The sequence below is a fragment of the Hermetia illucens genome, chromosome 2, assembly GCF_905115235.1.
Source record: "Hermetia illucens chromosome 2, iHerIll2.2.curated.20191125, whole genome shotgun sequence".
NCBI lineage: Eukaryota > Metazoa > Arthropoda > Insecta > Diptera > Stratiomyidae > Hermetia > Hermetia illucens.
This window is the reverse complement of record NC_051850.1, coordinates 44,799,844-45,088,201: the sequence shown is the minus strand read 5'-3', so window position 1 is coordinate 45,088,201 and position 288,358 is coordinate 44,799,844. Positions and strand designations below refer to the sequence as shown.

The 288,358-nt window shown below is 42.0% G+C and overlaps 1 protein-coding gene across 5 annotated transcripts; it reads left to right on the top strand.

The window, feature by feature from the left end:
* Positions 1-47,818: 47,818 nt before the first annotated feature.
* LOC119647624 (adenylate cyclase type 2) lies at positions 47,819-287,980 on the top strand. Of its 5 annotated transcripts, XM_038048673.1 has the most exons (23): positions 47,824-47,998; positions 103,726-103,987; positions 104,046-104,177; positions 194,198-194,331; positions 194,407-194,604; positions 204,590-204,709; positions 205,377-205,571; positions 205,989-206,204; positions 206,763-206,890; positions 207,044-207,202; positions 217,681-217,813; positions 217,941-218,274; positions 228,820-228,924; positions 241,263-241,393; positions 241,562-241,791; positions 241,897-242,098; positions 242,493-242,770; positions 248,132-248,294; positions 248,478-248,690; positions 255,666-255,770; positions 255,993-256,010; positions 275,725-275,967; positions 287,248-287,980. In XM_038048673.1, the coding sequence occupies exons 3-23, from the start codon at positions 104,117-104,119 to the stop codon at positions 287,377-287,379; spliced, it is 3,498 nt and encodes a 1,165-aa protein (XP_037904601.1). In that variant the 5' UTR covers positions 47,824-47,998; positions 103,726-103,987; positions 104,046-104,116; the 3' UTR covers positions 287,380-287,980. The 5 variants fall into 5 exon arrangements, with proteins under 5 accessions (XP_037904599.1, XP_037904601.1, XP_037904598.1 ...); XM_038048671.1 differs by having other exon boundaries at positions 47,819-47,952; positions 103,726-104,177; XM_038048670.1 differs by having other exon boundaries at positions 103,726-104,177.
* Positions 287,981-288,358: the final 378 nt, after the last annotated feature.

Sequence of the window (288,358 nt, the reverse complement as noted above, 5' to 3'; positions counted from 1 at the left end):
CAGCAGAAGTGTTATTCTTTTTCGATTTGGTCCAGTAGATGGAACAAATTATCGAGTTAAGATATCCTCGCAGACTTAAGATATAGAAATGTTTAAATTCATGGACAGACTCGAACAGAATTTATCTTTTTGCCAAGAATCGTTTCTTCCTTTTGTAGGCGATGATTTGCTTCGGAGTTTTTTTATTTCCACTGTTAATGATTTCAATCAAATCAATGAATAGTTGCCAAGCACGTCTTGACGGTTCAATATATAAAATTGATTTAGTTGAAATGAGTGGCATTTCATTACCTTTAACCAGTGACAATCTACCGAGAGAGTGCATTTAATAATATGCAGCCTTTCTTAATTTTTCATGTTTTAGCACCCAAAAGTCGATTTTTCTTTAATAATCAGTCCTTAATATTGCAAACTGAATATTGATATATCAAAATGAATGGTGACTTCTATGCTTGTACAGAAGCTCGCTCAGGCTAGATATTATTGGATGCAAGCGTAAAGTGTTGTTTCTGGCTGAGGCGAATGCAAATGTATTTAGTAATGAGCAACATTTTATGTAATTTTTACTTTTGCTGTCGCCAACTTTGAATTTTAAGTTGAAGGTCGGAGTCAGGAAAACAAGAAATAGCGGGATTTGGCCCTGAGGTTGAACAGGTGATAAGTTAAACTTAGGGAAGAAGATCGTTTTTTTTGTGGAGTATCAGAGTGTTTCCTGTCATTAGGGATGTTTTTTTTGTTTGCTTGTGGCAGGATTTCAATTTGTCCACGAGCGCAGCAACTCCAATATAATTTTCAATGTTCTTTGTACATTTTTTAACATTAAATTGCTTTACATAATGGTAGAGTTATTTGAAACTGATTAATCTTAATGTACGTCAGGATTTTCCTGAAATGCACTGAATGTAGAAAGGAGACTTTTAGAGTTTGGCAAATTGTTCAGATGTAATGAGAAGCCCGGTGGAAATTTTCAATTTGTGGGGAAGATTTGTCAGAATTACGAAGTTTTGAAAAGGAAAGTCAATTTCTATTTAAAAATCGAGTGTGGAGTGGTGGAGAGCAGAAGCAATTGAAATTTTTCTGCAATTTGGCGGAGGCCCGCAAATAGGAAGAAGTTATTTTGTGAGTGTTCATGCGGAGATATTCTTCATACACGCAAACCGGGCTTAACGAAGGCTTGGTGCTTTTAAGTAACGGTTAGGCTTACTTTCCATATTCTACTCCAATATAGCAGTATAGAAAGAACACTAACGCAAAACAGTCTCAGCTTGGTCTTGGTCGTGGGATGACTGCATTTCTAGAGTTTAGGCACGGCGGCGAAAATGGATCTAGCGCTGTTCATGGTGATATTTAGTTCGGTGCCACCATCTGCAGAAACGACGCTCCCTAGATATACAAATTTATTGCCGATAGGGACATTGGGATAGCCCATCAGACTGAGAACCTAGGTTTCGTTAGTGTTTAGCTTCAGTCCCACTCTACTTGTCTTTCTTTTCAAATCTGGAGCTATTAGGCCAACGGCTATGGCTCGATAAGGGTTGGGGAAAGATGTCATAGTCCACTGAATTCCTCCACATCCTCCGGACAAGGCAACGTGAAGAACGTTACCGATCATCATCGTCAACGGCGCAACAACCGGTATCCGGTCTAGGCCTGCCTTAATAAGGAACTCCAGACATCCCGGTTTTGCGCCGAGGTCCACCAATTCGATATCCCTAAAAGCTGTCTGGCGTCCTGAACTAGGCCATCGTTCCATCTTAGGCAGGGTCTGCCTCATCTTCTTTTCTACCATAGATATTGATAGACATTATATTGCCCCTTTCCGGGCTGGATAATCCTCAACCATACATTTTAACGCGGCCAAGAGTTCGCAATTCCGATAGAAGAATAATATACGTGGCAATATATAACTTGGATGGACTCCGCTCTGGACCACAAAATCCTCTGAGATTTCACTCTGATGCATTATGTGACATGTGACATCGCTCTAATAATAGCTATTAGTTTCTTCAGATTACCCCTTCTGCGAGAAGCATGCTAGATGCACTTGATGAAGAGCAGGTGAAACGAATATCTAAACTCTGCGGACTGTTCCAAAATGATCCGTAAGGTGTTGATGTGGTCCATTCAAGAGGATGTGGAGTGGAAACCGTCTACTCTATGCCGATCTAATTTCCGGCGTGTTCTTTAATGCGCTCCAGGGTTATTGTAGCTATTATATTTGCAACGGCAGGGAGCAAGTTGATGTCCCTCTAATTGTCACAGACAAAACAGGTGCCCTTCTTTCGAATTTTAATGATCAGCTGTCGGGTTCCTGAGACTTTCGTATGGATGAAATTGGCAGATCGACAGCAACTGCAGGTGCGCTTAAGTTGGACGAAATTATTTCTCTTTTTTGGGGGACAGTCCGTATCCGCATATTATCGTGACTAGCCATTTTATTTACAACAGGTGGATTAAGAACCGTGGTGAAGTGTTTCTTCCCTGTCTTTACATGTTCGTCATCGTGGATAAGGAGTCGACCGTCAACTTCCTTCAAAGGACCATCAATAGATTCGCGACCACATACAAGCTATTTCGTCGTTCAATTCTTTCCGTTAATCGATCTGCATGTTACCGTGACTAGAAATATCGTTCACAAGAGGAGAAACCTCATCGAGTCTGATACGGTTAAGAACGTGATAAATGTTCCGCCCACCTCTTCAGTTGCATGTCATCGTGGATTTGAAACTGGCCGTTGACGTCCTTCATAGGACCATCGTCAAGGCACAGTCAGCTGGATCTTTTGACGTCTCTTGTGGTTGTGGCAGACTACTGCATAGCACTCGAGAAAAGACCATTTTTGATGACAGCCCAATGCTCATCGGTTTTCTCAGGCTCACTCAATCGGTCGAAGTTGAACTTGGAGGTCGCAGCTCTTCTACCCTATAGGAAGTGGCGGACGCAACATGGAGGCGAACGTAAACGACTATCATACCTTTCGGGGTCGATATCAGCGCTGCTCCTGCTTTGCACATCCAAGAGAGAACTCCTAAATCTGACCAAAAAGTGATCGATCAGATTGGTCCTACGGTGTTGGTCAGTAGAAACTCAACCAACCCAGAGCCCGTCATAAAGACAGTAGGGTTTCTACTGACCAACACCGTACGACCAATCTGATCAGGTCAGTTGGGTTTCTACTGACCAACACCGTTCGACCAATTGGGTCGACCACTTTTTGGTCAGCAGTACATTTAGGAGTCGAGCAATGCGTCGTTGCGTGCTGCAGAAATCCACGAACCTTTCAGAGTCCACCTTGGCATTCAGATTACTCATCACGATCACAATGTCACCTTTAGGAAACCTACCCTGAACTGCGTATAATTACTTGTAGAGAGCATCCTTTTCCACTATATGGAGAGTCTCTGTTGACGCACAGCACTGTACAACTGTAATGCTCCTTAACCTGGGCCAGAATCTTGCAGTCCGAAGTATGTCTGAAACCAGGATCCATGTCGAGAGAGCGCACCTCGTCATAGTCATCACAAACAACCCGGATTGGCGGCTGTAACCACTTGGCTTTCTAGAGTGCAAAAGCACATTCTCGCAAGAGGGAGAGGAGTTCTTTCACGAGCCCCACCATATTATGTCCGTCAGGCCCAGAATGTCAAGCTTATACCGTTGGAATTTCCGCTCAAGTTGGAGAAAGCGAGCATTGTGAAGACCTTCGCTGCCGATGTTGAGGAGCTTGCGCACCAGAAACTAATCATAGTTCGTTTTCGATTGGCAAAGGTCTTCGGGGTTAGGTCAGTCCTTATTCGAGGCGTTGTTGAAGATACGGTAGCAATAAAGTTTTAAAATTTACAGATTTGCAAGCCCACATTTCTATTTTTTATTTGGTCGCCTCTTATTACAAGCAGGGAAGACTGAGTGAATTCTTATTCTTCTGAACTTACATGCAATTTGATGTCTCACACTTAGCTACTGAGTGAATAATGAGTTCCCCTTGTAAACCCTGGTTCTATATCGTCAGCCTTTCTGCTTATCAAGCGGAATGTTGTGTGTCTGGAGGTGCGCGTTGGCCGTTCCACTTATAATGAATGTCATGAATTTTTGTTCAATATACCGTTGTAACCTTATGTGTCCGGATAGCTGAGTGGTTAGAGCGCAAGGCTGTCGTACAGAAGGCCGCGGTTCAAATCTCACTGGTGGCAGTGGAATTTGTATCGTGATTTGACGTCGGACACCAGTCGACTCAGCTGTGAATGAGTACCTGAGTCAAATCAGGGTAATAATCTCGGACGAGCGCAATGCTGACCACATTGCCTCCTAGTGTACCGTTACGGTCTTGAATGAAGCGCTCTAACACACTTCAAGGCCCTGATCCAACATGGATTGTTGCGCCAACGATTATTATTAAAAAACTGGATTCAGTTCTGATGGTAACTTTTCCAATGCTCTGTCCCGCCACTTGTTCAAATAATTGTGACTCTTTTTCCGTAGCATCAGGAGAGTGGACACCACTCAAGGGTCCAGCATCATGTATTCTCGTTCCCTGATAACTAATAATCTCGGGCGAGCGCAATGCTGACCACATTGCCTCCTACAAGGTACTGTAGGATTTCAGTCGCAAGGTTCATTTTGAATCGAAGTGACTGAACACTTCAGAAAAGCCACTAGGAAGGAACTGTACAGGGGATGGCTGCAACGATGGGACGATTCAGATGTGGAGAATTGAATTACCACCCGTGACAGTTCCTTACGAAACACTGTGTTTATAGGAACTATTTGCAATGCTTCGGAGTAGTCGAATCTCCCGATTGTTCTGAATGATCCGCTACAACTGATGCTCCAGAGCATATTATTTTCTATTATTGGAGGCTCGTAGAGGAGAAAAAGAAGCTAAGCGATGCCTTCGTAGTAGATATCAGAAAATCTCGTGCTGGAATCACAGGAGAGTGTGGATGTATGATACATCAACTGAGCGATTTAGGTATTAGGTTTTGTGTATTTTTCGGGTAAGAATATCTGGGTATACAATAGTTCCTTTTCTATGTAGCTCGTAGCGCATATGCAGTGTACGCTATTATTCACTTGAATCTGGGATTGCCATATATCTTTCAAGGTGCTGTAAACTCATGCGTAACACGAAAATTTAACTTACTATAACTTCGTTAACAATAGTAGGATTTTAACCAAACTTTCCTGTAAAATGTCGCATATCACAAATTGGATTATTAGAAAATTTTCAAAATAAACTTAATTAGGAATATGTCCAAATGGTCAAATTGAGTTTTCAGCCGTTGATTAAACGAAGAAGAAGACACCCGTTGCTAAAACTCTAACTACCCTAATCAACCCTTGAATGACCAAAAATATAGTAATCATAAGAAGTGAATTGATCAGAACAGACTTCCCTTCAAAAGATTTTTATGATTAAATGATAGTGTCGATTAAGAAGAGAAGGTACATCTCATTTGCTCGGCTCTGTTCAGCGCTACCCGAAGACATGAACCTCCACAATGAGGACTTGACTAATATGACTCGCCTCAGCTTTTAGTTCTCTAAAAAACCCCGAACTGACTTAGTGGAAAGGGGATCATGCCAAACATCTTTAAAATCTAGTAGAAACTACTATCTACCCAACATACTAACCTCAAACTAACAAAGAAAAATTAAAAAGCATGGATGGACGGCATTGAAAACAACACTTCAGTTATTATCAAATTAAATATCAAAATGAACTCCTAAAGTAGAACCCAATAAAACTGAAAGCTTACATAGAACTCCATTCGAGTAATAATCAAACTTTTTTGCGTCATTCGTTGGAAATTATGCGAAACTGGAAAACTGAATATCCTCTATTCCCTTTCGAATAGGAAATGAAATTTCACAGGAAACGGATTGTCCTCGGGTCATCTAAACTTTGTTAAAACAGCATCAACACAAAACGTGACAAATCTATTTACCTATCCATGAAAATATGCTTTCCTTTTTGCAGGAATTTTACTGCATAACTAATGGAAATAAAGTTCAACCATTTAATTGGATTGAAACCGGTCAAAGTTGACTAATTAGACTCGGTCAACTTGTGGCTCAGTTAGAGTTTCATCTGATGTTTGTTTAATTCCACTAAAGCCACAACCTTTGGAACGCCTGCCTGCAATCATCTTGGGAGAAGGTGGCGAACCGGTGAAGGATACATTGATTTATGCTGTCTTTGTTCTTTCAACATTGGTGGGTATTCGGGATCTATTAAGATGGAAAACTATTCAGACCCAACTCTGCGGCTTTCAACTGTTATTCGCCTTCTAAACTTTAAGATTGAGAAATTCGAGATAAATTCCAAGTTGGATGAACTATGTTATCCCTATGGGAGTCTCGACTTGTATCTTTCGGATGAGCACTAAAGTTTTTGGGTTATCAGCTTGTAATGGGGGTTGGAATTTGATTTCTGATAACAATTAAAACATTCAATCCGAAGGAGCTCAACTAAAGATTAAATTTGAATCTAGTGAGCTCCAGGTGTAAAGATTAAATTTGTACCGGCAAGAAAGGAGGACTCATATTTATATTTGATTGCCACCAGAGTGGCAAGACCAAGACCGTCTTTAACCAGGAAGATTTGGGTTTCAAAATCGTTTTGTGTATTCTTTATGTAAGGATATTTCGGTGCAGGATGGTTTCATTTGTGGATTGGATAGCGGATCTGAATTTAGTATGTCAGAGTATTCTCTTTACTGTGACACATTCGGTGAATTTATATGGAAAAGACAACCTTGATCCACTATTGCTTTGTTAATAATGGTAGGATTCCCTCTAAATTTTCTGGTGTGATGCTCTATATTAGGGCCTAATTGGCCTATTATAAATATATGTAATATTTTTATTTTTAATGTTATGTTTCCAGCTGGACCTTAAACTTAATATACTATTATTAATTTAACGTGAACAGATGCAATATCTGTGAGGGGTTTACGGGTTTGGGGTTCGTTTTTTAGGCATAAGTCCCTTTCCGATTTTTTTTCTCAGTTTTTCCAGTAAGGTAATTTAAATATGGAATTTAGAACTTTCTTATTCCTTCGATTTATAACCAACATCCGTATGCCTATTTTAGGTAAAAGAAATGACATTACTTTGCATATGTGGGGAGCACCCTTAAACCTAGGGCGAGCATGTATAGAAGTTCACATTTTCAACATTTCTATCAAACTTTACGTCAATAAAAGGAACGGTTTCCGAGAAAAACTCATATTACTGCTAATCAAGAAATAGTCGATATTGAAGAGGTTTACCTTTATGTGTAAAGTAAAGCAAGGCAACAAGTTGGCTCTTGCGGAGCGACAGCGCGATAGCCAATTCAATTGAACATCAGCTTCTCGCACTTTCCGGGTTCAAATTCTGGTTTCAATCAAGCACATTTGTATAATATTTGTCCCGCTGTATATCACTTGGACAAAACTCACAACATAACCCGCAGTACGTATCCTATTCATAGCCACTTTTGCTTTCTGATCGATATATCTACAGACATCTAGCCCGTATGCCGACAAAGTGTCTCAGATTAGAATGCCTCGATGATACGCGCCGACCAAATTGATAAAGTCTTCAAGCTTCCGAATAACAGTGGTGGTCTATGTGCTACCTGTATATCAGCACAGAGATAATATTGACGCAAAACAGCATGAACTTGCTACTAGTTTTGGGATGGGTCTCTTTTTGGATTTGGAAAAAAGGCCAAAAGCAAATCCTTCGCTCGTCAGACTTCATGCCTTGATTTGATTGGTGCTTATCTTCAATCTGGCTCCAATTGCTTCTTCTTCCTAATTCAAAGTCGATTGGCCAAGGTGCATGACTCAGTAAGAGAGCAAGCAGATGCTATCAGTGTTGTCGAAGTGTTTAAGGAAATTTTGAACCCCTCCACATGCTTCAACGGTCGCTGCAATACAATCAGTATACCCTAGCTGCCTCCTTGGATATAGAGGGAGCTTTTAGCAACGTGAGTATCAACGCCATCAAGGAAGCCTTGGCCGGTATTGGATTGGAGGAGTATCTCACGCATTGGATTATATCCATGCTAAGTACCAAGATAATCCAGTCGAATCTGCGAGGCAACGACTTGACCAGAGCTGTGAACTGAGGCACGCCCAGGGTGGCGTCATCTCACCGGTGCTGTGGTTAATAGTAGTGGACAAAATTTTACGTACATTGGACTGCAGCGGGGTAAAGGTGGTGGGCGTATGTCGACGACTTGGTGATATTATTATCAGGGATGCTTCTGTCCATTATGAGCGACATCATGGAAGGAGCGTTGCGAAAGTTGTGCTTGTGGGCCGCAGGATGTGGACTCAGAATAAACCCAACCAAAACGCAACTGACATTATTCATCACCAAAACAAGGATACCTGAATTCCCTCTACCACGGCTGAATGAACAAAGATTCCTCAAATGTAAAGTATCTGGGTGTAATCCTGGATCCAAAGCTAAATCGGAGACTGAAGATAGAACCGAGGGTTAGGAAGGCTTGTATAGCCTTCTATGCCTGCAAGAGAACCTTAGCAAAGAAATGGGATCTCCGGCGAGGATGGTTCTCTGGATGCACACCGCTGTAGTCCTTCTGATCCTAACGTACGGCTCTATTGTATGGTGGCAGGCTTTGATGAAAAGATACAATAGGATGAAGCTTAATAGGATTCAAAGAACCGCGTGTGCAAGTGCTACTGGGGCTCTGCAGTCCTATCCGACAGATGCTCTCAATGTACTCCTGCATTTCCAGCCCCTAGACCTCCACATGAAATATGTTACAGCGTACAGTGCTGTCAGACTACGTGAGTCCGGATGCTAGGCAGCGAAGTCCTACGGCCACAGCATCATCCTAGATGAAATACCTTAGGAAATCTGGACATCCCTCCCGGACTATACCCCACGCAAGCTGAAATTCACGAGAAACTTTGCTGTGAACTTTCCAACCAGGGCAAAGTGGAAGACTGGTGGCGTGTTGCAAGGTTATGACACAGTATTCTTTACGGACGGATCGCAGATGGCCTGTGGGCGCGGGGGTTTTCTCGAATACACACAGTGTATCCAAGTCGTATGGTCTCCCAGGTTTCGCCAGAGTATTCCAGGTGGAAGTACTAGCGATATTGGAAGTCTGTCGATGGCTGGAGCGAGATTCGAGCCCCAAGCGTAACATAGCCATTCTGACCGACAGACAAGCGGCCATCAAGGCCTTGTACTCAGCGACGACATCTTCCAGGCTGGTGGGACAGTACAGAGACGCGCTGAACCGTCTGCGTCACTATCCTCTGGGTTCGCGGGCATAAGAACATACAGGGGAATGAGCGGGCTGATTGATTGGCCAAGCAAGGCTCTGCTCTTGGCAGTCTTTCGGCGAATACAGCTCCGCTGGCGGCTGTCGGGGGCTGAGTCTACTCGCACTACCTAGTAACCGCGAGCCTAAGATGGCGAAGGCTTGCAAGCTGTGCCAAGTCAAGGAGAATTTGGCCCGCTTATAACATAGCCCAATCACGAGAGCTCCTGTGCCAGACGCATGCAAATGCATTCAAGATTACGGCGGTTTGCACGGGGCACTGGCCCATAGGGGACCTTGTCGCTAGGCTCGGCATATCCCACAATTCGCATTGCCGAAGCTGCACTTTCTCTGCGATTGCGCAGCTCTGGTTAGATTCAGGCTGCGGGCACCAGGTAACCTATTCTTTGAGGACCTTAGAGAGATTTCGAGCTGCAGGGGGGGCAGCGACTTTCTTTCGTGAATGCTACGAGCTGGCTCTGAAGATCAAAACGGCGCACCAAAGCTCTAATTGGGCTCCTCGGAGCGGCCACTGATACCTACCTACCTACCTAGTCTTAAGCGGGGGTATTGGGGTATATAAGGGGAATTTAGTCTGTTCCCTGTTGACAAATTTAATCTATTCCAGGACAAATTTTACTAATATCTCTGCGACAATAGGAAGCCTACCCATCAACTGTGGCACGCAAGATGAGCACTCCTTTTCGGAACGCGATTATCCCCTTGCCTCATTCACGGGGGACGATCTCAGATTTCTAGCATCTACGAATGTGTGGCTAGTAGCAGCAGGTGTACAGAAGTTGAAGGGGCTGCATAGACAAATTCCGTAGGCATATCGTTAAGACTGGCATTAAAGTTAAACGGATTTTAATAAGGTTTTGCTTTAGAACATCTCCAAATATCCTATTCAATAGGGTCTATTCCTTACGTGTATATGATACAGTTGCTGAGATTGTTCAACAAGCATCGGAAATCGGAATTCGTTCCCTTAGTTGTGGGTTGAGTGAATTGTCGGTTTGGTTTTCCAAGGTATCAGAATCTGATAGTTTTTATCTAATAATAGCACTTGTTAAGACTGAAGGACTTTCGCGGTGGGGTTTGGGTAACTTCATCATTTTCTCGAGACATGCGACTTCAGTACTAATTTTAGATGTTGCATTTTTCAAATCACCAGAATGAGCATAGCCGCTTATCGTATTCCCAGGTACTTTTAGAAGAGGAAGTCTGCTTCGATCACACACTTGGCCAAACCAAATAGTAACTATACGGAACAAATTTCTAAGGCGCTCATTAGTACCAACATCAACTTTATGTTATGTTTATGTTATTTAGACTGATGATATGATACCCAGTCATGATTATCGCCTTAAATTTTAGTAGCTTTTGATCTATGCGATACATGGATTAGTCAAGTATACGGGACGCAGTCAAAAGTCTTGGAGTAATAAATATTTCTTCAAATTCTAGTTGGCAGTTCTACAACAGCAAAGTAGACAATGAGCTATCCTTTGCAACTCCCCCACCCAATTTGATCACTGTTTTGTTCCGTCCTCCTTTCCTTTTAGTAACTCTAGGTTGTAAGCTGAAATGGGCTCTATTGACAGTCAACAACCGTTCCCGAATTTCGTCATCATAGCTCTTATAGCTTGTCTGATAGCTTGTGATTCTGGGCTCTAGATAGGAGGATTCTTAATTGTTCGGAACTGACCAGCGCTATTTCATGTTGTAGCTGCTTTCTTCCTACGTACCAATAATAATATTCTTCAGGGGATTGTGAATATTTGTCGATACTTAATTTCCAAGATACCTGATTATCAAAAGAGATTGTAGGTGATACTTTATTCGAACCCGGAACACAGTGTCATTGGATAGTGATCTGAGCCTAAATTGGGCCCCTTTAATGTCCCTCCGCCTGAAGAGACTCAAGTTTGTTTGTTCATATCTTTCTGTGCAAACCAGATATTTCTGACCGTTCGTTCGTGTGACGTTGCCAGTTGGATAATCCGCGGTCGGTTGTCATTGGTAATTTGTGGCTTTCGTATAAGGCTCCAAATGGCCGAATTTATTGCATTCCTCATGCAAGTTATGGGAACCGGTATATCGATTGAATAGGAGCTGCATTCTTACTTGGGTGTTAAAATCTGTAAGTATGATTTTGATGTTATACTTGGGTCAGGTTTGGAGGGTTTATTCCACTACCTCGTAGAAGGTATCCTATTCCGATTCTGCATTCTCTTTTGTAAGGGTTGACGGGGTTTCTATTTCGAAATTTGCTTTCCAGAAATCCAGTGCATAGCGGTTCGTTTATGTTTTCAAAACTGGTAAAAATATTTTCATTCTTTCATAATTCGCGGACTCCGAGCATAAGACTTATCAGATAACCACAATAATATGTGCAGTGGTGGCTCTTCTCCGGGAAGCTGGCACATGTTGTGTAACAGCCTTATATTGGTGCAGCGCTCAATCGGTGCACTGAACACACGCTCCACAAGTAGTAATCAGTCTAGCAAAAGCTGGGTACTTTCTATGAAAAGGAACATGTTTATAGAATGGTGTGTTTCCGCGTGGTTTGAACCAGATTGTGTCACAGTTGCAGGACATCTAAAGACGCAATGGGGGATTTACACTCAATACCGGCAGTTGACTATATTATGGTAACCCAACTACACTTACGAGGTCCATATTTTTTACACTTACGAGGTGCATATTTTTCTTCACGTATTTCCGTCCAATATTGCCATTGCGGGGGACAGCGATGTCAAATATATACGCGGAGGAATCCGTTTTGTCAACTAACAATACGTCAAGCTTATTGTCTGTTAAAACATGCCGGCCCCAATACATTAGCAGAAGTACTCTCTCCTTCGCGTATCGATAAATCGAGAATGTTCCTGCGGTAAGCTCACGCTTATATGCAAAATTCACCTTCCACACAGCATTATGCTTGTGCGTAGTGCGTCCGTGGCATTACAATGCAGTCAGAGATTAAATGGACGAGCGTTTCAAACGCCAAACCATACTACATTGGTCATTCCCTACCTCGTCATTATGAGCTTCCTGTAATCAGCTACCCGCACCGCCCTGGATTGCCCAGATAATTCCTTTGTGTATTGCATCCCACTTCCACATATTGATCCACCCGACTTTACCCCACTGGTATACCTTAACGTCAACTATGCACCTGCTTTCGATGTCGGTCAAGGTAGATTCATCCGCTCTACGCCAAAATTATGGTGATGGGATCTCTTCGCTAGCTTCACAAGTCGCAGGATTTTAGACAATCCCACCCAATCAAGCTTTTGATCGTCTACGTCATAGCTTGGGCATGGATATCAATGTTATATCCGGCATTGTGACGACCTTTGCGGATGGTTTAAATTCGACATGTGTCTAAGTGGGCTAAACATGCCGACTAGGCGCGACAGACATATAGGAAGGGCATCGGTAGCTCACGTTCTTCAGCAGTGGCTTGGCTTGGCTTGGGGCCTCTCCAGATTCACCAGTAGCATTAACGTAACCAGCCTCCCTTTCTTCCACTCTTCCTGGTAAGGATGAAGGAGAAGGTTCTATCAGGCAGGATTCAGCATGTAGCCAACCCTCCTTAGTGGCTGAAGTTCGCTTCTACCGAGCCTTTCTCTTCCACTTATAGGAATATTTGGGCTGTAATACCGCGGACGGGCCGGCCGTAGTCGGATTTCCAGTTTTTCCCAAGCTGAGGTTTCCTATACTTTCCTCTCTGAGTGGCTTTGCCGTAGGCACTAAATGCAAGCTTTCCATGGAAAGCATGTCTTCTACAGATTTCTTTGTAGGATAACATGAATTTGGTGAGCCCTCCTAAATCCGCGGCTCAGCCGCAACTTGATTGCTCATGACCGCTGTGACTTCTCACCACTTGGAGAGTTAAAATCCTTTGTTTCCTTGTTCATGTTTTTGGACACTCATAGGGTTGTAGTAAACTACTACAGGCTCTGGTGTCGGAGGGGAAGATATAACTGCATACTTTACAATGCGGTGGTCGACAATCATACTTTCGTTTCTTCTTCATAAGATTCGTCTACAACTCTAACACATGAAGACTCTATACAGGCACATGATGTTCCGCTCCAAATAATATAGTCAGAAAGAAGCTTAAAAGTAATGACAGGTCGAGACGTATTCCGTCCTTTCTCTAACGAAGAAGATTGAGTTTGAGCGGTGAAGTTACTCTATAGCAGGGGTTTTTTGAACTAAGTAATTCTCTTCCTCTACTCCTTGATGACAGCTGAGATTGTGTCGCTGCAGTAATAAAACGATAATTCCCTTAAATTGGGAAGCATTCGGCAAATCTTTAGCGCAACAAGGAGTGGCGAGATATTGTACTTGCTTCAATTTAGTAGTAACAGTGTATGATAAAGAAGTTCGTCTCCTCAGTCTATTTCTGAGCTACCGCAAGCGGAGCGTTGCTCTTCATGATTAAGGCGCCGAGATGACGAATCGCCTACGATTCGCCAAGCCACCAAGTCAGACCACTTGCGTCTTTTCTTCATTTGATGGGTGTGCATTTTATATTGCCAGATGTGAGTAACTTCCTTAGTGGGTAATCTGCTAGGCCACAAAGTTTTTACACTTTCCGTACCTGTCCCCTGAGACGCGATAATTCTTTGTAATTCTCTCAGATAAATCAACAATTTCAGGGACTTGGTATTTTGGCTTTTTGAAGAGTAGTTCGGCTTTAACAATATTTTTGCTGAATTTCATACTTACGTAAGCCAATATTCTCCACAATCGCTTTTCCTGAAAACTCATTGGAAATAGAAAATGTTTAGGTGAAAAATCCTCAATATCATAACAAAGAGACAGCCTTCGAAATGCGTTGGAAATTTCCACTTATTGGTATTTTCTTTCTTCCCAATTTATGAACATAAAGCTTGCAAAAAATGAACTCTATTCATCGTCTCTATCCCACTTTTTCAAGCGCTGTCCCCGCCTCATACGCACATATAAATATCTATATTGCTTTCAGAAGTAAGGACTGAATTTACCTTTCAAAAAGAGGAAACAGTCAATAACCTGAATGGGCCAACTTATCACTTTAATATACATCAGATACTTGTGAATGATTCGCAAAGTTTATCAAACAAAGAGTACCTACGAAAAGGTACATATTATGTTGTCTCCATATTAGATACATTAATCCTGTCCCAGGCATACAACTTTATGAAGTATACTTGGATGACTTTGATGACAAACTCCAACTACCCCAACGATATTTGTATGAAAAAGATAAGGAATAAGGAATAAATAAAAATGGAAGATTGATGTGTGTATATTCCTTTGAATTCATGCCATTCAGTGCCGAATGCCTCAAAAAGGTAGGAAATCTGTATCTAAAGCGGCATTATGCCCAGCATGTGTCGTTATCTATGACGAACAGAATTCCTTGGAAGCTAATAAAAGATATGTGTTCAGTGATGGAACTTTTCGTATGTACGAGATACAAGGACTTATGAGTAAGGCAGATTGCTATCTATTTGATCCAGTGACCATAAACCATTCGTTAATAATGACTGACGGATATTACTTTTTCTATGGAAATTATCTATTATGTGGGCAAATTGAGGATATTTGTTTTTTCCTTGTTCCTATGATCTCATTTAGCCGTAAGCCAATTGAGTGGTCTATTCAAAGCTCAGAAGCTATTTTCATGCATTTCTCTCCCTCCCGTAAATCTGCTTGAGAGGATAAAAATTGACATTTTATTTTCCAATATTTCCAATCCCAATGATCCCGCAATTGACAAATATTGCTTTTATTCCTTTTGAATTTCTCCCATAAATTCATAATCGTTCAACATTTCTACAATATATGATAATTCAGCCAATAAATCAATATGGCACCATCTAAGGAGATCTCCGGATATCTCGATACCATAAAGAGCAATTCGTTACTTTCCCTTCGGGGAAAATAAGAAAATCCGCACAGACATTCTGCTAACATTTGCTTTCCTGATGACTTTTGAATGAAGACGAATCAACGATATCAGACGTTAGTCTTGCTCCATGAATGAAAGTTTAACTTGCATATTCTAGTGGCTTGGAAAACGGGGGAAAGGAAAATTCTGAATTTCAAGCGAATACTCGTCTAGAGTAAGAATTGCTTTCTCTGAAGTGAGGAATACCATATTCAACGGTAAAGAGACCATTTCGAAAAGTGATGTAGATTACAAGGATCTGGATGCGGATTTACGTTCGCAAAAAGGATATAAAGCAACTAGAGGTAAACTGAATGTTTGACAAGACAAGTTTTGAATTTCGAATTCTACTTCATCTGTTGAGCAGTCACGCAAATAAAGGAGTACGTATATGGGACTGTATAGTATTGTGCAATGAGTAGTAGTGCAGTTGTAGTTTAATCAACATATAATCGTACTTGGACTTGCCTTTTATAAACGATAGGCAAATGAACAGTTTTACGTCCTTTAGAACGAAATGAATATACAGTTTGGTATATTATGGAAAAATAGTCGCTTGGCGAAACATGGCTTCAAAGATGTAAAGAGAAAATAGGTTGTCCTTTGTGAATCTATATCAACTATCTACAATGAAAATCTATATAATCCCTGAAAAAATCATAAAACTACTTATACGATAATGGCAGTTCGAAGAAAACTGTGGGTTCAATCCCTGTTAGAAAATTCCTTTTGAAATTTAAAACCAAAAAAATAAGAAAGTTATCTAAAAGTGTCCTGAGTTTTAGACTTTTGCGTATTAACAAAACTTTATAAAATTTGGTTTCTTGTCCCACTGTCACTGTCACGACTTTGGTAGACATATGCAGATTATGAAACCCCACGCATACCGTTATTGGTATTATTTTGTGTTGAGTTCCGAGGAGTGCCCGCACAACACAAGAGAGGGTCCAAAATGTTCTTCTTGCCGCATCAGGAATTAGGTGAGAAGTCTCGGCTAGTACTTTATAAAGCAGATCAGACCATATTTGACATCAGTTGAAAAGTAGGGGAGAAGGACGTTAAAAGACTACAAACAAAAAGTGATAAAAAACTAATTTGTGCAAAATATAGGTCGCATTTGAAGAATAATGCGTAAAATTTTCATGAAGAAATATTAAAAAATAAGTCAATCATCATCATAAATGGCGCAACAACCGATATACGGTCTTGGCCCTGCCTGAGTGAGGAACCCCAGACACCCCGGTTTTGCGACGGGGTTCGCCAATTCGATACCCCTAAAAGTTGTCTGGCGTCGTCAGGATCTGCCTCGTCTTCTTTTTCTACCATAGATATTGCCCTTATAGACTTTCCGGGCTGAACCATCCTCATCCATACGAATGAAGTGACCGCTCATAGATTTGGTCATTATGTATTCTACGGAATCGTCCATCCTCCAAAATTCTTGGGAAGATTCTTCTCTCAAACGCGGCCAAGAGTTCGCAATTTTTCTTGCTAAGAGCCCTGGTTTTCGAGGAATGCATAAGGACTGGAACGAGCGAAACAGTTTTTGTAAACTGAAATAGGCGTGCGCGGATTTCATTGTCATAGCTGTCATCGGTTGTGATTTTCGGCCCTAGATAGGATAAATTTTCGGCGGTCTCAAAGTTGTAGTCTCCTATCTTTATTCTTCCCATTTGACTAGTGCGATTCGATGTTGTTCGTTCTTTTCTTTTGGCGCTGACGCTGTCACCATGTACTTCATTTTACCCTCATTAATATTCAGCCCCCCCCCCCCCCCCGCATTTACATCTGTGCCGCGAATCACTTTCTCCAGGGCCAGGTTAAAGAGGACACATGGTAAGGTATCCCCTTGTCTTAGATCGTTGTTGATGTTGCATGATTCTGCTGCACATTGGTCATGATTAGCCTAGTCAGTTTTATCAATTTCGTTGGGATACCGAATTCTCTCATGACCGTGTACAGTCTTACCCTGGCGATGTTATCATAGGCGGCTTTAAAGTTGATGAAAAGATGGTGCAACTGATGTCGATATTCCAACAATTTTTCCATCGCTTGCCGCAGAGAGAAAATCTGATCTGTTGCTGATTTGCCTGGAGTGAAGCCTCTTTGGTATGGGCCAATGATGTTCTGGTTGGTGGCAATGTAATAACTCTATAATTGCTGCACTGTGTGATATCTCCCTTTTTATGTATGAGGCAGATAATAGTTCGTTGCAAGTCGTTAGGCATTGATTCGCTGTCCCATACCTTAAGCATCAGTTGATGAACTGCTTGGTGTAGTTGGTCGCCTATATATTTAACCAATTCGGCTGTAATTCCATCGGCTCCTGATTTTTCTTGGCGGAGGTAGCATTTGTCCGTCGTCTTCAGTTGGCGGGACCTCCAACTCGCCGATGTTCTGGTTGTTACGCAGTTCATCAAAATACTCAACACATCGCTCCAATATGCCCATTCTCGGGAATCAGATTTACTTCTTTGTCTCGGCAGGATGAGGATCGAGGTGTGTAGGGGTTCACCTTGATGACTTCTTGGTAAAACTTGGCACCTGGTGCGGTTGCTCCCTGTATTTTTCTAGTTCACAGACCTGTTGGTTCTCCCAGGCTTCCTTTTTCCGTCTGCGAAGTCGCTTCTCCGCTCGCCGGAGTTCGTGATAAGTCTCTGCGTGTGCCCCCGTTCTTTGAGAATGCAATATTACTCGGTATGCAGCACTCTCCTGTTCCGTTGCTAGCTTTCAATCATCGTCGAACCTGTCGTTCCGACTTTTCTTGCGGCTGGGGCCAAGTATGTTAATAGCCATATCAATGACAACGTTCTTCAGGTGGTTGTGAAGATCATTTGTTGATCTCCAGGACATCTGTTAGCTGCGATTATGGCGGCATTCATTTCCCTCTTATAGGTGTTACAGAGGGCTGTGTTGTCCTGTGAGGAGTTGCCAGATCTCCCATCAGGCGCGACCCCAGGTGGCGGATAGGGGCATACCTATTGATGTGTAAATATGTGTTCATGCACTTTTCTTTTCTGACTGTGTATGGGCTAGTGTTTGCTCATCTCTGGTGCGTGGACCAAAATGGCTATGGGAAGGATACCCAGAACATAAAACCACCATGGAAGACGAGAGAAGGAGTAAACTTACGGTGCAGGGGCTCGGAACCCCAGTACCGGCGGCTTTTGGGAGTGAGCAAGCGGGCTCCCGGCCGTCGATATCCCTCGACCGCAGTGCCTCGGTGGTGGACAACTTGGCCACCGTTGCATCTAATGCTACAAGTGTTTCAGATTTGGAAAAGGATGTGTTCAAGCGAAGTACCACTCTACCAAGGACACCAGTAACAAAACCGAGGAAGGGTGAATTGAAAGCAGATCGTTGGACAACAAAAACAGCAACAACATCGACCGCACATATTCAAAAGGAGCAGCAACAGGAGGTACTCCAGGACCAGGAAAAGGACCCATTCAGAAGAAGTTCGTCAACTTTGAGATCTCCGCCAATGCCAAACATCAAAAAAGATAAAACGGAGGGAAGGTCAATGAATGCCAAATGTGAAGGAGTATTTAAATGTAGTAATCTGGTTAGGAATCATCATGGAGAGCAGAGCCCTGAAGCAGAGGAATTACCCTTCACACAGCTTGGTGCAAAAATAGTGGAGCTGTCTGAGTTCATCAAGGACAAGCACAACGTCCACCAAGCCATAAAAAATATGGTGAGAGCAATTAGAGTGCTCTACAACAAATCGCAGCAGGAGGAACAAAATTCCAAGGGCAAATCGAAATCTGTTGCCCCAACAGTGTCACAAGCGACCCAAGTGACACCTAATCGTGTTGCAATCGGCCTGCCACCAAACAAGAGAGTGCGGGAAGGAGATGTGGATCCTCTGGGAAGTCAACAGGCGCCTAAGAGGAAAAAAGCCATGCAAACAGTTCCGAAAAACGGAACTAAAGGCACCGAAGAGAGAAAGCAGGTCCCCCAAGTGCGAACTCCGGCAATCGACTCGACGAAATCCAAGGGGAATGAAAAAGGTGGCTGGACCAAAGTAGTTAGGAAAAAGGCGAAGAAAAAGGCAAAAGTGCGGATTCGCCCAGAAGCGATTGTAATCTCCAGCAATGGAAGTTTGTCTTACGCGGAGATACTGAAAAAGGTCAAAGCTGACCCCGACCTAAAAGATCTAGGCGGAAATGTCAGCAAGATTCGAAGGACCCAAAAGGGTGACCTCATGTTTGAACTGCAAAAAACCAGCTTGGGGAAAACTGATGGCTTCCGAGCCCAGGTTAAGAGCTCACTTGGGGAGAATGTCACAGTACGGACCCAAAAACATGAGGTCTATATACAGTGCAAGGATCTCGATGAAGTGACATCCAAAGGAGAAATTTGCACTGCCTTGATGGAACAATTCAAGTTGGAGGAACTTGCCGAAGAGTCCATTGTGAGTTTGCGGAAAGCCTATGGCAATACTCAGACGGCCACATTGCGATTGCCAGTGGACGCCGCGCAGAAGTTATTGGCGGCCGGGAAGGCTCGAATCGGATGGGTTGTTTGCCGTCTGAGAGAGCAGATTTCTCTAAAGAGGTGCTTCAAGTGCCTCGCCTTTGGTCATTTTGCGAAGGCATGCACCAGCGGCATTGATCGGTCCGATCGATGCAGAAGGTGTGGGGAGAAAGGCCATATTGCCAAAGCGTGCAATAGGGACCCCAAATGCTTATTATGCGAAGGAAGTGAGGGACGGGATTACCGGCATATTGCCGGAAGTGCTAAATGCCCGGAATTTAGGAAGGCGCTGACTTCAATGAAAAAATGAGGTTTATTCAAATAAACCTCAATCATTGTAGGGTCGCTCAAGATTTACTCGAGCAGACCATCTACGAATCCAAGGTGGAAATTGCCATCATTAGCGAAACCTATAAAAACCGTCACGGTGGCGTGTGGGTTATAGATTCGTCTGGTGGAGCGGCGATATGGGCATGCGGTCGACAAGCCATCCAATGTACTGGGAATCAGACATACAGTGGCTTTGTGTGGGCGAAAATAAACGGGGTATATGTGTACAGCTGTTACGCCCCACCAAGCCTCACACTACCCGAATTCGAGGAAATGCTTGACAGCCTTGTTCTCGACGCAGTCGTAGTCCAAGGGTGATAGCTGGTGACTTTAATGCTTGGGCCCGTGAGTGGGGTAGCAGAGAGACAAATGCAAGGGGCCGTAGTCTATTAGACACTTTCGCACAGTTGGATGTCGTTCTGGCCAACGAAGGATGTGTAAACACCTTTCAGAAAGGGGGGTCTACCTCAATCGTAGACCTAACTTTTGTCAGCCCTGCACTGGCACGTGGTATGTCTTGGTGTGTCAGCAACCACTACACCTACAGCGATCACCAGGCAATTTTCTTTGGGCTATGGGTGGAGTCATCGGGCATAAGATCATCATGCCCGAAACCGAGAAAGATGTCAGGCTGGTCCGCTAAAGCTCTGGATGAGCAGACCTTCACGGAGGTGTGGTTAGACCAACCTAATAAAGCAGGCGCCTCTACGGAACGAGCTGTCCATGTGGCCGAATGCATCGCCAAAGCGTGTGACGCGTCCATGCCGAGGAGGTGCTCATTCCCCAGTAGAAGACCAAACTACTGGTGGAATGCTGAACTGGCCAGCCTTCGATCAGCCTGTCACCGAGCCAGAAGAGCGGCTCAAAGAGCGGTAGGCAGAATTGACCAAGGGCAAAAAGAGCACGCCTATAAGGAAGCCCGCAAAACCTTCAAGCTCGCCATCCAACGGAGCAAGAGGGAATGCTTTAAGGAGTTCTGTTTAGAAGCGGACGTAAACCCGTGGGGGAGCGCCTATAGAATCGTGATGGGGCGATTCAAAGGCCGATCATCTCCGCAGATCACGTGTCCTACAATCTTGTTAGAAATCATCCAGGGGTTATTCCCTCAGCAAGAGGAGGGCGTAGACAGCTTCCAGCGACCTCTGAATGACACGACAATACCGCCAGTCACCAGTGACGAGCTGCTGGAGATCTGCACTAGAATAGGAGATAATAAAGCTCCGGGTCTGGATGGCGTGCCGAATAAGGCCCTTAAGCTTGCCGTGAAATCCAGACCGGACATGTTCGCTGAGTTGTTCGAAGCGTGCATGTCCGAGGGGATATTTCCTACATCATGGAAACGACAGAAGTTGGTGCTACTGCCTAAGGCTGGCAAACCACCAGGTGAGCCAACCTCTTACAGACCTATTTGTCTTTTGGACACTGTGGGCAAAATGCTAGAGCGAGTAATCTATAATAGATTACTCCCGGTTGTTCAGAGCCACGGAGGTCTCTCAGATCGGCAGTATGGGTTCCGTAAAGCCAGATCAACCATTGATGCCATCAAAATGGTTACTGGCTTGGCCGAAAATGCAATCCACGGAAGGGGCAGTACTAGCAAATACTGCATAGTGGTGACCCTGGATGTGAGAAATGCATTCAATTCGGCCAATTGGAACCTAATACGGGAATCTCTGGCGAAGATTGGTGTTCCCGCTTATCTTCCAGCTATTATCAACAGCTATTTACAAGAACGGAGGCTTTGGTATGACACCGATGACGGACCCCAAGAGTACGTTGTCTCCGCGGGTGTCCCACAGGGCTCCGTACTGGGCCCACTGCTGTGGAACATCATGTACAACGATGTTCTTAATCTTCCCCTTCCGGAGGAAGCCACGGTGGTGGGCTACGCCGATGATATAGCGCTGGTTGTTGTCGCAAAGCATCTCGAAGATGCTGAGTTATACTCATGCGAAGCGATCAATGCTGTTAAGGGTTGGCTTGAGAGTTCTGGTCTGACACTTGCGGAAGAAAAAACGGAAGCGGTCCTTATCACCAAGCGCCAAAAAAGAAATTTTGCCCGTATTCAAATTGGGAATCATATCATCACTTCTAAGCCTGCGATCAAATACTTGGGAGTGATGATAGATGGGAAGCTTAGCTATAAAGCACATGTGCAGTATGTCTATGACAAAGCATCCACTGCGAGTGTGGCCCTGGCAAGAATGATGCCGAACGTGGGAGGGCCACGGCATGCTTCCAGGTTGCTTATAGCGAGGGTAGTGAGTTCGATCCTGCTCTATGCAGCTCCAGTTTGGGGAAAGGCATTGCAGGTTACATTTAACGGTAACAAACTGAGTTCAGTCTACAGAAGAACAGCCTTAAGAGTGTGCTCGGCATTCAGGACTGTCTCAGATGATGCAGCATTCGTCATTTCTGGAATGATGCCCATTGACATCTTGGCAGACGAGATGACGAATATATATAATGCGAAGTCTATCTCTCTTTTATCGCAGACGAAGAACGCCGAAAGGGAGAGATTGTTAAATAGATGGCAAGAGCGTTGGGAACGCTCGGGAAAGGGCCGGTGGACACACAGGCTCATCCCTGCCATCAAGGAGTGGTTGGAGAGACAGCACGGTGAGATTAATTATAATCTTACTCAGTTTCTCACGGGGCATGGAGGATATCGCCAGTACCTGTTCAGGTTTAAACTGGATACCTCACCCCATTGTCCAAACTGCGATGGAGTCCCAGAGGACCCAGAGCATGTATTCTTCCACTGTCCAAGGTTTGTGGAGGAAAGGAAGAGCCTAGAGGAGACTCTAGGAGAGGTGCTTGTGCCAGAGAATGTGGTGCGAAGAATGCTAACATGTCAGGAAGACTGGAATGCGATCAACTCCATGGTCGTATCTATCCAGAGCAAACTGCGAAAGGCAGAGGAGATCAGAAAAGCGCGGTTACGTACGCCGCGTAGAGACGAAAGGAGACGAAGCTAAAATGAGCTGACTCCGCCCTGTGATGTAATACTGTACGGTGGTTCCACGGGGCTCGGAGGGAGTCGGGGGTGGTTTTAGTGGGTAAGAATCCCACACGCTGGCGTGTCCAGGCCAGTGTCTTTTGAAGATTTCCACCTCCTCGAAAAAAAAAAAAAAGAGGGCTGTGTTGTGATTGGCTTCAGTATTCACTTGATTGCCAGGTGGGATTGTAGGTGGTGTTGTAATTCAAGTTGAAGCACCATGCCAACGAGATAGTGATCCGAGTCTATATTGGCCACCCGATATGTTTTAACATTCATCAAGGCTGAGTGGTGGGGCGTTCGGTCAACACGTGGTCAATTTGGTTGAAATTGATCCCGTCTGGAGAGGCCCACATATGTTTGTGGACCGCTTTTCACACATAGCAGGTACTTGCAAGAACCATTTCGTGCGAAACTGCTAACTGAATAATCCGCAGTCCGTTATCATTGATATCGCTATGTAAGCTATGGGAGCCCGCGTATCGCCTGAATACGGGCTCCATCCATACTTGACTGTTAAAATCTTCAAGTATGATTTTGATATCATACTTGAGACAGGCTTCGAAGGTCCGCTCAACTGCCGCGTACATTTTTCTGCGGCTCTGCAGTCGGCTCTGTAGGGGTGTGAGTGTTAATGAGCCTTATATTTCTCAATTTGCCTCGGAAGCGCAGAGTGCATAGCCTTTCGCTAATATTTTCGGGTTTCATTTTTTGGCTAACTAGGAAATCTACTCCGAGCACATGGTTTACTGGATGGCCGCTAAAATATATGATTTAGTGGGTCTTCTCCACGGAACCGGTCCCTGTCCAGCGATATAACACTGCTATATTAGCCTTATATTGTGACAGGGTATCGGCTAGCTGCTGAGTAGCATTCGGTCTGTACAAGAAGCGCACGTTCCACGAGAAAATGCGCAAATCGTTATTCCGTCGCCCGCGAGTTGGTCGTTTTAAAATCCATTCTGTCCGAGGCTCCTTCCATGGCTTCATAACATGAGTTTTCCGTGTAAGCTTGTTAGCCCTACCCAACTCCTAACTTGGAGGACCAGTTGGTACAATTTGTCCCGTTTTTAGGCGCGGGAGACTCGCCTTTATCCTTCACCGTCTGCAGTTTTTCATTAAGAAAGAACTAACAGCGATCAGCACGTGGAGGTGGAGACAGGATTTGATAGTAGAGCTTTTGGTGTTGGTTCAGCAGTCATTTCCCAGGTTTTATGTTCCATCCTAAGTACCAATCTACGTTTCGCCCTGACACCTATACTACCCTTTGGCCGCCCAAAGTTGTCGCTTCCGTACAAATTCACGATGTAAGTATCACACGAAAGTGGATATTTTCACGTAATATATGTGTTTATTACGCGCCAGGTGCCAATGAGATAGATGTCAATAGATAGATGTCAATTCAAATATTTTCATAAAAGAAATACCCAAAACCTTTCCAACCTGAAGCGTCCATCTTCCGGTTTCCCGAATTGTTTTTCTTATATAGTGGATGGATAATACGTCCTTGCTAATCATCAAATGTTGATTTGATATCGTAAATCATAAATATTAGCTAATGGCGTGCTGGTGTTTTGTGCAGCTGATCGTTCCTTTCCCCTTTCCCCCTTCCTTCTCTCTCATAACCATTTTCATTTCCTCTCCTTCTCCCCTCTCCTACCCACATTTACATTTGCGATCTACAAGAAACTTGTTGGTCCGGCGCCAAAAGCGGAAGAGGATGGCGGACGCACTATATAGTCGATTTTCCGGACACCTCTTGAACTTGTGAATACATGGTTCATCAAAACACTATGTCATCTTCCTACATTTTATAGTGGGGATAGTAAAATGCAAATCGACTTTATTCTCATAAGACCTCACCGTCACTGACTGCAAAGCCGTTCCCTATAAGATCATCACACCTCAACGTCGTCCGTTGATTGCTATCTTGCAAATGAAATCACCGATGAAACAGCGTAAGAACGCCCCGGTCGACGCGTATTAAATATTGTTGGTTTAGTGAGAAGAAAGAAGAAATCATCTCACTTACGTGATTACCAACCACTAGGAATGTGGAAGAATTGTGGAACCAAGTAAAAGAAACGATCCATAAGGCGAGCTATGCAACTCTCGGGGTCACCAAACCAGATAAGTAGTTCATCAATTGAGATAGTTGGCTTTGGAATGACGATGTTTGAAATAAAGATAAAGAAAGAAACTCTGACTCGGACACTGTTAGAGTGCTTTGAAGTCCTATTCCCGAAGCCAACACGGTAAAACGGTTCCATGGTGGAACCGAGAACTGCAAAGACTCAGGAAATCAACCAGACGACTTTTTAATCGTGCTGGCAAAAGCAATAAGGAAGATGACTGGTTAGACTTCCGGAACTCACAGCGTGAATAGCTGATATCATTTGAACACTTCAAAGCAAAAGCACATGGAATGGACGGCATCTAACCAGCGATGCTAAAGAAGGGTATAGAACACTTAGAGCAACTTCGAAGGAATATTTTTCGAGGATGTCTTGCTCTGGGGTATGTGTCTTCTTCTTGGCAGAAAGTGTAGGTAGTCTTCACACCAAAGCCTGGGAATGATGACTATTCAAATTCAAATCATTTTCCCTGAAATGGCTGGAGAGACTGGTTGAGCGTCACATTCGCGAGAAAGCGGTGAGACCGCACCCACTAAATGAAAACCAACATGTTTGCCAACGTGGAAAGTCCTGTGAATCTGCTCTTCACTCTTTGGTTACAAAGATAGAGAACGCAACTTTAAAAAACCAGTACGCCATGTGGTGTTCGGGGACATTGAAGGGGCGTTTGATAATGTGCCCTTCCAAAACTTCTGTGATGCCGCCAAAGAGCATGGTGATGACGAAGCATTCACAAAGTCGATCTACGCTATGCTAACGCAGAGATTGCTGTGTGCTGAAGTGGGTGTTAAACGCTATGTAACAACGGGAGCGACAAAACTCTGCCCTCAAGAAGGGGTGCTATCGCCACTTCTGTGAAGTATGTTGATCGACTCACTACTATGCGGACTGCAAAATCTGCCAATACACGCTCAAGCTTATGCGGATGTTGTGGCTGTGCTAGCTGTTGATCGAGATTTCGGAACTGTCCGGGGAAAAACCCACAACGCGCCGTTGACTTGATGGACAGTTGGTGAGTTAATAATCGACTTTCAGTAAATCCAAATAAAACCACAATGGTATTATTTACAAAAAATAGGAAACTAAATTGCCTTTGCCTTCCAAATTTGGGGGGGGGGGGGGGGGGCGAAGCCTTCAACTATCGGAAGAAGCGAAATATCTGGGAGATACAAAAAAATTCTTTGGAACAAACATGTAGAGGTAAAGATGAAACGAACTCTCACGGCTTATGGTCTCTCTAGGCGAACTTTTGCCTCGACATGGAGACTTAGGTCTGAGGTAGTAATGTGGAAATATGTTGCTGTCATCAGACCGATGTTCGCTTATATATCCATAGTGTGGTAGGTTAAGGTGAAACAAATGAGTTTTTGCTGTAAACTAGCCACACTGCAAAGAACTGTGTTTCTGGATATCACCACTGCCATGAGCACGACAACCGGCGCAGCTTGGATTTGTTTATTCAGAGAACTGGAATAACAGCAGCTGATAGACTAATTCGATTAGATCTATGGGGAAACAATGGACGTGCGAGACGCAGAGCATTGGAAGAATCATTGGGAGGGCTGAATCTGGGTTTTGCAATGCCTTTCGATTCTTGGATCCCCCTACATCTGTTTGGTAAAAGATATGAAGTAATCTTTAAACGAAGAGAAAACTGGGATGAATCAGGAGAATTCGTGTCAGGATGTACTGACAGAACAAGGTTCTGGAACAGGTGTCTACCTCTCGAATAAAAACGAGAAGTGGGTTTTCCCTTGGGACAATATACAACGATCTTTCAGGCTGCAGTGAATGCGATCCTAATGGCGGCAACCTGGATAATTGATGAACGGTTGAAGGGTAGGCGCGTCAGGATCTGTAGCGGTAATCAAGCTGCATTGAGTGCGTTGAGCGGTACTTTGTTCACTTCAAAAATCATCATTATCGTTATTGTGAAATGAAATCTCGGATGGTTTAGCAAAACAGGGTTCAGTTTCCCCCATGCTGGGACCGGAACCAGCAATTGGGACGTCAGTAGCATTAGCTAATGCTGCTATCAAAAACTAGGAAGAAGCTTCCCATAATGACAGCTGGCTGAGCCTTAGTGCTGTTAAACACACCGAACTTTTCCTGTCAGAACCAAACAAACATACTACAAAGTTTATTCTGTAGAAAAGCAGGAAGACTTGCAGAAGTATTGTGGGCATTCTGACCAGTCATAATTCACTAGCTAGGCATATGTTCAAAAGAACGGAATCCACAGAAATATGTGAGTGCCCCGCCTATGGACGCATCAGACATCAGATTTTTTATGTTCATGTGCTACAACTGCAGGGAATAGCATCACATCCACTAACGGAAATCTTGCGATACATAAATGATTCCGGGATATTCGGTTAGACGAGGGAATCAAGCACAATTGGCCACTATGGTTTGAGTGCTCACACACACATCGGTGCCGGTGAACGTCACAAATTCCTCGAATCGTACATTTTACTGAAGGAAAGGTTACTTCGAAATTTTCATCATTCGTTTCTAACAACTTAAAATAGGTAGTGGTCGCTTCGAGGAGCCTTTCGATGTCACAAACTCCTAATATCGTGACTGCTCTTAGAAGTACAATGGGAGCATAATCAAATCGGCTCAGCTGTCACAGCTAGTCCGTAGCGTAGAATCTCTTTGGTAGCCAAGAAATTACTTACCGAATTTTCACAGCCTGGTCTAGCTAAAGCGGGACAACCACCAGGGAAGTTCCTGAGGGTTTCTCCCTCCTCTCCGCAACTTCGACAATGAGAATTGTAGAGTATACCGAGTCAGGTGGTGTGGTCCCCTATAGGTCAGTGTCTAATGTTCTTTAAAACCAAAGGAATACTAATGGACATAGAATCCGATAATGCAAAAGTGAAAAATGCTTCACAGTTTTCATCGCTGGACTTCGAAGTAAATGTGCATCTCCCTTTTAAGATAGTTATTAACCGGAATGCAGTAAGAAACATAAATGGAGATTAGTTTACAGTTTTAGCGGAATATGCTATCATTTGATGTTTTCTCTAAGTCTAAGAAGCTTTATCTTCTTCATCGTAAATACTTCTCTTGGCAGTATTTGCTTCCAGATTACAAATGTGGGTCTTCATGTTTGCCTTCCTATATTTGCATTGTTTTATTTATTACTATAATTAAATACTGTAGTCAAACAGAAATCTCTCCCATATTCTGTAATGATATCCCGACCAGCAAGACATATTTTCATAATTTGCTAAATCATTTGCTTCGACTTTATTATGTAGACGAACTGAGATGAAAGATTTTCCAGATTTCTTCACATCATTATCAACATTGTCGTTGCGTTGCCGTCGCCTTTGCCTTTCCTAAGAAAACTGTCTACTTGGATCATAAAAGTGCTTACTGAGTTGACATGATTTCAATTTAGCATATAAAGTATCTTACATTTATTATTTCTAATAACGTCTGCTGGGAGAAAAGTTCATATTAAACCCTCACATGAATGGCATCGCAGCATGCTTTTATCCATCCACATTGAGCTGAGTGGAATAATTCAGAATAGCAACCAGGCAGCTAGCGTAGCTGGTCCAGGGTGATGGGGAACCATCTAGGGTCGTCGAAGTTTTGTTCGACAACAATGCAGTACTCCAATGACGGCGTAAACATTTCAAGTCACCTTAAATTATTCGCGAATGAAAGCGTTTATTGAAATTGTATTGTTACATTTGGGAGACGTTTTGAGGTAGGTGTTACTGAGCAGCAGCTGAGAAACCTTACTTAATCTTAACCCCAATTAAAAGTACATACGTAATCCACTCTTAATTATTAACTTGCCCAGTATAACAAAAGAATCCTTACGAATAGCCGAAATTTGTCGTTGAGCCTTCTAAACCTGAAAATAAGCGAAATCTCCACTCAGTAGAACTATCTATCTCAAGACTATCTTCTAGCTACTTGGCAACACCAAGCAAATGTTTCCTATACTCGTATATATTTTCTTTCTTTTGCAAAATCGTCGGGCGGTTTATCTGAATGATTGGGGGCAACAATGGCAGCGTCTTTGTTTATAATGAATTGTGAAAAGCAAACAAATGCATGACACCATTTACTCAAAGTGGAGAATTTTCCATTCCAACTAAACTACAATGCAACGAATCTGGGCAACATGTAGATGCAATAATTTAAAAAACATTAACCTAATCATCTCCTATTTGAGTTTATTCAGAAATGTGGTGCACTCAGAATATAAATTGAATTTTTTATCGGAAATTCGAGCACTTACAATGTACAAAATTGACTCTTTTGATGACGTCCATTTATATTTAATCCAATAGTTACGGCAGAGTGGTATAGATCTATAATACATACACGAAATGAACTAGAGCTTTAGTGAATATACGAAGCAAAATATTAATTGATAAAAACATGAGATAATTTCGTCCTTTTTCCTGAAATATGAAATGATCTGGATTGCCAGGGTCTTTTCTGAGCTTGATCATCGACCGGCGCAAAGAGACGTAGAGATACAATCTAGTCTACCTCTTTTCTGAGCCTCGAGGATTTTATCCACAACCTGACGGAAAGTTCATATATTTCGTCGTCATGTAGGCTACGGAATCGTCCCTCCTCAAAAAATTCTTCGGTGGATTCTTCTCTCGAACGTGGCCAAGAGTTCGCAATTTGTCTTGCTAAAAACCCAAGTCTCCGAGGAATAGATGAGGACTGGCAAGATCATTGTCTTGTACAGTAAGAGCTTTGACCCTATGGTGAGACGTTTCAAGCGGAACAGTCTTTGTGAGCTAAAATAGGCTCTGTTGGCTGACAACAACCGTGCGTGGATTTCATAATCGTAGCTGTTATTGACCTAATAGATTTTACCTAATACTAGCAGCACTAAGTGCCAAGCATTTAGGCTCGGACGAACCTACCTACTTAAAAACTAAAGGGGCGCTAGTAGTGGTGGCCGGTGCAAGGTTTATGGGAGAATCCGTCGAGAACTCCCCGCAACATCGAGCACGTATGTGGAGTGGTGTACTTCTGCATGATTTGAACCAGACTGTGCGAAAGTCCCAGGAAATGAAGGGAAGCCGGATTTAGGAGCACTGTAGTAGCTGACAATATTATGGGAACTACTATACAACCACCGGCTCGAAACGCCAAATTTCTTTGGTATCCCGAGCCAATGGCTCTCCACGTATTCCGTTCAATGTTGCTATTATGGGGGATAGCAACATCAATTATATACGCGGAGCGACCCGTCTTGTCAACTAACAGCATACAGCTTGATGTCATCTAAGTAGTAGTAAGTGCGTTAGTTCGCACTTAGCAAGTAGTTATTGCAAAAACATGCCCTCTAGCATCATTCAGTAGCCATGAAAGGGGGTTCAGTGCCATACATTACCCTCAGATGTACGCACTGATAAGGTGGTATGCCACCCTTTCGTGACTGTCGCCAAAAACTTTATTAGTTTCGGATCGATGCGGTACAGATGTAAGACATCGATTAACCAGGTATGCGGGACGCTATCGAAAGCCATGGCATAATCGATATAGCAACTAAAGAGGTTTCTTTGGCCTCTAGTTAATTGTCCTACAACTACTGAGTCGAAAATGAGTTGCTCTTTGCAACCCCTTGACCCAACCCGGCAGCCCTTCTGTTCCTCGGACAAAATATTGTTGGTCTCGAGGTACGCATTGATCCTTCCACTAATAATGGACGTGATGAATTTGTAGAGGGTTGGTAAGCAAGTGATCGGTCTTGTGTCTGCGGGGTCCTGCACCGTGTCCTTCTTAGGGATAAAGTAGTGTGTCCAGAATTTCAACTACGGGTGTCTCGTTGGGTATGGCATAGTTCCGGTAAACCCTTTGCACTTTATTTCTCACCAGTTTGCTGGCATTGCCACTGCTGATCTGAATCCTAGTCTAGCATAGTCTGTCTTAGTGAGTCCCGCCAATGCTCCAGACAATTTTTCCATGGTGAATCGCTTTGGTCACTCAAACCAATAACACGAAAGCGAATCTTCTGACCGTGCAACCTGATAGCCACAACTGCACCACAATACACAAGTGATTGTAGTTGCAGCAGCGACATATCAGCCCACAGCCGAGATGTAATCTCATCATTGATTTGAGATAGAATTCCCGGAGTTGCTGGAGATGCATAGAGCCTGGGAATACCTGATCTATGCAAGGGATTCATATCCGAGATGTCTATACACGCTCTTTGGAATTCATGCCGAACCTCAGCGGAAATCTCAGCTGAACGGTGGAGAAGAGTGCTTCGGCGAGTACTGAAACTGTTGTCTGCAGTGCGGCGTGGTGTTGTTGATGGCGCCGCCTCTGCCCCCATTAACTCTCGGTCACCAATTTCCCCGATGCCCTCAAGTCGATCACGCTCCCTGATGGTGGCCGTGATTGTGCGAGTCATAAAATACTGGTCTGCAACTCGCTGCACAGTCATGTGAGTGAATTGCGGGAAACCCTCGACTAATCTCTGGTGCAAACAAGGGGCGGTAAGATGTTGTACCCGCCCCCGCCGTTATTTCGTAGTAGGAGCGGATGATGAAGAGGTTCATTTCTTCAGTCCACTTCATCCGCTGCCTACGCGAACCTGCTGAAGTGGTCGCCACAGATTGTGGCGAAACAGCTGTGCTCCTGGTGGTCGTGGCACCTCGACGTCGAACTGCCCCACCACTAGTGGTTTCGACGCCGTATTGTCCATTACGGGAACCCGACCTAGTCACCAAGTCAGACGACTCCTGCCGGTTATCCGTACCGGACCTTAAATTTCTTCTTCTTCTCATATATGGATTTGCATTTTATACCCAACTGCCAGGTGTGGGAATAGCTTCCTCAGTGAGTAATCTGGAAGACTACAAAGTTGCTGCACTTTACTCACCTACCCCATGAGTCGCTGCAGTGGCGTATAGCCATTCATACTGAAGCTGTCCATCCCTCCTCCGTTCACAATCGAGCTTAGGCGCGGCTACGGTGGTATTATTATTATTTTGTTAAGGGAAAGTCGCACCGCGTCCTTGAAGAACTATTGTGCCCCTTTTACTGATTATAGTGTACCTGTTGATCATAGTATCTCAAGCAGGCCAGTAACCGTTAGGAACTTTAGTATGTTCCCCACTTCCAGAAGTTTCAGCTTTGCATCTGGTATTAAGTGTTCTCCCAGATGTATCGACCTACTTTGCACAAGTGCTGGACACTGTCCCAGGACGTGCATAGAGGTTTCGTCCTCCTCCTCACAGAACCTGCAGGCAGTGTCCGTAGATATCCCTAGCTTCCCTAGGTGGTAGTTCAGCCGACAATGACCAGTGAGAATTCCCACTATGATTCGGAGGTTCTTTTTGGTGAGGTTTAAGCAATCCTTTGTGCGCATGGGTTCGTATCCCCCAATAAGCACCCTGGACTGCTCCATCCCTGGTAGGCCCGCCCAATATAGTTCCCTCAACCGTTTTTCTTCGTTTCTTAGATTCATAGCCATGAAACCGTTTCCGATTCCACAGAAGGGTTCTGGCCCGTATAAAGGCATCCCTGCTGGGGCTACGGTGGTAATTATTATTATTATTATTAAGCCGAATTTAATTACAACCAAATGGTCGCCACACTACTCACAGATTTGTTGCTTGTGTTCTCCTCCTATGGGAAGTGAAAATTTTGAGCATCCGCTCGAAGAGGACTTTCCACACCAACACAGATTACTTGCTGTGAAGCCAGGTTAAAACGAATAAATAGACCGCTTGTACTGGCGAAAAGTTTCGAGAGTTAACCTGTGAACATCCACTTATATTCATTTGGAAACGTGCATCCATGTTTATGCGTAGGTCGGGTAGGTGGGAGAAGGCACCAACACCCAGATGGAAAAAACCAATATGGAGCAAAAAAAAAAATTCAAACTTACATGCAGGACCTCGGAACTCCAGTGCTGTTGTGTTCGAAAGTGGGCAAGCAGGCTCTCGTCGTCGATACTCTTCGACTGCGGAGTCTCGGCGGTAGATTACTTGGTGCCGTTGCTCCTAATAGTAAAAGTTGTCTGAAGAAAGACGCGTTTGCATGGAGTGCATAACACAACACCTCTTGCCCACAAAGAAAGGAACTTCACCGACTCAGCGTTCGTCATGGTGATTGTACCTAGTCGGAGGATGCCGCAAAAACTAGTGCCGAATCCACTTAAGTGACGTTCAACGATCCGGCGATTTCCCCTGATGACAATGTCGGTAGACGATGAAAAGCATGCATAACTTATAAACACGAAAATAAACAGATGGAAAACCCAGCAGAGGAATAATGTCAAAATGTGGATAAATCATCTTTCGCCGTGGCTGAAGGGAAAATAATAGAAATGTCTGAACTCATAAAGAACAAACACAATATGCCCCAAGCGATTAAAAGCATGGATAGTGCCATTGGGGTTCGATATAACAGTTTCGAGGACGGAAAAATATCTCGAAGAAAGCAAACATCACTCAGCCAACACAAGTGACACCGCCTTCTCACCGGAAAAGGGAGGGCTCACCGAAATAACAAGAATTCTGGAAACATCGACGCTGCTTTAAATAAACCCAAAAAAATAAACCCCCAAGAAGGAACCACGGAAGGATGGGTCAAGGCTAATGTAAGAAAAAAATCGATCCATATTAGTATATAACGACCCACAGATCCCTAAATAAGTTAGAAACTGAAAACTCAGGGCTTCAGGTATCAAAGGTTTTGTTGATTTTTCTTGTATGACTATTTGGGTGCACGATGGTTCCATTTATACATAACTTATTCATATTCAATTCGATGTGTTACTGACTTTTTATCTCTTAGGTAGTAGTAATTTAACGGGAAAGAAGCAATCTTGACCCACTATAATTTTGTTAATAACGGTAGGACTTTCATCACACTTTCCACTATGATGTCCCATACATAGAGTTATATTACTGTGAAATTCTACGAACTATGAACTTAAGGGGGTTCGCAGTAAATTTTCAAAATTTAATATTATACCATTATCAATTTTATTTGAGCAGATATCGCAACGGAGAGTATTTTGAGGTCTAGTTACTTAAGGGCGGACTAGCATAATTTTTTAAAATTTCTGGATTTGGTAGTTTCTGAAAACAGCTCCTCTAAATAATTGAACGGTTTCGAACCCCGGCACTGCCTTCTCTCTAACCAGTGTCAACACTAAAATTTGTTTTGAAAATGACTAATCGAGATCTTTCATTTGATACCCCAGGTGGCTAAATTCCATAAAAGGAAATGTTGCACTCCCCTTTTAGATATATTGGGACCCCCCTCAGCGATTAAGTTTAACGGGAAACAATGTAATTCACCGCATATGTGACGGTTCGCAGTTCTCACCTTTCTAACGAGTTTCATATCAACAAGTGTCACCATTTCCGAGAAACGTACTTGTGATAGACCGACAGACCAACAGTTACGTCTCTATGGTTTTACATGAGGATCGGTCAAATTGACTTAACCCCACGGTCTTCTTGAGATACGGATTGATAAAGCCCCGCTGAGACAAGCGCAGCTGTACCAGTCTCTACTGAGTGCACGATTCGGTTTCAGTGGACGCAGGAGCTACTCAAGTCTCTACCGTACTTTAAAGTACGGTACCCGTGTTGACCCGCAACACCAGGTTTGAGGCCCAACGATCTCTTGTTGACGTGAACGTAACCACAACCCCATGAAGCTCCCACAAGGGAGCCAATCGCTACAACCGAGCTGAAAGTACTAGAACCAGGGTTTTTCCTGATTAATGTAAATTCAGAGGATCATCCCGGTTTCCATGGTACCAGTATTCGTCTGGTAAGGTTCCGCGAACAAAGTCACTTCAGATAAGACTCTGTTCTGGCCGACAGGGTTGTTGCTCCGTCTTCCTCGCCGTCACATTAGACCACCAGATAGACATAGTGTGAAGCGATTTGAATAAGGTTTTGATTTCAATAAAACCTGAAAAAGGTGGTATGACATATGCCGGCAAGGAAAAATCCGAACCGGAACTGAAAAAGCATCACCAGCGGAATCAGACGTTTCCGAAAAGGATGCAAGACGGTTGAACATTTCCTCGGCAAAGTGAGAAAGTCCTCAGGGGAAAAGGCTGAGGTCATCATCATCAACGGTGTAACAACTAGTATCCGATCTAGACCTGCCGTTGAAAGAAACCCCAGACATCCCGGTTTTGTGGCGTCTCGCCTGCGTTATCGCTTCACCTGAGTCAGAATCTGTCACGTCCTCTCCTTCTAGCATAGATATTGCCCTTATAGACTACCAGACAGGATCATCCTCATACAGACGGATTAAGTGACTTGACCACCGCAACCTACTGATCGGACTAGACTTCGAAAAACAGTTCAAATCACACGGTTTGCAGGGTATTGAAGAAGGTGTATAGAGGCGGTCGAACGACAACTATCACTGGCTGAATCAAGTTAGTAAAGTGAAAATAGGCTGAGTCTTTTGTTGACTCAGAGAGCAGGTGCCCCTTAAGTGCTGTTTCATATGTCTTGAATTTTGCCACATAGCGCGGCAATATGCACCTGTGACTATTAGGTGCCGAAAATGTGGAGGAGACGGTCATATTTTATATTCAAAAAGTCCAAGACTGGCCGTAAATGTCAGCACGTCGCAGATAGCAATAGTATTTAGAATAGCTTTGGATGCGATGAAGAAATAAGATTGAAATAAATCAATCTCAACCATTGCAAGACAGCGCAGAACCTAGATGGAAGCCATTCTGGTGTGTGAAAATCAAATCGTGCAAAAAGCATACTGTTTACGGAAGTCGGGTTCGTCACGGTAAAAATAGATATATTTACATATTCAGTTGCTATGCGATGATGGTACAATACCAGGAAAGGCTAAGTATATTAGTTTCGGGTGTAAATTCGAATTCAAACCCACAAAGCGAGGGCTGTGAATTGGGGCAACCGAGCAAGGGTTGTACATCTGGACCGTACCTGTAATAACTGAGCCTTAACTTGAGATGATTTCCTGGAAAATTCGTGATAATGAAGGTCCTTGTTTTACATCGAAGTTCTTGAGCTCGCTGCTAAGACTAGAGGCGACTGATTTATCAACATAAGGTAAAAGGATTTTTTCCCGCTCGGAAAGCTATGTCCTCCAATAAATGCTTTGCCATGATAACAAACGTCAAAAATGTGTTCAATTCAGCTAGCTGAGAATTGATAAAAAGCTAGCTGGGGATTGATAAAAGTCTCTAGTTACTTTACCAACGTACTTGAAAGTTACCTCTCGGATAAGACACTTTGGTGTAATACGGATAAGGGACTTAAGCAGCACCCCATCACGACATGAGTACCACAGGGCTTAGTATTGGGTCCTCTCCTGTGGAATCTGATGGACAATGGAGCCCTTGTCTTTTGCCGTGCCAAATGAAGTCCCGATAATATGTCTCGCAGATAATCGGGGAAATAAAATCGTCGCTGGAGATGGTTTAGCTTGACTTAGCAGAACAAGAGCCGAATGTGGTCTTGACTGCCAACCGTAGGAAAATACTAAATGCGATTATTATTCGTATTGGTAGCCAAATCATCACTTAAAATCCGATCATCAAATACGTAGGAGTGACTATTAACGCAAAGATCAATTTATGAGAAAACATCAAATACCAGTGTATTGTTGGCACGGATCATGGGTAACATTAAAGGCCCAAGATACAGCCGCAGATTACTTTGGCCAGAGTGGTTCGGTCTACAAAGGCAAAAGCAAGCACTAGCATGTAAGAGCTATCGGAGGAGTTTAAATATGACTTACCGGTTAGTGGCATAAAGGATGTGCACGTCCTTCATGATAATCTCCAGGCGTGGTAGCGTGTGCTATGTCGGGAATAATCCCGATGGACATTCTGGCAAGTGAGACACACTGCCTATATTAGAAAAAGAGAATGAATTTACCTGAAACAGAATATTTCTGGTATTCGGGTGTCGCTGCATAAGTGACAACGACGGTGGGATGACTCCCAAAGAAGTCGCTGAACCCACACTCTGATTCCTCGTATTGAGGAACGGATTCAGCGACGACACGGCGAACTTAACTACCACCTCACCCAATTTGTATCAGGGCATTTTGATAACAGGGAATATCTGCAGCGATCCAGGTTTCATGATTATCCATTTTGCCCTGAATATGGTTGCACATCTGAGCACCCAGAGTGTGCTATGTTCTCTTGTTCATGATTTTACTCAAAGCGGAGAAGCTTGGAAGACTCTGAATCATCGTAAACTCTCAGAAGGAGACAAACTGGTGCGTGGTGAATTCGGCAACCAAAAGTATACAGGAGGAACTTTTAGAACGGTGCGCACAAAGAGGGCGTGAAGAACGGAAGGTTTGATCGCTTAAACCACACACATTAAAAAGAAGGAGAAAGTGAAGGTAGTTCTAGTGGGTGACAATCTTACACACTGCTGCAACGGCGGTGTTTTTCTAATATTTCCATCTATATTTATAAAATGGACAGATAGACACAATCTCCTTTAATGAGGTTTTGTTTCACAACACCTTCAAAAAGCGGAGGAGGTCCTCGAGCGACTGAAGGCTTCATCTATATGGTGAAAGAGCAAAGGAGAAAAATTTGCAAAAGCGTAAAGTTTCAGCGGTACTGGAGGTAACGGCCCATCGGCACCAATTGTCTTGCTTTGGTAGCCCGAGAGCTGAGAAACCCCAGCACGATACAAATGGCGGGGCATTCGATAATATTCAAGGATGTTTAATTCGCGAAAACTGTTAAGTGAAATGGTGATGAGGGAGCTAGTACCGGGATTCTTGTAGGTCGTCGGTATCATTTCAGGCAAATTATTAGGTTAGAATTTGAAACTTTTGAGTTAATAGCAGTCTTTTGTATGCTGTTTCCATTGCCTAGAGGTGGGAATTTGTACATTCCTTCAGTCCATGTGGAAGCGATTCATCATCATCAACGGCGCTACAATCGGTATCCGGTCTAGGCCTGCCTTAATAAGGAACTCCAGATATCCCGGTTTTGCGCCGAGGTCCACCAATTCGATATCCCTAAAAGCTGTCCGGCGTCCTGACCTACGCCATCGCTCCATCTTAGGCAGAGTCTGCCTCGTCCTCTTTTTCCACCATAGATTTTGCCCTTATAGACTTTCCGGGCGGGATCATCCTTACCTATACGGATTAGGTGACCGGCCCATCGTAACCTATTGAGCGGCCAAGAGTTCGCAATTTTTCTTGCTAAGAACCCAAGTTTCCGAGGAATATATGAGGACTGGCAAGATCACAGTCTTGTACAGTAAGAGCTTTGACCCTATGGTGAGACGTTTCGAGCGGAACAGTCTTTGTAAGCTGAAATAGGCTCTGTTGGCTGGCAACAACCGTGCGCGGATTTCATCATCGTAGCTGTTATCGGTTGTAATTTTCGACCCTAGATAGGAGGAATTGTCAACGGTCTCAAAGTTGTATTCTCCTATCCTTATTCTTCTTCGTGTTTGACCAGTGCGGTTTGATGTTGTTGGTTGATTCGTCTTCGGTGCTGACGTTGCCACCATATATTTTGTCTTTCCTTCATTGATGTGCAGCCCAAGATCTCCCCCTGATAGCCGCCTGCTCGATCTGGATGAAGGCAGTTTGTACATCGCGGGTGGAGAAGCGATTCAGCTAAGTTCAAAGAGCAATCCAATTTGCTGCTCGGAACAATATGGAAGAATGCGAAACTGCACCCATTGAAATACTGGAAAAATGAAAGGGGTTCTGCTTACGGCGGTGAACAGAAACTATCGAAGATTTGAACTTAACCAATGCGGGATACATACATCTCGAAATCGCTAAGTTCAAATCGGAACAACTTTTCAACCGCGGTCTTTCGCTTTGTTGGACGTTTGAAACCGGAGAGACACCGGCAAGGTCCCCTAGTGAAATCATCATTTGGTGGTCGTTTGCTATCGCTTGTGTTTTGCGTTTGCGTCAACTCGCAGGGGTTGAGGATCTTGACCTCGTAAGCCCAACGCGCTCCAATTTCCCAGCTGTCAGTTGGCGGTTTATCTTACTGGCTGAGAACTCGCCTTAGAATATTAATGAGCATTGGGCCGCTATCAAAAGTGCCTTTTTCCTTTGGCATAAGTGAGATTGTAGGCCAAATCCCTAAATGCGCTACAAGTTTTGGCTGACTGAGGAAAGTTGAAAGCAGAATGATCAACGTAAGGAAATGAAGCCTTAAATTAGTGCTACGAGCAGTACCGCTGCAAATATGGCGAAGTGAATTGCACTGTGCGCCATGTTATCGGGGTACTTGGACCTGACACAACCGCGAAACAAGAGCTGCATCGCCCACGAGCCAGGTACTGATAGGCATATTGATTAGAATGCTGTGTAGTGGATAAGCCAGAATATGGCCGACGAATGGGTCGCCATAGAAACACGCAGGAGGAGTGAAGACTTACCGGTTGGCGTGTTGTTAATGTCCTATGCCCCATTCAGAGGCTAATAACCATTTACGTTCCCTCCTGGTTGACCCCAGTCATCGCTAATAGTAATTCTGTTTGACGTCAACAGAATCAGAATAAGCTAAATGCAATGATTAAAAGTCCGAAACCAAGGTAAGTCAATGATGAAGTAGGAAATGATATTTTCTATCGACGTCACGCTTTTCTCGAACAAATGAGCACTTTTTTGAAGAATGGACACACATTTACAAGGAAACATTGGAGCGGAGCGGAAAAGTGGATGCCTCTTGGACACTATAGCACAAATGGAGTATACAAGTATAATAACGTAAGCAGAGAAAAAGGATTACAAAAAACATGTTGGGATATACTTACAATCCTCTAGATCCTGTCATTTAAGTGGAAATCGTTTCTGTGGCGAGGAAAGTTGCATAGTTTCACGAATAAACAAATCAAAGAAAAATATGTCAAACGCAAAGACTGCAGATTCTCATACCACCATGAAAGGGGAGGAAGGAACCCGACATTAAATCAAAAGCCATAATACATTGAAAGGTAACGCAAAGCATAAAATTATACTTCGGGAATAAGGAAAACAAATTGTGAAGGGAAAACATCAAATGACCTAGGGAACTTCAGTATTTTCCTATGTCATTTGATGATGAAAGAAATATAAAACTTGAGAGCCGTCCAAGAGGAATATCGCATTTCTAAATTAATCTTAGGAAAGAGCTGGATGAATCTAGAACACTATAGCCAGTATTCAATAATAATTATGTAAGCAAAGTAAAAGGCTACCAGAAAAGATGTTCCGATATACTAATAATTATTCAGGAGAACGTAAAAGATCCTGGAATTGAAGTAGAATTCGCTATGACAAAAGGAAGAACTGACTGCCAAAATTTGATAAACGAACAGAAAAGAAAGCGTGGGTCACATTCCAGTTCGAAGAATCTGCCAAAAGTTGCCCGATGACGGTGATAGAGCCGCCGGAAACCTGAAGGTATGGCGTGGAATCCTGTAGTGCCTGGATGGAAGATGGCGATAGTGCCATCAGTGCCACAGTGCTTCTCTGTCAGTGCTAAAGTCACGATAAAAAAATATATTGAATGATGGAAAGAATATAAATCACGCGAAATCGGTTTGATAGCTTTCGGGAAAACGCATGCGTCTGACGCGTCTTCTCGGTTACCTGGTTGGCCGTTTGTCGTCCTACTGCTTTTGTCGTTGAGGTCATGTGCCATTGGTGGAAATGGCTCTTTGCTCATCATCTGGCTTCTCCTGAAGTATTTAAGCTGGCTTCAAATGATCGATGGAGAGGTTTGGCTGCCTCCTGAGAATGTCTTCTCTGAGCGGCAGATGATCGTGAAAAAAACCATCGTACGGCATTTGCAGCGTTCCTGTGGTGACCTACTGACTTGAGAAGACATGCTTTCCAGAAGCAAGGTCCTTCAAGATGGGATCAACGTTGTTAATATTTTGTGGCGTGAGCAGTACACCAGAAAGCCAAAGAGGCTGGCCGTTAACAAGGTCAGCGGCAGTGGCTTTTAAATGCTCGCGCAACGCTGCATGAATGTCGAGAGGAACCATCTGTAATGCGTGCGTCAATTAAACATTCTTGTGACACCGGATAGCACGTTTAACCCATCGATTGAGACACTCCATAAGTCCTTTTGCCTTAGTGTGGTATGGCGTTGTTCGGAGATGAGTCATACCTGCTAGCTAGCTAAGTGATTTGAACAGGTGCGATTCGAACAGTTTTTTCTGATCAGTTGTCATTCGAAGAGGCGTGGCGAAATAACATATCTAGTCGTTATAGAATACACGACTGACGGTGTCAGCTGCTTGGTCTAAGATCAGGAACGCTCGAACTAGCGAGAGAATCTGTATAAACACACAAGACTTATCTTTTACCCTTTGCGCATGTGATGGTAGAAGACACTGTAGTGAGTGGGTGCAGAGCTTTTATATGAATTCAGATGAGCCTGACCGCGTGCATTATCCTTGAGGTATGGTCGATAAGGTTATCGACATATTGAAAAATATTGGTTGCATCTTAGGTGGGACGGGCTTAAGGATATCCATTGTAAATAACGAGTAGAGGGTTGTGGAAAGGACGTAGCCCTGCGGGAGTCCAGTGGAACAACTGCAGACAACTGTTCCTGAATCTGTCATTACGTTTGCCGTCCATTTAAGAATTGGTTGTATTGTTGTACAGAGTCAAAAGCTTTCCTTATATCCAGGAAACACGCTATAGTTGGTATCTTGCAATTAAGTTTGAGGGAGATATCGGTTTTAGGAATTGCCCTTCTTAACCTATTCGGCTTGCGAATTGGAGGTATATCCCATACCTCGTTTCTATCACAGTGGAATGATTGGACCAATGAGTCCGCTCGAAGATTTTGGCCAGATTCAGAGGATAGAGATAGGTGTAGACCCATCTGCAAAGAGAGGATTTTCGTTTCTCTTACGTACGGGTGTGATCTATGAATCGGAAGTGTGTATACACACTTCCAATTCTTATAGCAAGGGGCGTTCAGAAAACGAGAAATAATGAGAGGACAGGAATTGGCTAGCATTTATTCAGAGTGTAGATTTTGATTTTATCAAGCAGAATGTAGATTATGATTGTTGGGATTTTGTTGGCCTCTTGTTTTTGCTTTACTTAGTAGAATTTGCGACCATTAGCTTCACGAAGTCGATTGGTAAAATCGGCCCAGGTAGCTTGGATATAAGAAGCGGATGTTGGAATATTTTAGTTGCGCGATTGATGGACTTATTTCGGCTGCAGAACTTTTATTTTTCAGGAAAGGAAATGCTTTGGGGCAGGATATCACGATTTTCTTCTATGTATAATATTAGGACTTAGCTCTGTATTAAACAGTTGGTTGTAGAGATGTGTAGTGTATAGGATGAAGATTCTTCCGCGAATTGAAGAAGTGAGATCGTGGATCCCGCCTTTCAGAAAGGAATACTGAGGAGCGTTTATGTTTCTTCTTTCTTCTTCGACGTAAAGTTTTTTGTAGGAGATATTCAAGAGATACGTTTATGCACAGACTGTTGGACTCTTGTAGCAGTACGCAGACTGAAAACCTCAATGTCGGCTTAGAAGTTGGGTACAGAAGTAATCAATCTCACCGTGCGTTCGGTTCAACCACGGGTCTAAATTGTCGATGAGCCGCGCAGTCTGCCCCTTGGCTTATTTTGCTAAAGGAGTTGCCACTCGGCAAGGGTGCGCTGACGTTCCTCACGTGCAACCAGCTCTCTTAAGTTCTCACCCTTACGGTGGTAGATAGCTTTGCGTTCCTTTGCAAGGAGGGCACCATTACTGCCGGTTGGGAGACAGTGTGAAAACGCGACTCGCAAATCTCCCCGTCTCTGCACTTGAGCAAGGCGCTTACGATGCACCTCTTTGTCAAGGGCATCAACCCATATCTCCGCGCCATAAAGCAGAACCGACCGCGTTGCTCGCATGAGGATACGTCTCCTAGTAGACATGGAGCCCCCAATATTCGCCATTGGCCGACTCAAAGCCGAGACTCCAGCTGCAGTCCTCTCCACTGCTGCTTTGATTTGTTCGAAGAAGCTTATCTTCGAGTCAAGCATTAAACCGAGGCATTTAACCACTGCTTTTAACTCTATAGTCAACTCGTCGGTCGACATGGGACGCAGGGTCGGGTTTCTCATTCTGGGCAAGATGAATACTTCAGTTTTATTCCAGCGCAAGGCTGAAACCGTGAACAGTCATCCATCCGCTTAATCTTCGCATCAATGTGTCAAGTCCACTTTACGCATGTTCAACAGTGCGTCCGATAACAAGTGCCGCAACGTCGTCTGCATAACCGAGCAGGCGCAACTCTTCGAGAATATCGAGTTTCAGCAAACAGTCGTAAGAAGCGCTCCAGAGGTCCGGCCCTGGGATGGATCCGTATGCTACTCTCAACGTAATTTCCATCCACCTTTGGCCGTCTAGCGCCTCATAGAGCAGGGAGCGCTCTTTCAGGTAAATAAAATGAGTTTTCTAACGTGCCTGGGATGGATCCGTATGCTACTTTCAACGTAATTTCCATCCTCCTTTGGCCGACTAGCGCCTCATAGAGCAGGGAGCGCTCTTTCAGATAAATGAAATGAGTTTTCTAACGTGCCTACATATCTGTCCATCTTATGGAATTGAAGGTATTTCTGACATCAAGCGTTATGAGGAGCACTATCCATCGCGATCGCCGAATGTGTGTCTCGGCTCGATTAACCGCCTCTACGGTCTCCATAATAGCATTCACTGTGGATCTCCCTGGTCTGAACCCGAACTGCCTTGGGGAGTCCCCGGTAATGCGGATCGCTTCAGCGAGTCTACTCCTGATGAGCTTCTCGAATACTTTCCCGGCCATGTCAAGCATACGCAGAGGTCGTTATGCAGACGGGAGCTCCGGGTTTCCTTTTACCCTTGCTGATCAGCGCGAGTCTGGCCATTTTCCAGCGACAAGGAAAAGTGCTCTTCCTCAAGCAAGCGTTGAACGCCTTAAGCAGCAATTCTGGTCGTTAGCGGAACACAACTTTGTAAACTTCAGCTGGGATGTCATCAGGGCCTGGCGCCTTCTTCTTTTTCATAGTGAGAACTTCTTCGAGCTTTCTCATTGTGAAAAAGGGGCAATTCTCGACGCTTTCCGCGCTGCTGACATGAAAGCGTACAGGATGCCTGGGGAACAATGCCCGTCCATCTGATCGGTACTCTCATGGCCTCCACAGAGCCCCGATTTTCCGGATGACAAATTTATAGCCAAGTCCCTATGAGTCCTCATTCACCTTGTTGACAAGCTCCTGCCAGTCGCGAGCTTTGCTTTTATTTATAACGTTGCGGAGTCTCCTTTTTGCTGATCTATACTGTACCTTCATGGCGCATGCCTCCTCGTTTGTGTGCAAGCGTTGTTCCAAACGGCGGAACTTATGACGCTCCCTCCGTAGATCGGCAATTTCCATTGTCACGCGGCTGGGGCCCCTTAGGAGATGAAAGCCTCACATGCCGTCGTCAACAGGTTCATCACTGAATTTACGACGATGTCAGCTGCGACGCTACTACCAGAGCGCCCTCCAGCGCGGCTCTACCTGTTCCAAGCGCTTCGACGAACTTCCCGATGTTCAGCCTCGCGACATTCCACACACAAGGGGAGCGTCGCGTTGGGGCTCGGCGGCAAGTAGCGTCAACCACTTCGAACGCGATGTACTGGCAATCACTTCTTCAAGTCTTCTAGGATTCGCCACCCGTAGACCGATGATGCCAGAGATTCTGACGCAAAAGTGATGGCAGGAATGCTTCCTTCACAGGACTTCTGCAAATGTCCAGCCTTCTGTCGGCTTAATGAGCAGAGCCGACTGTCTAGCAGTTCTTCTTTTCCTAGTCTTTTCTGTTCCTTGCTCTTGGTTTGCAGTCTCTTTGTCTTTGGACAGACGTGTCTCTGACGTCGTAGTCAGTTATTTCCTTTTTTCCGTCTTGGCTTCCATTTTTTGGGCCCTGCAAACTACTTAGATAAAGTCTCCTTCTTTCCGTTTTTTCCCCACTTCGCATTGCAGTGGGCTATCTACGGTCCGTTTGTCGCAAGCAACGTTCTCAGCGGGGAATGCGGCTGTTTCTGCACTCCAATCGTCTTCCGCTGTTCTCCACGTTCGCCTATAGAAGGAGATACGGTCCTATAGTTCCTACAGTTCCAGCCCGTTTTTGACGCCTTTGCCGACCGCATACGTTTCACCACTGCTGCGCATTTTCTCTTCGGGTCTAGCGAGGATGGTCGACTTCATTTGCACTCGGTTTATGTCCGAATCCATCTACTCAGGACTAGCAAAGGTATTTGATTTTCCATCTCCGCACGGTCAGTCGCGCCACTTGATAAGGGTCCCTCTTTATTTGGGCGTTCCGGTGTTACATTGGGCATGTCAGCCCTCGTTGCTTGTTTCGCTGATCGCTGCGGTAAACGACGCATTTTTGTGCTGCTCCCAAACGCAATCACCTCTTCCTTCTTCCCTGTTGTTTTGTCGATTTTTTTTTATTAATTTATCTGTATTCTCCATGGAAAACTTACCAGCGAATCGTGTGCAAGGGAGCGGGCCGCAATAGTCAGGAACGAGTGCACTCTTGGAGACACAGCCCTACCCCAGTGCCCTGAGGCTTGACCTACGCTTAGCTCATCCCAGAATTCATTTGCTCGGGGCAACGCGGTCTACTAATATCAGTTCAATGCGCACTACTCGACCAGTGTCCCGAAGAGGCTGGGTCCTGATACACGTCACAACTACCAGCTTGGTAGAACTACGCTCATATCACCCCATCGTATGTACCGACATGTACCGGTCATTCCCGGTTCGCTCTTCACCGAGAAGCTTTCTCCAGGCTAATACCTAGGACGCAGGTAAACTGCCAGCTAGGGAGTCTAAACTGCTTACTCGGGCACCTCGGGAAGAGGATACGGTCGCGCTCATTAAGTCAGCGTGTCAAGTTCTCCTTGAGTAGCTCCAAAGTACTGACGAATTGTACTACTTGAATGCTTGATTTGGGAGAGCTAGGATTTAATAAGCCATCATCTGGCATTCTTGAAGTCAAGTGCTGTTGGTGTGCTGGGCGGATGCCTTCAATAGTGAGTTGTACATCATGGATAACATCATCATGGTTTCTAGCAATGAGATTGTGTTTCGATTCGGATTTATATTGATGCTCCTGCTAATCAGGAAGTGAGAAGAGAATGGCGGTAGTTTATAATATTACACTAATTTAATCGCTGGGAATGCCATAAGAGCACACTTAAATGGCAGCCAGAAGTGGCGCCTTAAGGTTTGATTTGCACAAAAGAATTTTGCGACAGATCGGCCATTTTAACCGAAGAGTGATTTAAAACAATAGACGAAAACGAACGAAAATATTTAGGGGCATTTGTGTGGTGATAAATTTTTCAGAAACTTGTACTGCAGCATCTTCGGCAATGGGATTAGGGTATTTACTTTGAATAGTGTCTGCTTGTTATGAAGCGGCTAAAGTTAGGAGTCTATGACGGTAGAGCAGTTGAATTTTATAACATAGAATTATTTGCGTCAGGTAAAAAAAACCGACTACGGAGTTGAGGCTCAAATCGATGGTCTTAACAGCCATTCTTGAATGCTGGAAGCCCGAACATCGTATTGAACATTATTATAAATTACCGACATTACTTAGCAAACTGGCGAAAATTTACGAAGTGCCTCGACGAAAGATATGAATGGCTAAATGAAGGAGGGTCTTGAAATCACACGTCATTTGTTGTTTTGGATCCACGATTTGGGCGCCCGCTATAAGGCCAAGTCAGCGCTCTTTCGGTATTCGGAAAGATTATCGCTTCCTTCGCAGTTTGCGCACTTGAGAATTCCGTCCGTCGTCCAGACCAGGAATTATTTGTGACGCCGTTTTGTCCGAGAAAGTGTATAGGTAACAAACTTTTCCTAGATCGTCATGAAAAGGTCCTTGGCCGTGGAGTAATTATCCTTGCCTTTGAAGAGGATCTGGTGGTTGGAGTTTCTTGATTATCCGACCAAGACTTCCTTTGTGACGAAGCTGGAGATGTATCGGTTTTTTAGTAACTTGAAGTTCAGTATGCTTGTTATATAATACTGAATTCCATGCAGACATAGTGCTCTTCAGAACGAAATTACTGTGTGAATGGAAAGCGCTTATGGAATGGTTGCTTTCAGTATAAGAAAATAGTAAAATTTTTCATACCTGAACACCCACCTTGTCGGCATATAATCATGTATAGTCTTCAGCAACGGGCTGGGTTTAGAGATACTATCATTATCTCATTTTCTTGTACCTACACTCAGCAGAGCTAATCTTTTTACATAATTTGAGTAGAACCGTCTCGATATTATCCTAATTTTCTTGACCTTGCATTAACTCTAATCAGTTTCTTCCCCTTATTCAGCACATTTATCTGTACTGGCAACAATACCTAAATATTTTACTACACCCAATATAAACATACGGAAAAGCACGTGCTAATTTTCAGATACAGCGCGCGCGTACAATCAACAGTTAGTTGTTCTGAGCTTTTATCAAAGTACCGACAGTCCGATTACGCCCGACTCAAATATGTTTCCAACATTCTCAGGGGGTGTGGGTAGCTTTCTTGGCGGCATCAGCGCTAGCTTTCCTTCAGTAACTTCATGTATAGAAAAAGATAGAATAAACTGAAATTTCGAAAATATCTAGCCGACATCAGCACGCGAATATCTCAGTTGGCATCGCGACGCCTTCTTGTTTAGATAAATCGCGCTCCAATGAGGTGGATCCGCCACTCAGTGCACCGAAAATGTGAATTCTAGTGCAGCTTTCTGAGTGTATTTTCCCTGTAGTAAGTGCATATCTGAATGCACTTTTAACTGTTGCATGCTACCAAGGTCGGTTCGAATGCAAACATATGAGAGGAGTAGATGACAAAAGTACACAAAGATCCAAGTGCAGTGCCATTCACATTTTATCTCTTATCAGAAAAATAATGATTTGCGAAGTTGTTCGCACGCCAAGCCAGATAATGAGTGCATCTAAACGAAATTCAGGCCACATAAGCTTAAGAAAATGTAGAAAAACCTTGAAAAATGCTCAAAGTGAGGTGAAAGATAAAAAGATAAAAATTCAAATGTTAAACCAAATTGTGATACAGAAAATTGTATTTTGAATGTGGTGGCAAATTTCTTTCTGTTCTTGAGATGAAAATGCTCTGAAATGATAATATACGCATCGTAAAAGAAATCTGTGGCAAGAAAGATATTTTTTTATCTTCGGAATCATTTCTACGTTTCATCGAGTTCGCAATCAAAGTAGAAAAAATTTCGAAAAGAATTTTTCATAAGAAGGAAACCGTGTGGGAAGCATTGGCAACGACCGTGCAATAAATTAAATTGACATCTATCCTTTCACGCATTAGCTGGGTCCCGATAGAGGAAGAACAAGTGAATATTCATACTAAATTTTTATATCTTTCTGAATTACTAGGCGAAGTGTTTGTAGGAATTCCCGTAAATGCATGTGGCAAAATTTGAAAGAAAACATATGGACAAAATTAGTTCGAACCAGTAGAGAAAATTTTCCTTAATAAAAAGTCATCTATAAGATTTTTAGTGAAAAGATTAAGGCCTTTTTGAACAAACGCTTCTATTTTCTATGAATTCGAAAAATCCCCCGCAAACCACGGGGTCTGAATGGCCATGCACATCGGATTTCTACAAATTCTATATTTTCCTGAAACGTGATTTATCTTTTCTGAAACGTATCTACGCATTTCTAAGGAAGTTTACGTTATTGAAAGTGATGACTTAATATAAAACTAATTCCTCTACTTGACCGTTGGCGACTTCTCCCATAGCAACTCTGGAATAAAATCAAATTGGCATTGTAGCGTATTTCATTAGAGAAGATTGCATCTCCCAAAGTCGGCGTTTATCCTCGCCTCGCGGTTCGTCTTAAAACGCTTTTTCAGCTACTTGGGCTGATGCTAATGCCACCATTAAATATTGTCAACTTGAACTATTTTTAGAGCATTTAAGTGATTTGAATTTGAAGCGAATTGTATGTGTGGCCTTTTGGCTTCTCCTATGACATATCTATGTTAATGTTGACTTGGATTTTTGACGATGCCGACAACGTACGGTTTTGATTTTCTCCCAAGGAGGCTCTTTAAGTGCTTATTGTGTAGAACTGAGTAAACAAACACGGATTATTAATAATGGCTTGCAATTATAGAATTGCCTCTTTTTGTTAGTTGCAGTCTCTCTTGAATACATATATTGAATTGTCATTGCGAAAAGGAAAACACTTATTTTAATGGCTTCATAATTGAGCACGCACACTTGACTCTCCAATGGGTACAAGATCAATTATCACTACTCGTTTTGCACTTCGTAATGCGCTTGCTAGATACCATTAATTTATTAATTTATAATAAAGACTGCCATTATTTTCGATTTATTATAGCATTCTACGATCAAGAAGACAATATTTAATAAGCCATAAAAATAATACAAACAATTACAATTGATAGTTGATTGCGCATATTATGCTACAAATTGCAACTCCATGAATGCTTATGAAGATCCGATTCAAATAAATGCACGCAATGCATGATTTATCTTTCCCGGGAATTTACTCTCGTGTTTCATGTCAATCTAGATATTGTGATGAATTAGCTCAAATTAAATGGTTCAAAGGCTTCTCGAGTTGATGATTTGCGAACTTCCTTACTTGCGCCCCACATTGGGCGCTATTTGATAGACGAAAATTACTAGTCATAAAACTCTTAAAGTTGATTCTTGTTGAAAAGTATAGGTATGTGGTTACTTCCATTATCCCACCAATATCTAAGTGCATTTCCTCCACCGGTAGATATTTACGTATATCAAGAGTGTTAACTGCGCGTGAAGCTCCCGCACTGAATTAATCTGCTCTACCGCCTGGGGTGGCATGGTAAGGAGCAAACTTTGAAGTGTAGCAGGTCAAAAAAGTGCCCTGCGGCTCAGTGAGTGGAAGCATTCAATTCCTTCGTTCTTGTGATGGTCAATACCACGCGAGACATCCAGCGCCCAGTGCTCAAAAGTGAAATGATCACCTCACATGGCATAGTTTCTTCTTGAATCGAAACTAAACAGAGAGAACTGGGCGATTTAAGTATATTTTATCAATGCTATCAGTTTAATTAAATAGATTAATAAAATTGCGCTATGAAATTGATTCTTGCGTCATCGCAATCTGCATAATACTACGCAATTGCCATTCTTTGTGATCGGCGTATCAACAAACGCCTCAAATCCAAAATTTACCGCAGTCTTATTTGCCTTGTTGCCGCCGAATTGCTCGGATACGAAAGGCAATAACCGCCGCCTCGCTCTATTGGGACAGAGGATGTTTCGCGACAGAGATGGGAATATGTGCCCGTTCGTTATGCTATTGCACCTATCATGGAGAAGTTGCGAGTGAGTCATAATATACCTATGTTTTCCGGGCTGATATTAGCTCGCTAGGTTCGATTAGCCTGACCATCCAAAGCGACGGAAAACGATTGAAAAATCAACTCTTTCCGAACCAACCATAAGACGTGGTGGATATATATTAAACAAGCAAATCATGCTACTAAATGAGACAAAAGGGAAACCGGAGGCTGCACGCCTCAGGTATGAAAGGTTTTGTTTATTTCTTTTATAAAAATATTTGAGTACAGATTTGTCCCATAAGCAATACATGATAATATATGCATCTATTATGGGTATCTAGATAGCTGAGTGGTTAGAGTACAGAAGGTCCCGGTTCAAACCTCACTCGTCATATACCAGTGGACTCAGCTGCGAAAGACTATCTGCGTCAAATCAGGGTAATAATCTCGGGTGAGCGCAACGTTGATCACATTCCCTCCTATAGGGTACTCGAATACTTTAGTGTACTGTGGCGGTCTTGAATTAACATACTTCCAGGCCCTGCTTCCAATTGAATTGTTCCACCAACTATTACTATAATTATTATTATCCACTTTCGGGTGATACTAACATTCAAATTCTTGAATTTCCACGGAAGTGGCGCGATTTCCACGAAACTTGACAGGATCATGGTCTATGCAATAAACTATATTCATGATTCTAGGATGAGCATAAGGTGATTTTGCAGTCAATTTCTAAAAATATATATAGTAATATACTATTATTAGCTTCATGTGAACAGAAGTCGGTGTGGAGGGTATTTTGGAGCCTTGGCATCATATAGCGGCCGCTTATTGACTATTTCCAAATTGGTCGATTGGATAGTTTCTAAGAATGAGTCCGTGAAAGAAATATTGAGTTTCGACACCACGCACTCCCCACTTTTCCAGAAAAAATCAAAACTAAAACTGGTTTTGGAAAGTACTAATCGTTATCTTTCATTTGATACCCCGCATTATATTTGGTGGAAAAAATACACCGCCCTTTTACGTGTATAGAGACCCTCCCTTAAATTCAACATATAATAATGTAATTCACCGTATACGTGAACGTTAACAGTTCCTAAATTTCCACTAACTTTGGTGTCAATCGCTATAACCGTTTCTGAGAAAAATGTGTATCACCGACAGACAGACAGATAGACAGACAGTAAACCAATTTTAAAAAAGTCCTGTATTACATTAAACTTAAAAAAGAAGAATTTCTACGCTTATCTTTAGTTAGCTCTGATTCCAAACCCATTTACAAAAATAAAATTATTAAAGTCAACAATTGAGAGGTTTCCATAGCTAATTACCCTCCCTAAGAGTGAATATTGCATCTTGAGCTCATATTCCTTATTGAGAACCCTCCTAGGGAACTAGTGTGCATTTCTTGCCTGATATGAAATTCAACAGGTGAAGGATTTGGTTAATTTAACCGATGTAAGGTTCAAACCCTGGGCCCTGCGATGTGCTCTTCATCTAAGGTGCAACACTTCGATCTCGATTTTTGTTCTGCCAAATTTTTGCATTCTAATCTTTTTGACTGTATATCCTCCAATTTCAAAACCCGGGCATTCTGCAAGTTCGTTGCCAATCGAGTGGCCTGTCTTCTATCTTGCCTTTATTGCCTCCTGTTGTCCATCCGCTTTATATTGCCTGCCCACTGAAATTTCTGAATTTTGATATCGATGTTGATTTTTGGCACGTTATATATATACCACTGTCACTGATTGCAAAGTCGTTCCCTATGAGACCATCGCACCTCAACATCGGCCGTTGATTGCTGTCCTGCGAATTAAGCCACCGATAAAACGGCGTGAAGAACGCACTGGCCCGCCGCGCATTAAATGGTGGCGATTTGGTGAGAAGAAAGAAGAAACGGTCTCACTCATACGATTGCCAACCATTACGAATGTGGACGAATCATGGAACCAAATGAAAGACACGATCCACAAAGCGGCCTCTGCAACCCTCGGGGTCACCAAGTCGGGTAAGCGGTACATCAACCGAGATACTTGGCTTTGGAATGATGATGTTGAAATGAAGATCCGTGAAAAGAAACGCCTCTACCACAAATTTTTCGACGATAAAACGCCTGCTAATTGGCAAATTTATAAGAATGGCAACCGGGAAGCAAAGAAAGCGGTCGCTGTCACCCGAGCGAACTATTTCAAAAATCTTTACGATAAACTGGACACTCGGGATGGCGAGAGAGATCTGTATCGACTTGCTAAAAGCCGTGATGAACGCACACAGGATATCGAACACTTCTGTTGTGTTAATGACAAGAACGGTGCTTTGCTTACCAACCGTCGAGCCGCAACGGATAGATGGCGAGAATACTTCGAGCAGATTTCAACTGAAGAATTTGCTCATCCTCCACTTCCACAATCATTGCCGACATTTGGAGCAGTTCCACCAGTCAGCGCAACTGAAGTCAAGGAGGCAATAAAACAAATGAAATCGGGGAAAGCAACAGGACCTGACGACATCGCACCTGAGCTCTGGAAAGTGAAGAGCTGGGATCCAACACTGTGGCTCAGTGAATTCTTTAACGGGGTTATTCAGGAAGGAAGAACATCATCTGACTGGCAAGAAAGTACCACTGTTCCAATATGGAAAAAGAAAGGTAGCCCAGCAGAATGTTCAAATTACCGTCCGATCCGGTTACTTTCCCATACCATGAAGATTTTTGAACGCATTCTTGACAACCGTATTCGCGAAATCATTGAAATAACCGTGAATCAAGCCGGATTTGTCAAGAACTGCGGAACTACTGACGCAATACACGCTGCGCGGTTACTCATGGAGAAACACCGTGAAAAGCATCGCCCTCTTTACATTGCCTTTCTGGATCTAGAGAAAGCGTTTGACCGTGTACCACACGAACTCATCTGGTATGCTTTACGAAAACACTTCGTGCCAGAAGAACTCCTGCGCTGGGTTCAATTGCTCTACCACGACCCGAAAAGTAAAGTTCGAAGTATGGCGGGTGTTTCAAAACCGCTTCGTGTCTCTGTTGGTGTTCATCAAGGAAGTACCCTCTCACCACTCCTCTTTGTTCTTGTTATGGACACCGTCACACGGGATATCCAACGTCCAGCGCCCTACTGCTTTATGCAGATGATGTTTTCCTAGCATCTGATAGCAAAAATGATCTCGAGCAACTTGTTCAAAAATGGAATGATCGCCTCGTGCAACACGGTCTCAGATTGAATTTAAACAAAACTGAATTTTTGACGACCGATCCCCATGAAACAAGCACAATCACTGTCAGCGGCAGTGATCTGCCCAGAACTGAGCGATTTAAATACCTCGAGTCAACGCTATCAGCCAATGGAGAACTGCGCTATGAAATTGCTTCACGCATTAACGCAACCTGGATGAAGTGGCGTTCCACAACTGGTGTCCTTTGTGATCGACGTATCAAGGAACGTCTCAAATCTAAAATTTACCGCAATGTCGTCCGTCCAGTCGCTCTCTATGGTTCTGAGTGTTGGCCGACCATAAAAGACAATGAACGGCGTCTTGCGGTAATGGAGACGAAGATGCTACATTGGACTAGTGGCGTCACACGTTTAGATCACATCCGAAATGAGGATATCCGCGATCGTTATGGGGTTGCACCGATCGTGGAAAAGTTGCGAGAGAGGCGTCTTCGATGGTATGGTCACGCAATTCGTGCAAACGAGAATTCATTTGCAAAGATTGGTCTGTACATCGAAGTCGATGGTAAACGTCCAAAAGGCAGACCTAAGCAACGGTGGCTTGATACGCTGGATGGGGATTTGAAAGCCTCGAGATTGCACCCAGATCAGGCATTCGATAGAACCAAATGGCGAAGCCGATCACGACGAGCCGACCCCGCTTGTGAACGGGACAAAGACTGAAGAAAAAGAAGAAGAGAAAGAGAAAGTTCCTATTTGTTGGTTTGCCATCTGCCATCTTTCCACACTGGGCTTGAAATTTGCTTGAAGATCTTCCTCTCGAAGGTATTGAATATCTATTCTGCGTTCGATTTTTTTCCAGACTTCGCTGGAGCAGCTCAGGGTTGACAAGTTCACCTACATGCGTATATTTTTATGGCAGCAACCATGATCTGTCTGCTGACCTTTGTTAACGATTTTCTTATTTTTGGTGTTTATGACGGAGTATGTTTTCATAAAGACAATTTTAGAACCAGGGATCTCGAGATGGATTGTCTTTCGACGCGCCAATAATGTTAAGTTTATATACGTCGTAAGCTACTTTCCATTTCACATGCAAAGGAAGGGGAGGACAATTTAGCCTCGAGTAGCATGGGCCGGGTAGTTCTCCCCGCTATAGTAATATCTAGGCAATCGAACCTTTGAATGCATAAAAGCTGACTGACGGTTTCGTCCAGGACAAAGGCAACTCATCAGACGCTGCCTCACCTCTGCCCTGGGAGTAGTGTGACCGAAAGTAACGACAGGTAGTAATCACTCCATTTATATACCATATAATTACAAACACGATGTGAGTGCGAATTATATTGAAGTGAAGTCCGTCATAAGTTCAGACTTTAACCAAGGTGAAGTGAATCTTTGTTGAGGAAACTGGGAGTTCTGAGTCCACACCCACTTGATGACGGACAGGACCACATAGGAAACAACTTACTTCCTCTCTTGATATCTTGAATCCATGCTAACCGCTCCCTGCTGATAGCAAAGTTCAGCTCAATATGGCCTAATTAAAGGAAGTGAATCCATTCTGGTAGTTCTCATACGACAGCTATCTGCAAGATTTTTAAATATTGCTTCTGAATATGATTCTTCGATGAGAGATTATAGTCAAGATGCACGGCTAAATACTTGGTTGTTTTGTGCCGCCTAGATTTTCATTCCTGACGAGATTAGGTAGATTGAAACTGCCCTGCATAATGTTCCTAGTGAACGTGGCAAGTCCTTTCCTTCTAGCGTCCACTGCCAGTTTATTATCGATGCACCAACGTGGATTATCTATACAGATGACTTCAAGCGGTTGTATACTTTGTGCGCAGACCTATCGCTAATTTTTACTACTAGATTGTACCTTCGAAAATTTTTCTCATACTAGTTATGCTTGCCTAGATAGAGATTGCCTAGATAGATGATCATCTGGATCCCATCGAGTTTATGTAAGGGTTTTGCCAATAAATTTGGTATATGTCGAAATCGCGTTCTGCTATTACCCTCATACCTTTATTTTGGAATATCAGATGGACTCTTATGGATGCAAATCTCATCCTCGTCATAGTATAAATAAACACAGTGCCAAAGAATCTCCTTGGTTAATTTGACCGTACCGTCTAGTCATCTTTTGAAACCACCTTGCAGAGTCGAGGTCTAGCGTTTCCGTTGGCATACAATCTATCAACGTGTTGAGAGCTAATTTCTCCAATAACTTATGTTTATTATGAATTATATATTATAGAAATTTTTCCGATGATTGATTAGTGCAGAGACTGCTTCTGCTTTTCCCTTTGAGCATCATGATTTTAAGCCTGTATTAGAACGAGCAACCCGTTTCTTCTCCAATCTTCTGAGTATCCGGTTAAGGAGCACCGAAGGAGCAATAATTGCTCTATTGCTCACAGTTATGACCTCATGAATTGGTATAATCACGAAGCGGCTTCGATGGCATTCACTGCATATGAAGACTTCGCCATTGTCGGCCGACCCTTCTTTACCGCCATTCAAGCTGATCAATTGGCATTGATAAAGCAGCGCTTTCGTTTCGGTTTGCCCTTAGCCGCAAATGCTCAGGGCGATCCTTTTTTTATTTTAGCGGTCGATCGACTGATTATCAGTCTGATGAGCCTAACTACTTTGGCTGGCGTAATTCGACATCTGGGAGTGCTTCATTCAGATTAATGTTGTTCTTCTAATCATTTTCCTATATTTGCTTCATCGAAAAAAAAGTCTATCGTTGATTGTTGTATTCTCACTGAATATTCCCTGGCATTCATTGACTATATTCTTCCGATTCCGTAGCCTACATAACGACGAAATCTATGAGTTATGCCACGACCGCCTGGTTGTGGATAAAATCCGGCTCTATAGGTTGCGGTGGGTGGGTCGCCTAATCTGCGAGGATGAGGATGTTCTAGCCCGGAAAGTCTATAAAGGCAATATCTATGGTAGAAAGTGAAGACAAGGCAGACCCTGCCTGAGATGGAGCGATGGTGTGGGCTAGGACGTCAGACAGCTTTTAGGGATATGGAATTGGTTAACCTCGGCGCAAAACCGGGGTGTTTGGAGTTCCTTGCTAAGGCAGGCCTAGATTGGATACTGGTTGTTGCGCCGTTGATTATAAGTAAATTTTTATGAAAGATCTGAGCTTCCTTTTGGTCATTTTCAGCAATTGCTCATAACCTAGTCTTTTTGCCATACCTTTGTCATAGATTTGTCAGTTCAAACTTTGCCTGCCTTGATCTGAGGTAACCCGAAGTGGTATCCTCAATCTGGAGGTCCGTACGTAGAGGAATGCGCTGGATACTGTGATGGCTTTGTTCGAATACGCGGCTGCAACCATGCCATCGATCTTGACTGACAGACAAACATATGTTTTTGTTACAAATAGTAAATGAATATTATAGAATTGTTATTATCTTTTATTGGAAGTTTGTTATTAATTATTTGTGTTTTAGAGTAACTTAGAGTAACTTTTTTAACTCTTTTAGAACGGTGTCCTTTGCTCCGGGGTGGGATAAGGGATGTACATTGTTGGAAACGATTTCTACGAATTGATGGGCGACACATGCCCGGGCAGCGTTAATAAGCTTTTAAACTCTCACGCTTCAAGCATATGACGAAATTGTTTTATCCCCGGAAGTTCTCGTTTATGTGTTCTGTTCTTACGTTCCGTCAGATCGAGCTTCGTTGAAAAGAAAAACAATAGTTTCGAACTGCAGTTGATCCATTTTTGGAGGACTACATCGAGGAAGATGGCTAAGGATGCGTTGAGTTCGAAATAAACATACTTCGTAGTCTGGCCTATTGTAATTCAGTTTGCGCAAAGCATCTCCTTGAGTGCTACCTGTGCTCCTACAACTCTGGCTATGAATATGAATATGTTCGTTAGAGTGGGCCGCTTTGCGACTTCCACCAAACTCGGTAGGATCATGCTCTATGCAGTAAGTAGTATTCATAATTCTAAAATGAACATAAGGGGATTTTGCAGTCTATTACTAAAAACTATTAACTTTATTTGAACAGATGTCGATATGGAGGGTATTTCGGAGCCCTGGTACCAATAGTGGCAGCTTCTTCATTATTTTCAGACTTTTCGGTTGGATAGTTTCTGAGAATGAGACGATGAAAGAAATGTTCACTTTCGACCTCCCGCACTCCCCACCTTTACAACAAATGTCAAAATTAAGACTGGTTTCGGAAAGTACTAGCCCTAGACTTTTTATTTGATATCCCACTTTATATTTGGTGGAAAAAATTACACCCCTCTTTTACATGTATACAGACCCCCCTTAAATTCAAAGAAGGATGGTGTAACTCACTGTATCCTTGAGCATTCACAGTTCACAGCTTTCCACTAACTTTGGTGTCAACCTGCGTAACCATTTCCGAGAAAAATGCATGTGGCCGAAAGACAGACAGTTAATCGATTTTAATAAGATTAAGATGTAATATTCACCCTTAGGGAGGCTGATTAGCTATGGACACCTATCAATTGCTGAGTTCAATATCTGAGTGAAATTATCCAGTGTTTCCAACGATTAATTATTTGAAATAATAAAAACTTGTTGTTTCTTTTTCGTTGGTGTGAATATTTATTCTTGCAAATACCGATATTTCGGGAACCACTTGTTCCCTTCACCGAAGTTTCCAGGAGTTCGTAGTGCCGGAAGGATGTGCGACATGAGTCTTGACAGTTCAGCTGGCTGGAGTTTGTAATGACTAACCATCTAATGTTGCCATCGCTGATGAAAAACTTCTCGTTCGCAATCTTTACACCAGGAGCTTGTGAAGTGCGATGTGCCTAAACTCTAGCGTAGGTAGCGAAGTGCTCTCCATGTTACATTATGCTTCATGAAGCTTGTTCCACTATTTTAAATTTAACTTCGGGGTCGTGTGGATGGAATTCTATAATTTCCGGTGGGCAGCTCACCACCGTTATACTCATGTTTGTACCTATGAGCGCGTTACGTATAGTTGGCATTTTTGTGCTACTACTTGTGAACCTAGTAATCCTCCTGTTCAATATGTTTCCAATCAGAGTACCCACTTTGGGAATTACTAGGAGGAAGTTCAGGGTAGACTGATTATTTCTGCCCAGTAACCACTATTGTCAACTCTATCCTCACCTCGGTAGAAAGGCGATCAGAATAGTCCTAAATTTTGTTGTTCCAAGCAAGGGTCTGAAAACTGCCACAGAAATCAATTGTGTGCGTCTACATCTCTCTTTTTGTCTATCTGCTTGCCTCCCAAATTTTTCTTTATCTATACTAGAAACAGATCCTCCTTTATTGGTTCAATTTGGTAACCATTCCTTCGATCTTACTGTCCTAAATGAATTCAGTTCCAAATTCTTTTCTTTCAGGTTTAGAAATTTCAAAAAATCTACAACATACTTTTTCACTCTATTGAAAGTTTCGCTTCAGTGGTTCCAAAGTCACGTAACATAGATGAGATTGTCAATCACAATCTTAAAATAAATCCTACATCTGAACATGAAAACCGGAATATACAAAAATTCCCGAAAAGGATACCAAATTTCCAAACACAATCTTAAAAAATGTGAAAGTTTAACTTTTTTGATCCTATATCTTCTTGGAAAATTACCATGGAGCACCTCAACCTCCTGTCTGAGGAAAGTACATTGTCATCTGAGAAATGAGATGAATTTGGAGATTCTTTTTCAGAAAATTCCATCCTGTACTAAACTTCTCATCTGTAAAGTATGTTTCATCTCTGAAATTTATCGCAAATTCCATTCCTGCAGCTAAGCAAATTTCAGGAATATTATTCAGAGATGTGCAATTATATCTTGAATAGAAATGGTCACTGCATATACAAAGCTGATTGTTAATGTTATCTTCTTCTTGAAAACATGCATGAATTCCTTTTATGGTATCTGTAATGCTCCCAGGCGTGTAATGGCTATTTCTCATATGATAGGCTCCCAGCTACATATGTATCTTGAGCAAAACAAATGTGAGAAGTATCTATCAAATTTGCATATCACCAACTTATTGGGCTTTTGTATTGGCTTCTGCAGTGTCGGGCAATCATCCGTTGGTGATCGTTTTTTAAGGTTTTGTGTGAAACAAAACCTTATTAGAATCGATTCGATGTCTGTCTGTCCGTCTGTCTGTCTGTCTGTCTGTCACACCCGATTTATTCGGAAACGGCTGAACCGATTGTCACGAAAATTGGTAAGAGTATGTGATCTGCCGTTCCCTTTACATGCAGCAACTGGCGCCATTTTGTATTAAGTTTAAGGGGGGCTCCCCATACAGGTGAAAGGAGGCTGCAAATTTTTTTTTCACAGAATGTAGCCATGTGGGGTACCAAATGAAAGATCTCAATTAGTACTTTTCGAAACTGGTTCAATATTTGATATTGGGTGAAACATAGGGAAGTGAGGGCTCAAAATGTGACCCCCAAAAAGTGTAACAGGTCTCGTTCTCAGAACCTATCCAACCGAAAAATCTGAAAAAAATCACAGTAGTGCATCTCTATGAAATCTAGGCCTCAAAATATATCCGGTTCCGATATATGCACAAATAAAGTTAATAATAGTACATTTTCATATTTTAGAAATTTACCCGGCACCCTCCTTATGTTCATCGCAGAAGTACAAAATTTAGCATAGGTGTAATGAAGAACATGGTGCACAATTTGGTCAAGTTTGAAGAAAATCCGACTATTATTAACCAAGTTATAGGGGGTGAAACTTTACAATTTTTGTGAATTTCGTGCACTCTACAACCTGCATGACGTCATCATCACATGTCAATTCGTCAATACCACAACGAAATGAGTTCTTATGGATGGGGGCGGAAAGGATTATTTTGTTTTAGTTTTTAGTCATTTGTATATGAATATCAATTACTCCAACCAGACATGTGTGTATGTAGGTATATAGTATATGCGTGCTAATGAACTTTGCGGGTAGTGCCTAATTCAGATAGATATAAGAAGTAAATCGGAAATATGGGTACGATCAATTGATATACGTGCATATATGTGTACAGTATTCGGAAATAGGCAGTTTGTTTGTTTAGGGTGAGCGTAATATCTATGGCTGTAATATGTACGTATGTCTCGTAGTTTGGAAAAATATTGTATGAAGGATTATGTTGGATTTGTAGCTATATACGGATAGAAAAATGTGCGTTGAAATTTGTTAGATAAGATGAACACAAAACCTTTATACCCGAAGCGCGAGCTTCCGGTATTCCGACTTGTTTTAAATTGTATGTATTATGTCCAGATACAATGCCCAATGCATGTAAGGTTCTCTATCTTAGTCCTTAATTTTGTCCTTAAAGTTTCGTACAAAAGAAGATCTTATTAAAATCGGTTTATTGTTTGTCTGCCTGCCCATTTCCCTGTCCGTCGAAGGCTTTAATACTACCACTGATGCTTCCCAGCTTCCCTCCTCCCCCTTTCAAAAATTTGTTATTACGTTCCGGGACTGTATAAAAATTTAAGTAGTTCTCATATTTAAGTTTGTATTTCTCTACCGCTCCTTTTTCCGACTCCGAATGATTCCTGCCTAAGCCTACTATGGATTCCTGCCATCACCTTTTTGACATTGGTCCATGCCCCTTCGGTTTCAACATACACTTCACAACGTTTTCAGGCGTTGATTGCACACCAGTTGATGCTACAGATGCGGCCTTTTGAGTAGTGTATCTTGGGCCTTTGAATGAAGCATTCTCTGCGTCTTCTGAACTTTACGGATTAATTGTCAAGGAATATTTGATATGAATCTGTCTGTACGTGTGTTGATCCTTCTGCCCTGCCTTCAACGATGACTACACACATTCGAAAGGGATTCTTACCGACGCATACACTTAATCAGGAAGAAATTACCGTGCCTTGACGCCTGTTACTTCGTCAGATGTTGTTCAGTAAGCGCAACAGTATTTGTCATTATTGTGTCGTAAGTTAAGGAAAGTGCTTACCAATGATTTTGGACATTATCAGCTTATGTCCGCCACGCTGGGAGCTCGAGTCAACTCCCTTACAGAGTCGCCTAACATGCAATTTTTTGTGTTGAGTTGCTCATGTAGCTGGCCGTATTCAAGTCTTTAGCCAGATAACACCTATTTCTAACACCTGCCCACTCGGAACCATCCTAAAGTTTCACGTCGTGTCGTGGGGTTAACTCTACCTATCTGCCTCTTAACCCATCGATTATATTCCCAATGCTTTTTAAGGTTTTGTGTAAACACAAAACCTTATTAAAATCGGTTTACCGTCTGTCTGTCTGACTGTCTGTCTGTCTGTCTGTCTGTCCGTCTGTCTGTCTGTCTGTCTGTCTGTCTGTCTGTCTGTCTGTCCGTCACACGCATTTTTCTCGGAGACGGTTATAGCGATTGACACCAAATTTGGTAGAAAGGTGGGAACTGTGAACGCTCACGCATACAGTGAGTTACATCCTTTTACATTGAATTTAAGGGGGGGTCCCCATACATGCAAAAGAGGGGTGTAAAATTTTTTTTCATCAAATATAGTCATGTGGGGTATCAAATTAAAGGTCTCGATTAGTACTTTTCGAAGCCGGTCTTAGTTTTGACATTTCTTGGAAACGTGGGGAGTTCGGGGGGTTGAAAGTGATCATTTCTTTAAGGGGGCCATTCTCAGAAACTACCGAATCGAAAAATCTGAAAAAAATCAGGAGGCTGCCACTGTATGGTGCCTTGGCTCCGAAATACCTTTCATACCGATATCTGTTCAAAGAAAGTTAATAATAGTATATTACTATAATTTTTTGTAATTGGCTGGAAACCCCCCTTAAATTCATTCTAGCGGCACGAAATTCTGCAGTGATATAGGCTATAATGTAGACCATGATCATACCAAGTTTGATGGAAATCGCGCTATTACTAACAAATTTACAATACATCGAAGTTGTTGCTTCTTTGAAAATTGAAGACTATGAATGTCAATATCACCTCAAAAGTGGATACTCTCACATAATATATGGGTATATTACGTGCTACGTACTAAGAAATACACAAAACCTTTCGTACCTGAAGCGTCCAGCTTCCGGTTTCCCGACTTGTTTTTTTCTTCCCTCAGCCTAAATGAATTCCAATTTTCCTGTCATTCAATTATTACCCCAACTAGACTTTCCGGTACTGCCGTTCTTGTCAATGTCTTCTCCTCATTTTTCCTTGCTTGTATGAATTTTGGACAATGGATGCTCCTTCGAGATACCATCAAAGCTGGAACAGTTAGTTGAAGTTTGTGTGAATTTTCAGTTTATCTCTAGCGCCCTCCTTGTGTCTAGATTTTGATGTTGGGAATCAATGTATAGGTCAATCGACCCCATTTCGACCATTACTGTTGCCTGCTCAGTAGACCACCATTGCGGTATTTTTCGAGTGTCAATCGGAATTAGGGCCGGGCTCATTATAGACATGCAATGTTTCATCATCCGGATAGCCGAGTGGTTAGAGCGCAAGACTGTCGTACGGAAGGTCGCGGTTCAAATCTCACTGGTTTCAGTGGGATATGTATCGCGATTTGACGTTGGATACTAGTCGACTCAGCTGTGAATGGGTACCTGAGTGAAATCAGGGTAATAATTTTGGGCGAGCGCAATGATGACCACATTGCTTCTTACAGGGTAGTGCAATCCTGTAGTGTACCGTTACGGTCTTGAATGAAGTGCTCTAATGCACTTCAAGGCCCTGAACCAATATGGATTGTTGCGCCAACGATTATTATAATGCTTCATCGGCCAAGACGTCAACTGGTATCATTCCAGCATTATTCAATATGGTTCTGGAGGCGCTCTTCTGTTAACCTCACCCGTGGTGTGGGTATTGTATGTGGTGGGTAGTGTACTTTCTCAAACTGGGGCTTTGTAGCAATATGGTGCAGCGCCAGCCTTGCCAAGGTTAAGCCGGCATTGGATGACTTAATGCAAGCAAATTGCAAATGTTGTTTGAGATTGAGCTTAGCCTATATTATCATTCCAAGGTATTTCATTGATGGTTTTGAATTGATGTATTTTCCTCACGACATTTATGATTAGGGGCGGCTGTGTTCTGTCATCCGTGGGTACCAATCATTTCCATCTATTTCTTTAACGAACCTAAACTAACCTTCGAAAAAATTTTGCAACTACAATTAGCTCTATGTCATTGACGTAACCCACTATCGTGGCGTTCGAAGCAACTAGCTCATTAAGGAAGTCATTACTTATGATATTTTATAGCAGTCGCCCTAGCACAAAGCCTCGTGAAGTACCCACGGGCATAACGTAACACTTGATTCCTTCGTCCGTGTCGTGTCGAAGCTTGCTTCCTATTAGGTAGCTAACGGTAAGCGCAGCCATGTAATTGAGTATACCAATCGTGGTCAGAGGTCTCCCTATTAGTTTCCAAATGACCAAGCTGTATTTGAAACATCAAGGGCAATTATTGAATTTTCAGTAACTTGATGACGTTCCTTCACCTCTTGGTCAACCCTATCTACTGCCTTGTAACATACTCCATTAGCAGCTGCGCCTTCTACCGGGCAAAGTATAGTCCCTTTGCATAGATATGTTTTATGATGCATTCCTTGATTTGGAAGGTTAACTCCGAGGGTGTTGCCGGTATAAATAGGGTAATTCAAACATACCTTAATAAATATCTACCAATTAAATGTTTTCGTCCTCCTTCTCGTCCAGATTTTTCACATCGAACACGATGATCTGATCGGTCATGTAAGGTGAAAAGTTTCACTGGAGTTCCTGCGCATTAAATCCATCATTGGTCAGTTTGATGTCCAGTTTTCGCGATGGCTTCCAAAAGAGTCAGTGAACTATTTCATCATGTAATCAACGCATTAAGCTCAAATTTTGATCTCCATTCTTCAATCTGTGCAAGGTGCTGTCAAACTCTGCCAACGTTAGGTTTGGAGAAACATAGACTATATATATATATAAACGATTTGCTTTTGCCGACATGAATCTGTCTGTCCGTTACACAAACTTTCAAACTTTATTCGGAAGCGGTGAAGTCTATTGACACAACATTTTTGGAAATATTACAACTGTCAAACCCTAGATATGCGGCAAATGGTAATATTTATGTTGAGTTTAGGCGATCCATATAAACGTGTTGCATATCATAGCAATGAGTATTTGTCTATGCAAAGTTTAGTTTTCATGTTGTTCGTAAAAATTCTGCGCGTTCAAAAGAATTATTGCGGTCCTTTGATAGTTATACTGTACCTATTAGCTATGGTATACCGATCAGTCATACAACCAATCAACATTTGAAATGTTTTCTATTTCTAGGGGTTTTAACGTTGCATTTGGCATTGGGTATTCTCCTAGGCATGATTTTCTACTTTTCACAAGTCCGAACATACACAACAGACAGACGGAATAAGTCTAGAGACAACGTCCACAGATATCCTCAGCCTTCCCAGGTAGTAAAATAATTTAGCCTTGCAGTATTTTAGCTTAATGAGTGTCAGTGCTTTGTTTGATGTTTCAAAGAAGTTTCTTGTCTAAAACGATCATAAATTTTTTTTTTATTTTTTTGGGAAGCTGAAGGGTTATCCCTCTCATCTTTAGAAACCAAGGAACATTCAGTTTCCGCCTTTCTGTAAATAATGTCATTATTGCTTTAGAGTTTCTGCATTTGATAAAACCAAATGGCGGAACCGATCACGACGAGTCGACACCGCTTGTGGACGGGATAAAATCTGAAGAAAAAGAAGATTGCTTTAGAGTTTCTGAAAGCCCGTGTGTAGGGCACCGATTGTCAATCAAATCAGTGGCGCGTTATGTATTTTTAAACACAATTCCGATGTTTCGATAAGCTGCTAGCACATCCACGTAATATGCATAAGCTTGGGCGTGCTTTGGCAGGTTTTGCAGTTCACAAAGTAATGAGTCGTTCAATATACTTCACATTTGTAGCGATAGCACAGTTTCTTGGAAGCTATCATTGACCGCTTCTGTCGTTAAGTAGCGATTAGCTCCTATTCCAGTGAATAGAAATGTCTGCGTTGGCATAGCATAGATTCACTTAACCAAAGTATTATCGGAACCGTAGTCCAGCTTCACAGGCTAGTGAGAATGTCGGTTTTCATTTGACGGGTGGGACCTAAACGCCGCCTTCTCATGAATGTAATGCTTAACCAGTCTCTCCAGACACTTTAGCGAGAATGATGTTTAGCTGACTTGTTTGAAGTACCTTCAGTTTAAAAATCCATTCTCCAGGTTTTGCTAAAAAAATATTTCGTAGAGGTCGCTTTGAGTGCCCTACATCCTTTGCCATCGCTGTATCCATGCCAGATGCTTTGAAATTCCCAATGGATAGTGTATCAGCTTTCGTCTTTTCACTGATCACCATTTGCCTCGCCATAATCCATTTATTATATTAATTTTCTTTTGCAACACTTTCGTGTTGAAAAGTTTGTAGAAGCCTCTGAAAAGTTTGTAGGAACCAATAATTTTCTCCTTGCCATTTCTGTCACCAATTACCCTCTCCTCAACTCTCGAGTTTCGAAAAACTCCATCCGGTTTTTAAGGAGAGCCCTACTTGGCCCGCTCATTCCTTTTAAGGATCTTGGCCACCCTGAAGTCTCTCTTTCGCCTTCCAGTTTTCCCTTGCACCAAAGCACCGCATTTGCCTTGGGTAAAAGCAGAAATTTCTCCATAACGGTCCAAAGCGTGCACTTCACAGTTTCAAATTCAGATTAAATCGTGAAAGGAATGCTAGTTCGCCTATGGAGCTGCACTTTCCCACCAAGAAGCTGATTGGACTTGGCTCATTCCTTTTTTTCAGATTTCTGTCTTTCTGTCTGTAATAGTCTTTGCTCCGTCCTAGATGCCTTGGTCAGGATGGCCTTTTGTTCCTTCGATGAATTTATTTATTCTTGGTTTTGGCTCATTTTCGCCACGCTATTTACTATTTTGTTGGACGTTTTCGGCGTTATAGCCCGTGTCTCCCATCTGTAATAAAGCATTTGATGAACGTAGGGTCGTTAGCTATGCTGTCTCTTTTGTGCCCTCTTCTCGAGTTTTTGTTTTGCCAAACATTCAGGTTTTTTGATACTAGTCTGGTTGCAACTTTAACCAGAATATGTCAAGTAGATCTATAAGAGATGTTTAGTGCACATATGCTATTTCTCGAGCACAAGAACGAGCGCGGTTTAAATACACTAGTCCCGGTAAAATTTGACCATTGACAATAACTTTTGGTCTCCTTGCTTACGCTTAAAAGACCAGCCCGCCCGACATGTGCTCGAACTCAGCCAATGTGAGGTTGCGAGAAAGATAGCAGCTATAGACTATAAGCATCTGTCTGCAATATATATTTTAAATCTTAAATAAATTAGCAGGATTCAATTCACTATCCATCCATCCAGGCAATATCAAATCAAGGATTGCAATCAGTTCTTTCCGAAGTAAAGTTTAGCTTCGACACTATTTGTATGGAACGAAAATAATGAGCGGCTAAAAAGTGCACTTTTCAAGTAGCCATTCTTAGAAGAGAACCCGAAAAAAATCATGAACATTCCCTTACGCCTCAAGATAAACCCCATACCGATATCTGCCTTAGGTTAATAATAGCGCAGGTTCTCAAAGTTCCGGTGATACACGCATAGGTCAATTTTTGAAGTTCAGTTTAATTCTATCCGCCCAAATTGCACAATAGTAATTATCGGCCTTATTACGTAGTACTTTAGGAGATCTGCAAATCATCAAAGCTAGCTTTCTTACACATATTTCCGATGTACGTCTTCCAGAATACCCTAGTATAAAGTTTGGCCCTCGCATAATCTTATAGCTCTCAAGTGATTAAATTTAGTTTTCCTAATGAGTGGCACTATGGTGGTCTTACCTAGATTCCTGCTTAGCCCCGCCCTCCTGCCCCAGTTGCATTGATACAATATTATTTGGTTAACTCTGTACTTGTATTTCAGTATTAGATGCCCCTTCCAAGAGTTTGTCAACTACTAACATATTGTCCACATTACCAGTAAATGTGCCTTATCCTGTGCATGACTTTGGGTTGTATTCATAGCAAAATGCATTGCACTTGGCATTTCTGCTTGTGTTTTCTATGATTTTGTTCAACTAAAAGTCCAGAGTGTTCCCGAATCTGGGTTTCCCGGTATGATGTATTGTGGAAATTCAAAAATTCACACAGAGCTATCCCTTTGGTGTCTATGGCATGACATAGTTTATCCGTCAACTGAGACAGGACAATTTCAGTGGTAAACATGTTAGTATGGACGTGAAGCATTACCATTAATGTGCTTATCCAAAATGATTTCAGCATGAATGGATGTTAGGCTGATTGGTCTGGAAGGTTTACAGTAAGAAATATTTTTTTTGATTCGCGTGCATGCCCTTGGTGTATATCCCAACGTTACACTACCCCTTGCCATCCTCAAGAGAATGCCTAGAATGATTTTTAGACTCATCCAGAGTAGTAGCGGCAACATACCATTCGCTTCGTTCGCACTGGTATATCCCTCAATGAAGTGACTGTGTTGACTGAACAGTTGACCTCATACGTCGCAATGATATTACTGCTAAGGCCACCCGCCGTTATCTCCTGTTCCAGTTCCTTCTAGATATCAGTGCCTATGTCCAAATAGGCGACGGGATTCCGTGCTATTCTATTTATTTCAGAGTTTCCCTGAATGATAAATATTATTACTCTGCAATCTTTTGGAAAGCCACTCGCCTGTAATTTGCTTTTCATATTGAGCCTTGGGATATTCAGGTCGAAATCGACCAGTCTCTCCTTCTCAATAGGCAACAAATCCACCTCCCTTTGGCATTTCTTCCTCCATACTGTCCACGATACCTTCAAAGCTCCTTTGCCATTCATTTTGTTTCTGAACACTCTCCAATGCCTTATGTGGAGATTCTCATCCTAGAATATCGGTGTTACAGAAAGGTGAATAGAGCTAGGCATAAATGGAACTGTCGTCTACCCATATATTTCTACATAAAAGGTCTGTCGAGCTTTTGTCGTCTAACTTGTTGACTACCACAAACGAGGCAGAAATGGATAATTAATTATTCAAGCCTCGTCTATAAACACTTGCACTTACCCTCTTACGCCATGGTTCCAGGTAGACTACCCTGTAAGGTGCTACCACCTAATTATCGAACTGTCATTCATCATCATCAACGGCGCAACAACCGGTATCCGGTCTAAGCCTGCCTTAATAAGGAACTCAAAGTTACAAAATTTTTTTGCTGCCTTATGGTCCAGAAAGCCGCTTTCCAATATTTATCTTTTGCTCTCTTTAGAAAAGATTTTGCATTTAGTTTGAATACCTTTTTAAGTTCAGATTCCCTCCCCTCTAATTAATTTCAAAATTCAAACAAGTCGGAATACCGGAAGCTCGCGCTTCGGATGTAAAGGTTTTGTGTTCATCTTATGTGAGAAACTTCAACGCACATTTTTCTGTCCATATATAGCTACAAATCCAACATAATCCTTCATATTTTTCCAAACTACGAGACATACGTACATATTACAGGCATAGATATCACGCTCACCCTAAACAACTGCCTATTACCGAATACTGTACACATATATGCACGTATATCAATTGATCGTACCCATATTTCCGATTTACTTCTTATATCTATTTGAATTAGGCACTACCCGCAAAGTTCATTAGCACGCATCTATTATATACCTACATGCACACATGTCTGGCTGACAAATAACTAAAAAACTAAAACAAAATAATTCTCTGCGACCCAATTCATAAGAACTCATTTCGTTGTGGTATTGACGAATTGATAGGTGATGATGACGTCATGCAGATTGTAGAGTGCACGAAATTCACAAAAAATTGTAAAGTTTCACCCCCTATAACTTTGTTAATAATTATTGGATTTTCTTCAAACTTGACCGAACTGTGCATTAAGTTCTTCATTACATGCATGCCAAATTTTGTACCTCTGGGATGAACATAAGGGGGGGTGCCGGGTAAATTTCTAAAATGTGGAAATATACTATTATTAACTTTATTTGTGCAGATATCGGAACCGGATATATTTTGAGGCCTAGATTTCGTAGAGATGCACCACTGTGATTTTTTTCAGATTTTTCGGTTTGATAGGTTCTGAGAACGAGACCTGTTACACTTTTTGTGGGTCATATTTTGAACCCTCACTCCCCTATGTTTCATCTAATGTCAAATATCGAACCAGATTCGAAAAGTACTAATTGAGATCTTTCATTTGATACCCTACATGGCTACATTCTGTGAAAAAAAAATTTGCACCCTCCATTCACATGTATGGGGAGCCCCCCCTTAAACTTAACACAAGATGGCGCCACTTACTGCATGTAAGATTACATACTCTCACCAATTTTCGTGACAATCGGTCCAGTCGTTTCCGAATAAATCGGGTGTGACAGACAGACAGACAGACAGACAGACAGACAGACAGACAGACAGACAGACGGACAGACGGACAGACAGACACCGTCTCGATTCTAATAAGGTTTTGTTTCACACAAAACCTTAAAAAGACCGTGTCTGTCCTGCATTCAACAAAATTAATCCTGCAATTAACTTTTCCATAGTCAAATCACTTCCTCCCTAGTCCTACAAACCAATCAACAGGATCACCGAAGCGTATCTGCTTCCCCAAAACTTCCAATTAATGGGATTGACTAGCCCCCGAGTAGCTGCGAAACTAATGTGCTATGTAAACCAACCAAAACTTTTAATTTAAAACGTAATTAGCAGTTTAAGTGCTGTCACCCAACACCACATTATTTGCTGCCATTACAACTTTATATAGCTCCAGCAGGCTGTGTCCTGATATCGGCTAAGGATGAGCCTCATAAAAAAGGTCTACGTTAAATGACCCGTTCGTAATATCAGCGGCAAGCACTTGAGTGGCAAATGAACAAATTTAAAACTTCATTTAATATGGCGGGGGAAACCCTTTTATACTTTACAAATCCTGCTCGTGTGCGCCTACACAAATGAATACAGATCCGAAATTGAGACCGATGTGTGATTGGAAAAGCTTTCGAAAGTAGTCGAGATTAATTGCTTTCCATTATCCTATTCGATTTTCACCGGTTTTGAAATTTTGCTTGCTTCGGGTTACGGGTTGTTATTGCAGACATCAATTCTGGGGCTGAGGAGGGTGCGGGGACAAAGCCAGTTTGGTCCTTGATTGGCCTGAATTTTAATTTGTGCAGTTGATCCTTGTAGGGTTGTCTGGTTTATCTCTGTCATTTGGGGAGCATTTATGTTGAAGTCAGGAGATTCAGATATACAAAAACTCAGACAACCAATAATGAATAGCAACCTCTATAAAAAATACTATCCGTAGTTTTTTTTGCAAATAAAGTGTCCCTTTTTTTGCAATGGTAACCGTTCTGTTCTCTTGCTTTACACCTTTGATTGTTTTCGGTTAACGTTGGCTTTGACTCAATTTACTGCCGGTGCTTCAATTCATGCATTGGCCGACATATGTCTGAGTGGAGTAGTTGACTATAGATCTACACCCCAAATAGAGGAGCTCATACACCTACATAACATAAGTACGACATCAAACTGAATTCGCCGAATATACATAAAAGGAGTACAAGTAGAAATTCGACCTTCATGGTCAAACTCCATTACTAATATTTATCATAACTATCAATGTCCTTCGCTATTTATAATTTATATTTATTTATATGGGAAATCCCGTCTCGGGCTGAAAACACAAATCATCGCATCCGCATTTGCGCGCACCTTATCCAAAAGTTCGCTGTTATAGCCAGGCCAAATTCTCCTTAAGCTTGGTGGTAAGTGTTCACCACCACCAGTGTGTGTAGATTCGACTGTTGACAGTCGTCGGCGGGACGCAAACTGTGTCCGTCGGCCAGGTCATTCCCCTCTATGTTCCTATCAATGGGAACCTAGAGGAACCAGTCTTTGAGTGTGCTGCTCAGACTATTCAACGCCTCCCCGAACTGCCCCAACAGCTTGGACGATGTCGCCACTGAGTACAATGCCTTAATATCTGTGCTACGACTGACGCTCGGATCATGCCCCAATTGTCGACAGATTTACAGTATCGCCAATACCTACGTCCGGAGTACACTGGTGAATCCTGGGGGACCGTACGTTTCGGCTACTCTGTGCACATGTTCGCCTTTTTTGGAAAGCCCACACCAAAGTTCCTCACAATGCTCGACTTGTGTGTGACGTAGGCCGTCGGGGATGCTCAAAGTCTCCGAGGTACTTCTTCTAAGATGTTAATAAGGTCGTACGCCGCTCTCCAACATCCGAACCTCTGTATGTAACAGCACTGTGTAGTACGGCGTATTTAATGTGGGGTCCAGAGAAGGTACAGGGTAGAAATGAAGAGCTTCAGTAGCACGTGCCCATGCGGTTCTTTGAATTTTGTTAAGCTTGGTTCTATTGTATGCCATCATACAATAGACCTGTACCTTTGCACGGGAAGAATGACGTGTGCATACAGGAAGCCATCCTAGGCCGACGACCCAATTTCCTTGTAATGCTCCTCTTGCAGGCGTGAAAGGTTATATTAGCCTAAATAACCCTTAGATCTATGAAGCCAAAGAGTGACTCACCGCTTACGTTGATTTTCGAGTTGCCTATGCCTTATGTTGTCGTCGTAGCCTGTCACCAGATTAGCCTTTTTTATTGTGATGGTGGCCATCAAATCTTGTAGTTCTTCGGGTAGAGCTGATCGGGCGTGAGCCATAGTCTAGGAGATATGCACGTTCTCCGCTCTCCGCTGGAATTTACAACGTGATTTGGTTTTGTCTACGTGGTTAACAAAAGCGAAACGAAAATGATCTTTTTAACAACTCATGAGCCCTGTTCCTGCATTGATCGAAAAAGCAAATGACCCTTTATGGATCATGCTTGCGAGGCAAATCAATTCCTATTCTGGCTAATTAGTACACGGACTCTCGCCTATTATAGTCCACCCTGCGCCAATTTTTTTCGGGTTCTTTAATGATTTGGAGTTGGAGTTGGAGTTTAGTTTCGTCCAATTCCACTTCCTCTTCGGCACTCAGACTCTAATCCTCCATTGTGTATGATTCCCTCATCCATCGGAATATCTCTGATTCATTTACATATTGCTGGATTTTGGAGGAGTTTGGTGTGATTAGCAGCACTAAGGCTCTGTTACCTGTCATTCCGGCGAGCTTGCGCCCAGTTTTGGATAGCAGCATTAGCCAATGTTACTGACACCTCAGTTGCTGGAAAATTGAATCCTCTTTAGCTAAAACATCCGAGATGTCATTTCCCTTTACACCACAGCACGCAGTATTCAGAGTAGCTCCACCATTTTGAACCTAGGAATAGAGTTCCATTGACTCCTACATTCCTAAACGATTTTGGAAGTGATCAGAGGAATGGTCAACGCCATCAATTGAGTTTGATTATCGCTACAGATTGCAATGCGCCTGCCTTCTCCTATGGTAATACGCAGATACACAATTCTTAGAGCGCTTAGTCCTCTCGAATTCAGAAAAAAAGTCGGGGTGGGGGTCTGCATTTTAAGCATTGCTCCTTTACAATCTGAAGAATATTGGTCGGGCAATTCAGTTCCTAAAATAGTATGCTTTCTGTACTCTCTTGAAGTGTTCTTTGTTATATTGCACGATTATAACACCATTATCTCTATGACTATGAAAGTACGTAAGTAAGATGGTAATTTCCTTTCTTTATCATCATCACCAACAGCACAATAATTGCGGAATTACGTCGAGGCAAAAAATGTGGTGCTTCTTCCAGCTTTTTGACGTCCTGGACTATTGCCCTTCCTTGTTTTCTTTTTTCGTACCTTGGGAGATACATTACCAAAGTATCAGGTTGTCAGTTATTGCTGTGTTCGGTATTTAATTACAGATGCACGCACCACAAATTATTACAAACAAGACATTAAGGCTATGCCTTCCACCGTTTTCGTCATAATGGCTTCGCTTGATTCAAGAAGTTTTGATCAATAAAACCGGCCCCAGATCACCAACCAATCTTGGAACTTCTACTTCGCCGCCATCCAGTCATTGAGTCAATCGTGTTTGGTTGACGAAAAGAATCCGCTATCCATCGTACCTTACAATTCGATAGAGAACGAATCGTAGGGTGGGTCAAATATGAAAATACGTCACTTCGGTTGGCACCCATTTATCGCGGATTTTAGATTTTTCTAGGTCTTATATATAATTGGCAACCATAATGTATCTAACGCCTAGTTCAAAGGTAAGCTTCCGAACAGTTAGATGTTGACTGATTCCGATTAAGGCCTTCCATTGTCAACACCCCAGGACAAGGATGGAGAAGTTGTAGTTATCTCGTAGGTTCTAGTCACCACAACGAAACATTTTGAACCATTATTGCAAATACGTTAATCTTTCGTTCTCCAAACGTAATGTTAATATCCCCGCCCATTTCCACTGCTTTCCTTACTAGTTTGAATTGAAATAATTTGCTCCTATTATGTACAACCTTCCTAAAGGAGTAGACCATTTTGTTTTAGAGTGAAACGTATAAAATCAAGTATGGTGTAAAGTGAAAGCAATGAAATGCCAATGCATTTGAAAATCAGCTTTTTCGATAACAATACCAATCCTACTTTCGTAACCCCCCAATAGCTCCACAGTCACTGCGGGGACTTTAAAAAACAGTCCTTGTATGGTGGCATTGCCTATTCCAGATATTGAAAATCTCACTTTCCTGCTGTTAGAAAGGTCTTCATTCGACCACGATGGCCTTTTGTTTCTGTTGCGTTTTAATGAGCATTGGATTTTAAATTGACCTCTCTAAAGTCTGAACCTTCAACTTAAATGCGTATACCTCAGGAATACTAGAAAGTTTAGCCCTAAAAACCGAACTTTCTCCATTAAGCCCCTGGTACCTCTAAATGGTTTGGCAACCTCTAGCACAAGGCTCAGATTAAAGAGTGTTAACCTATGGTCAGATAAATAACTCTGATTGGACACTTCCAGTTCCAGTTCTTCAAACTGAAGGTCCCATTGTCATTAAATATCAGAAAGCTCTCTGTAGCATTCACAAAGCTAGTATTAAAAAGAGACTTCCTTTCTTTGATTTGCGGTGGACTTCCTCAGCAGTGGTAAATAAAGCTGAATATTGTTGCTCTTCCAGCGATCCTCGCCGGTTGTCAGCCATGTATCCCGAGGAAATATACAACTTCTCTATTTCGCTGAAACGGCTTAGTTTATTGCTTTCAAAATCATTATCTCATAGCGAAAATCGGAATGAGATAGAGAGCCTTCAGATATTTTCTATAGATGAGTAGGAGATAGTGCAGACTATTCTTTTGGGGTTTTTTCTTCTTTAATATCATGCAATCGTTGGTAGGTACCGCAGGGTTGTGAAACCCTGCACGAGCTTCTCCTTGTCAATACGGAACTTCGGCTGCCAAATCTAAATAACTGAACAGACACCGCTAAGCTTAAAAATATGAAAATTCCATCAAAACTGGTCTCGATATATTACAACGTGATACTTACGGATCAGTTAGGAGTGGTCAAAGCATGAAATTAATCTTTTCATGTCCGATGCAAGTTGATGGTCGATGACCATCACAGACTTGAAGCTGCTTTACATCTAAAGCAAAGGTTTGCTACTAGTTGAATTACTTTTTACTAGCGCTATCTGTATGTCACGCCCGGCTATCTCATCGACGGATTTCGGCGAACGTAAGCTATTGAACGACTGTTGTTACCTTGGTTTCTATTGAGCTGCTTTGTTTCCATAACTTTCTAGACCTTCCTTTTTAATGTTTTGTATAAAATAAAACCGATTCTAAGGTTTACTGTTTGTCTGTCTGTCTGCCACATGCATTTTTCTCGGACACCTATTGACACCAAATTTGCTGGGAAGGTAAGAACTCAGCACGCTCACGCATACAGGGAGTTAGGTCATCCTGTGTGGGATTTAAGGGGGGAGGTCTCCATACATACATGCAAAAGGAGGTATAAAATTGTATGTCACCATGTGGGTTATCAAAAGAAGGGTCTTGATTAGTACTTTTCAAAACTGGTCTCAGTTTCGACATTTAATTCACAAAAGTTGATGGCGGGAGCTGGAAAGTGGTCATTTATTTCACGGGCCTATTCCCATAACCTACCTAGCCCAAGCAAATCAGGAAGCTGCCACTTTATGGTACCTACTCTAAGAAATACCCTTTATACCGATATCTATTCGAATAAAGTTAACAGCAGTATCTTACTATAATTTTTAGGAATTGACTGCAGAGCCCCCTTAAGTTCATCCTGGAATCATACAATTTTTGCAGCAATATAGTGGGCTGCAGTGGACTGTGGCTTTTACTCACTTTCGAGCGGCATGTTTCGCACTCAATGTCAAATGTTTGGTAATTGAATTCGTCCTTTTAGTCCCGGATATCAATTATACCGGCCTCTCTATTCTTGACATCTTATGCAGAGTATGGCTGGCCTTTTGGTAGTGGCTTTTGAGGAGGACTTTAATGAACTTGTGTTGTTCCAGTCCCGAGGAGTCGCGCCTTTCCTATCTTGGTTTCACGAAGAGCCCACGACTTCTACAGTATTTTTTGAGTTGGAAAACCACCATCCTTATCCTGCCTCACTATTGGAAGTTCTTGGCATCGACTTTGACAGTGGGGCATTTTGACTGGTATTTACTGGGCCATGATTGAAGACTGTTGTCTCCTTGATGAAGGCAAGCAGCTCGCCTTCTGATGCTATGCCTAGCATCACTCCATCTCCATTTGTCTTTCTTTTATTTTTTTAAGTTTTATGTGGAATAAAACTTTACTAAAATCGATTCAATCAATTTCTCTGCTTTTTATGAACAAAGTTCGAAACCTTAAAAAAAACTTTACTGCGCCACGTTGTAGTAAAGCGTGGGACTCTCGCCCACTAGAACTACTTCCATTTTTCCGTCCATATCCCTAGGAAATCTTCCTGACATATTACTTCGCGGGAAAGTTTACTGGGCACCATTTACTTCCGACCTCACCATTTCCCTCACGAGATTATGGGGTCCGATAACTACGTTGAGGGCGTTGTTTAAGCTTCCTCTTCCATTTGCGAATCTTCAACAATTGAGCATAGTACGCTTCTGGTCCTCTGGTGTACCAGCGGATTCGGGATATTTTCGAGAGTCATCCAATCCGAAGTGATGCAAGTGCTTCGTGTATCAATTGTGTCTCAGCCTTTTTCGGAATTATCCCACAGGAAGGAATCCTAGAAACATCTCAGAAATCCGCTGTCACATCGGCAGGATTCGGCCTCTTTGTCTTTTGGAGACACTGCACCTTATTCGCTAGAAAATCCATGGGAATCGTCCCCACGATGACATACACTGCCTCGCTCGATACTATCCTGTATGCGTTGCAAACCTTCACCAGTGTGTTTACTGTATTGTTCACTGCTCCCACCCAAGCAGGAGCCGCGTATAGAAGGATGCAGTTCACGACCCCTACGGTAGGCAGCCGGCGACTATATTTTTGCCTTCCAATATTAAATATCATCATTGCTATGCATGAACTGGTCTTTGCTGCTTTTTCTCACATTAACGTTGCCTCCTTTGGCAGCCAAAGGCTGTTCTACAGCAGGGGCCGCAATACCCACCCTTAGGAAACACATTTTATCAGAAAATGTGCGAAAATTGGGTGCATTTTTTAAAAATATAGGCATGCGGGGTATCGAATGAAGGGTCCCAATTAGTATACTCTGAAACTGCTATTTTTTTTTACGTTGGGTGAAGTATAGTGGAATGAAGGTTCAAAGCCCCAAAAAGTGAAAAAGAGCTCGTCTTCAGCACACATCCAACCGATAAAAATCTAAAAAGAAAACGGAATGATGCATTTGGACGAAATCTAGGCCTCAAAGTACATCTATTTCGATATCTCCTGAAATGAAGCTAGCAACGGTATATTACCATATTTTATTAATCTACCTGAATATTGTGGATTCTCAGCTAAGTACGAATTGAAAAACGTGAATGAAATTTCCATGCATAAGATGAATATAAAACCTTTACACCCGAGGCGTCTAGCTTCAGGTATTCTGCCTTGTTTTCAATTAACTTTGCTTTAATGTGATTTTTAAAATGAACTAGAAGATATCGGTACTTTAGATCTGATTGTTTTTGGAGCTATCTTTCCATTATCTACCATTACATTTCGGTAGGAATTACTTAGCACCCATCAAGGCACAAAAAAGGCCAATCCAATCTATTGTTCTAAAAACGATAGGTGACAAGACTTTTATCTGTAGAATGAATCCACTACCCACTCAGCATATACTTCTTGGTCTGTATTGGACTCGCTATCAACCCATAATTAACCTGCCAACTTTACCCTAGATGTAATTTGAACCGAACGGAGGTGAACTTACAGAATGGAATTAATTTTTGCTTCACGTCCTTTCGATCCCCGATCCTCCACTTTACAGTTGAATTGCTGTGACGGCTGTGATTGCTGAAATTCCTAATTAAATGCTTCGAGTCATATCATGGAATTCGTTTCATTTAGCTTACAAAATTGTCTAAATAATAAATTTCCCTCTGTCAAAATTGTGTACTCAACACTTGCCTTGCAGTCCTTCCACATATCCACATCCTTCGGCCTTCAGTAAACCTGCTTCCTTTTTATTGTCAGCAGCAACACTTTTACGACTACGGAGATGTTACAAAAAATGCTACTTTGCTCTTATATCTCTGCATATTGCCGAAGGAGAATGGTGGGTTGTTCTTCATACCACCGTGATTTCCCTCCATTTCCTCGCTTTCCATCTCCCTTGGAAAATTACATTTTTTATTATTTGTCTGGGTCATCAAAATGGTCAAGTTTACTACATCGCGTTGGTGTTGCTCCTGCAATGGTATCCATTCCCAGAGTCCATGCATATGTGAGTGGGACGTGTAGACTAAGTTAACATTTCGACCCGAAAAGCAATCCACAAGGATACATGAGAAGTATGTCCTTGCCTCCTGTTGCTTCTTTGAAAGTTATCATGAAACGGGGCTGAATATTGTTGAATGGTAAACATAATAAAATTATAACTTTTGAAGAATGTGGAAAAGAATGTTTTCAAGCAATTTTGAAAATATGAGGGGTTGGAAATTTTGTTGAAGTTTACAGTCGTGCAGAGGATGGAGTTGGGTTTTGCCAAGTTTACAATGTTTGATATTTGATATGGGAGGATCAATAAGGGATGGTTAATGGACAGTCTGAATATGCTTTTCTTACGAGGAATAATCCCAATATTATCGGGGGCTGCTTTGTTGATAGTCAATCGGTTCGATAAAATGAACTCATGCGATATAGGAATATTAACTGATGCGTAAATTTCAGGTTTATCACTTACGCAATATTATTGAATTGAATTTAATGGTGGGAGGTCCCCATAACTGCAAAAGGGGGTGCTAATTTTTTTTCACCAAATATAGTGATGTGGGTATAACATGAAAGCTTTCGGTTAGTATTTTCCGAAGCGGGTTTTGACACAAAACTTTTTATACCTGAAGCGTCCAGTTTCCCTTAGTCTGTTATATTCCTCTTTTGAAGCTCTGTTCTCTCTTCTTTTTCTTTGCTTGAAATATTATTCATATTCAATTGTGCCCATTTGTGCTCATCTTAATCTCTTACTTAGCGGAAATGAATTTAAGGATCAATTTAAGGAACCACAAAATCGAACTAAATGGTATTCTCCTTAATTCCTTCAGGTTCTGCCGAATAGATAGAGATATCATTAACAAAACCATATTGAACAACTAGTTGAAAAATCTGGTCGCTTGTTACCTCACTCATGCTTCCCCACTTTCTTCATGGGGTCCTTAAAACTGGCTTTTTGATTTTACGGTTAGCGACATATGGCTCTCAATCTTAAACCGTTGTTTATCTTAATTGTTGTTGGTTTAAATCACGCAAAATAAGATCACTAACAATGTTTCAAAAAGGTACAAATCCAGCTAAGTCTAGCTAGTGCCTGGGATGGAGTGGAGGACGTAGAGGGTTTTAATAGACTGCGCTGCGTTTCCTCAAATTGTAGCCTGCTCTCATACCCCCCCCCCCTTCCTTGATCACATGGCTTTGCATTTTTAAGCGGAGTCAAGAAGGCTCATAAATGAATAAAACTGAGAGCAAGCTGATTGATCATAGTGTGTAAAATGGGACTCTTATGAATTGAACTTTGCCACGAAGCCTTACAGAGAGTTATCTACTATGAGAACTGGAATGGCTTCTGAGAACTTACGTTCCAAGAGAATTTCCGGGGGATATGTTCTCGGCGCCGTTATTTCCGGTTAGCTTGTCCTTTGTGGGAGTTTTATGGTTGTTGTGCCCATAGTGGGGATAGTGCTCTTTGTGGCTCAAGTTCCGCTAATATTAAGGCTGTGCCTACACTCAGTATAAACCAGTACCGTCATCTCCAAATCGATCCGTATCTAATGAGGGCTGTGGGATTATGTCTACATGGCAGGTACTCACGTTAAACCCCCCAGAATCTTCATAGCATTGGCGTTAGATCCGTACTCCCTATTTTGTCTAAAATTTCAACACCTGCATAAGCTTAATATTGTTCTGTTTTAAAGCTTTCCCTGTGTTGCTATGGGTCTTTATTAACATCCATCACGCCGTATCATCAGAGTGCTTTACAGAATCTCGAACGAAAAATAACTTCAGCGTCTGGATCAGGTGCTGCTAGACGTGTTAATTAGAAGGCGAAAGTGGTGGTGGATTGATCATACGAGGCACGTTCAAAAAGTAAATCTAGTCAAGTTGTGTTGGTTTCCATCGAAAAAAAATAAATAAAAGAAAATGTTTGAAAAAAGGAAAGAAATGGTTACATTTGTACATATATACGTAGGTAATTTTCAAGCATAGTAGCCAACCATTTCGGGGGTAGTGCTGGTCGGCACCTCCTCGAAAAAGCTTCCGATAGGCTCCTCCACTTACTTCTCCCTCACTTCTTCGTTTAATGGGAATCTTTTTCCACCCATATTCACCCTCAGGGAAGTGAACAAAAGATAATCTGAAGGCACCAGATTAAAGGAATCCGAAGGGTTGCTCAAAGTATCTCACTCGAACGAGTGCTAGAATTGCTTCGTGGTATGGGCGACCCGGAATTGTTACAACAGACAAACTTTCTTTGTAAGCCTTTTATTCTGAAGCGCTCTCTTCAATTTTTTTAGGTTATCATAGTAGCTTGTCATGCTGATGGTCCTCTCTCCGTGAACCAGATATTCAATCAAAATTGTACCTTTATGATTCCCAAATACGGATACCATGTTTTTTGGCTGAAACTATGGTTTTTACTTTTTTGGCAAAGGGTGAAAAAGTATGACGCCATTATTGAGATTGTCTTTTGACTTCCATAAAAAACTTTAACTTCTTTAAAAATCTCAAGTGGAATGTTTTGCTTCACAACGACGTAGCGGATGAAAGTACATATTGGGTTGGCGAAAAAGAAATGTCGTATTTGTGATCGAAATTTGACGCTTTATTTAACATACTTAGAATTATCCGATTTAAGTCAGATATGCGCCGTTTCGTTCGCAAACTTTTTACCATTTAGAAGGCAGAAGAAGGGGAATGAAATTATCCCCTCCTTATAAAACCCCCCCTCCTTACTTCCAAAAAACTCAGACAGCCAGTTTTTGCAAACCTCTTTTGAGGCCAACTCGGTTGGATGATCCAATTGTCGCTCATCAATGGGGGAGCAGTCTTCTTTATCGGACGGAAGACACCATGATTCATTCACGTGCGAATATCGACGAGCATTGGGCTGGCAGCAAAAGAGCTCTTATTTTGAGTGTTACGAAGGTCGCCGGCTACAACCCGCATCCCCCCCCCCCCCCACCATACCGAATCTTGGAAGCGATGGAGATGGACTAAGAGATTGAAGGCTTTATTAACCGTTGCTAGTGATGGCGGGCTTGATCCTCGAACTCCAACACCGAACGAAATCCCGGGAAATAGTGTGCGTCGTGACAAAAGGAAATTTTTTCTTGCGGAGGTCAGGGGAACAGAGGTTTTCATATAACGCGATGATTTCAGAAGTGTGTACCGTATCATGAAACAACTTGCATATGCTCGCAAATCTTTCGATGATTTATGAAGGATACGAATAATCGGCTCAAAGCATATGACATATGATAGCACATTGGACAACAATGGTGCATCTTGTCAAGGATATTATTTCTTCTTGTTATTGGTAGCATTCTTCATGATGCTTTCTCCAGTGGACGTATACGAGTTTAATGGACAATTACATCTTTCTTCAAACAGTCGAGGTGGATTTGGAAAGAGAGCCAGGTAAAGTTTGTGGGAGGTAAACACCAACGAAACTGAGGTTCTCAGTCTAATTAGTCGTCGCATTCGCCCTGTCTGTATTGATGAGCAGAACATTGAAGGCGTCCATTGATTTGTGTATCTAGGAAACGTGGTTTCTGCCCTCGAGCCCCCGAACTGGGTGTTGCCCAACCCATCAACATCGCTAGATCTTCTTTCACTGTCTAAAAACGCGGTTGTCTCAGCACAACAATCAAGTTGAGAATATTCTGTGTTAGTTTTCTTTCTGTGTTGGAAGTAGCTTATGGAAAGCGCCCCCTACTGTCACTCGAAGCCTTCGTGAACACCTGTCTGAAACGTTTCATTGCAGTACGCTCACCGGAAATTGTTACAAACAAAGAACTTGATCAGCACACTGGCTGCCACAAGAGAGGGGAATATCGTGTCACTTCACTTAGGTCCAAAATGTTCAGTTTATATTCCTGTTATTCTCCTTGGATTTGGAAAAGTGAGGATTCTGGCGGTCCTCGATAATGTTGATAATGAGCGTCTCAAAAATCATTCAATAGCCGTTTTCCATAGTCAAAGGTCGTAGCCATAAAGTTAGTCTAAGGCGTTGTTGATATTTCGCTAATAAGGTCAGTTTAGATTTTGCAGATTGCTAACCCATAAATTTCTATCCCTATTAGTAGTTTTTACGCCGCACTCGTGGTGAGATGAAAGCACGCAGTCTACCAGAAATGGTGAGAACTGGCCAATAGGAAAGGTGTTGTGTTTCGTCAAGGCAGCCCCATGCCACACATATTTTAAACGACATGTCATAAGCGCCGAAAGCTTAGATGGGAGGTTGCTGAGTATAGCCCAGAACCCGGACGAAACGAGCATAACATTTTCAAACATTTGTAAAATTTTCAAGAGTGGCCTTTCAAGATTATCTCGTCAAAGCCAAGAGGGACGAAGACTTCTTCAATCGAAATGAATGCTTTAAAAAGGGGTTGAACAAAACGGCACATATTTGATCTAAATCGGATAATAACTAACCACTATGCTAACTTCAGGAGAATTTCAGAAGTTTTAATTGTTAGATTTAGTTTTTTTCTTCAGCCTCTGAGCCTTTGTCCCATTCAGAAGCGGAGTCGGCTCATCTTGATCAGTTCCGCCATTTTGCTCGGTCATAAACCTGATCTGGATGGAGTCGTGAGACTCTCAGAGCTATCTAGCACAAATGAATGTTGTTTCATTTTGCGTTCTAGCGGTTTCCCATCGACTTCGATGTTCACACCAATCTTGGCAATTTTTATACGGTCAGTGCAACCCCATATCGATCGCGGTTGTCAACATTTTGGATGTGAACATGGCATGTTACGTGGCTGGTCCAGTGCAAGATTTTTGTCTCAATTAATGCTGACGCCGTTTATAATCTTTTAAAGTCGGCCAGAACCATAGGGGGCGATTTCGATTTCGATTTCAAAGAACACCAGTTGTGGAAAGCCACTTCGCCCAAATTGCACTCACACCTGAAGAAATTTCTTAATGCAGTTCACCATTGGCCGATAGCATCGATCCAATATATTTAAATAGCAAAGTTCTGAGCAGGATACAGCCACTGACAGTGATAGTTCGTGTTTTATTAGGTCGGCCGCCAAAAATTATGTTTTAGTCAAACTATGTCTGAGATCTTTTTATATGAGGCGGACACTTTTGGACAAGTTATTCGAAATCAGCTTGGTTATGAGACGCCAGAAAAACATAATTTGCATAGAGCAGTGTATAGGACGCTGGACGTTGGATAGTGTCAATGATAAAAATAAAGAGGAGCGTCCTTGATAAACACCCACAGCCGGCTTCCCTAGATCTAGAAATGCAATACAGAGAGGGCGATGCTTCTCACGGTCTTCCTCCATGAAAACGTAGCAGTATTGCGTCTGTAGTTCGGTAGCTCCTGACAAACCCGGTTTGATTCACGAACGATGTAGGGAATACGGTTGTCAAGAATACATTCAAAAACCTGCATGGTGTGGGACAGATATCAGCTCCAACAAATTGTTGTTTTGTTCTTAAACTCAATTTTCCAAATATTTTTCGGGTATCTCATCATCCTCCGTACCAAACTGCCATCTAATCATCTGTTGAAAGCCCCGCATGACCTTCTCCCGCCGAAGCATATTTTCCCTATCAAAGTTATTTGAACTTCCGAAAAGATTACTTCTAAGTAAACTACTCTGGCAAACAATAAGGAAAATCACTGTACACTCCAGTGCTATTGCGTACCAAACAAAATAACCGTAGAGCTATGCGTTCGCCAATTAATTCCAATGACTTTCCCAAAATCTATACGAAGGTAGTCATTTCCATGATTGCTTTTTCATATAATTTTCTGAATTGGTTGCGTATTGGACGCAGAAAACTAATTTCTACCTTATGTTCTCCCTCTGTGTGTTGCTGACTATCAATGTAGTTTATGAGGGTGAATTACGGGTAAGTGTACGTAGCTCCGTTTAATCTGAAGGAAAAACATATTGTGGAGGAAATTTGCTCTCTCAGCGAAAAGAAAATGTTAGGCATATGCTTTCCAGGAATTCTTAATTGGAGCTCGGAAAAAGTTAATATTGCTCTTATAGCTACAGGAAATAAAGAGGCCGCATTTTCCGCTCCTTAAGATTTTATGTGAGAAAAGAGATTATTCTTTTCCGTCACTTGATGTTCCTTTGCATGCTTCTGCTCAATGAGTATTATTATGTACTTTAGAGTACTTTCCATGCCAGAGGGAGATACTATGCCATATTCAAGACAAAAGTAACGACTGACGATTATGGCCCTGATGACGACAAATTATGTTCTAATTAACTAAAATTTGTCCACATTTTAGTAACTTATTTCCACGTTTCCCCTTGGATGAATCATTCGCCATAATATTCAGTTGTCGTAATGGAAACAAAAGCACTAAAAAGTCAAATCAGTAAATAGACCGGTGTAAAAAATTTAATGGGGAGCAACTTTGCCACGAACGCTGGAAAATCCAGCAAAATGCCAAGCATATGATATAAAGTTCTTTACACAGAGGAAGCTCATATCTACGGCAACATTTTGCCACCAAAAATGGGCGGAAAATTTATTATTATCGCCAACTATAAAAGAAAATTATCGACTAAGTAATCAACTAATGTGATTGTACACGTGATCCCTGAGAACGCTCGTGAGACATATACATGGAGAAGAGTCATAAAACGTGAGTTCAGGGTTAATAAATGTAGGCTAGGCTTCTAGTCAGTTTTTTTGATTAGCATGTGTATGGTATATTAAGCGATACTATATGGTCATGCATCTGGAACTCGCGGCGTACTTTTGGAATCATATCCACGATTTAGTAGTTATTAATTGCGAGACACGAAGCGGAGTATATTTAAACCGTGGGATGATAATTGGCCTAACTGGAACAAAGATGAACTTCAGAGTGAACCTTACAGCTTGCTAATGAAATGAGTAATCACAAACCTTACAATTACAAATTATTCGTTGAACAGGTTGCAGGTCATGACCATGAATCGTCCGCAATGGGAATGTTACTTTCAAGCCTGTTTCTTTATGTGGTGGTTGTCATGAACTTGTATGTAGGGCATAGTGCATCAACCACGTTTGTGCTTCCCCTGCCGTGATCGGGCTATGTTATAACCGGGCCAAATTCTCCTTGACTTGGCACAGTTTGTAAGCCTCCGCCATCTTAGGCCCGCGGCTGCTAGGTAGTTCGAGTAGACTCAGCCCCCGACAGCCGCCAGCGTAACACCGACTGTATTCGCCGAAGAACTTCCAGATCAGAGCCTCGCCTGGCTAATCCGTCAGCCACCTTATTCCCCTCTATGTTCCTATGCCCGGGAACCCAGAGGAGGGTGACCTTGAGCGTGCCTCCCAGACGGTTCAGCGCGTCTCTGCACTGCCCCAACAGCCTGGAAGATGTCGTCTTTGAGTACAAGGCCTTGATAGCCGCTTGGCTGTCGGTCAGAATGGCTATGTTACGCTTGGGACTCGCATCTCGCTCCAGGAATCGACAGATTTCCAATATCGCCAGTATTTCCGCCTGGAATACAATGGCGAAACCTGGTAGATCATACGACTTGGACACACTGTGCCTATTCGAGAAACCCCCGCGCCGACTCCACAGCCCATCTTTGATCCGTCCGTAAAGAATACTGAGTCATAACCTTCCAACACCCCGCCGGTCTTCCACTTTGCCCTGATTTGGAAGTCCACAGCAAAATTTCTCGTGAAGTTCAGCTTGCGTGTGGCATAGTCCGAGGTACTTCGTCTAGGATGATGCTGTAGCGTAGGACTTCGCTGCCCAGCATCCGGATTCACGTAGTCTGACAGCACTGCACGCTACAACGTATTTAACATAGAGGACCAGGCGGAGGAGATGCAGGAATATATTGAGAGCCGGGCAGGACTGCAGAGCCCCAGTAACACCTGCCCACATGGTTCTTTGAATCCTATTACGCTTCATCCTCTTGTATTTTTTCCTCAAAGCATGCCACCATACAATAGAGCCGTATATTAGGATCGGATGTACTACAGCGGTGTACATCCAGAGAATCATCCTCGGCCGGAGACCCCATTTCTTTGCAAAGGTTCTCTTGCAGGCATAGAAGGCTATACAGGCCTTCTTAACCCTCATTTCTATGTAAAATCTCCAATTTAGCTTTGGATCCAGGATTAGACCCAGATATTTAATATTAGAGGAAAGAACCAATCTTTGTTCATTTAGCCGTTACTAACGCTGTCAAAAGCTCCTTCTATATCCAAGAAGGCAGCTGGGGTATACTGTTTGTACTGCAGCGACCGCTCAACCGTGCCAATTACCTCGTGGAGGGCGGTTTCTGTGGATTTTCCTTTGAGGTAGGCATGCTGGGACTTAGAGAATGGCGTTCTCTCCATAATAGTCCTTAAGTGAATGTCCACGACGCGCTCTAGGGTCTTCAGCACGAAAGAGGTCAGGCTGAGTGGTCGAAAGTCCTTTGCGGACTCATGACCACGCCTGCCCGCTTTCGGTATGAAAACCACTCGCGCGCTCCTCCAGGACTATGTTACGTATCCTAAACAGATGCAGCTCCGGTAAATCTCAAGAAGCCACGGCACAACCCTTTTCTGCTGCTTCTGTAGCATGACTAGCATTATGTCATCTGAGCCTGGAGAATTATATGCGGAGAAGCTGTTTATAGCCCAGCCGATCCTATCCTCGGCAATTACGGATTTGATAGTCTCGTACAGTTGGGGTGGCCGCAAACCCTCCAAGCAAGGTTCTGGCTCACCGTCCTCCTCGCTGACGGGAAAGTGCGTTTGAACCAGTAGCTCCAAGGTTTTGCTGGAAGATTCTGTCCAGGAGCCTTCCGACTTTTTAGATAAGATGGGCTCTTATGTTCCTTGAACAGAATCTTACTGAGGCTCGCCGATTCACTGGTGCTTTCGATGTTCTGACAATAGTCCAATCAAGACCGCCTCTTGGTGGTCATGATGGCTGACTTATACATCTTCAGGCAGTCCTTGTATTTTTGTCTGTAGCAGATGTTGAAGATTTCTCTTATCAGCTTGCTAAGGCTGGAGCGATCTTCATGCCACCACGGTGGCAGGATCTTTTTGCTGTACTTAGTAGAGCACGAGACTTTAAAGGCTGTATTGAATGCCTTTTCCAGGACCCCGACCTTTGACTCCAGTTCGTCTGTCGTGCCAATCTTACCACTTACTTAATTACTTGACCAAACTTTGTCCAGTCGATCCTCCTGGGGTCTCTGAAGGGTTTGGAGACCTCTGCGGAAGGATCTAGACTGAAAAGTATCCAACTGTGATCAGAGAAGGATCTCTGGTCAGACACTCTCCAGCCCTCCACCCTAAGAATCCCATTGTCGGTTATCAAGGATCCCCTCCCAACCGTCACAGTTCTCCGAGCAGGGAAATGGAAGGTTGGTGTACTGCCCCTATTACACACCGATAGGTTTGAAGTAATAATAAAATCAAAGACTAACTCACCTCTCACGTTGATTTCCGAGCTGCCCCAAAGCGTATGCCTTGCATTGGCGTCGCAGCCTATCAACAGGTTGGCTTTCTTTGTTGCTAAGGTGTTCGTGACATGTTGAGTTTCCAGTTGTTGCCCTTTCCCGATGTGACCTATGCACTGCCACTTCTGTTTTCTGATCAATACATTCACGACAATTTCTTCATTTATTAAAGTTCTTCATTTATTATTGTCGCAGGTCAATACACCCCGACGACATTATACAGACCCCTCTTTCATTCGAAAAATATGTGATCCCACAATCGTATTGTAATCGCGGAGTTTGGTTTACTATACCGAGTTCAAGTTCAGCTTATTTCGGAAATGTTTGTGTTTGGTTTTGTGCCAGAGCCATGGGTCTACCACTCACATGCTATTAACTTTGCTGTCGATGAAAATGAAACATAATCTCACCGGGTGTAAATTAAAGACAAATCGGAATATCGGAAAGTGAGCGCTCCAGATATAAAGATTTTGTGCTCAACTTGGGTGGAAAATTTCCTATGCACGTCTTTTCATTCGTACATTCATCATATGTATTCACTCTATATGATGATGAAATGCAAAACTTTGACCTTCTATAACTTTGTTAATAATAGATATATTTCTCTCAAACTTTTCGAAATTGTGTACTATATAATTACTTTTGTATTTTTAGGATGAACTTAAGGGGGTTTCTGGGCAAATTTTATATAATATGGTAATATGCTATTATTGGTTTTATTTGAGCAGATATCGGAATGGGATGTATTTTTATGCCTAGATTTCATATGGATGTACCATTGTAACCGGATTTTTCTGCTGGGTAGGTTCTGTGAACGAGACCCGTTACACTTTCCCGGCTGATGAAGCTCACCATTATATCAGCTGATCGCGCTATTCACTACTTCACTGCATATGCATAAACAGGTTCGCCTGATACCGAAAAAGATGCCTGGAAATGTCTCGATGCAAAGACTTGTAACGCGCCTGCTGTTGACTATGTCATCATTATAGTTGACCTTAGTGTAGCGGAAAAGGCAGAGTGTAAAGTCGTTCCCCATGAGGCCATTGCAGCTTAAAATCAGCGGTCGATTGCTGTCTTGCGAATCAAACCCCCATGAGTGACGCACTTGCCCGTCACGATTTTGTGAGGAGAAGAAAGAAATGTTTTAACTTACGCAATTACCAACCATAAGGAATCTGAAAGAACCATGAAAGTTGAAAACACAATCCATAAAAGGGCCTATGCAATCCTCGCGATCACCAAGCTAGGTAAGTGACAAATAAACCGAGATATTTGGCTTTGAAATCATGATATTGAAATGACGGTCTGTGAAAAGAAACACCTCTACCACAAGTTTCTCGACGATAAAACGGCAATTGGCAAATTTACAAGCACACCAACCGGGAAAGCGATCACTGTTACTCGAGCGGTCCGATTCAATAATCTTTACGATAAACTGGACACTCGGGATGGCGAGAGAGTTCTGCTCAATTTGTCAAAAGCCAACAGCGGGAAGCGGAAGAGTTGGGACTCAACGCTGTAGCTTAGTAAATTCTTCAATCAGGTTATTGAGGAAAGTAGAATATGCGAATACAAAGGTGGTCCAGCAGAATGTTCAAATTACCGTCCGATCCTGTTCCTGTTCCATTCCATGAAGATTTTGAACCCATTCTGACAAGCATAACCGCGACATCATTCAAGTAACCGTGAATGAAGTCGGGTTTGTCACCCTCTATGGTTCTGAGTGTTGTCCGACTAAAAAAGACAATCAACGGCGTCTTGTGGTAATAGAGACGAAGATGTAGAATTCGACTAGTGGCGTGACACGCTTTGATCACATCTGAAATGAGGATATCGTTGATCGACATGGAGTTGCGCTAGTTGTTGAAAAATTGTGAGAGAGGCGTCTTCGATGGTATGGTTATGTAATTCGTGCTGGCGCAAACTGAGTTGCTAAGATTGGTCTGAACATCAAAGTTGGTGGTAAGCTACGAAGCAGTCTGACCGAAACAACGGTGGCCTGATACGCTGGATAGTTATTTGAAGGCTTCCAGATCAAGCCTTTGATAGAACAAAATGGCACAACCGATCATGAATTGGCGATCCCGCTTATCAAGTCTAAAAGAAGACAGACATCCGCTATTTGGTAGTGGCGGTTATTGCTGCCAATGCTTCACTATGCTTACTCGTCCCATTTTGAAATCAATGCTCATTGTCCACATCTTGAAGTTGATTTGTATGTTATTCGATCCAACATACAGCCGCCCTGTACTCCGCCTCCATAATCAAGAGATGCAACAAAAATATTGACATTAGCTTCGTTTCGACCACCTCCTTCCTATTAATACCCATCCGTCTCATATATTAGGCGAGGTTTTATCAACTGTATTCCTAATTTATCTGCGGCATCTTTACAGTAGTAAAATGGTGACTCCCTTTTAAGTTGGAGAGTGGGAATTCACTTGCTTTTCGGATTAATGCTTATGGTAACTAAAATTTGCCCTTATTATTTGGGAGTCGGTTTTGGACCGGAATGTGCTATGCACAATGGGAGAGGATACTGAGGAAAAGGAGGCTTTCTATAGGTAATAGATGTAGTCCAAAAGAGGTTTCCTAGATGTAGTGTCATGTTTGCGATGGGTGATCTGAATACTATTGTGGGTTTTGGCAACACCTTGTTTGCATCGCTGAAGTTTTTGGTAAATGTGCACCACTTCCAAAGCATCGTAATTGGATCGAGCAATAGAGTTCGCAATAAATTCAGTTCAGCTTCAATTGCTTGACTAGATCCGAGCAGCAGTTGTTTTCTGGGTCAAGTAAAAAGAGAGGGACTGATATCGCCCCGCTAAAGGGATCATCATTTAATGGTCGCTTGCTTTGTCTTCCATATTCCGCTCGCCTCCTCTCGGGAGCTGAAGAGCATCGATTGTGCAAATTCAACACCTGACGCTTATCCAGATGTCCTTCTAGAATGTAAGAACTGCCTTTCTGATTACATGGCAGGTGCCCTGAATAATCTCTCTGAGAATATTGAAAAGCATTGGAGTTTCATTTAAATTGCTCTTTTTTTGGACGCTGCTTAGATCTTCGAATTCCGATACCGAACGAAATTTTGGTAAGCTCACCATATTTGATGCCCACTTGCAAGTTCTTTCGTGATGTTTTAAATGGTCCTGGAGTCACTGCTACTGGCGCAGCTTCTGCTTTTTTGACAAGCACCAAAATAAATTTCCATTTGTCTGTGTTGGTCTATACTGACGATATCGACATCATTGGAAGAACGACCCGAGACATACAAACTGCCTTCATCCAGATCGAGCAGGCGGTAATTGAGCTGCATATCAATGACCATAGGGTCAATGCTCTTACTGTACAAGACAATGATCTTGCCAGTCCTCACGTATTCCTCGGAGACTTGGGTTCTTAGGAAAAAAGATTGGGAACTCTTGGCCACGTTCGAGAGAAGAATCCTCCGAAGAATTGTTGGCTCCCTACATGGGAATGGACGATTTCGAAACCTACATAACGACCAAATCTATGAGCGATACCATGACCGTCAGGTTGTGGATAAAACTCGGCTCCATCGGTCGCGGTGGGCGGGTCACTTAATCTGTATGGATGAGGATGGTCCAGCTCGGAAAGTCTATAAGGGCAATATCTATGGTAGAAAAAGAAGACGAGGCAGACCCTACCTGAGATGGAGCGATGGCGTAGGCCAGGACGCCAGACAGCTTTTAGGGATATCGTTGATGATGCGGATATCCGAAAGGGATGTATTTTCAGGCCTAGATTTCATATAGATGCATCACTGTGACTTTTTTCAGGTTGCAATATGCGCCTGTGGAAATCAAGTTACCGAGCTAACAGCTTCGCGAACAAGGGGTTAAGATCGATAATGATGATCGATGTATTGGCGAATATGCTATGTAGATGGACTGAAAAATATGACTCTCTGCCACGTATCTTAGGTTGTTGCGCGAATATTCGCTGCATTGTTTCCTCAAACAAGGATACTGTCTTCCTTCCTACAATACAGTAGTTTTGCAGATAGTGCCACTAGTAACTGCTGGTTAGGTGTTGGACGCAATAATAAGGGTCCGAATTAATGTAGCCCCCGGTCTAGATCAAATTCTTAATAAGGCGATTAAGACAGTGCTAAGTATACGAGCGTGGTCTGAAAAGTTTGCAACCCCACCGTGAAGATGGCAACGCTCGTTAATTAAAGCTAGGGAATGTGGTTGCACATCTTTTGACAGATACTCACAAAAATTACAGCAATTTGGGCGCGTGGTTTTATTTGACAATAGTTTCAGCGAGTAGATTTGTGATAGTAGCTGTGATTAAATATTTGTTTTTGATAGACAATACGCCTACGCAAATCAAAGATGAGTTAGACGCTCTATACGGGATCTCTGCACGATAATTTATCACCGTGGAATTTTGAGCACCTGAATGCAAAGGTGGCCGTACAAGCTTGGAAGACGAACATTCAGAACGTCCAAAAACTGCAACCACTGACAATAATATCGCTAAAGTTCACCAAATGGTGCTAAATTACCGTCGAATTAAAGTGCGGGAGATAGCAGAGGCTATGAATATTTCAAAAGAACGTGTTTGTCACATATTGAAGGAAAATTTAGGGATGAAAAAGTGTCCGCGCGTTGGGTGCCACGTTTGCTCACGTTAGATCAGAAACGTGTTCAAATGAACATTTCCAATGCTATAATGGCGAAATTTAGGCGGAAGAAATCAGAGTTTTGGCGAAGATTAATTACTGTAGATGAAGCTTGGAGACACCATTATACACCCGCAACAAAAATACAGTCAAAACAGTGGACTATGAAGGGGGAATCGGCTCCGAAAAAAACAAAAACTGTTTGTTCGGCTGGGAAAGTGATGGCGACTATTTTTGGGGATAATCATGGAGTTATCTTAATCGATTATTTTCACACGGGATAAACCATGACAGAAGCATACCACGTATCATTGTTCGGCTACATTTGAAGAAAAAAAAATTCAGTTTCACCAAGAGAATGCGCCGTCTCACATCGCAGTGGTTGCCATGCTGAAAACCCACGAATTACGGTTTAAACTGTTTGACACCCTCCTTAATCACCAGATCTAGCCCAAGGTGACTTCCTTTTGTTGCCTAATCTAAAGATTGCGCTCGAAGGTCAACGATTTTTGTCAAATGAGGAGGCCATCATCTTTGTAAACAATTATTTTCAGAGAAAGACGCCGCATACTATTTGGACGGGTTACAGAGATGGGGGCACCTCTGGAGAATTGTGTAGACTTGCGAGGAGAATATGTTGAAAAATAAAAATAAATATAGAGAGAAAATGTCTTATATCATTGTTAGGTCGAAAATTTTTCAGACCATCCTCGTGCATTTGCCCATCCGTTGACAGCTTGCCTTAAAGGAAAGGTCCTTCCTGCAGAGAAAATTTAACAAAAGCTGGTGCTAATCTGGAAACCTTTGGAATAGCTATCAAATTTCCCTGTGGGGGATAATAGTCAACTCCAGCCGTTGCATGCTAAACCGGCATCTTGTCTTCCGAAATGCTTCCCTTAAATCTACTCGAACGTGGCCATATAGTCAACCAAGTGTTTGCTACGAAATGTTGGTCTAGAGCTTGCCTAGCATCATACAGAAATGGTACTTATAACAAAACAGCGCAGATACACAAAAGTTGCCGAACATATTATCTGTTTCCAGTCATCACAAAAAGGACTAAGGACCAACTGTCGACCCAAAACTGAGTTTTAATCTGCATTTGAAGGCCACTAACCACAATGCCACCAAATATAAATTACCCGATGCATACTTAGCCGCTGCTTACATCAGGAGTGACCTCAGTTCTTTTGGATAGCGCACCCTAGAATTTCGCAACCAACTTGAAATCGACTAAGTGCTCTGCGAATATACAGTGTTTACTGAACAACATCCTACGCTACCTCGTATGTGTTACCGAAGGGATGATCCAGGTAGATATTCCAGTCTATGAAATGCGCCGATTATATAGGTATACAGCAAGAGTCGTCTGACAAACAGCATCCAAACAGGGGAAGAAGGGTCGATGAACATAAAGGCTTATCCTCCGCTTAACAGTGGACAAGAAGCTGTGTTTTATGATCGGATCAGCAAGGGCATGAGTGGCAGTAGTATCAGCGGCGAAACAAATAGACCTGCTAAAATTGAGTGGAAGACTCGACCCAGATTATTGCAAATAGTTTCGCCCAAATTTGAGTTTTTAAGTCTCATGTCTTGGAAAAACACTAGAAGGAGCTTGAAATGGGACCAACTCTGTGAATCAGTGACTGCCCAATAAAGTTTGGGAACAAAATTGTAAGATGTTTCTCTCATATCACAAAAAAGACCATAAACAAGCTACCTGCTAATAAAGCCCGAATAACGCAATGAAGATGGATTGGCTATCACGGAATTAAACCTGTAAATCTCGTAGGGAGCAACGCTATTTTGTGACACAAAATGCGCTAAAGGATACACCTTGCTATTTGCATTGACGATCGGACGTTTTTAAGTCACTCTTCAGCATGTGGTGTCATCGTTTCCTTTACAACCGACAATACCAGCTAATTGGGACCAGTTTTAGTCGGCGGGTTACTATCTCCTTGGATGAATTGACTGTACCATTGAAGATGCTTCTCCCACAATTTGTGTGATATACATACCTAACTATTGGGCTCAGCTACAGCAGAGCAATAATTTTTAATGCTTTCAAACCTTCCGTCTAAACAAACTTTGCATCTTAATTTCCTCCCAAGTTCGTTTTAAATTCTCGACAAAACCTTTCATTCTTACAAAACTCTTACCATGCCTCTAGTTGCCGTCAAAAATGTCTACTTTTCGGCATTACGTAAAACGCAGTTTGTTGTTCCACCTCTGAAAATAAAATCGTAATGAAAGGGAGTAATAATTGTAATTAGATATTGGCATTTTTCCATTCTTGGATAAAATTCTAATGAAATTAGGCGCAATCTAAATAAATATTAATGAATATTGTTCATACCCACTCGTTTGACTATTTTCCTCCGCAATTGAATATGTAACACTGTCATTGGGGAATTGGATTATAGATATTATAATAATTAGTTTGAGGGAGAGAAATATGGGCTTAATGTTAGAAGCAATTAGGGGACTCAATCCATTATTCTATAATATTTTCAACGGATATCAAGGGACTAGTGGATTAGTCACCAAAAATTCCTTTAGTTTGAGCTGGCTAGTCCTAAAGCGATTCAAATGGGATTAGAATAATATTTGAGAATTTGGTAAATGCAGGGCATTTATACATACAAAACACTTAAAGGCTCGGAATTCGTTCAACTCAAAAAATAAGCAACAATTTGGCGATGTTGGCTGGGCATCTTCCTCTCGATCTAGTGCTCTGGGTTCAAATCCTTGCTTTGGATATGGCTGTTTGACTTTGTTCTGTTTTAAATGAAAAGTACGAAACTAAGATACAGTACAATCAGAATATAAATTGTATTCCAAATGAATATCATGGTTAAGCATGTCAACTGTTACATGCAACGGGGGTTAATCCATTTAAGTACTTAGCACGTACGCCAGTTTTTAATTCTATTCCATATCCGCCGCCAACATTTAGTAACTGTAAAAAAGCAATTCCGTGCCGTTCAGAATCAGCCTCCGAATTGTTGCTATCCAGAAAGAAGGTATTGACAAAATAGTATGCCACCTTGGCATACCTGCCGTCAGAAATTTTCTGATAGTCTAATCTTTGTCACAGAGATGTAGAACTCCGAATAGCCAGTTATGCAACTACTCTGGGTACCTGCTCACTGTGGTGTAGAGGAAAATTAAATCTCGGATGCCTTAGAAAAAGAAAATACCCTATGTCGGGACCGGGACCAGTAATTGAAGTATCAGTAGCATTAACATAAACTGGGAACAAGCTTCCCATTGTGGCAAGTGGCAGAGCCTAAATACTGCTAGACAGACCAAACTTTTCCCGTCGAAACCTAATATGCATACAGCAAAGTCTAACATAACATAATTCACTAGCAGGAGGTATGTTGTGTTTGCAATAGGAATTGTATAAGAGGATTCATGTCCCTCCCTGCAATGAAAAACCCAAATTCACGGAGCATTTCCCATGTGAATGCCCCGCCTATAGACGCATTAGATATCAGATCTTTGGTTCTGATGTACTCCAGTTACAACAAAAATCCTGTGATACATAAACAAATCAGGGATATTCCATTAGAAGGGTCTCTAGACAGCAATCTTTATAAGAAATCCACGATTAGCAAGAAATACCATGCTGTCTCTTACATCAAGCAGAGCCAGTCACTAAATCAGATAGCCTCTACTGGTTATCAGCACGAGGCCTTAAGTTTCTCCTTCTCACCATTTAATGGTCGCCAGGTTTCCTGATAGCTTCCGCAATAAAAAGTCTGCTTAATCACAAAACTGTTACACTATTCTCACTTATCCTCTGTGGTAGCCTTTTGCCGGTCATATTGAAGCTGCATCTCTCATATATAGTAATATTCGATTCTCTTCTTTGTTGGGGACAAAATTGATTATTTCTTTTCAACTTGTACCGTGAGAGCTTGCCTGTCTCTCATACTTAACTTCGCCTCCAAGCGGCTAACCTGTTGACACCAATTTGGTGGAAACCTTGAAACCGTGAACCTCCAAACATATATTGAGTGACATTGTATTTTGCTTCTATAGAATATAGCACTATGTAATACCAATGAAAGGTACAGACGAATATTCCGAAGCGGTTTTGTTGGTAGTTATAGGAAGTAAGGGGAGCACAGGGAGATTAGAAAAGGTACGTTTATATTAAGGACATACTTTCAGAAATTATTCAACGAAGGGATCTTCGAAAATAGTAATCATATCCTGATATGAAAATTATTCCTCAAATACCCCGGCCCTGTACTAATAAGGTATCCATACTAATCAATTTACTTGGATTTATCCCTTCTAATGAAATTAATCATTGTAAGGAAGATAATATTGGAAAGTTTGGTAGAAATCGTATTAAAATTAACAAAATGATAGTGGGTAAAAACCGTTCTTTTCACATAAATTGACCGCGCCTTAATACATTTCTGAATGACAATAAGACATGCCAATCGAACTCATACGCCTAAACTTGCAGTTTCTTTCCACTGTTTTGCGCCATTTAGTTTAAGGGCGACTTACACAGCAGCCGTCCTTAAAAAATGGATTCCACTACATGGTATAACCAGCCACAGATTTGTCGCCATTTCTCAATTTGTGCCCTATTCGCTGATACTTCCTTTGTCTGAACAACAGATCTGCTGATAGCGGGGGTAAGAGTGGGAAATGGCTTTGCCCACACTTCCATAGACGGTACCAATATGGTACCATTGGGCGAACATTGGTTTGGACTAAACTTAGCTTCACGTTGGTGTAAAAGTAATTGTAATATAGCAGTGAAAACGACTTGACTCCGCTAACACATCAAACGACATCAAATTCAATGCCACCGCCGCCAGAAATATAGGAATGGATAGATACTCTCGATATTCTGCCCACTAATGCAAACTAGAGGATTGCGATTACTCTCAGTCTTGGGTTCCCAAGATTCCCATACGAATCGGAGCTTCAAATCTGCAGTAACTGCAGGGACACTGTTGAATGACTCTGGGGGAAGACTGTCAAGCCCAGCTTTTGAGTGCATTGGTGGTCAAAATTCTTCTTCTGCTTTAGGAGGAACAGTCCGTATCCACATGCTACGATGACTGGCCATTTCATCCACAAGAGGAGGAACCTCACCGGATGTAATACGGTTAAGAACCGTGGTGAAGTATTCTTTTCAACTCTTCAGGTGCTCGTCACCATTGATGTCCTTCATAGGACCATCGCAAGATTTGCGGACACATCCGAGAGGTATACACTTCTGAAATGATTGCGTTCTGCAGTATCTTCTGCTTTCGTGACAAACACAATAGCAAATTCTCTCGGGATTTCGCTTGGTATCGCGTCACGCTCGCCCTCACTCGCAGCGGTCAGTGGAGCCTTCAACCCCTTCCGTTCATCGATCCGCTTCTACGACTCCGCAGCCAGCCAAATCTTATGACGCCCCTTTGGCGCGACCCGAGAAGAGAGCGTTTTTGATGACCACCCAATGCTCATCCATATTTTCAGTATTCAGTATATCTACCGATCAACTGGATCATACAAGTGATAAATGCTGAAGTTCAGGGGCCGTAGATCTCCAACTCTGCGATAACACGTAAGCGACGGTGATCCCTTTCGAGGCGAATGTCAGCGCCTCTCTTGTTACGCACATCCTGGAGACAACTCCTAAATCTACTGTTGACCGCAGTTGTCAATCAGTTCAAATTCAACTGACTGGCAGACTCTGTACTCGAACAATGTGCATAAATGGTGAGGCGGTGCAAGTTGCAGAAATCGAAAAACCTCCCACAAATATCGCTGCCGTCGCCAAGACCGTGTTTCTCCATCACATGTCAGAGTCCAGCTTTATATTCAATATCCAGTTTCACGTAGAAAGCATTCTTCTCCACTTTATCGAAAGTTTCCTTTGGTGAATACCATTGCACAATTGTGATGCTCTTCAATCTGGATTGTAATCTTCCAGCTAGAATTCTGTCAATCTGTCTCCCAGGTCACTACCGCGCCTGCTACCAATTAGCTTTTCAGAGTACAAAAGCACTCTGCCGGAAAGGGGAGAAGAGTATTTTCCAGAGTCTCACTTAATTCGCTTAGGCCCAGAAGGTCCAGTTGGTCGAGCATTCTATTTTCCTTTGCTACTGTTGCAGAGAAACATATTTCAGAATGCAATCATAGTCCGTTTTCGATAGTCGAAGGTCGTGTGTCTGAGGTTAGTCCCTATTCGATGCATTGTTGTCGTTTCGGTAGCAATAAAGTTTCAAAATTTGCTAGCCCATAAATTGCTATGTCTTTTAGTCGCCTCTTACGAAGAGCAGGGAAGATCTTAGGTGTGCTCTTAAGCATCATCTCACAGAGTATTGAGGTGTGGTTGGCGAGCTATACCCCGTCAAGGGGTAAACGGCAACCATATATACAAAAATGTGGTGGTAGACGCAAAACCACTAGACAAATTTTGTAATTTACTTAAGATTTATATCTTGGGTGTGCTCTAGGGGTAAATATGACGATATTTGATAATTTCCAAATTGGATTCGAAATTACTGGTACCTACACAAGGGCGGAGCTGCGGAACCATTTGTCATATTTCTTCGGGCTAGCCCCAGAACTCTCCCGCCTTGAAGAACCTTCAGATCAGGGAATTCCTTTCACCAACGAGGGGGAAAGGAGTAAGGAAACTGTTGATTCAAGCAACCCTCTGCCATCCGGCCCCTCCACGGTCTAGCTCTATCTTGTTTGCAACGAGAAGGACCCGTAATGGGTAACAACGCTCCACCTGCCAGCACTACTCAATAGGTCCTAGGCAATGAGGAGAGTTTCCTTGTGTTTAAATGAACTTGTTGACGAATTATGACAAATGGCCGTCAATTACAATCCCATTGCTAAACAAACAATCAAGAGACGACAGCTGCTTCTTTGGTTTGTCCGAAAAAGCTCATCCCTGAGTCGACCGTTCGTCCAAGGTACTTAGCCGTTGGTTATGGCTCAATTATCAACTTACAAATCGATATGGAACAGAGGGTCGGGATCCCCTTTTTAGTCAGGATGACTATTTCGGTTTTTTCAAAGCAAGGTTACCCTTCCGCATCAATATGCCGAGTTTACTTTACATCTGTTCTATAGTGGTTTTGTATAGTCGACCGAACGCAACAGTTTTGGCACGACGAGTCTAAACAGACTATCGTTGGATGTGTTCCAGAGGTCCAGCCCTAGGATGAATTCCTGCGCTACCCCTGATGTAACCTCTATCCTCCTCTGACCCTCGAGCGTCTCATAGAACAAGGACGGTTTCCAAAGATAATCCCTCAACATCCGTAAGAGATAGCTCGTCATCCACAACTGGCATGATAGTATCCACTAGAACCGCACTGCCGTCGGGATAATTCTCCGGCAGCACGTATCGCTTCAGCAAGTCTATTTCTGAGGTGCTTTTCGAGCACTTTCCGGACAGTGCCAAGCATACAAAGTGTTCGGTATGCAAACAACAGCTTATGGTCGCCTTTCCCTTTGCTGATCAGCGCAAGCATCGCCCCTTTTCAACGAGGTGGGAAAATGTCTTCCTTTAAGTAAGCGTTGAATGCGACGAGCGGGAGGCCTGGCTGCAGCACCGGTTTGTATATCTCTACGGGGATACCATCGCGTCCTGGCGCCTTCTTGTTTTTCATAGGACTGCGTCTTCCAACTCTTTTATAGTAAAAAGTGAGCAGTCCTTGACGCTCCCCACGTTGCCGTCAACATTCCTTATGAGCTGAGCATAGAACAGCTTTTCCGCTGAACCCCGATTTTTCAAGTTTCTAGTTTGTCACCGAGTCTCCACGGGTCCCCATTCACTTATTCGACTAGTTACTGCCATCATCGCGCTTTGCTCATGTTTATTGCACTGCGGAGGCTTCTTTTGGCTGATCTGCACCCTGTTATTGGGCTGTCAAGCGACGAAGTTTGTGACACTCCTTCTGGAGCTCAGCAATTTACGCCGTCCAGCAATAGATAGAAGGCTTGCCACGTCTCGATGGCCTTCTGGACACCGTGCACACCGAAAGGTTACGTCAACCACTTCGAAAGCGGTGTATTTATGGTCGCTAGCCAAGAAATCTTTCGATATCTTTAGATTGACTCTGAAAAACGTTACCTCTAAGCACCAAATTCAGGCACACATGTCCCTTCTCTTCTGATGTCTTTCGATCAATACTGAAAAGCCGTCCCTTGGTCTTGGGCCACCTACCCTAAAGTGGGTGCTGTGCCGAACCCAGGTGATAACGGTACCTGATATGTCGGGGAGCTATGAAGTTAACTGCTTGTTTCGAAACTGTTTACAGATGAGGTCTAGATCAGCTTTGATCTCCACAGGAAACTACGCTAGCAACTCATGGACGTTTGTACTCCGGTGCATATTGATCTGTAGGACGCGACTCATGTTAACCGCGTCCTAGCTCTTTCTAGTTCTGCTCTGATGACTGGACTCCGCCCCGAGCCCGGCGTATGCACCATGATCCCTGCATAGAACGAAACATTTCTTTTTGTTGCACGTATTCGTTTTGTGACCGACCTGGTCGTATCTGCGACATGTTGGCCTCCTGTCAAGCCCACGGCAGGCTAAAAATAAAAGCTTGACTACTTCACAGAACTACCTTTATTTGTTCTCGTCAGTCCTAATTCGACGAAGACTCCATCAATGTTCGTTTTCCGAATGGAAGACACTTCTGCTCCTTTCCCTTATCTTCGGGCTTGATTCTATCACGGACTTCGTTGAAGACTTCCATAAAGGTCGTGCGTTCCGTCGGCTTAGCAAGCAGAACAACGGGCTATCTGTGATCTGTTGGGCGCTGGCGGTGTCCTCAACTTGGTAGTACGTGTGGAAGAAAATACGATCCAGTAGCTTGATAAACCTTTCATCTTCAGCTTTCGCTAAAGTAGTCATCGACGGGTATTCTAGCCGTTTTGTGACGTCCTTCGCAGGGCACCTTTGTTTCTCCATTTCCACTGTCTCCTCATGCGTGTTATTTTTTTTCTCCACTGAAGTTTTGACCAACGCATCGCGTACAAGGGAGCGGGTCGCAATAGTCAGGGACGGGTGTACCTTCGGGGACAAAGCACCTACCCTAGTTCTCTGCGGCCTGATCTACGCTTAGCTGCTCCTGGAACTCATGGACGGATCAGCGCTTGCTCGGGACAACGCGGTCTACTACACACTAACCAGACGAGTGTCTCGAAGTACTTGGGTCCCGGTACACGCCACCTTGGCAAAGTTAGGCTTACATCAGCCCATCAATGTCGTCAATTAGTTGTCGACGACTCTGGAGACTCCCAGTGTGTCCCGACGTGTATCGATTATTAGTAGTTCGTTCTTCATCAAGAAACTTTGTCGAGGCTACTGTAACTAGTATGGAAATGCTAGAGCTAGGAATATCCAAGGACACTGAATCTATAAGAAGTGTGACGAAACCACCATATATGTCAGGGACAGTGTCACACTTGTTCAAAAGAGGTTGACGCGCCTGGGAGAGTACTTAATAAAGACGCACAATGTTTTTTTTAGGGCGCTGTAATACCGCCCTCGATGGTATTATTTATTTTCACCCTTTAGTTTTTGAACTCATCTCCAATCACTAACCAACACCTTTCATCTGATATCGCGCATGGCTATATATTGGGGATCGCCCTCTCTGGTACAGTCATGAATTTTACCAATCACCACCCATATTGGATTCATTATTTCTACACGTGGATCAAATTTTGTGGCAGCCTTCGAAGCCAATATCAACTTTCTCAAATTTGCAAGTGTTAGTTTGTATCAGAACGAAATTTCGCTCATAATAGCTTTTAAATTGTATTCATTTTCAACATACGTTCCCCATAACGTATTGTTTCGTTCCTTATCTCAAATGCATAAATAATGAATGGTAGACTCACTAGAATTCACATACTATAAATGCGTAGATACTTTCATAAGTTATTCTCACGAGACAGCATGAGGAAAGTCAAAGGATATTAATTTCCGTTTTGATGGCACTGTCATGGCCGTTTATGTTACGCCAGTTCAACATTACTGGGAACTTTTAGTTATGTAGGCAGGGGTAGATAGTTTTAGCATAATTGTGTTCCGGAATAGTATGGGAATCCCTGGGCACCTTGAGTTCTCCGCCCATTTTTTGTAGGCTACGTGCCTAGCCTAGTGAACCCCAAAATAACAATAATCCCGAAAGTATGAAGTAGTCACTAAATCAACAAATGTTATGGCAAATAACTGTTAAAGTCATGAACCTCCTTATTGATTTCTATATTTAGAAATGATATTGCATTTCACTGATGACTTTTCCAAATTTTCCCTAATTGAATGGCATTCATGAATATATTTTGGGGTCGTCGGCAAAGACCTCACACCGCCCACATTGCAGCGCCAGCTTTTAAATATGACAAACATCAAAGCCATTAATACCGACGAGGAATATTAAATTCCATTTGACTAATAAAGATTGCTCGGCAGAATATTTCAGAAGCTCCTCCGGCTGGAGAATGTGGAATATTTAATGATTTCTCACTCAATGAATGGAGTTTGCCCGATGGGAAGAACAGATACCTTAAATACTCGTTTAATTATCGTGTATGTACACGGTCCGTCGTCTCCGTATCCAATTTCCACGTAGCTGTCGAACATAACTTACAATAATATCAAAACAAATACGTTGTCACAGATATGCTTTGTAATTCATTATGGGCCGGAAAAGGGGACGAGGCCCGCAAATAATTTCCATTTTCCATTCGCCCGATACCTGTTGGTCCCGGAACAATTCACTGAATGGAAATTATCTTTTAATAGCACATTGCAAGTCAGCAAATGAACAATGATACGCCGGATTCGTACGTACTGCACTTGGATCCCAATTAGATGTATCTACTGCCATATTACATAATAATTTATTAATTATTTTCAATGTCGTATCATTACATCTTGTACGGCAACCGTATCGCATCTACTCGTGTATTCACACTTCGCCGTACTATATCTACTTTAATTTATTGCAGCTAAACGAGGAGTTCTGAACGGGGGAAGACCAACTGCTTCCGAGTGGATTCGAATACGTACAGACCGGGGTACCAGAAGAGTTCTACGTTCTGGCTCACTTCAGCCAGCCGAATGTGTTTATATTCTGTGAAATGTATCTAAAATTCAGCGAGTAATTTCACGTAAGTTATGATTGTTCAAGTGTAGTTTGATAAGAAAAAATTGCGAAAAAAAGATACAAAAGTGTGCGAGGAAGGGGGCAAAAATGATTAACGTGGTGAAGTGAGTATAATTATAGCTTGTGTTAAGAGGCTTCAAGAAATTACAAGCAATTGTGCAGTGATTGGTTCGAAGTATGGCTCGCTTGAGTACTTGTGAGAATTAATGGTGATCATCGATTAAACGGAAACCATGGGGAAAGTGAATCCAGAGGAGGAGAAGCTCCGCCAAGATGACGAGCAAGGTGTATCAGGTGAGTTCAATAGTAAATAAGCGGTAGTGACAGAATAGCTTCATATTGTCATATTTTTATTGACTTCACGTCCAGCGTTTCCGTAATAACGATCCACGTAATGCCGGATCATTTTGTCAACAAGTTCAACGGAAATTACACCATCGTATTATTGTTGGTACAGTGCCGGCCCACTAATGCTTACAATGCAAGGCCAAACGACTAGATTTCTAGATTTATTCAAACCAAATCATTTGGAACACACTGGACGGAGTTGAACACTGAAAATTAGTGTTTATTCGCTACTTCGACCGCGATAAAATGAATGGTTCCCAAACGAAATACAAAAATAGTTTTTCAATTTGCCAACTAATTTCTTAGAAGCGTGACTTTGACATTTAATTCTTTTGGGGTGGAGAACGTTTTACAATATTTCTGATCCCCGATTTTGTAAAATATAGCAATTTTTGACTATAATACATATATAACGTAATCATTAAGATCAGTAACTTGAAAATCTACACTACCCAGAAGAATATTGGTGAAAGCAGGTTATCCAAACAAAATCTGTTTTTTGACAGATTAGTCCATATCAATTCTTTTATGAGTAGGTAGTAGTGCATAGATACAAACGGGATCATCTTTTAAGGCAGACTCACGTATAAAACAATTTTTTTGAAACCGTTTGGCATATTATCACGAGCTTGCAGAAAATTAAAAGGAACAGAGTTTGGAAGGAATCAGACACTAAGCAATCTCTACACATAGTGAAACAGCAATAGGGCCGCGAAGCTCTGTATAGATGTGGCTAGGAGTGACCTGTAAGTGGCGCTTGCGGATGATACATCCGGCGACGTGAAATTTCTGCCGGAGGTATGGACCAGCGCAGACTGTTGGTACTGGTTATCAAGCATTCCTTGGACAGTAAGAGGAAATAGTGAAGATGCCCTCTTCTTCAATTTCTATTGGAATTCTGGGGGGCCAGTGCCTCCGGCATTTTCTCAGTTTGTCTGTCTCTAATATCAGCTACGGTTGAGTGGACGTGAAGCTTAGAATTATTCCATGAGATGAGATTCTCAGTAGATCTACTGCTCGCATCTGGTTGCCAAACGAAAGGCCCACATGGACAAGGGCAAGTTGAGTGAATGACGATCGAGAAGGAGGAACCCCCATCCAACCGTCAGCCTTACCTACCCAGCTTATATAAAAAGTACATGGAAGCTTAGAAAAAGGCATTACAGAGTGCGGTTCAGCAAGAATCAACGTATTCTGCTCCTCGAAACTGGATGACGAGTTGGACTTCCGGAAAGAAGACATCGGTATCGCTCTAATTCAAGAGCCCAGAATCAAAAGAGGCCGCTTCATCAAATATCTCCAAAACAAAGATTACAATTTATTTCTCTCAGACAAGGATCAGGAGAGGCCTAGAACATGCGCCCAGGAAGAGCAACCGGCGCCCTGAATCCAAGTAGGCCACATCATCAACGAGCTTCAAAACAAATACTTTAATTTATTTCTCAGAGATAATGATCAAAACAGGCCTATAGTATTTGTCCAGGGAGAGTTACCGCGTTCACACTGAAGCAGGTGGGAGCGGAAGACGAGTAAATCTCATCGGCTTATAGGCTATATACAGATCTGCACCTGAAGAACTACAACATTCGGCTGCTACATTACACCGATGGAAGCCAACTTGTTGATGGGCTGCGATGGCAATGCAAGGCAAACGTTTTTGGGGCATTTGAGAAATTAACGGACGGGCCAATTCTTACTTCGGAGATCTCCAGAGTGGAATCTTCTGATGAGACTCTGGAACTGCTACTCATTTGCCAGCGAGGAAGACTGTGTTTGAAACTCGACGTCAAGGATGTTCAGCTCCAATAGTCTGTGTGTGTATGTTTGAGGTCGGGGAGAGACAAAGTGTCAGACCTTAGTGGTCCATTGTACTCGATTCCTCCGTCTAACGGAATATCTCGGATTAGTTCATGTATCGCAGGATTTCCGTTAGTGAATGAAAGGCAACCCGCTGCAGTTGTAGCACATCAGCACTAAAAATCTGATGTCGGATGCGTCCATAGGCTAGATTCCGCTTCTTCATAACAGGAGGGATACGTATCATCTTAGAGAATTGCTATTCTGAACATATGTCCAGCTAGTGAATTATAACCAGTCAGAATACCCACAATATTCTGTAAGGTTTCCTGCTTCTGGACAGGATAAATTTTGCAGTATGTTTGTTTGGCTCTGACAGGACACGTTTGATGCGTTTAGCTGCATTAAGGCTCAGCCACCTGCCGTTGTGGGAAGCTTGTTCCCAGTTTTTGATAGCAGCATTAACCATTGCCACTGACATCCCAATTGCTGATTTCGGTTCGGGCATGGCGGAAATTGAACCCTCTTCTGCTAAAACATCCGACATGCCATTTCCTTCTTCACAACAATGACCGGGTACCCGAGTAATTCCACCGTATTGAATCTAGAAACAGAGTTGAATCGATTTCTATAGTCTAGGTCAATTTTTGAAATGATCAAAGGACTGCTCAACGCCCTCAATGCAGCTTGACTATCGCTACAGATTGTCATTCAACCGCTCCTCAATCATCAAGGTTATCGTCTTTAGGTTCGCATACACTTCAACCTGAAAGACCGTTGTCTATTGTCCCAAGGGAAAAGCCCACTTATCGTTTTTTCGAGAGGTAGACTCCGGCCCCAGAACCCTGTTCTCTTCCTGAGCCATCGATGTAGGAGACGTTAGTATACCCTGACACGTATTCTTCTGTTTCATTCCAGTTTTCTCTTCGTTTCAATATAACATTACATTTTCTATCAAACAAATGTATGGGGATGCGAAAATCAGAAGGCATTGCGAAAACTGAATTTAGTTCTTCCATTGATTTTTCCACGTCCATTGTTTCCCCATAAATCTTATCGAATTAGTCTATGAATTGCTCTCATTGCAGTGCTCTGAAATGAGGGCTCCGAGAGCTCCAAATGGGTTAATGCATTCGGAGCTGCGTCGGCTGTCGTACTCATGACACCGATGATACACGGATACACAGTTCTTTGCAGTGCGGCTAGCTTGCAGCAAAAGCTCTTTGCAGTGTCGCCAGCTTGCACCAAAATTTTTTTCTTTTTACCTTAACCCACCACACTACGGATGCATAACCAAACATCGACCTAATAACGACATATATCCACACTATACTACCTGAGGCCTAGGTCTCCATGTCTGTTTGTTCCAAAGAAGCTTGTCTTGATAACTCCAAATATTTCACTTTTTCGGAGAGTTGAAGGCTTGTACCACTCATCTCTCTAAGTCAAAGACCTATCAGTTTCCTCCTTTCTGTAAATAATACCGCATAAGCTTGAACGTGTATTGGCAGATTCTGCAGTTTACATAATAGTGGGTCGATCAGCACACTAAACAGAAGTGGTGATAGCACACCTCCTTGAGGGCAACCTTTCGTAGCTTTTGTTGTTAGGTATCGATCAACATTCACTTCAACACAGAGCAATCTCTGCATTAACATAACGTTGATCCACCAGCAGTGAAGAAGTATGTATGAAGACCACCTTAACCTCGAAAACGATTTCTTAGAAGTTACTCTAAGTGTTCCATATCCTCCTTAAGCATCGCTGGGTAGATGCCATCTGCACCAGATGCTTTGAAGTGTTCAAATGCCAGCATAGCGCCTCTCGCTTTTTCATTGGTAACAACCGCTCTCGCAGTGTCCCGATTCTCCTTGCAACACCTTCATGTTGGTAGGTTTGCAGAAACTGCAAATTCTCTTCTTCCCACTCCTGAGTCCTGTTCTCCCGGGTGGTGTACTTCCAAGAGAGTCTGTATAGACTGAACTCTGGAGTTCATGAAAGTACCACCCAGTTTTCTAAGACTGTCCAACTTGGTCGACCCATCTTTATTAAGGACTCTGCACAGCCTGGAAGTCTCCCGCTTACCTTGTAGTTCCCTACAGTATGCTCTGAAATAGCCCCGTTTCGAAAATTTTACGAGCCTCTCATACACACGCTGTGAATTCCGGAAGTTTAGCCAGTCTCCATCTTCATTGATTTTGCAAGCACGATTTAGAAGTCGTCTGGTTAATTTCCTGAGACTTTGCAATTCTCGGTTCCACCATGAAACCGTTTAACCACGTTGGTCTCGGGAAATAGGACAAGTCCTTCGAAGCACTCTAAAAGTGTGCGATTCAGAGTTTCCAACTGATCTTCTATCGCCAAAGGAGTCATTAGTCGCCCAGGGAACTCCACTTTGTCGCCAAGAAGTTCATTGAACTTTGTCCAGTTCGTTTTTCTAGGATTCCGTCTTTGTATTAGAGACTGTTCGCCTGCAATAGTCATATTAAATTCTAAGTAACGATAATCTGAGAGTAAGACTTCGTCTAGCACTCGCCAGTCTTTAATCAACTGTAATAATTTTGAAGTGCAGATTGTTAGGTCAATACTTCCATTCTTCTTGACCCTACGAACGTAGGGACGCACCCTACGTTCGCGATCATCAGACCAGCTGGAGTGCATTTGCTACTGACCCAACTATGCTGAGCATTCGAATCACAACCTATTAATAGTTCAGGACCACTTGATTGTGCATTCACTACTAGATCCCTTCTTTCCTCGAAGAAGCTCCTAGTCCCCGAACGAACGAACCCATGGCTCTTGAACCAGAATTATGTAAGGACAGTACTGCAACTTTAGCGGCCTTGCTGCTAGTAGATAGGAAATGGTGTTGGCGTGCTGCATGCTAATTTGACTAACCTTCATGTTGGTAGCCATAAGTGCAGTCTAATATAAAAACCGGTGTTAATTGAAAAGTCTGCTGCGTTCAGTGTGGATGTCACCGGGGTTGCCAGCTTGTCCTCACGTTCTGCCGAAAGTTCCGATTTCTCTGGATATCGCCGCACTTGCTCTAGCAACGCCCATGTCCTCATTCCCAAGAAACGTCGCCTTCTTTTGCAGTGCCTTCCATTGTCGTCAGCTGGGAACCCTCCCAGTGTCCGGGCTGCTTGGATATCTTCCCACATACCGGCGTTAGACCAGTTTCTTTCGTTTTTCCTAGTTCAGGCGGAGGAGAAGGTTTCGACAGGCAAGCAGGCAAGTTCCTTCTCCTTCGGGGCTAAAGCTTCCGTTTGCCAAGCATTTCTCTCCCGTTTTTTTGAAGAGCTAACCAACAGTGTCACCCACAGGCTGGCCGTAGTCAGTTTTCCATTTCCTCTTATTAAGTTAGCTGCTGTACTATCCTTTCTGGCTGGTCGCACCATAGACAGCGAGTGCAGGTTTTCCATCGAAATGAAGAGCCTGACTTCCACAGATTTTTCCATGGGGACCATGAATCTGGTGAGGTGTCCAAAATCCGTGCCTCGGCCACGAGCTGGTTTCTTAAAGTCGCGGGTGGATTCAGATTTTGTGACTCCTTACCAATCGGAAAGTTACAATTCTTTGTTTCCATCTTCATGTGATTGTGGACACTCTTACTGTAGTAGTAAATTACCACAGGTTCCCCCACCATGACAAGGTAGTGTCCGAGGGAGAGAATGGTCTGTGAATATTGAATCGGTAACCAGTTCTGCTATCTGACGCCCTGATTTACGCCATCGCTGCATCTGGGGCAGGGTTTTCCACGTCAGCGGAGTTTCTGTCAATCAATATCATCTTGCATTTCGACCTAATATACACAAAATGTAGCTTTCTTCCAATATATAAACTCAGGGTATGATCCCGAATTCTACATTAAATTCGAAAGCAAAACAAAAAACCAAGGACTAAAAAGGCATATAACAAGGGTTTCGGGAGGACGGATGATGGTACTTTGTATGTACATCCTAATGTACGGCTTTATTGCTTGGTGGCAGGCGCTAACCGGAAAATACAAAAGGACTTAACTAATTAATTATATAGTCAGGATTCTGATCAGCAAACAACTCTGACTATGGTAATATCCTTGATGAAGTTTCTCCGACAACTGTCGGCATTTCCAAAGGACTGCGTCACACCTATGTTGCGTCTCTGGGCAGTGTGGAAGATCGGCATTGTGTTTCGGGGTTGTGACAAGATTATATGCGAGATCATAGCGAACGTATTCTTCGACACGCATCCTATAGCTTATTCGTATGGTCTTCCAGAGAATGGCAGTACATTCCAAGCGGAGGTCCCGCAGATACGCTACTACTTCGCTACTGTTGGTAACTAGGAGAACATCCGACCCCCAAGCAAGCCATAGAAAATCTGAGTCTCCTACAGTAAAACCTTCCCACCCTAGTTAGAGCCAGGCAGCACACAATAGGTAAACAACCCTTTGCCAATGCCAAAGAGATCTTCGGTTATAGGGTGGAACAACTGCTATCTTTTCTGAACGCTACAAGCTTGCTCTGATTCTGGGCCATTTGGATTTTACTCCCCTTGTCTTTCCCACGCCAGTGCAATGATGCGGTTCAGCGCGCATTTGCCGATGAAATTTGTAGAAGAAAACGACCGAATATGGCGATTCTAGGCCGATAAAAATGAATTCGCTGAGGATGCGGCTAATCTGACTGTGGGATAAAAGTACTTAATTGCTTGGATCACCGCTAGTATGTTAATTGCTGATCGTACGTATTGCAGCGAGTTTCCTAAACGACGTCATGAAGCATTTTTGTGTCCATCATGCGATCAAGATTGAGGGGAAGTGGAGCGTTGTCGCGAGGATGTACTTTTTAAATTATGTTAGCAACGATGGTTTTGCGATCCTTGAATGAACGCTGGGAATTTTTTTTGCTGAATGTTCGAAGAATGCGAAGTGGAGCCTGGGTGTTAATGTTATATTTATAATGCCAGGAAATTGGCGTAATTAGTACATTTTTCTTCTTGGTTGAGATATGTTCAGGATGTACCACTTCACGGACTCAAGTCTGCTGACATATCGGGCTTACTATCACCATTAACGGCGCAACAACCGGTATCCGGTCTAGACCTGCCTTAGTAAAAAACTCCAGACATTCCGGTTTTGCGCCGAGGTCTACCAATTCGATATCAAAGAACCTGTCATCTAAAAGTATTTTATTGTACGCAAAGATTAAATGGTGAAATTGGTAGCACTGTGTCCAACCAAAACAGCGTAAATCTTCTTTAACTGGCTATTTACCAGGCCCAGTTTTTCCGGCTTTTAAGCACAATATAGATGAATCTCGCCATACCATGGGATGGTCGACAAATTCCAAGTTTCAACACAATTTTTGGGAATCTATGCACCGTACTTTTCGAGGTAGAGTTTAAGGCTCGTTTGTTGTGCTTGTGGAAGAGATGCTGAGGACTGCTGACAGCTGGAACCGTGTTGCCCATTACGTTCGGGCCCTTCTCGTTGCTAAGAAGATAGAGCTCGACCGGTGGAGCATCCGGATGGCAGGGGGCTCCTTGAACTAACAGTTCCCTTCCTCCTCTCCCCTCCCGTTGGTGAAAGGAATTCCCTGATTTGAAGGCTCCGCAAGGCGGGAGAGTTCGGGGGCTGGCCCGAAGTAATGTGACAAACGGTTCCAGGCTAGCTCTCTGACGATGGGGAGGTGTTTAGTTGGTAGTCCGACGACGTACCGAATCGGGAGTCCAACACTGTGTGCGTAAATGCATTCACCTACCCTACCCCAAAAAAAAAAAATATACCTCAGTACCTCGTGGGCAAGAGTTATGGCCTGCAAGTCAGTGAACACTTGAATCACAGCGACTACCAGATTTTGCTGGGATCATGTTGTCTGCAAATGGATAGGTCTTACCAAACGGCAACGGGACCCGGATTCGCAGAAACCGGAGGAAAAATATCTTATTTTCCGAGTTGTCTTAAGAAGGGCTTACGTTAAAAATATTTACAATTTTTTCCGTGCCTGAGGCTACCCAGGCATAACTTGGAGAGTTTTGTGCATATATTGGTGATAACATGGATAAGACGCGATTCAGAGCAATGTCCTCAATGTCACATTTGAATCGTGTAGGGTAGAATGACTGTTTCTGTGATTCTGCTTGTGAAGCCCCAAAATCTATCTGACATGCCTTCTTCACATCACCCTATATGGCTTTTAGACACTATGAGAAAGGATGGGGGGGGGAGGGGGGGGGGGGTGATGTATATATAACAGGGTGCAGATAAGACAATACAGGTTTCGACGGTAGGAACAATAATAATCGTAGTGGACCAAGCTAGGGAGCCATTGGTAAGTGTTGTGCAATGGTGACCATTCGTCAGAAACGCCTTTAAGTCGGCCTGGTGAACGGATTAAGGGCGATTTGGCTTAGATGATTATCCCTGGTTACTTAGTTTAGCTAATCAGGAGTTATTTCTCGAAGAGAGATGATGGGCTGAATTATTTGGTGTTCCCAAAGGTTCCGTATTAGAGTGCGGAGCATCATGTATAATATATTGCTTGTCCTTCATATGCCAGCGGAAGCATTATTGATTAAATTTGTGGAAAACGGTCTATGTAGCTGTAAAGCACCTCGAGGACTTGGAACTTCATGGAAATGAAACTATCCACGCCATAAAATTAAGGGTATATTGGATTCAACGAACGAAAAACCAAACGTGTTTCTATTAATAAATGCAGGAATTTAAAATTGTCAAACTTTATGTTGTCTGGAAACGGATCGACGGTGGTCGATGCTAAGATGAACTCCATGCAGCACTAACCCTGTCAGGGTTCATCACGTTAGTCATGTAAATTTGGCTTAGTGCCCTCTCATTGTGTTCATCTGGAGGTAACAATAAGTACTTCAGATGAATGAAAGCGATCTCCTTGGTTTTGTAGGTTAGTAGACTCTCTTCCATGGCTATTGAATGATCTTAAAGGGACCGAAACTGGAACGATGGGTGGTGCCATACAAATCAATGTTAGTAAGATTAATTGACAGCTTTAATTGTGAAAACATCGTATATATCAACTATGTAGAATTGATACAAATAATTAATTGTATCCGAAGTTTATTTAGAGATAACGAGAGGGAGGGAGAAAGGAAGTGATTCTCCCTGTGTCTGGCGTTTTTCCAGGGGCCGGGGATATAGTCTTTAACAAACTTAGATAGATTTTTCGTGATATATAAGTGCCTCTATTTACCCTGGACTCGAATTTTCTCTCTAAATTCTCCTGGTGTAAAAACTTCCAGAAGGCACACAAAGGAATCGTATTGATCGAAAGTTGTGGGAATCAAGGGCATATTGCCAAGCAGCGCGAGCGCAGTTCTGGAACCTACTTTAATGAGAATTATCAGGTAACGTGGGCAAATTTATACCAATTAAGAAACAAGCCTCTAGGAAGTGTGTAATGAAGTGAAGAGAATCTTAAAGAACAGTCTCCTGTGACACGAATATGGTGGATCCAGAGAGTTATTTTCAGTACATTTAAAGACTATGTGGCTACTTATTCTATAATGACTAACGGTTATTCTCTCAGCAAATAAAGGATCGCGACTGTCATAAAGCAAGAGATGATAATGGTACCCGCTGATATCAAGAATAGCTGCTGCCGAATACAGGGAAACAAAACGTATGTACCGTATGTACTGAAGAAACCAGCTAAGTCAGCGGGATGACTGCTACCTTTAAATGTGCGGACGTTTGCATATGGTAGTATCTCTTTACTCGCCGACCCAAGTCAGCGCGAAAATATCCTCCCCATACACTCTGTCAGTACAGATTCCGTCATGGCGTCCATTGCCACCTCAAAAAATAAAAAATCGGTTGGGCTTGACAAAATCCCCTACATTGTTCTAAAGGAATACGCTCCTAGTATTGATCATGTCCTCCATCATTGACCATTGTCTAATCAATGTCCCCTTCCCAACAGATTGGAAGAGTGCTCGAATAGTTCCTATCCCGGAAAAGAACCAGAACCCTCTAAATCCCGATAGCTACAGGCCTATTTCTATCCTATCATCCTCCGTCAAGATCTTCGAGCGGTCCACAAAAGCCATCATCGACGAGCACTGTGACTCCAATCATTCACTCCCGGATTTTCAATTCGCCAATCGACCCAAACACTCGATTGAGCATGCAATCCTCGTGCTCAAATCGGACGTCTTTCTGGGCCTCAACCGGAAGGCGCGGACCATAACCTATCTCCTCGACATAAAGAAGACTTCGGCTCTGTATGGTGTGGACTCGTTTATAAACTTTCCGAGGTCTTCCATTTTCATCCGCACTTCTGCAAGCTAATTCTTAGCTTTCTCGACGGGCGGAAAACCCAAGTTCAACTCTCTCTTCTCTCTATTCCGGCTGGCATCCCTCAGGGATCAGTCCTCTCTGCTAAACTCTTCTCCATGTCCACCGTAAACTTACTCAAACCAGCCTCACACCCAAACCCAATTCGAATCCGCCAATACGCGGATGACCTCATCCTTTACATCTCCATCAGAAACATCATGGTCGCTTAAGCCCGCCTGAATTCCTATTCCATCGAGCTTTATCGGTACTTCACACGTTTGAAACTCTGCCTAAACCCGCAGAAATGTGAGACTATCGTATTTTACGGCAACGCAAAGATGATGCCGAAAATAAGGAGTGACATATGAACCATATCCCTCAAAATTCGCAACGCCCCAGTCCCAACCGTGAATTAAGTCACCTTCCTTGCGGTGACTATGAATTCCCGCCTACCCCACCTCCCACATATCACGACAGCACTAAGCCATACAACTGGCGCCTTCAAATCCCTTTACCCAATCCTGAAACACAATGTCCTAACTCTTCCCAAAGTCAAGCTGTTCTGATACAAACAGCTCATCTGTCCGATGAGTTTCCCTACCTGAATCGAACGACTCCGACTCATATAGTGCAAATTGCTACTGTTCCAACGCCTACATCTCCTATCCTCTACTACTTCCGCCAGACGCCCCACAACAACGCCGTCCTAGCCAGTCATGACCTGAACTTCCTGAATAAACGTCTATCCCGAACCTAATCCACTTATCTCCTAGGTCATGCAGATCCAGATTGTCGAAAAGAATCTTCTACGAACTCATCTGTTCCCTCAAACGCTGTTATCTCTTCAGCCCCGAAAGATCCTTTTCAACCCCGATGGTACAAGTGATCTTCTACACCGTCAACTACTCCTCATCCCAATTTTCAAACCCAGCCCATCCCCAACGCCAATCCTAGCTTCATTTCCCAAACGCCTCCCGCATGCACCCCATCCCAACCCACCTCCTAGTTCCTCCCCCAGCCCGGCCGTTTTTATCTAAAAATCAGTGAGTGGAGATTTTTTTCGACTTTCCCTCCAGAATGTTCAACAATTTTTCTTAGTATGCTTTTCTAGTGACAAGTTAGTCCTTAGATTAAGTTACACTGTTAAGGTAGTCCATAGTTAGTTTCGTCCGGATAGATGAATGGTTTGAGCACAATTGTTTTATGATAGTATCTCACAGACGCAAAGTTGGTGAGATAAAATGTTGATGCTTTTTGAAAGACCTGTGTATATAGAAAATAGTCGACGGTATACCAAAAAAATACAAATCTTTTATGGAATATTATTTTAAATTTACAAGATATACACCTTTATAATGCGGCTGATCGTAGTAGAAATCTATGGGTTTAAAATACAAGAAAATCTTTTTGCTCGAATAACATTATTTTAATATCGGAAACATAAGTTTTTAAATTCTAATCATAAACCTTATCATTAGTTGATAAGGAAACTGACGTACTTCAGAAAACATAAATTGATAAGGTGAATTATCAGCTATTGCCACCTAAACCTGTGAATCTTTTGATTGGCTAATCTCAATATACACCTGTTGTAAATTTGCTATACTTTTTTTCCATTGTCGATTGGAAAATAACTCCTCATTATTCAACAACCAAAAATATACCTTAATAAAAATAGATTCTTTTTTTTCTTAAGATAAAAGAAATTTCAATCTCAGATTCGTACATTCCATCAATTTCAAGATCAATGCCGATCAATTTTCCTTTATGAATAACATTCCAGTGAAGCTTATCAAAATAAACACTCAGACGAGGGTGAGGTTAAGCCATCCAAGTGTTAATGGGACGGGGATGGGCGCCGAGATTAGCATGTTGTCTAAATATTTAGATAGTGTACTTTCGTCGATACAGATTTTTGAAAATCAAATTCAAGAGATTGGAGCGAAATCAATTTCAGGGAAAATTTGAAGTTAATCCATGATAGTAGTAGTACTACGAGTATGTAATAATTATTTTCAGTTAATTTGCTCAGAGAATGATGTATCGCACAAACTTTATGCTGATAGAATTTTACGATAGGAGCTGACAAATCACTTTAAAAAACTTCAATAAGCCTCAACCGGGGCGTTTACCTTTTAATTGAGTCGATAATGATGTATGTTTACTCTAATTTTCCACGAATTTTGGAGTGTTTCCCCTGCACTAAACACGTACTGAAACCAAGAGATTTTCTGTGAAATTATGATTTTCCCAGACCTGGCGTATGTACACATGGTATTCTTAACCATGTTCTTGATGATCTTAGATGTCTGTCTGTTCGTTATAATAATTCCTGCTATCAGCCTATATCTGAAGTTCACTTAGAAATTCATAGAAATGCTGTTTTATTTATTCCTTTCTATTGTATTTACATATCGTATGTTGATATGTATCTTTTATAATGAAAAGCAAATCCGGTTCTTAATAAAAAGCAAGAAACCGCAATCGTTTGTGCTGTCAATAATATGTCTCCTTCCATGTTTATTTCGTTATCTTCAATGAGGCATCACTTGAGAATGTCTAATAAAACTTCATATAAAGTGATTGACATAATGGCAAAACGATAAATGTTCTTCTGGTTTATATACGTTTGTTTGTCAAGGTAATACTCATATGCATACTTGTTTAAATATGCCGAGGTTATTAATGGATGACTTAAGTGGGGTTAGCAGGGCTAGGTGTAGACTATGATGGCTTAGCTTATATGGATAATTTTCATTCGATTAATGATAATGCCCGGAGTCATTCGCAAGGCTTGTCATGGAAGAAGGAATCTATAATTTCAATCTGAATAGCTAATTGACTGAGGAAAATGCAGAATTTTTAAAGTGTTACAGGCGCTTTCTGGAAAAGCGGCAACCTCTCTTGGCTGTTGGTGATGAGAATGAAGTGTAAGGTTCGCAACGGACAACTTCAGAAATTGGAAAGCACGTATCTGAAATCGATCCCTTAAAACGCTAAGTATATGTAAAGAACTTAGGGGAAATAAGAGGATCAGACGGTCATCCTAAGTGGCCGAGAACGACCTAGAGGGTAGAGCTATTCCAGAAATCTAAAAAGTTGGCGAAATTAACCGTGAAGGTCCGTCCGCAAAGACTGAAGCTCCATCAAAGTGCTCGGTCGACACATTCTTGCACGCCTCTGCGCTAGCCAGGCTCGGGAATGTGATGGGATCCTTTGAGCGCTTTGATCCGTCACGTGTCATTAATATAAAATTAACGTGTCTATACCGATGCGTGAGTCCGTAAGCGATTTCAAAATAAACAACAAACGAAGGAATTCGCGATGGCCTAATGAAACAAACCAGAAGGCGAGCTAAAACTGGAAAATTAAAAAAATCGACTCGATCATGGTTTCTTCTGCCTCAGATCGTGATTGAGGCGCGGCCCTGAGGTTCCCTACCGTCCTTGACATCCTCAGGCCAGTATTTCAGAGGATAGGGACATCTTTCATTTGGTACCCTGCATGACTTTGGAAAAAACTTTCGAATCCCCCCTTTGCATGTAGCCTCCCTTTAAACTCCACCTAAATTTATGCCACTCGCTGTATGTGTGAGATTTCATAGTTCCCATCTGTCCACCAAATTTCGTTCGGATCGATTTAGCCGTTTTGGAGAAAAGTGCGTGTGACAGACAGACAGAAATACAGTGAATCAATTTTAATAAGGTTTCGTTTTACACAAAGGCTTTACATAAGGTTTTGTTTTAGATAAAACCTTAAAGATGAAAAAAAGAAAAGAAATGAGATCCAATTAAAAAAATCGCACTAATGTTGATTCACTCCGAGTTCGGCGTGGTGTGTATTTATGGTGATGCTGATTCTGTTTGTGGATTAGAATAATTAAATATGAATTTCATAATTATATAATCTACTACTTCATTTTCCTCAAAAAAACTTTTTGAGAGTTCCTGGTTGTTTGAGCAATGAACCACGCTTCTTGCACTACCAAATTCTTAACCAAAAATTTTGGATGTGCACTGGGATTTTCTCAGGATCGGGCTGCGAAAAATCACTTTTGGTTTACATTGTGATATCACCGGAAAATTGTAATACCAGAATGTCCACGTATCCCCGGAATATCAACGGTATTTACATGAATCCGAAATGAATTTTCGAGCAAGGACAATATCTAAAGTTGAAACACCGCAGAGACGACGGGGATCCTTCCTTCCTTCTGCGGCAATTGATACACACGAGTTTACAGCATTTGTATTAATCATAATTAAAGCCTTTGAACAATTGTTCGCAATGGCAGAAGTCAAATCGCGCACGATACCAGCATTGGTGTTGAACCAATCACCTCGCGTCCTTCCAGGTTTATGTGGCACGCCCGCTGGGATAACAACTTCATCGGCGCCTCAATCAACAACTTGCTCTACTCCAACGTATCCCTTTACACTCCTGGCTCTGTCGATGTTGGAAAGATCCGCTTCCAGTGTCCGAACAGGAGCTGCTCCTTACCACCAGATGCTTCCGTGGAAAATATTCCAGCGTCACCTCCCGTCTTCACGGTTGTCCCCGGTGCCAATCCAAAAGCTTTTCCCATCTCACCGCCTAGTCCAGCTGTTCAACCAAGAACCGGTCCCCATGCCGCTATGTTTGCCTTGACATCTGTAGAGTTCATCTTGCAGCAACATGCGCGTGCGCCTGCGAATGCCAATGCAGTAAATCATTCCTCTCTGTCAATATTAATTCGCCCGAAAGCATTCAATAATATGCAATTTGCAGCGAACAGTAGGGTAATTGCACATTATGAAATGCATTATTTGAGCAAATTAATTCAGAAAGAGGCGAATGAGATTGCGCGCAGTGCTGATCACATTGTCTCCTACAGTGTACGTTACGGTCTTGAATGAAGTGCTGTAACCGACTTTAAGGCCTTGATCCAATATTGATTGTTGTGGCAACGATTATATTATACTCAGGTTAGCGAAGGCAGCCGCAGCTCCAAGCACTCAACCCTCTTATTAAGCCCATTGTACTGCTCCCTAAAATTGTCTTCTCGGCTACCTCGCGTCTGCCACGTTCGAAAGCTGAGAAAAACTTTTCCAGAGCTGAAGATTGCGCAGATTTTGAGGTATCTTCGTCTAAGGTTTGGGGAGACTGGCCAACTACATGTGAAATGCAGAACTGCCTTGTCCTTTTCTTCATATCGTCTACGGCCAAAACCACTAGACTAAGTTTTCCTTCTGCTAGTTTAAGAAGCAGTGTTAGGTTTCTTTCATTAAGATTTCCATGTGATGACAGAAAGTCAAATTTTCTCATTCAACTGCGATGTTATAGTGCCTTGGCACCCACATCAGATATGTTTCGTTCAGCAGCAACTGATGCGGCCTTACAAAAACAGAGGTGTGTTTGTATGAGGTGGGGGAAAGGCAAAGCCTCTGAGTACTCAGAACTTATTGGTCCACTCTACTTGATTCCCCCTTTTGATGGAATATCCCGAATTCGTTTATGTATCACAGGATTTTCAATAGTGTATATGATGCTACCTGGTGAAGCTCGAGCATATTAGCACCAAAAATCTGATTTCCGATTTGTTCTTAGACAGGGCATGCATATAGAAAATGTTCTCTAGATCGCTCTTTCCCATTACAGGCTGAGCACGCATCATGCACATCGAGAATCCCTATTCTGAAAATATGTCCACTTAACGCCACAATGCTTCGGCAAGTTTTTCTGCTTTTCGACAGGATAAACTTTGCAGTATGTTTGTTTGTGTCTTATAGAATAAGTTTTGTGTGTATAGTAAGTTCGTTCCCAGTTTTCCTCTGCACTACAGTGATCAGGTACCCAGAGTAGTCCCACCGTATTGAATCTAGGAATACAATTCAATCGGTTTCTTCAACCGCTGGCCAATCATCCAGTTTGCTGGCCTTAGGATCGCATACACTTCAGCCTGCAAGATCAGTGCTTATTGTCCGAAGGAAAAGCCTACTTATCTTTTTTATACAAACAGTAGGCTCCTGCTCTAGAATCCTGTTCTGTTTTTGAACCATCAACCTAGAAGACCTCGACCTCGACCACTATTTGCCACAGCTATGCCATGTGCAGTCCAGAGAGTAGTGAGTCGATCAAAATGCCCCATAGAAACCGTGATAGTACTCCTCCTCCGGTGGACCCTTTCGCTATTTCTGTTATCAGGTACCGATCAACACTCATTTCAGCACATACAAATCTCTGCTTTAGCATAACATAGATCCACCTTCTTAGTTCAGTTAGTTAACTTTCATCGACGCTAGACGGCATCACAAAGTCTTTGGAAAGATGCACAGTTAACGGTCCCTTTAATGTTTATGAACACCCTTATCGCGTATTCACCTTTTAAAGTGTCACTTTAGTGTCGCTGGATAAATGCCATCCATGCCAGGTGCTTTGGAGTGTTCAAAGGGCAATATAGCAGATGCCCCTTTTTCTTTATAACCACCGTTCTCACAGTGTCCCAATTGCCCGTCCGTCACTTCCGTGTGGAAAGTTTTGCAAAAACCGCCATTTCTCTGTCTGCAACTTCTGTCACCTGTTCTAACGGATGGTACACTTTAAAGAAAGTCTTTACAAACTCAAGTCTGAAGTTCGTAAAAGTTCCATCCGATCTTCTAAAAGAGTGCAACTTGGCCAATTCACCCCTCTAAGGACTTTGTATAGAAACCCTACAAGTCGTAACAGTATGCTCTAAAGCAGTCTCGCTTCGAGATTTTTACGACCCTCTTATATTCATGCTATGAATTCCCAAAGTTTAACCAGTATTCATTCTCATTGCTTTTGAACGCACGAATCAGAAGTCGTCTGGTTGTTTTTCTAAGCTTTTCTAGCTTTCGATTTCACCAGGAAACCTTTCTACCTCTTTTACCTCGTCAAATAGGACAAGTGCCTTCCAAGTACTCTAAAAGTGTGCAACTCAGAATTTCCAATTGATCTTCTCTCGCCGAAGGGGTTCTCACTCATATAGGGAGATGCATTCTTGACAACAAGAAGTTCATTTCCCTTTCCAGATTGTTAGGTCAATTCCTTCACTTCTTCTTGGCTCCACGAACCCTACGTTCGCGGTCATCAGACCAACTGAAGTGATAAAATTAAGTAGCTTTTCTCCTCAAGAATTGCATTTACTGCATAGTGCCCCAAAAATATGCTGAACCTTCGCATTGCAACTCATTGAGAGTGTAAGGCCACCTGATTCTATATACTCTGCCAGATCCCGTGTTTCTAGCGTTGGTGGGGGAACCATGAAGTAAAACAGCTGAGCCGACCACAATGTTTCCCTTCTTGCCTTTAACCTGGTATTGTAAGATGATCCAAACTGGGTCCTGGGAACAGGATTGTCTCAGCAAGGTTGTATCTAACGATTTTGACATCAAGATGCAGATTCAAGGTCTCGAGGATCTTTCATTGAAGATGATCCTAGTGACTTTATTGATTCAATATTTGTGGTATTGGATGTTGTTAAATCGAGCCCGTGACTCTTGCACCAGAAATATATAAATGCAGTCCTGTAGCTTCGTCAACAATGTTTCCGTTTTCATGCGTGCGTTTTCTTTGAATATTCCCACACTTTCTTTCTTTTGCAGTACATTTCATCGCTAGCTAGGAGCTTTACCAGATTTATGGTGTCCGGGCTGAATGGTTTCGTTTCCACATATCGGTATTAGACCAGTTACATTCAAATCTCCATCTCTATTTGCTTCGCTTTTCCTGATAGAAGTGGAAGAGAAGGTTCTAACAGGGAACAGTTAGCATATAGTCCCCTCTCCTTTACGGTTGAATTCCGATCCTTCGTCCATGGCTGACTCATTGGTGAAGAATATTAAGTTCATAAATTCAAATCACTCGTTGCTATTTGTTCATCATTTTTCTCTTTTTGCCACTACTACGGAGAGCCTTTTGTCAAGCAGCAGGAGTTACGGCAAGTGATAATCGCCCAGGTTCTGGTCGCCTGACCACAAGTTTGGACGCCTTCTCACGTCCCGATGTTTGTAAGTCTATATGTGTCGTTAACCACTTTGTGTTTCACATCTGATTAAATGGAAAGATAAACGATAGTTCTGAGTCCACAGTCGGCGTAGTTCTCATTGCTCTAGTAATACTTAGTCTACCCTTTGGAACTGTTGTAAGAGGTTCGTGCTATGAGCAATATAACATATAGCCTGAAAGTCCCGTTTCCTTACGTATCGTGATCCTACCGCACTAGGGGAATCTACAGGATCTCTAGTAGTATTCCTGGATATCATGCTTTGAAATTATCTTGGAGACTAGATGCACCCCTAAATACTAGACTATCTGTACTAGATGGAATTCTACGCCTGACAAGGCTTATCTTCCAAGTTGTATTCAAGCAGTGTATCCAGAAACTTGCCACTAATTATTACAATTAGTTTGTCTTTAAATGTTTGCGCAAACACCTTTGTGCTCTCCAGTTGTTATGACAAGGTGTCAGGAAGAGAGAACCCCTGCCTGAACGCTAGGAAAACTGGACTAGTTATGTTCACTAGGAACGCCAGGTGAGGCAGCTATACGCTACCCACCTTAGCAGGGGCGGAAATCCAGCTGACACAAACATTCAAGTATTTAGGAGTAGATTTCGACACCAAGTTAAGGTGGAAGCACCATATCCAGAGAGTAGTAGGCTGACGTTTGTAGAGAACGGACGTGTCTACAAATTGATATTCTTAATAAAAATAATTTAAAATTGAAATTAAATTAACTTTTATCTAGAATATAAAAAGATATTTGTATTACTTAATTAATAATATATAATTTAAAACTTAATTGAAACTAATTTACTTTTGATTTGTTATCTAAGTTACTTTTCCTTAAAAAGTTTTGAGAAAAAATTCGTTTTTTTTGGCTTGGCGGGAATGAGTGGCGAGCCGCCGACGGGTGGCGGACCAGACCGGCCCCCCACCATAAGGCTTAGGGGCACTCGGAGTCTCCAAAGGTAGCCAGAAAAAAGGTTAAGCTTTCTTCGACTACTTTTGCAGTCATGGAGGAACCGGGCTGCCTTGAGGGCGAACAAGTTTTCGACAGCGAATCTGTCCGTATGGAGGACATAGAGAGCAGTAAAGCAGACGATACGAGAGTCAGGTGGCGATGGAAAAGTCCCAGAAGAGGATGTTAACCAGGCAAGTTACAGTAGTGAAGATGGAAAATTGGGTGAGTTTTTGGTCTATGTTTCCAAAAAATTAAAGAAAAAAAACAAAACTCAAGAAAAAATGTTAAATAATGTAAAAAATAATGCAAGTACGAGTGAAAATTTAAAAAATGGTCCGACTGGGGATACAATTAGCACCCGAAATAAAGAAAAAGGGGAAAGGGTGCCCTCCATTAATGTTTATAAATTAGGTGGTAGAGATTTAGCCACTCTACTTAATAGGAGCGCGGGGCTCTCAAATTTTGTTATTAAAAAGACGGGGGCCGAGAGAGCCCAAGTCAAATGTAATAAAATTGCAGATTACAAAAAAGCACGGGAGGTCCTCGAGCGAGTGAAGGCTCCTCACTTCACCAACACAAGGAAGAGAAGGTGCAAACCTTCCTTCTGAAAGGCTTGGATGCGGAGGAAGAGCCCGATGGGGTGCTAAAAATGCTCAGGGAGACGGGAGCTGAGGTCAATTTCCTCTCAGTGTCACGGTTTAGTACGAGGAGATCCGTTTTGGAAAAACGAATCCTGCCGCACTTCCTCGTGCAGATAAGCCCGGAGAACCGGGGAAGCGATCTGATCGGCATCAGGTCGCTTAATTATCAGGCTATTCGTTTTGAGCGCCTGCTAAGGGGCGAAATAGTCCAGTGTCGAAGATGCCAGCGCTATAGTCACTCGGCAGTGAACTGTCAAATGACCTTACGATGTGTAAAGTGCTGAAGCAGATGGCAAGGAAAAAACTTTCTGTGTTAACTGCGGAAGCGGAGGGCATCCAGCTTTGTACCGTGGATGTCCTGCATACCGCAATGTTAAGGTCACAAGGCACCGAGATCGGCCCAAAGAACGAAGGTGTCAGCGGCGTTGGACGGTACCATCCCTTCGGCACCAATCGTCTCGGGGATCCCATTCGCAGAAGTAGTTCGACAAGGGGGAGCTAAGAAGCCCCAACAAGATGCAAGTGGCTGGATGAACACTATCCTCAATAAAATACTAACCATGTGTGAAAATATGCAGCATACGCTACACGTACACAATACAAAAATAAATAGCATAACAGAATACTTACACAAGCAGCATGCCTCTAACATTCAAGGATTTTGAATTCGTGTGGAACGATAGACGAAATTGTGATGGGGGAGGTGGTACCGGAATACTTGTGGGTCGCCATTATCATTTCAGGCATATTAATAGGCCTGAATTTGAAACCTTTGATTGTATCGAAGTCTGTATTCTTTTTTCACAATCCCAGAGGGGTATTCCTCAAATCTTGGATAGAGCAATACCAGATAAAGTGTAAATGCGAATTATATGGGTCAGAAAGTCCAACCTGGCCCAGAGCAAATTCCTATCTGGATTTGTGCATTGCTGACGCGCGCTTGAACTTTAATTTTAGGAATCCTCAACGGAAACTACAGACTCTTCCTTACGATAGCGACCATAACACTATTCTTATTGAAGTTCTGTTTGATGGACGAAGAGTTCGCCTTCTGCCGATGGACAGTGGCGTCCACAGGCTGAACTTTAAACAAACAAATTGGAAGAAATTCCAAGAGAGTTTTATTCGGGGATATCGAGAGGAATGCCCACCTCTTGATAGGGAAAACGATAGTACAATTGCACCAGCTGACAGGAACTTGAGCACCGAGGAAATACTTTAGTATCTTCTCAACCTGGAGAACTTGACGCTGGAAACAATTGAACAAGTCGTCCCTAAGATTAAACCTCGCAATAATATGGAAGGATATGAAACTGCAGCCATAAGACGGTTGAAAAAAGTGAAAAGCCTTCTGCTCTCTCGCGTCAACAAAATCTATCGGAGATATGGGGACTAAATCACTTCTAATGATCGCGCGGGATCTTATCCGTCAACATTACGTACTCGTAAATGAAGTGAACTTCCAAAGGCGGGAGAAGATAAAGGGTATTTCACCAAGCGATCCAGATTCCATGTTTACTAAGATAAATACGTTATTCCGGAAGAAGTCACGAATAACTGTACCGAGAATTAAAGTAGGTGGCAGCGAGATACAACACTTTATTGACTCAGGTATAGACACGAATAGTGTAACTGCTGACGCGCAAGGCAATTACATCGTGATGGATGAAAAAAGCCCGAGTATTCCCGATTTTAAAGAGAGGGAAGGATTCATCCAGCCCGCAAAGCTACCGCCCAATCAGTTTGCTGCCTAACATCAGCAAGGTGTTTGAGGTTTTGGTATTGAAAGCCTTGAACGGGCATATCAAGAAGAAGGAATTATTGCCGAACGCCCAATTCGGATTTCAATCTGGACATTCGACAATACATGCAATAACGAAGGTAACGTCTGATATTTGCTGGCGGATTAACAATGGTGAGTGCGTAGGCGCTTGCCTTTTAGACATGGAGAAAGCCTTTGATACCGTCTGGTTGGATGGACTGATTTTCAGGCTCCTGAAGAATGAGTTTCCCAGTCACCTCGTAGCGATGATGTGTAGTATGCTGTATGGCAAGTGCTTTGTCATTACGGACGGAAATCTCACTACTAGCAGAGAATTTCATGTTCTGAATGGATTACAGCAAGGGACAGTGACTGCGCCTACACTTTTTGCGGTATTTTCCGGCGAATTACTCAACTCTTTCGATTTTAATAAATCTCCTAAAAGGTCGGTGGTTGCCTTTGCTGACGATTTGATAGCCTACACGGCACACAAGAAGGTAACTGAGGTGCAAGTTGAACTTCAGAAGATGTTCAATGATATTAAGTTCTTCACGAACAGTTGGCGGATGAAAATCAATGCGCAAAAGTGTGAAACGATTCTGTTACGAAATTCCTTGGCGTATACCAGTAGGAACTTGAAAAGGAATTGGAGAGATTTCCACATTGTCGCGAACGAGGATAGTTCTGAGCGCATTCCTCATAAGAAGCGCATTAGATACCTGGGTGTGCGTCTTGACTAGCGTCTCCAATTTAACGAGCACGTTAAAGTCGCGCTAGTTTCGTTGTGGCCTTACGACTCGCGAAAAAAAAAAGAAGTTGTCCAAATTTCACTTGTGATAATCCACAATTAAGAAAACAAACACTTTGTACTTTACACAATTTATTAATAAAACGATTTCAAAACTCCACGGACAGCATTACAGCTAATGGTATCGAGAACGGACTGCGAGAAACCACATATCAGTCGCTAATTTATTCAAAATAAAGTGCTGACCTGTCGTCTGCATTTTTGCCATATTGTGGAATTTTTATAAAGGGTCAAATTGCAAGCTGCTTACTCAGCTGCATGTGCAAGGTGTTGCATTGCATTTGCTAGTATTTCATTATACCTAGACTGATATGTGACTTCTCCCCCCTTTGGATTAGAATTCTCCTGAATTCTATTATCTAAAACTATTTTACACTGTTTTTCTTTCCTCAGGTAGGTAAAAATTGCGTATGCTAAAATTATCAGGATCACTATAAAACTTATATTAAACATATATGAAATTTTTTTATGAAAATATAGTTCTTTAATTTGTTGGATATTATTTGTATGTTTTACAATGAGTTCATCCAGGGTGATTTTATCGTTAAAGTTTGTAAAATTTTCGTTTGATGGATAGTAAAATCTTTCATTAAATATTTGTTTGGTATTTGAAAAGTAGTGATCCCGAATCTTAATTGAGCAATTACTAAAATGAATTAATGCATTCTGCTTAATTACTAAGCTTCTTTCATCACAATTTTGATGTAAGTTCAAATTATATCCATTTTTAATCAAAAGGGTTTCTTCATCAATTTCTACAATCTCTGTATTATTATTTCGTATTAATTCACAACTTTGACTAAATATGCAATGTTTGCTTACATCTAATTCGTTTAATGTTTTCAAACTTTCGTATCTATATACAATGGTTTTATATGTAAAGATTGTTTCAGATGGGAAGTCAATTTCTTTTTGGTTTTCATTCGGCAAAGCGACAATTCTTTTGAGTTGTACCGTTACAAAATTGGTAGGAATCTTTAATGCAAAAATTAAAAGGTTATTCACAGATTTCGTTACTCCCAACTTTATATATTGTAACTTGTGTACATCGATATTAAATTTTTTAATTTCCTCATCTGTCAGAATATTCGGGTGTAGGATGCCGTATCTAGCCGAAATAACGTTATCTTGAATGTGTTCTATTCTACTCTTCAATATTTGAACTTTAAAAAGTTGATCATAGTATATGTTGTTTGTGATTGTAAAGTTCGACAAACTATTAAATCGAGATAAAATTATTTTTCGATCCGATTCTATTGTATTTTTTAGCTGGTGAATGGTTTCATTGAATACATTGTTTATTGTTATTTGTTGGTTTATTGCGTTAATTGTATTATGGTTGTTTATGTCAGTAGTCTGGAAGTGTTCTTCAATATCCCGTCTGTCTTGTTCGTCCATAGTCCCGAACAACCACTTTTGTACACTGCCTACTATATTAGCTAACCTCTTTTTCTTCTATTTACTTGGGGAACTAACGCATTAATTTTATTTCTTAGATGGTCAAGTTCTATAAACAGTGGTTTTTGGTGTTCTACGTCCAAATGTTTTATATTTTGAGAAAAGCTATTTATAAGATCTAAAATTTCTGTTGTATTTACGACATGTATAATTAAAGATGTTTCATTAGCTATATCGACTTTATTTAATTGGATTTCGGCAAAACCTCGTTGCTCCGATAACTCGAATATGTTCAGTGCCCCTCTTACTGGGGTGAAAAGGATGAGTATTAGGAACAATATCCTCATGAAAACCTGTAGAATTAAAAAAATAATTTGCCTTGAATGATTTCAATTATCATTTTCTTTCTGAAATAGGGCATGTCCTCCTGTGTAAACGTGAATTTACGATCTTGACTGGCATATTCTGCAATCATGCAGCTGAAAACTCCACAGTCGCTACTATTACTTTGACGTGGTGCATCAGCAACATTCTCTATTGTATATTCCGACATATCCAGTATTTTACTACGTTTATCTAATGATTCTTGTTCTAAATATTCTTTCAAGGCTTTCAGAACTACTTGGTTAGTGTTACCTAGTGAATCATAGTATTTTATGGTTTTGTGCCTCAAATCGATGATTGTGATGCACCAATGGTTATTGTTAACGTGCACAGGGACTAATATAATATCGTGAGAGAATATATCTACTTTGCGTGTCCATCTACGGACCGCTTGGTATCCTGCTTCCAATAAACGTAAGATGAAAAATGTGTTCATGGAGTATATTTTTGGCAGATTTAAGTTGTCTTCCTGTTTACTTCGATCTTCTAAAAGTTTCAGATAGAAATTAATTATATTGTCGTTGAGCCATTCTCCTTCCATCAACGTTCTTATGTCTTCCCGTGTTATGTCTATTTTAAATTTTGATGCCAAAACCTCGTCTTGAGCGTCACCATTTATTGCTTTTTCAATTATTTTTTCTTCTTCGGTGGTTAAAATCCATTCTTTTTCTGGAGCGTCTTCATTGCAAAATTTCGGTTTCTTTTTTATGTTAACTGGGTGTACATTGTCCAGTTTTGATTTTCTGAATTTCGGCAGATGTTTTTGCCGCGTAGCCTTGTAGTTTTTTATAAATCCCGTACTTCTATTTTCGGCATAGTCTTCTCGGTTTTTGTTACATTTTTCTAACCATTTGTTCTTTGATTCCTTTAAATTTGTGAATACCGTTTCAAAATCAATTTTATGTCGCTGTACTGCCGTAGGTGTACATTTAATTGACGAATGAAACCGCTCATTATAGTTCCTTACCGCTTGTTGGATAATTCGCCGCGGGGACAATCCATTCTTCTGGTTATAGATAATCCTGAATTTTTCTACTAAAGTCTCGTGGAACCTTTCTATATCTGCAAGTCCTGTATGACTATTCGGTTTAGTTAGATGCATTTCGACATCCTCCTTCTGTAGGAAATCTTTTATCAAGATTCCATTACACTCGTTTCCAGCGACTAACTTTTTAGGGTTTCCAAATTTTGTAAAATGTTCCTCTAATTTTTCTATAATCGTCATATGATTTTTATCTGACAGGTAGTAAACTGTTCCAAATTTTGAGAATTTGTCTATTACTGTTAAAAAGTTATGTTTCATGATGGTATATATGTCTATGTGTATAATTTCGTTTAGATCTTTTGGGGTTTCACTATATAGAAATTTGGGTTTTATTGGTCGGCGATCGTATTTTATTTCTTGACACACTTCACACTGGTTGATTACGATATTTATTAGCTCTAATAATTTAGGATAATAGATTTTATTTTTTATCGCATTGAACGTCTCCTGGATGCCAGAGTGCAGACTCTCTTTAACGTGATATAGGGAAATTTGCCTGACGGCCTCTACTTCGCTTCGCATATCCTCTGCTCTAAATGCGCATCTAACAAATTTTATTTGATTATCGTTTGAGTACATTTCCCTAAGTTTTTCTTGGACTAAATTGTATTTTCGATCCGATATTTCAGAGAAAATTCCAGTGGTACCCTTTTTAATGTAGCGTTTGAAGATGTCAGATAGATTATCGAAGTCATATTCTGCAATATATATTATCCGTTTGTTATGAATTGCCTCCATTTCTCTAGTTTTATCATTAGTAAGGATTATTTGAGTCTTGTACTTGTTGACTATCTCCTCTTTGATAGGGATGTGGTCAAGTAACTCTTCGTCTGCAGAGTGGACTGTTGCCATAGTGACGTCATCTTCGTCTTCCATGTTAAACAGCTCTGGTAACTCCGAATATGAGTTTGTACGGCTTAATAATTTGCTTGATGTTTCCTCATCTGCATCTGTTTGTTTAAGCCTGCTCAGAAAATCAGCGACATGATTTTCTTTTCCCTTTAAATATTGTATGCTAAATTGGTATTCCCCTAGTCTCAGGAGCCACCGTTGGTGCTGTGGGGATAATTCTTTTCCTTTATACTTTGCGTGTAAGAATTTTATTGGTTGGTGATCCGTAAATAATATAAATTTGTTACCGTAAAGGTAAGGCCTGAAGTAGTTCACTGCCCACATAATGGCCAAGAACTCCTTGTCTGTGGCCGAATAGTTTCTTTCATGCTTATTTAACGTTCTTGACGCGAAACACACCGGATGTCCTTCCTGTGATAGTACGGCACCAATCGCATAATTAGAAGCGTCTGTTGTTAAATGGAATTGCTTATCAAAATTCGGAAACTGGAGAATAGGTGGAGAACAAATCAGGCTTTTAAGTTTTTCAAAAGCCTCTACATAGTTTGGATCTTTGGTATTGATTTTAGCCTCTTTTTTAAGGTATTTTATCATTGGTTGTGCTACTTTGGCGTAGTCCCGAATGAACTTTCGATAAAATCCTGTAAGACCCAAAAAGCTCTTAATTTGTTTCGTCGTTTTTGGTAGTTGTACGTTTCTAATGACCTCAATCTTCGCAGGATTAGGTTTAAAACCATCCTTTGTAACTATGTGCCCTAAAAAGGTTGTTTCGTGCTGCATGAAAGCACATTTGTCGACTTGGACTTTCAATTTGTGCTCCTTTAGAACCTTAAATATGTCTGTTAAATTTTTAATGTGTTCCTGTAACGTTGTGCTAAATATAAGCACATCGTCTAGGTACACAACACAGGTTTTATTTATAAAATTTCGTAAAATGTCGTTCATAAGCCTCTGAAAGGTGGCGGGCGGCCGAACGGCATCCTAACGAACTCATATAGTCCGTGAGGAGTAACGAATGCCGTTTTATGCCGATCTTCTGGTTTTATTAAAATTTGATGATAGCCTTTCGCTAGGTCTATCGTGGAGAAATATTGCGCCCTCCCTAGTTTGTCCAAAATTGAGTCGATATTAGGCAACGGGAACTTGTCGTCCACCGTTACCTCATTTAACCTTCTATAATCGATTACTATACGATATTTAGGTTTTCCTGAGTTGTCCGTTTTCTTAGGGACGACAATCAGAGGGCTTGAGTATTTTGAACGGCTCTTTGTTATAATGCCCTGTGACTCCATTTCCGTTAATTGGCGTCGCACTTCTTCCTCGTGCTTGGGCGGATAGCGATACAGTTTAGCATTTATCTGCTGGTCTGTCGTTGTTTTTATGTCATGCATTATAGTTGGTGTGCTGGTAAGTTTGTCACCTTCTTTAAAGAATATCTCCCCAAATTGTTTGATTAATTTTAAGATTTCTCGCTTTTCTTCTTGGTTTAAATGGTTTAATTTCAGTCTACTAAGGTAATCAGGACTTGTAGCTTCAAGGAAACATATCTCTTTCACCGGATAAGGTTTATTTACCATTTGGATTACTTGACCATTAAGGGTAACAGTTTTATTTTCTAAGTTTATTATCGTTTCCAACTGGTTAAGTATATCCATCCCTATAATAAAATCATATTTCCTTTCTCCTAAATCCCTAACCTTCCAGCGAACTTTAAATCCTGGTGGGGCATTGATTTCGATTGGTGAAGGTGTATGCACCTCGAAATTAATTACATCTATGTTAGTAATTGTGCGGAATTGTATTGGTTTGATTTTTATTTTCTGAAATTGCTTTAGTTTTTCGTTTATTAAACTAAAGGATGACCCTGTATCTACCAAAGCTATAAATTTTGATTGGTCTATTGTAATCTTGATTAAGGGTAACTCATCCGAGGCTAATTGATAAAAAATTGGCCTCCTTCGTTCGAGTTACTATCAAGTTCGGAAGGTTGCCGTGAGTTACTAGAGGGCTTTCGCAATGAGGTGTTTTGGATATTATCCACCTCCATGGGCTCTACTTGCTGATGCTTTCGAGTATTCGAATATTGACGTGAATTACCCTGTCTATAATTGGCTTTAAATTTTCTGGAAGGGTTGTGATTACGGGTTTCGTTCGTATTTTGTGAGTTGGAATTACTAACATTGTATTCCTCCCTGTTGTTGTATTGTCTGTTATCAGTGTTTTGGTCGTTTTGTCGGATGTCTTGGCTAGGATTTCCTTGATACTTTGGATTATCCTGAGAATTATTTTGACTCCAATTTTTTCGAAATTTATTTTTGTACTTTTTATTATTGAAATGGTTATTATAGCTAGACACGTCAGTTTTCCGGAATTCTGGTCTGATACAACTATCTTCGAAACGTCTCTCTCTCATGATTTTTACAATTTCATTTACACTTTTTAGACTATAAATTTTCTCTAACAATACACCCTGTGTCATTTCTTTGACAACATTTACCAATAGGGATTCAGCGCTATTTAGGTCTACATTCATATCATTCTCATAATACAATATAATTTCCTCAGCCTTATATTTTAAATTTAGTATATCGATAGCAAGATCGCTTACCGTATCTCCTCGCAGGTTGGTAATTTGTCGGTAAATTTCCGCCGGTTCCAGTTCCGGTCTGTACCGTAGTTTCAGGCTGCTTTTGATGTCATCCCAGTTGTCAGGTTCAGGTAAACCCATAACAGCATTTTTCGCCTCCCCTTGGATTTTTTCCTGGTATATTGCCCTTGTTGCTGCTTTCCTTGCATTTGGGTCGGTTATGTCGTTCAGGTAGTACTCCACGTTTTTGATAAATGCATTAACGGAAACTGGGCCACTGCCCGTAAAACAACTCATGAATTGGATCTCCTTCATGATCCTGTGTCTATTTTCCGCCGACTGTTGTTGTTATGTTAACCGTTCTAATGCCTCTGCCAACTGATGGATTTGTTGTTCTCGTTCCTGAATTTGGTGTTGCAAATGTTGAACTTGTTCTGCCATTTCTTCCTGATTTTCAATGTTCCTTGTCACGTCAAATTTATGGCACCGTCTCTTTTTGCTGCTAAGCATTCGCTAAGCACTTTCACTCTTTATATTATTGTTGTTATTAAAACTGAGCAAGCTTATATGGCAGTCTCACCATATAATTTAAAACAGTTTGGGTGACTTCCTGTACTTGCAATATAGTGATTTTAGCTGCGTGTAATTAGGTAATACGTTAATTGTTTAATTAATTGTAATCAACTGGTTCTTCGCGAACACTTACTATGATTACAATGTGTGTTTTTAGGTTTTGCAATCAAAAGGTTCTTTGCGAACACTATTTTTGATTTACAAAATTTACTAATTGATTTATTAAGGTTTGTAATCAATTGGTTCTTTTCGAACACTATATTTGATTTACAAACTTGTGTTTTATTGTTCTTATTATCGGCTTATTCTTCGCGAATAATCACTTCCCGATTTACAAAATCCTACCGACTGCGCCAGTTTCGTTGTGGCCTTACGACTCGCGAAAAAAAAAAAGAAGTTGTCCAAATTTCACTTGTGATAATCCACAATTAAGAAAACAAACACTTTGTACTTTACACAATTTATTAATAAAACGATTTCAAAACTCCACGGACAGCATTACAGCTAATGGTATCGAGAACGGACTGCGAGAAACCACATATCAGTCGCTAATTTATTCAAAATAAAGTGCTGACCTGTCGTCTGCATTTTTGCCATATTGTGGAATTTTTATAAAGGGTCAAATTGCAAGCTGCTTACTCAGCTGCATGTGCAAGGTGTTGCATTGCATTTGCTAGTATTTCATTATACCTAGACTGATATGTGACTCGCTAGAAAGCGCTCGCAAGGCCTTCATGTCTCTTCGAAGACTCTTTCATGCTCCACATCTTAGCCGGGAGGTTAAGATTATTTGCTATCTTACTTTGGTTAGACCGGTGCTCACCTACAGGTGTGCTATCTGGTTTAATTTGAGTGCTAGCCAAATGGAGAAAATAAGGATCTTTGAAAGGAAATGTCTGCGTGCTTGCACGGGGCTTAATAGGACTGCTTCGTCAAACTATGAGCACTATATAACTAATGAAGTGATGTATGCAGCTGCTGCTGTGCCAAGAATCGACACAGTTATCGTCAGATTGATTTGGAATCATATAGTACGATCTGCTTCGCATGGTGAGAACCCTTGGGTTTCGCAGCCGTTCTACCCAAATGATGGGTATTTCGAGAAAACTCTCACGACAGGCTTCATTCCTCCCGAAGCGTTCGTGTATCTTGACAGGAATGGTCTAATTCTTGATTCTGCCAGTGATCCGGTTATGTATCATATACATAGACGGGCCACGGACAAAAGGATAGAATACCCCCCGAATTTGACAGTGGAGGCTCCGGGATTCGACTGGAGATACTCCAGAGCGAGAGCAATTGATATTAAGCGGGATGAAAAAGAGAAATCCTGGTACTGGTGGCTGCGGGATGCCGGTTAGCGGTGGCCGTGCTCAGTTCTGCCATTTGTTTCTTGGCGGGGCTTTGGAAATATGTACATATTGAACGGGTGCTGATTTTGCCTCCAGTTGTATAATAACTTATACATACATACGTAATTATTCTTTGTTGCTTTGTAAATATTACAACTGTTATTATTACCCTTTCTATTGTATTGTTATTGTAAAAAAATAAAAAAAAAATATACGTAATATAAAATATATAATTATGATAGTTTTAAGCACAATAATTTAAGTTAAAAGTATCTTTTGAAGCGATAAAACATTTATTACTATTATTACTTTTATATTTCTTTATTTGCCACTAAGGCCAAGTGAATTCTGTCGGGTTTTTGACCATTTCCCGACAACTTATTGTAAAATTAGATTTTTATTTCTTACTGTTTCTCATCTCTGCCAGTAAATTGTTATTCGAAAACTTTGAGAGCCCACAGTGGCCATTACATTTAAGTTATTTTTGTTATTTTAAAAGATTGTTTTTTATTGTTCATTTTTCCAATCTATATACTATTGTTACCTATTTCTTAAAAATAAAAATGATTTTAAAAACAAAAACAAAGCACCATATCCAGGAACAATATCAGAAATCCTGTAGATTGCTCTGATGTTGTAAGAATGCGATAGGTAAGACCTGGGGACTTTCACCAAAACGGATACACTGGATGTATACATCGATAATAAAACCCATTTTGATGTATGCATGTATCGTCGGGTGGCCAAGACTGAACTTTGCTAACAGCAGGAAGTTGCTAACGCAGATTCAGAGGCTTGGTTGCCTAAGTATTACTGGAGCAATGAGTACTACGTCAACTGCGGCACTTTTAGCTATTCTAAATCTACCCCCCATTCACTTGGAGGTGAAACGGAAAGCAACCACTGACGCATATAGACTCGATACCTTTGGAGCGTGGAAAGGCGGCCAATCACACGGTCATGTGTCTAATTCCTTGACAAACGTCCGGTAGCTCTAATGCCGACCGATCATATGGTTTCCGGTTATAGAATTGGCCCGATCCGTCGGAAAAATGACAACTATATTCCGGGCGGAGATATATGCCATTTCATTGGCAGCAGAAGAATGTCTGCGGCACCATTCGAATGTGTTTCGACTGTCGGGCGGCATTATCAGCACTAAACAGTAAAGACATATCAAACTAGTTGATGTGGAGTTGCGTCAGGTTCCTAATGTGGGTGCCGGGGCACTCTAACATCACTCGACGAGGATCTGGATCCACAATGGTGGGGCCAGAACCAGCTCTTGCAATCCGACCATCTATTGTCAAGTCTACTCTGAAGGGTGAAATTGCAAGGATTCATGCAGTCAAATGGAGAAATTTGGACTCTTGCCGGCAGGCGAAAATCCTTGTGAAAGAGCCTAGGACCGATAGAGCGGCATTTTTGTTGTCCCTTAAGCAGTGGGACACGAAAACTCTAGTAGGTCTTTTAACGGGACACTGCTCCTTAAACTACCATATGGAAAAGATTGGGGTAGTGGTTTCGGATATTGCAGCCAATGTGAAGAAGAGGAGGAGGTGGCCCGGCAGTTTTTATGCAGCTGCCCGGCCTCAGATTTCAGACGAAGACACTTTGGCAAGGTTTTTTTCCATGAAGAATCTGCAGACTCTCTGCCTCTGGAGAATGTTCTTAGATTCGCTAAAGCCTGCGAACGTCGTAGGCGGGAAGCCATTGAATAGGCGATTTACGGGGAGAGTACAATGGGCCTAACAATGGCTTGAGTGCCGTAAATTGTTCTTTTCCGGGGAAATGGAAGAAAAGAACGGAAGGCAGAGTGATAACTTTTTTCAAACTAAAAAAAAATTTTAAAATGCAGTTGGGAAAACTCCAAGCAATTTTGAATTTGTTAACTTTTCCAATCAAAGAAATTACTACCTGCTTCTGCTACTGCAAATTATCGGCATATGAAAACATGTCGCATAGTTCAAATCTCAATTCACTTAGAAAGCATCCTATACCACCGCATCCATAATTCATACCCAGCGCGTACTATTTCCGATTATTCGCCTGAGTTTAGTTAAGCCACCCACTTTCGTAACGTTCACTTAGCTGATATTAAATTTAATTAGGAGCTCGTTAAAGTGCTGAAAACCAATTCCGGCACCTGTTGCGCGCTACTAACTTCACTAAAGCTCTCCGTAAAGTATCTGAAATTTGAGTGAAAATCTTAATATGTACATAAAACGCCAACAACCGTCTCATATAGCTCAGCCAGATGCTGATTTATGTAGAAAGTTTCGGGTCACCCATTCTCGTCGAGACGGCTGGAGCTTATTATGAAGATTAGATAATTCCACGAGGCCGGATCATATCATCTTAACGAAATTTCCTGTTGCCTATTATTCGTTAGGTTTAGTTCGCGGCCGACATTACTTAAAGCCAAGTACGAGTACAAGGAAAATCTTGGGGCAGATAAATTACGATAGAAATAGACCCTTTGATGTTTTTCGGCCCGTGAAATATGCACTGTGGAAATTGAGAAATATGATGGCCGCTGGCACTTCTCAGGTGCGAATTAGCTAAATTACAACTCTCAGATGAACTTCTTCATTGGTTGCTTGGCCTCAATTCTGGAATATTTTCGCATTGGTCATGAATTTAATTCGATTTAACGTCCAATTTTAGGCGCTAAGTTGATAATTTGATTAGGTCTTTGTGAGTCGCCATGGAGATATGATTCTGAGATATTTTTATCTGGGTTTTTTTGGGTATCTCTTAGAAATAGGAGCCAGTTGCTATAAAATTAGTCTTTAAATTCAGTTGCCCCCTCACGTAAATGCCAATGCCCGTCTTGATTCGTAAGTAGTTCATAATTTCTAGTCTACATAGAACTTTAATAATAACTTCGGTGGAAAATAGTGTGAAAATCGTGCTTAATTAATTCTCAAATTATATTCGTATACAGAATTGATTGCTCCTTTTAAATCAGAATCATCACATCAGCCTATTTGGCATATATACATTTCCATAAGTACATATTCAAAAAAGCATTTTTACGTACTATGAGGACATGTTTGAAATGAAATGGAAGCTTAAGGGCTCATCAGAGATTTATAGAACTTATTAATGGCAATAAATATCTGATGGATTAAGGAGTGGATTTATTTTGGCAATCAACCATAGAAAATTGTAATGAGCCGAAAGTGTAAACATGTGGGAGTCATGAATCAGGAGCATAAAAAATGAATGGAAAATCATTGAAACGGCTAAACCGAGCAGAAAAGTGACATTAATCAACAGGCAGGAAAGATACATTGACAACGATTGAAATATGAAAAATTTACAAATTTGGCGACACGATAGACAGTTTAGAAGCTTTTTAATAGCTCATTGAAAATGATATAAAGACGCTATAAATGTCCTTTTCAAAAGAAGCATTTACCTTCAGCCTTGCTTTTAGCAAGTTAATGGCATTTTGTAGACTCAGCAATTAGGCCTTAATCGTGGCAAAATTCAAAGAACTCAATCAATAGTAAGCCCTCTTTATAAGCACCATTGGAAAAAGACCTTTCAGCCTAGTCTATATATACATACACATGTATTAATATGGACATTGATGGCGTAATCACTGGGACCCCTTTCTTTTGAATTTTTGCCATTCTCCATCTCTCCATTCTGTTATCCAATCAGCCCAGATTATTTAGAAAACCTGATTTTTCACGCGGGATTGAATTTAAATTTTATATTTTCAAAGGATATTCCAAGCAATCTGATGTTCTCTTTTGAACTAATTGGGACTTTTAGGATTTGAATCTGAAGTCGTTTCCTTACTGAGACAATGTATGGTGTGCAGGAGCTGCTTCGTTTTCCGAAAAAAAGATCCTTTTCATTTTGAAGCTGTCGATTATCTGGTCCTAATTGGAAAGGGGGGGGGGGGGGTACATTTACCAAGTACTCAAGTCCAGCTTGAGACGTCTATCACCAATTAGGGTAGGTAGTTACAAAGAGAAGGACCCCAAATATGACAAACAAAGGGTGACTAGTGCTTAGTAATACGTTTTAAAATAAAGATAGAAAACACAACTTAAATAATTTCATTAATAGAAAGTTAAGGAATAATTAGCGAGACTGTCTTAGTTGAAAAATTTCACAACTTTTAATAATCAGTTTAGCTTGTTTGAAATTTGCATGTCAACTCTCTTTTTTCTTAACTCCAATTATGATTTTTTTACATTTCATTTCAAAGCCTACTCCGCTACGGAGAACACCGATGGTGGCATCCGTCAATCGAATTAACAACATTCGAAATAAATTTTGAATGCTGCTAACCTAGGGGTTTCAGCGACCGAACCCGGAACCGCGTTCGCCATCATTCTGCGAAGTGAACGCGACGTTGATTTGGGACGCAAACGGGGTTGAGCCTGGATAAGGAGACAGCATATTTTTGTGTCCTCCAATCTCGAGCTGGAAGAAATTCTCTCCCCGCTCGAGAATACGGTGCCTCTTTCGTATGGAGGCTGCAGCGGCTTTTGGACAGCATCCGTCCTGACCAGGACATTCGTGCACGTGTCCAGCTCCTTGGGAGCCCAGGCAGGTTCGGATGTGTGTCGGGTGGAAGGGGTGATTTTCATGCGGTGAAGGTTGTCTTTCATCAGGCGCAACAATCCCGAACCTGTGAGACTCGATCTCTTGTCGAAGACAGGATCACTTGGTATCTCCCCGTATACCAGCTAGGCGGGGCTGGCAGCAAATTTCTCTGGGCGGGTTGTTCGAAGGTCAAGTAGGACGAGAGGAAAGACCTGAGTCCAGGACTGATCGTTGTGTACCATAATAGCGGCTTTCAGCGTCCGGTGCCAACGCTCTAGCTCCCAGTGGATTGCGGGTGGTATGCGGTAGTCCGCTGGCGTTTGAATCCGAGGATTTTGCCTAACTCCGAGAAAAGGGTGGACCCAAATTGCATTCCCTGGTGAGTGGTGGTCACTGCAAAGGTTCGCGCGTGCACCTCATGCACCTTGTCAACCGCAGCTGCCAGCGCCTCAAAAGAACAGGAGACGCACGCGAGGACCGCCTAGATGCTTTCCGGAAGTCGTCGCAGCCAGAGCGACTTCATCAGGTTGTCGACGATCTTGCTCCCACCCAATTGCCTCATTCCGCGAAACAATTGGCTGGGAATTCGATCGCCCAACGTCAAACCTGCCAGTAAGTAGTAATCCAGCTTCGCTGACTCACTTACCGACAGGCGCTTGATCAGCTGAGTTTCCAATAAGCTGTAGGAGACCGACTTTACGATGTACGCTACCAGGAGGATGGACTCCTCACCCAAGCCCACAATGGCATAGTTGAATTTTGGCGCGTCCGCTGTGATTCCGGACACTTCGAATTGCGCGTCCTGATGGACGAACCACAGCTCCGGGTTCCTTCGCCGAAAGGGAGGGACGCGCACAGCGGGGGCGGTCACCTGAGGGCCCGATGGGCTTGCTGGGTCTTTGTTGCCCAGCGACACGACAAAAGCTAAGTTTAACCATGCGAGCTGAGTCGAGGACGCGGCTGTAACGAATTTCAGCAGACCCTAATTTGACGACGGTAGACCGAACCCCCAAATGCCCGTACGAAAGAGAGAAGAATAAACCACCGATGTACTCCAGAGCGGAAGCTTGACGCGCAGACCAAAATAAAAACTCGTCACGAGAGCGGAACCCCAACGACGAATCGTAAAAAGAATATCGTCGCGTCTCTTTCGGCGGTTTAATATGTATTGTATGAAAAATGAAGTAAAAAATAAGCGGGCGATAGATCCTTCACGTCAGCTTCCGCTTCTTAGAGGCTGGCAGCTCAACGGTCCGATGAATTTCAGCACTTCCAGTCGGCACTGATACGGGACGTCCTCGGCAGAATTCAACTACAGGGCGGTTACGTTCTCGAAATTACCGCTGCGCTTGGTTCCTTCTAGGGCACCTACCTTAAATAGACATAAACGAATGAGTTATAGGGAAATCAAAATCGAATTACTGAGTAGGATACTCTATGTTCGATTTTTATATTTCATCAACTATATATGCTTCGCGATGACTGATGGCGTCAGTCCTTCGAGTGAAGGCAGTACTGGCACAACACTAAGTTGTGATATTAATGCAACTGAAGTACAGTCTCATTAAGAGAAAAGAAACAAAATGGGAAATAAACTTCAATAAAAACTAAGAGATTGTCTGAATATTCACCTTTCATGGATGAGTAAAGGGTAAGGCTCCGAGGTTGCCACAAAATCCTAAGAACGGTATTCCTGTGGGGAGGACAAGGGGGCAAAATGTTGTCGACTCAGACCTTAAGAGCTAGTCCGTTTATGAAAAATAGCGGCTCCCCACTTTACAACCAAAGATCTCATTAGGGTTTCCAAAGAATTATTTCGTGAAGGAAGTGCCTGAGGGTTTTCCGTTCCTCTCCGCAGTCTTGACAATCCAAAATATAGGGAAGGCCGAGGCTGATGACAGGGCCCCTATAGACCATTGCTCCTTGTAAACCGCCATAATCCTGTGCACATTTACGCCCACCAGACCCAAACCCTCCTACTTAACCTAGGGGAGGTGATCCACCTTCTTCATCTAGAATTGGGCCGTCTTCATAAACCCAGAGGAGGATGACTTTGATCTGCCCATCCCTCCACTGTCCTAACAGCTTGAAGGATAATGATCGCCTGGCTGTCGGTCCAAAGGATTGTTATGATTGACACCGTCGACAGGTCTCCAACATCACTTGAACCCTTTGTTTAAAATACACTGCCGAATACTCGAGGATTGTGCGACTCTGCCAAACTATGCCTACACGAGAGTTCCTGTGGTATATCGTCCATGATGTTACCGCTTCACTGTGCAACCTTCGGACTCATGGAGTATTTAATCGCATTTAATATGGAAGTCCAGGGGCAGGGAGTAAAGGAGTACATTGAGGGCATTTGCCGGCCAAGGCTGCAGAGTGTCATAGCACCTACACATGCATTTCTTTGAATCCTATTAAGCTCGGTTTTATTGTAACTATTGCTTGGGATAGGACGGTCTGTATACATCCAAAGAATCATCCTCGCTGGAAAATATCATCAAGCAAGCGTCGAAGTCTATACATCAATATTTCAACTTTGGATTCAGGATCACACCCAAAAACTATGCTTTGATAGTAAATGTCGTCAACTCCGTTTTGGTCGAAATCACCCCAAATTCGCATATTAAAACGCACGGAAACATCTCTGACACCAGTATCACCAAGTCGTTGCAATAGGACACCACTTGCATCCCTATCCTATTTAATAACCGTACATGGGGATCCTAAGATTTTTAATGTACAGCGATTGAACAAGCTTGTCCTTATTCAAGCGAATCTTCAACAATTAGATGAATCCCGTAGTATGGACAATTTTGGACTTCACGGATCAGGCGTCGTTGATGTTAGCCACGCTCGAACGCACTTGAGAGGAATTAAAGCAGGGGATACATTCTCACTGTTTCCCCTTCCTGACGAGGAGATGCTCGAAGATCAGCTCTGATAATCTGGCCTCAACTCTCGTCTATACCTCCAACGTTAGTTTGTAGTTACCGGAGTTATAGTTCGCTAGCGCCATAGAAAACCTCACCGCAACATTACAAATTTTTACTGTGCGTGTTCCGTAGGACCGGTCGTAGTTGCTTCGCTGTCTATAGAACTTTTCTCCTCTTGCTTTTCTGTTCGCCAGTATCCTGAAATCGGTTTCATTTAAAAACAGCAAGTAAAAACATGGTTGTTATATTCCTTGACAATGATATTTAGTGTGGTCCTTTTCAGACTGCACGATGACAATACTGGCCTCGTTATTTGTAAAAATTTTGTTCGGAATAGTGTTATGATGTTAGCTTTTGAGGAAGACTTCAGCGGGCAGAAGTCTATGACGTCAACCGTTTTGGGGGCCGAGTACTGTAGCTGGTACTAACTACGTCCAGTTTGACGAGAGTGGCTTCCAGGTTGGAAACCGTCAGTAGGAACAACACTTTGTAGATGTTCAAATTGATCATAGCTTAAGTGCTACACGCGTTTTAAGAGTCTTTGTAGGAGAGTGGAAATTGTTGATCCTGGCATTGATGAACTTATTAAAAGCGCTTGAAATGGCGTTCAGGCAGCTTGGAAGGGGTGCGATCGGCAAAATTCCCGCAGAAGATGAAAGAAGTATTAAAACTAAATGTTCAAATAAATTAAAAACGAAATATACATGAAGTTGGGAGATGCGAGGGGAGTTCACGCTTATGCATGATGGTGGTAACCTTACGATAAAGATGCTGCGCTAGGTTGCCGTACATTATGATTCACACCCACGGATGCCATCCTTACTCTTTTGTTTATATCCCAGCAGCAATAGCTTCCAGTATTGATTCAAAAAGGACGCTTTGGTTTACGCTAGCACTTTCATGTCACGCGCTTATTCCGTGACTTAACTTGGCTTCGCAGAGGTATGAGATTGTAGAGTTTGACATCTAGTTGCGTCGCTCGACTTCTTTCTCTTTCCATGAAGTTCGGGAAATGGGACATAGTGTGGTTCTCAGGGGCAACGTTACATGTGGGATAGTTTGGCGCTTTGTCCAATCCTAGCTGATGCAAATATTTCCTTTACCACCACGATCTCCAATCTACCGATTTCCTAATAAATTTACTTTACATTTATGTGTCAAAAGGCCCATTTCGGAGCTATCCTACCGTTGCTGTCCTTTACTGTCCAACTCCTTTCTAGTGACCTCTTGAAAGTTCACAGCCACTTCGGGTAGATTTTCCTTATCATTCTCCCCTTCTCTTGTAGAGATAACGCCTCTTAATTGACTGGAGATCTTTAAGGATCTTTCCTCCGATAGTACACACTGTTCCACCACATACAATTGCAATGTCCTGTGGACTCTCATCGCAATTGTTCGGTATATTAAACTTACTTTACCACTGCTTCGACTCAGATAAAATCCACTATAAACGGGATGGATTTTACGATCCCTGCGATTAGCCTGAGATTATACTTCGGTCTCCTGATATCAGACAAAATCCTTGTTGGAGATGCCTTTACTATGTTTTGTCACTGATATTCCGAGTGCTAAGCCATCCATCTCGCAGCAGAGACGCCTCTTCAATATGCAGATTTCACCACCTAATTTAGCTAAAGATCCAATAATCTCACTCTACTTTGTCATATTAAAAACACTCCTGGCGTCACCATGGCAAAGGGATTATTTACAGCCATGGTTTTCCTAATTAAAAATATAAATATAGGACCGCTACTATCACCGGAGCCCATACTGCCGTTTTCGTTTACTTGCAGTTACCTGGATGAATGGAAGTAGCTTGCTATACATATATATTTCAACCTCTCCAATAAGAACAATACTTTTTACATCGGGCACGACCGGCCTCCTGCCACAGATCTTTCCTAGTTTCTCCCCGAAAACACCAGCGATCGATCAAACGCTTTCTTGGATCGTTAGCTGGCGTCTAGCTTTGAGGAGGTTTTGCGTTTTTGTATGACTACTTCTGATATCCCGACATTCTTTCTTCAGCCGCTAGTGCTCTGGCTTTTTGTTTTCAGCACTCTTCGAGGTCGCAGATTAGGCGACGTCAACGTTAAGATTTATTCCGTCAGTAGTTTACTTTCCGGGTTTTGTGTACAGTTTGTTTCCCAATTATAGCCCCGCATGCCTCTAGTACTTGCTAACTTAGCTAACCTACCTTTATCAACGCGGTTCCTTGCGGGGTGTGAATTCCTTCTAAAGCCGCTGGAAATGTCTAATAAAAAGTTTTTCATAATGCTTTGGATTCTCGCTTCCTCCGTTTTAAATGTCTGTAAAAATAGCCCTGTGGTCTCTGGGGGTGAAATGCTTATTCGCTCGTCAAACCGTCTTTGTCGTCAACAAAGTATTAAAGTATATAAGTTTGGTTCGGATGGAGGTGATAACGTACCAAGCCATCGCTATTTCGGTCGTTTATAAATGACTTCGGTGTTCAGGCCAATTTTAGCCAAGGAGTTCTAGCCAGCGTAAATTACATGAGTATACCATCCAAGATGCCTCTTTCAAAATGTTTCTACCATTAGTGGAAATATTGACCACAGATGCATCATTTCGAAAATTTCCTTCACCGTAAGGCAAAATTCATTGGCTAGCACTTAGAACCATAGACAACAGGGCGCTTTTCTTGCCTCTTCAACTTTTGTAGCCCTGACATAACCGAAGCTTCCTTGTTAGCATTGGTTTGAACTTTCTATGGAAATAAAAAGTTTGGTTAGCTAATATCAGTTGGATATAAAGGAAACCTGCAGAGATTTCAATACTGACAACATGTTGATTGCGTGGACTACCAAATTGGTCTACTCTTACTGCGTTTGCATTCTTTTTTTTTTGATAGGGTAAGTGAATGCATTTACGCCCAACGTGTGAGACGACCACAACGATACACCGTCGAACTACCAACTAAAAACCAGGAACCGTTTAGATTAGCTACCTCGGTCTCCCGCGTTAAAGAACCAACGGGAGGTGAGAGGAGGTAGGGAGTTGTTAGTTAAACACTTGTGGAGTTCACTCATCTTCACAACAACAAGAATCCGAACATAATGCGCAAAACGACTCCATCTATCAGCGCTCCTCAACATCTCCTACAAGGTTGTCTAGAGAGAGCTCCCCTGTGTTTGCATAGTGTTTGTAAATTCTAACGAAACCCATCTCATCTTCCACAAGAGAAAAAAGTCTGATCGCCGTCATCCGCTACTCCATTGCGGAATACACAATCAGGAGATTGTGTCTTATCAATTATGTTTAGGTGAAGCTGAAAACCTCCATGCCCACTTAGGGGTTAGGCAAGGGAATAGTCAATCTTACCATGCTTCCCATTGAGCACGGATGGAAATCCCGATATCTTTTTGCAAAGAAAGTTGCCACTAGGATAGTGTGCATCTTTCATTTTTAAATGTAAGTAATAGCACAATATGAATATTTAGGGTATACATATAGAATAAATATTATTGGGTGCAGGCATAATGTATTTTATATTGCCTGTACCATAGTTGTAGACATATTCTTATCTTAAGATAATAACAGGACCTTGTTCGAAGAACGCATCTTGTTTTGTAACATGTGTGAACGGGCCTGATAATAAAAATGGTACAAGCATAATGTTATTTATATTGCTTGTACCCTATTTCGTAAGAAATGTGTCTTCATTAATGAAGACACTTTGACCTGCGCATTGTAAAATGCAATATGGACATGTGCGCGACACATGATAAAGATAAGATAATGTTTACAAGATAGGTTACTTTGTAAGAAATAGTGTAAGTAGTCTTTAGTCTAAATTTGGAATTTAATATAGAATGGTCATACGATCCTTCCCAAACGGACTCAAAGTGAATTTTATTTTAATTGGCGCCCAACGTGGGGCCCGACGTGGTTTGAACCACAATCTTTAATCCTTGTATAAGGAGTCGGTATTAATTTCGTAAAAAAGTGTGTGAAAATTTAGTTATATAAATGTTCACGATCGTGCGAATTTAAAACGAAACAATAATCGAGTGAAGCGGCTGGCAGCGGAGTTTTCAGACGTACCTACATATTGCAACAAGTGACTGTGACTGGGTGAACGAGATATCTAATCAAAGCGTATCGAATCAACTGGTGGCGTGTGTCTAACTTGCAAACAGATATGAATATCTGTACGAGTATTATGTATGTACAATTAATTTAAAAACATCCTAATATATTAAATTGAGAAATTTAAGCTTAAAAAGGGCCGATTACAGGGTTAACCGAATCGACAGTTTAAATTTTTTAAATCTCTTAGAAAAAAAGTAATAGAAATGTCTTTATCTGCCGAAGCTATTTCGAATATGATTGAAAGGGTTAACCTTTCATTAGCTGGTCAGCTTAGGAAGGAATTTCAAGACGCAATTGCGGAATTGAAATCTCAGCCAGGTCCGTCAACTCAAGGGAGTGACATTCACAGTGTTGTTTCTCAGTTAAGGCAGGAATTTCATTCTACCATACAGGAACTGCGAGCGTCAGCACCACCTGTTGAAAAACAGAGTGATATTAATGTGGTTGTTTCGCAATTAAGGGAAGAATTTCAGTCTTCTTTGCAGCAACTGAAGACACCAGGTCCTTCTGTACAGAGGTATGAGGAAATTGCCATCACAAGTAGGGTTGTTGGTGGTAATATGAGGCTTGACTTACCAAAATCAATGCACGAGTTTAGCGGTGTTATGGATAAGTATCCATCATGGCGACAGTCAGCCAAAGCTGCAATAAAGCCGTATCAACCATATGTTGGTTCTGACATATATTATCAAGCTGTTGCTATTATCCGCAACAAAATAACTGGTTCTGCTGATATGGTTTTATCGTCGTTCAGTACACCACTGAATTTTGACGCTATATTGGCTAGATTGGACCATACGTATTCCGATAAGAGACCACTGTATTTACTCGAGCAGGAATTGTCTACTCTTAGACAAGGTCGTTTTTCTATTCCACAATTTTATGATATGGTAGAAAAACAATTGACTTTAATAACCAATAAAGCTATTATGCAATATGGTGATGAAAGCGTAGTTTTGAAATCCTTGAATGAAAAGTATAGAGACGACGCATTGCGTATTTTCATTTCTGGTATTAAAAGACCTATCGGTGATACTCTCTTTGCGAGTCAACCAAAGGATTTACCATCTGCCTTGGCTCTCGCACAGGAACTAGAGTCTAACAGACAACGCTATAATTTCGCCGCTGCTTTTGCTAATTCGAACTCTGATAGGGAACATACGAGTAATTTGGGTAAAAGTCCACATTATAAAGTGGTTAACAAAACTACCCGAGATGAAGCTCAATCTCCACCTGAACAAATGGATGTAGATCCATCAACGTCTCGATTTAGACAAAATTCGGGAAAAAATAATAATTTTCGTTCGAAATCATCAAACAATAATTTTTCAAAAAGACATCAATTGAACACATTCCGGGTAGAGAAATTAAAGGATAGTTCTGTTGTAGACATTTTACAATCAAAAGCATGTCTTCCATACGTTCAACACACTTTGTTAAACGGTGAGAAAATTAAACTTCTTTTGGACACAGGTGCCGAAAGAAACTATGTGAAAAATCTTCCATTTCTAGTTGGTGTATCTAAATTAAAAAACGATGAATTTGATGTACATTCCATTCATGGGGAAACACGTATCACCGCGAAATGTCAGATAAGCATTATGGGACGTACTTCTGATTTTTATGTATTGTCTGAAATAAATGATATGGATGGAATTATAGGTTACAGATTTCTAAAGGAAATCAATGCAATGATTGATGTCACTGGTAGTAAACTTTATTATATAGGTGGAATTCAAGAGGTTTTTCCTTCTAATAGCACACAAATAAATCTCCTACAGGATTTAGATTACAATTCTATTCCAGAGGAAGGTGTAGACGGGTTTAAGAAAATCGTTACGGAAAATCAAAAAGCATTTGCTGATCCAAATGAAGCATTGCCTTATAATACTAACATTGTGGCTACGATTAAAACTACCACTGACGAAGCAATATATTCAAGGAGTTACCCATACCAGATGACGGCAACTAAATTTGTAAATTCTGAGGTTGAAACTATGCTACGTGATGGTATAATCAGAAAGAGTTCTTCTCCTTATAATAACCCAATTTGGGTAGTTAATAAAAAGGGTGTAGATGAAATGGGAAATCCTAAACTACGTCTGGTAATTGACTTTCGAAAACTAAATGCGAAAACTGTTTCGGATAAATATCCTATTCCAGATACTTCAGTTATATTGTCGAATTTAGGAAAATCCAAGTATTATTCTACTTTAGATTTAAAGTCAGGTTTTCATCAAATCTTGTTGTCAGAAAAAGATCGTAAGAAAACGGCGTTTTCCGTTAATAATGGCAAATACGAATATTGTCGAATGCCATTTGGTCTGAAAAATGCTCCGAGTATCTTTCAGAGAGCGATCGATGATGTATTAAGGGACGACATAGGAGTCCGTTGCCACGTCTACATTGATGACGTTATAATTTTTTCTTCCGATATTCAGAGTCATTTAAAAGATATTGAAATAGTAATAAAAAAGCTTCGAGATGCGAATATGCGCATTTCATTGGGAAAATGTAATTTTTTCAAAACGCAACTCGAGTTCTTGGGTTTCGTTGTATCTGAAAATGGTTTAAAAACTGCAGATAGCAAAGTAAGTGCTATTCTTAATTTCAAAGAGCCAACTACTATTAAGGGCCTTAGATCCTTCTTAGGATTATCGGGTTACTGTCGACGGTTTATACGTGATTATGCAAAAATTGCAAAACCTTTGACTCAATTATTGCGAGGAGAAAATAGTAATGTTAGTGCAAAAAAGTCAGAGAAAAAGAAAATTACATTGTTGAAGGATGCTCAAGATGCCTTCAACAAGTTAAAGCAGATTTTAGTATCAGAGGACGTTACTTTACGTTTTCCGGATTTCAGCAGACCATTCGAGCTCACAACTGATGCCTCATCGGTAGCAATTGGTGCTGTGTTATCTCAGGACAAACTTCCGATTACTTTCGTATCACGAACGCTTAGTGCGACTGAGCAAAACTATGCGACCAATGAGAGAGAAATGCTTGCCATAGTATGGGCATTGCAGTCTCTTAGAAATTATCTCTATGGAGTAAACAATCTTCACATTTATACCGATCATCAACCACTAACATTCGCGATATCTGATCGAAATCCTAACACCAAGCTAAAGCGTTGGAAAAGCTTTATCGAAGAATTCACACCGACTTTTCATTATAAGCCTGGGTCTCAAAATGTTGTCGCAGACGCGCTATCTCGCCAGTATATTCAGAATCTTACTGGAAATGGTGAATCTAGCGGAAATTGCTATAACAGTGAGGTATCCCTATCTCAGGTCATTAGGACAGTGTCAACGCCTATAAACTGCTTTAAAAATCAGATTATTCTTTCGGTGGGCAAGGATCTAAAAGTAACAACAATTAGATTGTTTAATGGGTACCTACGTCACGAAATTGGTTTTTCGAACACCGAAAGTCTATATTCAAAGTTAAAGGAGATAGTTGACGCGAAGGTAGTTAATGGAGTCCACTGTTCTTTGGAAATTCTTGGAAAAATACAGAATGATATTATCAATCTGTTTCCCTCGGTTCGTTTTAAGCATACCGAAAAGATTGTGATGGATTTAATAAATGAAAATGATCAGCTGGAAACTATTGCAATGGAACACAATAGAGCGCATCGTTCAGCGAAGGAGAACTATGACCAAATTCTGGATACATACTTTTTTCCTGGACTTCGTAAGGAAATAAAAAAAATCGTTAGTAATTGTAAAATTTGCGTAGAGTCTAAATACCAAAGACATCCGAAAAGGCAAATTATGAAGTGTACGCCATTACCCAAATATCCTGGTGAAATCCTGCATATGGATATTTACAGTACTCAGAATAACTACTTCCTTACGTGCATAGACAAATTTTCAAAATATGCTCTAGTGGAACAAATTGATTCACGTTCAATTGTAGATATTAAAATTCCTCTTACGAAAATAATTGGTTTCTTCAAAAATCCGAAAACATTAGTTACGGATAATGAGCCATCACTCTGTTCAAATGTTATACAATCCCTTATTAGGGACCACTTTGGTATGTCTCACCATAAAGTTCCAGCTATGCACAGTACAAGCAATGGACAAGTCGAGAGATTCCATTCAACTCTAGCAGAAATATCGAGAGCGATAAAAAAGGATATGCAACTAACAGATCTTAGTGAAATTATCCAATTAGCGTTAATAAAGTATAACAATTCTATACACTCTGTAACAAAAGCAAGACCTATTGACTTACTTTGGAACATCTCTGATTCAAATAAACTTAATACGGAAAAACTTTTGTTAAATGCCCAAAAAGCTCAAAATAATTATCACAACAAAAAAAGGGTCAATAGAAAATTTAAAAAGGGGCAAGAAATATTTGTCAAAAGGAATAAACGTTGTGGGAATAAGCTTTCGAATAAGTATGATAGGAAAAATGTGCAGAAAGATTTAGGTACTGCGGTACTAGTAGATGGTAAAGAGGTGCACAAAGATAATATTCGTTAATGTTTCTCTATCCAGATTAACATTGGTCACCACCGTCGCCGGTAAAATCTTTGACTATAGTTCATCTAATAATATATCATTACGAAAAGGGGACGTGGGACTGTACGAAGATTATATATACCTTATCCATAATATAAATTTAACTGAATTTGAAAGTATAATAGGAGATATTAGTGATTTAAGAAAAATGTTTTCAATATCGGAACAGAAGGAATCACTGGACGCAGATGCGAATGAAATGTCTAGATTATTGTCGTCTCTAAAGCTTCGTGAACGCAGGCATAGACGATCAATCGACTTCCTTGGTTCTGCTATCAAATTTATTGCTGGTACACCTGATCACGATGACTTTGTTTTGTTAGGAGAACGAGAGTCTAGGCTAGTAGGCACACAAAATCAGCAGGTAGAAATTAATTCTGAGCTAACTGAGAAAATTAATAAATTGACAGAGCGCATAAATTTAATAAAAAAAGAGTATTATGATATCAGCGAACCAAGATTTCCTGAGTTATTTCAAATTATTACCATTAGAAATCAAAGAGTAATACCCTTATTAACGAACGCTGTCTACTCGGTTACCCTTGCTCAATTAAACATTGTTAATCCTGTCATTTTAACAGACCAAGGGGTCCTCTCAATCGTAAAACAGGAAGAAATGCCCATTACTATAAGTGAATTGACTTCATCTTCTACTGTTCAAATATATATTAGTAATAATGTGTTTAAATATTTAAAATATTTAGTTAAAGTACCAAATATAATTACTATTTGTTCTCTCATAGTTGTGTACCCTGTAATTCATAACAATACCATATTAGATTTAAGCAATAGGTATGTTGCCGAGTGCAAACAAAACACACTGCCACTGGTTAATTGTAAGGAAGGTAAGGGCAAAGCAGTCTGCAAGCACGATCGTTTTGATAAATGCCTTGCAATGATCTTCAATGGAAACGTCGCAACGTGTAAAACGGTCACTTCATATCGCATCTCACCAATCGAAAGGGTTGATGATGATACATTAATCATTAATGATGCAACAGCCAATATAGTAGAGAAAAATCACTCGGTGACTGTTACGGGTACATTCCTCGTACAGTTTGAAGAGGATATTCTCGTCAACGACACACTGTACAAAGTTACAGGTAAGGTGTCAACAGTGATTCCGGCTGGTATTATAGTAATGCGTTGAAAATGCCGTGGTAAGCCGACGATCAGACGACCTAACCGACCTATGAATTTCGACGTCGAAAATGAAATCGAACGTATCGTACGCTACATCGCCGATCACAAACAGATTCGGGACGAATCAGCTTAAGGGGAGGGGTAGTAATAGCACAATATGAATATTTAGGGTATACATATAGAATAAATATTATTGGGTGCAGGCATAATGTATTTTATATTGCCTGTACCATAGTTGTAGACATATTCTTATCTTAAGATAATAACAGGACCTTGTTCGAAGAACGCATCTTGTTTTGTAACATGTGTGAACGGGCCTGATAATAAAAATGGTACAAGCATAATGTTATTTATATTGCTTGTACCCTATTTCGTAAGAAATGTGTCTTCATTAATGAAGACACTTTGACCTGCGCATTGTAAAATGCAATATGGACATGTGCGCGACACATGATAAAGATAAGATAATGTTTACAAGATAGGTTACTTTGTAAGAAATAGTGTAAGTAGTCTTTAGTCTAAATTTGGAATTTAATATAGAATGGTCATACGATCCTTCCCAAACGGACTCAAAGTGAATTTTATTTTAATTTGTAGCCATCTCTCTTAAATCTTTGCCCTTGCCTGTAGATCTTTTTACATTCCTCAGTAAAGAGGCCAGCGGGGACACCTGCACCTGCAATCCCCCGAGTATTTTCACTTGGGCAAGGTGCTTAAGATACACGGAGTCTCCTTTGAGCTTGTCTATACTCTGTGATGCATGTCTTCTCCCGGTCGTGGAACGTTGCAATAAAAGGCTGAACGTATGATACTCCGTTTACCGACGGCGCCAGTAATTCCAACGCAAAATTATTTCATTTGCAGCCTGGGGGCAGGAACATTGGCGTGGATTCGTTGTTGAAAACGACGAACCCGGTTCCGCCCACCATTAGTAGGATCCATTTCTCTTTGGAGTCTGGGTGAGGAGTGCCTTTTTCAAGGGTCCTAGCAACTCACCTCTTACAAAGATTCGCTCCTTCGTACCCAAAACGGTGTCCTCTTGAGCATCTAGTCTGCGTCGAAAGTCCTGCGTCATCTCATTCGGCGTAAGGTAAACGATAAAAAACGTTATCCCTAAATACCGAAACCAGACAGAGCCATTACTTCGGTATTGGGCACGAACCTGAAAACGATAAGTCGAGATGCCATGAAGTCGGGTCTTTGTTCCGATACTATTCGCTGCACTCACTAGTAATTCGTGAGCCGTTGCATTCCGGTACATGTTAAGTTGTAGTATGCGGATCATCCTAGCCCTTTCTAGTTCCGCTCTAAGACTGTACACTGAGCTTGTAATGTGAGCAACGCTCCCATCAGACGCACCATGATCTCTGCAGAGAACGCAATTACTTTTTCGTTGCAAGTCTTCACTTGGTGACCTACCTGACCGCATATCCTGTCATATCTCTGGCAGTTGTAGACGTGCGTCTATTGTCCAAGCATCTGTAACATTTGGTGTTACATTGTTAAGCAGTATCCTTGCGTATTACTGGAAGACTTCCACTACAGCGAGTTGTTATTCTCGAGAATTCACAGAAGTGAGACCTATCCGGAAATTGGTTACCTCCGAACATTCACGCTTGATGACCTCCTTCATTTCGATTTTTTCTGCGAGGTAGTCGTGCTCTTAGATTTCTATAGAGCACATAGGCTCATACTAGAAACGAGATCCTTCTCCCCCAGTAGTCCCTTGATCGCCTTGCAGAACCTAAGGACTCCGTTATCATTTGTTTTCCTAATGGAAGACATTTCTGCTCCATTGTTTTCGGGTTTGATCTTGTAGTTTCTACAGAAGTCTTCCCTTCCGTCGGTTTAATGAGCAGAGTTACCACCTCTTCGACTATGGACAGATGGTTTTCTGACGACGTAGCGTGTTGTTTCTTTTTGATCTTCCTTGTTTTTTTTACCCTGAGGTTCGCTCTGTACCGAGTGCTTTTCTAAAAGCCACTACCTAGATTTAGGTATATGGTCAGCTAGGTTATAGAACTACTTATTCGGGCACTTCAGGGACTTCACTCTCCATTAAAGATCGCAGATGACCGCCGGGTTTTTTCTACGTCGCAGCCCTTGGCACCTTACACTATCCAGTTTATTACAGAGCGCCGCAAGCTCCCGCCCCTTACCAGTAAGAGTGCATCTAATCACGCATTTATGTGGCTCAGACGAATTCACTTAGGTTTTGGCGTAGTTCTTGCATCAAGAATCTTTGTTGATGAGGTCCGTTTTGCCGTAGCGGCTAAGTTGGATATCCTCGTATTTTTGCGAGATTTGTTAGACACTCGATGCTTTTCTTAATCGGCCTGTCGCATAGTGAAGTAGCTCTATCTATACCTTATTTATTTCTTTCCCTTATTTCAACATTTTATTCTTATTTTGTTGAGGATAATACATACCAAATTCATTGCCTCGAATCTTCCTTCATCTGGGCCTGGAATCAGCATGTTACATAAATAACATTTCGGAGCCTGCCAAGTTTGTGATCATCTCTCGAAAATTGGCATAGCTTGCGTTGGTAAAGAATACGGATAAACTGGGTGGTGAAAAATTCAGACCCTTTGGGCTATGTGTAATGGAAACTTCATTTTGCCTTTCTCTTCTTTATGTTCCACTTGATCCAATAATCTAATGAAATTGCTTCTGGGTTTCAATTGGTTTATTGAATACCATCGTCGGTAAATACAAAACAGGAAGAAATTATTTTTTTTTGCTAGCCTCGAATATATAATACGTTGTGAAAATTTTGGTGAATTAGACCTTTATTGCGCTATTGGGAGTTCATAATTTAATTTTTCATTCAATTCTGCCACTACCTCACGCGTCGCCACCATATTTTCATATGAATTATTCTCAGTGAAAATTTGATTGATTGGATGACATCCAATAACAAGCCGACATGTTGATGTTATTAAATAAATATCAGTTCCTGGCACCCATGGTATTTGCTTATTCCCGACAGATATGTACATAACTCGCAACCGAGAGAGCGGACCAAACCCAACGAGTGGGGTTTCCTGGCAAAAGGAAGTCATTTATGTTTATCCTCATACACCGATTGAAACAGGAAGTCAAATATCAACATGCGTACCTACATACGCAGCATAGAAAGTATCTACATATATTAACCTGTATGGGGTGGGTATATCTATATCTTCCGCAATATATTCAACAAAAATATGTTTACATCCCTTTTCGAATGCCGTACGTTGAGCTTCATCACCATATTGTGTCCTTTCTCTGTTATTCCCCTATTCCTTCCAGGAATTTTCTTTATTTTCCTCAAGTATCCACGAATATGTACATCTAACTTATTGCTCAAGTACATCTAACTAGAATTTCTTCTCAACTTTAAGGACATGAAAAATTATTATTTTTTTTTCAACATACCATTTGAAAGTGAATCTGCAAACACTTGAATAACTGAGACCACATGGCGGAGCTGGCAGGAAATGAAGAATCGTTTGATATCTGCGAACATGTATCTGTTATTAGGAACAAGGTTTTTTTACACCTACTGAAGTTATACTCGACATAAGTACATCTTTGATTCCCCTATGTTAAGCGAGGGGATGTATCTACCACAATATATATTGTATAATTTCTTGCAATCGGGATCTAAAAATGGGACAGATACTGTGACGCTGTCTATTGTGGTTGAAGTCATTATTAAAAGGAAATTAGACACGTGAAGAGGATTTTGAGGAATTGCGCGGAAATATCAGGACAGATACTTCGTTGGAATACAGCGTAGCTAACACTTGAAGATTGCTTTAACTAGGAATTTGCATGAAAATTTAATGAGTAGCAATTCAGACTTAAAGAGCCGAGAAAAAAGCAGGAAGGAAAAAGCTATCAGGTTTACAACTAATTAAAGGGCGAACTTTTCGGGTAAGCTTCCAGCGAAAGTCAGGAAGTATCTTTATTAGGAATAAATATAAAAGTTTCCCTCTTTTTTGTTCCTTTTCAATTTAATGCCTTTCTAGGGCTACATATATTCTTCAATGTCTCTGGTAACATGCTTTTGTTGTTTCTTCCCGACAAGGATCTTCTTATTTGAACTAAGTTTTCCCTACGAACCATATTTCCAAATTGTAAATGTAAACGAAATGACGAGTTTATAATGAAGCAATTCGTAGGGGTATCTATTCAATTTGGTTGAGATGATTTCTGTCGAATGAAATTCGCGATCACGATTCTTCTACTCGAAAAGTGTGGGAGGATTATATCTAACTTAGAATGAACGTTGGATTGGAACAACATCAAGTAATAATGATAAAGGAAGCAACATTTAGCATTTAAAATGATTAATTTTTTTATTTTAAAAAACCTGACAATTGGTGCCTTTTCTCTAAACCCTCAAAACCATTTCCATTTGAACAAATTCAAATTTGCATTCAGCAATAATTCTCTAATAGTGCAAGCAAACAGTGACCGGGCGAAATGTCCGTTGACTCTTTTGTTTCCACATAAACTTGACCAAGTTACGTATTATAGAAAGTACGCACAACAGTTGAGCTTGGCTGGGACGAATGTGCACGTCCTAGTAATGTAAAAATTTTACGGATCTCTATTAGTTTCGGCCAAAAGTGATCCGCGAAGTGGATTAACAGTGTAAATTGCTTTCTCGATAATTGAATTTATTCTTCTTTCTCTTGTGCTGTTTATGAAAATGTCGGGATGCGAGCGACTGTAATCAGGCTTTTGCCCTGAGGAAACTACACAGTCGTAACGAGAGAAATGAAGAACGAAAAACAGTGGCAACACTCTCAACTTGTAATATAGAATCCCCTCTTACCCCCACTTAAGTTTCAGGCAGCCACAGATGGTTGATCATGAACAGCGCAACGATGAATTTCGGCCAGTACGAGACACGCGCGGCTATCGTTGCCTTATATGAGTGTGGAAAGACGGCCAAAGAGATTCATAGAACACTGAAACCGCTTTTCATAAGTGAACGATTCATGTACCGAACGTTACAACGACAGAGGGACATCCGAGGTCTGTATGACAGTCGAATGTTGTGCAAGAGCTTATCGGAATCCGCTGCACAAACAGAAGCATTTTACGAGTGAAATGAATATCACTACGTGTACCATAAGTCGTATTTTATGCGGTGATTTCCAGTTAGGAGCCTGCAGCCAATTTAGTTACTCCTAAATTAAAAAATGAGGCTAAGAATCGAGCACCACGCGCTCAAAGGGGACATAGCCTTCCTTGTGTGATGGTGGGGTGGGAAGTTACCCACATTCGTTTTTGTGCAGGCCAACTCAGCGGTGTATGAACATATGTTAGAAACCCTAGCTGAGCCTCCGAATAAAAGCATAATTCTGCGCCAGCCCACAAGGCCAGGAAAATTCAAAATTGATTATCGGCGAACGTGCCAGATTTTTATAGTGTCGCCTTCCGGAAACCCAGACTTAAATCCATTGGATTATTCTCTGTGGAATAAGCTTGAAAAAATCGCCTGTCGTCGTCGGCACTCCAATTTGGCAGCTTTGAAGGCTAGTATAGTGAAAGCTGCGCGTGAAATGCCGCTGGAAACAGTTCGTACAGCGATCGATGGATGGCCCAAGCGTCTGAAGCTTTGTGTGAAGAACCGTGGCGATCATTTCGAATAACTATCATGTACGCTTACTTGTTAGACTATTTTGTACCTTCTGGCATAATTTCAGCTTTGAATCTACACATTTTACATTTACAGCTGTAATAAATTTTCAAAGTATTGACGGTACTTATGGCTATACTGTGTAGTTCTTAACATACGATCTCGGGTCATATTCTGTACGACGATTAAGGTTGAATACAGATAGAAGTAGATGTAGATAGATAGGAACTTGTGGAGTACAACAATTTTTGCTACGAACGATTTGTTCATCAATCGTGGAGCGCTAGGTGAGGGATCTTTTACTTTTTTCTATTTTATTTTTTCATTTGATTTGGTCATTATCATCAACCGCGCAACAACCAGTTCCTTATCTAAGCCTGCCCTAGTAAGGAACTCTAGATATCCCGGTTTTGCGCTGAGGTCCATCAATTCTAGAGCCGTCTGGGATCCTCGTCGACGTCAATGTTACATCTGAGTCAGTGTCTTCTTTTTCTACCATAGATATTGCCCTTATAGACTGCGGGCTGGATCATCCTCATACATACGGATTAAGTGACCCGGTATACCGCAACCAGTTGAACCGAATTTTATCTACAACCAGGTGGTCGTGGTATCGCTTATAGATTTCGTCATTATGTCCATCCTTCTGTAGGGGTCCAAACATTTTTCAAAGGACGCGGCCAAGAGTTCGAAATTTTTCTTACTAAGAACCGAAACCTCCGAGCAATACATAAGCACCGGCAAGGTCATTGGCTTGTAAGGTAAGGGTTTTGACCCTATGGTGAGACAAAACAGTTTTTGTAAGCTGAACTAGCCTCTGTTGGCTGCCAATAACCATGCCCGGATCTCATCGCCATAGTTGATACCGGTTGTCATTTGTGACTTTAGATAGAAGAAATTATCAACCGTCTCAAAGTTGTAGTCTCCTAATTTTATTATCCTCGTCTGCCCAGTGGTATTTGGTGCTGCTGCTTCTTTCGTTTTTGGTACTGACTTTGCCACCATGCATTTCGTCTTGCGTCCACTGATGGACATTCCAAGATTTCGTGTCGCTTACTCGATCTAGATGAAGGAAGACTATACATCGCGGGTAGTTCTTCCCATAATGTCAATACCGTCAGGTTAGGTCAATAATTGAGTGGACTTTAAGATGATTGTGGCTCTCACGTTAACGTCAGTATCACGGATTGCTTGAGAATGATCCTGCTGACCTCGCACATTGGTTAGGATCAGCCTAGTCAATCGTATTATTTCGTAGTGATACCGAATTCATTCATGACCGTGTACATGGCTATGCTATCATAGGAGGCCTTAAAGTTAATAATAATGATGCAACTGATGTCCATATTCCAAAAATTTTTCCATCACTTCCCGCAGAGACAAAATCTGATCTACTGTCGCTTTGTCTGGAGTGACGCGTCTTTTTTAAGGAGCAATGATTTTCATGGCATAAATAGTGAGAATATCTTGTAGATAGTACTCGACAACGTGATAATTCTATAATTACTGCATAGCTATATCTGCCTTTTTATGCATGGTACAGATGATGCCTCGTTGATAGTCATCAAGCATTGATTGACCTTGAGCATAGGTTGATGCACCGCTTGGTATAATTGGTCGTCTCTACATTTTACCCGTTCAGCTGTAATTCCATCGATTCCTGGCGACTTATGATATTTAAGCCAATGGGTTGGACTGTCTATTTCACGCTTGGTGGTGGCACTATTTGTCCGTCGTTTTCAGTTGGTGGGACCGCCAACTCACCGATATTCTCGCTGCTGAGCAGTTGATCAAAATACTCAGCCCACCACTCCAATATGCCCATACGGTCAGAAATCAGATTTCCCTCTTTGCCTCGACAGGATTTGTATCGTGGTGTATAAGGTATCATCCTGTTGACTTGCTGGTAAAACTTCCGCGCCTGGTGCGGTTGTTCTTTGTACTTTTCGAGTTCACCGACTTGTCTTTGCGAGTGGAACATTACTCGGTATGCGGGATTCTTCCGTTCTGTTGCTAGCTTTCCGTATCTGTTCTTCAGGTGTTTGTGAAAATCATTTGTTGATTCTTCTCCAGGACCTCTGCTGAGTGCAGCTATTGCGGGACTCATTTTCCCCCTAGAGGTGCTACGGAGGGCTTTGTTACGGATGGCTTCAAATTCAATCGCATTTGATTATCGGAGAGGATTCTAGGCTGTATCTCGAGTATAAAATCCTTGCAGAATTCCTAGAAATTTCTATAAACCTGTTTGGGTATAAGCTGTAATGAGGATGTTCGGCATGCGGCTCGTGATGTCCATTGCGGATGACTTGAGTTCGATATTTCCCTAATCCAAATTTCATCCGAATATTACGGTTTGACATGTCGACTATTCGCCTTTGACTTCTAAGGTGGTCATTAGTATATCTTCTAAGGACATCACGTATGCAAGCTCACGTAGGTCATGTTTTATTATAAAATCATACCCTATAGCATCATTCAGTAGTCGTGGAAGGGGATTCAATGCCATCCAAAGCCAAAGAGAACTCAAATAATCTCCATGAAGGATGCTTCTCCGCGTGCGGATTGGATCTGAGATATTGGCAACCTTAGATGAAGGCATTGGCTGGTATCCACCCTTTCATGGTTGTCGGATTAATGCAATACAGAGGGCACCGATTAGCTAGGTGCGCCGGTTGCTACCAAAAGCCTTGGAATAAAAAATATAGCAACTAGAGAGAGTTCGTTTTCCTCTGGTTGCCTGTTCTACAACTAGCGAATCGATAATGAGTTGCTCTTTGCAATCCCTTGTTCCCACTTGGTAGCCCTTTACCTCCTCGGACAGAATGTTATAGGTCTTGATATCGGTCCACATAATATTGGATATTATGAACTTGTAGAGGGTTAGTAAGCAAGTAATCAGTCTTGGGTGTTCGGGGTCCTATACCGTGTCCTTCTTAGGCAAGGTAGGTAATTCTTGTAGTGCGGACAAGTGGAAACTTCTCCGGTCGAATGACCTGATTTATGCAATGTACCAACCGCCCATGTATGTTGGCGAATCTTTTATACCAGAAATTCTGTAGCCATTCCAGTTCTTCAAGTTGTTTCTGGCTCGTTGAACTCGGTATAGTGGCATTGCGGATGCCATCAGCGGTAAACCACTCAGCATGCTGAGTGGGTAACCCTCAAAGGCCACCCTAATACTCTTTCACTTTAGTTAATGAAAATTGCACTATTTAGTCACTCTTTTCCCATTCGTTGAGTGATCTGAAAAAGTCCGCTGGCATTCTAACCAAATCTTTTGGTGACTTTCGTAATAATGTCGCAACTGGCTGTATACGACAGAAAGTTTTTGCTTTAGTGTGCCTAGAATTTCAACTACGGTAGTCTCACTGAGGATGACATAGTTTCGATAAACCCTGTGCACTTTATTTTTCATCCGTCTGTTGGTATTGCCTGAGTTGATTTAAGTCAGTCTAGTAGTACTATGCTTTAATGATTCACAACAATATTCCAAAGGAATTTGGATGCTGGATCTTGAATCTTCTGACAATTCAACCTGACCAGAAAATTCAGGGGACCCAGGAGCTACATTTCAGCACACGGTCGATAAATCATTTCATTGGTGGTTTGAGATGAAATTCGCCGATTTGCTGCAGATGCATAGAACCTGGGAATACCTACTCTATTCAAAGAATTTATTTCTGAAAATTCTATTATATACGCGTTCTTTGGAATTCATTCCGAACCTCAGGGAAGACTTTAACCGGACGGTGCAGAGTAATGCTCCGGCGAGTACTATAACTGTTGCCCAAAGTGCAGCTTGATTTTGTTGATATCGCTGCCTCTGTTCCCATCAAATGTTCTTCTTCTTTTTCTTCAGCCTTGGTCCTGTTGACAAGCGGGGTCGGCTCGTCGTGATCGGCTTCGCCATTTGGCTCTATCGAATGCCTGATCTGGGTGCAATCTCGAGGCTTTCAAATCCCCATCTAGCGTATCAAGCCACCCTTGTTTAGGTCTGCCTTTTGGTCGTTTACCATCGACTTCTATGTTCAGACCAATCTTGGCAAGTGAATTCTCGTTTGCACGAATTGCGTGACCATACCATCGAGGACGCCGCTCTCGCAACTTTTCCACGATCTGTGCAACCCCATAACGATCGCGGATATCCTCATTTCGGATGTGATCTAAACGTGTGACGCCACTAGTCCAACGTAGCATCTTCGTCTCCATTACCGCAAGACGTCGTTCATTGTCTTTTATGGTCGGCCAACACTCAGAACCATAGAGAGCGACAGGAGAGACGACATTGTTCCCATCAAATGTTGTTTTTCTCAAATCGAACATGTGCCTTTTGACGGCTGGGATTGTTTCGCTGCGAGAGCTACGGCAAGCACAGTTACATGCGCATATTGTTACCAACGCTTGACGAATCTCTGGTGAAACAGGGGTCACTAAGATCTACCTGTTCCCGCCGTTGCTATCTCGTAGTAAGAGTGAATGATAAAATAGTTTCGTATCTTCGCTACGTGAAACTGGTGAAGTAGTTGCCATCGATTGCGCGAAACAGTTGCAGCAGACGTACCGCTCCTCGATTAGCGGTTCCGTGCTATCCATTACGGGAGCTGGCTTTTGCCAGTTATCGATACCGAACCTTAAATAATATATCCTCTTCCTCAGTTTTATCTCCTTTATCTTCTGTTAACTTTCCTCTTCACTCCATGGTGTGGTGATGTACCACAAAGATCTTTGTCTTTCCTACCCTCTGGGACGCTGTGGTTGGCTACAACCGTTCAGCGATTAGCGGTCAGTACTCCTATAAATTTGCCAGCTAGCTAGCGTTTTATTGACGGCAAACTTATATATGTATATGGTTGCTATAAAACCCCTATGTGAGGCATAGCGTGTCAACCATACCCAAGTATTATCATTGCCGGTCTCAAGCCATTTTCTGAGATATTTTCACTCCTTTTTCATTATTCTACAGCACGTAGTTGTTGGGCTATCCACCTGCCGGCTATCCTGGGGTAGTGTATTCTGTTTTATATCATAACCCATAATAAGTTTGTCGCCCTTTGTCAATGTGTCACCTATTCACTGCCATTTCCACTTTCTGATCAATAGGCATGTGATCCGTATGTCGGGGAAGTTTTTCATTATTTATTGTTTTAAGCAAGAATACCCCGAACACATCAATTGCTAAAAGCTTGGAACTTTTAAGTAGCAACGGTGATCACTTTCTATAGTTAAGAGAACACTGGCTTGTAAAAACTGTAACTTGATGTCATTGTTATCATAGTTATGTTTTCAAATTTGGAACAAAGCAGCGAAAGTGGATTTGACTCTGTTAATGCGTTGAGGTGGTCAAAGGGTAGTATAGGTCCCGGGCCGAAACGTGGATTGGTACCCACGATGGAGCATAAAACCTGGCAAATGCCTGCTGAACCAACACCAACAGCTCTACTACCAAACCCTATCTCCACCTCCACGTGGTGACCGCTGGGAGCTCTTTCTTGACGAAAAGCTGCAGACGGAGAAGGATGAAGGCGAGTCTCCCGCCCCTAAAAACGGGACAAATTGTACCAACTGGTCCTCCAGGTTGGGGGTTGGGTAGGGCTGACAACCCTACACGGAAAACAACCTGTTGCGAAGCCACAACAGGAGCCTCGGATAGGACGGATTTTAAAACGACGGACCCGGCAACGACAAAGGAACAACGATTTGCGCATGGAACGTGCGCTCCCTGTACAGAGATGAAGCTGATAAGCAGCTAGCCGATACCCTGTCCCAATATAGGGCTGATGTAACAGCGTTGCAAGAGATGCGATGGACGGGGACCGGTTTCCTGGAGAAGAGCCACTACACCATATATTATAGCGGTCATCCAGTAAACCATGTGCTCGGAGTAGGTTTCTTAGTCAGCCAAAAAATGAAACCTGCTGTTATCGGCTTTGAAAGCATAAGCGAACGGCTATGCACTCTGCGCTTGCGAGGCAAGTTTAGAAATATAAGCCTCATAAACGTTCACGCCCCTACAGAGGAGACTGCAGAGTCGGAGAAGGATACCTTCTACGAGGCAGTAGAAAGAGCCCTCGAAGCCTGTCCCAGATATGATATCAAAATCATACTTGGGGATTTTAAAAGCCAATTAGGGAAGGAGCCCGTATTCAGGCGATACGTTGGCTCCCATAACTTACACGAAAAAACAAATGATAACGGACTGCGGACTATTCAATTAGCAGGGTCACACGAAATGGTTGTTGGAAGTACCTGGCTTGCGCGGAAAGCGGTCCACAAACATACGTGGGCCTCTCCAGACGGGACCACTTTCAACCAAATTGACCATGTGTTGATCGAACGTCGCCACCTCTCAGCCTTGATGAATGTCAGAACATATAGGGGGGCCAATATAGACTCGGATCACTATCTCGTTGGCATGGTGCTCCGAGCTCGAATAACAATACCACCTAGAATCCCCTCTGACAATCAGGTGAGAGTGAACACTGAAACCATCCACAACACAACCCTCCGCGACACCTATAAGAGGGAAATGGATGCCGCAATAACCGCAGTCAATAGAGGACCTGGAGATGAAGCATCAACTAATGATCTTCAGAACCACCTGAAGAACGTTATCATGGATACGGCCACAAATATACTTGGCCCCAGCCGCAAAAGGAGTCGGAACGGCTGGTTTGACAATGAATGTAAGCTAGCAACGAAACGGAAGAACGCCGCATACCGAGTAATGCTGCATTCTCAAAGAACGCGGGCACGCGCAGAGACTTATCACGAACTCCGTCCAGTGGAGAAGCGACTTCACAGACGGAAAAAGGAAGCCTGGGAGAACCAACAAGTGTGTGAACTAGAAAAGTACAGGGAGCAACCGCACCAGGCGCGGAAGTTTTACCAACAAGTCAGCAGGATGAAGCCTTATACACCTCGATGCTCATCCTGCCGAGACAAAGAGGGAAATCTGATTTCCGACAGAATGGGCATATTAGAGCGATGAGTTGAGTACTTTGATGAGCTACTGAACAACCAGAACATCGGCGAGTTGGAGGTCCCGCCAACCGAAGACGACGGACAAATATTGCCACCACCAAGTTTAGGAGAAACAGTCCGTGCAATTCATCGGCTAAAAAATCATAAGTCGCCAGGAGCCGATGGAATTAGAGCCCAATTGGTTAAATATGGAGGCGACCAGTTACACCAAGTGGTTCATCAACTTGTGCTCAAGGTATGGGACAGCGAATCAATGCCTGACGATTGGCAACGAGGCATTATCTCATACATAAAAAGGGAGATATCACACAGTGCAGCAATTATAGAGGTATCACGTTGCTGAGTACCATCTATAAGATATTCTCCGCTATCTTGCTAGGCCGGATAGCCCCATACGCCCAGAACATCATTGGCCCATACCAAAGAGGCTTCACTCCAGGCAAATCAGCAACAGATCAGATTTTCTCTCTTCGGCAGGCGATGGAAAAACTGTTGGAATATGGACAACAGTTGCACCATCTGTTCATCGACTTTAAAGCCGCCTATGATAGCAAAGCATAGGTAAAACTGTACACGGCCATGAGAGAATTCGGTATCCCGATAAAGTTGATAAGACTGACTAGGCTGACCCTGACCAATGTGCGAGGCCAGATAAAAGCAGCAGGATCACTCTCAAGACCATTCGACATCAACAACGGTCTACGACAAGGGGATGCGCTATCATGCGTCCTCTTTAACCTGGCCCTCGAGAAAGTGATCCGTGATGCTGAGGTGAAGGCAAGAGGTACGATCCTCTTCAAGTCCACCCAACTACTGGCCTATGCTGACGATATTGACATCATGGGAAGAACCACCCGAGATGTACAAACTGCCTTCATCCAGATCGAGCAGGCGGCGAGAGATATTGGGCTGCACATCAATGAAGGCAAGACAAAATATATGGTGGCAACGTCAGCACCGAAGACGAATCAACCAACAACATCAAACCGCACTGGTCAAACACGAACGAGAATAAGGATAGGGGAATACAACTTTGAGACCGTTGACAATTTCTCCTATCTAGGGTCGAAAATCACAACCGATAACAACTACGATGATGAAATCCGCGCATGGTTGTTGTCAGCCAACAGAGCCTATTTCAGCTTACAAAGACTGTTCCGCTCGAAACGTCTCACCATAGGGTCAAAGCTCTTACTGTACAAGACTATGATCTTGCCAGTCCTCATGTATTCCTCGGAAACTTGGGTTTTTAGCAAGAAAAATTGCGAACTCTTGGCCGCGTTCGAGAGAAAAATCCTCCCGAAGAATTTTTGGTCCCCTACATGAGGATGGACGATTCCGTAGCCTACACAATGACGAAATCTATGAGCGATACCATGACCGTCCGGTTGTGGATAAAATCCGGCTCAATAGGTCACGGTGGGCGGGTCACTTAATCCGTATGGATGAAGATGATCCCACCCGGAAAGTCTATAAGGGCAATATCTATGGTAGGAAAAGAAGACGAGGCAGACCCTGCCTAAGATGGAGCGACGACGTGGGCCAGGACGCCAGACAGCTTTTAGGAATATTGAATTGGTGGACCTCGGCGCAAAACCGGAATGTCTGGAGTTCCTTATTAAGGCAGGCCTAGACCGGATACCGGTTGTTGCGCCGTTGATGATGATGATGATGATGAATGCGTTGAGTGACATCAAGTTCGTTGTCACCGTTGACAGAAATACCGATACCTAGATATATAAATTGATCATTGCCTTCAATGTTTTCCCCATCAATGCAAATTGGAAAAGCTCGATAAGCTGTGTATTTTCAGTTTGGAAATGCTTCCCTTCTTCTGCAAGTTATGGGCCTTTTGGCCATGGTATATGACTTGGTAGGAGCATAAGCAGATGTCATCGACTTAATCAGACTCCTTCATACCTTTAGACAATCTACCATGAAAACGTCGCCACAAAAATATTGATGAGAAGATGTAACTCTAGCAAATTCCGCTGTGCACTTAATGTTCCTCTGAGATTTTCCCTCGATACAGCACGTAACGTTTCGGGTCGTACATCGTTGTGATAATAGGCGTGAAGGGTGTTATTTGTGGTCAAGGTAGAAGGATCCCGAGTGGAAACGAACCTACCCTCTACTGATTAAGTTTCAGGGTGTTCTTTGATGAGCTTTTTCGTCAACATATGTCGGTCTGATAACGGCTGTGAAGGGTGTGTGTGTGTGTGTGTGTATAGTGGGGGAGAAGCTACAGCTTCTGAGCACTCAGGCCGTGTTGGCCCATTGTACTCGCCTCCCCCGTCTAACGGAATATTCCGGATTCGTTAACGTATCGCAGGATTTCCGTTAGTGGATGTGATGCTACCCGTCGCAATTGGAGGACATCGGCACCAAAGATCTGATGCCTGATGCGTCCATAGGCGGGGCATTCACATAGGAAATGCTTCGTGGATTCCGCTTCATCATTACAGGAGGGACGCGTATCATCTTCGGTAATTCCTATTCTGAACATATGCCCAGCTAGTGAATTATGGCCTGTCAGAATGCCCACAATACACCTGCAAGTCCTCCTGCTTTTCGACAGGATAAACTTTGCGGTACGTATGTTGGGTTCTGGCAGGAAAAGTTTGGTGTGTCGAGCAGCATTTAAGCTCTGCCACCTGTCGTTATGGGAAATGAGAAATTCCCAGTTTTTGAAAACAGATTTAGCCAATGCTACTGATACCCCAATTGCTGGCTCCGGTCTCGGCATAGGGGAGATTGAACCCTCTTTCGCTAAAGCGTCCGAGATTTCATTTCCCTCTATGCCACAGTGACCAGGTACCCAGAGTAGTTCCACCGTATTGAATCTAGACATAGAGTTCAAACGGTTTCTGCATTCCTGAACGATTTTCGAGGTGATCAAAGGACTGCTCAATGCCCTCAGTGCAGCTTGACTGTCACTGCAGATTGCGATGCGCCTGCCCTTCAACCGCTCGTCAATCACCCAGTTTGCCACCCTTAGGATCGCATAAACTTCGGCTTGAAAAACCGTTGCATATTGTCCCAAAGGAAAAGCCCACTTCTCGTTTTTATTCGAGAGGTAGACTCCGGCTCCAGAACCCTCTTCTGTTTTTGAGCTATCGGTGTAGAAGACTTCCGTATATCCCGCCACGCATTCCTCTGGGTCTTCCCAGTCCTCTCTACGCTTCAGGGTAACTACATATCTTCTACCAAACAGATGTATGGGGACACGAGAATCGGAAGGCATTGTAAGAATTGGATTTAGTCCTCCCAGTAACTCTTCCAATGCTGTGTGCCCCCCACATCCGTTGTTTTCCCATAGATCTAATCGAATTAGCCTATGAGCTGCTCTCATTGCAGTGCTTTGAATAAATATATCCAGGGGCTGCAAATTGAGTAGTGCATTGAGAGTTGCGCCGGATGTCGTGCTCATGGCACCAGTGATACCCAGACAAACAGTTCTTTGCAGTGCGTCTAGTTTACGGTGAAAACCTTTTTGTCTCAACTTAACCCACCACACTACGGATGCATATACGAACATCGGCCTAATGATGGCAACGTATATCCACATTACCACATGAGGCCTGAGTCCCCATGTCGAGGCAAAGATCCGTCTACACAGCCCATAAGCTGTGAGAGTTCGTTTCATCTTTACCTCTACATGTTTGTTCCTAAGAAGTTTTTTATCTAGAGTGACCCCCAGATATTTCACTTCTTCAGAGAGTTGAAGGGTAGTACCCCTCATCTCAGGGAGACAAAGTCCATCCAGTTTTCTCCTTTTTGTGAATAAAACCATTGTGGTTTTATTTGGATTAACTGACAAACCATGTCTAAGGCACCAGCTGTCTATCAAATCAACGTGTGATTTGAAGGGTACTAATATGGTCCGTACAGGAGGATACATATTGTAGACCAGTTTGTTTTCGGTTGCTCAAGTTTCGAGGTACTTCTTGATAAACTCCAAGATGATTTTAGCTAGTATCTTCACAATTGCAGCAAGCACCCAAGTACCCCTCCAGTTGATACACTGAGGACAGGTTCACTCATTGGCAAATATCATGCCCTTTTCGGGTTTACAAATGACTTGAAATAAAAGTTCTGCATAGACTTCAAGAGTTACAGGGAAAAGATCCCCAGTAGACTCTTTACTCTCCATGGGCACGTTAGTGGCAATGATAATTTCACCTCCAATTGGAAAAGTAGTTTGAAATGTGGCAACTGCAGAAAGAAAAATATTGGGGATAGGATCTCTTCAATTTCAACCAAACATTCAGTATATCTGCAGTTCTTCCTATGGACAGACAGTTCGTCACGAATGAACAAAAACAAAGAACCGATTTATGGAGAGGTCAGACGCAGAAAATCGTCTAGTTTTCAGCCATTATGGCCCGAATTTCGAAAGATTTCTGCAAGGTAATCACTTAAGACGAGTACAAGAATGACAAACCTTTTGTGGTGAGCTAAAAGCGAAAGTACTGGGTATTTGACATTACAGGATAAAGGGGGTTGTGGCAACAACCACTTGTTGCATTAAAGAAAATGGCGGGACCCACTAAATGGTTAGGGCTATTATTTCAGAAGTGGTGCATACGGGCTGGCTTGGAACAATATTTCAGAGATTAACACATACCTACTTTCTTAGTCCCCACATTGGGCGCCATTTCCTATGAATCTAAATATACGTTCTTTCTAGCCTTAAATTTGTGACTGGCTTGGCTTTGCTAGTCCTGGCAAATTTACGGCATGTGAGAGATCTAACTTCGCGCGCTTCGATTGACTTACTTCTCCAATATTAATTCAGTTGACCAATCATTCGAAGTTTAGATACTCATATCCTAGAAAGATACTTTCGAAAGAAATCAGATTTCTTATTGACATAAAGTAATGAGATCATAATATAATATTTGGGTATAAATAGTAAATGTTCGCCATGAAATTTTTCTTAAAATCTTTTCCAAATCGTTATTTGTGTTCTATTATTGGAAAACTTTTCAAAAAGCTACAATATTTGCAACTTTCATTGAGATTCTATGGAAATCTGTCGATTGGAATAAACGCTTTCTCAGGATTTCCTTAAATGGAAATTGTATTCCATTGGATGCCGTTCTTTCTGTTTGCTTTTCCGAATAACTGATACTTGATGGAAACTTTTGTTTCAATTGTCTATTTTACTCCCACGTACTTTTCTAGGCGATGTACCCTGCTCTGCTCAGAAGCGTGCTATGTAATGATTTCAAAATTGAATCCGACTGAGCTCGGTATCAATAATGCAAATGTATGATATCTTTGTAAATCGCTGTGTTATCTAGGAAAGATATTACCGGCAATCAGTGGAAGGGCTTCACCCCGAGCGAAAAGGGAGAACACCGACGGTGGAAGTGAAAGAAAAAAGAAGTATTGTTTGCAAGGGATGAAAAGTTTTCTTGAAAAGGGGCTACAATATCAGTTTTTAAAAGGACTGGCTTTTGCGTTAATTTATTGTAGCTTTACGATGCTGTTTACGTTGTTTGCAATTCTGTCTGCAAACACTTTCCTAATTGGCGTGTTGTCGTCCTTAACACCTCCACTCTAAATTAATTCCAACAATCAACAGAATAAATCCTTGCGAATTAATAAGACGACGTCAATTAGGCTTTAACTATTGAGATTAATCGCATTTCCAGACAACTTTCTGATTTCGAATCGAAGCCTCGTCGTATCTATTATATCCCCCGTGGATAAGTTTGTACGAAATCGATGGAGAATGTCGCCCCAATACTATCTATTTTTAGTTTTGAATCTCCCAAATACGCGCCAAAGATGCCATAGAAAAGTCACTCGTTTATGTGAAAGATGTATCCAACACGGTGATGTTGATGACTGGGTTAAGAGCCGCCTTTGTGACGTGATGCTGTTCTTTCGTGTGCGTGTCGTGCGTATTGTGTAATAAAAAGGGTTTGTCTAAATTTATTTTTGGGATTAATTGATTGAAACATATTTAAGCGTGTACGTGACTTTGCTGAATGAGTATTCGATACACGGAAGGGGCTGCTCAATAGACTGAGAAGAGAGGAGTGATTAACCTAGATTTCCTCGGTTTAACCTTGTTGGTTTTTAGAAAATAGGGTATTGAATTTTCGGAGATTGGGTAGATAAAAGGAAGGATTTATAGCTCCTTAGGAGCATATTGATTTCGCTCAAAGGATATCATCATACGCTTTCGTATACATACAGGTTTGCTTGTCCTTGCCCATATGACAATCAAAATTTTGCGTCTATCCTAGGAAGTGCGTTACATACTTTTACATCCAACTTTTAAATTTAGTATAACTTGCAGAGCTTTGTTATCGACAAATAAATTTTACTATATCCGAGTAATCTTAGATTATGTTCAATAAAATTATGTCAGAATGAATTGCTGATGCCCATAGATAATAGGGTCAGGGGTATGTTTTGTCTAGTAGACTCCAAAAGGGATATTTAATCATGTATGCTTTAAAGGCTACATATTCATACATTTGTGTATAAATTTCCTATTTACAACATTGTACACACTTAATCTAGGATATATAATAACAAGTCGGAAGCTGGACGCTTCACGTACAAAAGGTTTTGTGTATTTCTTAGTACGTAGCACGTAATATATGCATATATTACATGAGAATATCCACTTTCGGATGATATTGACACTCATAGTCTTCAATTTGCAAAGAAGCGACAACTTTGACCTATTATAACTTTGTTATTAATAGTGCGATTTCCATCAAATTTGGTAAGATCATGCTTTATGTTATACTCTATATTTCGTGGTAGCATGAAGTTAAGGGGGGTTTCGCTGGTGGTGTCGCCATATATCACAACATCAATAGCTTCAGTGATTGTAATCGACTTATCATTGACATTTCGAAAATTAATTTGGGAATAAAAGACGCGAAGGCTGGTAATGTTTGTCTAATAAACATAAAAATCAATGACATCTTCAAATTTATACTGGGGTGTGTATACATCCATCCAGGGACAGCGTTAGCGGAAATTAAACTATTTATGTTACAATCTCTATTAAAATATTCCAAAAATTTCGTTGAAATTGTACGCGATTACGAGCCACAAGATCGCTCATTGCCCGACTTCATGCTCAGTGAGTTCAATTTGTCTTACATTGAAACTTCTCCAACAACGTTAGATAATACCTGTATTGATTTAATGTTTACTAGAAATCTAGATGTATCCTGTATGCCATTTGTGTCGTACTTTTCGTATCACAGACCTATATTTAATAAAGTTATAACACAGTAATTATTTGTTTAGTTGATTTATTTCGTGAACCCATTAAATGAGACAGTTGCCATCATAAACAATACATATATAATATTATAACATGGGTACATACAGTCGTACAAGGATCTTTTGGCTCGTGAATGACGTGTGGGTGACAGAGACAGCGCCTTACAGATAAGACAAACTGGTAAGGCAGGGTTTCTGTCACCCACGCGTCAAAAGATCCTTGTACGACTGTAAATAATATTTTTTTTATATAGAAACTTTACCCTTTCCGAGACGTTATTCAAATACAACAAACGGCAGTGTCCAACACAGCCGCACCCCCTTTTTTCAGATTTTTCGGTTGGGTAGTTTCTGAGAATGGCTCCCTTAAAGGAAAGATCACTTTGAACCTCCCGAACTCCCCACCTTTCCAACAATTGTCAAAACTAAGACCGGCTTCGAAAAGTACTAACCGAGACCTTTAACTTGATACCCCACATGACTATATTTGATAAACAAAATTTACACCCCGTCTTTTGCACGTATGGGAAACCCCCCCCCCCCTCCCTTAAATTCGTTTTGTATTCACACAAAACCTTAAAAAGGGACATGAATGAATGAACACCAACTATTTGAAAGGAAAGTGATAATTTAACATTTTTAGGAGACTTTACCGAAATCGACTTTGCAACTTAGCTAACACAATTTAAGGAAGTGGTAGGTGTAATGTTCTCCCCTATCCTTTGTACGCTATGCTTGAGAAAGAGTTCAATATTCATAATTCCTGGCATTTGTTAAATATATTCAACTGTCTTGCTCTCTAGACTGAAAACACTGATTGAGTTTGGAAATATTAGAAGAGGATCCACAAAATGCTTTCGTAGCGAGTGAAACTTTTCAAAAGCTAAAGATGCGTGATAAGAAATCAAGCTCATTCGTTATTTGGCCTGTACGTAAGAAACCTACATTAACAGCATTAACAAGTGCAAATATATGTTTATGTATCCTGAAAATTTGCACCTCAGCCGAAGTGTATCAACTACGCTTACGTAACATCACTGCCTCTGTACGATCATATCCCTCTCAACTTGAGGGATGGTGTTTTGGGAGGTGTGTAGTGTACCCTGATCTCAAGGAAAGGGTTCACTACCGTCCTTGGAAATGATGCGTTGTGACCTGGAAAGTACATCTAGTGGTTTTCATCCTTTTCTTTTCGAACACACGGTTGTGTGTGTGTGTATTTGAGGTAAGGGAGAGGCAAAGCCTCTGAGTACTCAAACGTTAGTGGTCCATTGTACTCGATTCACCCGTCTAACAGAATATCCCGGGTTCGTTTATGTATCGCAGGATTTCCGTTAGTGGATATGATGCTATCTGCTGCAGTTGGAGTACATAAGCACCAATCTGATGTCTGATGCGTCCGTAAGCGGATCACTCACATAGAGAATGTTCCGTGGATTCTGCTACCTCATTACATGAGGGACACGTATCATCTTGGATAATTCCTATTCTGAACATATGCCCAGTTAGTGAATTATGGCCAGTCATAATGCCCACAATTTTTCTGCAAGCCTTCCTGCCTTTGGACAGGATAAAATTTGCAGTATGTGTGTTTGGTTCGGATAGGAAGAGTTTGGTCTGTCTAGTAGCGTTAAAGCTTCGCCACCTGTCAATATGGGAAGCTTTTTCCCAGTTTTTGATAGCAGCATCAGCCAATGCTACCGACACCCCAATTGCTGGTTCCTGTCCCGGCATGAGGAAAGTTGAAGCCTCTCTTACTAAGGCATCCGAGATTTCATTTCCCTCTACACCACAATGACCAGGTACCCAGAGTAAATCCATCGTATTGAATCTAGAAACAGAATTCAATCGGTTTCTACATTCCTGAACTATTTTTGAAGTGATCTCAAAGTACTACTCAACGCCCTCAATGCAGCTTGTCTATCGCTACAGATTGCGATGCGCCTGCCCTTAAACCAATCATCAGGTTGTAGCCCTTAGGATCGCATACACTTCAGCCTGAAAGACCGCTGTGCATTGTCCCAAAGGAAAAGTCCACTTCTCGTTTTTATTCGAGAGGTAGACTCCTGCTCCAGAACCATTTTCTGTCATTGAGGCATCGGTGTAGACGACGTCAATATATCCTGACACGCATTCTTCTAGTTCGTCCCAGTTTTCGCTCCGTTTGAAGATAACATCATATCTTCTACCAAACAGATGTATGGTGATCGGAGAATCGGAAGGCATTGCGAAAACTAGATTCACTTCTCCCAATGACTCTTCCAATGCTTTGTGCCCCCCGCGTCCATTGTTTTCCCATAGATTTAATCGAATTAGTCTATGAGCTGCTCTCATTGCAGTGCTCTGAATAAATAAATCCAAGGGCTGCAAATTGAATAATGCATTCAGAGTTACGCCGCATGTGGTGGTTATGGCACTGGTGGTACCCAGACACACAGTCCTTTGCAGTGTGGCTAGTTTACAGCGAAAACTCTTCTGTTTCGCCTTAACCCACCACACTACGGATGCATAAGCGAACATCGACCTCATATGATAGTGATAGCAACCTATATCCACATTACTACCTGAGGTCTAAGTCCTCATGTCGAAGCAAAGGCAAAGGTCCGCTTACACAGCCCATAAGCTGTGCGAGCTCGTTTCATCATTACCTCTACTTGTTTGTTCCAAAGAAGCTTCTTGTCTAGGATAACTCCCAGATATTCACTGCTTCGGAGAGTTGAATAGTTGGACCCCTCATCTCTGGAAGGCAAAGACCATTCAGAGTCCTCTTTTTTGTAAATAATCCCATTGTGATTTAATTTGGATTTACTAAAAGTCCTTGACTGAGGTACCAGCTGTCAATCAAATCAATGACGCGCTGTGTATCTCCGCAGCCAGCACAGTCACGTCATCCGCATAAGCTCGAACGTGTATTGGCGGCAATTCGCATAGTAGTGAGTTGATCAGCATACTCCACAGAAGTGGCGATAGCACACCTCCCTAAAGGCAGCCTTTCGTCGCTTCCGTTGTTAAGTAGCGATCAACGCCCACTTCAGCACAAAATAATCTCTGCGTTAGCATAGCGTATATCCACTTTATTAGAGTTTCGTCAACACCATGCTCTCTGACGGCATGACACAGTTTTTGGAAGTGCGCACAATCAAAATCCCCTTCGATGTCCAAGAACACCCCCATCGCGTACTCACCCTTCAGAGCTGCATCCTCTATCTTTGAAACCAAAGAATGAAGAGCAGATTCAAAGGACTCACCACGTTGATAAACACACACACGGTTGCTTTTCTGCATATCTGAAATAGGAAACTTTGGGAAAAGGAGCTTCATTAAATTTTCCTCCTTCTCCCATTTATTCAATTAAAAAGCAAAGTATTTCAGTACATTACTCCCTAAAATCTATGGTTCACTTTGATTTTTTTACATTTAATTTCGTTTCGGCGGTCAAAGGGGGGTATAGGTCCCAGGAGCGAAACGTGGATTGGTACCCAGGATGGAGCATGAAACCTGGGAAACGCCTGCTGAACCAACACTAACAGCTCAGTTATCAAACCACATCTCGACTTCGACGTAGTGTTCACTGGGAGTTCTTGCTTAATGAAAAATTGCAGGCGGAGTAACAAGAAGGGGATCCTCCGATCATCAGCTAGCTGGTACCCTGTTCCAATAGAAGGCTGATGTAAAAGCGTTGCAAGAAATGCACTCTGCCGTTGCGAGGAAAGATTTCGAAATATAAGTTTCATAAACGTCCACGCTTCTACGGAGGAGAAGAATACCTTGAGTCAGAGACGGGGCTCGCATTCAAGCGATACGTCAGCTTCCATACTTTACATACAAATACAAAAGATATCGGAGTACGAATTATTCAGTTATCAGTATCGCACAAAATGGTTGTTGGAAGTACTTGGTTTGCGCGGAAAGCGGTCCAAAAACATACATGGGCCTCTCCTTTGAACCAAATCGACTACGCGTTGATAGAACGCCACCACCTTTCAGTTTTGATGAATGTCGTGTGTGAATACTGAAGCCATTTACAATAACGTCATCTGTAACACCTATAATGGATGCTGCAATAAACGCAGCTAACGGAGGTCCTGGAGACGAACCATGAACAAATAATCTTCACAACCATCTGAAGAACATTATTATTGATACGGCCACAGACATACTTGGCCCCAGCTGCTAAAAAGGTCGGAACGACTAGTTCAACGATGAATGTAAGCTTTCAACGGAACGGAAGAATACTGCATAGTGATGATGATTTAGTTCGTGCATTTCATCGGTTTAAAAACCGTAAGGTGCCAGGTGCCATGGAATTACAGCCGAATTGGTTAAATATGGAGGCTACTTTTACACCAGGTGGTACATCAACTGATACTTAAAGAGTGGGTCAGCGAATCAATGTTTGACGACAGGCAACGAGGCATTATCTGTCTCATATGCAAGGTATAGAGGTATCACTTTGCTGAGTACTATCTGTAAGATATTCTCCGCTACCTTGCCAGGCCGAGTAGTCCCATACGCCCAGAACACCACTGGCTTATACTAAAGATGCACCACATCTGGTAAATCAGCAACGGATCAGATTTTCCTGCGGCAATCGATTTGAAAACTGGTGGAATATCTCATCAGCTGAGTAGTCCATTTTACGTTGCCGTCATTTGATCGGTCCCATCTGAGCCTGTATTCCGTGCTCCTGAACTCATTGATGTTTTCCGAGAAAGCGAAAGAGTCCTTCTCTCAACTCCTTATCAAGATGTCTAGATAGATTCGATAACGGAGCTGTCGGTACCAAATCACGGTGTAGCTCTGTGATCTTTACTATCATTTAAACGCCACGAAATTATGCTATTGGGACTTTCGCTTTTATTAACACAGTAGGTGACAGGAAAACCAGTAGGTTGACGTTGCCGCGGTTTTCATCAGAAGGGCAATCAAGGTGGTTGTCGAGGTATACTATCGCTGAATCCAGGGCCTGAAACGATTGACAACTTGTAGGATTAATAGCTGACACTTTCATCGGTGTAAATTTACAGATCTGCTGTCAGCTTGGCAATGGTCAGCAGTATCACCCACTGGTTTCAATTCTGCATTCACTTATCGTTTACACGCAATACATACAAGCATACATACAAGCTTTTATTCTCAGTTCTGGCGCACATATAGCAGAAACTGATTCTGCAAAATGCCAAAAATTAAATATCTAGGTGGAGATAATAAGCATATTTATGTTTGAATTTGTGCTTTTCCTACTGTTCTAGCTTTATCACCTGCACATCATTAAATATGATTAAGGTAATTGAACAATAATTTTATTGTTCGACCTTGTAAGCTGTTGAAAACATTCATAATTGGACGTAGAAACCAGGGGTGTTTTTTTCTTCTTTTCAGCCATATTGGCTCTTTGGATGAACAATAAATTGACCAACTGATTTCTCCAGGTATATTTGAATGTGGGGATTTTTATCGTATTGTTAATATCTGTTTATCTTGAATTACATCACTTAATTCGATAATTTTCTGATTCTCAATAACAATTAGATGTTTCCGTAATGAATTATAGTGTCATTCTGCCAATCATTGCCCCAGTAACGGGACATCTTTTCACTTTACTAAGTATCATAAGCACAACTTTCATATGGCAGCAGACCATTATAATAAATATCCCCACGAAATATCCTTCTAGTCTTATCAGTTGAATATAAATGACAGCTCTGGTATTATTTTGTTGTCCTGGTTGTCATGTTTCATACCCGAACTTTCCGCACACATGTCCTGGAAACAGGATGTTAGTGTGTTCTTTCTTGTGTTCTTGCCAACACTCGTGTCATATATTCGCAGATTTTATCAAATCACAATTTCGTAGAGTGGTTGACCGGAAAACCGATTCTTGTCTGGTGGTACCCACGACACGTAGCAACTAATGATAAATGATGTTGAACTTGAATAGGTTATGAAGATTGTGAAAATTCTAGAAGAGATAGGAGGGGGCACTGTACATAGAAAACTACATTGATTTTGCATTTATAAAATGGGCGCATGTTAAGGACCATCGCAGTGTAAGTTAGGATAGCCCGGGTGTAAGACATGTGAATATTCTATGATGACATTTAGGGGTTCAAACTGCCAAGGGTGCGCACCTTTCAGAACTGACTAGTAAAGTGGGAGGCGGTAGGTATGCCAGTTTTCTGGAACTGGCTATAGCCAACTTGCGGTGATCATCCTAAAATTTTCAAGTCTACATTTCATCTTTAGTAAGTGGAATATTGAAGGGCCTATCATAGGCTCATGGGGTTAACTCAGCTGAGTGTCTTTTAGGTACCATGCCATCCATCTAACCACAGGCCATTTTCACAGCTATTATTTTCCATCTTACTTTCATGCATTTTCACCTCGTCCATAGTTCATTCTTTCACTGGTTCATTCAAAGCATCCACATTATGTTTGCCTAATTCCAGCAGTAGTTTGACTGTCAGGCATACTCGTCTTCCCAATATAGGTACCTCATGTATCTGATGGGAGTCGCAAGGAAAGAAGAAGTTTTCCTTTATTGGCTAGAATAATTTTTTAAAAATCATAAATACGTTACCTCGAGTGCGAACTTTCCCCAGTTAAGTAAAACTTTTTTAACCAATAAAGGAAAACTCTTCTCAATCTGTTGCTTTTATTTCGCATCTGGCTAATTTCTAACCTCCGAACTTCAACTACAGCTTCAAAAGCTCCACTGTTCCCCCTAGATATTTCATGAAAATAATAAAAGGTCGGCGCAGAGGCTTGGCACTCCTGCACACAGTGATCGAACCGTAAGTGGCAGTGGATACGCGGCACATTAAAGACTGGCGACAATTGCATTGCTGACTATGCCTGGCAGTGAAATGCACTCCTCCAAGATTGCCGATAGGTCATCCCAAGGGCATTAAGCGCAAAACAGTAGAGGAGAAGTGTAGGTGTCTCGGGAAATCGTGGGGGGTGCTGAAGCACATTTCAGGTGACCGCGGACTGTGGCGCGTAGATGTGGTGATGCGCTATACCCTACCAAGAGTTTAATGGCAACCATTTATTTCATTCAAAAAGCAATAGTAGTCATCTTGATTTCGACTGTCCATTAAGAATATACACTTATGTTAAGCATTCTGACGCGAATTTGTTAACTCAGCAGTCTTACTAAGTGCCTTACTGAATAATCTGACGTTTGCTTCCAAGCCAGGTATTCGATTGGTTGTATTTTGTGCTTATTAGCCTTGACGTCCCTCATGGAAAAGCGGTACGAAGCTATTCTCTGAGATATATTGTTGTCATTCACCCGTAACTAGACACAGCGCATGAGCCACATCATCACGCAGCTATATCTGTTTCCCAAGTGTGTTTCACCTTGGGCAGGACTTTCTGATAAGTCCATATTGCGCTAGGACTGAATCATGTAGCGCAACTCACTCGTCAGTTATAAATAGTTGATACCATTGGTTGTTGTAGCCAGCAATGGAATTTTCGCGCTTTTTAATGTATCCGCTATTCACTGCCATTTTCGCCGTCTCATCAATCGGTCGGTAAGGGGACTGTATGCAAGTGAAGAGCTTTATTGCATATTGTTCGGGGACATAGAAATGAGCATAAAGCAACACAGAGGGAACATTAGCGCAAAACAACCTTAACTTTGTAGTTGCGTTTCAAGATTTTAAACCATATAAAGAAGGAGAATTTGCACGACCTCCTAGATATACAAACTGTTCGATGCCTGTGACATTCATCATCATCATCATCAACGGCGCAACAACCGGTATCCGGTCTAGGCCTGCCTTAATAAGGAACTCCAGACATCCCGGTTTTGCGCCGAGGTCCACCAATTCGATATCCCTAAAAGCTGTCTGGCGTCCTGGCCCACGCCATCGCTCCATCTTAGGCAGGGTCTGCCTCGTCTTCTTTTCCTACCATAGATATTGCCCTTATAGACTTTCCGGGTGGGATCATCCTCATCCATACGGATTAAGTGACCCGCCCACCGTAACCTATTGAGCCGGATTTTATCCACAACCGGACGGTCATGGTATCGCTCATAGATTTCGTCATTGTGTAGGCTACGGAATCGTCCATCCTCATGTAGGGGGCCAAAAATTCTTCGGAGGATTCTTCTCTCGAACGCGGCCAAGAGTTCGCAATTTTTCTTGCTAAGAACCCAAGTTTCCGAGGAATACATGAGGACTGGCAAGATCATAGTCTTGACAGTAAGAGCTTTGACCCTATGGTGAGACGTTTCGAGCGGAACAGTCTTTGTAAGCTGAAGTAGGCTCTGTTGGCTGACAACAACCGTGCGCGGATTTCATCATCGTAGTTGTTATCGGTTGTGATTTTCGACCCTAGATAGGAGAAATTGTCAACGGTCTCAAAGTTGTATTCCCCTATCCTTATTCTTGTTCGTGCTTGTATTTGACCAGTGCGGTTTGATGTTGTTGGTTGATTCGTCTTCGGTGCTGACGTTGCCACCATGTATTTTATCTTGCCTTCATTGATGTGCAGCCCAAGATCTCGCGCCGCCTGCTCGATCTGGATGAAGGCAGTTTGGACGTCTCGGGTGGTTCTTCCCATGATGTCGATATCGTCAGCATAGGCCAGTAGTTGGGTGGACTTGAAGAGGATCGTACCTCTTGCATTCACCTCAGCATCACGGATCACCTTCTCGAGGGCCAGGTTAAAGAGGACGCATGATAGCGCATCCCCTTGTCGTAGACCGTTGTTGATGTCGAATGGTCTTGAGAGTGATCCTGCTGCTTTTATCTGGCCTCGCACATTGGTCAGGGTCAGCCTAGTCAGTCTTATTAATTTCGTAGGGATACCGAATTCTCTCATGGCCGTGTACAGTTTTACCCTGGCTATGCTATCATAGGCGGCTTTAAAGTCGATGAACAGATGGTGCAACTGTTGTCCATATTCCAACAGTTTTTCCATCGCCTGCCGCAGAGAGAAAATCTGATCTGTTGCTGATTTGCCTGGAGTGAAGCCTCTTTGGTATGGGCCAATGATGTTCTGGCCGTATGGGGCTATCCGGCCTAGCAAGATAGTGGAGAATATCTTATAGATGGTACTCAGCAACGTGATACCTCTATAATTGCTGCACTGTGTGATATCTCCCTTTTTATGTATGAGACAGATTATGCCTCGCTGCCAATCTTCAGGCATTGATTCGCTGTCCCATACCTTGAGCACAAGTTGATGAACCACTTGGTGTAACTGGTCGCCTCCATATTTAACCAATTCGGCTGTAATTCCATCGGCTCCTGGCGACTTATGATTTTTTAGCCGATGAATTGCACGGACTGTTTCTCCTAAACTTGGTGGTGGCAGTATTTGTCCGTCGTCTTCAGTTGGCGGGACCTCCAACTCGCCGATGTTCTGGTTGTTCAGTAGCTCATCAAAGTACTCAACCCATCGCTCTAATATCCCCATTCTGTCGGAAATCAGATTTCCCTCTTTGTCTCGGCAGGATGAGCATCGAGGTGTATAAGGCTTCATCCTGCTGACTTGTTGGTAAAACTTCCGCGCCTGGTGCGGTTGCTCCCTGTACTTTTCTAGTTCACAGACTTGTTGGTTCTCCCAGGCTTCCTTTTTCCGTCTGTGAAGTCGCTTCTCCGCTCGACGGAGTTCGTGATAAGTCTCTGCGCGTGCCCGCGTTCTCTGAGAATGCAACATTACTCGGTATGCGGCATTCTTCCGTTCCGTTGCTAGCTTACATTCATTGTCAAACCAGCCGTTCCGACTCCTTTTGCGGCTGGGGCCAAGTATATTTGTGGCCGTATCCATGATAACGTTCTTCAGGTGGTTGTGAAGATCATTAGTTGATGCTTCATCTCCAGGTCCTCTATTGACTGCGGTTATTGCGGCATCCATTTCCCTCTTATAGGTGTCGGTGGATGGCTTCAGTGTTCACTCTCACCTGATTGTCAGAGGGGATTCTAGGTGGTATTGTTATTCGAGCTCGGAGCACCATGCCAACGAGATAGTGATCCGAGTCTATATTGGCCCCCCTATATGTTCTGACATTCATCAAGGCTGAGAGGTGGCGGCGTTCGATCAACACGTGGTCAATTTGGTTGAAAGTGGTCCCGTCTGGAGAGGCCCACGTATGTTTGTGGGCCGCTTTCCGCGCAAACCAGGTACTTCCAACAACCATTTCGTGTGACCCTGCTAATTGAATAGTCCGCAGTCCGTTATCATTTGTTTTTTCGTGTAAGCTATGGGAGCCAACGTATCGCCTGAATACGGGCTCCTTCCCTACTTGGCTGTTAAAATCCCCAAGTATGATTTTGATATCATATCTGGGACAGGCTTCGAGGGCTCTTTCTACTGCCTCGTAGAAGGTATCCTTCTCCGACTCTGCAGTCTCCTCTGTAGGGGCGTGAACGTTTATGAGGCTTATATTTCTAAACTTGCCTCGCAAGCGCAGAGTGCATAGCCGTTCGCTTATACTTTCAAAGCCGATAACAGCAGGTTTCATTTTTTGGCTGACTAAGAAACCTACTCCGAGCACATGGTTTACTGGATGGTCGCTATAATATATGGTGTAGTGGCTCTTCTCCAGGAAACCGGTCCCTGTCCATCGCATCTCTTGCAACGCTGTTACATCAGCCCTATATTGGGACAGGGTATCGGCTAGCTGCTTATCAGCTTCATCTCTGTACAGGGAGCGCACGTTCCATGAGAAAATGCGCAAATCGTTATTCCTTTGTCGTTGCCGGGTCCGTCGTTTTAACATCCGTCCTATCCGAGGCTCCTGTTGTGGCTTCGTAACAGGTTGTTTTCCGTGTAGGGTTGTCAGCCCTACCCAACCCCCAACCTGGAGGACCAGTTGGTACAATTTGTCGCGTTTTTAGGCGCGGGAGACTCGCCTTCATCCTTCTCCGTCTGCAGCTTTTCGTCAAGAAAGAGCTCCCAGCGGTCACCACGTGGAGGTGGAGATAGGGTTTGGTAGTAGAGCTGTTGGTGTTGGTTCAGCAGGCATTTCCCAGGTTTTATGCTCCATCGTGGGTACCAATCCACGTTTCGCCCCGGGACCTATACTACCCTTTGACCCTTTGACCGCCTGTGACATTGTGTCTACTAATCCAAAGGGAAACAGTACGATAAGCAGTTACTTTTGACTTTCCGGGGCTTATCTTCAATCTGCCTTAACATGTTTCCTTCGAACCTTTAGCCACTCAGCCATGGTTATGGTGAGAAATCAAACGGATGCCATCTATGTAATCGAGGTGGCTGAGAAAGATGACATGGTTCTTTAAATCCTTCTGCCTTCTTCAGCTAATACAGCATGCAAGGCATTATCGACAACGAGAAAGCTTCAAATTACCTCGAAGCAGATGATATTTCGTCCATATATCGTTTTGATAATAACTACTACTCCCTTCGTAATGCTCCTCCCTGTAGAGGACTTCAGATGACGCTATCGTCGAAGTCAATGAAGAGCTGGTGAAGTGCATATCTAACATCCTCACGTTGCGCCCCAAAGTGTCAATGTACATAGTTAATCCCAAACGGAAACCAGGTTGCTCTCTGTCGATCAAGCTTTGGAAATGTTCGCAAATAGTCCTCTTGTTGTCCCACTTAAAATGATGGCCTTTTTTGGAATCTTCTACTGCCAGACAAAAAACACAGGCTTCATGTATTTTCAGATAAGTAGAGGTAGTAGCTCTGCGGAAACTCAGGGCTCTATGACGAATAACTATGCAGAGATCCCGATAAGACAACCGCCTTTGTTCTACATTAGACATATTGATAGTAGAGTTTATTTTACTTTCATTTCGGAACGTACAGAATTCGGATCTCGTATATGTTACGGTGGCATATCATATCATCCCCAAAAAGTGGAATTTCAGTACATGTTATACGATTGAGAATCGAAGAGAAATGTCGCCCTCAAGGTCGTCATCGTCATAGATGTGATGGTTAAGGTCCTTTAAAGGAGCATTGAAAAAATGATGACTACCTACGCGCATTAGATAGTATCCGCGTCTAAAACTGGAATAATCCAGCCGATCTGGGAGATAGCCATATTGGATAAGAGTGGGGTGGAAGTGCAGTACTGTCATAAAACGCTAGTTCGGTTGCTGGACAGCGAAACCTTACGAAACCATAGTAGCGTTCTAGACGAAATTTCTCGGGAAATCTGAGAAACTTTGGTGAGGTCTTTCCAATCAGGTCAGAGTGGAAGACTGGCGCCGTGTTGAATGGCTATGGCACAGTATTGTTCGTTGGCAGATGGCAAATGGTCTGTGAAGTTAGCGCGGGAGCTTTCTCTGATACACAGTGATTCCAAGTTGGATAGTGTCCCGTGATTCGCCTGTCGATGGCTGAGGTATAATTTGAGGCGCAAGCATAAAATAGCCATTCGGAGCGGCAAACAACCGGCCATTAAGGCCTTGTACGTAGTGACGACATCGCGGATGTAGAAATCCGCCGAAGAGTCTAGGCGGCACGCTTACCTCCTCTGGATTCCCGGTCGTAGGAACATAGATGGGAATGAGCGAGCGGACGGATTGGCCAGGCTTTGCTGTTGGCAGTCCTTCGGCGGGTACAGTCTGTGTCCCACTGGCGATTGTTAAGGGCGGAATCTATTCGCATTATTTAGCAGCAGCCGACATCAAATAGCGAAGACGCACCGCGTGTGCCGAGTCAATAAGGATTTGGCTCGCTTATAACGCAACCCGATCGCTAAAGCTTTTCTGCCAGACCCGTGGAAAGCCATACAAGATTATAATGGTTTCCACAGGGCACTGGCCTATAGGTGACCAAGCCGTCAGATTCGGCATATCTCACAATTCGCACTGCCGAAGCTGCGAAGAAGAGGGAGAAACCCTTAGGCCCAGCTCTCGCTAGAACTTAGCTATGGACACTAGGAAAAGCATTCTTTGATGACCTGAGAGAGATCTCTAGGGTGGAGCAGCCGCTTTACTTCGTGAATGCTACTTGCTAGCGCTGAAAATCTGAGCCGCATGGACCCTGTTATCTTGCTCTTATTACAGCAACCTTAGGAGTTTGTGACATTAAAACAGCCCACCATAGCCCTAATTGGACTCCTGGGAGCGGTCATTGATACCTACCTACTTACTCGAAACCGAATTCACGTGTACTACTGCTACGCTTACCAGAGTAGAAAGGAATCTCAACACCTTACATCCTTTAGATCGAACATCTCCAGCCTACTTCTTCCTAATTGAAGCACTTTTTAAAGTTTTGTTGATAACGAAACCTTATTAAAGTTTGCTTCCTGTCTGTCTATCTCTCGGTCTGTCTGACCAGCTGTTGGATGCAGAATTTTTATCACCGAATATAGCCAATGAAAGAAAGGTTTTGGTTAGCACTTTTCGATGCATGATTTAGTTTTCACATTAGTTGCAAATGGGAGGAGTGTGGGAATCCGAAAAACCTCAATTATTTCAAGGACTCGTTCTCAGAAACTACCCTGGTTTAGATCTGAACTTGCGACGGATTTCACTTGAATATAATTCGCACTCATGTCGTGTTTGCGATTACCACCTGCTGCTACTTTCGGTTACGCTACTCTCAGGGCAGAGGTAAGGCAGCATCTGATAGATTGCCTCTACCCTGGACAAAATTGTTAGTTAACTTTTTTAATAATAGTATATTGGTATATTTTGAAAATTTGCTGCGAACTTCGCATGAGTTCATTCTAGATCCGTAAAATTATTCCGAAAAATAGGCTTTAATATGAAGCCACATTCTGGAAGTTCGGAGGAAATCCTAATATTATTAATAAAGTTATAGTAGGTAGAATTTTGCCTTTTTCGCATCCTGCGCCCTAAGAGTTAAAACGTCAGTACCACTTCGGACTCAACATCGGGTATATTCTACGTATATACATTACTGGTTCATAAATTGTGCCGTAGTGTATACAAATATTCTTACATAAAAAATCAACAAAACTTTTCATACCTGAAGCGTCGTGCTTCCGCTTTTTGACTTGTTTATAAAGTGGACATACTCAGCGACGTGTATGTCAAGTGACTATCACTGGTCACTGCATAAAGATGAGATTTTATTTAGAAACCTAAGGAATGGCTCACCAGTTGGACGGATATAGCATCAAGCAAAATGTAGGGACTCGTGAAATGGATTGCAATCCAGGCTAGATGATGCCGCGTTTTGGACTAGGTTGCACTCTTTATGAAAACGAAAATTACTCCACTGCGACCATCATCTATCCAATTTTCCGCGATTTCTCCAAGTGCGTTGCAGTCGTCTTAAAATTTTACTTCACAATAATTGACCCCGCACTGCCCCACTAATAATTCGTTAATTTGCTTCCATATAGCCAAGAGTTTGATCCCTCTAGTCTGACACCATATGTTTGTCATCTCTTATGCATTTGACAGGACAAAATTCCCTCGCTGAAAACATGTGAAAGTCGACGACACTCTCTCTGGAAACTTTGAACGCCAGGACTATTCAACCTCACTTCGTTTACTCTGCCATCCCAGATTTCTTGCAACACATATACATACACCATTCACATATACAGATATACATATACCATTCACGCTTTAATGAAGCATAACGCGCAACTACGTCTACCTGATACTTCCGACGCTTACGATGCTTACGACGCTCTCTTGAGGACTTCCCGAGATGGTTGCAGTCAACCTTTACCGTTTTGTGCTATGCACTCCTGGGGCAACCCACTCACTGGTTATCTTGGGAGAGTGGATGGCATGGCGTAACCAGCAATAAAGTTGTGACCCTTCCTTAATGTGTCATCTATCCATTGCCACTTTCGGCTTATGATTAGCACGTCTTGTGTGCAACAGCTTCTACGTTCGAAATTGTATCAGGCCAGTATATCCCGATGACAAATCGCAAACAAATGTTCAGGAAGGCTTGCCGCTTTTCAGTGACAATGGTGCACCCATAGGTTGGACTCTACTCTACATGCCTCTCTTTTCAAATCAAGGTCTATAGCCCTTTGAGAGAGCGAACAGATGTCATCAGCATAGGCGAGGTGTTTGAAGACAGATGTCATAGTCCATTGAATCCCTTCGTGTTTTCCGTGGCAGCATGGAAAACATCACCGATAACAAGGAGAAATAATATTGGTACATCTTCTGATGTTTCAAATCAGTTTGGAGGTTTAGCAACCGTTTTGCAGTCGTTCACACCGTACCGTTGTTCCCTGCATAATTATTGAAAGAACTGAACTTCGCATCTTGGGTCCATGTCATCCAATCGTCCAAATGCCGATCAGCTTCGCTTTAGGCAGACGATTATTAAAGTAAAACACAATTATTGGGTAGCAGGATACAGAACAGTTCCCCAAAATGTCGCTACATAGACTAGCGTGGAACTGCTCTGGTCATGAGCAAACTACGGGGACATTGAGAACCTTCTATACTTGAGTCACGCGTTTTGAGTTTAAAAACAGGTAGAAATCTCCAGAAGGATATGCATTTTAAGGTTGCATTAAGATATCGTGAATATTTATGATATAAGTTGATACCTTTCTGTAAGAAAGAATCATCACATAGCGTTCTGTTGATGACAACATCCAGCATCATATACCGCTATTGTATCATATATGCCATTATTTTAGCGCCCTTGAGGAAACCATTGCTCAAAGAAGGCCGGGGAAGTGGTACAATGAACCATTTTAGTGAAAAAGGTACAAGGGTTTCTTGAATTTAGGATAAGTAGACGGACAGGTCTGTGAAAATTGTTACTCTACTCCTAAAATCCGAATCTAGTGAGGCGAGGCATGAGTATAGGCGGTTTCCGTAATCCTTTGAACGGTTATTTCTAACTTTCAGTTCTTTTTAATTTATTGCGCTTTTTCCATTTTATCAAGATCGTAGACTTCGCTATTCTTTTACTCCCTTGGAATTTTTGTTGCTTTCAACTGAAAGAAGTGGAGGAAGCGGGACGTAGGTTGAAGAAGAAGGTGAGACCATTATGGCTTAAACGTCGCGCCAGGTTCACTACCCTTCCTTCTACCCCCCCCCCCCCCCTTAAATTCGTTTTTAATTGAAAAATACTGTCAATCATTGGACAGTTAACCCCATAAATCCTGAAGTTATTCCTGTTTCTCGGTGGCACATTTTGTCAGACTAGAAATAAATAAATCCACAGGTCTAGTTCTTGAATCAATAGACTCTGAAAAATAGTGTCGAACTCAAATACAATTTGCATCGTCTGAAATTCCCCTGAATATTTGCAATAACTCTGCAATTACCTTTTCTTTCATCGCTTTTCCGTTGGTAATCTGGGGTTGATTTGAGAACTTTCTGCTCCAATAGAAAAAGACTGCTCCAATCCCATCGTAATTTTGTGCGGATTCAGATAATGGTTTGTAAATCTAAATCTTTCAAAGAAAATCCTTCCAATTTTTTTCGTTTGTGCCGCAATTTGCCCGGTCAATCCACATATTGAACGAATTCCCAGATCTTAATTCCATCCTCATCCAGGAGGTGACGTCAATTGAACATATGGCCCCGGCTGCCCTTCCATTTCTTAGGGATTTTAATAGCCTCCAATAAAAGATGACGCTAGACGAAGGAATGGGAAAGCCGTTAATCTGCTTCCATTGCTATTCTGTCTTGAAAGATAAGCGATGTCGGACGGAACGAATTCAGATACTGCCCCATCCAATTAGAGGGAATATCGTTGAAAAGATTTACGAACTGCAAATCGCACATACTCGAATATACGAAATTGAGTAGCAAACATAAAACTTTACGATATCATCCCGGTAGTCATCCTGCGTAAGGGAATACCTACTGAGATGTTTGCCTTAAAGACCTTCGTGTACTTCAGGGATGTCTTGTGGCAGCGATTATTGCTTGAGTAAGGATTTCCCCAATGACTGGCAGGATGCTGACGGCATCATATTGCTCTGAAACAATTAAATGTTATTGCACGATTATCAAAGTAGAATTGTTTTAGTGCTCACTTTGCACTTCATTGGATTTTTGACTGGAAGGCATTTGTTGTAATAATGGTGTCATTATTACAGAAAAGATTAGCACATCCTAAGTCTAGAGAGTCCTTAGAAAGGAGTATTACAATGGGTTAAATGGCGGTGAATTAAGATTGATTGGCGGCGATTTACCTTCGACCCTTTTGTAGTAGTAATTGAATACCATTGACAGGCGTCTCTATGTGATGATGCTTTCACTTCTGTTGTGAATGGCCTTAACCTTTTAAATCCTATCTTTAATGGACATGAATAGGGGATGTTAACAAATTATTTTGGTTTGCCTCATGTGAAGTGAGCCCATCAATCACACTGTTTGAAAGCGTTACCTTCCCACTCCATTAATATGTGCGATTTGTCTAATGTAAGAATTTGTCTGGAATAGATCCTGATCTTTAACCCCTGCCATTCGTCAATTATTTCTTGATAAGAGGAAGAACAGTCATAAAACGGAAACTTTGTTTGATGTTTGATTGATTCAGAAACCAGTAAATTACCATTCATACTTTTATCTGCTATAAAGGGAGGGTAAATTAACATTTTGCTCGTGGTTGCCAAACTAGGGTCATTATCCGCTAATGTGAGTCTACTCACGAAATGATGTTCCTTAAAAGTACAGATATCGTGAAGCGAACATTTGCTATGAAATCCTCCTTCATTGATGTCCTTCAGGCTTCAAATAGAAATATAGAGGCATGGAAAGTTGTGGAAAAGCAGCTTGAATGCTTAAGAAATTTGGATAGCAAGTTTCTGAGAATGGGCCAGTGAAATAAGTGACCGCTTTACATTGCCCGGTTTCCTTCTTTAAAACTAACGAAACTTGGGTGACAGACGGACAGATAATACCTAGTGTTTACATATGAATCCATTGTTTTTATGTGTGTGCCCCATTGTCGACCATAGTTTGCTTCAAGTTGGTCATTTGCAACTGGCACAGATGAACATTTACCATTTCACCAGGCTTTGGTACTCACGATTCGGTCCTTTTGAACTGACTTGGTTCCGCTGTCCATGTTGTTGGTTTTTCACAATCGACTCAAGTTTTTAAGGTTTTGTGTAAAACAAGGTTTTAAAGTTTTGTTTTACACAAAATCGGTTTATTGTCTACCTGCCGATCTGTCTATTCATCTGTCTGTCTGTCTGCCACACGCATTTTTCTCAGAGACGATTATAGCGATTGACACTAAATTGGATGGAAAAGTGGGAACTGTGAACGTTAACGCATACAGTGAGTTACATAATTCTACGCCGAATTTAAGGGAGGGTCTCCATACATGCAAAACGGGGTGTAATTTTTTTTCACCAAATATAGTCATGTGGGGTATGAACTGAATGGTCTCAGTTAGTACCTTCGGAAGCTGGTCTGATTCTTGACATTTGTTGGAAAGGTGGGGAGTGCAGGGGCCAAAGCTGATCATTTCTTTAATGGACCTATATTCAAAAACTACTCAACCGCAAAATCTGAAAAAAAATCAAGAGTCTAGCGGTATATGGTGCCTAGGCTCCGCAGCATCCTTCATATCAAGTTAATAATAGTACAGTATATTACTATATTTTTTATTAACTGGCAGCTAAACCTCCATTAAGTTTTAGCACTACGAAATGTAGGCTATAAATTGATGATCAAGTTTGGGGAAAATCGCATTATTACAAAGTTATAATAGGTCAAAGTTGTTACTTCTTTGCAAATTCAAGACTTTGAATATCAGTATCACCCGAAAGTGGATATTCTCACATAATATATGCATATATCACGTGCTACGTACTAATGGGACAAAGACACACTCACTCACAACACAAAACACAAAACCTTCAATACCTGAAGCATCTAGCTTCTGGTTTTCCGAATTATTTTTTTTTTTTTTTTTTTGAAGATGCCCTACCTGTTGCCGAATTAGAATTTCTGGTGGTTCTTTCTGTTCCTCTTTTTCCTTTCTCTTTCTCTTTTCAATGGAATTTTCTCTAAGCATATAACATCATAGTGGCCCTTCAAATCTCAATTCGTATCCTGATTTGACGTCGAATACCAATCGACTCAGTTGTGAATGAGTGCCTGAGTCAAAACAGGGTAATAATCTCGGGCGAGCGTTTATACAATTTTCTTTTGCAGAATATGTATCAAATAAAAGGGTTTGAGCAGTACTTTTCGAAGCTGTTCTCATCTTTAAGTTCTCGTTTGCAAAACAAAACTATATTAAAATTGATGTCTGTCTGTCTGTCTCTCTACCTGTCTTTTTTTTGGCGTTGGAAGGTGGGAATCTTGAAAACCTACCGCTAGGTCCTTCCATACCAGGTTATGGCAGACTTCTATTCACTAAAACTTCTCCTTCGCTTACTCCGGCTGACTGCCATTTCGGTATTACGTCGTAGGCTAGGATTAGTTACGAACTGCACCGCGTTTCGTTATTTACTATTTACTCCCGAAGCTCCTCCTTCCTAAGCAAGTTGTGGATCGTCTTCATTAATTTTTACACAGACCTCCAAGTTCTTTCAGAGGTTAACATTTCATCCACTATAGTCTCGGGTGACAACCACGCCCCGCTCTGTGTACAGTGAACTTCGGGCACTTAAAAGCAACATGCTTCGCATCCTCCGGAATCATCATCATCTCATCATCGTCACGCTCGAAGTAATAAAGGTATGTACGGTACCTTCTGTGTCGGCTTAGGAATTGAGTTAGGTCGTAACTAACTTCACCGTGCCTTCATTTGATTCATTTTGAAACATCTGGAATAATCCTATGAGTCCAGCGTCCCTTAATTGAATCATCCCATGTTTTCTGCCATTCCAGAATCGGTTCATATCGTGCTAATTGCCGACGATAGATATAGGACTCGCCGATTGCATATTATGGGTCATGGAGGCGTCGACCCTCGTTCACCAAGATTTCGATGTTGGACCACGCCTGCTACCACACATGGTGCTTCGTCTGATGTTGTACGATAAGCGCACGATGTTCGGAATGGACTTATTCGGAATGGGGCTGCAATTTTTCTTCCATTTATTTCTAGCTTTAATCCCGATGCCCAGACTGGAGCCGCATAATGCAAGATGGGCTGACAATTCTGGAGATAAAGAGCCGACGGCTTTACCTAGGTCCGCCTACATTTGGTAACATTCTTGCCAACAATGGCAAAGACCGGGAAGCCTTGGTTGCTAAATTCTCAGCATGGGAATTGGATTTTAGTATTTGGTCAACCATGACTCCTAGGTATTTAAGCATTGATTGTGTTTGCCAATTTTGGTCTTTGTCAACGTTTGCTTCCTTCGCTTCTTGATCAAAAATACTTCGGTTTTATGCTCTGCGTCAGATCAGCGTCTTCTGGCCAAGATTTTATTTCGAAAATTGCCTCGTTTGTGAGTACCTCGATCTCTTCAATATCTTGTGCCACGATAGTCACTCCAATGCACCCTTCCGCAATATGCTCTTCCTGCCCGAAATATCGGCACAACTTAGACCTATCGTAATTGCTTGTACAGTTTTTCGAAATGTGTCGAAAGGCGCTGGCATTTGAGAAACCTATTTGGTGATATCTATTCTCCCAGCCGACAGCTGACCCATCCAACGCGAATTTAACCAATATCAATAGGTTTTTTTGCTGCTATGAATGGCAAGGCTATTTTGGTCGTCTGAGTATCACCATATGCATTACATAGCCTGATCACATTGAACTGAGGTATCGAATCTAGCCTAAATTAAGTCTTCGCACTACTTCGCAGATCTCCGCTTTTGTGGTGATCTCATCTGATCATCTAGGCCCTTGCACTCAATTATCATTGAGTCCTGGCTCACCTTTACCTCCGCTGCTTTGCCCAGTCATGATTCGATCTTCTGTCTAGTTGCCTGTCTGTCTGACGAGGTTTTACGAAAGCGTGGGCCGGAATACTGAGTTGAACTGTGTGAGCATCTGCAATTCGGTGGTGATATCTAAGTATACTCTTGCTGCATTTTTTAGCGAAATAATTAGACAGTTTTCGCTTTTTCGTGATACTCTGGCTGAGACAACAGCAGACGAGGAGATTGCTGATCGTACAGGCCAGCTGTCTGTGGATGCATCGATGACGAGGTGTAGGTGACAGTGGATAGGTCGCACTTTGAGATAAGCACAAGAAAATAGGAAACACATATGTATATATTGCCCTTTTGCCCAAATAGGAAAGACGTTAGGGAGGCATTTGCATTGTTTCGAACGAGCAGTGATATGATAGCAACAATAGGAATGATTGTTCACCTGCTTCATGTGGTTGCCTCCGCAGATGTCACGAGGCCAGTTATAACTTATTATATATTGCGAGGAAGCTTTAAGTTTTAATGTCAAAAAGATAATGTATCGAATATGCACATTGTCACAGTAACCATTTTTAAGGTTTTGTGCAAAAAAACCTCATTGAAATCGGTTTACTGTCTGTTTCTCTATTTGTCAGTTGGTCACATGCACTTTCCTCGGACATGTTTATAGTGATTGGCATCCAATTTGGTGGAAAGGTAAGAACTGTGAACGCTCAAGTATACAGTGAGTTACATCTTTCTACGTCGAATTTAAAGGGAGTCCGCATACATACAAAAGGGAGATGTAATTTTTTTTCACCACATAATGTCATGTCTGGTGAAAGGTCTCGACTATGAAGTTGGTCCTAGTTTTGACATATGTTGCAAGAAAGGTGGGCAGTGCAGGGGTCGAAAGTGATAATTTCTTTCACGGACCTATTCTAAAAAACTACCCAATCAAAAAATCTGAAAATAATCAAGAGGCTGCCACTATATGGTGCTTAGGCACCGAAATAACCTCCATATCGATATCTGTTCAAATAAAGTTAATAACAGTATATTTCTACAATTTTTGGTAATTGACTGCAGAATCCCTTTAACTTCATTCTTGAATCAAGGAATTTTGCAACAATGTATAATATAGAGCATGATCCTACCAAGTTTGGTGTAAGTCGCACTATTATTAACAAAGTTATAATAGGTCAAAGTTGTTGCTTCTTCGCAAAGTCAAGACTCTGAATGTCAGTATCACGCCAGCGAACATGACAAATCACCCGCAGTACCTACTAATGGAACAAATGCACACTCAAATCTCTTTATTAAAGATACACACAAAACCTGTCATATCTGAAGCGTCCAGCTTCCGGTTTCCTGACTTGTTTAAGTTTCTATGAAGTACCGCTTTTGTAAAACGGCCAAAGGGAATTCTGATTGATTTTGCTGGCACTACATTCGGAAAACTCCTCGAAGACGTGATATATGCAAGGGTATCGATTTACTTCATAGCATCCAGCTCTAGCATTATTAACCTTTTTATCGCACTTTCATTCAATAAGAAAAACGATTTACTATAAATCTCTTTCTTCTCTTGTTTCAGCGGAAAACACCCACCTGGATGACCTCTACACCCGATACCGGCAAAGGCTGAGAAAATCCCTTTTCATCTCTGGCCTGTCGATATCGTTGGTGGCATGTGCAGTTTCCATGATTGTAGTTCTGGCTAGTGATCAGGTAAGTGGATTAACCAACATTTTCCCAGAAAATTTTCCAAATGTAATTGTCCTTTCCACAATTCTCCACGCACAGAATGTGTTGCATTTAGTTATGCTAGTTATTGCGGCCATTGTGTGCGGAAGTATTTTAACAGCTTTACAGTTCCCAGCCGTGCTAAGCTCACCATTTGCCGCATTGGCTTTTGCCATTTCAACGACGGCCACATTGGCTTTCCTGTCGGTTATTGTTGGTGGAACGTTGGCACCATTACCTCTGTTTGCGGTGATTTTGGTAAGAAGCTTTGGATAAATTTATTATGGTGAGAGGTCATCTGAAAGTGTGCATTTAACCGTGTACTTGGTGTTTTCAGATATATTCACCTGTTCTGGATAAGTTCGTAATCGTGACGGGAGTTTTTATTACATAGTTCCACTTAGGAAATTTTAGGATACATGTATTTTTCATCTCTTTCCCTTCCTTCCTTAATAATTTGAAAGGAAAAGAAGTTCTCAATCAGATCTAGATTTATAACAATTTATCTCGAGAACTTGAACTAACATTTTCATTGTTTGAAAGAATACAAAACTTTCCTTCAAATTAGAAATAAATTCTCGCCTACTGAGAACTATATGTGGGGCAAATGATTTAACTGAAAACTGTTTTCTCGTAAAGATTCATTAGTTGATAATGCATTTTACCTCACTACCTCGATTTGAACGGTAATAAAATAGGTTTCCGCTCCAATTTAGATGAAACTAATAATGAGTTTCGACTTCATAAAAGTACCTACCTTCCGTTAATATGAAAAATTTCCTTTACAATTTTTATCGGAAATCAGCCTTTCTTGAAATATATTTTTGAGTGAAGTAAGATGCAATTCAGATGATGGAAAGGTGAATGTATCCTTGGTATGTGACACTCTGACAAGAGCAGATTTGGAAAATTTTTAGACTTCCCAACATTTGAATAGTCTAGGTTTTCAGGCCCTATTTTCGGAGTACCCTTCCTATCATTTTAGACGTCTTTCAAGCTGTTAGAAGCATTTGGTCACAATTGGGTGTCGAGCTCCATCAAAAAGACTATCTGGTGTAGTGACATGTTGTAACATTGGATTAGGTCAACTCAACTCGCGACACGTCAACATCCCCTTCCTTCCTTGAATTACAAAAATCCTATATGGATTCGCGTACATAACCCTTCTAAATCGACGATAATTAATCGTGATCGTCGATAGTTGCATGCGAATGTATCTATGTGAATTGTCTTCTATGACGCTACAGTCCGATGTCGATTCTAGGCTTCCCGACGTGTTTGTCTCCATCCTTGTTGGTCCAACGACTGCATCCTCCAATTTCGGAAACAGAGCTGCATGTAAATTGTATTGTCCACTAAGTATTTATCCACTGAGTCCTATCCATCCTTTTTAGTGGTCATTTCAGTGGGTGAGCGCTTGACATCCATACGATCTATATGACCCGTCCAATACAGCATTCAAACCTTAGTATGTTTGGTGGATTCTGGTTTATTAAATCAATAATTACAGCAAAGTGTCCCTTACCCCATCGAGGTCTGGTCTTCCTCTGCGCCGTTGGCATATCCTTGTTTCTTGAAAGCATGATTTCTTCCCTATTTTCCCATTTGTGAGGACTCGCCAACTCGTTATGGCAGCGTCGGATGCTTTCGTTATGCGTTTCATTACATTACCGTTTTTGAAGCCAAACCACCGGGATCAAAGCATCCCGATAGTATCTCGATGAATGTAACACTTTCAAACTTATTCACGGATCAACTGAGTTCCAACTCTGCGGGAACGCAAATCGCCGCATGGCTCATTTTCGATCTGGAGATAAATTGTCTCGTGGTCGCTATGAGTGTAGTGCTCCTTGACAAACCAAATCATTCTGCTCGCCAATGTGGTACTCTCATGTGTCAAAACGGCTATTGAGCGCGACCCTGTCCCACGAAAAGTGAGTACATTTTCGATGTTTGCAAGCAGTCTGGAGCAAAATGCGGTCACTAATGTTCGTAGTTCGCTTTCCCACCCGCTATGATGAACATACTTAGAATTTCCTCGAACTGTGCTATCGTCGCGCTTGACGGAAAATAGCAACTGTATACTCGTATGTAGATGCCAGCTACTTTTGCCCTGACGAATCCAACTTTCAGAAACGCCATCACTTCTTGGATGGATTGATTTTCTTACACCCATATTGCTACCTTGATAGTTACAACTCTACTCCAGGCACTAGTCTTATTGTCTTTCAATTCGCTTCAAATAGATGGTGTTTAAAAGTAGATCTTTTGATTACTCGCAGTGGTCGGGATTTATTTGTATCAACCTCATTGCGCCAGCAGTTTGAACGTTGCTTCAGCCGGTAAGATTATAGTTGCCATGTCCATGCCTCCATTTGCCTTCCTGAGTCCTCTGTCTGGCGTCTGATTCAGCTGACGATCCTTCACCGGCACCGGCGTTGACTGCGCACTATTTCTGCAAGATCTTCCAACCAGGCGTAATCACCATACAGTGAGCTAGCGAATGCACAAGAGCCTCTTTCGAACAGGCGTTCTCGGAGTGATGTACCCTTTCTAAATGCCTCTACTTGTAGTATTATATTGCAACGGTGGCCAAGTTATTCACTATCGGGTTACTGTAGTCCAGGGGTATTGATGGTCGGGAGCCTGCTTGCCGACTTGCAAAAGCCGCCAGTACTGGTGTTCCGACTCCTGCCCTACCATGTGGTTAACTCCATTCCAGTTCTCCTGTCATGCAAGCATTCTTCCAATTAGATTTTCCGGTGCTGCCATTCCTCCCAATATCTCCTCTAGATTTTCCTCTCCTCTGCGAATCTAGGATAATGGAAGGAAACATGCTTCGAATCCTCCGGAATACTCAACTCATCTCTTAATGAGACTTATACTTCTGTGGATCCTTCGATGAGGGAATCTCTTCGATAAGATTATCATGTTTCTGCTGCAAATGATTTTTATAAAGCTGCTTCCGTTCTCGTTAGTGATATCGTGGAGACTACAATATGCAGTAGTGGCACAATGGCCCAGCTCTCTGAGTCCTTCTTGCCTTCCATTAGACCGTATACGTTGATTAGCCAAAAGTTAAAAATCTAGTTTCTGCATAAAGAGCAACAGATCTTTAGTTGATCGGCTTGACGCCTTAGATATTGCGGGAGACATCCTTATGCTGCATTCTCACGTTCTACACCTTTTTCCGTTTTTGAAAATTGTGTGCGTTTAAGAGTCAAAACACTTCATTGTCTAATAATTTCGCCTTCTGAACCTCCAAGATACCTATCTTGTACTTTTTTCACTTGTTTAATAAGTGAGAGAAGCCAGTCTGAATAGGGAGAGCATAGTCAAGGTTCAAAACTCGTAATCCTCTTTCCTTTGTCGTTGTATTTCCGATCCGATCCCAGGCTCAATTTCAGGTTGAACCTGTTGATCAACCCTCAGTCCAGAGAGCTAGTTGGCTCATCTCCGTTTTCTGCTGCAGTGAATTCGCCGCTGATCTTCTTTCATATGCTGTTTTGCATTGCTCAAGGGTTACTAACGTTCGGTGGAGAGTAGGATCTGCTAGTGGGACTGTAGATGTTAAATTAGTACCGAATTTACAAACCTCCCATGAGGAAGACCCTACCCTGCAGTCTCCACGGAATAATGATGTCATCATAGAAAGTTCTTTTTGCAAACTGTGAGCCTATGTTTTACTCGCGTCACATGTGTATAGTGAAATAAATAAAAAAAAAATAAAAGAAAGACTCCAGCTACGAACTTTGTGGTTCTTAAGCGATTAGTTATCATTAGTACTTATGTGAAGAGTAGCTTAGGCTAGGGTATTTTATGAATATGAGCTGAACTGCTAGAAGCAGTCGAGCTACATATACTGGTTGCATTTCTTAGGGTCCACAAATTAAGTTTTTTTCAATAAGGTTGAAATTGGTTGTGCTAAAATAATTTGCATTCATTACGAACTGGACTATTCCTGTGACTTTTGTAATAAGGCAAAGTATTGCAGGGAACCCAAAAATGCCAAGGTCGCTTACTTCAATGACATAATGATCAAAGGAGGTAATGACTGACGGCTGAGTCTTAGCAACAATTAGAGAAAGCTCCATTCTAGTTGACTTCATATGAAGATTCTGTTAAAGGTTAAGGATTGATTGAGGACTTCTTCTATTGTTATATATTTCCATATTAGCTTAGAGTCGAGTTGGTGAACATAATGAGTCTAAACTCCGTTTCGAAGCAACCAGCTATGGACTTTGCATCCTTATTCCTTAAACTTTAGCATGCAGGTTGACTCATCTGTATCGGGTTCGCCACTTTTCTCGGTCATAAGATTGGTTCGAGAAGAGCATAGCGTAGCAGGACATCAACATTTCGGTTGGTCTTTGGATCGTTTACGATTGACTTGGATGTGCAAGACTATAATAGTAATAATCATTGGCGCAACAACCCAATTAGATCGGAGCCTTGAAGTGTGTTAGAGCACTTCATTCGAGACCGTAATTCTAAACTACTGGATTTCAGTACCTTGTAGGAGGCAATGTGGTCAGCATTGCACTTGCCCAAAATTGTTACCATGATTTGACTCAGGTGCTCATTCACAGCTAAGTCGATTGGTATTAGACGTCAAATCATGATACGAATTCCACTGTCACCAGTGAGGTTTGAACCGCGATCTTGCGTACGACAGTCTGGTGCTCTAACCACTCGGCTATCAAGACTGCCTTAAATTAAATTAAGTTATTTTCGAGAGGGTAATTGCCAGTTTGAAATACTCAGGGCCCTTATTAGACCCATTGTATTGTACCTTAAAATCGTCTATTCGACAGGTTCCCGTCTGCGGCTTTCCAGACTTTATTGTGAATCCAATAATGTCTTAAAAAGGTAGAGAGTTTGCAGATCGTTCTTTGAAAAACATTTTCCGAGGTATTTTCATTTCAAGTCGCATGAGCCCGGCTGTGTCCTGGTAAAGTCACTAGCAGGGCTTTCAAATCTCCTTCTCGATGGACAGTAAAGAGTTCGTTCCCTGGGCCTTAGCCCTGGTTTCTTTCATTGACATTTTCGCCTGCTGACAGGAAACCAAATTTCTCCATTCGACTATGGCTGAATCCTTGGAATTTCACCTTCCAGATTGGACTTGGCTCTTAGCAAGCAATATCAGAATATTTTTAAGTTGGCCAACTGGTTTGAAGTGGCATTTCTGTTAACGTTGCGTGCACATTTTTGCCACAACCTTATTGTGATTACAACGAAGGACGTTTCCCACAGGCAAATCTGGAAACCATAAGGCCGGCAGCCATTAGAGCCATCTGACCATTGATTTCAAGTTGTTGGACCGCATAATTTGTTGCGCTTCCGCGCGACAATGGCACCAATCTATATCTTACTTTATCTGCTTTTCGTTTCACCTCCATATAAATAGGGGATGGATTTAGTGTACTTTCAAGTGTCGTAGCTGACGTATTCCTCATGGTCCAAGTCATACTTAGGCAACCCAACTTTGAATCTTTGCTTACCTATAGTTCAACAGCACAGAGCCGTTTGATTTTGTCCCTGGACAAGATAGAAGATGGACACGATATGGAAATCCTTGAATGATTATACTAGTTGGATTTCTACCTCTGATAAGATACAACTAGTGAACCCTTCATAGCTTCCACTATGAGTCCATTCCGTAGCTTATATAACGACCAAATCTATCAGCGATACCTCGACCGTATGATTGTGGATAAAATCCGGTTAAGCTCCGAAAGTCTGTAAGGGAATATTTATGATAGAAAAAGAAGATGTTAGATACTGTGTCCGCAAACCTGCAGATAATTATTGCGGGTAAGATGTACTTTGTATCTTCCAGGAGCCACAACAATGTATCTACTGTCAAAAGCCATACCGGAGAAGAGAGATCTTCTCTGTGGCCAGTCTCTAAAATATCTTACCTCAGACTTCGGCTTGACAAATGTGTGGACCTTTTTCCATCCCGTAGTGGTGCTTCCATGAATTTGCCTGTTCGATAGGAACGTTGCATGTATTCAAGCGGCCACCTAGAACTGTATGTATTCCTTATGAACTGATACTAGGTTTCACAGCTCTTTTAGGTGAAAACAAGTTAGACTGATCAGTCCGAAGATTTATGCGTTTGTATAGGTGGAGTACATATACTCAGGTAATACGCCAGTTAATTGGAATATCTAATCCATTCTTTCTATTTCTAGATCAGAAATGTTGCCTTTCGGGCGCGCAAATTTGTATCTAAGGAACAAGATGAATGCCCACTTTTGCGAACCAAAGTCCAGTCTTTTGATTTAGAGCTATATGAGGTTGTCGATACTGTGTTTTAATTTTGGATGCTGCCTGGTTTGGCGCCTTATATTATAAAATAATAATTCATTATTAATAGTTCTAATGAATATTCCATAATTGGTCCTCGATCTAATGAAAATAAGCAGAATCTCTTATATTTCTCTGTTGTACTTCTTTATACTTTTTATAGACCGTTGTGGTTTCGCCATCATTTAGTTCTTGAGCTTGAAGGTCTTTTGAAACCATTATGCAAGAACGGTGTCTAGCAATTCTATTTGCATACAACAGGTTAGCCTTGATTTCCACCACAATAACATATATGGGGTATATAAATATCTTGCGACTATTGATTGGACGAATGATTGCTGCAGTGGCCACTTTACAATGTTACAAGTTTAATTGGAAAATATGGCACCTCATCTACACTTTATATGAAGGTACCGTGAGCTGCACGTTTTCTCACTGAATTTAGAACTGATATTGTAATTTGACGGTGCCAAACTCATAGTGGAACCCACAGCCCATTTGTTTCCGACCGCCTATAGTTAATAGTATCCCCAGGCTGCCCCCCTGCTACCCTCTTCCGAAACAGTATCCAAATCGAGGTGTTGAAGCCAAGTTGTTTTAGAGTCAAAATCCCATTATACTTTTTAGCTGGAAGCCAAAGAAATCACTTGTTAAATGATGGCAAGTCAGGAGTCTCCTCAAGATTAATCGCGAACCCTTCCCTGTATGGTTGCAGGAGGAACAATACTATCTTTGCCAATGGCTGACATTTTTGTTAGTAAATGTTATTCGTAACATTTTACTGTATACCCCAACCGATTATAAGCAAACCTTAGTGCATTACGATGATATAGTCCTTACAGCTGGGAGCGATTTGGTGGGAGCCCTTGTATTGCCCAATGCGGATTTACGTGAAAGCGGTTTGCGGTGAGGCATTCTTTTCTAATGACAGTTTTCCCTGGTATCCGAAGTTCACCGTTTCACCTTAGCCCCCGTAATCAATCAAATTTCGACACGTAGTCAAATCTTGACTTAGGTTCTGACTACCGCTTATCATCAGGTTTCTCTTCGGGTTCTCCAGAAAATCTTCCTCATGGAGTTTCCTAAGCACGCAAGCTTGGCAAGTGGTGGGGAGAAACCCTGGCATTCATATTGATTGCTGAGGAGTTTATAGATATTTTTACCCCGTACACTTTTTATGGTCTAGCTTTTGGCACCATATCATCAACTTTTTTGCCAGACACAGACCTGCCACGTATCTCACGGGGGCTCTTGCTAGTTCCTATATTTTAACGAGCGGAAGGGTGCCAATATCTAGCGAACAGATACAAATTTGGGTGACTCGGGATAATTCGCTTACGTCCTGATCCCGTCCATATATCAGGAAACCTTGCTGATTTCTCGTCGCGAAATAGACCCGCTTTGACAGAGCGACTGAACTGAATGTCCTAATATTTTTCCTGTTATATGGAATGATGACTTTCTTAATTTTTTTAAATTTCTTAATTAAGTACAGTTTTCTCTTCATCCGCACATACACACGCTCTACAGCACAGTTATAGAGTGACTCATTCGTCGGTCAGCCTAGGATAGTGGAGTCTATTGGATGATATAACCTGCAATGGAGTTGTCCTTTCTTAGTGTATGACCTACCCATTGCCACTTCTGGTTTCTGATCAACCCGGTAGAATACCCCGAGGACCCAATGCAGACAAGTGTTGATGAAGGCTTAGAGGATCAGTAGCGATCACTTCCCATATAATGCTCTCATATAGTAGCCCAAAGTTAACATTGCTGTGGAACAGCCTTAACTTCATGTTGGTGTTGAAATAGTTGCATTTCTAGCTTTCAGACAAAACAGCAAGACAGATGTATCGCTCTTAATGCATCAAGTGACATCAAATTTGATGGGCGACATGGGCTTCCTAGATATATAAATTGGTCAACGCCTTCAATGTTCTGTCCATTCAAGCCAATAGGAAGAATGCGATGACCTGCCAGACTGAGGCCCTTCTTTCTGTTGCTATTTGTCTGCAGTCCAACTCTGCTTACTTCTTTTTAAGGTTAAACCTTATTACAGTCGGTTTACTGTCTGTCTGTTTGTATATCTGTCTGTCTGCCCGTCACACGCATTTTTCTCGGAGGCGGTTGTAGTGCTTGACACCAAATTATTCTAGAAAGGTGGGAACTGTTAACGCTCACGTATATAGTGAGTTACATCCTACGTTGAATTTTAAGGAGGGGGGGCACATACATTCAAAAGGGGGATGTAAATTTCTTTTTAATCAAATATAGTCATGTCGGGTATCAAATTAAAGGTCCCGGTTATTACTTTTCGAAGCCGGTCTTAGTTTTGACATCTGTTGGAAAGGTGAGGAGTGCGGGGGGTTGAAAGTGATCATTTCTTTAACGGACCCATTCGCAGAAACTACTTAACCGAAAAATCTTGAAAAAGTCAAGAGGGTGCGACTGAATGGTTCCTAGGCTCCAAAATACCCTCCATACCGATGTGTTCTTGAATCATATCAATGTTCCTAGAATCACGAAAGCAATGTAGGCTCCAGCAAGAACATGATCCTACCAAATTTGGTGAAAATCGAACTATTACTAACAAAGTCATAATAGGTCAAAGCTTTCGCTTCTGTGAAAATTCAGGACATTGAATGTTAATATCAATTGAAAGTGGATATTCTCACATAATATATGCATATATTACGTGCTACACACGAATGCAGAAATGCACACTCAAATCTCTTTGTAAAATAAATACGCAAAACCTTTCATACCTGAAGCGTCTAGCTTCCAGTTTCGCGACGTGTTTCAAATGTCAAATGGTTCTACCCAAGGTCCACGACTCAGTGATGCTATCAACGTAATCGATGTGTTCCAAAAAGGATCACATATTTCTGTGAAGCAAGGTGTCAAGGGGATTTTTGTCCTATTTTCTTCCTGAAAAAAGTATGCAATACCTTGTTACGGTTTTTGATATTTAAAATTGAAATCATTCTCAGGTGGACTTGAATATTTTGTAATGGTTGATATTGAATGAAGACGGGTAAATCATTGAATCAAAAGGTTTCCTTACGTTTTATGGGTTTCAGCAACGAGGTCGAAATGCCAGTGATCTAACCTACCAATAATTGCACCGTAACGTTGAGTGCCGACTGAAATTCGTTCTCCTTTACAGTCGGAGTCGGTGGCACACGGTATACAAGCCACATATTCGCTTCTGTAAGAAATATGTTTTAATTCATTGAGGAATGGCCAAATGACCATCCTCGCAGAGACTCAAGGGAAGCTCCTTTGCGAAATCTAGGACCTCAAGCACAGCACAAATAAGAAAGTCTTCAGCACCTGGGCGTATCTCTAGTGACATCTGAGATGGTTCCCTTATGAAGTCCAGGCGCTACGAATTGTTTTTCCCAAAACTTCTTTTGTGTTTGAGGCTTCAATGCTCAAACGGAGCCTCCTTTATGTCTCTCAAATGTTAGGGTCCATATTCCTGGCTGCAGACCGAATGGGGACTATTTCACTTTGCCGTTGTGTGAGTGGTATTAGAGGACTGGATTGCGAAAAGAACTCCTCCTAAATATCCGAGCCTGTTTAGCACAGATGTGTGCATGGACTTTTCGACGGGAAATTTCAGTGGAGTTTCATTTACGCTAAGTTTTACCACTTTCTTTGAATTTTTGGAATAGTTCTACCCGCTAAGTTCATTTCCCCCGACTCAGATAGTCATTTGGCCATCCGGCAATCAATTAACTCATTACAAGGTCAACAAAGCTTAGGAAATCATAACTTCGTTAATAAGAAGGATAGCAGAATTTTGCAGAAAATCGTGAACTTTTTCGGATATTCTACGCAATTTAAGACTTTTATCGCGCACTTTCAGATGAATATCTCATTTACTGATCTAAATTTATTGTATGTAATATAATATTTTACCGCACAGGGAATCCACACAATGCTACCTGTATCATGGCCTGTTTCCGTCGTTATGGCTGCATTCATGACAATCTTACATCTAGTTTATAAGATGGGTTTCAGCAGCGATCCACCGAGTTTTCAGATGGTAAGAAAACTTACAAGTATTTGAAATTGAATGCATGTTTTTGTTAAATGTCTAGTATATTTGCTCAGCAGTCATGTAGGTGTTAAAAAAATGTTGACCCCTCTTAGAAAGGCACAACCTACCCATTCCCTGTGACTCGTATGAAGAAAGTTTTTCGTTTGCGAATCGATTTAGCCCTGTTGGGATTGAAACGACCCCAACTTTCAATATTCTATAAATCATATTACACATTACATGCTATACATGTGCGAAGTCGATTCATCCCACATTCCTCCTCTGAGGATTCCTTCGTGAGTCGAAATCTCCATTTACCAGTCCTCATTCGTGGTGCTTTCTGCAATGCCGCTTGGAAAGAAATCGATTTGAATTCACCAAGGAGAAGCCTCTTCGCAAATGAATCTGCAAAATTCCGCTCCCGGATCATGAGTTTACTGACCTCGACGCTTGTACAATTTTCCACATTTTTTTGACACCCTCATGCGAATACAAATCGAATGCTTTTTACAACAAATTATATTCTATCCTTGTTCAAATATTTATGGTAATCTAACCAGGATTAATACAGAGTGGAATACTTGGAGCCTACATTTAACCAGCTCCGGTTTTCTCAGCTCCCCTCTCCGTCTACTTAATGTCCTACATTTTTCCTTCTTCATCTTTTGTACAGCTTATGGGGGAAGTAATAATGCTAGCAACAGCCTCGCTATCAGGACTTTATTATCGAATTATGTCGGATGCGGCACATAATCGTACTGTGGATGGAACACGGACTGGCATTGAACAGCGTGTTAAATTGGAATGCGAACGTGAACAACAGGAACAGCTGCTACTTAGCGTTATACCAGCCTATATTGCTGCTGAGGTATGTATTCCATATAAATCGCTCAATTCGTTTCGACGAGAAAGCAGGAGACATTATTATGGAGAGTGGCAGGCTTACGTTACATCCTTTATAGAAATATCATGAGACTGCCACGTTTGCCATTTTTAACTCCTCCGCAAAGTAGGGAGACAAATCCTCCTAAGAAGAGGGTGACATGTGATACTTCCAATAGTGGTTTATTTCGAAGTTTCACACTTCATTCTCAGAGGAAAGTTCGGTGGTTATCATCTGCCCGCGGCTGAATTTGATATTGTAATTACTCCTTAATTGAATTCTTGGCACTTCAGCTCCGGGCGACTGCCGCCTTTGTACAAATTGATCCAGCAGCACATTTACATTTTCTCGGTCCCCTTCACGTGCTAATCAACTCTCTCTTGTACCCTTCCATCGATGTAGGTCAAGCGTAGCATAATGCTTAAAATGGCGGATGCATGTCAGCGAGCTGGAGGCCAAACAACAAGATTCCATGAACTTCATGTGCAGCGTCACAACAATGTTTCCATTCTCTACGCCGACATCGTCAATTTCACCCCCTTGTCAGAGCAACTCACAGCCAGTGACCTAGTAAAGACGCTAAACGAGCTCTTTGGTCGCTTCGATCAAATTGCCCAGGTAAGTTCAGAAAAGGGGCGGGGGTGCTTCAAGTTATTGGACTGCTCGCATGGGAAAATGTTATCAGGAGCTCTTGCGATAGGAATGCTCACCAGTTCATAATGTGACTTTGTATGTGGGTAGCATCAGCTTCATCTATGTCGAGGCATGCAACTTTTCGCAAAAAATGACGGAATCCTTACAGAGTATGAATAATTCAGGACATTCCATATTAACGTGGGATGCTTATTTCGAAGAAACTTTAGCAGGAGATCATCTCTTGATTTCAAAGGAAAAATTGCATGGAGTTGACATGGACGTTGATATAATTTCGATCAATAGAGCTTAACCGACTCATGAAGGCTTTTGCTTTACGTGGGGTAAATTTTATGAAGTGGATTTCCAAGAAAACTATCCTGAATTGTATAAGGATGACGAAACGTTTTTCCCCGGGGAGCAGTCTAATCCCTTAACACATCGCCGCAGAAGAAGCACTCAACCCCCTGTGGTACGACGATGTATCACACGTGAATACAAACATGTTAAAACTGCTAACATCCTTTGGAACATCTCTTTCAGGAAAACCAGTGTTTGCGTATTAAAATTTTAGGTGATTGCTACTATTGCGTATCAGGACTGCCTGTCTCGAGGCCTCAGCATGCCGCCAACTGTGTTAACATGGGGCTGCAGATGATTGAAGCAATTAGGTAGCGTTGTTCCCAAATTACCTACATACATTATGCATTATCCTTGGCCAAGGAGCCAAGGAGCAATGGCAAGAAGAACAGGAAGAGAAAGCATAATAATTAAGTTTTACTAATGGCTTGAAATTAGCATTAATTTTATGGAATTTTTCACAGGTTTGTACGTGAAGCAACTGGTTTCAATGTAGACATGCGAATTGGTATTCATACAGGGAATGTACTGTGCGGCGTCCTAGGACTGCGAAAGTGGCAATTTGATGTGTGGAGCGATGACGTGACTCTCGCTAATCATATGGAAAGTGGAGGAGTGGCTGGGTATGTTTGAGTTGGTTTTATTTATGATATGCGTGAAGCTAGACAATATGCTAAGTAGTCTGCCGTGGTCTGACTGGGTAAAGCTTTCTCTGCTGGAACTACCTACAGGAGGAAATTGAAGAATCGAATTTGCGTGCAGTGAAGGTTTGCTCACTTTATTGGCTGACGAATGTATTCAATGCACGCCTGGTACATGTAAGGAATACACACATGAAAATCGTACCGATTACGAGGTTGAGAACATCGGAAAGTAGAGAATGTTGTATCTACTGGATTACAATTTATCACTAACACACGATTGCGTGCAATTATCTGAAACTTTAACGTCACTCTTAGGTTCCTTATGGCGTTTGATCTTTATTACGGTCCTTCTCTTGATGGAAGAGCATATTAGTTGAATAAATTGCCTTTGTTTAAAAATAAACCAACACGTAGCTGAGATTATGCTAAGGTCAAGGCCAAGGAGAAACATTTGACCCTTAAAGTGTGAAACGAGCACTTCCTCCTTTATGTTCTTTAGTACGATATGCAGTTTCTTCCATAGGACGAATTGAGTTTATTTTTTCAGATATAAACAATCTGGCTACTTGTCATGCTTTCCTTTAGTAGACTTTTAACTAATTATATTGCATCTGACTACCGGCTGCTGAGTGTGCCTTTGCACTGGCACATCTGCTTAAAGACATGAATACACTGGCGTACCCTGGAGGACTGTACGATTTAGCTACATGTCTTCAAGTACTCTCCATTTATGTGGAATAAAAAAAATGTTGGCTGTTTCCTGTGCTTTCTCCTCCTTGATCACCACCTACTCGTTTCAGGGGAATCGAGAGGTCTTTAAGGCGGAGCGATTGGACGAACTTGCCTTTATTCAGATTTTTGACAAGCAGATGGAATCTCGTCATTTGAGGCAATCTCGTCCTCCTCAGTGATCTTAATGACAAATGAATTAAGAAAATCACTGGGGCCAAATAATGCAGAGGATTTGTTTCCCTTGTTCACTTATGGAGTCTAAGAAATGATCGATGTCCAGTGCCGATAGCCTAGCCCCAACACTTGTCCATATTTTCTCCACTATTTTGCCGCTAATGGAGTTACCATCTGCCAGCACCATAGGTGACTCCTGTGCAATTCGCTGAAGGGGCTTTCTCGCCCTTGTTCCGTCGGCCAGCCTGCAGAGGTTGCTTTTGCTTTTGCTCTCCTGCTCAACCTAATCACTGAACAGTCTGCATTTGATTGCAGTATATTTCGCCTTCTGATGACCAATCATTAGAAGGTTTTCCTATGTGCCACCTCTAAAAAAAGATCGGTTGCTGGTGGGAAGCATATCTCTATTTGTATAATAATAATAATAATCGTTGGCGCAACAATCCATGTTGGATCAGGGCCTTGAAGTGTGTTAGAGCACTTCATTCAAGACCGTAACGGTACACTAGGAGGCAATGTGGTCAGCATTGCACTCGCCCGAGATTATTACCCTGATTTGACTCAGGTACTCATTCACAGCTGAGTCGACTGGTATCCGACGTCAAATCACGATACAAATTCCACTGTCACCAGTGAGATTTGAACCGCGACCTTCCGTACGACAGCCTTGCGCTCTAACCACTCAGCTATCCGGATTGCAATTTGTATAATAGTAATCTGAAATCAAAAATGTTTATTTATCACCATCAACGGCGTAACAACTGGTATCCGGTCTAGGCCTGCTTTAATAAGGAACTCCAGACATCCCGGTTTTACGGCGAGGTCCACCAATTCGATATCCCTAAAAGCTGTCTGGCGTCCTGACCTACGCCATCGCTCCATCTCAGGCAGGGTCTGCCTAATTTTCTCTTCCTACCATAGATATTGCCCTTATAGACTGTCCGCACTGGATTATCCTCATCCATACGGATGTCGGATTTTATCCACAAACTGACAGTCATGGTATGGCTCATAGATTTCATCATTATGTAGGCTACGTAATCGTCTATCCTCATATAAGGGGGCCAAAAATTCTTCGGAGGAATCTTCTCTCGAACGCGACCAAGAGTTCGGCATTTTTCTGGCTTAGAACCCAAGTCTCCGAGGATTGGCAAGATCATTGTCTTGTACAGTAAGAGATTTGACCCTATGGTGAGACGTTTCGAGCGAAACAATTTTGATAAGCTGAAATAGGCTCTGTCGGCTGCCAACAACCGTGCGTGGATTTCATCATCGCAGCTGTTATTGGATGTGATTTTCGACCCTAGATAGGAGAAATTACCCACGGTTTCAAAGTTGTATTCTCCTATTCTTCCCGTTTGACCAGTGCGGTTTGATGTTGTTGGTTGGTTGGTTTTCGGTGCTGACGTTGCCACTATATATTTTGCCTTACCTTCATTGATGTTCAGCCCAAGATCTACGCCCATTACCGCCTGCTCGCTCTGAATCAAGGCAGTTCGTACCTGAGTCTTGGCTTGCGTAGGACGTTTTCGTGGCGTTTCATCCTGGCGGATGTCAGCTTCCCCATACTAGGCGCAGACTTCCTGTGTCACTATGGATTGCTGGTGGACTTGCAAAACAAGTCTCTTATAGATTCCACGACCAACCTTAATTCGTCGGGACATATGGTATCTCACCCAGGCAATAATCTTTCCGTTCTTTTCTCTGCTCTTCTTTCTCCAAAAGTTCAGCCAGATTACTACCAAGTGTAGTCTCTCCAAACCAGTGAAGCACAATGTGCAGCACCACATTATCACTACTGGTTCCCCGATCTTCTCGCAGGTGCGTCCTCTACCATCTCAGAAACTGGCAATTGCACGGAAAGAGTTTGAACAACTCGTTCAACAGGGTATCTGCAGGCCCTCAAACAGCTGTTGGTCTTCCCCACTGCATATGGTCCCTAAGCCAAACGGCGAATGGCGCCCATGTGGGAATTACAGAAGGCTAAATGCACAGACTGTTCCTGACCGATATCCAATTCCACTCATCCACGACTTTGCACATCACCTCGCGAATTGCCGCATCTTTTCGACCTTGGACTTAACCAAGGCTTATCACCAAATCCCAGTAGCTCCTGAAGACATTCCAAAGACGGCAATATGCACACCCTTTGGACTCTTCGAGTTCACCCGGATGACTTTCGGATTGTGCAATGCGGCGCAAACCTTTCAAAGGTTCATTCACTCAGTCCTGCGAAACCTCGAGTTCTGTTTCGTATATTTGGATGATGTTTTGGTCGCTTCTTCCACTGAGTCTGAGCACTTAGCCCATCTCGAGTGCATTTTTCAACGTCTCTGTGGCGCGGCAGGATTCGCAGCATTTGAAATTTATTTCGAATGTTGTGAATACGAACGAATAGATGGCGCGGATCTATCCACTTTGCGGAGCTCGCCACGGGAATGGAGGACCGGCGAGAAAAGTGTGCCATGAGTTAGGGGCAGAAGAGAAACACATGAAGCGAGACTCACTTCTGCCTCTAACGAGCATACGGTGACACGAAGTAAAGAAAGTTAAACATCTAAAAACTTTAACAAATGTAAAATATAAGTTCTACGGTTATTGAATTTAGACTGTCTGTACTTCACTGCAGGATTCTAATTTTTGAAAGCGTTTTGCATCTGGCACAGAAGTTATCAGTTAAAAAGTACGGAGAAAATAGAACTGATTAAGAAACAGAGAGCAAACAAACTAAAATGAATATCCAGGGAAGATTTCGAAAAGAAAGCTAAATCTCCTTGAGGCCGGTTTAGTCCTAAACGTTGAAAAATGCAAATTTCTCCAAAAACAAGTGAGATTCCTCAGCCATTTCATTTCCCCTGAAGGAATACAGCCCGACCCAGACAAGGTGCAAGCGATAACAAGCTTCCCGCGTCCAAAGACAGTGAGGGAGTTGAGGAGGTTCTTGGGCATGCTGAACTTCTACCGTCGTTTCCTGCCCAAGGCCGCCCATCACCAGTCCATTTTGAACGCGTACTTGTCTGGCCCCAAAACTAAGGACACACGAGAGATCGTGTGGTCTGAAGAGGCTATCTGCGCGTTTGACAAATCCCGTCAACAATTGGCCGACGCTACACTCTTGGCATTCCCTCTGCAAGATGCACCCCTAGCCGTTTTTGTTGATGCCTCTGACATCGCAGTAGGTGCTGCCCTTCACCAAAAGGTGGATCAAGTTTGGCAGCCGTTGAGCTTCTTCTCGAAGCAGTTGAATTCCGCTCAACGGAACTACAGTACCTACGATCGCGAACTGCTCGCCGCGTATTTGAGCATCAAATACTTCCGTTTCTCCCTAGAAGGCAGGCCGTTCACAGTGTTCACGGACCATAAGCCTCTCCCGTATGCTTTGAAACAGAAGCCCGACAAAGCGCCCCCTCGTCAGCTTCGTCATCTGAGCTTTATAAGCCCAGCTCTGGCTAGAGTCAGACTGCAGACACTGGGTAAACCATCCTTTGGGGACCTCAGGGTGGGAGAGCTCCTTTTCTTCGTGGATGCTACGGGCTGACTTTGAAGAATCGAGCCGGCTAGCCTCTGCCTCCCTGCTCCTATAATAGCAGTCATGGTCTTAGGAGTTTGTGGCATCAAAACGCCGCACCACAGCACTAATTGGGCTACTGATATCTACCTATCTACCCATACTATCAGAGTAGTCTCAAACGAATTTTTAGCGCGGAGTTTGCCTAGGCTATATTCTGGCTGTGATATTCTACCCCTGATGGTAGAATACAATACATTTTTCATAGCAAGAGAATTTTGTTTTTTGGAAGTCAATTGTTTTTTTTGCCGAAAAAGGGTAGACATTTCTTATTTCTGTCTTCTTGGTCCAAACTTGAGCAAAGCTCATGCAAGCACAGTCGGAAACAAGACAAAAGGCAATGCCACCAAACGGCGAATGAATTTCCCAAATAACCCGATATTCAGTTAGTTTATTATGCGCTTGATCTAATCAAAGTTATTGTCGAATGCTGCGAATCCTGCCGCGCCACAGTCCTTCCCATGATATCGATGTCGTCAGCATAGGCCAGTAGTTGGGTGGACTTAAAGGGGATCGTACCTCTTACATTTACCTCAGTATCAAGGATTACTTTCTCAAGGGTCAGGTTGAAGAGGACACATGATAAGGCATCCCCTTGTCGTAGACCGTTGTTGATGTTGAATGGTCTCGAGAGTGATCCTGTTGCTTTTATCTGGCCTCGCACATAGGTCAGGCTTAGCTTAGTCAGTCTTATCAATTTCGTTGGGATACCGAGTTCTCTCATGGCCGCCTTACCTTGACTATGCTATCACAGGTGGCTTTAAAGTCAATGGGAAGAGAGTGCAACTGATGTCCATATTCCAACAGTTTTTCCATCGCTTGCCGCAGAGAGAAAATCTGATCTATTGCTGATTTGCCTGGAGTAAAGCCTCTTTGGTATGGCCAATGATGTTCTGGGCGTATGGTGGCAGTATTTGCCCGCCGTCTTCAGTTGGCGGGACCTCCGACTTGCCGATGTTCTGGTTGTTCAGTAGTTCATCAAAGTACTCAACCCACCGCTCCAATATGCCCATTCTGTCGGAAATCTGACTTCCCTTTTTGTCTTGGCAGGATGAACATCGAGCTATATAAGGCTTCATCCTACTGGCTTGTTGGTAGAACTTGCGCGCCTGGTGGGGTTCCTATCTGTACTTTTCGAGTTCACCGACCTGTTGGTTCCCAGGCTTCCTTTTTCTGCTTGTGAAGTCGCTTCTCCGCTCGCCGGAGTTCATGATAAGTCTCCCCGCGTGTCCGTGTCCTTTGAGAATGCAACATTACTCGGTATGCGGCATTCTTTCATTCCATTGCTAGCTTACTACTATTACTACTATCGTGGAACCAGCTGTTCCGACTTTTTTTGCGGCTGGGGTCAAGTATGTTTGTGGCCACATCAATGATATTGTTCTTCAGGTGATTGTGAAGATCATTTGTTGATGCTTCATCTGCAAGATCTCTGTAGACTGCGGTTGTTGCGGCATCTATTTCTCCCTTAACTCTCACTTAATTGTCACAGGGGATTCTAAGTTGTGTTGCTATTCGAGCCCGGAGCACCATACCAACTTGACGGTGATTCGGATCTATATTGCCCCACCGCCCCCGCCTCCCCCTCCATATGTTCTGACATCCATCCAGGATGAGAGATGGCGGCGTTTAATCAACACTTGATCAATTTGGTTGAAAGTGGTCCCGTGTTGAGAGGCTCATATATGTTTGTGAATTGCAAACCAAGTACTTCCAAAAACCATTTCATGTGACACTGCTAACTGAATAATCCGCAGTCCGTTATCATTGGTATACTTATGTAAGCTATGGGGCTCAACGTATTGACTGAATACGGGCTCCGCCTCTACTTGACTGTTAAAATCGCCAAGTATGATTTTGATATCATATCTGGGACAGGCTTCGAGGGTCTGCTCAACTGCCTCGTAGAATTTATCCTTTGACCCTCTGTAGGGGCGTGAACTTAATGAGGCTTATATTTGTAAATATGCCTCGCAAGCCGAATTTAGTTTTTAGGTGCCGTAGGCTCGCCTTCATCCTTCTCCGGCTGCAGTTTTTCATTAAGAAGGAACTCCCAGCGTTCACTACGTGGAAGTGGAGATAGGGTTTGGTAGTAGAGCTGTTGGTGTTGGTTCAGCAAGCGTTTGCATTAACATAAACCCGCCCGATGAACAAAAAAGGTTATGAAACTTTTCAAATAAATGAACCAAGAGCTAGTTGTTTTACATAGAGATAAAGACAAGTACTCTTCGGAAGTTCAAACGGCGATATCTTTCATCGTATAACTGCAACGGCCTGTGATCCAGAGACTTTTGGAAGACAACTACTTACAGGAGGATAAATCCCAAGACGAACACAAGAAATGTGAAGCACTTGAGCTATGGTCCCAAGGAAAGGATAGCCAACTCTACTCCACAAGGTGGGATGCGAAAAGGCAAGTCACCTAAACTTTGAAATTAAGATTGAAAACCCAACTCATCCTTATTCGACAAACCGAAACGAAGTTGGATGCTAGAGGGTATCTTCCACAAGTTTACATAATATAACTGGACAGTACCTCGGGAAATCTAGGCATCCCCCACGGATTATGCCATACGTAAGCTGAACTTCACGAGAAATTTTGCTGTGGACCTTCCAGCCAGGGCAAAGTAGAAGACCGGTGGCGCATTGCAAGACTATATTACAGTATTCTTTACGGACGGATCAAAGGTGGCCTATGGAGTCGGCGAGGGGGTTTTCACACGGTGTATCCAAGTTGTATGGTCTCCCAGGTTTCGCCAATGTATTCCAGGCGGAAGTACTGGCGATATTGGAAGTCTGTCGATGGCTGGAGCGTGATTCGAACCCCAAGCGTAACATAGTCATCAAAGTCTTGTACTCAGCGACGACACCTTCCCGGCTGGTAGGGCGTTGCAGAGAGAGCGCTGAACCGTCTGGGCGACACGCTCAAGGTCACTCTCCTCCGGGTTCCCGGGCATAGGAACATAGAGGGCAATGAGCGGGCTGACGGACAGTCCTTCGGCGAATACACTCGATGTTCCGGTGGCGGCTGTCGAGACCCGAGTCTACTCGCACTGCCTAGCAGTCGCGGGCCTGAGATGGCGAAGGCTTACAAGCTGTGTCAAGTCAAGGAGAATTTGGCCCGCCTATAACATAGTTCGATACACTCGGCTCGTCCAACAAGGTCTGTATACTTTAGGTTCCAGACATGCTGGGTTGGAAGGCAACGAGGCGGACGAATTAGCCGAAAAAGGAGCAGGGACGCCTTCACACGAGCCAGAATCCTTCTGTGGAATCGGAAACGGTTTCATGGCTATGGATCTAAGAAATGAAGAGGAACGGTTAAGGGAACTCTACTGGGTGGGCCTACCAGGGATGGAGCAGTCCAGGGTACTTATTGGGGGATACGAACCCATACGCACAAAGGATTGCTTAAACCTCACCAAAATGAACCTCCGAATCATAGTGGGAATTCTCACTGGTGATTGTCGGCTGAACTATCACCTAGGGAAGCTAGGGATATCCACGGACACTGCCTGCAGGTTTTGTGAGGAGGATGATGAAACCTCTATACACGTCCTGGGACAGTGTCCGGCACTTGTGCAAAGTAGGTCGAGGCATCTGGGGGAACACTTAATACCAGATGCAAAGCTGAAAGATCTGGAAGTAGTGAACATACTAAAGTTCCTATCGGTTATAGGCATGCTTGAGATACTATGATCAATAGGTACACTATAACCAGTAAAAGGGGCACAATAGTTCTTCAAAGACGCGATGCAACTTTCCTTTAACAGAATAATAGTAATAACATAGTCCGATTACGAGGGCTTTTATGTCAGACGCGTGCAAATGTGTACAAGATTACAGCAGTGCGCACGGGGATCATACGCTCAACTCGACATACCTTCCAGTTCGCATTGCCAAAGCTGCGGTTAAGGGGGGGGGGGGGGGGGGGTGGAGCGACAGGCACTTCCTCTGCGATTGCCCAGCTCTAGCTAGAGTCAGGCTACGGACACTGGGTAAATCATTCTTTGGGGACCTCAGAGATTTCTAGCTGCAGGGTGGGAGAGCTGCTTTCCTTCGCGAATGCTACAGGCTGGCTCTGAAGATCCGAGCCGGCTGGACTCTGCCTCCTTCCTCGCATAGCAACAGTCACGGTCTTAGGAGTTTGTGGCATCAGAACGACGCACCAAAGTGCTAAAGGCCACTGATACCTATCTACCTATCCCATAACTGGACAAACGTTGTATTCCGAACTTAACGAATTGAGGACCGCATGCTATGAATGTCTAGTCCCACGTTGGATGCCAATTCTTCAGGTTTTTGGGACACTCTTATTGACCGTGATCAACTCGGATGGTGTTTTGGCCACTCCCCGATTGCCATTATATAACTACCGGGCCAAAACTAAACTCAGCGCTAAAGTAAATGCGAAATGCCTCAAAGGTCGCCCGGCATAGCGGGGGTAAGTTGCGAATTTTACGTTTACGTTGTGCAGAATAGGAGTCTCGGTTATGGTATCAGTTGATATTGATGGACAATCGTCCATCATTCCCTATTGCCCTTATTGGTTGAATTTGAAATTCTTGCCAAAAAATTTAATATATTATATAATGAGCTTGATAGAAATTTACAAAAGGTTCACTTAAGCCCTAAAATTTGAGTAATGTTTTTTAATATCAAAGTCCAACATGAACCTCTCACTCTCACACTTACTCCGACTTCCATTCAGCTGGGTACCACTCACTAAGCAAAATTCCCAAAATACCTTGAATCAAGCTCATTATATTCAAGAGCAGAAGGAAATTCTTCAAAATATTTCATCAATTTTCGTATTACAAAAGCTCTATGAATTTTTTTTTAAAAACAATTTCTCTTTCTCATGCTGTATAGCTTCGCCCACCCACTTCCATTCATTGTTCTAGTGGTATTTAAATTTCTTAAAAATATGTGCATAGCAAAATGCTGGGATTCCCCGGCATAGATTGAAATCCAGCCACCTTCCGAACAATAACTCCAGCAGATACTTCCCTACATAGATATCTGCTTCGAGGGTGGGCCCCGATGATAAATTAATTTGAGCGTTCGCATGAAAATAGACGGAAAATGGAGAGGGGAGCTTGCTTGCTTTACGGATACTTCTTGAAAGTTTTTGAAATATTTTTGCATTAATTTGGGAATCGAGAAAGGGAGGGGGCGAAAACCTTGTAGGACGGTATTTGCAAATGTTGGTATTATTACATGTCCCTGATTCAAAATTTCCATTGACAATTTGCTTAAAACGTTGAGTAAACTTAGGGATGTGCTTCCCTTCTGGTCTGTAATCTATAGCCACTATCCTTTCGTGAATGTATATTCATTAAAGGATCTGAAACGTGTTTCCAACAATTTATTATAATTTCAATCCCTCATTGAAATCTAACTCACAACTTAAAACTTTTTCTCAAAATAGAACTAAGTGAACCATTCCAGGGATCTGAAATCTCACTTCGTCCGAAGGTTTCCACGCGCTCCCTGAGTGACTAGAGTAAGTATCAAAAACATCCTTAAAAGATTATTGAATTTCTGCTTTCGTCGGAATTGTTTACATTGTCCTTCCTACTAAAGTCACTAATGGAGAGATTGACTCTCTTAATTTTTCCCCAAAGTTTTCACTTGATGGCTTTAGTCTAGGCGACTCAATTTATTAGCGAATTTCTTGCCTATCAATCAACACTCATCCTATGTTTAGACAGCTTGAAATAGGTGATTTTAAAAAGGGGGATTTTTTCATGATTGCGCAGACAACTTGACATCGTCTCAGATTTTTGCATCTCAGAATGAGAAGATTAAGTGTTTCGAGTGTCTGAATTGGATTTTTAAGACAAGATTGTATGCTCATACCTTTGTTCTTGTTAAATGAATATAAAAATAAATTGTTAAATAAAAGTATGAATACATAAAAGAATCAGTTCAAAGTCCCAAGGACTAATCACAATTTTAACTCTTATTAAAAAATTTCCAGGCGGGTCCACATAACAAAGCAAACCCTTGAGTACTTGGGCGATAAGTTCGAAGTGGAGCCCGGAAATGGAGGTTCACGGGACCCATATTTAGCCGATCACAAAATCGAAACATATCTCATTATCCCGCCTAAGGTAAGCATGACACAACAATTCAATCAATAAAAGGACATCCTGAAATCCTCCCATTGAATTTCAATGCATTCTTTTAAACTACATAAATCCGCATCGACCCAAAAGCTTTTTCTATCAATTTCCACAGAAGATGGCACGGAATCTTCCGCAAGTTGTTGAAGTCCCCAATACACCACCACCGGAAGCAACGGTCCCGCCGGATTCATTGCCTGTGAATCAGATTAGCATATCGGAACCGCCCTCGGAAAGTGATAAGTCGCCAAGTGAAGGAACTTTAAGCGACAGTAACAGAAGAACACCTGAAGAGAAATCAAGGACGACGCTTCAGTTGACACCCACAATCGCTGAGGAGGGTACCGATGGTGCAGATAATCCCAACAACAAATCGTCGTTATCCTTGCCATATGAAAGTGCTCAACCGGAGGCTCCTGTGAAAGAGCGTCGGAAGCTTTCCGTACAAGGTGAGTGAATGAATGAATAATTATTCAGGATTTTCTTTTACGTTTTTTCCTTCGCTTCCTTTTCCTTTCGCTTTCTTTGTGCGTTTGTGAAGTTGAGGTCGGGAAACGTCAGATACAAAAGGTCAATCCTTTGAATTGATGATGTTTTCATACGTGTGGAAATTCTTGGAAGGCTCGCCTGGCTTGTTATGCAATTCCCATAAATTTCTCTTATGGAGGAGGCGGAATGTACAGTAAATACACTGAACCCACTCAGTATTTCGGTTTAAGATGACTTGTTGAAATATCAGCTAAATGAGATGTTAATTTTGTGTGGGTATTTTGACTTTAGGAATCCCTACCTCCAGAAATCTGGAGGACCATGATAAAAGAGACGTTTCTCATTGTTTCCACTTGCAAATGTTTCCCCCGTTTCTATATTAAGATATTTTTGGGAAGTTGCTTGGGATTCAAAATGAGCCCTACTTCAATTTTCAAGAAATAATAAGATGCCGAAAATTGAAGTGCTAATTACTTTAATGTAAGAGGGATATGATTACTTTAATATATATACCAAAGAACAAACATAAGGCACACGAGACCCTCTGGCCCTCAATTTCCCGAAAATATATTTTCTGAGCCACCTTCGTCTCTGATTGGTTACCCCAAGTGCAGAAAACATTATCATCTAAGATCCATTAACCAACAATTTTTATTGAATCTTATCTATCACATTTCAGAAAAGTTGCTTTTCTAATGATTGCATAAAAGGGGGTCGATTTGTCCCTTGTCGGAGGCCATTGATAGATGATTATGTACCTTAGGTTAGTTATTGGATCAGTGGAGTGGTGAGTTTTGACCATGAACTTCTGCACGAAGTATTTTCCCAATCAGACTCCAACTCAGCCCAATAAGTTTGGGGTTAAAAATACGCTCAAATTATTCCTTGATTAACGTCGAAGGAAACTCAAAAGCGACATGTTTTAGATAGGAACTGACTTAAGGATTACGACTTCTACCTATCAAAAAAGGTTTCTAGAACGTGCACCCTCTCGTCAACAGCCGTTTCGAAGCCCCAACAATACTTGCTTCTTGCAATTTGAGTGAGAATTGCGACAATATAGGCTGGCTATACTGGACTCAAGCGAAGTAGGTCGATAGGAACTTAGGGAGTACTCCTCTCTCCTCCTCTCCTCTCTCTTCCTCTCCTCTCTCTTCCTCTTGGCACGACTGTTTGTGTACTCTAAAAAGCCTAGTTGTAGCAGACGTGAATCTGGTGTGCGACTTTTAGTCATCTCCACTCCCATCTGGTCCCCAAGAATAATGGCGAATGTCGGCATTGTGGTTAGTACAGACGCCTTAGTGATCTGACGATTATGCACGGGAAACCTCCTGAGATATTCCAAAAATTTCCAATTTGCAGAGCTTTCGGACTCTTCGATTCTACACGGATGACTTTTGGCTTGTTGCATGATATTCAGTTCACCTTCTCAACCAAGTCCGAGCATTTGTTACATCTCGGGTGCATTTTTCAACGCTTTCTGGACAATGGCCTATTTCTCAACGTAAAAAATGCAAAAATCCCGTTGCCCAAGACAGTCAAAGACCTTAGAAAGTTCTTGGGCATGGTAAACAACTACGGCCGTTTCTTGCACCCTTGCGGCTCACCACTAGTTCCCTCTTAATGGGGTCTGGGTCTAACATCAGGGAATCCGGGGGAATCGGGAGTTTGTGTGGTAATTGCAAGCTACGCAGGGGTTTGGTACCATCAGGCAATAGTCGGTAGATGCAACACTTTTGGCATTCCCTCAACAGGATGCGCCTCTAGGTGTGTTTTTCGATGGCTCAAATATTGCAGTTGCTATTGCTCTTCACCAAAAGATGAGTCAAACCGCGCAACCAAAGTAGCTGAATCACGTTTAACGGAACTACAGCACATACGACTGTGAGCTATTAGCCGCGTATCAGAAGACAGGCCGCTTACTTTGCTCACGGACCTTAAGCCTCTTACATTTGGTTTACTCAGCTTTGGCTCCTAACTTTTGATAAGGCAGTTTACTTCGGTTAGTCACTGTTTTTCTGTCCCAGAACAGTGGGAACAGATTTTTTGGCGATCTCTGAAGGGTAGAATGATAACGCAGCTCCTCAGAGCCTGCAATTGGACTCCAAATACACGTTAAAGGAGTTCCCTACCTTCAGCTTACTTTCCTCCGTGTGCTGCGAAATTTCCGAACCGACCAATTCGTATATTCCGGTCACTTTCATAAGGAAGTATTTCGCTCAGTGCACAAGTTTCTCCACCCCGGCATCCGGACGACGAACCGGCGGGTTGCTAACAAATATTTCTTGCCGTTCATGAATAAGGATGTTAATTCTTGAGCCAGAGAAGCTATCGTATGCCAGAAGAGTAGTAGGTGAGACCCTATGTCAACGAAGTGCTTCCAGACCACACATCTCGCCATTATAGGTTCTTTGCGAGATTCATACAAGTATTGCCTTGCGATCATCGATCGGTTTTCGTGGTGGCCTGAAACAATATTTGTGAAGGATATTACAGCACAGCCATGTGCTGAGGATTCTTCACTTTCATGTTCCTGTCGTAATAATCACAGACCATGCAATGCAGTTCGAATCTGCTGTTTTCTCGCAAGTCGGAAAACACTTCGATTTCAAACATCATCGGACAACTGCCCTCCATTCCCAGTCCGGTGGAATGTTGGAACGTTGACATCGGATTCTGAAAGCTGCTGGTATGGCCATTGCCAAATTGAAACCACCGCCGCGATCTTGTCAGGCGCTTAGGCAGCTCAAGGTCGGCATTCGCATCCTGGTGAGAGTTGACGCCACCCGTAGGCCACTGCAGCCACGCTTGATCTGGCGGGATCTGGACGTTGGAGGCAGATCAAAGATGGTGTAGGGTTAAGTTCTGTTGATTTAACGTACGTTCCTGTCGTGTAAAATTAACCCGACGGTCTTCTTAAGAAACGGATTGAGTTTATGATCTCTGTCGAAGCCCCGCTTTAACAAAGGGAACAGTACCATTATATACTGAGTTCAACATACTAGTGGATGCAAGACCTACGTAAATCCCTACTGAGCTACGAAGTACGGCATCCGAAATGAAACGCAACTTCACGCGTTGATCGCTTGGACGTCAACCACAACATCCATGAAACTGCCGCTCGAAGGCCAACCGCTAATAACCGGGCTAAAAGTATACGAACCAAGAGTTTTCCGAAGACATGTAAATTCAGTGGGCTATCCTGGTTTCCATGATACCAATATATCACCATCATAGTAAGGTGTCGCGCTGAAAGCCACTTCGGATGGGCCTCCGTGCAAGCTTGGGTCTGACCGCGTTTAGAAACCTTGGAGCATTACGGCAGCAAACCAAAATGAGTACAACGTTTCCCGGTATCATCTCATGGAGGCTATCCTTGGCCACTTGATTTGAGATTCACCTTCCTCGCCGCTATCTCAAAACACTCCTCTAGATAGACCTCACTCACAAAAATCTAATTGGATCAACGCTTTGAAGTGTGTTAGAGCTCTTGACTCAAAACCGCAACGGTACACTGTAGGCGACAATGTGTGTGAATAACCCTCTCGCAAATAATGAGAACATCGGACCGCCACCAAAAGTGCCTTTAACTCTGGTGTGGGTAAGTTTTTCTCAATTTGCTTATGTCCCAAAGGGATGTTGCTAGACCTGGTTGATTACGGGAACGTGAAGGCGAATTTATGAATGCAAGGAGCTGACGGCTTTCTTCATCACTTCATCACTATGAGCAGGGTGAGTGCGTGTATTTTCATCTGTCGAAAAAATAATCCTGGAGCGCATTAAATACCACCTACGTAGCTTGATTAACATAGAATAGGTTTCCGCTCTGGATTCTTCTGTATCAACTGTATTAATATTGTATTATTGTATTAATGTATTAAGATCCCAACTTTATAGTAGACATCCCCAATTCACCTGCCTTACTTCGATTTCAAGAAGGCTTTGAATACTATGAATGTATTACTTAGGAGGGTCATTTCAGAGAAGCTATTATCTCAGAGCGACATATAGCGATGTAAAATGTCATGTACTGCCGCTGGGTAGAATCTCAGAAGAAAGTTCAAGCCGGGCTGCTGCCTTGACTGGAGGACGTAGATGGGTTAAAAAAAAAAATCATCACATCGTCTCTGTTTTGTGCAAAGTGTAGAAGTGCCATCAACTTAACGCCAGTATGAAGAAGCTGCAACTTTGTCATGCTCTAGAAGTATAGGGTCTACAAATAAGTTCTGTCGGTTTTCACAATAGATGGCGCAGTTTGTTTTTTATTCCATTGAACCACATTTCCAAACATTCATGGGAAAGCTACTGTCAATAGCCACAAACGTCAGTATAAATTATTTAATTGAAGTGTAAACAACAATATTTTTTTCATCAACGAAAATGGCCAATTTTGTACCAAATAATGTGTTTTTGCGGGGAGTTCATTATTTGAATATGAAGAAAAAAGCAACCGAAAGTCATCGCATTTTGGTGGAAGTTTATGGTGACCATGCTCTATCTGAGCGAACGTGTCAGAGGTGGTTTGGACGGTTTAAAAGTGGCAATTTTGACTTGGAAGACGAAGAGCGCGCCGGACGGCCAACAATTTTTGAAGATGAAGTATTTGAGGCATTGCTCGACCAAGATCCATCGCAAACGGAAGAAGAACTTGGAAGAACACTTGGAGTCACTCAGCAAGCCATTTCCCACCGTTTAAAAGCAATGGGAATATTCCGAAAGGTCGGAAATTGGATTCCGTATGAACTGAAGCCAAGAGACGTCGAACGCCGTTTTTTCACGTGCAAACAACTGCTCCAACGACAAGAAAGGAAGGGTTTTCTGCATCGAATAGTTACTTGCGATGAAAAGTGAATCCATTACGATAATCCCAAGCGTCGGGCAACGTGGGGATACCCCGGCCATGTCTCATCATCGACGGCCAAAGCGAATATTCATGGTGAGAAGATCATGCTGTGTATATGGTGGGACCAGCTGGGTGTGGTATACTATGAGCTGCTAAAACCGAACGAAACGGTCACGGGCAACCTCTACCGACGTCAAATGATGCGTTTGAGCCGCGAACTCAAGAAAAAACGGCCGCAATACCAGCAAAGGCATGATAAAGTTATTTTGCAACATGGCAATGCTCGTCCACATGTTGCACAGCCCGTTAAAACATATCTAGAGATGTTGAAATGGGAAGTCCTACCCCACCCGCTGTACTCTCCAGACATTGCTCCTTCTGATTACTATTTGTTCCGGTCGCTGCAGCATGGCCTGGCTGACCAGCACTTCTCCAGTTACGAGGAACTCAAAAAATGGCTCGATGAGTGGATAGCGGCCAAGCCGGCCAATCTTTGGCGCGATGGTATCTATGAATTGCCTGAAAGATGGAAGAAAGTTGTGGCTAGCGATGGGCAATACTTTGAACAATGAATGTATAACCAATTTTTCACAATAAAGCTTCAAATTTAACAAAAAAACCGACAGAACTTATTTGTAGGCCCTATACATGGTGCAGATTAGTGGAGGAGGAGTCCAAGCAACTGTGGTAAATTGAGACACTTTGGAGCATGTTGCTAAGAATTGACAACAATAGCGCTGTGATAGACGCGCCATTCCACACATTGGTTTTTAGACAACCATGCATACTTTACTTACGTATTGTGTCAGTGGACTATTCAGTTTCGACCTTGAACTCCTATATTCATTTTTCCAGCGATATAAGGATAGCAATGACAGATGAGCATTACCTTCTTGCCGCGCCTATCAACAACGCGTGCACGCGACAACCTGCTTTGGCTACATTTTTGAGCATAGTTGATTGGAAATGGTTTTCATTCTCGGCAGCAGAGTTCTGCGAGCTGCTCCAAGTTGGTGAAGTTTCGAGCTCCTCTTTGTTCTGTAGAATAGCCGAAACGTTGCTGGTAAGGCTTTAGTTGAGAAACTATGACGGCCAAACCACTTCCGTAATTTCGTTTTTTTCTTTCTACAATGTCCACAGTCGACCTTTGTTCCTCGGTACAATATCGTCCGGGTCAATCGCGATTTTTACTGCAAAAGTTGTAGAGTCAGTTACTGAAAGAAATTACAAAAGTAGAACTGTCAACTATATATGGTGCCAAACCTTGCGCTCTTATCTGTCAACCACATTCGAGCTATTACTACACTTCTACTATTTCTGCCAACTTCGTCGCATGGTCGCTTGTCTTATAAACTGTAACATTCCCTGCGTCCTTAAGTGGATTACCACATTCAGGACAGAGGGGAGAACGATCCAACCCCAGAAGGGGAGGGGGGAAAATTTCAGCGACAAAGGGGCAAGGAATCTCATTGTGCACTTTTTGCGTAGGGATGAGGTAGGTAAGTGATATTAATGTGTCGGTGTGTCGATGTCGCCTAGTTGGTTTTTTTGTGTGTGTTTTTTCATCTTATCCCAACAGGAAGATTGATCTTGGATGCATCTAGCGATTCCTTCCTGACTCTCTAGGAGTTTCCTCTCCTAGGAAGTCAGGAGGATGGGTCTGTTGCCGAGAATATTGCTTGTATTTGCTTCTGTCAAGCTTCATTCGCTGAGTAATTCCCTTAAGATCCACTACCTTTAAACCGAAATGAATTTTTAAGGAAGTTCTGCCTTTGGTTACCGCCGTGATTTTTGAAGTCACCAAACAACTATGCAGTATCTATTGCTATAACAAATTTTGCTACGTGCTTGCTGCAACTCGCAATTATCTGCTGACGTGTGCAAGATATTATGGTCTCCATAAAATTTCTTTCAATGTGCTGTGAGTTGAATCTTCTGTGTACAGTCTTCTTGATCCAAACTAAATCGTTAACGACGCTCAACGAAGAATTGTATCAAGGGGTAGTTAATCTCGCCGTATCGCCGCTGAATCCCCTTCTCAGTACTCAAAATTATTTTGGAAATCATTTCACCGTCATTGTGACTTTTTCGGTAATTCTTGTGAAGCCATTCGGCAGGGGGAGGACGGGGATTTTATTGTATATCACGTCCCATAGGAAATGACCCTGCATTGAGACTGATGAAACTTCCACCATGACGCTGTCCTTCTTGGGTCGCCCGTCTTTATCGTCCTACAATATGTTTTTCATGAGGTAACTTTCGATTAGCTTAGAAAAATAACGGCTGACATTCGCTTTAGTCAATGAGCCCTTTATTTATCCCATCTGAAAGAAATTTTTGAGGTATAACATCAACATGGCATGGATACTTGCTGGAAGACATTGCGCTCTGCGCTAGCTTCAATGGAGCCTCCATCGCGCCCATTTTGTAATGGGCTTGACAATAACCAAATGATTATGATAGACTAGAAAGATAGCATTTCTATAAGGTAGATTGCACAGTATGATAGGTCCTCCGATTGCTTACCGGGTTTCAATAGCAAAACATGGCGGTTAAAATTCTTTTTACCATGGGTGGTACTCGCCTCTGCTGCTACTTCATAATAATCGTATTCGTTTTTCCGCAGGGGTTTAGACCTGTCTTTGTCATTTAGTGGAGCATAACAGCTGTATGTTTGAGCACCAACTGTTTTTAGGTGTACGTTTCAAAGATGTTTGTGTAAAGCAAAGCTTTATTACTTTTATTATTTATAGCCTGTCTGTCTGTGCGTCCGTCTGTCTGTCTGTCCTTTTTTTCATCGTTGCAGTGTGGAAAGGCTCGAAATCTTTGCCTGCCATGCAGTTGTGTGAGATTCCTACTCATTAAAACCACCTCCTTCTTTTTCAACTCGCGGGATTGCTCTAAAACATTGCGCCGCGGGGCTGGGTCAGTTCTTAATTGCTGCTCGATGGGGTTCTCTCCCCTTATTCTTCTCTTCGGCGTTCTTGCTACTAAAGCTGCTCGTGAATATTTCCTGACACTTTTTCGACTTCGAATTTTCAGTTGAAAAGCCCCTATTTGCGACCTCCTCCAATTTCGTTCAATACACGATAAATCTGGGGCTGCCGAACACAATATGCTCCACATTTCCAGTTACATTAACGCATGGTGAATCTTCGCGCTAAAATCGATGTAAGTATGCACGATAACCTTCATTTCTGCTTAGGAATTGTGCCAGCTCGTCATTTATTGCCCCGTGGCTTCATCAAATTCATTTTTGAGTGTCCGTTTGTGACCCGTTTCATCTCTTTTGCCATTCTGCGATAAACCCCCCATCACGCTAGCTGCCGCCAAAATGCGCTAAATTCCCTGGCTGCATAGTTTAAAATGTGTCTATACAAGGAACACAAAAAACTTTTCATACCTGAAGCGTTCAGCTTCCAGTTTCCCGACTTATGTGAAACAAAAATGGATTCAATATCTGTCTGCCTGAATGTCACAGAGAATTTATTCGGTCATGAAATTTGGTGGGGGAGGGGTCTCCCTATACATGGGAAAGAAGGGTGTAACATTTTTTTTCACCGAATATGGCCGTGTAGTGTATCAAATAAAAGGGATCAATTAGTTCTATTTTTGATATTAAGTAAAATATGGGGAGCAAGGGCTCAAAATGTGAGTCCCAAAAAGTGAAACAGGACTCGTTTTCAGAACCTGCCTACCGGAAAATCTGCAAAAAAATAACAATAATGCATCTATATGAAATCTACGCTTCCATCATTCCAGTAGCTGCTCAAATAAAGTTAACGATACCCGGAAACCCTCCTCAGGTTCATCCTAGAAGAACCAAAATTTTAGACAGAGTGATCCTGAAGATTTAATCTACGAAACTTACTCTCATTTTTGAGGAAATACACAACTTTTCAAAAAAAGAGGACGATTTCCTTCGTTAGGACACAGGCAAACTCATCAGACGCTGCCTCATCTCTGCAGCGTGATCAAAAGCGGCTATAGATTTTGTATTGACCGAGAATTGTTGATTCAAACGACGAAAAATTTCATATTATTCTCCCGAATCATAAGGCGAAAGAGGCATAGTTTAAGGGATCTTTGGTATAAATGAATGCACACAGTGACCTCTTTTTCGGATGTATCCTTTTGAATGATGACCGTCAGCTTGCTTTGCGGTTTTGCAATTTCAGTAGGCATATTTCCAACGTCCGACGCCCTATATATTGGTTTATGCACATGACGTTGTCTCGGCGTCTCATAGCAAAAATGATCCCGAGCAACTTATTTAAAAATGGAATGTTCGCCTCATGCAACACGGTCTCAGATTGAAACTGAACAAAACTGAATTTTTGACGACCGATTCCCATGAAACTATTACCACCAATCCAGTGGCCTGTTCAGAACTGAACGATTTGAATATCTAGGATCAATGCTATCCGACAATAGAGAACTGCGTTATGAAATTGCTTCACACATTGGTGCAACCTGAATGGTGTGGTGTTCCATAACTGGTGTTCTTTGTGATCGACGTGTCAATGTCTCTTTCAAATCGAAAATTTTCCGCCGTGTCGGTCATCTAGTTGTCCTATATGGTTCTGAGTACTGGCCGACTATAAAAGGCAATGAACCACGTCTTGCGGTAATGGAGGCGAACATGTTGCATTGGACTAGTGGCGTGGCATGGCTTGATCTCATCCAAAATGAGGATATCTACTATCAATATGGGGTTACACCGATCGTGATAAAATTGCGAAAAAGGCATCTTCGATGGTATGATCATGTAATTTGCGCTAAAGAAAATTTGCTTGCCAAAATTGGTCTAAACATTGAAGCTGATGGTAAGCAACCAAAAGTCCGGCGTAACAACGGCGGTTTAATACCCTGGATGGTGACTTAGATGTGTCGATTATATCCAGATCAGGCCTTTGATAAAATAAAATGGCAAAAGCGATCATGACGAGCCGATTCCGCTTGTGAACGGGACAAAGCTTAAAGGAAAGGAAGAAGTAGGTATACTGCTTATAATAAAACTTTCACTCGAAAATACCATATATGGATGGATTATGGATGGATTATGAACCGGTAGATCAATTTCTTTCTTCCAATCGAGGTAGGGTTTTCACCACGGTTTAATTTTGAACATAAATATGTATTTAGCTTCAACTGGTCGCAAAGTCATTGATCTCCGCGTTGAACAAAAATTAAAACTTATCAGCGGCATTTCTGCAACATTCCCTTGAGTTGGAAAATGGAATGCATCGTTTTGATGCTTCTGACACTTTGACACTCTGGCAGGATAGAACTTCATTTCATCCTTATGTCAACTACGCGAAAATTCAATTTACTTTTTTTTATTATAATACTTTCTGCACTTTCTTCACTTTTCCCTCTTCAGATTATGCTAGACAGAGAATTTAAAGCTCTTCCTTCTGAATAGCTATTTGTATCTTTACGGCATATAATTGTTTGTTGGTCTATATAGCACTCGTACATATAATCCTAGATATTTATTTTCCATCTGAATATCTAATCTAAGAGAAATATTCATCAAGCTAATGTATCCGCACAGGTGCCTGTGGAATATATTCTGCTTCAAACTGGCACGCGCTTATCATCTTTTCCATTTCCTCTGAAAAGGTGACTTAATACGATAATCAACTTTTCGTATTTTCAGGTTTAATGGCATTTGCTGAACGAAGACGATCATCAGGTGCAGCACTTGCCGATATGAGGAAACCATCGATATCGAACGGTGATAGTTTCCGTATACCAGGGACCGGTAAGTAAAGTAATTTTTTCTCCTTCCTATGACTGCAGGCTGTCCTTCAAAGGACATTAAATTGTATGACTACGTATATGAAACGTGCAGCTGAACGTAAATGAATTTACCCAGGTACATATATGCAGAATGTAGGTGTATCTACAGCTATGCTCCATACCAACTATCCCATATTCTTTCACCCTTCTCTGTACGGTGGAGCTTGTACGCCTCGAATGTGAGAAATAAACGTATCTTACCTGCACAAGCTGACGGTAATGCAATCCTTTCATCATTGAATTCTAGCATAGTCGCTGCTTCCGTGTGTTGCTGAGAAAACTGCAACTGAATTCAGTTAAATTGCATTACGGAAGTGAATTGGGATTGGTCAGTCTGATAAGTGCATGGCCATTTTGAAAATAATTGAATATTTCATATCAGTTTTTGACGTAGTAGAAAGTATGATGCTTTCAGGGAGGGTGATAGAAGGCGTTTATTTGATTATCAAGGAAATTAATATTGCAGGTATTCACCGAGTTTTTTGTCAAAGGAATAAACTACATTAGGTTGTAAAGGGTATACGTAGAGAAGCAGTTAATGAATGACAAGGACAGGTACGCGTGAAACTTTATAATCCAATGTGTTTTCAACGTTCAAAATTATAATATTACACGAATCACTGCAGAGTTTACTCTATAATATCTCATCAGCTAAATTATATAGATAATACGCTCTGGTATGTGTTGATCTTGACTATTGACTATGGTTGATCCAAGGAAGAACTAAACTGAACAATTTCGGATAGTGACACGCGGGCTTCACAACATCGTATCGTATTTGCGTCTGTCCTATCCTCAATCTTGAATCGTCACGCTTCCACTGATTAGATGGCGGATCGTCTTCCGAAACAAAAAGTGTCCTTTTCTTCATTGCATATAATCGGTCAATGATCGATTAACTGAAACAAAGAACTTCAGACAGTGGCCACAAGCATCAGGTTCAGCATAGGATGCATTCAGTCATTTCGCAACTGTACATAAATTAATTTTTCTCCTTCGCCTATAACGATCCACTAGGCAAAATACATCTAATTGCACGCTTGCATGGGCATGTACCATAATTGTGATGCTATATTACAAGGAAAGGAGAAATGTCGTACACTCAAATGAATTTTTCCAGCTACTGTGCAGTAGACCATCATCCGATCGACGTTACGCCTCATCGAATTTACTAGCCCCTGAATTTTTTCGGCATCACTGGTTATGGTAAAGCAAAACACCAGCTCATAACATCCAAGTGAACAGCATGAATCGATTATATTTTCTCAATATCGCTCAAGTTAACACCAGTTAATTACACGTTTTCCTCAATTTAAAGAGTCTCTTTAAAAGAACTGGGTTGATATCACCACAGATTTGACATTTTTACTTTCCGAAGGAAACATTAAAACAGAGTTGAAATTCTCGTTGGATTTGACAAATCCAATTTTGGAGGCATTTGGATCTTCTTCGTAGAAAATGTCAAGTCCTTCGCAAAATAAAATAACCAAAATTGTGGAGATGGAGTTTAATATTTTTGGTCGGACATTTAAGAAGCGCCCGCTAGCAAGTTAACCAATTTCTTCGAATTAATTGAACAAATCCTGGGGATTATGAAAGAATTATGAGGAAGAGTGAAAGATAAATTAGGAGGGTGGTTTGCATTCTAAGAAACATCATACATAATATAAGAGAGAGATGAGTTTCGAATGAAATATGCAAGTTGAATGAAACCTTAAGTTTGTTTTTCACTCAATGATTTTATGATTAAAAAGAGAGTGAAAGAATGACTAAAAAGCAAGGACTTTGAATCCCACATTCAAGCAAGTAATGTCAATCAATTTTTTGGGAAAATTCTACCTTACCTTCTATTTTAGTATGTTTCAGAGATTAGACCAAAAAAATAGTATATTTTCCTTTAATATTATAAACGTAATCTGAGATAATTTTTGCCCAAAATAGTCACTAATAATTCACGTTTATGTGACCAATTATCATTAGGTTCATTATCATCACTATCAATGTTGTGATGAGCCTAGATGGTGAAAATTAAACAAAGCTCATGGTGCAAACGCGATAATATGGCAAACCATACCATGGGCGGTTGTATTTGCTGGTTTTGTGACATGCGAATTATCTTTGTTTCTCTATTTTTTATGAAGCGCTATTGAAGAAGCTCATTTAATTGTACGCAACATTCCGCTCTTCTTACCACTTAGCATTTCATTTCATAATCCCATTTCCAATTCCTCCATCCCTTTCCATTTCACTATAGTGAACTTAGTTCATTTTAGGGTTAAAAAACCTTATTAAAATCGGTTTACTGTCTGTCTGTTTGTCTGTCTGTCTGTCTGTCCGTCACACGCATTTTTCTCGGAGACGGTTATAGCGATTGACACCAAATTTGGTAGAAAGGTGGCAACTGTGAACGCTCACGCATATAGTGAGTTACATCCGTTTACGTCAAATTTAAGGGGGGGTCCCCATATATGCAAAAGGGGGGTGTACATTTTTTTTCATCAAATTTAGTCATGTGGGGTATCAAATTAAAGGTCTCTGTTAGAACTTTTCGAAGCCGGTCTTAGTTTTGACATTTGTTGAAAAGGTGCGGAGTGCCGGGGGTTGAAAGTGGTCATTTTTTTAGCGAACCCATTCTCAGAAACTACCCAACCGAAAAATCTGAAAAAAATCAGGGGGCTGCTACTATATGGTGCCTAGGCTCCGAAATACCCTTCATACCTTCGATACCTGTTAAAATAAACTTAATAATAGTACATTACTAGATTTTTTAATAATTAACAGAAAAACCTCCCTTAAGTTCACTCTAGAATCACGAAATTTTGCAGCAATGTAGGCTACAGCATAGAGCATGATCCTACCAAATTTGATTAAAATCACACTATTAGTAACAAAGTTATACTAGGTCAAAACTGGCGCTTCTTTGCAAATTCAAGATTATGAATGTAAATATTACTTGAAAGTGGAAATTTTCACATAATATATGCATATTTTACGTGCTACATGCTAATTAGACAAATGCACACTCAAATCTCTTTATAAAGGAAATACACAAAACCTTTCATACCTGAAGCCCTGAGCTTCCGGTTTCCTGACTTATTTATGATCGTATTGCCTTTCTTTTAAAATTGTCACCCAAAACCATGTAATCTTTAAGCCTTCGGCACCTCTAGATATTATGTAATAAGTAAACGATTGCAGGCATTCGAAACAAAAATGATCATTAGTCCTTCATATGTTAGCATTTTACTGCTATGTACATTTCCATTCTAGTGCCCTATTAGGTGGATTTTATTTAAGTGAGGTGGTATATTTTCAGGGTATGGTTGTCAAACTGTCATTACAATTTATCCATAAAGAATGACAGCTTGTGCCTTTTGTTGCAGTTGGGGCGTATAGTTGACCGATCGGTGTTCGAGGAAAGCGCGGATGTTGGTTTTCGGTAAATGTCGAATTCGATTTTGCCTCTGTTGCTGGAGTAAGTCCAAGATGGGTAGTTGGTGGTTGTATTCGACTTCGATGATGAATATAATACTCTTGTGGACCGTATTCTATTTGTTGAGTATGGTTTCAAGCTGGTTTCGTTTCTCAATTGCAAAAATGTCATCAACATATCATCACCAGAATCTTGGTGAAAAACCGTTTTGTTCTATACGTTCCTCTGTACGCTCCATAAAGATGTCGCTAATAAATGCTGATAGCGGATTACACATGGTGACGCCCCCATAGTTTTGAAGTATTGATTTCTGAACATGAAGTAGCTTTCGCTCATACAAAGGGTAGCTAATTTCATATATTGTCGTACCTTCTTTCTCTATTTCCACGATGACTCGTCGATATTTATTAGTTTCTTTCTCCAAGTATGCCAGTGCTTCCTTTACTGGTATACTAGGGAAGATGCCTTTAATGTCAAATGAAACCATATCTTCCTCATCCGGAAGTGTTTCCGTGTTTCGAACTTTTTCACCATACAACGCAACGCTCCATCGCATACTAACCATGCCTTTATCAGAACAATGAGAAACGCCACATAATTGAAACTGGGGAAAAGAACGGTTTCAACAGGAAGCCCATAGAAGGAAAAATCAGTAAAAAAATGACGAAAATGGAAAGGAATAACCTGACGACATTTTTTTACATAAGCGGGATCATCTAAAAAACGTCGATTTCCTATCATCCATTCTCAAATTAGCTACCAGGTAGAAAACATCCTAAGAAAACGTGACATCGAAGTGATATGTATCAGCAGACCATATCAACTAAAGACACGATTAGGAAGCGTCAAGGACCCCAAGGAAGATAGCGAGAAAAGTGGAAGCTATCAGATAACCTGCAGCGATTGTGAAAAATCATATATAGGGCAAATTAGAAGATTAATAACAACGAGGTTCAACAAACATATAAGAGAAGCAAATCTGGTGAAAGCAAAAAGCAGACCAACACATGCCCTCAAATCATTAGTAGCCAGACACATCATCGAGGAGAAACATACAATAACGGAGGATAACGTAAGGATAATTAAGGAGGTTAATGACTTCCGCAAAATGGATGCGTTAGAGAGTTCATCATCCACATGATACAGGAGGAAAAATGAATTAACAGTGATTTAGGAAACGTCAACAGTTGGCTTTTTGGGTGAATTAGGCAATAAAATTAAATAGCAATTAAGGTCTGCTTTTAGGTATTAAAGGACAAGCTGGACCATAAGCAGTTCAGACTAAAACTCGTTGAGGAAGATCACAACTGGTCCTCGAAATACCGGTATATGAGGAATAAAAAGCTCAGTATTCAGCATTAAAAAATAAAATTTGTCTGTTTTTTCAGTATAAAATAAGCCTGAATAACGACACACACAACCGAAGAAATAGGAATTTTGTTCTTTTACAATTTATGAGTCTTCGATCAATGCCATTACTTCGATGTTAGATAAATTTTTCCAAATTAATTTTTGTTGCTCTTTCCACCTCCTTATTGGTCCTCATCGAGAGTTATTGTCTCTCTGCCTTTGTGAAACGTGCTTGTCTCCCTGCCTTTGTGAAATATGCTTGTCTCTTAAGGTGCTCCGATTCCATTTTAGTCCACTTTGTTTAATCTGAATAATGACATCGTTAAATTTCTTAATTTCCCCTCACCGACTCCCAAATTTCGTTTGCGGATTCAGTATAATAATTCTTCCCATTCGGTCATGAATTCTTGAACAACACTAGGTACTTGTTGTCGGCACTGACAGAGTTGAATTTTATATCGAATCTGGTGTTTCTCCTTTCAGGAAGGACGCAATTTTGACTTGGCTCACTGAAGACAGTTTGGCATTACAATTAACGTTCTTGTGACTACCTCTATTCCCACTTTTCCAAATTCTGTATATGCATTCATTCTCCAGTCGCAAACATTGCCATTGTAACTAATATTCGATATCTGAGTTTCTTCTGTCATGCCACCTTTTCTTCAAGGTCGACTTATTCGGAAATACAACTTTGAACCGGCTAATGTCAATAGTTCGTTCTACGTGACTAACTTACTATTCTTCTGGTTTCTTCTTTTAGCTGTCTGCAGTTTCCTTTCTGCATGGTATTCATTGGCGAAGTAGTTCTACCTTTTTTCTTCTATGGGCGAGAAGCCTATATATTTTATGGTGTTTCTCACGATGTCGTGCTTTTTGACCTCCTCTGTTACAATTGTAACATGTGCCTTTAAAATGTGCATTTGTGTTAAGCCTGATGATGATTCGTCCACATTGGAAAGTGAATTTACCAGGGCGGTTCTTTATTGCAGCCAACTTATGTCCCATCAAACTCACTGTTACTTGTTTTTTGAGCATTTAGCTTCATATTTGCGTAGGAATTTCCTCTTAGTTCCTTTCTACTGTAGCACCAGCAATCTGAAATTTAAATGTTCTACTATATCGCTGTCAAAACCTTTTTTTTTAGGAGTAGGGGTAGGTGAATGTGTTTATGCACAGAGTGTTGGACTCCCGCTACGGACTACCAACTAAACAACTCCCCGTCACAATCGAGATCACGCCTTCCCAATCCTATGCAGGTAGGACTGAAAGCCTCCATGCCCGCTTAGAAGTTGGGTAAGGAAGTAATCAATCTCACTGTGCCTTCGGTTCAGCCATGGGTCTAAATTGTCGATGAGCCATCCAATCATCTGCTCCTTGGCTCATTTTGCCAAGAAAGTTGCCACTCAATAAGGATATGCTGACGTTCTTCATGGGCAACCATTTCTCTTAAGTTTCCTCTTGGCAAGGAGGTCAACGGGGATCACTCCCGCGATCACCATCACCGCCGGTGTTGAGACAGTGCTATAAATAGATGTCACTCGCAAAGCTCCCCGTCTCCGAACTTAAGTAAGGCACTTACGATGCACCACCTTGTCAAGGACATGAGCCCATACCTTCACGCCATAGAGCCGAACCGACTGCGTTGCTCCCATAAGGAGACATCTTGTAGCAGATATATGTAGGTCGCCCGACATTCGCCATTAGCCGACTCAAGGCCGCGACTTTAGCTGCAGCCCTGTCCACTGCGGCTTTGATTTGCTTGAAGAAGCTCATCTTCGAATCGAGAATTAAACCTAGGTATTTAAACGCTGGTTTTGATTGTATATTCAACTCACCAATCGATATGGGACGCAGGGTCGGGATTTTCTTTTTGGTCAAAATCACTTCTTCGGGTTTGTCCAGCGCAAGGCTGAAACCAGAAGCGGACATCCATTTGTTTACCCATCACATCAATATGACAAGTCTGCTTTGCGCCTATTCAACAGTGCGTTCGGCAACAAGTGCCCCAACGTGACAACCGCTTTCTCTCTTATTGTGAAAAGGGAGCAATCCCCGACGCTTTCCGAGGTATTGACCCGTACAGGACTACTGCAGAATAATGTCAGTACAATGCGGTCCATCTGGTCGGTATTTAGTATGCAGGGCTTCCGCAGAGCTCCGATTTTCCGGGTGACGAACATATACTCAAGTCCCACGGGTCCTCATTCACTTCGTTGTATTGCGCATGCATCGTCGTTGGCGTACAAACGTTGTGTCAAATGGCGGAGCTTATGACACTCCCTCCGTAGGTCGGTAATTTCTGCCGTCCACCAGTACAGAGAGCATTGCAAGGCTGAAATGTCTTCAATATACGGCAAATTTTCGTATCTAATTCGTTCTCTTTACATTCCAATTTGCGTCTTTCTGCGCCGTGTTTAGTCTGATAATGTTCATAGGGTATTTTTTAAACTACAGTTTGAAAATAGAAAACTCTCTTGTTCCATCATCGTTGACATTTAGTCACAAATTATTTTTTGTTACAGTAGCAGGGTGCCACCATTGCTCTTTCTTATGCGGTATTGGTTTTAATTTCTGTATTTGTTCTGGTTCATTCTCAACACTCAAATTCGAGGTGTTCTTAGATGTTCCCCTGCTGTTTCGTAGCCTCCTCCCTTTACTTCTTTTGGTTTTCTGCTTCCTTAATTTTCCCAGCTTTTAAGTCCTTCCTTGTACCAATTTGTCTTCTAGATGCTTCCTCTAACGCTTCCATTTTGCTGCTGAACATAGTGTTTGTAACAGATATAATATATTGTTGTCATTTGTCGCGGCTGACATTCCCGATGCTTTTCCACAAACATCAATAGGAAATAAGCACTCTGACTTCCGACTTCAAAGTTTCGAGTAGCCTCTTCTGAAGCTTTACTTGTTAGGAATTTCAATGTTGCTAATTCTCTTTTGAGCTGCTCCCTGCTAAGCCGGATAGTACATCTAGAAAATCATCGGCTCATCTAACTGCACTTCAGTTTCAGCTTACAATGACTGATCCACTCGTACTGTACAAGAAAATGATCTTGCCAGCCCTTACCTGGAGGTAGTACTTGGAGACTTGTTTGTGAATTCTTAGCCTTAGTTCCTAGGTGGGGAAGAAAACCTTCGAAAGAATTTTTGGCCTCCTAAAGGAAAATGGACGATTTCTTAGCGTAACTTAAATTCTAGCGTTTTCGATAACAACCTTTCCGGTCATAACAGGAGCTCTAAAGTTGTGAATTTATCTGCTGCCCGTTAGGGGACTAATAAGCCTAAAATTGAGGTATGCCTCGGTACGTATGGTAAGCGTATAAAGTTAACCATATCCAAATGTTTGCTAACAAGGGGAGTCAAATGGTACCTATCCCATAACTTTTGTCGATGACGTAATAGATACAAAAACCTAGTTCCTGTCAAAGTTCGTCAAAGCCTGCCAGTTCCGTTTCGAGTGAAAATAGGCAGGTCCTGCTCAGCTTCGACCTCCGAACGTAGCGAGAAAGATTTAAGAGTTGAAATCCGCGTTGAATTCAATGTACTGTTGTTATGTATACGAAACTCCCCACATAAGCATATGAACAAAAACGCTTGGTGCCGATCAACCGCTGTATTTCTCGGAGCTGAGCTCTTTAACGCTCGATGTGTTTCTTCCGGTGGTCCTATATGTATCATATAAAGTTCAAATTTCGTCACCCCAGTCAAATAGGGAAGTGAACTTGGTAATATGATCGGAAACCCTTAGTTGTTCGAGAGTTTGGCGTGCTTCCTAAGCGAAGTAAGTCTCAGTCGCCCAAGTAAGCGTTAAGGGAAATAAGTGAACTGGAATTCGCTAAAGGGGTGTTGCTATGGAGTATCTGAATTTCTGCTGTAAATACTGTGCTTTATGCAATATGCAACATTGGTTGCGAGAAAATTCAACATTCGAGTGCGATCTATTGCATGTATAGCGGATGATGACGGAAAGGCACTCTGGACAGAATAAAAACAACGATTCCTAATAAACCCTGAAGGTGGTTCAAGTCTAAGATGGATCGCGGTCATTGCGTGGCCCGGTGAGTTGCAATGTGTATAATTACCAATTATACCTTCTCGGTGAGTTGAGCCTGCTGGGGTAAGTTTGAGAAATGAAGTACAGACGAACTACAATCTTATCTGTTGCGATAAAGTAGATACGAAAGTGAGCATTGTGGTCCTTGATATAAGTGTAGATGCGCGCAGTATTAGCCCGTATATTGATATCTGAAATACCGTGGAGAATTCACATCGTGGCCAAAGTTATGCCTCATCCTTGGGCACGCCAAGAACCTACATAACTGGTTACTCGCCCCGAAGCAGGAACCCCAGAAAATGCTTTCATCATTAGATTGCCATAATGCCAATCTAAAGATACCTTGCTGGAAGGATATATTCGACGTCATAAGCCGCCTATATTTTCCTGGGGACTCAGGACGAGAGTTAGCGTACATATTTTTTCCGGGGATGAAAGTGAGATGCAAAGCAGATCTCGACGTCTTAAAATTGTTGCGAAGCCGTCTGATAATAATTATCGGTATTTGGAAAAGCATCTTGGCGAATATTCTTTCATATTTCATCCAGAAGCGTCGAACAGGCTTGCTCAGGTGGAGGTTCTCGTCATTAAAATGTGCAATAAATAATTGAAAACAAACCTGATAGAACTGTGCTGTCGACGACGAAATAGAACAAATGTCATCGTCTTTTGGTTGCTGATAAAATCCAGTTCGCCAAATCCGTATGAGTCACGATGATACAGCTAGAAGAGTCTATAAGGGCAGTATCCATGGTAGGATAGATTCTGTTTAAATGGAGCGATGGTACAGGTCAGATTGGCAGGCAGCTACTACGAATATCGGATTGGTGGACTTTGTCTCAAAACCGGTAAGTTTGGAGCTCCATATTGAACCAGATATCGGTTATTATGCCTGGTCACTCCAAATTACCCCTAGTTGAAATGAGGTGCAGTAGGAAGTATTTCCTCGAAACAGCCGTCTTGAGGTGTGTGCCGTTGCAATGTTGTGTTGAAACCATGTGTCTCCAAATTTTTACTCATCGCCATGAAAAAAAAAATTGTGTAACCAGTCCGAATTCACCCTATGCAGTTTTCAAAGTTTGGTATCAGCCGAGTAGCGCATGTTTTCCTTGCTGACGGATCCACACAAATGAAAATGGATTTCATCACTAAAAAAAATCGTCTTCAGGAACGACGGCGTCGTTGAGAAAAACCTCATACGCGTTTGAGAATTGGCGTTTTATTCAGTAAGTTTCGGCACAATCGCCATCTTGTAAAGATGGAATCATGAAAAATTTTCCTGGCAAAATGATTGAAGAGTCCCAGGGTAGCCGTATTGAAACATTGAAACTTTCGCTTCGCCACAATGTACTCAGGTGATCTAATGGGCCGAGAGGCTTCTAATTCTTCGTCTTGTAACATATACAATTTTTCATGTAACAATTGATTTCCGGCCCGGGACAAGGGCCAACAGGGCTAAATTAAAGGGTTGAGATCACAGAACATCCGCTCGAAAAGTAGGCCTCAACGGCGAAAGCATGCCCTTCGCTATTCCAATACGTGTCGACTGAACTCTGTCTGCATGAAACTTTATACTCCCGCGTGTAGAGCGAAATCGCAACCGCTCCACAGCGACATCAACCGACTGATCGGCGCGTGTTTTAAAAATGGAAGTTATGCTGCCGAACGCTGTAACTGTATTTTCAACCATATTGAAGAGTAAACTTTGAGCAACTCTGTGCGTGTTGTAGCTTCATATGTGGTCTCAAAACTGTCTTAATGGCATCAGCAAAGGATCAATTTTCAACCTAATCCCCAGAAGAGGTGGGGATACTATCGCAGGCAGAGGGTATATCCATTCTACAAACCTCCTACCTTTTTACCTACCCTACCCTACCTTTTTATATCACCTCAAAGTAATTTTTATATCATTATGGCGTGGAGTTTGAATTTCCAAGCCTATCGGGGAGTTTATTTTTTTTTGAGAATTGTGGGATCCTAAGTCCGCATCAACTTAATACTGGACCGGACCAAATGGGGAGCAACTTACTCACCCTTTTTAGGGCTTAGCACCCAAACTTTCTAAAAATTAGGCGATGACGGCTTTACGGTTTCTTACTAGGGCAGAGGCAAATCGTCAGACGCTGCCTCAGCTCTGCCCTGAGAACAGCGTGACCGCAGCGGCTCGCAAATTTTGAGTGCTCCTTTATATAATTCACAGAACATAGCATGACTACGAAATATATTGAGCGCAAATCCGTCTTATTGACAAGAGCTTGGCCAGAGCTGAAAATATATTTTTTTTGAGAATTGTGAGGTCCTAAATCCGCATCAACTTAATGCTGGACCGATTTGCCTTTGCCCTGGTACGAAACCGTAAAGCCGTCATTGCCTAATTTCTATCGGGGAGGGTTTACCTCTCAAAATTTGTGATGTGTTGTTGTGTATGTATTTTTGTGTCAATAGGTAGGATTCTATTTTGAATCCCATCCCTGGAGGGAGTAAAAAAAGTATGGAAGGGAATTCTGAAGACCCCATTTCTTCGCTATAAAAAATTTCGCCAGTCCTCCCTCTTTAAAAACAGATGGCGGCTCAAATTAGGGTATTTTAACATCCCCATCAAAAAGTTTTTTTTCCAAGGTACGCATGAAGAAGGAGAAAGTTCCTCTTCGGCGCTCTAAAAAGGGACTAATCTCGAATCAATAATTGACTTATTGGTAAAGCTATTATCGGGACGATTTAATGATAGGAAAGCAGCCTCTTTTTCGGGAGCCGTAACTTTTCAGGGGTTTGGGGTCAGGGTCGTCACAATTATTTAACAATATTAATGAGAAGAAATCTTACTCTGCGCTCACCACATCCTTCTCTTTCTCTCTCTCTCTTCTCTCTCTTCTCTCTCCTCTCTCTCTCTCTTCTCTCTCTTCTCTCTCTCTCTCTTCTCTCTCTTCTCTCTTTCTAAGGGGTTGGAGTCCAAACTGAAACTTTACTGTATTGACACAAAAAATAGCCCGACTTGGCCAACATTTAAAGAAGCAACCACTGCAATTGCCTAACAGAAGTAGAAGTGGACTTCCCTCTCTCTCCTACGTATAGTCCCTACTCCTCCCTCTTTCGGGGTCGAATTGAAAATTAAAACTTCACTATTATGACACCGCTGTGAGCTTATCACTTAACCAGCGTTAAGTGTGGTGTTAATGAAACTGAGGCACAGTCTCATTCATGTGTGGATGTCATGATGATCCACTAAGGACTGAATAGGAAACACTAAATGATGAAATAAAGACCACTTTTGAAAGGGGGGCGGTGACCGCAAGGAGTTTTGATTGGGTTTGGCGAGTTGGGTCTCCCGCTTTACAACATCCCCACCCCGGTGAATGGGTTCAAAATTCAGCCTTTACAATGGAACCATGGCTTCTGCCACATAAATTACCTATTTCAAGAACATATGGAACATAATTCGCTAACAATCTTCTTTTATGCTTTACAGCAACACCAGGTGGACCAGTGACTCGTTCCCGTCCATCCTCGAAAATGACGAAATACGTGGAATGCTGGGGCGCTGATAAGCCGTTTGCGAATATCGCTGAATCGAAATTAGCTAAAAACATCGGTCTTGCGGTAAGTTTGAATCAAGTTTGTTTGATTGACTAATCAATTACTTCAGCCCGCAACCATTAACAATAAAAATTACTCTTGTGGGGCAAACACAAATCTAATGAAAATTACTTAGTTTTCCCAGAAATATCGATCATTAATTTCTTTATAAACACTATTTCCCCCGAACAGAGTATTGCAATGATCGAGTCAAATTTATTACCACCGGAAAGACGTTGCTTCGCTAACTTTAGCTGCTTTGGACCCCCGACTGAGTTGAAACCGATCACCATGTGGTATCGTAATAGTCCGCGCGAGGCAATGTATCGGGCACAACCTGATCCGCATTTCAGATACGATCTCATCTGTGCGTTTATTATTTTCGTATCGATTGCTGCTATTCAATTAATTGTTATACATACGTAAGTTACTTTGTTATGATTCAGCTCTGGTATTCCTCCGTATTTTGCTGGAACTGAAGCGCAGACCGTATGGAGATCTAATGTGTTGTTTGTGTTACTTTCCAGCAATGTAGCCGTCTTGGGATCATTAGGTGCTTCCCTCATAGCATTAGGCCTATTTTTGTACTTAAGTCATTCTCAAATGTCTGAGAGCGCGTCGCCTGGGAACAATGGCCCAGGTCAAGTGATAGCAGCCAGCAGAACGTTGCGATTAGCTATCTTTCTAATTTCAAATGCTTTGATATCAGCATGTTCTGTGTTTAGTGTGGTAAGTTGCATATTTTATGAGCTTAGGTATGCATATATGTATATCAAGCGAACTTTTCTAATCTGGATCAAATTTACATTCAAATTATGAACTTTTATCATAGTATCTTGCATAATTTACTAACTTTTGTTCTAAGCCCAACCAAAACTTAAAAAGTTTCCTTCTTAGTTTAAAGATTATTTATTAAATACTATATCTCGAAAGCCAACTACTCCTTCCTTTAGTGTGGATTCTTCTTCAAAGCTTTCTGTTGAATTTTCGCTCAAAGAAGAATCTTTTTATTGACAAACCAAACTTCAGTTCAACCTAAGAAGGAAACAATCTTTTTCGATTTTTCTTCAATGACGGATTTCAGATATTAATTCGGTTTTCTTTTCATTTCTTTCCTTTAAAGATCAATTTCGACGAAGAAGTAGCTGTTAATGTATATCCAACTGAGATGAATTCAACCGAATTCCCACCGATAGAACGAATTGATGTGGCGGAGGTGGCGAATACAGCGCCTGGTTACCTTCTGTGCTGCGCCCTCAGCTTATCTGCTGTGTCAGCTTTCCTCCGTGCAGGATTCATACTCAAATTATTTGTGATGTTTGCAGCTGGGACAGTTGAAATTATAATTCTATGGTCAAGTGACCTATTTAGGGCGTACGCAGAACTTCATAGTGAAGACAGGTAAGAAATGTCTAATCCATTTACGATTTTTATCCTTCCTAATATTTCTCCTTCTCTATTAATCATTATTAATTCTCAACTAAATTCAATATTCAGAAGGATAATTGCTGGCACATTTTTTAAGTGATACTTGTTCTTCTATTCTCACTGTATCAAACAACTACCAATTCATCATTTTTACGCCGGTGGAGTATGTTTTGAATTTTTCCTAGAATAGCCCAAATTAAGACAATTAAAGCCTTTTTCCTTTTTAATGACATATATACAAACATTTCATTGAGTATAAACGAAAAAGTCCTTGAATGAGATGAAGGAAATTAAAATATTACATGCGAGTTTCTTCGGGCAATACATATTGTGAGTCCGGTTTGAAAGCAAAAGCTGGCACAATGCAAGGGAGAAAATTGCGCCGCTCTCAGTAAGCTATTTTCCGGCTAAGATCAGGGCTATGCTTTCCGATATTTGTGGTTCTCCCACAAGCAATTCCTGAGTATCCTTTTCTACACTATTTTCCAGAATAAGATATGATGTGGTATTTTGCAGTGCGGTTGTTGATTTTGACATATTTGAATACAATTGTTGCATTTAACGTCTGCATGACACAGTATTTGCTGGAACTCACTAAATTATTTACAAAATAGATCCTCCTTCAGTAGATGAATTGAATCCATCGTAAAGTGTGCTCTCTAGAATTGGAACCTACTGTCATTGCAGTCGAAGGTATAGGTTGAATTTTAAACCCAATCCCGCAAGGGTTTATGGAGCGGGAGGGGGAGTCCCTCTCTCCAACCCCGATGAAAACTTGTGGCAGTCATCCTCTTGAAAAATTATGACCCTTCAAAATGGGTTTTTTACATAATCATGCCAAAGTTTGAATCAACCCTAACCCATTTAGGAGAGAGGATAGAGAGGGTATACAATAGGAAGGGGAAGACTTCCCCTATCTAATCCGCCCCTAAACCTGCGGCGGCCGAAACTACAACCCCCCCCCCCGGCCTCCCTTCTCTGAAAAGTTATTGCGTTGCAAAATGGGGCCTTCATGTCGAAACGGACGAGTTTAATTCCGAACCCCATCGTTCTCTTTCAAACCCGGTTGGAAAATTGCGATGATCATCCCTCCGTAAAAAGTCATGGCACTTTAAATGGCCCTCACTGGTTAGGGTTAAAGTTTTAAACTTTATAATTATATCAAATTATATCGAACAAGTCGGAAACCGGAAGTTAGATGCTTCTGGTATGAACGGTTTGATTTATTTCTTATGTAAGCTAAAAAAGGTCGTCGATTGTCGGCACGTTGTAGGCAGCAGCAGATGCCCAGTGTTTAGAAGGACTTTGTATGCAGTAAAGAAATGAGCTTAATACAAATCAACCTCACTGCAAGACAGCGTAAGACCTTCTCTCGTAGACCATCTATCCCTTCTCATAGAATCGAAGCTGCCATAATCAGTGAGCCTTTTCGCAACAATAAGAGCGGTGCCTGCACTACAGATGTAACTGACAAGGCGGTAATATTAGCGTGTGAAAATAAAGCCATTCGAGTTTCCGGAAGCAGGATTCGTCAGGGCAAAAATAGCTAGCTAGTTCCTTTTCACGGAACTTCATTTGGATACCGTTATTCCAAAGCCTAGTACTTTGGTTGATAAACCGCTAACCTGACTTGGTGACCCCGAGGGTTGTATAGGCCGCTTTGTGGATCCTCGATTATCTGACATTAATAATGGTGGGTAATCATATAAGCGAGATCATTTCTTCTTTTTTCTCTCTAATTTGCTACCTTTTAATGCGTGGTGGGTCAATGTGTTCCTAGCACTCTTTTTTCGGTAGCTTGATTCGAAAGGCAGCAATCAATGAGTTATGTTGAGGTGCAATGGCCTCATGGAGAATGGCTTTTCAATAAGTGACAGTGTTAAAATGCCTACGTCTTATGCGTCGGCAATTGTTTGATAAACCATCTACCTACAACTACAAGGACGTGATTGGCCACAAAATCGACTATGCGTTCGCAACTCTCATTTCATGCTTCAAACTGCCGTTTAGTTCTTCGCCCACAGCATTAATAACGCCTGCAATAAAAATAGGTGGTCAAAGGGTAGTAGGCCCCAGGGCGAAACGTGGATTGGTAATTACGATGGAGCGTAAAACCTGGGAAACGTCTGCTGAACCAACGCCGACAGCTCTATTACCAAATTCTACCTCCACCTCAGCTTGGTGACCGTTGAATCTTTCTTAACGAAAAGCCGCAGACGAAGGAGGATCAAGGAGATGCATAAAAATGGGACAAGTTGTACCAGCTGATCTTCCAGATTGGTGGTTGGGTAGGTCTGAAAACCCTACATGGAAAACAATTAGTTACGAAGCCACAAAAGGAGCCACGGACTGGGTGGATTTTACAACGACGAACACGACAAAGTAAACGGAAAAACGATTTACGCATTTATCATGGAACGCACGCTCTCGCTACAGATCGAATGCTTTCCAGCAGTTTACATCATGTCCCAATATTAGACTGATGTAACAGCTTTACAAGAGATGCGCTGAACCGGGACCGGTTTCCTGCAGAAGAGCCGCTACACCATATTTTATAGTGGGCATGTAGTAAACCGTGTGCTCGGAGTAGGTTTCTTAGTTAACCAAAAAATGAAACCTACTATTATTGGCTTTGAAAACATAAGCGAACGGCTATGCACTCTGCGTTTGCAAGCCAAGTTTAGAAATATAAGCCTCATTAACGTTCACGCCCCTACAGAGGAGACTGCAGAGTCTTAGAAGGATACCTTCTACGAGGCAGTAGAACGAGCCTTTGAAGCCTGCCCCGAGTGTAATATCAAAATCATACTTGGAGATTTAAACAGCCAAGTAGGGACGGAACCCGTATTCAGGCGATGCGTTTTATTTTAAGGTACGCTGCGGATTATTCAACTACCACGAAATGGTTTTTGGAAGTACCTGGTTTGCATGGAAAGCGGTCCACAAACATGCGGGGGCTATCCAGAGGCGACTACTGTGAATCAAATTGACCGCGTATTGATTGAACGTCGCCATCATACAACGATTGGCGGTTCCATTGTAAATGTGTGGGTTTCCAAAATAGAGAAGGTCTGTGCAAAGAATTTGGCGGATTTAGTCTGCTACCTAAATATATAGCCACTAGTACACCTCGTTTTACGCATCTGGCGACAAACCTCTCACTAATTGAAATCCTGCAATCGATGTGGGAGAACCCCCACAGATTGCAACCTCACCTTCTTCTTGTTCTTCAGCTTTTGTCCCGCTCATAAGCGGGGTTAGCTCGTCCGGCTTGGTTTCGCCATTTGGTTTCATCAAATGCCTGTTCTGGATGCAAGCGCGAGGTTTTTAAATCCCCATCCAGCGTATCAAGCCAGCATTGTTTCGGCCGGCGTTTTGCTCGCTCACTATCGGCTTCGATGTTAAGACCAATCTTAGCAAGTAGATTCTCGTTAGCGCGAATTACATGATAATACCCTCGAAGACGCCTCCCTCGGAGTTTTTCCACGATCGGTACAACCCCATATCGATCACGGATATCCTCATTTCGGATATGATTAAGACGTTGGCCGTGGTGTTTATGCGGCATAATTCTGAAATTGCAGTTCAACTTTGAGACGCTTCCCGTATTAACTGCTAGCTACTACTGATAGGTTACTACCAATTGATAATAGCGTCAAGGTAAAGCCGTGGACAAGAAGAAGGCACGTGAACTGCTGCAGTATTATAAAAGGTTCCTTTCATACTTTAGCAGAATATCTCCTGGCTGTGGTCATAACTAAGGTTGCACTTCCGAATACATCCTTTTCTTCTCCGCCTTGATGTTGGCCTTCTTGTGAGAGCGAGCAGTTTCTTTGAAATATTTCTCCCTGAATTGATCCTCCCTAACTAGGCCTAATCTCCACCAGAAACCCCGGTAGTAGACTTTGGTGCAGAGAACTTCAAAGCATTTACCACCATTGATGGTGTGTGCTGGGCTGTGGGCTTCAGCAGGGTTATTAGAATGTTCTTACCTTGTCTATACATAATGTGCGATTACTTTGGATATTGTCAAAGCTGCTGATGTCGCCACGATCTTGTCTTCATTCTCAAGGAGCTTCGCCTTCTTTCCCAGTGCCTTCCTCTACCTTCGGTGAGGAGTCCTTCCATTGGTTACGAAGTCCGGTCCACATGGATTCGCTTTCGTATGGCCTAGTTGTGTCACCAGATTTTCTTTCTTCCACTTTTGTAGGTAGAGCTGGAGGATATAGTTCTGACAGGCAAAGTTTAGTCTATAATCCCCTCTCCTTTCATAATAACAATAATCGTTGGCGCAACAATCCATATTGGATCAGGGCCTTGAAGTGTGTTAGAGCACTTCATCTAAGACCTTAATGGTACACTACAGTATACTTTAGGAGACAATGTGGTCAGAATTGTGCTCGCCCGAGATTATTACCCTGATTTGTCTCAGGTACTCAGGTATTCACAGCTGAGTCGACTGGTATCCGACATCCAGTCACGATAACAAATCCCTCTGCCGTACGACAGCCCACTTGAGCTATCCGGACAGTTTAATGGCTGGAAATTACTTCTGTCATGTCTTCCTGATCCATTTTCTGGAGAATTCGTCTAGCTACACCGCAGGCACTAAAAGCTTGAATATCATTGAAGTAGAGGGTTTACCTACCAGATTTCTCTGTGGAGGAGGATGGGTCCTCTGAAATCTGCGTTTTGGTGCGATTCTAATTCTGTGATTTCTTACCATTTGTTGAGGAAATTCCCCTAGCTTCCATATTTATGATTTGGGCTTTCTTAGCGGAGTGGTGTCCGCGGGGAGCAGTTATTAGTTTCTTGTAAAAAATGTTTCACAGAGCCGGCTCAATCGAAACGTATTTGACCGAAAGACTATGCGTAAAACCATTCATGGTTTTCAATATTAAGCCCATTGGAATGCACAAGTTTCCTTCTTCGACAGTTCAGAAGTTGCAAATTTGATTATTTCTAGGGAAAAATCGACTTTTAATTCTCCGCGTCGGAACAAAATGTTCGTTTAAGCGATAAACACTAATTGTTTCGTAACCATTCACTTCACACCACCGAATTTAGAGAAACGTTCAATTCCTGGTTTTGTCGAAAATGGATTTTCCGTTTGCCACAATGCCACACCGAAAACCGCACGAGCATTCAAACCGGAAGCCATGAAAAGAAACCGCAACTCCTTGCAATCGAATATGCTCCTATTTTCCTCGCTTCAGTCCAACCACATTTCAATTACATTTTGATAGTCCCTCAATCTGCAAACATCGAGTCTAACCCAAATCCGAACCATAACCTAATATCAATGATTTACTAACTTTTCGTTCCATGTTACAGTTTGCCTCTGGCGCTACGTGGTCTGTTTCTTCTCTGGCTAATAGCCGCCGTCCTGCACACTTTGGACCGACAGGGAGAATTTGTCGCCCGAACTGACTTCCTGTGGAAGGCCAAATTAAAAGTCGAACAAGAAGAAGTGGAAACCATGCGAGGCATCAATAAGGTAGGTCAATCAGCATTAAGCGGAAGAAAATCATTTTCCTTATCCTTAATCCCAACATACACACATGAATGCTAAGCTCCGGCTTCTATTCAGTTTAATTTCCGATTTAATTACGCATCCGTCTTGCCCTTGTTCCCGAAATGTATTATTAGGATTGCGTCACTTGTCCCTTCTTCGTTACAGATTCTACTGGAGAATATCCTTCCGGCTCACGTCGCAGCACATTTCTTGCTTCAGGACAGATCAGCTGATTTGTACCACGAGAGCTACTCGTGTGTGGCAGTAATGTTTGCATCGATACCGAATTATAAGGAATTTTACGACGAAACGGATGTGAATAAACAAGGATTAGAGTGTTTGCGTTTGCTAAATGAAATCATTTGTGATTTTGATAAGGTACGTATAGCGTGAATGGGGATAGAATCTACGTATTTGAATTCGGAATTTAAATTGAAAATCTCTAACTTGTTCAGCACGGAGGAAATATAAGTTCAAGGATCTCTATAATAATAAAGGCCTTTCAAAAAAGGCGTCTAGATGCTATTTTAAAAGAAACCATGTGAAAATTTAGATTCTTTCAGGTTTGACTATTTTTATTAAAAAAAAAAACATAAAAGTTGTCTAGTGGAATTAGATCGTATTATTTAGGGAGCCAGCTTATGTCAACATTACGTGAAATTTATCGACCGGGAAATTTAGATCGCAATAATGCAATGTTTGTTGTGTGTTTTTTGACTCTATCCTGTTGAAAATAAAGATCGTCTATGTCTATTCCTTCAAGTCCAGGCTGTTGATAATGATCTGTTGGTCCATCGCCGCGGTCCGCATCGCATTTGTATGCTGCTACCATCGCCAGTTTACGACTCCCTTGATAGGCGAAATTTTCTAGTAGACATGGGCATTGAGGCCTCAATCCACCGCATCCAAAAATTTTATTCCGCAAGAAACTTCTAGCCTACGCTACTTACAGCTGCAGGCCTCGCTTCCGTGGGATCCTTTCCAGGCGTTTCATTCTAGTGGGGCCTTTCTGTGCCAATTTCGGTTGCCGGTTGATATGCAGTATAGGTCCCTCATAGACTCCGCAACCTATTTTAGGTCATCAGTGCACAACGAACAACACAGTTTCTGTTATTTTTGGAAGCGTTTCCGATCGACCTTTCTGGGCACTATCGAATGCAATGTCTCTCAGCCAGTTAAGCATGATGTTTATCATCTCTTCAATACCACTGGCTTCCCAATCTTTTGAAAGGTGCCATCTTTCACGTCCACTGTTGCGCGGAGAGTGTTTCAGCAACTCTTTAAGCAGTGTACATGTTGACTTTCAAACAGTTGTTGGCCATATCCACTTCATCTGGTTCCCGAGCCTAATGGCGAATGACGACCTTATGGGGATTACAGATGCTTGAATGCTCAAACGTTTCGGGACTGGTATTCCATCCCTCTCTACGAAAACTTTACGCATTACTTAGGAAACTGTCGTGTTTTCTCGACCTTTGATCCCGTCAAGGCATATCGCCAAATTTCTTGTAGCTCCCGAAGATACTGCAAAGACAGCAATTCGCAAACTTTCCGGCTCCTCGAGTTTGCACGGATGGCCTTTGGCTTGTACAATGTGGCGCAAACACTACAGGGATTCGTCTACTATACATTACAAAACTTGAACTTCTGGTTCGTCCTTTCGCCCTTTTGTCTGTGTCTAAAACCAAGGAATGGCGGGAGGTTCTGTGGTTTTCAAAAAGCGCCCAGTCATTTACAATCATCAAGCAACAGCTGGTATACGGTGCACTTTTGGTGAAGAAGGTGAATAGAAATTGGCAGCTGTTGAGTTTCTTCTTCAAGCAATTGAATCCCGTTCAACGAATCGTGAAGTATTAATCGAGTATCTGAACACCAAATACGTTCGTTCTTCCCTTGAAGGCACTTCATTCTCATACGATTACTTAACGCTAAAAACCCGATAAAGCGTCTGCTCGTCAACTTCAGCACCTAACCTCCACAAGCTACTTTACTTCTCATATTCAATATGTGTTCAACAATTTAGTCGCCGACGCTTTGTCCTTTATCTTAGAAAGCAACATCCCAGCTATAGTTGATTTTCCGGTAATACCAACAACCCAGGAGGATGAAGCAGTTTTTCAGAGCCTGTATTTGGACTCCAAATACACTTTCATGGAGTTTACTATCTTCGGCTCACCTTCCTCTATCGGTTGCGAGATCTTCCAAAGGGGCCTAGGTCATCTATTTTTGGCCGCTTTCCATAAGAAAGTATTTAGCTCAGTGAATGATCTTGCGCCCACTGACTTTCGAACAAAGAAAAGGCTAGATGCTAACAAGTATTTCTGGTCGTCTATGAACAAGGACTCAACTCTTGGGCCTGAGGGCGTATTGCATGCCAGAAGTGTAAGTTCGTTAGGTATGGTAAGAAGGAAGTAGGTGCATTTCTTCGGTCAATAAAGCGCTTCCACAGCATACATTTCGACATTGTAGGCCCTTTGCAAGACTCACATTGTTATAAGTGCTGCTTCATGATCATTGATGGGCTTACGCAATGGCCTGTGGCAATATCTCTGAAGATCATTAGAGCACAACCATGTATTGAGGCCATCTCTCGGGGCCGGATTCCGTGTTCTGCTGTCTCGTTATTGTCGCAGACCAGGGAATGTTGTTCACGTCTGTCCTCTTGTCAGAGCTCAGAAAGCTGCTCGGTTTCAAACGTCATCGGGCAGTTCTATACCATTCAGCCCAATGGGATGGTAGAAGGTTGGTATTCGTCCAAGTAACAAGTCTTGCGTTTCTTGTTGCTTGGTCCCTATACAGCGTCCGCGAAGAATTTACTGCCAGCCCTGCTGATCTGGTGCACGGGAGAACCTACGACTACTCGGCGATTTGATAATCGACAAGAGAGGCGGTCTTGGAAAGACTGGATTGCTACGTGAGGCTGTTGTCAAATAAAGCAGCTTCTGCTATCCCAAAAAAAGCAGTTTATTCTAATAGAAATAAAATTCTTGTGAGACATGATTGCCATTTACACCCTTAGTGCGGTAGAGTGCGTCAACCACATCTACGCATCGTCGTTCGCCTCCTCCCGAGATTCCCGCACATCTTCTTTACTGTTCGGCGCCAAGTATCCTTGAGGCGACCCACTCGTCGGCCATCACACGCAATGCAATTGCCGAGAGATAGGTCCAAGGTCCATGACCCAACGGGAGAGCAAACAGATGTCATCAGCGTAGTTGTGGTGTTTGAGGAAAGATGTCATCGTCCATTGAATTGCTCCACGTCCTCCAGACAAGGCAGCATGAAGAACGTAATCGATATAAAAAGAATAATATCGGTGACAGGATGCAACCCTAGCGGACACCGATTTGGAATTCGAAATCCTCTCAGATTTTGCCTCCTGCAGCACGTAACATTTTGCGCCATCATATGTCGCTCTGATAATAGCTATTAGTTTCTCGTGAATAAAGCCTCCTCATGCGGTCGAAAGCTTTCTCGAAATTAGCGAGGAACAGCTGAAGTGGAGATTCAGACTTGCGCACTGTTCCAATATGATACGTTGGGTGTTCATGTGGTCAATGCAGGAGGACCTCGGGCATAAACCAGCCTGTTCTGTGTCGATGAAGCTTTCGAGGTGTTCTTTAAAGCGTTCCAGGATTGTTGTAGCCATTATATTTGCGACGGCAGGGAGCATAAAAATGCCCTTCTAATTGGTATTTCTTCGGTTGTGTGTGTCATTTTACCGGTTTATTTTATAATGAAAAAAAAGGCAAATTTTGTTTTTAAATGCCGAATAGTGAGTTTTCTATTCCTCATATACCGGTATTTCGAGGACCAGTTGTCCTTTTCCTCAGTGAGTTTTTGTCCGACAAAAACTTTGTTCTCTCTAATTTTTTGTTGAGGATGGTGGGAGTCGTGAGTACACACACACTTGATGACGGACCCGACCACTTGGGAAGCAACTTACTTCCTCTTGTAGTCAACGGATTCCTCTTTTTAGACTTAAACACCCAATTTTTTTCAAAAAATTGACTGACAGCTCCGTCCATCATGGTGCTGCCTCACCTCTGCACTGGAAGCAACGTGATCGAAGGTAGCGAAAGGTGGTAATCGCTCCATTTATATATAATCGCAAGCATGAAATGAGTGCGAATTATATTGAAGTGAAATCCGTCGTAAGTTTAGTCCTAAAGCCGGCCGAAGTGTATTTTTTTTATGATGCTGGTAGTCGTGAGACCGCGCCCACTTGATGACGGACCGAATCGGATCTTTCCCATTGCCATATTTAAAACGGGTCCCCGGTTTACTCCGTTTGAGTGCATTGATCACCAGAATGATTCCTCTTCTGTTTGGAGAAACAGTCCGGATCCGCATGCCACGCTGACTAGCCATATCATCCAAAAGATTAGGAACCTCACGCATGTGATACGGTTAAGAACTATGGTGAAACGTTCTTACCATCTCTGCAATAGCTCGTCATCATCGTCATCAAAAGATTTGCAACCACATGCAAGCTTTTTCGTAATGCGGTATACACTTCATTCCGCTTCCCTGACCATCGCAATAGCAACTTCTCACTTGTCACACCGCACACTACACTCAATTTCTCGGGATTTCGCTCGGTGTTGAAGTTCGACCGCCTCCCGCCCACCATCGCTCGTAGCGGTCAATACAGCCCTCAACCCGATCAGTTCATTGATCCGCTTCCGCGGGACGTAGCGGACAGCTTGCGTAGAACCCGATAAAAGAGTATTTTTGATGTTAGTCCAACGATCGTCGATAGGTTCAGGCGCGCTACCTGGTATATCTGATCAGCAAAATAGCTCTCCCACTGCCGAGCAACAGCTGGATCATACAAGCGGTCGGTATTAAGCTTGGCGGATCGCAGTTCGCCAAGCCTGTGAGAAGTGACGGGCGCAACACACAAGCAGACGGCCGATATCTGCGCCTCACTTATGGCGTATATGCAGAAGACAACTCCTAAATCTACTGCTGAAGTGAAGTGGTCGATCTGATTCTTCGTGCAGTGTCGACCTTGAAACCCAACTGGCCTTATAACGACGGGGCGGTGGAAGTTGCAGAAAACCAGCAAGCTCCCACTATTATCGTTACGGTCGCCCAGACCGTGCTTCGTCATCACATGTTTGAAAAGGTACTGTTAGAGCCCCCCCCCACTTTCTCTTTCTTCATTCCCCGCGGAACTGCCGAAAAGCACTGCTTGGCGGAGTGGACTGCACTTTAAGCGATCTACCGGGATTATTCCCACAATAAAACATAATGCGTCGCCTGATAATGTTTTGGAGACGTTGCACACCCTTAACATCACTTAGCAGTAAGTCATATTTACCCTCTTTCGATTAATTTCACACGCTAGTGCTTCCTCCCAAACTGGTGCCGCGTATAATAATGTGGAGCGAATCACTCTGTATCTTGGGCCTCTAATGTTAGACGTCATCCGTGTTAATGATATACTGGCATTTGACGCTTTCTCATAGGCATAGTCGAGGTGTCCATTGAAATTAATTTTAGCGTGAATCGTTATCCCCAGGTATTTGATAATCGGTTTCGAAGTGATGATGTGACGAATATTAACCGTATTCCTCTTCTTACGGTTGGTAATCAAGACAGCCTCCGGTTTTTGTTCCCCAAGGTCAAGCTGAATCACCTCCAGCCAGTCTATTATGGCGCTAATGATTTCGTTAGCGTACAGGTTGTTTCAGGTTGTTTTGCGACGACAGCCACAGCTAGATCATCTGCGAAATCCATTATCGTGGCCTCCTTTGGCGGGGGAGACAAGGACCCCATTGTATATGACGTTCCACTGGAGAGGACTCAACAATGAGCCCCGGGGTACTCTTGCTGTGACGGTATAATACTTGGATCCCTCATCTGTATCGTACCAAAGTGTCCTCTCCGAGAGGTAACTGTCGAAAAGCTTAGTCAAATAACTAGGGACACCCGTTTTAGCCAGTGAGTTACCGCAGGTATGGTGTGGACGTCCAATGCTTCCCTGTGGCATTTGTGCCGTCCGTCTATCTGCCTGCCTGTCCGTCACACGCATTTCTTCTCGGAGGCGGTAGCAGCAATTCATACCAAATTCAGTGGAACGTTTGGAACTGTACGCATACAGCGAGTTACATAATTCTATATTAACTTTAAGGGGGGTCCCCTATATGCAAAAGGGGGGCGGTTCCCTACATACAAAAGGGGGGGTATACACTTTTTTTCATCAAATATGGTCATGTGGGGTATCAAATGGAAGGTCTCGGTAAGTACTTTTCGAAGCCGGCATTTGACATTTGTTGGAACGGGGGGGGGGGGGGAGTGCGGGGGTCAAAATTGACTATTTCTTTAACGGACCCATTCTCAGAAACTACCCAACCGAAAAATCTGAAAAAAAATCAAGAAGCTGCCACTATATAATGCCTAGGCTCCGAAATATCCTCCAAATCGATATCTGTTCAAATATAGTTAATAACAGTATGTTACTGTAATTTTTAGTAATTGGCTGCAAAATCCCCACGAAATTTTGTGGCAATATAGTTTATAACATGGAATATGATCCTTCCTTAGTGACAATCGCACTATTTCTAACATAATTATAAAAGGTCGACTTTGTCGCTTCTCTGCAAATTCAAGATTTTAAATGACATTATCACGCGAAAGTGGATATTCTCACGTAACATGCATATATTACGTGTTAGGCACTAATGGAGCAAATGCACACGCAAATATGTTTATAAAATAAACGCACAGAACCTTTCATATCTGAAGCGTCCAGCTTCCGGTTTCTCGACTGGTTTTTAAATAAAAGTTTAAACGCAGGTTGGAAATGTTCGTACCCAATCAATTTACTCATATGTATGTGATTCTGTTACTATGAGATCTTAGGAGGAAAGTATAAGAAATTCGAGATTTCTGATACACGTTTTCATAAGGCGAATTATGTTATTGCACTGCTTCACAAATTTCGATTCCAAATTTTCTGCCATCGAGACTTTTGAAAATCCCTATCAATAGCAGTGGCAATAGGTGCATTTTGCGACGTATTTACGATTTAAACTCGGGCTATAATATACAGATATCTTTTTGCATTAGGAATGCATCTAAACACCTACATAGCCCTTATTCGTAATTTTCCAAACACATAGAAACTTCTAAAATTCGAAATCACCTTACCCAGTATTTGCCATGCTTCACCGAATATTATAGAAATAATTCAAAGAGAAATACCATCGTAAACTTTGTATGCACTTAATCTTATCCATTTCGTCCTTTGCAAAGAGTAACACTATATTAAGGTCTTATTTCTGCAGTTTAGTTCCGAACAAGTATTTCATATGATACTGAACAACCTTAAACATCCTCTTGCAGCTCCTGCTGAAGCCGAAGTTCAGTGGAATCGAGAAGATTAAAACAATCGGCAGCACGTACATGATTGCATCTGGATTGCGTCCTGGCAAGGAGGATGGAGCTAATGTAAGTTTCCAAGTTTAATTAACGAGCGTAGTTTTTCGATTGCTTTTAATGGAAAATATCTGACTAACTTCACTTAATTATTTTTGAGCGAAAAAAAAAAGTTTGAATTTTTTGCTGATTCGAAAACTTTTAATTGTGCACTTTAATTAGACTAATCATTGGTTTCTTTACATTCTGCATCAATATCAATTCTAACCTCAATACCTATACGTCTATATGCAGCACATTAAGAGCGAAGCGGTGAGTAGTATTAACATTTTCATACGTTTTTGAAATATGCATGCCCAAGTAATCCATAATAATCACATGATTGGCTCTAATGGAAAATTGATTAAATTTTTGTGCATTGTTGATGAACCCAATAATGAACTTTACCATACTCTGATCTTCAGGGACAATACCATATTCATTATCTTCTTCATCAAATTGTTGGAAAATCCGGCGAATGAATACTCCCTGGTTAATTGGAGCACACATATCGAATGACAGTTACTCTTCAATTACCATAACGTATTGAAATACGAAGATCTAATTATGTATCTGTGGCACCTCTTCTTCATCCCCACTCACCTCATTCAACATTAATTCTCGCCTTTGTAAATTGAAACCTGCGAGTTGGTATAATCCCCGACCCATGTTCCAGCACCATCAGTTCTCCGCCATCAAACTTACTTCACACTAAGTAAAAGAAATTAAATTCGAAACTATTCCAACTTTTGCACATCATTATTTCCCAGTCGTCCACAGACCCAAGGACTCCTAGCGTTCCAAGTCTTTAAGTAGAATAAATGTCCTTAACTTTTATTATTTATTTCGAAAGTTCTTGAAGCTGTGGCTAGGAGTGGAACGTTATTTCCGCCCGGAAAGGTCACTGAATCGAAGAGTCCTTATTGTATGCCAACAATATAAGAATAGAAGTGAAATGTCTTTTATTTTAACTTTAACTTGGTTCCAAATTTATTTCTTCCGTAACTGCGGAAGACGTGAACGATTTCCAGAAAATTATTCGAGAATAAATTCAGATACTCGTATTTCATTCGGATATTGTCAGCGCAGCGAAAGTTACTCTTCCCTCCATTTCATGTTTTTGGAAGCTAGCGATATTCGATACGCTAATTTTGAAAAAAAGGATCGAAAATCTGAAGGACATATATGGCACTTTGGAGAGGGGTCTTCCTAGGAAGCTTCTCTAAGAATTATTCTGCTTTTTCATTGAATATGGTCATGCGGGGTATTAAATGAAAGGTGCCTATTAGTACTTTCCGAATCGTTAGTTTTGGAATAAATCGTAAAGTGGGCAAGCAAGCAGTCAAAATGTACACTTTCAAAGTGAGATAGGATTCTTTTTCGGAAAATACCCAACGGAAAAATCCTACAAAAATCGGGAAGGTGCGCTTATATGAAATCTAGGCCTCAAAATATGCCCCATTTTGATATCTGCTCTTTGGTTACTAATAGTATAGGGTGCGTACGGTATTTGAGGACATCTTCAGAGTAAAGTTAATTAGTTTACTTTGCACAAAATTTGATGAAATTTCATGAATTTTTTACATAACATTAACGTACTATATATCTATAAAATCATTCAATAAAATTTACATTAGCTGCAATAATCTCCTCGATCTGGGTCCGGAAACGATTGTATGCCTAAATCAAATGCCCCTTATTCATTTTGTCCATAACGTTATTACATATAACCTTACAGTCTTCAGAGAAGAAATGGTGTTATGAGGATGCTTATTGGTTTCACGCTCAACTACGCCACATATGTAGTAATCCAGGGGATTAAGGTCTGGGGAGTTAGGCAACGATAAGTTCCATGTTATGTGGTGATGGAAACTTTCGGCCCTCCAATCTTGTGTCGCCTCACACGCTTTGTGGGAAGGAGTGGGAATATGGGCTGCCACTGCATACACTATCAATCCAAGGTTTTATTACTGTCTCTAGAACCTAGATATATGCAGTAGAATTCTCTCGAAGTCCTTGATTAAAGAAGTGTGTTAGCGTGACATGTCCTTTGTTGCTCACAACACTCAAAACCATAACAGTAGCTGAAAACTTCATGTGTATGACAACAGGAACTTCTATAGGATTGTAACATAGCCATCTGTCATTCCTGCCGTTGGCCTTTTGATTCTGATCAACATTTTTTTTTGTCAGGAAAAACCATAATATCTCAGGCGCTTCAAAATGTTTAATTTTATTTAGAAAACGTTTCGATGGGATAACTTCCTGTTCTTGTGTTTGCTCCGACATAAGCTGCGCATAACGCAAGATTTATACCGGAGATCTTCGTGAACAACTTGACGGATAAGACCGTCAGAAATACTAAGCTCCCCCGCAAGGGTCTCACTGATTTTGAAGAGTCCTCGTCATTGATCGCTGGCACTTGTTAAACAAATTTTGCAGATCGGACAATGTCCGAACGTTCCTCGTGCTTTTAGCGTTAGCGATAGCAACAGATTCTACATCGCCACCTGACGCTTCTAAGTCAAGGCGAACCTTATGAACGAATGAACGGCGCGGGCGCGCAAAATTAGAGATTTCTAAATCGGTGCCATTTTCACATATAGCGACGATAACTGCATGTCTCTTAATTTCTTGAGTTAAGCTGTAGTCCCCTATTTCTTATTTGAAAAAGAGCAAAAAGAAAAATGGTTTCAGCAAGTTATAGCCACATACAGTGGTAAAACAACGGTGAAAAAAAGGAAAATGAAAAAGTATGAGAAAAATAGGTTGAGTATGCCCAAATTTTTGGTAACATACTAAACAAACATAACTGAATACATGGACACAAGAAAAAAGAAATAAATAACAAAAAAACATAAGAGAATTGTTAGTACGCTATGTTGTTAATAAGGTTTTCCAATCGATGGGTGATAGCGGTGCAACACCACAAAGTTGCGCGAGACGATTGATGCAGTTTATGTGAAGTGACTTCGTAAAATAACAAAAGGTGAAAGATGTCGTGTAAATCCCGTGATACGTAATTTGAAAAGCATCAGTTGATTATTTTTATCAGGAAAAAGGTTTATCAGGATACAAAATCGTAGAATTATTGCATATGAGACCATGCACTGCTTATCGAATACTCCGGGCTTATAAAAATGAGGTTAGGATTGACATGAAACCGCATTCTAGTTGAACTGAAAACCTGTCGTAGCAAGACAAGCGAGTTATCCTTCGAAAAGTCCAGTGTAACCCTAAAGTAATTGCTGAACATTAGTCGAAAGTTCACCGAAACGTATTGTAAACAAATTTCGGGTCAAACAATTAGAAACCTGTTGGAAAGTAACTCGTTCCAGCTTAACCAGGATAACGATCCGAAACATAAAGCGTATGCAACCCGGACATGGCTCCTTTACAACTGTCCTAAAGTATTAGCCACGCTTTCCCAATCACCGGGGCTCAATCCCATTGAAAACCTTTGGGACCAATTGTATCGCATTATTCGTCACCGCCCACCCGTCACAAATAAAGCTGAAATGAGAACGCGACTCCTCGAAAAATTGAATAATCTTGCCGCATTTTACTTTCGAACCCTGGTGGAATCGATGCCATGTTGGTTGTTAGCCGTAATTAAAGCCAACGGTTAACACATGAAGTATTAAAAATCTTTTTGTTTTTGAATGCGATTGATCTCACTTATTTTAGTGTTGGTATTCTTTTTTGACTGTGAACTTGAATTTTCTTTCATTTTCCCACGGCTGTGCTAATTTGATACACTTTTCTCCGTTTTTAAGGTTTTGTGTAAAACACAACCTTATTAAAATCGGTTTACACCAAACTTAAGGAGTCCCCGTACATACAAAAGGGGGATGTATTTTTTTTTTTCATCAGTGATAGTCATGTGGGGTATCGAATGAAAGGTCTCGATTAGTAATCTTCGAAGCTGGTCTTAGTTTTGATATTTGTTGGAAAGGTGGGGACTGTGGGGGGTCTAGAGTGGTCATTTCTTTAAAGGACCCATTCCGAGAAACTATCCAACCGAAAAATCTAAAGAAAATCTAGGGGCGGCCACTATATGGTGCCTTCCATGCAGATATAATTTCCAATAAAGTTAAAAATAATATTATAATATATAAGCATGATCCTACTGGATTATTACTAACAAAGTTATAATAGATCAAATTTGTCGCTTCTTCGCAAACTCAATACTGAATGTAGATGTTCTCACATAATATATTCATATATTATGCCTTACGTACTAGTGGGAAAAATTCACACTCAAATGTCTTTATCAAAGAAATATACAAAACCTTTCATACCTGAAGCGTTCAGCTTTCTGTTTCCCGACTTGTTTTTTGTACTTGTGTATTGAATAATGTTTCTTTTGTATGTTACAACCCATTCTGGCATAACAAAGAAATTGTTTTCCTACATTTCCCCTAGTGTTCATTTTATTAGGCGTTGTTGACAAACTTTTTGAGGCCTCAAATACCGTACGCACCTTGTATATTACCAAATTTTAAAATGACTGAAAAAACCCTTAGATTCCTCCTAGTAGTACTAAATTTTACACCGGCAGGGTCGTATCGCGTGACGCATATCAAGCTTCATGAAAATCCGACTATTAATGTCAAAGTTAATACAGTTCAAGCTTATAAATTTCGTGCGAGTTTACCGCATCCTAAGCCATAAAAATAAGAAGCTCACGTCATAATTAACGAGAATAATTTATATTCGTGTGAAATATTAAAATTCCATTCATGAGGAATCTACTTCTCCCCAGCCCTTTATAAGGCTTCGTGTAAAACAAAACTTTCTTAAAATCGGTTTACTGTCTGTTTGCCCGTCTGTTTGTCTGTATGTTGTTTTGTATTTTTAGAAGTGGAAAGCGTCGAAAGCCACAGTGTGGGACTTTAATCCAATAAAACTACCTCTCCTACCCCACTATGCCCTATGGAATTATCTAGAGACATTACATAGTCGGGCGGGATAAAACCCTATCGGTTTACTCCTACGGTCAGAATTGTTCGCTCCCTGCTGCGTTTTTGTAAGCGCTCTAATCTTCGGAGCTCCTCCTGAATACAGGTTATAGTGTCACTAATTGCATTCTACACTTCTTGGGATTCGAGCATTTGCGGAATGATCGTTTCCACTTCCGGCCACAGCGTCTTGTCAAGAGAAGTTTTTTCCTCTCATTTGCAAATCTCGGACATACAATATTCGTTTATACGCCAGGACAGAAGGGAGAATCGTCATGTCCAAAACCATATCTAGTTAGAAATTGGGTCAAGTGATAGTGGACATCTCCATGGCTGCGCATGATCCGACGCTGGATATTTGGAATCAGGCTGTGTGTCCTCCTCCCTTTATGAGAATTATCCCAACGTTCTTTCTACACCCTGATTGTGTGCGCTCTTTCTTCTCGTCGTCGATCCTTGGCATTATGGTGACTATGTGCTTTCCAATTGTGTAGTGTTCGGATCCTTTCAGCCAAAACGTCAATGGGCACCACTCGCGTTACTACGAAAGCTACTTCGTCTGACGAAATGGGCAAAGGTTAGGCACTTGAAGCACCTCTTTAAAGAAATTTGCTGCTTCAGACGGCTTTCCCGGCCGCTAATAACTTCTACGCTGCCTCCACTGATAATCGCAACTCGGGAAGCTCCTCCAACTTGAACTATTCCTTCAAGGCAGTGCAAATTTTTCCTTTGGATGTCATTTCATTTAGACCTCATGTTTTTGAGCCTGTAATGTGACATTGTCCCCAAGTGAGTTCTTAACTTGGTTTCGAAAGCCATCAGTTTTCCCCAAGCTAGTTTTTTTCAGCTCAAACATGAGGTCATCCTTCTGGGTCCTTCATCTTTGCTGGAGATCACAATTGCTTCTGGACAAATTCGCACTCTTGCTTTCTTCTTCACCTTTTTGTTGACTGCTTTGGTCCATCCATCGTTTTCGCTCCTTTTGAATTTTGCAGATCTGGAGCTCGCACTGGGTGGACCTGTCTGTCTGTATGTCGCATCTTGTGTCCGAACAGCTCGAGCTTGTTCGAGCACTGGGCTGTCATACGGAAGGTCGCGGTTTAAATCGCAGGGATTACAGTGGGATTTGTTTCGTGACTGTACGTCGAAAACCAGTTGACTTACCTGCGAATGAGTACCGAAGTCACATCAAGGTAACAATCACTGGGTACTGTATTCCTGAAGCATATCGTTACGGTCTTGAATGAACACACTTCAAACCGAAGCCACCCCCACCCTGATCCCGGAGACAATTATTATTAAATTTATACTCATGGGATTTCCTCATTTTTTGTTCCAATCGATGTGGACATCATCATAGAAATTTCGTCATTTCGATTCGTTATAAGAGGCATCCCAAAGCATATTCTGTATAAACGTAGCTATATAGTCAAAGGGCTCTCCGATAGTTCTAAGCACCCTCTAATTTTGATCACTTTTCTCACAAAGAATGAGGACTGCAACAGACTTATAGTCTATTGAAACCCGTGAAACTTTCCCCCAAAACACATAAAAAATATGCGAAAACTTTTGACCATAATAAACTTTATTGCTCAAGTGGATGGAAGGGAAACTCATTGAAATTAGTTTTGCCTTGATTGTACATGTTTCCATCTTTTATAAAGGGATAAGGGTATGAAACTCTGGATAAATATCATGATAAAGGAATAAAATTCCCTGTGGTGCACTATATAAGTGAGACAGACGGCGCTTGACACGTATTAAACATAAAGTTACTTTAATTATAACCATTTTTCGTAATGGCTTTTCCTATCAGTGTTAAGATCCAGGACAAGCGCGTCAGCTCCCCGCTAGACTTCATAATGAAAACTTAGTTAAAATTAAAGCAATTTAACTCAGCAGGCCATTCGATGGTCCCACGTTTGCCACCTACAAAATGTCCCTTAACTTAGTTGTCTTCGCTTCTTCGTAGCAAGAGATACCTCTTTGGCCAGCACCCTTCCATTTTCGCAACAACGAGGATAAAACCTGATTACATATCAGATATAAAGTCCCATCTAACCGAAGGAATGTCAAGTGGCGTACTAATTTGATTTACTTTGCGCTCACCTTGTAGTGAAGAAATGTACGTGTATACCCACGCTCGTATGACATATCCTTCTGTAGAACTAGGCCGGCCCAGTTGAAGAAAACGGACATCCCAAGATTGCCAGCGGTAATATATCCCAAGGTACTATCGAGACGGACATATAGGAGGAAACTTAAATTGGGTAAATCCTGTCGGGAGAAAAGTCATATAGGGAGCGCCAGTATGTTTTGTGGTTGTTTGCCGAAGAATTTTCATTCCTGTAGATCTTCAGTCAAAGGATCCGCAATGTTGTGGTGATTAGATAGTGTCAACATGAAAGACGAAATGGAAATAAATAGCTCGAGCAGACTAATTGGATGGGATAATTGAATTGGACAGTCGTGTTATGAATTTTATTTGCGATCTCTGCGGGGCCGGAAAACACGTCAGAGCGGAACATTTGAAATTGAGTTGTAGATGAGATTCTAAATTGGATTTGAATGTTGTTGGCAGTTGCTACTTTTTCTGTTCTACGAGAGGAGGAATCAAATTAAAAGAAAATACATTACAAGGAAACGATAGTTGGAACTTTCCTGTATATTTGCGTTTGCTTCGGAGTAGGACTCTCAATTGGTCAGCAAAGAACATATCGGAAACTAAGAGCGAAATATGGGTCAGAGTTATTCAAACTTTCCGTTTACATTATCAAATTGTGTTTTCCCAACCAATCTATTGAATGTTTACAACACGCATGAATTGGCTGGCAATGAATTTAAATTCCGCTTCTATAGCAGATTTGTCTAAAAGTCGTATCCTTTTATGTACCAATACAGAGTAACTAGTGATCACGCTTTTCATGAACTCCTCAACCTTATATGTGATGTTTTGGGTGCATTTGTTTCGGAGAGGTACTTATTTCAGCTGGTGGATCCTTTTATTGAAAAGTACCAGCTTCCTTTCTGCCAGCATGAAATTGATATCGTTGTAGGCTGATTAGAGCTAGACTCTGATAGATTGACAACAAAGGGTCATTAGGTTTGTCTAAGAATACCTCTTGAATTAGTTGTTTTAGGATTATCTTGTGTCTAAAGAACATGAAGGGAATCCAAAAAAATTTCTGAACGCGAAAGTAATTTCCTTGTTTTGGGATAAATCTGTGGGTGTCGTGAGGGTTTTAAACATTTTCCATTTTCATTTTATTTATTTCCAATTAGAGAAGAGAAGGTTTTGTTTTACTTACTTACATCTACCTTATTACTACTTCTATTTACTTACATAAATGCTTAATTCTACTATATACAATAGCACTTAATATTCATATAGTGCTTAGCCTCTTTGCGCCCCTACCAGGCAAGGTGTGTCGAAGAGGGACCGGATTATTGATTTTAGGTTAGGGTTCAGTATCTGGCACGACCTAAGGAAAGTCGCTAGTGGGATTGTTTTGCCCTGCTCATGCAGTCTTCTAATTTTTGGGTTTGGATGGTTTTCAAGTTTATTGAAAAACCGCACCGTAATGTTGAGAATATATTCTCTAATGGGGTCTATATTTGCTCGCCGGTATACTATGGCGTTCCTGCCGCACTTCTTAGTCTTCCAATTGTAAGACAATCCAGTGCAATGTCTTAATTCACGGCGTTCTAAAGACATGCATTTATCCATGGCTTTCGAAGAGCAAGTGATCCACGAAGGGGCTCCGTAGCATATGATGGGCCTGATGACAGTTTTATATAGGATCAGCTTAGTTTTGGTGCTTAGACCCAGAAAGTAGATCTTGCGCAATGCATCATTTGCTTTGCTAATGGCGAGTTTAACATGGTCGTTAAATTTTAGGAATTCGTTGAAATTGATTCCTAGATATTTGATCGATTTCGACCCTCTTACTATTGTACTCTCGATTTCTAGTTTCAGGCGTTTAGCCTTCCTGTGGATAGATCTAGATCCCAAGTATCTAGATTTCCTCCTGAAGATGCAGACTTGTGTCTTGGTTGAGTTGATTTTAATACCCCAGCTCTGGTAGTAGTAGCAGAGGTCAACCAAGTAATCCTCTATATCGCTAACTGCCTTGTTTGGGCGAAAATTAGAGGAGTAGACGAGTGTGTCGTCGGCATACTGCATAAGTGCTGTACCGACCTTAGGGGAGGGGACATCAGCAGTGAAAATGTTGTATAAAGTAGGACCAGAAATGGATCCCTGCGGCACCCCAGAAGTAACCGGCAAGAGATCGGAAATCTCATTTCCGACACTGACGTAAAACTGTCTATCTTCGAAGAAACTGATGGCAAGTCTGATCGTCGGGATTAGGAATTCGTATTTGATCAGTTTATAGATTAGCCCGTTTATCCAGACGGAATCAAAGGCCTTTTCTAAATCCAGAGCGCAAGCTACCGTGGGTTTGTTATTGACGTTAAGTCTGCCGGTCACAGTATCGTGGAGGTAGCTCAGGGCGTGCTGTGTTCCGTGTTTAGCATGGAAAACGAACTGATGGTCTGGATTAATGTTGTTAAAATTGCAATGTTGGACCAGCCCTACGGTCCATGCTTTCTCAAAAAACTTCCCCAGGTTAGATAGAAGTGAAACGGGCCTGAAGTTACCAGGATCACAGGAGACACCTCCTTTCCGAATGGCTATAATTTTGGCTATTTTCCAGGTGGATGGGAAGTAGCCATTATTAATGAAGTTATTAAAAACCGCAAGCAGGAACTTAATGGAGGCTACTGGAAGATTTTTTAAGACGAAATTCGTAATTCCATCTGGGCCGTTAAGGTTATAATAGCAGTGAGTTGTGATAAACTCAAAAATTTGTTCGAATCAGCAGGCTTGTTGGAAGGGTTCTGGGCAGAAAAAGACGTGACGTTGAGCTGCCGCTCGAAGTATTCCCCAAGTGTTTTTGCTTTTTCAGTATCACTGCAGACTCGCATTTTGTTTTGGGTTAGAACAAAGTTGCGGGCTTTGTATTTCCCTGTTAGCCTGTTGATATTTTGGAACATATTAGCTCCAGGCTTAATGTCTGCAAGTTTGGGGGTCAATTCCTTGCTACGGAAAGTCGCTACCATACCACGGATTAGCGTACTGAGACAGTTAATCCGGGAGAGTAATGCTTTATATTCCGCATTTATTTTGTTCCCGTGCTCGTGAAATTTGCGCTTGAGATTACGCCTCCAAACCTGCCTAACTTTCAAGTGGAGCATTATCTCATGTGGAAGAGAATTGAATTCAAACTCATCGACTTTTATCAGCTTAGAGTTCCTGCGTGTAGCAGTGTCAATAGCGTCAGACGCCAAGTTAATAGCCTCGTCGATTTCTTTGTCCGACAAATTGCGATTATTTGAGAGCTTTTTCAAGTTGAGTTTTGGTGCTAACTCAGCCCTGAATTTATCCCAGTCAGTGTGGGCGAAAGACCTAATTGTGGTCATTACTCTCTTTTTCAGAGAAAGAGGTGAAGATAGTTTGAGATTGACCGCGAAATGGTCGGACATGCCTGGTAAGGTATCACATGACATTACCTGAAAGCTTTGCTTCATTTCCATAGACAGAAGGAAGTAGTCTAATATAGATTGACTACTGGACCTTGACGGAGAATTCAGCAAGACCGTCACGAGATTGGCAGGCGAGAAAGGGTCGTGGATCCATTTGAGCAGGGTTTTTCCATTACAGTTAATGGCGGTGTCGCCCCAGTGAGTGTGCCTGGAGTTGAAGTCGCCTCCAAAGACAAGGTGATTAGATTTCAACTGGAGATCGCTCAAGACTTTTAAGTCATGGCCCAGTTCCTTATTTCTAGATTGGCACCTAATATAAACGGAGAAAAAGAGAATCCGGTTAATTGCCAGCCGTTTTAATGAAAGCCGCCGCAGCGGAACAGGTTAGCAGGATGTCTATGGTGACTTCTTCGAATTCATAATCTTTTTTGATTAATAGGGCAGAGCCGGTGTTGTCATCGTCCCGGATAATGCTATATCCGGTGAAGTTCACGTTATGCCTGTTTTTAAGATGGGTTTCCGAAACGCAATAAATGTCTGCTTTCAGAGAGTCGATCAACACCTGGGCAGTGGCACGTTTGGCGTGAGATACAAGGGACGCGGAGTTAAAAGTAACGATACTTAACTCCATAAATTAAGAATAGGTTTAATGACAGCGGATTGCCGTTGTTCATTCGTGCTGGCTGAGGTGAGGGCTCCAACCAATTCACGGAATGCAGCCGGCTGGTTTGGGAGAGACTTTGTTGGAGGTAGAGATGCAGGGGCAATGATTGTTTCATGGCTTGGCCGTAAGATATGCCTGGTTTGGCCAAACTTTGCGACAGTTGTGCTACTGCCTGTTTGGTCTGCTGTGCTTCTTTAGATTTGCGGACTTTGGCAGCTTCTTTTCGGGCCAGCATATCTTGTGCGACTTTGCCGCAGTTGCAGCATTACGGCACCTCCGTTGATGGGCGTGGGCAGTCGCCACGCGGATGTTTTATGGTGCACTTAACGCACCGATGTACAATTGTACAATTTTGTCCTGACTTGTCAGGAAGTTGGCTACAGACCGGATTTTAAGCGGCGGATACTCAGTTTTGAGCTCCGCCTAAATTTCTACAGCATCGGTTTCCCGATGTAATCCTCGAATAATGAGGGACTGCGTTCTCAGGGATTGAGGGGTGCTTGTTGTGGCGTTTAAGCCTTGCTCTTTGATGAGAGCGAAGATTTTGCCGTCCTCGATGGATTCGGCGAAAATGAGGGTCTTTACCGCCCTCGTGTTCTTGAACGTTGCCTTTATCCCTTTTGCCTTAAGGGACCTTCGCAGAACAGGAACATTTAATGAATATCCGGTAATTACCGGTATCTTTTGCTTCTTTGGTTTCTGAGCGGGGGTTGGGGTAATATTTGCCTGGGGAGTGCTTTCACTAATTTTAACACTTTTGGCACTAACCTTACTCCTTTTTGACTTACGTCTTCTGACGAAGTTGAATGGGTCTTCGTCCTCCGATGTTGCGGCAGTGATGTTGCTGGTTACGATCTTGTTTACTCCAACGTTGTTGGCTTCAATGTTGCCGGCTACGATGTTGCTGGCTTCAAAGTTGGTCGGCTCTACCAAGACAGCCCCGGGGAAAGCAGACGCACATCCCACGATATCGTCCACTTCAATGGGCTGTCCGGTTTGCAGGTTTTCCTTCTCCTGCCGTTTTTCACGTTCTGCTTTGAGCTCTGCCCGGAGCTCCGCGATCTCCTCCTTCAGCATTTTAATTATATCGAGCAGATTTGCTCGATTCTCGTCTCCGGGGCTCGGGCCCCCCTCTTCGTCAGAGGGGCCCCCGGTCTTCGCCCTCTTGGCGGACATCCTGTCCCCAAGCCCGTCCTGCGTGGATGTCAGGAATTCGGTCCACTAGAAGAAAACAGAAAAAAACAAACGCATGTAAATTATACTTTAGTATACGGTGTCTCAATAATATTGAGATCCACTGTATATTGTTAACAGAACGATACTTTCTTTGTTTAATTGCTCTACAGAGCACTCCGCTTAACACTTCCGTCACTTTTGTCACTTTTTAATTTTCCGTGCCTTGAACACTTGGATTGCTCCGCAACACGTCCGTTCACTACGAGATCTCGAAGCGAACTGGTTTTAAACATTATTTTAGAAAAGTGTTATCTGTGCGATGTGGTCTGCTTGGTGAATGTGCGTAGAATTCTCTTGTTAGGTATAATGATTTTTTAAAAACAATTTTTTCAAAATGCTTCCGGCCGCAGTGAATAAGAAACAATCGACAAAACCTCTCAACCCATAGCGACGTAAAACAATTTTTAGGTAGTAATAAAGTGCTCCATTATTTTGTTTACCAAAAAAGAAATATGGGCCTCATAAAATACTCAGGGATATATTTACTTTCCTAACATTCCTGCGGCTTCATTCAGAGTAGAAACAGCTCATCAGGTTCTGCCTCACCTCTATCCTGGGAGCGGCGTCAGCGAAGTTGTTGCAAGGTGTTATCTGTCCCTTTATATTCATTCATAAAAACTGCTTAGTAGGCCTAAGCTAGGAGAAGCAGAGAGAAAATTACCAATCCTTCAGCGAAACGACATTACTAACCTTGGAAATGAAAACGAGTCAAAAATTGTGAACCCATATCTGTAAATTTTCGAAAGTTAGCATTCAATGGACATAAATTGCTTGTTTTATGATACGATTGGATCCGTCTAGAATATGTTATTGCTACCTGGGATACATCCCATTATATATCCAGTATAAACTGAATAATATAGATACTATTCATTCCATGGGGACCCATAGTGTGTCAAACAACCTACGCGCCACCGTAGGCGTCCGCTGAAATTCATCTTAATTCATCTTAACTTATTCCTTCTCCACTGTTTGGCGCCAAGGGTCGTTGGGCTTCCATTCATCAGCCACCTTGGCACAGTGGGTTCCACTGCATGACATAGCCAGAAATATAATTATCGTCCTTCCTTAATGGGTGACCAATCCGTTGGCATTTCCACCGTCTGATCACATCGTCCACAGGTAATTCACCTGTGCGCCGACCAAGCCTAATCCGCTACAGGGCATCACTTTGTGTGTCCTTTTCCCAGATAGCAACACAGAAAGAACACCATCAAAAAAAGTGTGAACTTTATCTGGGTGTTGAGATTATATATATATTTTCAAATTTTAGAGGAGGCAGTAAAGGCTAATTTGGCGCTATTAATGTATTGGGCTACATCAAGTTCAGCGCCAATATCGGCAGAAACTACAATGATCGACGACTCAATGCTCTGTCCATTAATGCAAATAGAATAGAGAGATAGAGATCATGGCATTCTATGATCGGTCAGACTGAGAACCTTAGTTTCTCCAGAATGCTCCCCCTGTGTAGAGTATACCAATCAATAAGGAGTAGATGAAGTGAAGATCTAAACTCTGTGCGCTGTTGCAAGTTGTTGCATGTGCATCAGTGTTATTTTAGTCACTATTTTAAGATGGTGGGAACCATGCAGATACCCCTCCAATTGTCGCAATTAAGACGGATGCCTTTTTCCCGAATCATTCCCTTCTTCCACTCTCCGGAGAAGGTCTCTAATTCCTACGACTGTAGGCGCAGCGATGGATACCTCTGCGAGGAGACCTTGAAGGCTTTACTCCCTTTGGAGGGGTTGATGGCCGAGATGATTTCTCTTTTCCTTGGAGGAACAGTCCGTGTTCGCATGTTATGTTAACTAACCATTTCATCCACAAAGGGAAGCTTCACCGGATGTCATACGGTTATGAACCGTAGGAAAGTGTTCCTTTCACCCCTTCAGTTGTTCATCATCATAGATGAGGAGTCGACCTTTATCGTCCTTTATAAGACCATCGAAAAGTTTGCGATCACATGCAAGCTTTTTCGTGATATGGTATACACTTCTAAAATTATTGCGTGCTGCGGCATGTTCCATTTCCTTGATCAGCACAATAACGAATTCTCTTTTGTCCAGGCGCACACTACGAGCAACTTCCCAAGATTTCGCATGACGTCGGATGTTCACGTTCATCAATCCGCAGTTGGCCAGATCTTATGGCAACTTTTCTGGATGTGTCCTATTGTACTTAATTCTCCCCTCTATTGGAACATTCTAGTGTATTTTATGTACCGCAGGAAAAAATCTCCATAGGCTGGGCATTCACCTACAAAAAGGTCCGTGGATCCCATTTCCTATTACAGCGAGGACACGTATTACCTTGAAGAATCTCTATTGTGAACATATCCTCAGCTGGTGAATTATGGCGGTATGTTTTTTTTTTGCTTCTGACAGAAAAAGGTTGGTGTGTCATTATGGGACGCTTCCTTCCAGTTGACACTCCAATTGCTCGTTCCAGATTGGACATGAGGGAAGTTGAGATTTCGTTTCTTTCTACACCACAATAACCCGGTACCCAGAGTAGTTTCACCACACTGAATCTAGAAATGGAGTTGATATCTGCAAAAAAATTATGAATGATTCTTGGAATGATCAGAGGGCTGCTCGATGCTTTCAATGCGGCTTGACTATCATTACAGATTGCGATACCTGCCCTTCAACCGTTCGTCAATCAACCAGGTTGCCGCCTTTAGTATTAGTTCAGCCCGAAAGATCCAATGGAAATGTTTACTTCTTGTTTTCATTCGAAAGATAAACTCCTGCTCGAGAACCCTGGTCTGTCTCTGAGTCATCGACGTAGAAGACCTCCCCATTCCCATCGTGCATTATTTTGGTTTGTTCCCGTTTTCTCTAAGTTTGAAGATAACTTCAAGCTGATATATGAGGAACCGAGTATCAGAGTATACTGCGAAAACTGGATTCAGTTCCTCCAATAACTTTTCCAACGTCCTGTGGCCTTCACGTCCTTTTTTCCTATAGATCTAATCGACCTACTCTATAGGGTTCTTTTTGCTGTAAATAAATAAATCCAAGGGCAATTCATTTAAAGCTGCACAGGAATGGCAACGGTAATGTCCATTCACGCAGTTCTTTGCAGTGCGGTTATTTTGTTTTACCTTTATCCACTACAGTACGGAGCAACATATATACGCAATGCCAACTGAGGACAAGACCTCATGTCGAGTCAGACTTGCACAGCCCATGAGTTGCGAGAGCTCGTCTCATCCTTATCCTTTCTCTCTCATTCGTTTCTAGAATAACTCCCAGATATTTCACTTCTTCAGAGAGTTGGAAGACAAAGAGGAAGCTGAATCTTCCTTTTTGTAAATAATACCATTGTGGTTTTATTTAAATTTACTGAAAGTTCACGCCCGAGATACCAACTTTCAATTAAATCAACGGCGCATTACAGGTTTTCCCACGTCGTCCCGAAAAACCGACCAGCAACTAGCATAGCCACGTGATCCGCACAAGATTGCAACACTTTCTCGTCGGTTTGCAGAAACTGTCAGTTTTCTCCCTCCCACATCTGTCATCTGTTCTCGCGAATGATATACTTCCAAGAGAGTCTGTACAGACTCAACTTTGGTGTTCGTGAAAATTCTATCCGGGTTTCTGCGAGAGTCCAACTACCTTGAACGTTTTATAAGCCTATTATATTCACAATATATGTTCGGGAAACCAAACCAGTTTTCATTTTAATTGCTTTTATAAGCACGATTCACAAGTCGTCTAGTTCTGGTTGGTGAGTCTTTGCAGTTTCCGATTCCACTAGGGAACATTTTACCGATTTGGCCTCGGGTAATACGACAAGTCTCTTCAAAGCACTTTGTACTTCTTCTTGTCCCCACGAAGGTAGGGTTGCGCCCTATGTCCGTCATCATGAGATCAGCTGAAGTGATAAAATCAAGTAGGTTTCTCCTCTAGGGTTGGATACTGTGACATGCTGCAGGCTAATTTAACTAACTTTCATGCATGTTCACATAGATTTAGTCTAATCTGAAAATTACCTCTAAGTAAAGAGTCTGTAGCGTTTATTGTGGATGTCACCGAGGTTGCCATTTTGCCCCCATCTTCGGCTGAAAGCTTTCGTTTCTTCTGTCTAGATATTGACACTGTCGTCGTTTGGCAGCTAGGTTCACGGTGTTCGGGCTACATTGATCCGTTTTCACAAATCTGTATTAGGCCAGTTTGCGTCTCCATTACTAACCTCCGTTTTGCTGGTACAGGCGAAGAGAAGCTTCTGACAGGCAGCATTTAGCCTAAAGTCCCGTTTCGTTTGTAGTTGAAGTTTCCTTTTGCCGAGCTTTCCTATCAGGTTTCCTCAGCATACTCAGGTTTGCAGCTTCTCACATTGAGAGAGTTGCTGAACTCTTCTTTCTGGCTAACCGTGCCGTTGACACTGGGTATAGGCTTTCCATTGAAGTGGAGAACATGTCTTCTACAGATTGCTCCATGAACATGAACCTAGTTGGGCCTCCAAATTGCGTGTCGCAACATCCAAGCAAAGGCCAACGAGCATTAGATGGAGGTTTCTTTCAAAGCCGATGTCAGTCACTTTCCTGTTACGCACTTCCAAAAGGCAACTCCTCAATTGACTGCTGATCGCACAGTGGTCAGCCTGATTGCTCGCACAGTGCCGAGTTCCGAGTTAGGGGTTGTCAGAGCCCACCTTCTCTATCTTAATGTCACTTTTAGGAACTCTCTCCTGAACTGCCTGTAATTGCTTGTGGAAAACATCTTTTTCTGCTATATCGGAAATCTCCATTGGTGCATGGTACTATACAATTGTGATGCTCTTCAACCTGGACCGGAATCTTGCAGCCAGAAGCCTGCCAGAAATCAGCCCCAAGGCCAAGAGATCGCGCCTTGCGGTAGCAGTCAGAAACAAACCGACAAAGGATTTACGTCTGCTAGCACTCGACATTCCAGGATTCAAAAGCACATTGCCATTAGTGTGGCAAGAAGAAGAAGAGTACTCTCCGGACGCCCACTATGGTACTTGGCTTAGGCCCAGAATGCCCAGTTTAGATGAAATTTTCACTCGAGTTGGAAAAGCAAGCATTCTGAGCTTGGGCACATTCGAGAAACCAATAATTGTAAGCTTCCGATGGCCAAAGGTCGTGGCGCGAAGTCTGTGACTATCTGAAGTGTTATTTATGTTTCAGTAGTGTTAAAGTTTCAAAGTTTGTAGTTGTCTTGGCCACAAGTTTATATCCCTTTTACTCGCTTGTTATGGCAAGCAGGGAAGACTTTGTATTTATTAGCCCCAACGTACAGGGCCCGCTGTGTCTTATTAGGGGAGATGGCAAACATATGATACCTTCCTAGTTCTTTCCTATAAAAGGAAAACCATTAAATAATTTTGGCGGTAATAAATTTTCAGTTAAATGCTTGCTGCATGTTGATATTGAGCGTTGATTTTGTCTGGCATGATTCTCCCTTTCTTACAGAAAGGTTTCCTCTTCCCCTGCCTCCCCCGATCTTTTCTGTTACTTTTATACTTTTAGTGCTGCTATAAAAGTAGAGTACAGTAGATAGTGGAACACAAAAAAAGCTAATATTGTTTTAAGTAAGATAATGAACTGGACAGGACTTAAGCTTTTTAATGCACTGCTAAGTATCTATCTAACAAAGGCAAAAATTACGACGGCAATACGCCAAAGCTTCGAATATGGTTTCATCGTCATTAGCGCAACAACCGGTATCCGGTCTATCTCTGCCTTAGTAAGGAACTCCAGACATCCGTTTTTCACTGAGGTCCATCAATTCGATATCCCTAACAGCTGTCTGGCGTCGTGGCCTACGCCGTCGCTCCATCTGAGGCAGGGCCTGCCACGTCTTCTTTTTCTGCCATATATATTGCCCATATAGACTTTCCGGCCTGGATCATCTTCACCCATACGGAAGCGATGATCTTCCCACCGCAATCTATTGAGACGGATTTTTTGCACAACTAGATGTTCATGGTATCGCTCAAAGATTTCGTTGCTATAAAGGCTACGGAATCGTCCATCCTTATGTAGCGAGTCAAACATTTTTTGGACGATTCTTCTCTCAAACGTGGCCAAGAGTCTATAATTAATTTCTTGCAAAGAACCCAAGTCTCCGAGGAGTGCATAAGAACTGGCAAAATCACTTTCTGTACAGTAAGAGCTTTGACCCTATTTTAACACGTTTCGAACGAGACAATTTTTGTATGCTGCCAACATCCGTGCATGAATTTCATCGTCGTAGCTGTTTGATTATCGACCCTTGATATTAAAAATTATCAACGGAGGAGCCCCTAAAGCATCCGGACGCCAACTGAACTTTCACATACCGGCAAGCTAGATCATTATTTCAATTCGGGACGTGAAAGACCTTGAGATGAGAATTTAAGATATATTTGTGTGTATTTATTAAGAATGTTCACGAGCGGTAAAGATGTCCATCATTTTGCATTCGATCACCAGTCGCCTGAACAGTCAAATCTGACGACCAACTGCATCCCATCCAAGTTAGGGCCGGCGCGGACTGTTCAGGCGTAACTGACAGACCCAACTGAATGTGGATGGCGAGCTTTAATCTGCTTGATCTGGATGACAGTAGACTCTACATCTCAGGTTGTTCTTCCCATAATATCAATGTTGTCAGCATAGGCTAGTATTTGGGTGGACTTGAAGAAGTTAGTACCTCTCGGATTTACCATTTTGTTCAGGACCAGGTTAAAGGTTAAGGTGTCTTAGATCGTTGTTGATGTTGAATGGTCTCGTGAGCTTGCTTTTATCTGGTCTCCCACATCAGGTAAGCTCAGCCTAGTCAGTCTTATCAATTTCCGGTTCCCTGTCAGTAACTATACCTTAGGCCATTGTCCTTATTTTCAGTTCAAAAACTTAAGACTTCTTTACTATGTATTTCACTTTTACAAATTTTCAAAATTAACAAATCTGTTGGACCCTGGAATTGCGGTTACGATTTTTGAAGATTTTTAGGTTTGACGTTATATAAACGACTGACTAGGCTCACAAATTGGATACCCAGTACTACAACGGGAAATAGGGAAGTCCTAGACAACTCTGTGGCTATAGCGCTCGCGCCTATATCCTAAGCATTGATTGAGGAGATTATAAAATGAAGTGTTAGTATAAACTGCCAAATCCTTATGAAAACTATTTAAAATGTCGAACCTTTCAGTCGGAAATTAGAAAATTCAGCTCATTTTGGTGTTAGATTTAAGTTCATTTTACCCCTGAATTCTTGAAATTTTTCTCTAAAAGATTATTTTCAATTTTTAGAACAAACTGTATTTCCATCTAAAATGGGGTTAAGAAGAATGAATGTTGTGGCAGACATACCTTCTTGCTTTTTTTCCAAAACTGTATACACTTATAATAGTCATTGAAGCGTATCTCCCAAAGCATTTAGATCCCTTGGCCACCAGCAACATTCTCTGACCATTTATATGATTGATTCATTCCGTTTATCATCTCCCCTTGACATTTCATTCTGCTACAGTTTTTCAATTGCAAAGATAAAAGATTACAAAAAAATTGTCATTATTTTTTCCCTTTTTCTCGTTCTCTCGGTTGAATCATCATCAACAGGACGAAAAACGTACGGAAGAGCATAATGTTGTGATTCTTGTGGAATTTGCATTGGCTTTGATGTCCATCCTGGATCAAATCAACCGGGAGTCCTTCCAACGTTTCCGTTTACGAATCGGATTGAATCATGGACCGGTGATAGCAGGTGTAATCGGTGCCCAGAAACCTCAGTACGATATATGGAGCAATACAGTTAATGTGGCCTCAAGGATGGACTCGTGCGGAGTAATGGGTCGTTTACAGGTGAGTGTCTTTTATTTTGTTATGGCTTTTTCGATTGACACTGTTTTTCTGAACGTCAATTTGTTTCCATAGTCATCCCTAAATTTCCAGCAATTGATTCGTCCTTAGTATATTTGCGACCCCGATGTGCACACTTACCCGTACAACAAAATCAAATCATCGAAAGTAGAAGAAAGTTCAGGACAATCTTCAACTTTTCCAGTATGTTAAAGCTGATAGGGACTTAGTTTCACTGAACAGATAAATGTTCCAGTAACCCACAGGTTTCCTTCCTTAAGTTCAGTAATCCTGTATGATTTGGAGAAAGCTCGTTCATGTTCCAACTAAGCCTTACCACGCTCAGTACCAAATTGTCTGGCCAAAAACTCTCTCATGAAATCCAAAAGGCTTCCTACCTGTCGAACGTCCTGTGCAGGTGCACACTGTAAATATGGGCCATGACAGAAGGAATATGAGGGCTTACTGTGTACTTTCCGCCTGTGATTTTTTTAGCAGAAAGGATGTGAATCGTGTTTTATGCGCCAGTGATCTGGAATAAGGAAATATTTTCCTTTTTATATACAGCATTGCTTGTCTTTGTTGCTTCCGATTTTCTGGAGATGAAACGACAATGATAAAGAGCAAATTTATTTTATTTTACCAAAGCTTTCCGGGTGATGAGTCCTTTATGGTTTTGTTGTACAGTACGGACTTGTAATAAAAAGGAAGTATTGTTTAATGCATATTGTGTAGAACAAATCAATGGAATGTTTCCCAACATTCTAGTTTATTTTTATATGTTTGTTTTTTAATTTGAAAGAATTGTAAAGTAAATATCAGAAACTCATATTTTTCAAAGCCCTCAACTTTAAAATCTTTTTTTTCACAAGCTAAATGTTAACAAGGAGATATAAATCTGATAGTTTCGCTCCGCGAAAAAAATCCTAGGAACTCGAGATTTGACGTTTGACTTATGGAGCTGGAGTTTGATTTTATATTGTTTCGTTTTTAAGGTTTTATGTAAAACAAAACCTTATTAAAATCGGTTTACTGTCTGTCTGTCTTATTTTATTCGTTGGAAGGTGAAAAGGTTCAAAGCCTGCCGCTGGTTCCTGCCTTACGGTTATGTGAGACTTTTACTCACAAAAACCACCTCCTTCTCTTTCGCTTACCCTGGGAGACTGCCACGTCGCGGGGCAGGATCAGTTACGAACTGCGCCTCGTTTCGTTATTTGTAACTTTTCTTCGAAGCTCATTGCTTCCTCAGCAGATTGTGGATTGCTTTCATTAATTTTTTCACCGCCTTCCAAGATGTTTCAGAGGCTAGCATGTGGTCTACGATATTCTCGGATGTTAACTGTGCCCCGCCGTCAACTTCCGTCTCCGCTCTGTGTGCAGCAAATCGGGGTCAGTTAAAAACAACGTGTTCCGCATCCTCCAGAATCATCGCGCATATCAGGCAATATGGGGAGTCGTCATGCCCGAACCGATAAAGGTATGTATCCTCCGTGTCCGCTTCGGGATTGAGTTCCTTCGTTTGATCCATTTTGAGACATCTGGAATAATCCTGTGTGCCCAGCGTCCCTTAGGTGAATTATAGATAAATAGATTCACTTCGTGTTAATTGCCGACGATAGTATAGGACTCGTCGATTGCATATGATGGGTCATAGAGGCGTCGACCCTCGTTCGCCAAGATGTTGATTTGGACGATGGTTGCTATCACACACACTGCTTCGTCTAATGTTGTACGGTAAGCCCACGACGTTAGCACTGCACTCAACCGGTATGGAGTTGCGATTTTCCTTCTATTTGCTTCGAACTTCAAAGACGGTGCCCAGACTGGAGTTGAATAAAGGAAGATGGAGCTGACAACTCTCGAGATCAGGAGCCGACGGTTTTGCCTAAGTACACCTATATTTGTTAACATTACTGCCAACAATGTAACTACCCCGGAAGCTTTGGTTGCTGAATTTTTAAAACGGGATTTGAATTTGAGTCTTTGGTCGACCATCACTCCTAGGTATCTAAGCGTTGGCTCGGACTGTATGACGTGTTTACCTATCCTGACCTTTATCGACGTTTGTTTCCTTCGCTTGGTGATCAAAACTACCTCGGTTTTCTGTTCTGCGAACGTCAGACCAGCTTCCTCTAGCCAAGACCTGATTTCAAAAATTCTCTGGTTTGTGAGTACCTCGATCTCATCAATATCTTGTGCCACAATAATCACTCCGATGCCGTCTGCGAAGCCAATGATTGTCACTCCTTTGGGTCGTTGCAACTTTAAAATTTTGTCATACACTATTATCCAGAGGAGAGGATCTCCTCCTCTCTCCCATCTTTGAGGCACGTCGTAAATGTTTCAGCGAGCCACCTTGGAACTGTTTTGGAAGCCACTGTCATTCAGAATGCCGTCTAAACCTGGGGCTTTATTTTCGGTAATCTTTTTCGCGGCTTCCAGGACTTCTTCAGTGTTTACCTCGGGAATTTGATCGAGATCTATCTGGACAGTGAGTAAATTCGATTCGCTTGAAACTTGTGGGAAGAGAGTATTAATGATATCCCGCATGAAATCAGGGTGGGGGATCGATGGCGAGCGTTCATCCTTTATTGATGCGATGACTGCCTTGTATGCACCTCCCCATCAGTCGAAGTCCGCTTCCTTGCATAACCTCTTGAAGTGGTCAGTTTTACTTTTAGAGATGGCTGCTTGCAGTTCTTTCCTCGCCTTCTTATATCAGTTGTGCAATTCTTCAGACTCAGGTCGTTGGCTATGTTTCTTGGGTTTCAGGCAAACTTTGCGATTTCTGCATTCCAGAAGTTGGGCATTCGTTTCTTGAGTACAGTGCGGCGTGGCATGGAAGCGCCACATGCTTTTTGTATCCTTTCAAGAACCTGCGTCACCTTTTCTTTTGCGCCTCCCATCGGTATCGCTTCCTAATCTTCGGCCCAACCGGTAAAATCGCCAGCTATTATTATTGGGTTGTAGCGGCTTGCTTCCACCATCAGTACGAATTCGTCTAGCGTGAGGCTTGGCGCAGCATAGCAACTAAATATATGAATTTCGTATACCTTGGCTTGAGTGAATCCGTCTTCTGGGTTATTGTTCGTGTCATCGATTGATCGGTTTCCGCAAGTCCAGATTGCCGCTTTTCCGCTTCTATCTGATATAAAAATACCACTATGGTGATCATTATCATTATTATATGTGAATAAATGGCAACATAAATTTGTCTGTCTCTCTGTTTGTCTGCCACATGCATTTTTCTCGGAGACGGTAATGACGATTGACACCAAATTTGGTGAGAACTGTGATGAACTAATCGTTTACATCACTCTACGTCGAATTTAAGGAGCGTCCATGAAAAATGCGGGTATACATTCTTTTTTGCCAAATATAGTCATGTAGGATATCAAATGAAAGGTTTTGATTAGTACTTTGTTGGAAAAGTGGGGAGTAAAGAGGGTGATCAACAGTCGGTTAAAACGCTCCAAAATTGAAGCTGTCGCCAATATATCTGATGTAAAAAAACTTTAATGAACTTGTCGATAATCTTACAAGATTAATTGGCAAAAACACTTACCACGTAGTCCCACTCATAAAAGGCTCGATCCATGAAACAAAGATTCAAATATACGACGATAAGAATCAAAGAAAAGTAATAGCCAACTGTAACAAAGACTGTGGAAAGTCTTACACATACCAATGGAAAAACTCCATGGGTATTACAGTAGTGCGAAAAGGGATCGAATTGTCAGAGATTAAAGAAGCTCCGAACGATGATGGAATGAAACTTATATATTTATATATAACCTACGCTATCTGGTTCATTGTAGAATTATAATAATAGAGCTGCGTAAAGGACCTGGGCCAGTGCAGTGTTAGAATTTGGTCATACAAAAACATATTGCAATCTACACAGAGTTGGTATCATTTGTGAAGATCTTCACGCAACAGTTAATAAGAGAAATAAGAGAAAGAGAATAAGTTAGAAAAATAACGAGGATACGAATTCTAAAAAGACCACACTCGGCTAACTACAGAGGTTGTCTAGTCTATGCTAAAATCAAGCAAAAATCCCAACTGAAACAATGAATTCAGTGCCCCGAAACAAATATCACTCTCGTCAACACATCTGCGTTTGATGGCTTTAAAAACACACAATCGGCACCCTTAAGGCAAGAAAACACAAGCGCCCCAATCCAGAATCTGGAAAGGCTTCTCCTTACACTGACCAGTTTATGGGTGGATCTTACAAACTCTCCTCAGAAGCAACTGAACTAACTCAAAATATGTCACTGGAATGCAAACGGTGTCAACCAGCAAAATAAAATAAAAATACCACACTTCCTGTTTGGAAAATAAGTCGACATAATGCTGATAACCGAAACGCATCTTACTCATAAGAACAATTTCCAAATTGATGGGTATTGTTTCTACGACACTAAGCATCCGGAAGAAAAAGCCCACAAACGAAATACTTATCAGACCCCGAATTCAGCATTACCTTCTAAGAGGTCACTGCAAAGACTACCTCCAAGTAACTTCAATCCGATTACTGCAGTGGGCCAGTGAGGTAACCATCACCGCGATCTATTGTCCTCCAAAGTTTCACCTGATTTTTTAGGCATTCGAAGAATTTTTGAACACACTGGGGAGAAGATTTCTTACTGCTGGGGATTTTAATGCTTAGCACATTCATCGGGGATCCATACTGATCACTATCAAGGGAAGGCAGTTATGGTATATGCTAGCCCGAGACACTAGACTTGACATCGTCTCACCTGGGCAGCTCAAAGAAAAATCACGGACCTGATTGACTTTAGTGTTACTAAAAAAAATAATTGGCCAGAACAAGTCGATCGCAGCATCAAGCCCTTAAGGATCAACGCGAATGGGACTTACGACGTTACTTACAAGGTTTATTGGTTACTGCGTCAACTGATTTTCCCCTGTGGAAAGCTATAAGAAAGTTGAACTGAGTTTAGCGGACTTCAGCTGGTGTTCAGTGAATATTCCCACTATAATCCGGAGGCTCTTCTTAGTGAAGTTTAAACAATCCTTTGAACGCTTGGGTTTGAATACTCCCATGATCAGCCCGGACTACTCCATTCCCGGTAGGCTCAATATCGTAGCCATGAATCCATTTTCAACATCGTAGAAAGGTTCAGGACCGTGTAGAGGTGGAACTGTTCCGTTCATGGCCAGTTCGTCCGATGCCTGATTGCCCCCTAATTCAACATGTTCTGGAACCTTGAGTATCCAGACCTTATTATGTTAGCCGAGTGTGGTTAGTCTTTCACGTCATTCTCATTCCATTTTGGACCTCACCAGGTCGGAACTAAGTACCTTGATGGCCGCTTGTTATCCATGGCGGATATTGTCGCCTTGAATATATTTGCGTCCTCACCCATTGGTGGAAAGCAGGTTTTCTTTGGACCAATGACCCCGGCGCCCGTTCCCTCTGCTGTGAGGGAAGCAGTGAAGCTGGTAATTAATTGCTAGTTCTTCTTATCAAAGTGAAAACTCGCTGTCATAATAATAATAATCGTTGGTGCAACAATCCATATTGGATCAAGGCCTTGAAGTGTGTTAGAGCACTTCATTCAATACCGTAACGGTACACCACAGTACACTGTGGGAGGCAATGTGGTCAGCATTGCGCTCGCCCGAGATTATTACCCTGATTTGACTCAGGTACTCATTCACAGCTGAGTCGACTGGTGTCCGACATCTAATCACGATAACAAATTCCTCTGCCCCCAGCGCCCCCAACTCGCTGTCATGTTTGGTATTAATTCGGGATGCCGCCTAGAAAGAATATCAATTTTCGCCGGAAGAATATCTATTTTCCACTAGCCATTTTGAAGGTCGCCCTCTTTGTCTGTATCTGTATGCGAAGGCGGAGGTATTCATTGGCCTTACTACTGCTGCGTACATCCAAGGAGTGCAATTCCATTCTTTCCCTGCTATTGATATGGGAGGCCTCAGAGCCATTGTAGCTTTCCGGCATGTTTTTCGTACATGCGTCTTCCAGAGCAATTTTTAGTCTAGTGTAATTTCCAAATATTTGACCCCTGCTTTTCGTTTCACCTATATGTCATGTAATCTAATGGCTCTTAGTTGATCAAGTGCTATCTCTTTTGTATCTACGCCATCCCGTAATACATCCGTCAGTTGATACAGGGCAGTTTCGGTTGATTATTCTGACCGGTCAGCGTGTGATATTGGGGATTATTTATTAGGACGGTAGTTCTAATATAGTCGTCTATGACCCCCTCCTCCGTTTCATGTACTGGAAAGATGCTACCCTCTCCGGATGATTTCAGTGGTCTAAAGGCTCCCCCTGCCCACCTTACCTTAGCTTCCTAGCATATCTCTTTTGCTAGTCTGCAGTTTTCCTTTTTTTTCTCTTCTGTTTGTTGCTGGACGTCCGGAAGAATGTTATCACTTTCCGCCGTGTGGTAGGAATGAGGAGGAAATGAGTTCTGACAAGCGGATGTAACTCTGTCCTACTCATTCACCGTAAATGTCCGATCTTCCTTCTTCAGACAGACAGAAATTATTGACCTGTATTTTGTGGTTTGTTCTATCCTTTCACAGAATTCCCTGAAGCTGTTCCATTTTGTCTTGTTGCTATATGCAGTCAGCGCATTTTTATACTTCGGCAATGTTGCATGCTTCCTCCATGCAGACCAGGACTCTGCCCCCGGTACACACAGGGTTCTTGAGCCAGCGCTATTCTAACGTTGTCACTGCAGATGTAGCTCTTGTATGGTGGAGGTTTACCTGGCCTATTTTAGTGCTGGCTATTGGTTCCGGTAGTGAATAGAGGTCTTCTTCACTGCTGGGGTATTATCCTTCTCCCCGACATGACATTTTCCTGCATCTTGTCAACGACCAACAAGTCTACTTCCCTGCTGGATTGTTTCCTTTCAGTCTCTATGGCATCTGGGGCTCTATTCCTTCGGGGACCCCGGTAGGTTTTCAATTCGGCGTCTACGAAGTATCTTTTCTCGGGTTCTGCCTGTGCACATTCACAGATACGTGGCCAAATCTATTTGCTACGAGTATGTGAGTCAGGAAGTTCGGTTAGGATGATTCTCTAGTTTGGATCCGTAGCGTTAACCACCACCCACTACCGGTCTTCGTAGACGACTGGTAGAAATTGCTGACTGTTGTGTTTCCAATGAAAGTTTTGATATGCCACAGCGAGATATATCTACATGTACATACGCTCTAGTTCTAAGAATAAATTTATGAGACATACGCCAATCCCTAGAAATTTTAAGAGTTGGGGGGAGGACACTTCTGCCAGCATATTTGATCTTCATTTGCATCCCAGGAATCTCCGAGTATACGTTTACGTATTACTCATTGGGTAGTACGTCCGAGGAGCTTTTTGCTTAGTAGCGGTTAAATAATGATGACAATATCAACATACTTTTTAAAAAACAAATCACCATAAAGCTGAATATAATCAAAGGAAGAAAAGGCAAAAAAGGGAAGTTCCTAGGCTGCAGTCTGCAGATAAACTAAGGTAATAACATCGAATGCGGGCATGTTCCTTGACAAAGGTATCGAAAGCCTCAGAATTCTCAATTTCAGAATCAAAATGATCATTTTCTCCAAATTGAATGCGAATTCCAATGACATAAGCTGGCCTTTCTAAGCCTAAGCGAAATAAGATGGTGAGAGTCTGGAAAGTGCTCCTCTCCCTACTCTACTGTGGAAACCCCAGTGGTAGCAGACGCGTACTGAAGGCTACGGCAAGGTCCGCTCTCTTGACTCGGGAGCCGATTTCTGACAGGCTCGTCCCTACAATATTCCAGACCAGGTTGATGAGAGTCACACATAATTGTGGGATGTTTATGAATTTATGCAACTTCGCAATCTTTGAGCACAAAGCTTGCCATAAAATCAGTCGGATTTTAACGGACCGATACTGTATGATTTTTGATTAGTAATAGATTTAGTAGTTGTCCCCAGGATGTACGTAACAAGAGAGGCGTTGACATCGACCTCGGAAGTGATCACGATTTGATGGTTGCTTACGTTACGTGTTACGCTTGCGTGTTGAGTTCGTCACTTCTCACACGGAATAGTTGCGACCCTCGAAACTTGAACAGCGACTGCTTTCTAGCTATCGCTCGACAGGGTTGGAGCTACCTTCCTAATCGCACGGCAACAACACAGAGTAAACCGCCTGAGAATGTCGGTGAGCCATCGAAAAATATTCTTTTCGCGGATGCGCAAGTCGTCGGCAACGACCCGTCGGGCATTTAACTGCCTGTCGCATTGTAAAAGCGGACCGATGAACAAAAGGAAATTAAGATTTTATTGACCGTTGCGAGTAATGACAGACGTGACGAGCCGGATGTAGTGTACTTCGTGACAAAAGAAAATTTTTTTTATTGTGTTGGTCAAGGGAGCGGAGGAGGCCCCAGAAAGCAATGGCTCTTAATCATATGAAATCCGGTGAAGTTCTGCCTCTTGTGGATGAAATGGCTAATCACCATAACGTGAGCATACGGACTCTTCCTCCAAGCTGAAGAGAAATGATCTTTCCCATTAATGCGCTCAAACTCAGTAAACCGAATGGATGCTCGTTAAGATTCCGTTGAAATGCACCCGTTTTGAGTGTAATAATTTGAGGAGTATCTTTGTGTTTCCTGCCGCCTCAAAGATAATAGCTAAATTGATACTCAAACGTATGAAAAAACATCTAGGAAGCTTGGTCGCTCCAGATTCTCCTGCATTGACCACTTCAATTCCCTATGGATCATCTTGGAACAGTGCGCGAAGTTTAGGTCTTGCTTACACCTGCTTTTCATTGATTTCTAGAAAACTTTCGATAGCAAGAACAGTGAGTGTAACTGACGTGCTCTACGCGGGGGCATTCCGAAGAAACAAATGGCTATTATCAGAGCAAAGTATGATAGGGAAAAATGTCACGCGCTGCATCGATGTACAATTTCAGAGGAAGTCCAAAGTGGAGTCCGCCGGAGTTACACTTTGTTACTGCCTTGTCCGGAGGATGTGGAGTACGTGAACCATGATATCTTATATATATGACATAAGTTTCCTTCTCCACCCTCTTATATAGTTGGCCTAACAACTCTGAATTTGGAAAGCGGGGCAAGTACAATTGGACTAAAGGTAAACGCCAAGAAAACCAAGGTTCTCAGTCTGACGGATCATCGCATACTCCCAATCTGCAGTAATGCCTAGAACATTGAAGGCGTCGATCAATTTGTATATCTAGAAAGCGTTGTTTCTACTGATGGTGGCATCGAAATGCAAATCCCTTTTTGTTGCCTTGTCTAATATCGGGAGATGCAGTTATCTCAACGTCAAGATCAAGTAGAGACTGTTCTGTGCTAGTATTTTTTATGTGTTTCTATATAACTAATGGAAAGTAACTATCACTGTCACTCGAAAACTCCAAGCCTTCTTCAACGCTTGCCTGCAATGTATCAAGGGAGTACACTGGTCTGATACTACTTCAAATGAAAAACTTGTTTGGCACACTGGTCACTCGTGGGTGATGTGATCAAAAGGTGGAAGTGGCGGTGGAAAGATAAGCCGTACAGTGCAACCCATTGTCCCAGGATGGCAGATGAGGGGCTCTCTCCAAGAGCCTTTGGCGCAGAACGATATAGGAGTCCGAGGGCCTAGGAAAGCTTTGGAAGAGTTGGAGTGCATTTCAGATAACCACAAACTATGGCGGGTTTGTGTGGTTGACCGACTACATCCCACCAAAAGTAGAAAGTTAGGTAGAAAGATTTGAAAGGAGTGCGTCACGGCTTTCAATCAACAACGCCACTTTGTAAAAGAGAATATGCAATGATTATCGGTGACAACAACGCAAAAACAAAAAAACATGATTTTTCAGAGAGCTGCTTAACCTCCATTGGAAGCTTAACTACTCGAAATGAAAGGACTTATCGACAGATTTATGCTCCAACACTGCATGATGTGGAGTCAGGTATTAATGATATTGCAGCGGAACTTATTGAACAGGGTAGCCAAAAATACCGTTTACAACCTGGTCCTTAGCATCTGAGATCAAGAGCAAATACCGCATCAGTGGTCAAAGACGATCTGGGTGGATTCAATATATGAATCGAAAGAACAAGACCTTTGTAGGCAGTGCAGGAGTCGTTCGGAAATTATAGTGTTAAACACGTAAAAAGTCATATGCCAGATTTATGTCGACCGCCGTAATAAAGCTCGTATTTACCGATCCGAATGAGGTTCGCATGACTTCGATAAAAGAACGAAAATTGAAGCCAAGGTTGTACATGTGTTTCTTCAAGAAACCTAAGGCTTATGGATTAGGTATAGCTGATTAATGGTCGGTTAAGGTTTTATGGCTAAAAATCCCATTTTATCTTTTTAATGCGTTTTTCTCGCAACTGCACGTTGAAAATCGGGTGCCACCATAGCCCAAAATTTATCCAACGAAATTCTTTGAAATGTTCAGGACTTATTCAGAACATATTTCTACGGTCCGCAAACAAGGATAATTGGAGATCCAGTCTGTAGTTTTTTTTATTCACTGAAGAAGCGGTAAAGAAACAACAAAAATTAACAGAAAAATGTTTAACAAAAATTTAGCTTTTAATATTTTTTAATAATCCTAGTTTGCGGACTGTAGTTAAGGCGACGTACGTTTAGATGCCGTTTACTTTTTTTCTTTAAGATGATCGCAGCGCCCTCTAGCGTGGCAGCAGAAAGACAGCTTTTTTTTGAGATGGCTGTATAAATTGCCCTGTATTTCAATAACAAACTATGCGATCGGGGTGGAACAATTACTATGTACGCTCAAGATGTTAATTAATCTATGGTGAAAAATTCGTATTTGTATCTTTATCAAGTTCTTCACAAAAAATTTCTAAAAGAAGCCAAAAAAACGGCCTTCACACGGGATGACTCCTTAACACTTGGATTAAATATATTTGCTAGACCGAATGAATCTTGACAGCAATCCAGCATGCATAATAGGACAAATTGCAGATCAAGTGTTGGAAAGCTCTCCTAAATTAAGTTTTACTTCACGTTTTGGGTCTATTCTTTGTCTAGAATCTTTTACAACTTCCAGGAGACCGTCATACTTGGACCCATGAATTTATTAATATGTCTTAATTAACGATCTTTAACTTTTTGTTAGTTACATTTTGATTTCATTCGAAGTATTTAAGAATCTACATCCTTCGTGATTTAAGCTTTTAATAATTTTGATACTAAAATCGTTTTTTTTTTAATTATCTAAATTATTTTAATCTTATCCCTCCACAGACCACCGAAAATACTGCCAAAGTTCTCATGGCAGCTGGATATGCTTGTGAATGTCGTGGACCGACATATGTGAAAGGAAAGGGCACGCTCACCACCTACTTCGTCAAGACCCCGTTTGATGATAAACTCTAAACAATAAGATATTATCAATTAATATTTTCACTGTAAATTATGAAGAGAATTGTATTTATTGAAATCAAAGAAAAAACCTAATAAGCTGAGAATTATCATAGAAGATTTAGATATTTAATCTTAACGAATTCGATCTAAATTCTATCTAAACAGAAAGGATACTCTCTCTCTCTAATATCATTGAAAATGTAACAAACCAAACTATCAGAATTAAGAAATGCATTTACCTTACTACGTTCTTATCGTCATCAAATAGAAACATAAAAAGTGAAAGTTAAGATAACATTAACCAGTTTTCTTGTGGTGCTATTGTTTTCAATTTTGATTGAGTTCCTTTGTCTGATTTAACAAGTTCGAAATTATGTTTCTATGTGAATAGTTGTGGCTGAGAACGAAAAAACTGCATGACTAACATTCGAACACTTGCATACTCATTTTATGGATAAATATTCTGTTTCATTGTTCCATACATTGCCGTATTGTAAATCACTATGGAAACTATGTAGAAGTAACAAAGTTTGTCTTTTTGTAAAATTTGCTTGATTGAAAAGATATTCCTTGAGAAAATAAATTAAGAATGAAGGTCTATTTATTTTTCCAACTCGAGTGTTTTTCTATTAATTATAAGGGGATGATCTGACGCCAAGTGGGGCCTAGTTGATGAGGTGTCCACTTCCCTATATCGTACTCAAGGTTCAAAACTTTGGTTCAATCACAGCAGAACATTAAATGCTAAAGTAACTTGAATGTGGGCTCATAAAAGATTATGGCTTATAGATGACGTACACGCCGAAATTTGTGACCAAAAGTGGTGAAAGTATCTCAACAGGGAAGTATAAACTTTACATAATATTAGTTTGTTGCAAATGAAATGGCCATTTTGATACTAAAATTTGAAACGACTGTAAAGCTTACAAAAATAGGTAAAATAGGTGCCAGTCGATTCAAAACACTTCTCCCAACGAGGCTCAAGAGCATG

Bases quoted from the DNA above. Each gene is read 5' to 3' on its own strand.
- LOC119647624 (XM_038048671.1), top strand. From the start codon at position 104,117: ATGGGGAAAGTGAATCCAGAGGAGGAGAAGCTCCGCCAAGATGACGAG. The intron at 194,605-204,589 runs GTAAGAAGCTTT...TTTACCGCACAG, and splicing joins CTCTGTTTGCGGTGATTTTG to GGAATCCACACAATGCTACC. The intron at 241,792-241,896 runs GTAAGTTACTTT...GTTACTTTCCAG, and splicing joins CAATTAATTGTTATACATAC to CAATGTAGCCGTCTTGGGAT.